The sequence below is a fragment of the Cricetulus griseus genome, chromosome 2 (genome assembly GCF_003668045.3).
Source record: "Cricetulus griseus strain 17A/GY chromosome 2, alternate assembly CriGri-PICRH-1.0, whole genome shotgun sequence".
NCBI lineage: Eukaryota > Metazoa > Chordata > Mammalia > Rodentia > Cricetidae > Cricetulus > Cricetulus griseus.
In genome coordinates this window covers 96,792,290-97,077,138 of record NC_048595.1, presented here as the reverse complement: position 1 = coordinate 97,077,138, position 284,849 = coordinate 96,792,290, and the positions used below count along the sequence as shown (strand labels likewise).

The 284,849-nt window shown below is 47.2% G+C and overlaps 7 protein-coding genes and 3 long non-coding RNA genes across 20 annotated transcripts; 3 read left to right on the top strand and 7 right to left on the bottom strand.

The window, feature by feature from the left end:
• Positions 1 to 9,626: 9,626 nt before the first annotated feature.
• LOC118238319 lies at positions 9,627 to 17,265 on the bottom strand. Its single transcript, XR_004768267.1, has 3 exons — positions 15,747 to 17,265; positions 12,246 to 12,505; positions 9,627 to 10,373 (listed from the first exon to the last, which is right to left on the bottom strand). It is a non-coding gene; the product is annotated as an uncharacterized LOC118238319 (long non-coding RNA).
• A 1,217-nt stretch (positions 17,266 to 18,482) lies between these two features.
• Positions 18,483 to 20,059, bottom strand: LOC113834382. Its single transcript, XR_003482878.2, has 2 exons — positions 19,819 to 20,059; positions 18,483 to 19,458 (listed from the first exon to the last, which is right to left on the bottom strand). It is a non-coding gene; the product is annotated as an uncharacterized LOC113834382 (long non-coding RNA).
• An 84-nt stretch (positions 20,060 to 20,143) lies between these two features.
• Positions 20,144 to 21,782, top strand: LOC118238318. The gene is made up of 2 exons (XR_004768266.1): positions 20,144 to 20,276; positions 21,656 to 21,782. It is a non-coding gene; the product is annotated as an uncharacterized LOC118238318 (long non-coding RNA).
• A 7,764-nt stretch (positions 21,783 to 29,546) lies between these two features.
• Positions 29,547 to 40,072, bottom strand: Trmo (tRNA methyltransferase O). 5 transcript variants are annotated; one of them, XM_027403149.2, is made up of 5 exons: positions 39,946 to 40,072; positions 38,590 to 38,764; positions 37,813 to 37,970; positions 33,686 to 34,327; positions 29,547 to 29,926 (listed from the first exon to the last, which is right to left on the bottom strand). In XM_027403149.2, exons 1-5 carry the CDS (start codon positions 40,019 to 40,021, stop codon positions 29,667 to 29,669), a joined length of 1,311 nt encoding a protein of 436 aa, XP_027258950.1. In that variant the 5' UTR covers positions 40,022 to 40,072; the 3' UTR covers positions 29,547 to 29,666. The 5 variants fall into 5 exon arrangements, with proteins under 5 accessions (XP_027258950.1, XP_035295777.1, XP_027258951.1 ...); XM_035439886.1 differs by lacking the exon at positions 39,946 to 40,072 and adding an exon at positions 39,658 to 39,676; XM_027403150.2 differs by lacking the exon at positions 39,946 to 40,072 and adding an exon at positions 39,299 to 39,651.
• Positions 40,073 to 44,704: 4,632 nt separating this feature from the next.
• Positions 44,705 to 48,119, bottom strand: Hemgn (hemogen). Its single transcript, XM_035438689.1, has 3 exons — positions 48,112 to 48,119; positions 46,468 to 47,997; positions 44,705 to 44,939 (listed from the first exon to the last, which is right to left on the bottom strand). Exons 1-3 carry the CDS (start codon positions 48,117 to 48,119, stop codon positions 44,825 to 44,827), a joined length of 1,653 nt encoding a protein of 550 aa, XP_035294580.1. The 3' UTR covers positions 44,705 to 44,824.
• A 54,899-nt stretch (positions 48,120 to 103,018) lies between these two features.
• On the top strand, positions 103,019 to 126,487 carry Anp32b (acidic nuclear phosphoprotein 32 family member B). Of its 2 annotated transcripts, none has more exons than XM_027403146.2 (7): positions 103,019 to 103,425; positions 112,678 to 112,827; positions 116,983 to 117,105; positions 121,695 to 121,923; positions 123,759 to 123,883; positions 125,156 to 125,225; positions 126,044 to 126,487. In XM_027403146.2, exons 1-7 carry the CDS (start codon positions 103,372 to 103,374, stop codon positions 126,109 to 126,111), a joined length of 819 nt encoding a protein of 272 aa, XP_027258947.1. In that variant the 5' UTR covers positions 103,019 to 103,371; the 3' UTR covers positions 126,112 to 126,487. The 2 variants fall into 2 exon arrangements, with proteins under 2 accessions (XP_027258947.1, XP_027258948.1); XM_027403147.2 differs by lacking the exon at positions 103,019 to 103,425 and adding an exon at positions 104,896 to 105,047.
• Positions 126,488 to 139,267: 12,780 nt separating this feature from the next.
• Positions 139,268 to 152,680, top strand: Nans (N-acetylneuraminate synthase). The gene is made up of 6 exons (XM_027403145.1): positions 139,268 to 139,399; positions 143,179 to 143,394; positions 148,149 to 148,248; positions 149,144 to 149,298; positions 149,927 to 150,193; positions 151,643 to 152,680. The coding sequence occupies exons 1-6, from the start codon at positions 139,268 to 139,270 to the stop codon at positions 151,850 to 151,852; spliced, it is 1,080 nt and encodes a 359-aa protein (XP_027258946.1). The 3' UTR covers positions 151,853 to 152,680.
• A 5,079-nt stretch (positions 152,681 to 157,759) lies between these two features.
• On the bottom strand, positions 157,760 to 180,938 carry Trim14 (tripartite motif containing 14). Its single transcript, XM_027403143.2, has 6 exons — positions 180,738 to 180,938; positions 178,354 to 178,449; positions 167,982 to 168,215; positions 166,252 to 166,414; positions 162,375 to 162,467; positions 157,760 to 158,306 (listed from the first exon to the last, which is right to left on the bottom strand). The coding sequence occupies exons 1-6, from the start codon at positions 180,936 to 180,938 to the stop codon at positions 157,771 to 157,773; spliced, it is 1,323 nt and encodes a 440-aa protein (XP_027258944.1). The 3' UTR covers positions 157,760 to 157,770.
• Positions 180,939 to 181,594: 656 nt separating this feature from the next.
• Coro2a (coronin 2A) lies at positions 181,595 to 235,424 on the bottom strand. Of its 2 annotated transcripts, none has more exons than XM_027403141.2 (12): positions 213,167 to 218,636; positions 211,368 to 211,568; positions 194,981 to 195,097; positions 193,360 to 193,509; positions 192,188 to 192,367; positions 191,309 to 191,425; positions 189,848 to 189,952; positions 189,101 to 189,197; positions 187,809 to 187,921; positions 187,408 to 187,498; positions 185,711 to 185,982; positions 181,595 to 184,569 (listed from the first exon to the last, which is right to left on the bottom strand). In XM_027403141.2, the coding sequence occupies exons 1-12, from the start codon at positions 213,392 to 213,394 to the stop codon at positions 184,438 to 184,440; spliced, it is 1,803 nt and encodes a 600-aa protein (XP_027258942.1). In that variant the 5' UTR covers positions 213,395 to 218,636; the 3' UTR covers positions 181,595 to 184,437. The 2 variants fall into 2 exon arrangements, with proteins under 2 accessions (XP_027258942.1, XP_027258943.1); XM_027403142.2 differs by lacking the exon at positions 213,167 to 218,636 and adding an exon at positions 235,278 to 235,424 and having other exon boundaries at positions 181,598 to 184,569.
• Positions 235,425 to 239,561: 4,137 nt separating this feature from the next.
• Tbc1d2 (TBC1 domain family member 2) lies at positions 239,562 to 282,813 on the bottom strand. Of its 5 annotated transcripts, XM_027403140.2 has the most exons (14): positions 282,261 to 282,331; positions 282,047 to 282,101; positions 278,826 to 278,967; positions 272,150 to 272,294; positions 265,709 to 265,842; positions 264,225 to 264,421; positions 255,347 to 255,730; positions 250,861 to 250,971; positions 249,745 to 249,929; positions 248,685 to 249,164; positions 243,453 to 243,573; positions 241,177 to 241,362; positions 240,613 to 240,734; positions 239,562 to 240,138 (listed from the first exon to the last, which is right to left on the bottom strand). In XM_027403140.2, exons 3-14 carry the CDS (start codon positions 278,947 to 278,949, stop codon positions 239,931 to 239,933), a joined length of 2,397 nt encoding a protein of 798 aa, XP_027258941.1. In that variant the 5' UTR covers positions 278,950 to 278,967; positions 282,047 to 282,101; positions 282,261 to 282,331; the 3' UTR covers positions 239,562 to 239,930. The 5 variants fall into 5 exon arrangements, with proteins under 5 accessions (XP_027258941.1, XP_027258940.1, XP_027258936.1 ...); XM_027403139.2 differs by lacking the exon at positions 272,150 to 272,294 and having other exon boundaries at positions 282,261 to 282,813; XM_027403135.2 differs by lacking the exon at positions 282,047 to 282,101 and having other exon boundaries at positions 282,261 to 282,813.
• Between the last annotated feature and the right edge of the window lie 2,036 nt (positions 282,814 to 284,849).

Below are 284,849 nucleotides of genomic sequence, written 5' to 3'. Positions count from 1 at the left end.
GTTCATAGCAGCATTATTTGTAATACCCAGAATCTGGAAGCAGCCTAGATGCCCCTCAACTGAAGAATGGATAGAGAAAATGTGGCACATTTACACAATGGAGTACTACTCAGCAGGAAAAAGAAAAAAAAAAAACAATGGAATCTTGAAATTCACAGGCAAATGGAACTAGAAGAAACTATCCTGAGTGAGGTAACCCAGTCACAAAAAGACAGACATGGTATGGATTTAAGACATAGACAAAGGATTACCAGCCTACAATCCACACTGCCAGAGAAGCTAGGGAACAAGGAGGACCCTAAGAGAGACATACATGGTCCCCCAGAGAAGGGGAAAGGGACAACAGTATTTTTTTTTTAACCTTTGGATGTTGAGTGTAACCCCTGGAAGCATGGCAGCCACATGAGGCCCAGGGTGTCTAACCAAAAAAATACAGCAGCCTGCCCATGGGGACCTGGAGCCTGGGGATATCACCAAGCTGAACCAGCGCTGGAAGCCTCCATTCTACCTGTGTGCTCTGTTGTTGGAAATAAGCCATATCCGTCAAGTTTAGACTATCCTTGAACCTCCTGCTACCTAAAGCCAAATGTATGCCAAACGACCCCATATGGTCTGGTGTTGTGGGTCAGACTGACCCTTGATTTACTTCCCTAAGTCTTATTTTGCCACTTTTATCACCAAACACAGCCAAAAGATCCTGTAGTCTTACCTCACACTTAACTGCAAAGAACAGCTAGGCTGACCACAGCTCCTCTATGAATTAATGCCAGGGCCTTTCCCAGCTGTGCAATGCCCTAACATTACCACAGAGCCCACTGCCTCTGGGGTTTGCAGGATTTTTAACCTCTGGATTCTCACAACAGCCCTGAGGTGGACTAGGTTTCTCATGTTCTTTGGGCAAGGAGAGTGAAGTGTAAGGAGGCTGCTCTAGGCCACGTGGTCTCTTCAGGAGGTGGATTGACAGACTCCGTGAACAGAAGTCTTAGGAGTTTCCCTGCCTGGATGTGCAGTCAGGACACTTGCGTGTTAGTCCTGCCTGGAGCCTTCTCTCCTTGGGCCTCTGAGCTTGGCGACTCCACACGCCCATGACTTATCTCCACAGGGCGTGTGAGGCTTAAAGATGATATACGTGGATCCAGTTGCTTCAGACGGTTAGTGCCAAAGCTGGAGGGGACCGGCTTTTCTAAAAAGCAAGCCTGTCTTCCAGAGCTGGTGTCCCGTGGTGGACCCTCCCAACTTCAATCTACCTTGGTCACACCAAACTGCAGGAAAAACCTGGTGATTTATACAACACCTGGAGAGGTTGTGGGCAGGTGGGTAATTTCCAAATTAATTGTGGGAGAAACCTAACAAAACAATCTGCAGGGTCAGCATCCCAGAGCCCTGCCTCCAGGGAAACTGACTGACAGCTTGGAATCCGGAGAGTACAATGCCCAACCACAGGCAGGAGGCCCTTCCTCCTGTGGGGAGGAGGCCTGACTTCCTTCCAGCAGAGGCGGGCCTGGGCCTGCCGCGGGGCCAGAGGAGACCAAAGCATGGAAGCTGCTTTCTACCCAAACTGTGATTCGAATGTGTGCTTTCTCAAGAATCGCACCGCTCCTGCCCCGCTGGCTCGCCAGGGACTGCACAGTACCCTGCTGGCTAGCTGGCAATAAGCTAGCTTTTCTGACACTGTGTTTCTCAGGAAAAGTTGAGTTGGCAGGATGCCCTGAGGGTTTCTTCTTGAATTCGTTGTCCAGAGACAGGGCCGCTATCATTGCCACCTGCACACCACACCAACAGGAAATGAACCTGGCCTCCTTGCTGTCTCAGAATGCAGCCAGCTCCGACCTGTAATGTGAACTTCGCTGTTTTCCAAAAAGCTACCCGACTTCAAGAAAACAGGCTCCAATCCTGCTCAACTTCCCCAGCAACAAAATGGAAGCACCTTCCCCTTCCTGGTTCTCAGAATGCCCAGGGCTCGGCTTCTAAGTGGGTTCCAGGCTACCCATGGACCCAGCAACCTCCCCCCCGCCCCACCAATCTCAACAATCCCACTGAGAGCAGCCTGTGAGGCTCTTACTATCGGCAAAGTCCCAAATCAGGCATGGATGGGAGATCCTGAACCCACAATGGGTACCCACGAGCAGGGATTCTGTAAGGTGGCTGGGCCTGGGTTTAGTGTGGTCCTCTAGGCTTTCTGGCTTCCTCTCCCTGGACTTGAATTGTGTGTGATACAGAGTCAGTTTGATAAGCCTGTCTCATCTGTTCACTTGTGGGGCTTTGTGAGAATTTCATAACATAATAACATGGGCTTTGAGAACCAAGGCCACTTACACTTACTCTAGAGATGTAGCTTAGTGGAACAAGGCTTACTTGCTGTGCATAATACTCCGGGTTCGATCCCCAGAAGCACAAAACTCCAAAATAAACACACACACACCAAAAGAAATATATAAATTTTCTACTTCAGGGCTCAAAGCCCTCCTACCCACCCCATATAGTGTGTGTGTGTGCGTGCGCGTGTTTGAGTTGTCAAAGGACAGCTTTCAGGAGTCTGTACTTTTATCTTGCACCTTGAGGTAGGGTGTCTCCCATTTCTGCTGTTGCACTGTGTACTCAAGGTTAACTGATCCACAGGTTTCATTGGTAATTCTCCTGTCTCTGCCGCCCATCTCACCATAAGAGTGCTGGGACTGCAGTTACCCCCTACCACATCCAGCTTTCTCAGTAACTGAGCTTGGGTCCTCAGACTTATGATGCTAATAGTAGTGATTTCCTTCACCTGCTGAGCCATCTTCCCCACCTTTTAGATCCTTCAAGGTCAGCCAAGACTTGTCCAGAGCAACTTAGAACCTGGGGATTGCACCTTCTGCAGTCAGAGGGAGCAAAGGGCCTGGAAAGTCCCTGAGTTGACAGGAGGAGGTATGACCAGGTGAGCTGACCCTCTAGGAGTCCAGTGACATCGAGTATTTGACAGTTTCTGTGGACAGAATCCAAGTTTCACAATTATCCAAATTCACTTTGTAGCCTTTTTGAAAATGACTGTGCATGGTATCAATAATTGCAGATTCAACCTGCTGTCTTTTGGCTGTTAGCTCTGACATTAAGATCGGAATTAACTGCTCCCAAAAGAAAATGAGTAACAACCATTACAGCATGAGCAGAGGCTTACCTTTAGAGACCTCAGCCAGCCCTAATCTGGGCTGTGGCTCTTCCTGCTCCCAGCTGTTTGGATGCTTGGAGAGCGATGCCAAGCTTCCAACAGGCCCTTCTTCTGTGTGTTCACAGCCAACATTGCAAGGGAATCTGAGGGCAACATCCTTCTGAGTGTTCTATAGCAAAGTTAGGCAGGCTCTGCTGTCTTTAACTGGGCTATAAATGGAAAAAAACAAAAGAACAGGGAGCCAACTAGGGAAGGGAGGATTGGAGGAAGCATGAGTGAAAAGAGCTTAGTTGAGTGCTAAGCCAGTGAGTCAGGAGAGGCAGGAGTGTCAGCAAGCTGCCTTATTTGAGGCTACAGTTTAAAAAAGTAGGGGGTCCTGAGTGAGGAAGTGATGGTTCTTCCTGGCTTTGACCTTTTCTGAGTGTCTGGGTTGACCTGGCAATTCATACTTGTTGGTGAATATTGTTTAACTAGAACTAAATATCCCTGCTGGGGCGATGACCTAAGTCCTGGGGACATGAGCTTTATGCTGCCTGAAGAAAGCCAGTCTGAGTTGCTTCTCCTGTCTTAAGTCTGTGAAGAGCCTCCTGGGCAGAGAAGGGAGAGTGGGGAACATATAGAGGGTCAGCACTGGGTTGCAACAAATTCCAGCTAATAAGAGAAAGAAATGCTTGGAGGAGGCAGTCAAGGGTGATGCTGCCGCCTCTTCCCGGGGGTGGCATCATTTGCTTCTGGAAGGACCTCTAAGCAATGCTGAAGACAGTCAGTAGAGATGTTGTAAGAGAACCCACTCCGTGGGTGGAATTCCCTAGGATTTCTAAAGACTTTTGCAGCCCCAAGCCTCTGGGATATCACACACCCACTGAAGACTAAAGCACACACACACATTTCTTGGTTCCACACCCTTCTCACAGGGACCTCTTTTCCCACAGCACTGTTAGTCAGAATACTCTGGCTGCAAGCAACAAACTCAACCCTAAATAATTAAGCAATAGCAGGGATGTAACAGAAGGCAATAGATAGTCCACAGACAGAAATGGAATGAACAGTCTTGAAAGGGCTTTGAAATTCAGGACAAAACAAGAACCTGGATCTAATGGATGGACCCTTCTGACTATAGCAAAAGCCAGGACCCAGTAACAATCCCCTGAGTTCCACTATCAGTGTGCGTGAGGTGACTGGTCACTGAGCCACCAACTTGACAGCCAAGCTGTTTATCCTACTTCTTCAGAATCGTACTCACTGTGACCAGCAGGGGGCAGGCTATACTGACCAGAGGGAGACGCAGCCAGCCCTCCCCAAATTGCAGTCAGGAAGTGGAGGCCAAAAGAAAGAAATTTAACACCGGGCAGCACAGCCACCTAATCTCAGTACCTGGCTGAGGAACAGGCCTTTGAGATCATGTCCCATATGAGATCTGGCCAGCCTGAGGTACATGGCCAGTCTGGAATACATGAGACTGTCTCCTAAATAAAGGATTGAGAGACTGGCATTTGTTCTTGGGAGAAGTCAGGCAGGAGTGATGTTCTCCATGACTCTATCACTGTCTTTCCCTTGCAATGGCAGCAATGCTTCCCCCGGACTCTGTGAAAGGCACACAAAGCAGGATTTGTGCCATTTCTAGAGCCCAGCACAAAGAGTTCAGGGTGAATAATTTATATCCTTTGCCCCAAATAACTCAGCCTTGGAGCTAAAGGAGTCAGCATTTCAAAACATCTCAGAACACAGACCCTAAGAACCTCCAGAGTCCAGTCTTCTTAAGCAAGTGAGTGGGGAGGACATTTCTGCCCTGCAGCAGGCAAACCACTGAAGATCCACTATACCCACAGCACTAGGCCAGGGTGGAGACTAGACCCAACTGTGTGTCCTCGGGATGGGTTGAGTGGTGGTCCCCAGAGATGGCCTCTGAGACAGTTATCATAGGCAAAAAGACTGTGTGGGCAGGATTGGGTTATCCTAGATTATCCAGGGAGCCCTAAATGTCATCACGAATGTCCTCCTAAGAAGCAAGCAGAAGGATACATGACACAAGAAGAGGTGAGGATGAACCCAAGGATTTGGAGAGACCTGGCAATGGCTTTAGCTCACAGATACCGATTTTGGACCTCAGACCTCCAGAATTGTTGGAATTGTGTCTTCTACAGGTTTAGTGGAAGCTAAAGCAGGAGAATGGCAAGTGAGATTCTATCTGGAGATAAAGAATAAAAATGGGTGGGGCTGTAGCTCTAGGTAGAGCTCTTGCCTAGCATGTGCAAGGTCCCAGGGTCAACCTCTAGTGCCTCCAAAATGTCTTGTTTTAAGTCACCAAATTTGTTTAAGAAACTGACATACCCATGTTGTGGGATATTTTGATCACACTCTGACAGTCCTGAGACTGCAAATAAAGTTTACTTGGAATCAGAGGGTGAAGCTAGCTACTATGCTACCAAAATTAGCCATAGAAAACCCAGGACATATAAAGACACACAGGAAGCAGTAGGGAAGGGCTTAGAAAGACTCTTGGCCTTCTTGGATTGAAGAAGGAGAGAGAAGAGGTCACTGGTTGCTTCTCTGTCAGTCCTTCTCATCAATCGGGTTCTTACCCTGATATCTGATTCCCGAGTTTTTATTGATAAAGAATAGGTAAATGCTTGAAGAAAAAACTAAGAAGTAAAATCAGAGACTTTGAGGCAGGCACTGTGGCCCATGCCCATAGTCCCAGCACTTGGGAGATGGAAGAAGGAGGATCAGGAACTTGAGGCAAGTTAAAGGCTAGGCGAACTATATATATGACACCTTGTCTCAAAAAAAAAAACTATTTAAAAATATAAAGCTGTTTGGGAGGCAGAGGCAGGTGGATCTCTGTGAGTTCGAGACCAGCCTGGTCTACAAGAGCTAGTTCCAGGACAGCCTCCAAAGCCACAGAGAAACCCTGTCTCGAAAAACCAAAATAAATAGATAAATAAATAAATAAATAAATAAATAAATAAATAAAATAAAGCTATTATAAGTCAGGACTGTGGCACACACACATGCCAGCCTTCCAGAGGTGGAAGTGGGGGCATCAGAGGTTCAAGATCATCTTCAGCTACACTGGAGTTCACTGTCACACTGGGCTAAAGACTCTGCCTCAGGGGAAAAAGCCAAAACACCTGGGTGTGGTGGTGCCCACCTTTAGTCCCAGCACTCAAGAGGCAGAGGCAGGGGCAGGAGGATCTCTATGAGTTTGAGAACAGTCTCTGTCTACACAATGAATTCCAAGCTAGCCAGGGCTGCATAGTGAGAGCCTTGTCTCAGAGAGGGGAAAAAGGGAGGGAGGGAGGGAGGGAGGGAGGGAGGGAGGGAGGGGAGGGAGGGAGGGAGGGAGGGAGGGAGAGAGGGAGGGAGGGAGGGAGGGAGAGAGGGAGATCAGAGATTTCAGCATTATCTTTCAACAACTGGTTGAACAATTAAACAGAAAATCAGGAAAGATACAGAATTCAACAAAACCAGCAAAAGGTTCTAGTCAATATTTCTAGACTATTCCACCCACAACAGCAGAACACACAGGTGCATGTGGTTCATGTACCAGAACGCAACATAGGCTGCACCAGGAAGCAAGCCCCCCAAAGCTAAGAGAATCAAGATTCTACAGAGTGAATTCTGAAAAGTTCTCAGACTTTCTCTGAGAAAAATAAAATAAAAATCTCTGAATACAGAGCTAGAAAGATGACTCCAAAAAATGACAGTTCATGAAGACCAAGTTTGGCTCCCAGCTCCCAGTATTTTTAAATCACCAAATACTGGGAAACATGCAACATGCCAATAATAACAATACATGGTCCAAAGTGAAAATCTCAGTGATGTTCCCAAGAAAAACCACAAAAGTGAATGACAGTTAAAATACAACATCTGTGGGATTCAGCTGATGTGTTCTGAGAGGGGCCAGTCATGCTAGACGCATACATTAGAAAAGAGGAATAGTCTCAAACTATGAGCAGAAAAGAACAAAATAAACCTGAATCAAAGAGAAAAAAATGTGTCAATGAGCAGAAAGAAATCAGAGAAACTGAAGACTAAAGCAACACAGAAAGTCAAGAATCTGATTCTTGGGAGGAAAAAGAACAAATTTGACAAACATCATTCGAAACAAACTGGGGTGGCAGAAACAGGGATACAGTTATGCTGTCTGTAAGAAAGCAGAGACAATCCCTAATGTCAAGGGATCCTACAAACAAGCAGCACGTAAATGAGATAATTTATAAGATAACTCATCCCTCAAAACATAAACTACCTCAATTTACCCAATACATAGCAATTTGAGAAACCCTACAGCTATTTTAAAAGTTAATTTGTAATTATTTTTTAATATCCCATGGTGGAAAGATGGGTCAGTGTTTAAGAATGCTTCTCGTGCAAGCATAAGGACCCAAGTTCACATTCCCAGCACCCAGGCATAACCCCAGGGCTATGATGAAAGTGAGACAGGAGGATGGCCTGGATTGTTGAAAAACAGTGAATCCCAGGTCCAAGAGCAGTAAAGAGAAGAGCTGACATCTCCCTCTGGCCTCTGCTCATGTGCACAGGCATGTGTGCCCCACCACACATGTCCACAGACACATAACCACCAAACACGACCACATACGCACATAACCACACACACATATAGTTACACATACACATAATCACATACGGTCATAACCACATACAAACATTAGCACACACAGGCACAACCACACACACGCATACATAACCACACACATACACAATCACACACATACATAATCACACACACATAACTACACAATACATAAACACACACATATAACTGCACACACATACATAAACACACACACACACACAACCACACACATACATAGCCATACACACAGACATAAACACACACATGCACAACCACCACACACGGATACATAACTACACACAATTTTCCTTAATTCCTAAAACGAAATGTCTACAATTGTATGGGGTTTCTGGTAAAATTCTATCAGCTGTTTGAATTACAATTACACCATTTCTTCCAAAAAACAGAAGAGGAGGAAATGTATCCCATTTTATTTTGGGAAACCAGAATGACTCAAACTCTGAGACTTGTAAAGAAAGCACAAAAGGGTGAATGAGATGATTCAGCAGGTAAAGATACCTGTCCCCAAGCCCAATCACTGAGTTGAATTCTCCACATTGTCAAAGGAGAGAACCAGCTCTTGCAAGTTGTCCTCTGACCTCCACACCCACATGCAGGCAAGTAAGTTAGTAAATAAATAAATACAGACCCATTCTTGAGTATGTGGATATTTTTGAAGATAATACAAAACCAGAAAACTGAAAGTTCCTAACTCCTCATAGACACAAATGGAAAAGCCTTAACAAAACATTTGCAAACAGAATCTGGCAGTACAACAAGAATTGTACACTGTGACGGGTCAGAGCTTATCTCAGAGATGGCTGACTATTAAACTATCTCAGGCTGGCTCAGTATTAAAAAAGAAAAAAATCAGACAGGCAGTAGTGACGCATGCCTTGAATCCCAGGGTGGTGGTGGTGGTGGTGGTGCTCACTTCAGTCCCAGTACTTGGGAGGCAGAGGCAGGTATCTCTATGAGTTCAAGGCCAGCCTGGTCTACTGAGTGAGTTCCAGGACAGCCAGGACAACACAGAGAAGCCCTGTCATGAAAAACCAAGGCAGTTGGTGGGAGGCTGAAGAGATGACCTAGTGGCTAAGAGTACTTGCTGATCCTGCAGGGGGTCCAGTTCCATTCTCAGCACCCACATGGAGGCTCACAACTCCAGTTCCTGAGGATCCAACGCTCCCTCCTGGCTTCCATGGGTAACACACAAGGCATACATACATGCAGGCATATGAATAAATAAATCTTTTTAAAAGAGAAAAAAGGAAAGCTTCAGAGAGAGAGAAAATATCTGAAAACCACACATTTGACAAAGGATTCCCTTGTAGAGTCTACAGACCACTCTCAAAGATCATCAGGAAAAAAACCAAACAAGATAGAGAGATTTTTCATCAAGAGGATGGTAAAGGGACTGTGTAGAGAAGGGCAGCATTGTCAGCCACCAGGGAGGTGCAATTAAAACCACAGATAAAAGCAGTGACGCCAACAGAAGCTGGCAAGGAGCCAGAGACTGCTCACTCAGACAGGGCTGTGGGGGTTCAGAGTGGGAAGGCCACTCAGCTTGGCAGTCCCCGGAAGCCAAAACGGAACCACCATATGACTCAACATTCAAACTCCTGGGCATTCATACTAGAAAAAAAAAAAAAAGATTTGTTCACACTAAAAGCAGTTCATGAGAACTGGAGAGATGGCCAAGTGGTTAAAAACACTGGCGGCTCTTCCAGAAGACCCAGGTTCAATTCTTAGCACCTACATGGCAGCTTACAGCTGACTGTAACTCCAGTTCCAAGGGATCCAACTCCCTCACACAGACACACGTAAAGGCAAAACACCAATGCACATATAAATAAATAAATCTTTAAAAAAAAAACTCATGAATGTTTGCAGTCACTTTATTCATATCAGCAAAATAACACCAAAAAAGAAGAAAGAACAAGATAGCGGGAAAGCTATAGCAATGGCTCAGCGGCTAAAAGCAGTTACCACTCTTGCACTAGAGTCCAGTTTGGTTCCCAGAACCCAAGCTGGATGACTCACAAGCATCTGTAACTCCAGCTCCAGTGGATCTGCTGTCATTTGCTGGCCTCTGAGGGCCCCTGCGCAGCCACGGCATGCACTCATACATATGCATCCACATAAATAAAAAATAAATATTTTTATTATAAACTTTCTTTTTTATTTATTCCTTGTATCTTTCACATCAGGCATCTCAATCCCACTCATCTCCCGTGCATTTGCATCCAGATGCCCTCTGCCCTTGCAGCCTCCCCCACCAAAGTCAAATAAAATAAAGTTTGAGAGAAAAAAGAAAAAGAAAGAAAGAAAAATCTCATCATGGAAGCTGTAGTATGCCACAGTGAGTCACACAGTAGACCCTTTTGTCCACATTTCTTTTCTTGCAAGAGTTCTTTGCAAAGAGTCATTGGTCTGATTTGAGGCCTCTGGTTTCTGCCATGCTGTTGCTACTGGGCCCTCACTGGGGCTCCTCATGGTTATCCTGTTGTTGCTCTGTGTCCTGGAGACCCTGCAGCTTTGGATCTGCAGAACAGGCCCCTTCACGTGCTCCTTCAGATCATAGATGGGGTGAATGTTGGGGTGGGCTAACTCATAGCCCTGGTTCTGGGCCTGTGTAGATAATAGATATTTTTTAGCTAGAAGAAAAAGACTCACATTCTTCAACACAATAACTAAATCATGGAACATTCTTACCATGGAACATTACTCAGCAAGAAAAAGGCATAAATTATTGACACACAATTGCCTGTCCTGTGCCACACCTGACTTTTACATGTTTTTTTTTATTTTATTTTTAACTATGTGACTGTGTGTTGTATGTTGGTGTACACACCTTGGGTGCCTGTGGAGGTCAGAAGAAGTTTTCATACTCCCCCAAAGCTGGAGTTATGGGCAGTGGTAATCTGGCGGGCCCAAGTGCTGGAAACCAAACTCGGGTCCTCAGCAAGATGATTACATGCCCTTAACTGCTGATCCACCTCTCCAGGCCTCATGTAACAGTTTTGCATTGATGGAAAACAATTTAGTGACTACCAAGGGCTAGGAATGGATGTAGGTGAAAGGAAGTAGGGATGGATAGAAAATGGTGACCTGAGAGACCTGTTCACCCTGGCCTGGCCTGTGCTACCATCTGCCTTACCTATGCCATCCCCCTTCTTACAGGGCATCACTACCCTGGGAAAGACTGGGTAAAGAACTCACAGGGTCCCTGTGCATTGCTCTTTATAAATCATGAAAGCATTGAGTGTAAACAGCAGGCACTGAAAAGGTTAATGTTCTGTTAGTTAAAGCACAAAACAGATGAGACAAACTGCATGGAGGCTCACATTTCTGGGATCTACTGACTAGTCCAACACAGCCCTTAGGCAGTCAGAGTGGGTGCCTGCTGTAAACAACACTGCGCCCGAGGAGCTGAAGAATGTCTTCCACACCATAGGCGGGACTCTAAAGAAGTACACAGATGTCAGGGTATAATGCAGCTCAGGGGTGGAGCACTTTCCCAGAATGTAGAGGCCTTGGGTTCAATCCCCAGGACTGCAAATAGTGATGAAGAGGAGGAAGAAGAAAAAGATGAAGAGGAAGATGACGGTGACGATGATGACGACGACGACAGGTAGACAGGCAGAAAGATCTGATCAGGGCTGTAGAGATGGATCAGCACTTCAGAGCACTGGCTGCTTTTTCAGAGGACCCAGGTTCAATTCCCAGCACCTTCATGGCAGCTCCCAAGTGTCTGTGACTCCAGTTTCAGAAGATCCAGACATACATGCACACAAAACACCAATGCACACAAAATGAAAATTAATAATTTTAAAGAAAGAACCCATTAGCCCCAACTAGTTGGTGTTTGTGTCCAGAGGGAAGGAATCAGAAAGAAATATGGGAGAGGTCAGTCTATGCTGTCTTTCCTTAAGGTGCGTTCAGGAAGGCTTCTCTGGAGCTGGAGAGATAGCTCAGCAGTGAGAGCACTTGAGGACAGAGGCCCTGTTCCCAGCATCTCATACCAGCTCCCATCTCTCAACTTCAACTTCAGATAATCTGATGCCCTCTTCAGGCCCCCAGAGGCACTACACTCATGTGATACACATACATACATGCAGGCAAACACCCATACACATGAGATAAAAATAAATAAATCTTTTAAAAGAAGGTTTATATGATGCTAGTTGCCAGCCAAAACACAGTTGTAACCCTCAAAGGGAATATGAGGTGATTTTTTTTTCTCTGCCAATCATGAGTGATCATGGCCCAGGAACACAGATTAGGTTTCCTGAATGACATGATCTGGTGTGGAATTGGTTACACAAAATTTTAATAGTCACAGAACAACAACAACAACAACAACAAAGCCATAAGCCAAGGCACTGAACAAATGCCTTGGGGATGACAGAAGGCCTGCAGGTCAGAGCAAAGAGGTGTCACTCTGTTGTGGGCTTCAGGGAAGCTAGTGTCTGCTAAATTAATACATCCCAAAGGTTTTACCTGAGAGTGGAAAGGACACCAGGTCAGACACAGAAGGTGGGTGTTAAATGGCCACTGATGGGACTAAAGATGGCCAAAGATGTCTGGATCTGTAACGTTCCAACTCTCTACAGTCATGGAGTTCCAATCAGTCAGCAGAGCAGTCTTCACTGTGTGAGGCTTTTTCTCTGGGAACTTCAGTTTACACGATGACGGTGATGAGTGTAGTGTCTATCCCTTCTTTTATGTGGATGAATAGCTCCTCAAAAATATTCATAGGCCTAGGGGGGATAGCTTGTCACACAGTGTGAGAACCTGAATTCAATCCCCACAACCCATGTTTTTAAAAAGCCCAGCATAGTGATAAACACTTGTAATCTGAGCATGAGGTGTCCCTGGGGCTCCATCACTGGACAGCCAGCCTATACTAGTGGACAAGCACCAGGCCAATGAAAGACCCTAACTCAAAATAAAGTAGGTGGCACCTGAGAAATAATATTCAAAGTTGACCTCTGGCCTAAACACACACACACACACACACACACACACACATGCGCGCGCGCACTCACACACTCACGCACTCACGCACGTGCACACACACACACTCGTGCACACACTCACACATACACTTTACTAAGAACAATGGACTCAGAGAGGTCTGACAAGTGCCTGTAGAACAGGAGCCTAGCCAGCTAACTGAGTGCAGGGAGGGACCACTGGGTTCCATGCTTTCCTTAAGTTCCATCCTCTTGAACCCCCAAGGTTTTTCAATGATGCAATCATGGCTAGTTGAAGCAGAGGTTCCAGGACAAGGCCACCCTGTACATGACCATCTTGTGATTGGTGCCCCTAATTGGGCAATATGGATCAGACATGGTACAACATGGGTCATACAACATGGTAATAACATAGTATCCAAATCTGAACCTGAAGGGAAATTTCTAAAGGAAAAAAAAAAGATAAGAAAGAAAACAAGGGCTGGAGAGATGGCTCAGAGGTTAAGAGCACTGACTGCTCTTCCAGAGGTCCTGAGTTCAATTCCCAGCAACCACATGGTGGCTCACAACCATCTGTTATGAGATCTGGTGCCCTCTTCTGGTGTGCAGATATACATGGAAGCAGAATGTTGTGTACATAATAAATAAATAAAATCTTAAAAAAAAGAAAACAAAAGAAATTTACTGCAGGTTCAAGATTTTCTGGATATAGATAGATGATAGACAGATAGATAGATAGATAGATAGATAGATAGATAGATAGATAGATAGTTCAGCTGTTACAAGCACTTCCTGTTCTTTCAGATGACCAGAGTTCCCAGCACAACACATGTCAGTCAGCTGACAGCCATTTATAACTCCAGCTCCAAGGGAGCTAATGCCTTCTTCTGGCCTCCAAGAACACCTGCACTCATGTGCACACACACACACACCACACACACACACACACACACACAGAGAGAGAGAGAGAGAGAGAGAGAGAGAAAGAGAGAGAGAGAGAGAATAAAAATAAATCTTTTTCAAAAATTGTGAAGTCTGCTGGGTGTTGGTGGCACATGCCTTTAATCCTAGCACTTAGGAGGCAGAAACAGGCAGATCTCTGTGAGTTTGAGGCCAGCCTGGTCTACAGAGAGAGTTCTGTAGCTTACCCTAGTATTTGGAATGCTGAGGCAGAAGGATTGCCACAAATTTCATCCTATACTGGGCTACAAAGTGAGACACTATTTTTTTTAACAATTCAAAAGGACAATTTGGAGTCAAATCCATCCTCCGATACAATACCCAGCTCATATCTATCTCTTCCTCTTGTCCTAGGCTGGGTTTTACTCTCCACATTATCAAGTATCGGCAAACCTGTTGCCCAGGGTCCCAGGTTGGTGCCTTCCCTGACCCATGGAGCCATCTGACCCATAGCTTACAAACACCCACTCACCCCAGGGCTTTGGCAGAATTCCCCTAGGAGGGGCTCTTTCCCACACCATTACCTCTGGAAATCTGAAGCCTGCAGAGAATCCCATCATTGTCCTACCGTTCTTAGGAAACCATGAAACCAGAACTTTCTACCTCCACATTATTGGTGTTCAGGGCTGGGTAACACTTTGGTCAATGAGTCTGTGTTGTAGGACATGTGGCTGCATCTTTGGTGCAGTCCTCTAGATGACAATACCCACCCCCTCCAGAGGGATGTGACAAAGGTCTCTAGACACTAACAAATTCCAAGGCTGACCCTTGTGGACGCCACTGCCCTAAGCCTCTGAATGTGTGACAGGACCCAGTCACTTTGTGCTCCTTTGATTCTGACACTTGTCTGGCAATATGATTTTCTTCCATCTTTATGGTCAGTTATGATGGCACATGTGTGTCCCTAGCACTGGGAAGACTGATGCAGGAGAACAAGGCCCTCCTGGCCTATATTGTAAGATCCTGTCTCTCAAAACAAACAGCAAGAATCTTTCAACCTTCAAGTTGCTTTATTAAGAGGACTTTGGGAGCTTTGCTTGCTTGCTTCTTGGATAGTTTGTTTCCTTTTGTTTTGCAGTGTTTGCATGTTGCTGATATCAGAAATTTCCTTTACACAGATGCCTTAGCTCACAGTTTTCAAAGCTCTAAATTGTAACTGAATTTCCCTTTTGAGTTCTCAGAAGCAGCCCCACAGAAACAAACTGGCTTCCTGCTTACTGGGGCAACCAAGGCATCTCTAACTGTGGCCTAGTCATGGACCACCCATGCAGATGGATGCCTGTGTCCCTTTGCTATGTGTGGTGATTTGGGCTTAGCTTCTTGCCTTCCTAGAAATCCAGGCAGCAAAGAGAAGTGACCTCCATGACAGGAAAGTGAAGAGGGTAGTGTGGTGCTGGGGTCCAGGCCTAGACATGACACAACCACATCACCCTCAACCTCATTCTGGTGAAAACCACCTCCCCACTCCTAGGAGCAGGCAGCAGGCCCAGGAAGCAGCCTGGCTTGAGTGTCACCTCCCAGGGATGACCTGACACTAAGGATCCCAGTGAACACAGCATGGTGGGCAGCTAGCTGGCCCTGTATCAGCTCACTAGAAGCCCTGCCAACTCACATCTCAACCCCCACCCCTTGTTCTTATTTTCCAGACAGGGTTTCTCTGTGTGTAGTCCTGGGCTGTCCTGAAACTCACACTGTAGTCCAGGCTGGCCTCAAACTCAGAGATCTGCCTGCCTCTGCCTCCCGAGTACTGGGATTAAAGGAGTTCGACACCACCACCCAGCTCCAGACGTCTCTTCATTCCCCCAAATATTTCTTCCACAGGTAGTATCATCCAGTCAAACTACCCAAATAAATGAAAAACAACAACAAAAATCCACTTTCTAAGTCAGAGTGGCCGCCTAGGCAAAATCCTGTCTCTTACACATTCTCTCTCCCCACCATGCATCCTTACTGACACGGCAAAACCCAGGGAAGAGAAGGGCCAAGTGAGGCTTCAGTAGGGTGTGATCAGCACAGGACCCCAGCGGCCTGTTCCAGGCTTGCTGCCCTGTATCTGTCCACCCACCTTCCCGGAAGCAGCTCAGGGAATTAGTTCTGATGCCACGCCCCGAGCTGGAGTTCTTGACACCTCTTCTTGGATCCAGGCCCTTTCAAAAGGAGCATTTCAAATAGCAGCCATCAACACTCCCAGAGGGTGGGGCTTAATCCACAGAGGATCATTAACTTCACCCAAGTGATGGGCCGTCTGTCAGCACCTCCCGTTCTTCCACCAATTATCTATCTGCTAATTATCTGGGATTAAGAACTGACACGGAGCGACATGGTCATTAACCACATATTTGCAAGGCTTATTCATGTTGGAGGGCAGCTCGGTCTCACCGAGTCTAATTGGACACGCCCACAATGCTGCAGAACACAGTTCCATCTACTGGGTTGTCAGCAGCCCATGAAGGACCAGCAGGATGTTGTGTTGACTTTTTAAGGGGCTTGTTCCTGCACAAGAGGGCTTTTCTTTTCTTTTCTTTTCTTTTTTTCTTTTTGACATGCTGGGTGCCTTGGTTTTCTGGCAGGACGGATGACAGCTTAACTGTGAACGCACATGCGATCATTTGTCAAACACTCATTAGCTGAGGCACCGTACCAGGCACAGATTTGGCCCCAGGGGTTATTACAAAGGTGAAAGAGACACCATTTTTACCACCCCTCAGGTTTCCCTTTAAAGGGAATTACAGGCAAGCACAGACCAGAGCTGGGAGACGGAGAGGAGTAACACGTGGAGGTGCTGTGCCACCAGAGAGGCTTGAGAAATCTCACGGAGGTGGTGTCCTCAGACAGAACCATGTAAAGAGACCCATGCTGAAGACGCAGAGAAAGGACTCCAGGACACAGACCAGCCATCAGAAGCAGGAGTGGCCTAGATGGCGGACAGCGAAGGTATGGATGGAAAGGAGGCCTGAAGGTCTGTGAGCGTACGGTAAGGCTTAGTCTGTTTCCAGCTTTGCAGGATTCTCCTCTGGGCTTGAGCACCCGGGGAGGAGGCTTTCTGTCCCTGTGTATATATGGAGGGAGGCGGGTCTAGTGAGTTTCTATGGAAGTATAAATGATACATGGCAAAACTTCTCAGAAACTGACCACACCTATGGAAACAGCAGCCAGGTAAGGAAACCAATCATCGCCAGGCATACCTGGAATCCCAGCGCTTGGGAGACAGAGACAGGAGGGTTGGCGTTAAAAGGCCAGCCGGGCTACATAGTGAGACTCTAGAGGAAAGGAAAGGGGGGTTGAGGGAGAGGGGAGGAAAGAGTAAAAATTAGATGTTGGGACTAAAGAGATGCCTCGGTGGTTAGGAGCACTGGCTGCTCTTCCAGAAGGCCTGGATTCAGTTCCCAGCACCCACGTGGTGGTTCACAACCATTTGCAACTCAAATTCCAGGGGATCCAACCCTCTCTTCTGACCTCAACCACCAGACACATGATACGAAGACGTACACGCAGGCAAAACACCCATACACATAAAATAAATTACTTTGTTTTGTTTTTCGAGACAGGGTTTCTCTGTGTAATAGCCCTGGCTGTCCTGGAATTCACTCTGTAGACCAGGCTGACCTCCAAAATGCTGGGATTAAAGGCATGTACCACCACTGCCTGGCAATAATCTTAACACACACACACACACACACACACACACACACACACACACACACACACACACACACACAATACAGTTGTTGGGGCTGAACGGATGGCTATGAAGTTAAGAGCACTTGCTGCTCTTGCAGAGAACTAGAGTTTTGTTCCCAAAAGCCATTTCAGGCACCTCACCTTCATCTGTTAACTCCAGCTCCAGGGGATCTGGCGCCCTCTTCTGGATTCAGAGGGTACTTGCACTCCTGTGCACATAGTCACACAATATTGATACATAATTTTAAATTAATAAAAATAACTTTTTTAAAGATTTTATTTATTTTATTTATGTGTATACAACATTCTGCTTACATGTATATCTGCACACCTGAAGAGGGCACCAGATCTCATAAGGGATGGTTGTGAGCCACCATGTGGTTGCTGGGAATTGAACTCAGGACCTCTGGAAGAGCAATCGGTGCTCTTAACCTCTGAGCCATCTCTCCAGCCCCTAAAAATAACCTTTTAAAGATTTATTTATTTATAATGTATACAGTGTTCTGCCTACATGTATGCCTGCAGGCCAGAAAAGGGCACCAGATCTCGTTATAGATGGTTGTGAGCCACCATGTGGTTGCTGGGAATTGAACTCAGGACCTCTGGAAGAGCAGCCAGTGCTCTTAACCTGTGAGCAATCTCTCCAGCCCAGAAATAATTTTTAAAAGATACAAATTATTGCTAAAACTCCTGAATGTCGCCGGGCATTGGTGGCGCAAGCCTTTAATCCCAGCACTCGGGAGGCAGAGGCAGGCAAATCTCTGTGAGTTCGAGGCCAGCCTGGTCTCCAGAGCGAGTGCCAAGATAGGCTCCAAAGCTACACAGAGAAACCCTGTCTCGAAAAACCAAAACAATCAAACAAACAATCAAAAACTCCTGAATGTCATGGTGGTCCCTCTCAGGAACTCTATACACACAGACAAAGCACCATCCTGGCCACACCAGGGACTTCCCCCTGTCTTACCTATGTATGTGACTTACACTACACACAAGTCGGGTTTCTTCTTTCTGCTCTGTAACAGCCCCATCCACAGACAGCACCTTTCTTCAGTGCCCTGTGATGCTCTGGGGCAGTGGTTCACAGCCTTCCTAATATGCTGAGACCCTGTCATACAGTTCCTCATGACCCCCAACCATATTATTTTTATTGCTACTGTTATGAATTATAATGACTATCTGTGCTTTCCAACGGTCTTAGGTGACCCTGGTGAAATGGTCATTTGACACCCCCCCAAAAAAGGGGTCGTGACCCACAAGTTGAGAGTGCTGCTCTAGTGGCTGTGTATTTGCTGGGTTTGAATCTTGCAGCAGTCTCGTTAGGCCATGATTATGTATTTCCCTCTTTAATGGATGCAACCAGTTTTCCAGAGTTGTTTGCCTTTCCACACACCCACCAGGATCTGCACCAAGGCTTGGGCTGCCCTGTATCCTCGCCCACACTTGCCAATGTCTGTCTTTTTGTGCTTTGCACTTGTTCATAAGGGAATGACCACCTGGTGGAGGCAGTATCCCACATCCTTCTGGCAGTGTGAAGAATGCATTGCTTGGAGGAGTGGGAAGCAAAGGAAAACGGGGCCAGTCACTTGGCCAACACTTGAGCACCGGAATTGACAGTGATGGAGTTGGAATGAAAAAGGCCAAAAAGCTGCACCACGAGGGGGCGTGTGGAGGCTTGAACACCTAGAAATGAACTAAGCTGGAGCTGAGAGCCGGGTCCAAGGCCGAAGAACAGACCCCTTCTGGATACGTGTGAGATGCTGAGAGGTGACGAAGATGCTGGGCTCCCGGATGGCTCGGTGGGCGAGGGGCTCAGGAATGAGGTCAAGGCTGGAAACAGCTTGAGATCCACAAGGGTGAGGGTTTGAGTGAGGGGTGTGTCTGAGATCTCCCAGAGAGTTATGTGTAGTCAGTGGAAGGCGGAGAAAGGACGCTTGCCTTCAGGGGGCGAGCAGAGGAAGAAGTGGGGGAGACTGCATCGCTTCCCTCTGAAATGCTGGCATGGGCTGAGAAGCGTGAGTCAGGCACTTGCAGCTCCAACAGCCCAAGGTCCGTCTCAGCAGCCGGGACTTTCTCCTGAACGAGCTTGCATCACCGACCTGAGAAGATGGTTGTGAAATCCGCATCAGGTTGCGTACCTCTGGCAGCGTCTTAGGGACAATGGGCACCAAAGACTCATAGCATCTTGGTGTTGGAGTCCTTTTCGCCTCCACAACTTTGCTGCCAATTAGCTATTCCGCACCCCAGGCAGGGAACTCACAACTTCCCACGGCAGCCCACTCCAATCCTGGGTACACAGGGATCTAAGAAAAGCCAATCTCAACTACTTGGGAAGTCAAAGGGAACCATAAAGCTGTTTCTACTCCAACGGGAATGCCCTTCATGGAGTCAAAAGCCAAAGACATCGTGAAAAATACTTTTCTATCCCCCGCCTTCCCCCTACGCCCCCGACACGGTACCTTCCTGCTGGGCTGGGGGTTACAGCGCCTGGCTGCCCCCAGAACGCTGCGGTGATTGCATCAGCATTTGCACACGGCCCCGGAATGCGCTCAGCCTTGCAGGCATTCCTCTGGCTCCTTCCAGCAGGGCCTACACCGCCTGGAACCCGGCCAGAGTCTCAGGGCTGAAGCGGTGCGTGCTGCAGCGCAGACCCACTGGGTTGGACACGTGGGAGGGATGAGCGGCCGCGATGAGAACAGACCCGCTGCAAGCCGCTTCAAGCTTCCCTCCCTCGGTGTTACCCGCTCCTGCCCTGTGCTGGGCTCTGAGAAAGAGCTGGGCGGATCTGATTTTCAAACGGCCCTTCCAGGCAGTGGATGCTTTGAAAGACAGGCTTGCAAGTAGGAAGGAAATGTGGGTCTGTTTTCTTTCGACTTCATTTTTAGAACTTGGCGTTTTTTCAAAGCAATACCATTAAGTAGGTCTTTTGGTTTTGTTTTCTATAAAATTGTATTAAGAGCTTCTTCTGGCCAGAGCCTGTGTCCCTTGGCCTACCTTGAATCCATCCCAGCCTGTCCGCAGAAGCTGTAGGAAGCCGCCTCGTAGATTAACTATTACATTTCTCAGCCAGATGCTGGGTCAGGGGTGACCAGAGGTCTCCACAATTCATATTCTCCACCTTTAAAAAATACTTTCCCTTTTTATTTTGTGTTATGAGTGTCTTATCTCCAAATTTGTATATGCACCACATGACCGCAGTGCCCCAGAAGGCCAGAAGGGGTGTCAGTTCCCCTGCAACTGAGGCTACAGAAAATTGTGAATCACCATGTAGGTGCAGGGAATTGAACCCAGGTCTCCTAGAAGGGCAGCCGGTGCTCTTAACCACTGAGCCATCTCTCCAGCCCCACGGGGCAACCAGAGGTATTATCTTTAAGAACTTCTCCCGTCTCCTTAGAGACTTACTTTCAAGTAGGATGGTACCCGCCATCTTCATGTACTTACTTGGGCATTCTACACTGACCCCGTTATGTGGACAATGAGAATTTGGCTTATGCCATTTTCTTTGCCTCCTTAACAGAGTCGTATCATAATTTTTGTCCCAGTGTTCAGTGTCTCTGACAATATCACCATTTAACAGGCTTTTTCTTCTTTCTTCTTCTTCTTCTTCTTCTTCTTCTTCTTCTTCTTCTTCTTCTTCTTCTTCTTCTTCTTCTTCTTCTTCTGAGGGGGGTTCGAGACAGGGTTTCTCTGTGGCTTTGGAGGCTGTCCTGAAACTCGCTCTTGTAGACCAGGCTGGTCTCGAACTCACAGACATCCTCCTGACTCAGCCCGTCCTGAGTGCTGGGATTAAAGACGTGCGCCACCACCACCCAGCTTGTTTTTTTCTTTGAAAGAAGGTCTCCTTAAATAACCAAGCTGACCTGAAATTAAGATCTTCTTGCCTCAGTTTTCCCAGGGATAGGAGTAGAGCTGTATACCACCTTGCCTGGCTAACACTTCCCCAAGAACCTGGTGACACACCGTTTTCTAGTTATGCTCAAGTCAGGGCTTATGTGGAAGGCCTGGATGGGAGGAGCTCATATGGAAGGCCTAGGCCTGGGTGGGAAGGGCTTATGTGGAAAGCCTAGGTGGAAGAGGCTTTTGTGGAAGGCCTAGGTGGGAGGGGCTGATGTGGAAGGCCTAGGTGGGAGGGGCTGATGTGGAAGACCTGGGTGGGAGGGGCTTATGTGGAAGGCCTGGGTGGGAGGGGCTTATATGGAAGGCCTAGACCTGGGTAGGAGGGGCTGATGTGGAAGGCCTGGGTGGGAGGGGCATTTCATTGTAGTGGGAGCTGATTCTGTGGTACTCTCCTTTTAGGATCCTCTCTGTGCCCGTATGTTGATATCCTCGATCAAACTCTCCACCTGTCCCATGCCAACCTCCACTTTGGTGTGATCAGTTTTTTTAGCTTCCACAAGAGTTAAATATATGATGCATTTCTGTGTTTAGTGTCTGTGGTTGTTTCAAAGAAAATGACCCCCATAGGGAGCGGCACTACTAGGAGGTGTGGCTTTGCTGGAGGAAGTGTGTCACTGTGGGGATGGGCTTTGAGGTCTCCTATGCTCCAGCTACGCCCAGAGACACGCTTGCTTCCTGTTGCCTTTAGATAAAGATGTAGAACTCTCAGCACCTTCTCCAGCACCCTGTCTGCCTGCACACTGCCATGTCCCACCATGATGACAATGGACTAAACTGTGAACTGTAAGCGAGCCTCAGTGAAATGTTTCCTTTATAAGAGTTGCCATGACATCTGGTTTCATCTGTGTTGCAGAAGATGAAAGGTTGGTTTGTTTGGTCAGGAGTTTGTTCGTTTGTTATTCAAGATAGGGTTTCTCTGTGTAGCCCTTGCTGTCCTGGAACTCATTCTGCATACCAGGCTGGCTTTGAACTCAAAGATCTACCTACCTCTGCCTCCTGAATGTTAGGATTAAAGCCACCAGCAAGCTGGTTTTTTGTTTGGTTGGTTGTTTTTTGACAGGGTTATATAGACCAGGACAGCCTCGACCTGCTGACCTCCCAGCCCCACCTCCCAATTGCTGAGATTACAGACGTGTACCAGGCCTGGTTTAGGATTTTACCTTATTTGATGGTGAATAATGAATGCAGCGTTGTACATATATTAAAAGTTCCTTAGTAACCAAAATTTTGTTTATCTCCATAGATGAACCAAAGTTATCTATTTTGTATTATTGTTCTTTCACAACCTTCTTCACAGAAATACATCCTTATTTACCATTTAAGGATTTTTTTTCATGCTAATCACTCCTGTAAAGCCCTACCTTCCACTGCATCCTGGAGGGCAGTAGCTAGATGCAGCCTAACCTTTTTGTTTTTTTCTAAATAGCAAACAACTCCAAAATTTAGTGGCATAAAACCATAAATATCAGCCAGGTGATGGTGGCACTCACCTTTGACCCCGGCACTTGGAAGGGAGGCAGAGGCAGGCAGATCTCTGTGAGTTTTGAGGTCAGCCTGGTCTACAGAGAAAGTTCCAGAACAGGCTCCAAAGCTACACAGAGAAACTATCTTGGGGGTGGGGAAATGCTATAAACATCTTGCCTGGTTGCCAGTCACCTTTGATTCCAGCACTTAGTAGACAGAGGCAGATGGATCTCTGTGAGTCTGAGACCAGACTGGTCTACAGAGTGAATTTGAGACCTATTGGAACTATACAGTGAGACTTTGTCTAAAAACAAACAAAACAGAACAAAAATCTCAACCTACAAACATCTCCCCTTCTTCCTGTTTGTTTCATTTCATTTTGTTTTTGTTTAGCTGCGCCTTGGCAGCTAGGCCAACTCAGAAACAGATGGTGTGAGATGGCCTCCCCGACATATTCAGTTACTGGACTGATGTCCTCGGAGCCTTGAAATGTCACTGCCAAGCAGGCTGATCTGCAGAGAGGGTCAGTGCTGATGCACAAGCTCCTCCCACCTCACTTTTTTTGCATGACTCCCCTAATTTCTCCTATTTAATTTGATGTCACTAGTATTGCCTTACTGCCCCTCATTACTTAAAAGTGCTTTTCTGCATTCAAAAAATTTTTAATTTTATTCGGTGTGATATATGTGAATAGAAGAGATGTCCTGAGGAGGACATCTAGTAACCCTGTTGTTCCTCTGAAGCAGGGTCTCTCTCTGAACCCTGAGCTCTTGTTTCTCAATAGACTGGCAGTCAGCAAGCCCCAGTGAGCCTCCTGTCTCTGCTCCCCCGTGCTGGGGTTACAGGCACATATGGAGCCATGTCTAGCTTTTACTGGGTCCTGGGATGCAACTTTGGCCCTCATACTTCAGCTGCAGGCACTCTTAATGGCTGAGTCATCTCCAGCTCCATACAAGTGCCGGAAGTATTTTTCAATGTACGTGAGCATGCATCTTGGCAAGAATAGGAAGGCAGGAAGGCTCAGCTGTTAGGAGAGCTTCCTGTTCTTGCAGAGGACGCCTGTTCAGTTCCCAGCACCCACATGGTGACTCGTATGTAGCTCCATTTTCCAGAGGATCTGACACCCCCTTCTGGCCTCAGAGGGCACTGCACACATGTGGTGCATTTACATACACCAGGCAAAACACTCATACACACACAATAAATCTTTTTCAATAATAATACGAAGTTAGGAGAGAAAAAATTCTCCAGTCTCCCCAGTGTTCCTAGACTGTGTCTGCCTTGGCTCTACCACTTCTCTCAGATACAGACTCCTCCGACACCTCCAAGTCTATGGACAGTCCCACATACTGCACACCACACACAGGCTCTGCCAAGCCAACCTGCTTGCCTAGACTTTCTCCTGCCCACCCCCCACCCTCCCAAACACACCTCAGTGTAGACACTCACTCAGTAGACACAGCCAGTCTTGGATTTCAAAGTGGGTTTTGTTGCTGACTCAAGTGACCAAGCTCAGGGCTCCTATCCAGACAGAGGGCAACGCCAGCCCTGGGAACACCTGGATAGCAACCTCTGCAGTCTCATAATAGGCGAGTGCTCTACCATACCAGTACACAGAGGGCCAACAGACGGGACGAATGAGTAGGCCCTATAAGCAGAGCCCCTCAGTCCAAACGGGAAGGACCACTTTGGCCATTTCTGGGCCAAGGAGTGCTGGTGGCTCAGACCTCAGCCAGCATCATCATGCACTGGAAAGCCTTCTACTCCCCAGAGACACAAGACTATGTCTTAAGGTCTGAGAGAGCAGGAAAACAGGAGGCCACTCTCAGGGACGAGGGTTCGGCCCAAGTTACCTGCTTGAACGTGGTAATTTCCATAACACATGTGTGATGTGGGTAGGTTTTGGCTCCGTGAGTCACAGGTGACATGGCAGGAAAAGCCATGTCCTTTATCATAAACACCATATTTCAGAGGGCAAGGTAGGAAGGACTTAGAGTGGGTGAGTGTACTAATGAGTTAGTGTACACTCACCCACGTCAGACCCTCTCCAACTGGAATGGAGGTCATTTGCCTTATGTTCCACATATAAAAATACTGTGTGCTCCTGGTCAGAGGAAATTCACAGTAGACACAGTAGAGAATAGAGCAAGCAGTGCCTTTCCCAGTGAGTTCCAGAGAACCCTCTGCAGAGACACCATTGGGCTGGGGATGCGACTCAGAAGCACAGCACTTACCTAGCAGGCAGGGTGCACTGTTCAACCCACAGCACAAGAAAACAAGTCATCTTCACCAGTGTGTGCCCATCCTTCCAGAACCACCTCACATGCATATAGCCTTATTTTGCACATATGGATGGGAAATGGAAAAATAAGGTACAGTTTACCTTTTACTCCACAAGTTTTCTGTTATATAAACCCTTTTCAATCACAAAGAGTATCTTAGCATTCATGTGATAACATCAACACTTCATTCACAAATATGTCTGGGACTCAAACACGGCTTAAGAGAATCAACATTCTAGGTCAGTGGCCCCAGTATTTCTGAAAGGACCGGTCACCAAATATTTCCAGCTTTGTCAGCCCATCTGTGTCATGTGTACTTTCTTTTGCTTCATTGGTTGAGTAGTTTTTTGTTTTTGTTTTTTTTTTTAAGATTTATTTATTCATTATGTATACAGTGTTCTGTCTGTATGCCTGCAGGCCAGAAGAGGGCACCAGATTTCATTACAGATGGTTGTGAGCCACCATGTGGTTGCTGGGAATTGAACTCAGGACCTCTGGAAGAGCAGCTAGTGCTCTTAACTTCTGAGCCATCTCTCCAGCCCGAGTAGTTTTTTATTATGATTGTCCAATCTTAGCACCAGCCAGAAAAGAACAGACTTTGGAGGGCCAGTGAGATAGCTCAGTGGGTAAGGGCACTTGCTGCCAGGCTTGGAGACCTGAGTTCAATCCCCAGGATCCACTTAGGAGAGAATCCATTCCAAGAAGTTGTCCTCTGACCTCTGCAGGTACAAATACACGCATATACATGTACACAGGTACACACACACACTTACTTAAGTGAATAAATGAAAAAATAAACAAATGTATAAAGGAGAGTAGGCTTTGGGTCACTGTTGGCCACAGCAGTCTGTGGACAGGCTGAAAGCTAGATTCCAGACACACAATCTAAAATATTGTTGAGATACCAAATGAGGCAGAATTTTTAAACTTGTTTTGTGAATTAAAAAGTCAAATGTAAAGAATTATTACACACTGGGCGTTGGTGGCGCACACCTTTAATCCCAGCACTTGGGAGGCAGAGGCAGGCAGATCTCTGGGAGTTCGAGGTCAGCCTGGTCTACAGAGCAAGTTCCAAGACAACCTCCAAAACCATACAGAGAAACCCTGTCTTGAAAAAAACAAAAAACTCCGAGCATGAAGCCGGCTCTAGGTGCTACTCTCTGTTGCACCTCCTACTCTTCCGCTGATAATCATTCTTCTCTTCCTTTGGGAGAGTGAGGGGGAGGAAGTATGGTCTGGGGGGGGGTCTTTTTTTTTTTTTTTTTTTTTTTTTTTTGTCGCCACAGAACTGCGCTGCTCTCAACCTTCTACTTTATATGCCAAGGAACAGAGCACAAGAGATTACAGACGCTCAGCCCTGAGAAACAAACATCTGTACCACACCCAATCCTCCCAAGGTTCATGGATCATTACAAAAGAGGGGATGTAAAAGGACACAAGAGCCAGAGGCAAGGGATGACTGCAAGAAGATAGTATCTTCTGGACAGCAAGACAGCTGTAAATATGAACTCACAGTGGTTTGTCAGCACACATAAGACTTGTGCAAGCCCCAGCCACCAAATCACTTCGTGGAGATGAGAGGCATCAAATCCCATCCCTAGTCAAGGAACTATTGGCAGCTGTTAGCTGCTGGGAGAGGAAGAGACAGTTTTGTGTAAGAGTGTAGCCCCTGAGAAGTCAACCATGTCCTAATGAAAGTCCTCACACCCAAAATGATGGTCTTTATGGGTTTAAAAAAAAAAAAGACATAGGTTGGGTGGGTAGGCAGGGGTGGACTTGGGAAGAGTTGGAGGGATGAATATGATCAAAACATGTACTCTCAAAGAACTAATAAAAAGTTTTTTAAAAGAGAGAGGGGCTGAGGAGATAGCTTAGTGGTTAAGATTTGATTCCCAGTGCCCACATGGCACTCATAATCACCTGTAACTCCAATTCCAGGGGATCTGGTACCCTATTATGACCTCCATGGGTGCCAGGCATGTGTGTGGTACAGATACACACACCCAAGCAAAACACTCCTACACTTAATTAATGTCTACTGATCTTATAGAGGATCGGAGTGCAGTCCCTAGAACCCAGGCCAGGCAGCTCACAATCTCCCTGGGCACCTGTTCTCATATGCAATACCCACATACAAACGCACACATACACATAACTAAAAATAAAGAAAAAAATTTAAAAAGGTAAGGCACATGCATTATATAAGAGGAAATAGCCGGCGTTGGTGGTGCATGCCTTTAATCCCAGCACTTGGGAGGCAGAGGCAGGTGGATCTCTGGGAGTTCGAGGCCAGCCTGGTCTACAGAGCAAGTGCCAGGATAGGCTCCAAAGCTACACAGAGAAACCCTGTCTTGAAAAAAAAAAAAAAAAAAGAGGAAATAGAGCTGTTTGTTTTTCTAGTTCTAATTCTGTCACAGATCTTGTGTTTTGGTGGTGGATCGGAGTATAAAATATACTCAAGCAGAGCAGTGGTGGTGCACGCCTTTAATCCCAGCACTTAGGAGGAAGAAGCAAGCAAGTACTGGGAGTTCCAGGCCAGCCTGGCCTATATAGTGAGTTCCAAGATGGTGAGATGATGTCTCACAAAAATAGTATAAAATATATTCAATATTGAAAGTTTAAAGACTTAAAATGAAGTTCCACAACTTCTACTCCAAACGCTAATTCTAACTGTATAGGAAGAAGTTCACTGAATTGTAGAGACTTTCAGGGTTTGTTTGTTTGTTTCTTGCTTTTTGTTTAATTTTGAGGGTTTCTTGTTTTTTGGGGGTGATTTTTGAGGCAGGGTTTCTCTGTGTAGCCCTGGGTTTTTTCATAGTAATCTATTTGTTTTATGTGGATACCATCTCCGGCCTCCACATACACATGTGCTCATAGCTACACAATACACACCCACACGAACAAATACACAGGAAAAGGCATCAGTATCAGACTAAAAGATAGGCCCTATCAATGCCAACCAAAATCTTAGCTTAATACTGTAATATACTTTAGATGTTTCCACTGGAAGAAGCCAGGTAAAGGCTAGAAGGGACCTCTGAGCTATTTTTACAACTTCTTACGATTGGTATTTTTAAAAAATAAAAAAATAAACAAGCTTTAGAAAAATCGAATTTAAGATTTTGTCCCAAAACCTTGTAAGTAACGTTAAAGGCAACAAACAGCTGCAAAGCAGACTGGCTCAGGAGTGGAGTGTCATCAGCCACAATGTCTGGACAAGTTTCCACAGGCCGTGGGGGCGTTTCCAAACCATGATCAATCAGCTCTGAGATCTGGAGCTGTGATCAGGAAAGAGTGTCAAGTTGACAGGTGTCTAATTTGACTACACCAGTCATAAATCTTCAGTTATCTCAGACCATCTCATTAAAATCACCTACAGGCCACACATTCCTATAACCGCTTCCTGCATGGCACAGGGCTGTGCAGTGTTAATTAGTTTATCAAACTGTAATACACTAACTCATTTATGCCTACTTCCTCCACAAACCATGACTTGCGGCACAAAATGCATCTCGAGCCAGATGTGGTGGCACAGACCCACTGCTCCCAGACCCAGGAGACTGAGGCAAGAGGATCAGAGCTCCAGGCCAGCCTGGGGTACATGATGCACCCTAATTCTGACCCACAGTTTGTTCAGCTCATGCTAACACCGAAAGCTGAGTCATGGCCACTTAACAGTCACAGAGTCAGAAACAAACCAGTAAGGACTTTCTTAAGGTGGGGGTAGTTTTCCTTTCTGATTCAGAATATTCAAAGGAGCTCAGAGTTTTTATTTGCTGGTGTGTGTAACAAAGTCCCTCAAATGCAGGAATTTAATCCAAAGATTTCTATAGTCACTTGGCTTTATTCGTTAGTCACCCAAGACATTGTAACTCAGTGTGATTTACAATAGAGAGGTCAGGCTCTTGAGTGGGAAAAGCCAATGTGAACTGATGAATGGATCAGCTTTACATGAAAACCCATTAGAGTATTCTATGTCAATGGGCAGTGGTAGCAAATGCCTTTAATCCCAGCACTCGAGAGGCAGAGGTAGGCGGATCTCTGTGAGTTCAAGGCCATCCTGGTCTACAGAGCAAATTCCAGGATAGGCTCCAAAGCTACACAGAGAAACCATGTCTTGAAAAACCAAGCCAGGCAGTGGTGGCACACGCCTTTAATCCCAGCACTCGGGAGGCAGAGGTAGGCGGATCTCTGTGAGTTTGAGACCAGCCTGGTCTACAAGAGCTAGTTCCAGGACAGGCTCCAAAGCCACAGAGAAACCCTGCCTCAAAAAACCAAAAAACAGAAAAACCAAATAAATAAATAATGAGTATTTTCAGGCAGTCACCCACAGCAGCACTTTGGGAGTCTTCAGCATTGGAGCAAAGCACACGGTGAGTACTGTATATCTTATAGCTCTCAGGGAAGTTTAGTAACATACTTCCTTCACCAGGCTTGATGGCACACACTGGAGGCAGAGGCAGGTGGATTTTGTGAGTCTGAGGTCAGCCTGGTCTGCAAAGAAAGTTCCAGGATACATAGAAAACAGTCTCAAAAAATCAAAATCAAAACCAAACCATTTCCTTCAAATAAATATTTTAAAAGGCACCAACCAAAGCAGTAAAAGGGCAAAAGCAGGTACATCCAGAGATCAGCTAGGCTGTCTAAAAACACAATGGGGCTCCTCAAGACCCCAGAGCCACCAAGGACTCCTCAGGGTCAGTCATCTCAACAGGCTCAGAAGCCAGTTTAATCCGAAGAACCTCAGCAAAGCCATCGCCAAACCAGCATGTGACGTGTGCTATGTCGACAGTGAAGAAAAAAAGGCGGTCCTGACAGAGCTTCCGTCGGTACACAGATCGAGGGTCTGCTGACAGCACAGCCTCGATGGCACGCTTGGCTTCGTCTGTGGACTCAAAGTATCTAAATGACACCTGACCAGCACCTGCAACAAGAAAGACACAGCCTGTACTTACAGTCACATAATCTGACTTGGAGTTTCAGCATGAAATGTGGCAGATCTACATGTCACATGAAAGGAACAGAGTCTGGAAACCTATTCACTTCAGAGACTTGCACCTCCAAAACTTCTCTTCTACTGAACAAAATACTCAAAGTGTATTTTTCACAGGTCTCCAAAACAGTTGAGGCAAACTTTCATTTCTGTCCCAAATGCCATTCTTTCTATGTTCAATCTGTACTTTAACTTAAAACTCTTGTAATTTTCCTAATGGAAGAGACATTGTCAAGGAAACAAGTGGCACTCCCAGTATTCTCAAAGCTGCCCACCACCCACCCCAGACATCTTTAATTCCAGCAGTGGAGAGGGAGGCAGAAGCAGGAACATCTCTGTGAGTTTAAAGTCAGCCTGATCTACATAGAAACCTCCAAGCCAGTTAATGCAGAGGGAAAGAGGGAGGAAGGGCAGAAACAAGGCATCCAAACCCCAGTGCTAGAAGCAATGCCACATGCCTAACAGAAGGAGAGTCAAGGACAAAACTTCAACAAACCCATTAAAAGCTCAGCACCCTCACAGGGGCCCAGACATGTATTTCAGGTAAACAGATACCCTTTCAAGTGACAAAATTCTTTAATATATTTCAATTAAAAAAAAAAAAAACAGTATGTATGGGCAGCTGGAGAGATGGCTTAGTTAAGAGCACTTGTTTTGCAAAGGACTCAAATTCAGTTCCCAGCACCCATGTGGTAGCTGATAACCATCCAAAAATCCAGGGGATTTAACACTCTCTTCTGACCTCCTCAGGCACCAAGTACACACATACCCACACACACCCATGCAGGCAAAACAATCATATGCATATAGTAAGATAAGTAATTCCTGTGTGTGTGTGTGTGTGTGTGTGTGTGTGTGTGTGTGTGTGTGTGTGTGTGTGTGTGTGTGTGTTTTAAGGGACTGGTGAGATGGCTCAATGAGTAAAGGTGTTTGCTGCTAAGCCTGACAACCTGAGTTCAATACCCACCCAATGGTAGGAAAAATAAAGAACTGACTCCTTCAATTTCCTCTGAAATCCACATAGCTACTATGGTGTACACAGTTGCAACACACACACACACACACACACACACACACACACACACAAAATGAATGAATGAATGAATGTTTGGGGGCTTTTTGTTTTTATTGAGACAGGGCCTCTCTGTATAGCCCTGACTTGTTTGAAACTCACTATGTAGATTAGGCTGGCCTCAAATTCACAGAATTCACCTGCCTAGAATGATACCAACCACCATGCCTAGCCAAATGGGTTTTTTTGTTTTCTTTGTTTGTTTGGTTGGTTTTGAGACAGGGTTTCTCTGTGTACCCCTGGTTGTCCTAGAACTCACTCTGGAGACCAGGCTAGCCTCTAACTCACAGAGATCCGCCTGCCTCTGCCTCCTGAGTGCTGGGATTAAAGGTGTGCTCCACCACCGCTCAGAGGCCAAATGTTTTTTTAAGTGGCATATAAAACCCCATGTGGCCTCATGCCCTTGCTGTTGCTTCTGGGACCCTCCTCAGTGCTACATGACCTCTCAGGAGCCACACACCCTTCCTCTTGGGGCCATGCAATGGCTCTCCAGAGGCTGGCTTCCTGTCCCTGGTCAAGCTGATTCACTCCATCTCCTTGGTGTGTGCTCTGATGTGTGTCCTCTAACACTGCCCTCTCCTCATTATGTCCTGTGCCACCATTGCTTTCTAACAGCGTGTGTTTCTGTGTGCTTTGCACAGCAGCATGCTGACCTGGGCTTACGTCTCTCCACCCATTAGAATGTAAACTCTGCAGAAGCAGAGGTCTTCTGATGCCCTTTCCTCACTGATGTTTCTCCCACAGGTCAGAACAGTGCTGCAGAGGCTCAGCGAACAACTGCACAGTGCACAGGTGCGTGTCCCTCTTCCCATGGAGGGCTCAGGGAACAACTGCACAGTGCACAGGTGCGTGTCCCTCTTCCCATGGAGGGCTCAGGGAACAACTGCACAGTGCACAGGTGCGTGTCCCTCTTCCCAGGGCCATGCTGGTTGTTAACTCTCAGCCCTTTGGGTATCATCTCCTTGGAAACAAGCTACTTTTTTGCTAGCATCCTCATTCCCACCTCTTAACAGCTACCAGCTTCCTTCATTCTCCATCTGCTATGGACTGGAGAACCCAAACAACACATGCTAAGAACCATGTATTAAATGGGCTCCAAAACAGAGCCCTGTGGCCTTCCTTTGGCAGGAAGTGCATGTCCTGTGGGGAAGCACTATAGCAGGAGGGTCTTCTCTCCCTGCCAGATCCTGGGGTCCCCTGACAGAAGAAAACAGATACCTTTTAGGACACATAGAAAAGCAAGTAAGAAATTGAGCATATCCAAGTATAGACCAAGCACTATCTACCATTTGAATACTGTTAGAAAAGAGAACAGAGAAAGGCAAGCAAAGCAGGAGAGACAGCTCAGTGGTTAAGAGCACCTGCTGCTCATACAAAGGACTTGAATTTGGTGTTTACTGCCCATGTTGGGCAGCTTGCAAATGCCTGTAACTCTAGCTCCAGGAGATCCAAAGCCCCCACCCGTTTTCCACCAGCTCCTACAAAAACACATACCCCCAAGACTAACACACATGCATATATGCTATTAAAATAGAATAAATATTAAATAAATGAATGAAAGATAAGGGCTGCAGGTCATGGGCATCTCCTGAGGCAGCAGTCACTTGCCACAGGTGCCTTCTGAGCACCAGCCCTAACCACCAATTTAAGGGCTGTCAAACAGAAAGGGTCATGTGATAGTGCACCCACCATTTATAATCCAGGGGGCTGGAGAGATGGCTCAGCAGTTAAGAGCACTGGCTGCTCTTCCAGAGGTCCTGAGTTCAATTCCCAGCAACTACATGGTGGCTCACAGCCATAAATAATGGGATTCTGATGCCCTCTTCTGGCATGCAGGTGTATATGCAGATAGAACACCATATTCATAAATTTTTAAAACTATTTAAAAAGCTGGGCAGCAGTGGTGCACGCCTTTAATACCAGTATTTGGGAGGCAGAGGCAGCTCCTGAGAAGAGGGTCCCAGAGCCAGCCTAGTCTCCAGAACAAGTTCCAGAACAGGCTCCAAAGCTACACAGAGAAACTCTTGACTCGAAAAAAAACAAAAGAAAAAAAAGGGAGGGTGTCTGGAGAGATGGCTCAGTGGTTAAAAGCACTGACTGCTTTTCCAAAGGACCAGGGTTCAATTCCCAGCACCCACATGACAGCTCACAACTGTCTGTACTCCAGTTCCAGGAGACCTGACACTCTTACACAGACATATATGCAGGCAAATGAAAATAAAAATAAATATATATATATGTATATATATATATATATATGGGGCTGGAGAGATGGCTCTGCGGTTAAAAGCACTGACTGTTCTTCCAGAGGTCCTGAGTTCAATTCTTAGCAACCACATGGTGGCTCACAACCACCTTGAATGAGATCTGGTGCCCTCTGCTGGCATGCGGGCAGAAGACTGTATACATAATAAATAAATAAAAAATTTTAAAAAACCTGTTTTCAGAAGTATCAATCCTAGCTAGATTTCATTATAAAGAAAAGCTTGTCATTTGACTGGGTCTGTAGCTAACATGCACAGGCTCTGATCCCCAGCACAGTAAGAACCCATACGAAACAAAGGAAGGTGAGCTCATCTCTCACTCAGGCTTAGGAGACCCCAGGTACCCTAGCGTACCTCCTGGACTGAGCTTCTTCAGGTCCAGCTCAGCATGAGGAGTAAACCGGACTTGTAAAGAGGGTGCAGGGGCCTCCTTCACCCAGGTGGGGACGACACTGCAGGGCACTCTGTCAGTTGTCCTGGCATGGCAGGAAGGCCACCGTGTCTCTGCACTGCTCCCCTGCAGGCCCAAGGCATGTTCCATGTTCCTGGACCTATCTGTGCCTTCATCCAGAAAGCTTTTCAGATCCTGTGGGCCACGCTGCTCTTCAGCCATACCCACACTGTCACTTCTGCTTGATTCCAGCACCAAATCCACTACTGTCTCTCTATCCTCAGGCGAAGTGTGCTGGATTTCTGTACTGTCTCTGGACTTTGTGAAGTTTTCTTCTGGGGTTCTGTCTTCAAGGCATGTCTGTTTCTCCTCAGTGCTACGGCCATGCTGTGCTTTCCCACACCCTAAGGGCAGCCGCTGGTCACAACTGTCAGCTGTGCCATCAGACTGGGATGCAGGCCTCAGCAGACGGTGGTTACTCTGCACATTCAAATCTTCCAAAGGCTCCTCGCTCCGAGGTGAATCATAGTCAGCAATGTAGGGCTTTATGTCTAGCACAGGTGTGCCATGTATCATGTCAATTCCAGACAGGTATACAGCGCCACCTGCAGGGGAACAAAGATCCTCTATGTGTTTACAGTGGATAGTGCAACAGGCAGGATTATCCCTAAGTCTCTCTCCAAAAACCTGCTTGCACCTCACTGAGCCCTTACACTGTTCTGCCTGGAAACCCACATTGTCACCTGCCAAACTCTACTCCTCAAGGCTCACACCAAACATGTCACTTACAAACCTTCCTGGCTCTTTCTTCTGGGTTCCACGGAGGCGTAAGTGTATAAACTTCCACTCAAGCCTTTTCACCCAGAAGGACAATGGCTTACCGATGCCTCTATGCCTTGACAGTGAGCAGGCTCCTGGAACACATGTTGTGGTTACTCATCTTTGCATCATTCCTAGGCACATGTCAGTCTTCGGCATGTCACCAAGACCAATGTGTATTTCTACTATGGCAAGCAGACTTCAGGAGGCCTGACATGCTCCCCAACTTGGTGCTCATGTCCTGTGTAACCCCTCCACTGAGTTCAACTTAATCTAAGCCAAAAAAATATGGCAAAGAGTTCTGATACCCTCCAGTGATGGTTTCCATATAGGACTCCTTGCTGGCCACAGACTCAACCTGACCAACTTTCCCTGCAGCCCAGTAAAGTGCACAGGCATGCTGGGAACGCCCAGGTGCCAAGCAGCCATGAGATGCCCTAGAAATGTGGGCAGTGTTCAGAACCTGAGGGTGACTCCAGACAATACCGCAACAAAGGTGGGGCCCTCAGTCCTACATTTATGAGGAAATGGGTTCTGTAATAACCTCACTGCAGAGAACCAGCAAAGATGAGCACATCCTTCTGACCCCTGGAGAAGTTTTAAACATATCAGCAAGGTGTGCTGCCCAAACAGATACACTTTGGATCATTTTGCTACACAAAACCAGAACTATGTCCATGAAGACTGAAAAAACTGAGCAGGGCACAAGACCCTACAACTAAATACTAAGCCAGGTCTCCGGCTGTCCCACTTGCATGGCTGTTGTCCACTTCCTGCTACTGGTACAGAGCATCCCTATCCTGAGTCTTGGAACACTAAATGAATGAGAACCAAAACACAACATGTGCTCACATGATTCAAGAAGACCCAGATGTCTGAAACATGCTATATGCAAGGCTGGAACTGGGTAAAGATGACACACGATTATTTAAATGATGGGATTCATAGGAGAACCCAAGAGTTCATAGCAAACTCCTGTTCATGGCTCCAGGCTGTCTTTTGTCCCTGTGCATGAATGCTATTAATCATGCTCTTCACTTGTCAACTGGCCTCTGACACGGGAATGACTGGCTCGCAACAGGTATAAAAAGCACTACTGTCTCCACCCCCACATTATTCATAATTGATTAGTGTTTGCCCATTTACTTTTCTGATTTCACCTCCCTCAACAGAGACTAAGTTCTGTGTGAGCAGGAATTTTTATCTGAGCTAATCACCAATGGTATCTCTATCATCTACAAAGCCTGACACAAAGTCAATGATTTTTAAAAAAGATGTATAGTATGGTGGCTTGAATGAGAATGGGCTCCTAAGGCTCATATATTTAAACACAGTCCCCAGTTGGTGAGACTGTTTGAAAAGGATTAGAAGATGTGCCTTAGCGGGGGTTGGTGGCACACGCCTTTAATCCCAGCACTCGGGAGGCAGAGGCAGAAGGATCTCTGTGAGTTCAAGGCCAGCCCGGTCTACAAAGCAAGTGCCAGGATAGGCTCCAAAGCTACACAGAGAAACCCCGTCTCAAAAAACCAAAAGAAGAAGAAGAAGAAGAAGAAGAAGAAGAAGAAGAAGAAGAAGAAGAAGAAGAAGAAGAAGAAGAAGAAGAAGAAGAAGAAGAAGAAGAGCCTTATTGGAGAAGGTGTGTCAGTAGGGGTGGGCTTTGAAATTCCAAAAGCCCATGCTTTTCCCAGTCAGCTCTCTCTGCCTCATGCTTTTCGATCAAGATGTAAGCTCTCAGCTACTGCTCTAGCACCATGCCTGCCTGCTGCAATGCTCCCCACCATGATGGTCATGGATTATAATCTAAAACTGTAAGCCCTGAGTAAATACTTTCCTTTATAAGTTGCCTTGGTCATCGTGTCTTACCACAACAACAGAACAGTAACCAAGACAATAGTAACCAAGACAAACAATTTGCATGAACAGAAAATGTTCTAGTGCTGTTGTCTAATGTAATAAGTCATCTTAAGAAAGCCAGGTGGACAAGCAACTGAATATGCTGAAAACCTACCCAACAACTGAGCACAATTCAGCAGAGTTCAGGGCTCAAGAAGAACAAAATAGCCTCTTGACTATTTAGTCCAACATCCTAAAGAGCCCTGAAGACCTGCTGTGTACCATCCTCAGCAAAAAAAGTTCTGTAGAGTCAGAGAGGCAGCCCCCCCCCCATGCTTCCACCCACTTCAGGAGCAAGCAATCAAGATGCAGCCTGGAATGGGCTCCCTACTCCTCTCCATATGTTGTCATCTTCTGCCTCTCTAACAAAAGCTTGGTCTGTTATTCCAAAGTAAGAAGCTCTCTGAGCGTGGGTGGAACTCAGCTGGCAGAGTGCTTGCCTACTATGCACCAAGCCCTGGGTTCAACCCGAGCACCATGTAAACTGGGTGGAATCATAGAAGTTCAAGTTCAGTCCTGTATGGATTTATATGGATTTGAATGTCAACCTGGATACATAAGTCCTGTATCAAAAACAACAACAAAAACCAGAAGCTCTCTGAAAATGTCTGACTAGGTTATACCTGAGCACAGTTAAAACCAATCCCATATTCTACATGGCACTTCTATAGTCTGACAGATGCTAGAGCCTGTAATGCAACATCCCAGGCCACTAGCACACAGCACAGCTGATAGCCTTCACTACAGCCCAAATGTCTCTTTTCTTCAGGATGCAAAGAAGAAATGATACCACTCTTCTGCTTTCCAGAAATGCATGAACAACTGGGCACTATGAATCACAGCTGAAAATAGTCAATGAATTTTAATCATCTTGTATTTCCTACATCCCAAGTTTTTGTTTGTTTGTTTTTGTTTTTGTGTTTCAAGACAGGGTTTCTCTGTAGCTATGGAGCCTGTCCTGGAACTAGCTCTTGTAGACCAGGCTAGTCTCGAACTCACAAGTGCTGGGACTAAAGGTGTGCACCACCACCGCCCGGCTACATCCCAAGTCTTAAGAAATGTTATTACTAATCTAATGTTTTTTGTTTTGTTTTGTTTTTATAGCAGAATGATAAAAAAACAAGCTCTGAGCTCCTTCTAAGAGCTGGTTTTGTAGTGTTTCCAATGCTGACACCCTTTCAATCACCATACATCTCTAATTTCTGAGGGCTCTCAAAAGTGACAATACAGTGTTGGCATGAACAGCAGCTACAGTGAATTCTAAACTGATTTTATAAGACTTTTAAGAGTAAGACAGGAAAGGTCAAAGTAGCAGTGAGTGAGAGACCTTCCACCTTGCCCAGCAGCCAGCATTAGTAGAGTAAAATGAGTGAGTTACCTTCCACCTTCTCCAGTTTGGCCAGGGTCAGTCCTATTGCATTAGGGCGATGTGGGCTCCTTGTGGAGAACACGCCAGTCTTTGCCCCATTCAACCTAGGCGGCTGCACTTTTGCCTTGTAGTTCAAATGGCCGTTTTTGTGAAAAACAAACAAAATCCTATTGAAAACAAACCAAACAGCTTGTTTAAAAAGGACAGATTATTTTAGTATAATGATTTCGGAAGGGAATGTAATCTCCCACTAATTAACAGAAAGAATAGTTTTTATTGGCTGGGTGGTGGTGGAGCATGCCTTTAATCCCAATACTGGGGAAGCAGAGGCAGGTGGATCTCTGTGAGTTTGACACCAGCCTTGTCTACAGATCGAATTCCAGGACAGGCTCCAAAGCTACAGACAAATCCTGTCTGGAAAAAATAAAAATAATAGTTTTTATTGACTTTATCGGTCATAGGAAATAAGCCCTCCCTCTGTCCTTGTGGGCAGAGCAGCATCTCCACATGCTTGGTACTCAACACAAAGACGGGCCTACAGCAGGAACTTACCAAACTTATACGTGGCCAAGTGAACACCACTTCCAAGTGCCTACTGTTTGCCATGTAGTACGCTAACATTTTTCAAATATGCAAATAATCAAATGCACAAATTGGGTATGGGAATCCATACATAATCCATAGTTATACAGATAAGTGTGGTGATGATGGCAGCCTCCAAAGTTGCCTTCAGCTGGCATACATTCTCAGTACCCATTCTACACTTCTAACTATAAAACAACTTACCAAACATGAGAAAACTGTTCTAGGCCCATCAAGGAATGTTCTGGATTATTAAAGATGTTCTTTCTGATCTTTAAACAGGCTCTGGAGTGGCTACAAATGGACGGCTGCCTTGGAGTACCATTCTTGGCTGAGAAACATGATTCCAAGTAGCCTATTGGCTCAGTTAAAAGATTTCCTATGGAAGAAAATTGGTAAGATTACTCAAAAGGTCAAAGATGTAACAAAACATGTTTTCCTCTCATGTGTTGATTTCATAGTTCTAAAATCTAGGTACAACACAACTACTAAAAACATGTTTAAATACAGAGTCCTGCTAGTAGCTCAGGCCAGCCTCGAACTCATGAGTCTCCGGCGTCAGTCCCATCCCGCAGCGGCTGGGATCACAACTGTGTACCAGCATACCCACCTCAATATTTATTTATAATTACATAAACACACAAATTATTTTAACAAACGTTTTGATTATATACTGAGGTAGAAATCACAATGACAATTGATATTTATAATTACTTCTTTGTGGGTTCTTTGAAGAGACATTCCAGATCTCCATTTTACCTCATTTGTATTAAATCTGTCTTATTAGCACAACCAATAAGACTACAAATCTGGGATTGTCTCTCATTAAACATTTCCTTACTATTTATAAAACTCTATTACTTATACACAGAAAAGATTATATGTAGTACGAATGTAAGTTAAAGTATAATACCAGCCACACCAACCACAGTGCTACTAACTGCTTGCATCTCTGTAGGCTGCTTCCAAGGAGCTGCAATCTGATCGTCCTCATTTGTTTCCTTTCAGAAACAATCTGATCACATGTACTTTTGAGCCTAAACAATACTGCATTTACTCTGAATTCTATAAAAGCCGACACCACAGTGTAAATCATCTTCCTAGACTGGCTTTCTGTGCCCATCTACATTGTGTATGTTTCCGACAACTTTCAAGTCTTTTCTAAGAGTATTTTCGGGTACTGCTGTATTATTTTTGTTTGGTTTTTTTGTTGTTGTTGTTGTTTTTCGACCCTCATCCATGATCCTGTGAAAGAGGATTAAAGATAGGAACCTAGGGCCAAATGAGCTCTCTGTAGCTCCCTAGGAGACCATAAAACACACGTGGCCAATCAAGCTACTGCGCTGGGACTGAGGCCAGGCCACACCCCGTGTGACAAGAACGTAATACGTCACTCCCGTGGGCGTTGGCATGTCACGTGATAGCACGGACACATGACCCTCGCTTTGGCGGCAAGGACAAGAACACCCGTCTGGCAATTCGCGTTCTTCTCGGCGAGGAGGCCGGCCGCTTAGCATGATGCTGCTGCGGGCGCGGCGCGTGCGGCTTCCTATAATTTACCTGTCTCCAGGGCGGGTTGAGCACACCCGCACGGGGCCGCAGGCGCGCAAGGGCCCCGCTCCGCCAAGCCGCGCATGGCTGCGAGCCTCTGAATCGTCTACGCGCCGTGCGCAGCTTTCCGCTTCCGCTTCCGCCCTGTAGGCTTGGGCGCCTGCGCAGTAGTCGCTTGGTGCCGGGTTTTGGCGCACACCCGCAATGGCGGCCCAGCCGCCGCGTGGAGGCCTCTGTTGGGCGCGGAGAAGCTGAGCGTGCCGCCCAGCTCCCACCCATTATGCGGCGCTGGCGCTCTTGAGACAGCCTGCGGTGTCCCCGAAGGGGGGACACGTGGATAAAGATGTACACGCAAAGACACCCTTGAATTATGAGCGGACTCCATGGCCAAAGGATGACCCGCAGTTCACAGGGAATCGGTGTGAATGTCAGTGATCACAAACCCAAAGAGCTGGAGTTTGGGGGATCCTTTTTTACGTTTATGTGTGCGTGGGAACACGTGGAAGTCCGACCATAGTGCAGGAGCCGGTTCTCTCCTTTCACCGTGTGGCTCCGGGAACCAAATTCGGCTCTTCAGTGTTAGCGCGCTGAGCCCAAGAACTGGAGGTTAAACGTTTAAAATTCTTCTTGGGCGTGGGCTACATTTACAACTCTGCTCCATTTTTTCAGTAATAATCGTTTGTCGGGAAAGAAGCCCAAGTGAATCAAGGTGGTGCATGTTACAGCCAGCGTAGGCTAGGAGTTAATAATTGGGGACGTTTCTTGAGCTCCAAACCACCGAAACCAAAATGAGAGTGAAGAGCCCCCCCCACACACACACACACACACACACACATCGGAAAGCTGGGACCAGCAAGAATTGTACTTTAATCTCATGCAATACCCAGCTGTCCCTGCACCAACTGCCTGTGTTTTAACCACTTGTAAGAGTCTTTCAGCCAAACTGTTTCTTTGCATACATAATTGTTTCAGAAATTTCAAAAATCTTGTTCGTTTAGAAGGGGCGGGGGGGGGAATCCACCTCACATTACCTGTAACATAAATACTAAAAATATATAAGTCTACAGATTAAAGGCTTAACCATGAAAAACAGTTGCTTCTAAATTCTTTGTCACTGACTAGCAAGTCACGAGTAGGAAATGGCCAGTATTAGGAGGCAGGTTTTTAAGAGGAAATTGTGGGTTTTCTAAAAGTTAAAATTGATAACCGTGTCCTCTTATCAGGAGTTTTGTACATGAAACTTGCAAAAGACTCTTTTTTTCCTTTTTTCTTTTAGGAGATACTGGTTTAGCTAGACAAACAAGTTTGAGAACCCTTGGGCAACATCTGTATGCTTCAAAAAATAAGCCGAATAAACTGCAACTGCCACTAGTCGGCGCTGTTAATACGATAGTCAAAACCGAAAAGTAAAAGGCATTTGTCCATTCATGCTAGTCACTTGATAACCATACCAAAAGTGTATAGTTACCAACTGTGCCAACTATTGAAACTCAAAGTAGACTTGGAGACGCTAGACCTAGGAATCTGCCTTAAAAACAAACTAAGGGGAGCTGGAGCAATGTCTCAGCCGTTAAAAGCACAGGCAACTAGCTCTTCCTTAGGATCCAGGTTGGATTCCCAGCACCTATGTGGCGGCTCACAACCCGCAGTAACTCCACTTCACAGGATCTGATGCCCTCTTCTGGCCTCCACAGGCACCTGCACACATGTGCACACACACCCCAAATTAAAAGCTAGGCATGGTGGCTCTTGCTTTTAATCCCAGCGCTGGGGAGGCTGAGGCTGGCTTATCTCTGAGTTGGAGGCCAGCCAAGGCCACAGGTACACAATTTTTTTCAAGACTCCAGATGTAGCTCCAGCACACCCAGACTACTTCCTGCCATAAGAAGAGGGCAGCACAAAGTAGAAATAAGGTGGATTCTTGGGAAATTCTTTTTTTGGGCGGGGGGGGGGGTAGACCAGGCTGGTCTGGAACTCACAGAGATCCGCCAACCTCTGCATCCCGAGTGCTGGGATTAAAGGCATGTGCCACCAATGCCTGGCTTATTCTTGGGGAATTGTAATGCATGACGGCAAAGCTCTACACCAGCAAGAAAACAGCAATAATTTGATTCACAGGGTGTCTGGATGTAGTTAAGAAAGTAGCATGGACTTATAGGGGATGGTGGAAGGAAACAGGACAAGGGGCTGGGGGGATGGCTCAGTGGGTAAAGTACTTGCCATGCAACTAAGGGACTAGAGTTTGGGTGCCAGTGTAGTGGCCTGCAGGAGGTAGAGACAAGCAATTCCTAGAACAAGCTGGTTGGCTCAAGTATTAACTCTGGGTTCAAATGAGATGGAGAGCAATTGAGAAAGGCAGACATCATCATCCTTCTCGTATGCTTGTGCATACATGGGCACTCATGAAGCCACACACTTTCACTAATACCCAAGAACATATACACACACACATTTTTTTTAAGTGGATTGGGGATGTAGCTCAGTTGGAAGAGTGTTTGCCCAGTGTGTTCAAAGTCCTTGGTTCAAGTCCTAGCACTTCATAAAGCCAAGCATGGCGACACATGCTTGCAAGGTGAGTTTTAGACCAACCTGGACTATATAAGACCCTGTCTTCAACACAAGTGATAAAGAAAAGAAAAACCTGAGTGGTTAAGAGCACTTGTTGCTCTTGCAGAAGATCGAGGTTCAATTCCCAGCACACACATAGACTGGCATAACTCCCCATAAGTGCAGTTCCAAAGGATCTGATGCTGTCTTCTGTGGGCACCAGGCATGCTGTGGTGCACAGATGTACGTGTAGGAAACATACATAAAATAAAATTTTAGCTATATAGAACCTTAGAGCATAGGCAATTCAAAAAGCATATATACCCATGTGCCTAGATGTCACCTCAAGTAGAACCCTAGGGAAGAGACCTGAGCACCTGCATGTTCAAAGGCTCCCCTGGTGGCTCTCATGAGCCACCCATTGTGAGGGGTGGGTTTGCCTTTTTGATACAACCTCAGAATCTAGCATATGGTCTTACTGAGTGAGCTTTTATTTGCCAATGTCTGTGTTATTTTTAGTCTCCAATGGTAGCCCAAGGAAAATCTAAATCAATGAAATACCAGGGAATGTTTTCAAATATTTTCCCACCAAGAATCATTTGTGTTCCTGGTCTCCTATCTTTTTAAGTTCACTGTTACCATTGTAACCAGCTGGATTCCTGAAATACAAACACTTCATCTTCATTACGTAAAAGCCTTACTCCTTAGTCTAGTAAATGATTAAGTCTTTTAACTCTACACCCAGGGCTGGAGACATGGTTCAGCCAGTTAAGACTACTTTCTATGGCCCAGTGTAGTGGTGTAGTGGTGAATGCTTCAGATCCCAGCACTCAGGAGGCAAAGGCAGGCAGATCTCTATGAGTTTGAAGCCAGCATAGTCTATAGGGCTGGTTCTAGATCATTTTGGATCTACATAATGAATCCTTGTCAAAAGGAAGAATAAATGAATAAATACACTACTCTCAAAGAGGACCAGGTTTACAGATTTGGTTCCTAGTACCCATGTCAGATGTCTCACAACCTCCTGTAACTCCAGGTCCAGGTGGGTCTCTACACTCCAATAATAGATTAGCTGCCTCATGACAGATTTTTAACATAAATCAACTGTCCCATATGGACCTGACTTTGCCACAGTTGGTATGCAGATCTCTTGACCTTGAACCGTACTGGTGTGGGTGTCCTGTGCAGATGCAACTCTCCACATCAGGATAGATGAGCACTCCTCTCATTACATGTACTGTTCATATGGCACCAGCACTGTTCCCTTTGGGGGAGGTTATTAATGACACTTTAATATACTTTTTAAGTATGAAGGTTAAGAGAATGAGAGGCACTCTGATAGGAAGGAAACATTCCCAAGAGCCAAGGCATAGGCTCCTCGGAGAGGAAGCTGCCACACTTACTGCTTTCTTTTGGAATGATTTGTTTTCTGTTTTTCTGTGAGACCAGATTAAACCTTAGTGAACAAAGATGGCTTACCTTTTAGGTGTTTTACCACCTACCCCACTCCAGTACATATCAAGATGCTGTCTTGGTAACACAGCTTATGACATAGTAATGATTTAATGTACATTTTTCACTAATACAGTTGAAAAAATAGAAATACAAGGTCCAGATTCAAACACAGAAGTAAATGATATTTATCAATTCCAAAATATTTTTCAAGAAGTTCCAGAATAAGAATTGTTGCTGTGCAGTGGTGGCGCACGCCTTTGATCCCAGCACTCAGTAGACAGAGGCAAGCAGATCTCAGTGAGTTGGAGACCAGCCTGGTCTACAAAGTGAGTTCCAGGATGACAGGTCTGTTACACAAAGAATGGGAAAACAAAACAAAACAAAGAGATTAGCTCAGAGAGCCATCTAAAACTTGAATAAAATTCTGATATTACAACATCAATGATTGACAAAAATCACAAGAAACTATATACTTTCAAAATATTAAGTGTTCCTGAAGCAAAATATTAAGTTCAAATTTATCTTCTCAGAATTAACAAATATGTGTTTCTTCTTAGAGGGAAAAATCAACTACTCACCACTTCCCCTACTCTTATTTGTCCCTCCCTCTGCCACCTTCCCCTATATACATATGTACATCCTCAGACAGCACGCAGGCAGGCACACACACACACACACACACACACACACACACACACACACAATTGTCTATGTGTTAGAGCCTTTAAAAATTACTTCTGTCTTTCAGATAAGATCTACACGGAAAAAACACAAGCTGAAATAGTAATGCAAATGGTAGCAATTGCTTCAAGGATTCCATAAAATCATACAAGCAAAGATGTGTATTCTGTGTTCAGTTGGATTGCAACGTCATAGCTGAGTATTGTTAAGACAGAACATAGCTATAGGTGTCATCTTCTGGACAGATCTCTTGAGAACCCTGTGGACTTGGTCTTTCTGGATCTTGATCTGCTTTGGCTTTTTCCTTCATTTCTGTAAAAATCAAATAAAATACAAAATAATAGATTCAATAAACAAATATTGGCACAGTTGTTTACTCACTTGGGAGAGGGAGGTCATAGCACAGATCATTCATTCACATTTTTGGGGGTGGGCATGGGGGTGGGGGGTCAAGGCAGGGTTTCTCTGTGGCTTTGGAGGCTGTCCTGGAACCAGCTCCTGTAGACTAGGTTGGTCTGGAACTTACAGAGATCCACCTGCCTCTGCCTCCCAAGTGTTGGGATTAAAGGTGTGTGCCACAACCGTCCAGTGGGATTCTTTTTAATAGAGAGCTATTTTTAAAAGATTTTATTTATTATGTATATAACATTCTGCTTCCATGTATATCTGCACACCAGAAGAGGGCACCAGATCTCATAACGGATGGTTGTGAGCCACCCTGTGGTTGCTAGGAATTGAACTCAGGACCTCTGGAAGAGCAGTCAGTGCTCTTAAACTCTGAGCCATCTAGAGAGCTATTTTTTTAAAGATTTATTTTTATGTGTATTTGTGTATTGCATTCATTTGTGTGCACCAGGTGTGTGCAGGAACCCTTAGAGGCTAGAAAATGGCACTAATTAGATCTCCTAGAACTAGAATTATAGGCAGTTGTAAGCCACAATGGGTGCTGGAAACCAAACTTGAGTCCCCTGCAATAACAGTACATGCACTTAACCACTAAGCCCTCCTCCTCCAGGCTAAGGTGAATTTTATTTGCTCATTTGTCTATTTTGTTTTTGGAGACAGTCTCATTATGCAATTCCATCTGTATGGAACTCAGTATGTAGGCTGACCTGGAACTCAGAGAGATCTGCCTGTCTCTGCCTCCTCAGTGCTAGGATTAAAGGTGTTTGCCAGCACCCCAGCTCAGGATTCTATGTTTTAAAAGAGGTGTGTGTGTGTGTGTGTGTGTGTGTCTGTCTGTCTGTCTGTCTGTCTGTCTGTCTGTCTGTCTGTCTGTCTGTCTTGTCTGTCTGTATCTGTGTGTATGTATCTGTGTCTATATGTGTATGTATATGTATGTATACTTGTCTATGTGCATGTGTGTGTGTGTGTGTATGTGTGTGTGTGTGTGTGTGTGTGTGTGTGTGAGAGAGAGAGAGAGAGAGAGAGAGAGAGAGAGAGAGAGAGAGAGAGAGAGACACCTTTTTAGGACTGGAGAAATGACCGAGTGCTTAAGAGTACTTGCCACTCTTCCAGAGTACCAGAATTTGGTTTCAAGCAAGAAAACCAACCACCACAGTTACATAGTGAGTACTAATTCAAAAAACAAAAATGAATATTTTTGCACATAATTAATCCTATTCCAGGTTTGTTTCTCTTACTATAGTTTCTCAAATTAGGTAAATAGAATTTTCAGTTATTTAATTTTTTTGGAAATGTGTCAACAGAATGTTGGTCATCTGAAAAATACATTTTACTTGAAAAGATCCAGGGTTATTCATGACTCCCATTGAAGTTACTGGCTACTGTCAAAGACAGCTTTAAATCACAAATTCCAAGGGACTTATTTGCTATACAGATATCCTACCTTGAGAGAAAGAACAAGCACCGTCACTGTTCTGGTAGACATTAGGGTCCTGTCCTTGGGACCCACCTGCTTCCTGACTTTGTTCGGGAAGGCAGTCTTTAGGCCCATCACTGTTCTCACAGGTCTTGATAGAGAGGTCTTCAGGTCCAGGCATTTCGTGGCAGGATTCAGGTGAATGGTTCTCAAGCCTAGGTGATGGTTGACATGTCTCAGGGGAATGGTCTTCAGCCCCAGGTGATGGTTGACACTTCTCAGGGGAATAGTCTTCAGGCCCGGGTGATGGTTGGCATATCTCAGGTGAGTATTCTACAGGCCCAGGTGATGGTTGACATGTCTCAAGGGAATAGTCTTCAGGCCCAGGTGATGGTTGACATGTCTCAGGGGAATAGTCTTCAGGCCCAGGTGATGGTTGGCATATCTCAGGTGAGTATTCTACAGGCCCAGGTGATGGTTGACATGTCTCAAGGGAATAGTCTTCAGGCCCAGGTGATGGTTGGCATATCTCAGGTGAGTATTCTACAGGTCCAAGTGAATCTTGGGTTGTTTTATGAGAGGAGACTGTAGGCTCAGTGAGTTTGTGGGTCTCATGAGACATGAATTCAGTTTCAATTGCTTCTTGGTGTATTTTTGTAGAAATATCTTCAGACACAGTGCATTCTCGTGTCTTGGGAAAGCAGCCTTCAGTCACAGCCATTCCCTGGTCTTCTTGGGAAATAGTTTTGTCTGGTGTAACTGATTTGGGGCATGTGTCAAGTGGACAGACTTCAGGCACATCTGACTGGGGGAGTACTTCAGGAGAGCATCCTTCTGGGCCAGCAGCATCTCCAAGTGTTGTCCAGGGAACAATAGCCATCTCTTGGTGTGTTTTAGGAGCGAGAACTTCAGGTCTGGCCATATCTTCGAACATTTTCAAAGTATGTTCCTGAAGCACAGCTGTTTCCTGGCACACTTCAGGAGAGAGTGCCTTGGGTCCAGCCACATCTTGGGGTGCTTTGGAAAAATGGTTTTCCGGCACAGCTGTTTCCTGGCACACTTCAGGAGAGAGAACCTCGGGCCCAGCCATATCTTGGGGTGCTTTAGAAGAATGGTTTAGGGGCAGAGCTGTTTCCTGGCACATTTCAGAAGAAAGTGTCTCAGGTTCAGCCGTGTCTCTGCACATTTGAGAACAATGTTGAAGTACAGCTATTTCTTGGCACATGTTAGGAGAGAGGTCTTCAGGTTTGGCCCTACGTTTGGGTGCTTGAGGATGGTTCTGTATTGCTATGCCCTGGCACTGAATGCTTTCTTGGTGTGCTTCAGCACAGTGTTCTGCAGGCTCGGCTTCTGGGGGGAAGGCCAACAAAGGGAGGGCTTCAGTCACAGGGTTGACAGGGCACTCGGTTTCTTTCCCTGAAGGTACCAATACTTTCTGCATCCTTTGCTTTCTTGTTTGTGACTGAGGCTCTGCCTTGGCCTCTGTGATTCGTCGTCTCTTTTGGCCTCTTGGATTTCCTTTTCCTGTTCTCTGATACCTGCGTTTTTTCTGTTCTCTGCAGAGAGACCAGAAATAATGTCAGCAACAGGGCTACAGGGTCCAAATGAATGCTTCCAATACCCACCCCTGTTCTTGTGACCTTGTTACATGACCTTAAATAAGCCCTTACTCTCCCATACCTCAATTTCCAAAAGAGTTTGCAAAATGAACAGTCCTAGGTGTTCAACTTGCTTGGAAAGGGTTCCTGTAGATGTTTTGGTTTTAAAGCTAAAGTGTGTATGTGAAAGTGTATGTGTATGAGAGAGAGAAATGGAGTGATGAGGGAAGGGGGAGGGGAAGAGAAAGAGCCTGCTTGGGGAGATAGTTTCAAGGGTAAAGGGCTTAACTGAGTTCTATCTATCTTCAGCACCCAGGTCAAAATATAGAGTGTGTGGTGCCATAAGTTTGTGATCTCAGAGCTGAAGAGGCAGAGATCCCTGGATCTTCCCGGCCAGCTAGCTAAACCTAACTGTAAACTCCAGGCCAATGAAAGACCCTGTCTTACAGGAGGAGGTGGATGGTGTTCCTGAAGATGACACATGAGGTTGTCTTCTGGCTCTCTCTCTCTCCCTCTTTCCCTCTCTCCCTCTCTCCCTCTCTCCCTCTCTCCCTCTCCCTCTCCCTCTCTCTCTCTCTCTCTCTCTCTCTCTCTCTCTCTCTCTCTCTCACACACACACACACACACATAAATGCATGTACCTGCACATATACATGCATTAATATAAAGGAGGGAGTGTGTTAACAGAACCTAAGAATGTCTCAAAAAGCCTATGGACACCCACTGCTTGACAAGCTAACTAAAATTTCAATTAGGACTGAGGAGGTGGCTCAATGCTTATGGCCAAACCTGATCACCTGAATTCATTCCCAGGATCCATGTGGTGAGAGGAGAGAACTGACTCCCACAAGTTGTCCTCTGACTTCTACATGTGTGGATGCACCCACACACTCACACATTAAATAAATGCAACTTAAAATATAACTTTAAAAACTAGAGTTTGGATGCAGAGATAGCTGAACAGTTAAAAAGTACATACTATTGCTAAGGACTCAAATTCGGTTCCCACCGGACAGTGGTAGTGCACGCCTTTATTCCCAGCACTCGGGAGGCAGAGGCAGGCGGATCTCTGTGAGTTCCAGACCAGCCTGGTCTAAAAGAGTTGGTTCCATGACAGCCTCCAAAGCCGCAGAGAAACCCTGTCTTGACAAAACAAAACAAAACAAACAAAAATAGGTTCCCAGCATCCCCATGGGACAAACAACTGCCTATAATGCTAGCTCCAGGGGGATCCCATGTACCTCTGGCCTCTGGGTGCATCTGCCCTCATGTGCATACACACACACACACACACACACACACACACACACACACACCACAGTTTTTAAAATAATAATCATTCTTTAAATATAAAACAAAGCCAGTGAGATGGCTCAATGGGTAAAGGCATTTGCCACCAAGCCTGATTTATCCCTGGGACCCACCTGGTGAACATAAGAACCAACTACCAGCCAGAGAGAAGTTCAGTGGTTAAGGGTATGTCTACACATGCAAATAAAACACTCATACAGATAAAATGACTTGACTAGGGCAAGTCATTCAACCTCTCCATTTCTTGGCTACCTTCTAGGTGAGATGAGATAAATTATACCTTCCAATTTCATGTGGTGGCTGTAAGAATCACATACAACTTAGGTGACTGGATCACAAGCCCAGTATAAAACAGAACTATGATATTACTATGGGAGCCATCTGTGTCTTGCCTATGTCCTGGCACTATTGTGATTTACTTCAGTTAACTCAAGCTATGAGGTAGATGCTATTATCTCCAGTGTGCAGAGGACAAAACAGAGGTGCCATGAGATGTTCCATAAATTGCCCAAGGTCAATAACTAGGAAGTTGGGGCATTAGGCTAATCAGTTTTGCTTATCATTAGACTAATCATTTTGCCTAATTTTAATGTGCATGGATGCTTTGCCTGAATCTACATCTATACCACGTGGGTTCTGGTATCTCTCTTGACTGCTGAGCCCCCTGTTTTTTTGTGTGTCGATAAATGTTCTCACTAATCCCTGTGAGGCCTACAACTTACAATGTCCAACCACCACTCTCCTGATTGTTAGGATCAGTATGCACTACCAAGTCAGGTCTTATGGACCTTTTTTTTAACACTAACAAAACCAATGAAGGGTAGCAGGAGCTACTCTGGACAGTCCAGCTTCAATGTCTGGAGCCAGCCTCAGGGGATGGTGGAAACAGAGAAAGAGAGCAGGGGAAGTTTCTTTTGTTGTTACTTCTGCTGTGACATTAGGCAAGAGAGTTAACCCACTGAAGACTACTTTAAAAACAAACAGCAACAAAAAAATAAAACATGCAAGCACAACACCACCTGACTTATAGGACACTTGGGAAGGTGGTGTGAGCGTGGGCATGGACATGCAACATCCACACTCATCCCTCTCTCAGGTAAGGGACCTACCCAAGGAGCCATTGTGATGTCTGTTTCTCCTGCACTTCAGCTTTTCTCTTCCTGAGTTCTTCTCTGTTTCTCAAACTCCAATTTCCAATGACTTCTGCTGGGTAAAAATGAAAGTTACTGGGGAGTGTGACCTCAGCAAGTATCCAACCACAGAAGTTTTATTTATAGATTTTTTTAAAAGATTTTATTTATTAATTATATATACAACATTCTGCTTCCATGTATATCTGCACAGCAGAAGAGGGCACCAGATCTCATAACAGATGGTTGTGAGCCACCATGTGGTTGCTGGGAATTGAACTCAGGACCTTGGGAACAGCAGTCAGTGCCCTTAACCTCTGAGCCTCCTCTCCAGCCCCTATTTATAGATTTTACCATTTCATATGTATAGGTGTTTTGTCTGTGGGCCATATGTATGCCTGGTGCCTAAGGGGCGGCGGGGGGGGGGGAGGGAAGGGGGGGCAGAAGAAGGCATCAGATACCTAGGACCTGTAGTTAGAGATAGTTAGAAGCTGCTGTGTGGGTACAGGGGATTGAACCCAGGTTCTCTGGAAGATCAACAAGAGCTCTTAACTGCTGAGCCACCTCTCCAGCCTCCAACAGAATTTTAGACCCCCATCCTGGTTTTTGCCCTGATTTTTGAGATCAAGGACTATGTCTTCCTTATTCTTGCACCTTCAGAGATGTGAAAGAGATTTCTTTTCTTTTTTTTTTTTTTTTTTTTTTTTTTTTTTTTGAGACAGGGTCTCACATTGGAGCCCTGGCCTGGAACTTGCTCTGCAGACCAGACTGGCCCCAGACTCATAAAGATCCAACCTTTCTTTGCCCCAGTAGAGCAGACAGTGAGCATTTGAGTGTGAAATGTATGCACTACCTACATTTCACAGATTAGAGACCTACACAGATAGATAGCATTTGTTCATAAGTGTGCTATTGACCTACTGACTTAAAATAAATTTACATTTGTACAATAAAAGAAAAACTAGGTCATTTTCTGTCATCTTGGACATAATAGGCCTATTTTCATTGCATTCCCTATTTGCATCCAGATCATATATTATACAAAGTAGTTATGATAGCATACCACGATCCTATCATTTATCAACCTAACTTAGATCAAAAATAGTTCCTTGACACAGTCTCCAACACTGTAATTTTCCCGTGGCAGGGTACTTAAGCTAGCTGATGAATTCTCTAGCTGGTTATTCCACTCACAGGATACACATAGCATGTCACTACTTATTTCCTTACTTATGTATCAAACTGTAATAACATCCAACTGATATCTGGGTGATGGTGGCACATACCATGTCTTTAATCCCAGCACTCACGAGACAAAGGCAGGCAGATCTCTGAGTTCAAGGTCAGCCTGATCTACAAAGTAAGTTCTGTACCAGCCAGGGCTACACAGAGAAACCCTGTCTCAAAAAAATAGTAATAATAATCCAACTGAAATAAGCATATTCACCCATAATGCTGTTCTTTTTTCTTTTGGAGGGAGTAGTGGTAGACAGGGAACATCCTGTCTAGAAGGATACGGTACATCCCAAGTTGGCCTTGAACTCCCTAGTCTAAGGGTCCAGAATGTTCCACCACACCCTGCTGGAGTTATGCTTTTATTATTAGATTTTGCCATCAGGATTGTGTTTCTTTACATTATTTAGTGTTCTAAGGATACTATGAAAAACAAATTCTGGGCTGCGATGATCGCTCAGTAGGCAAAGCACTTGCCACAGAAGTGTAAGGACCACAATTCATATCTCCAGTGCCCAAATGTATGGGTTAAATGGGTCTGGTGGTCATCATGAAATCCTAGTTCACAGGGCCTGAGACAGGGATTCCCAAAGCAAACTGACTAAGTACACTAATCAAATCGGCAAGTTCTGGGTTCAGGTTTGAGACTCTTAACTCAATAAATTAAGATAGAGAACGATGAAGGAAAAAGACACCTGATGTCAAACCTCTGGCCTAAACATACGCACAGATCCATATACATGCAAATATTCACCACACAAAAAAAAAATTGCAAGAAGAAAAATTTAAAAGTCTATTGCCACCTGAATTTGAGAAAAACCTAGTAGGACTTTGAGACTGACTCCCTCAGCCTGTGGGGGGTCCAGTCTGCACCAGGAGCTCCAAGAAAGGAAGTGCCCTTGGACCAGGGCACTTTCGTTCTTAGGACAAGAGTTAATTTTTCTTTTTCTCTTCCTTTCTTCTTTCTTTCTTTCTTCCTTCCTTTCTTTCTTTCTTTCTTTCTTTTCTGGTAGTGCTAGGAATTGAACCTAGGGCCTCACACACACTAACACTAGGCAAGCATTATGCTTCTGAACTGTGTTCCCAGCTCAGGGATTCTTCCCAGCTCAGGGATTTTTTTTATTTTTTTATTTATTTATTTTTTTTTTTGAGACAGAGTTTCTCTGTGTAGCTTTGGAGCCTGTCCTGGAACTCATTTTGTAGACCTGGCTGTCTCTGCTTCCCAAGTGCTGGGATTAAAAGCATGCACAACCACCGCCCAGCAGCTCAGAAATTCGTGATAAGGAAAAATCATATTTTTACTAAATTCTAATTAAATTTCCATTTTTCTTCAAAGTGTGAATGTACGTAAAAGCCACAGTGGTTTTTAGCAGTGTGGCACTTTTACCATTCAAATGAATTACAGAATTTTTTCCTGTGTGACCTACAATTCTTGCATGAAGCTGCAGTGACTGCCTGTGGACATGGATCTGTTGGATTTGATGCTATGTTTATTAGATCCACTGCTGTATCACATGACTTAATGTAGCTAAAAATAAGCACATACATTAATATATCACAATTTTGGCCATGTTAATAACTATTTTAATACTATGATGACCTTCGTAATAACATGTATTCTTTTTTTTTAATTTTAAGGAAGGGTAAATAGGGTACATCAGAACCTGAAAGTTTTCAGACTGTGCCTAAGGGTATCTCAGAGCCCAGGGTTCCACAAAACATTTTGGTAAATGCTGCTTTAGAATAGACCTTTAGATAAATTAGGAGCCAAAAGAGTGAGCATTCAGAGGGATCAGGCCCTAGTGGAGCTCCCTTTGCCACATCCTTCCAGATGTCTTGCCAATTTGCTCTGCCACAGAACAGAGTAGTGTCCTGGGTATTTTCACTATCTCTCATTTAAGAGAATTTCTCACTAACAGTTTGTTTTCTGCTCCTTGTGTTTCTCTAGACCCTTAGGTTCTTAGCACCAAAATGCAGCTCAGCCCATCACAGTCCATCTTGTACCCCACTGTATCACAGCCCATGGATGTTTTTTAACTGACCCATTCCCAATGAATAAAAAAGGAAAATAATGTGTCCCCGAAGCCACCCCTCTGAAGATTTGTCATTACCTGGAATACGCTTTCTCTGTGGATGATGTTTAGGTGATAGGCAGAGCTGTGGATGAGATCCATCCTTCTCCGTGTCCATCTCGCCACAATGCCTTCTTGGTATTCGCTCTGACTTCACAAGCACCCTAAAAGCTTTTTTAAAATGTCAAAATTAACATTTAAAAAAAAACACTCAAATTTGCTTGTCACTTCCCGCCTAAAAGTTTTATCTGGTTAGAACACAACTGTGGGCAAATTCCACTTTCTTTATCACACTGCACAGGTGTGAAGGGGGAAATGGCTGGTGCTGGTCCTGTCATCTTGCAAGCTTGATTATTTATATAGGGAACCCCTCTGGTACAGTCTGGCATATACAGCCTCCCACCCAGCAGCCATGTGGTTCCTGTGCCAGCATGTCCCTGGATTCCTTTTTAAGGCACCAAACGCCTGGGGTCTATGCACTCCAGACTGTGGCCAGAAGGGGTGGCTTTTTCATGAATGGAGATGGCTGAGTATAGAAAGCATTCTGGGTCTGGGTTCTGACCAACTCAGTGGCCCAGGGCAACCCACATCCCTTTCATGTGCCTCTATTTGCCAATTGAGTAAATAGTCACTCTTTTGCCTATTTCATACATTTCTTATGGCAGTGAAGATTGTGGCGTTAGCTACTGATTAATCTTCCTGGATGTGGCTCTTTTCACCTTCATCAGTTGCAAACTATTAGCAAGTTTGCTGTGTGTGTCCCTAGGATAGACAGTAAATAGACACCCAGCACTAACTGGGCTTTCAAAGCTAATTTCTACATTTGTGCTCACCCACTCAGAACAACTGGTGATACCCACTGTTAATCCACCCAGGGGAAGCTAGAAAACCTCTCTGAGTGAAAAAACACGGCATTATGTTCCAGAAATGGCAAAGGAGCTGTTTTCTCTCCAGTGGATCACCAGACTGATGCAGGAGAGTAGGCCCCGGGACCATGGCTCAACCAAGGAGGGAACACAGAGGCCAAAGTTAGGCGACACAGGATCCGTTGTGTTCTGGAGCCAGACTGTGAGGGAAAAGGTTTGCATTCCAGAGTCACCCTAGTGCAAGTTAGAGTGAAGCCAGTGCAGACCTGGAATATGGAAGACAGGAACACTGGTATTGTGGATCCACAGGATGGCAAAATCTCCTCAACCATGTAGGCATCTTCCGTATGCCTCACAGACAAGTGCTACTTTTGGTATTTAACTTGCTGCACCTCAATGTTAGCTGTTTACTAATAATAAAAGTGTGGGCCCAGCATTGTAGAACTTGGAAGGTAGAGGCAGAAGGAGTTATCCTCAGCTACATATGGAGTTAGGGGCCAGCCTGGGCTACACGAGAGCCTCTTTCTCTCTGCCTCTCCTGCCATCTTCTTTCTTTATGTACACATGTGTGTATTATCTTCTCTATATTATATGCACATAAAAGATCCATATAGAGGTGATAATCAGCTGAATGCTGTGGGGCACATGAGTTTCTTAGTGAGTTTAAACTATAACTTGATCGGCCAAACACTAGTTACTTTTTTTTTTTTCTTGTTTGCTTTGAGACAGGATCTCTTTAATCAGCCCAGGCAGACCTCAACTCACAATCCTCCTGCCTCAACTTCCTGAGTGCTATAATTGCATGTGTGTCACCATGCTAGCTGAGGAATAAGATTTTAACATATGCAAAAGCATTGAAAATGATATAGCAGGGGGCTGGAGAGATGGCTCAGTGGTTAAGAGCAGTGGCTGCTCTTCCAGAGGAGCTGGGTTCAATTCCCAGCACCCACATAGAAGCTCACACCTGTCTGTAACTCCAGTTCCAGGAGATGTGGTATCCTTACACCAATGCACATAAAAGAAAGAAAGAAAGAAAGAAAATGATATAGCAAACACCAAAGTCCCTGCTACTAAACTGGATCTTTGTACTGAAGGAGCAAGACTTATGCTTCCTTCTATTTCTTAGTCCCTTGATCTTTCTCTTAGGTAAACCACTAAAAGTTCAGGTGACTTTGGGGGGTGGTGCTAGCCAAAGGAACCTTGTACAGAATAATAACAGGTATTTCCTATAATTTACCTCTTAAATTCTTTGGATTTTTCATGTATAGGACTAAAGGTCTCTCTCTCTCTACATTGCCCTGGCTGTCCTGGAATTGACTCTGTAGACCAGGCTGGCCTATAACTCACAGAATTCTGCCTGTCTCTGCCTCCTGAGTGCTGGGATAAAAGTCATGTGCCACCATGTCTGGCCCTAGGATTTTTTTTGTTTGTGTTTGGAGACAGGGTTTCTCTGTGTAGCTCTGGCTGTCTTGGAACTCACTTTGTAGAACAGGCTGGCCTCAGATTCACAGAGATCTGCCTGCCTCTGCCTCCTGAGTGATGGGATTAAAGGTGTGCTCCACCACCCCCTGGCCAAATGTTTTAATTCTTAATAGTTTGGTGATAGCTCAATACAAGAGTGTTATAGAATCCTCCTGAGAACACCTTCAGAGGATGGCAGAGGTACTTCTAAATCAGATTTTCTCCAGAGCTCTTGGCACCTGTTCAGGGATGTAGCAGATGAGACAGTATGTCTGTTCTGTGCTACCTTTTGAGCAAATTGTCAGGCTGCAGAAGTGGACAACATAGTCCTTGAGCTCTGAGTACCCGGAAGGAACAGAGAACATGCTTTTGGCTTTCAAAAGCAGGGTCTGATGTATCTCAGGATGAGTTTTAAACATCTGGTCCTTCTGCCTCTAGCTCCCAAGTGCCAGGAGTACTGGAATTACAGGTGAGCAACACCATGCCCTTTTTGTGCTGAAATGGAAACCAGGACTTCATGAATGAAGTACTCTACCAAGTGAGCCATATTGCCAGACCAAGGACACACATCTTTACTGGAAGAAATAGAACTTAGATCTTTTGTGCCCCATGACAACTCCCCAAGACCATTCTATGCCTCTGGCCCCACTCTCTTTGTATCTAGAAGCGGTGTGAAGAGAGACTCCAGAGGGTGGGGTCTCAAGTTAACAAACTGAGCGTGATGCTGGGTGGGGGAGCTCAGTGGAGGCACATTGGAGGGAACTAGATTGGAAGGCAGGCAAGGTGTCTCTGGTGTGATAAGCAGTCAAGAGCGGGAATTTGGGACAGAAATAACCACACTGTTGTTTTGCAAGCCTAATTTATGGTCCCCTCTGTCTATAGAAAAGACTAGCTTTATTGCCAGACTGTGAGAAGCTGCATTCTACTTATAAGGCCAGACGTTTTAAACAAAAGCTGCCTTATTCTAAAGATATGTGCATATGTACTTAAACCCTTCCTCTAGGCCACAAACTCTCCACAGGATGGGCAAGTACCAGACTTGAGTCACCTGTTTGTCCCCTTAGCATGATCTTGAAGGAGGCTTGGCCCCCAGTCATCTCTATAAGTGCCCATACTGCAGTGTGTGGGGACAGCCACCTGGGATGAGCCACTGCTTGGCTGCTGTGATTTCCTGAAAACAGTACCATCAGCCATTCTAGAATTCTTTCTATTGTCATTCATCCAATGCCCAGCTCTCAGGAAACTAAGGTAGGAGACTGGAAAGTGTAAAGCCGTCCTGGGCTACTAGTGAGACCTGTTTAAAATTTAAAAAGAAAAAGGCTCCTGACGTTATATAATTTTCAGTTTGTTTGTTTGTTTGTTTGTTTGTTTGTTTGTTTTTGAGACAGGATTTCTCTTCTCTGTATAAAACCCAGGCTGTCCTGGAACTTGCTCTGTAGACCAGGCTGGCCTCAAACTCACAGGGATCCACCTGCCTCTGCCTTCCGAGTGCTGGAATTAAAGGTGTGTGCCACCACCACCCAGCATAGTTTACAGTTTTTAAAAGATGGACAAAACAAGGTGCCCATGCTCTTAATCCCAGCACTCGGGAGGCAGAGGCAAGCAAATCTCTGTAAATTCGAGGCCAGTCTGGTCTACAGAGCTACTTCCAGGACAGCCAAGACTAGAGAAACCCTATCTCAGAAAAAAGGGGGGGCAGAACACCAGTAATTATCAGTGTACTTGATGACAATGACAGCCAGAAACACAGGTATAAGAATAAAGGGGCAGGAGCCAGCATTGATTATGTAGTGCAGACTGGGAGCCAGACCAGTAATTCTTTGTGATGAACACCTGCATGTAAAAATAAATGGATAAAGGAGGCTGGGGAGATGGCTCAGCCATTAAAGGCTAGGTTCACAACCAAAAATATATGGATAAAGGGTTTTATTTCGTGACTCACTATGTTACAATGCAGCTTCCATGATGATATTGTCCCTTTCTCCCCTTCCCCCACCCTTTTCTCTTAATTTTTTTTTTTTTTTATTCTGGGAGAGAGAGAGATGGATGAGATTGGGAGACATTATGTGAAAGGCACAAAGAATAAATTTAAAATAAGTTTTTGAAAAAGAGAGTAAAGGGACAGACATTGGTGGCTGCTGATGGCTGCTATCTTTATGTAACGTGGGAGGGCGAGGCTTGACTTGAGGAGGAAGGAGAGTCTGGGTGATGACAGTTTAGAGGCCTCCCAGCAAGAGGGCCCGAGTAGAGGGAGGGATAAGGAGGTGGCTCAGTTGAGATCTAGTGGGATGGACAGCCATGGATGGTCTGAGCAGAGGACTAATACAACAGCTGGGAGGATGGAGTTGTCGTTACCAGGATGTGAAGATGTGGGGGAGATGAGCCGTAGACTTTGAATGTGTGGCCCCAGAGGGAGAGAGCAAGGCCAGGGGACAGAGAACAGAAAAGCAAGTGTTCAGGAAGCCAGATGAATGTTGTTTAGTTGGAGAGCAACGATGTCTCCCTTAAACTTGGTGCCAAATTTTGCCAGTGTTAAGTAAAGGAAGGTCTGAAGATTGCCCTAACAATTTCTTTCCTAACAATTCCAATCAGTTAATTACAGACTATGGCACCCAGGGAGGTTAAATATAGATTTGGCTGTGGACATACAGGTTAGACCAGATAGATACATCATTTGCTGAGGCCCAGGGCAAAATGAAACCTGGGTCTCTTCCTTTGAACAGCATTAAGATTTTTCAAGATGGCAGAAACAGACAATTAACCTAACACAGGGCCTCATTTAGCTTTTCACTGGTCCTTGCAGCACCCTTACAACACAGCTTTTACTGTCCTCCCTTCTCAAATCAAGAAGCTTCATCAGGACACTGGTGTAATTATGGTCACAGAGCTAGATTGACAGTTAGAGCTTAGAAACTGGGCCTTCAGGCTCCAAGCCTGGCCCATCTTGAACTATATGAAGCTGGGTATCAAGAGAGAGGATGGCTCTCCTGTCTGGCCACCTGGAGCAGGTCTAGCTAAGGAGAGAGGTATTGGATGTGTCTTGCAGAGGCCTAAATGAACTAGAAATGTGGGCGTGGGGGCATATAGCTAAGAACCCCTGCTGGAGGTCTGCATGGAGACAATGAGAGTACAGGGAAATAGCTTAGCCATGGAGGAGATATAATTCAGTCAATAACAAAACTCATTAGAAAAAGTTGGTAGCATCATTTTAGGCTAGACTGGGGGTCTTTGTTCTTAAAAAATCATTTATTTATTGTGTGTGTGTGTGTGTGTGTGTGTGTGTGTGTGTGTGTGTGTGTGAGAGAGAGAGAGAGAGAGAGAGAGAGAGAGATGCACCCTGGTGCAGACTCCTTACACTATATAGATTCCAGGGATTGCACCAAGGGCCAGGCTTGGCAGCAAATGCCTTTACCCACTGAGTGATCTCACCAGCCCTAGATTTAAACTTCCAATCCTCCTGCCCCAGCCTCCCAAGTTTCTGGAATTAGAGGCCTGCATCACTGACTGACAGTTTAGAGCCCTTAAAACAGGGGGGATGAGAGCCTTGTTTTATTGAGATTCATCACTCCTCAGCTAGCCTGGTGCTGTGAAGGCCCATGAGCAGCGTTTGAAGTCACCAAAGAGAGCAAAGGGCATGGGCTGAGCCATTTCATCAGAGTAATTTGGATATAATCACCTAATTCTCTCCACTCCTCAGTTCTATTCCCTGTAAAACAGGAAAGCAAGGCAGATTCTATGAGGATTAAGGAGACCACGAGGGTTCTTAGGAAATGAGCAGCTCTCTGCAGATGTGAGGTCCACACATCTGGGCCACATTGATTGCATGGTGAAAGAGCTCCAGCGAGGCACCTGGGCCTGTTCCTAAAACATACTTTGGTAGAAGAGTCAAGAGCTACCTCACTGTGTAGCTTTGGTTGGCCTGGATCTCACTAAGTAGACTAGGCTGGCCTCCAATTCATAGAAATCCCCTGTCTCCTGTGTGCTGAGTCAAAGGTGTGCGCCCCCACCGCCCGATTACACTCCTTCCTTGACAAGATACTTTCTGAAGCTCCTGGTTGTTCCTCAGAGAATGGAAGGAGCTTTGTTAGCTCTTGTTTCCCTCTCAGTCTGTGGTCATGTGATAACGAGTGCTGTCTCTGCTCCCCCAGTTGCTGCCCTGCACATACAGATAATGTGTTCTCCAGCTGTAGAATGGCTGAAGCCTGGCTTCCATCTAGCAACCATTACCTTAAAAGAATACATGTATACTTTTGATATTAAATTCGATATTACATTGTATGTATATATGTATTTAATAATTCTGCTAAGCATTGGTGAGTGGACACTCACCTGGGGAAAGACACGTCTGCTTCTGCCTTAAGCCACCACCTGACCTCTGTCTATTTGTCCCTGAATGATGGCACTAAGTGCATCTCAGAGCCTCCTCCCCCACCACTTCACGGAGTGAGAAGTGTAGCTGAGAGGCAGAGCACATGCCTAGCAAGGTGCTGAGTTCAGTACCCAGCCTTGCAAAACCCACACACAGGAACTGCACTTCCTTCCCTTGCACCTGCAACCTAGCTTTTCCTCCCACCTAAGACATCAGTGTCCTAACGGCGAAACCTAGTGGTCCCTGCTCAACTTCTGTTCTTCAACTTCTCCGTAGCTCATGCACCCTGAACACCTCCTTCTTCCTTGAAGCTACCCTGATAGATTGTGGTTTCTCTGTGGTGTTCATCTCCACACTCTCCTCTTTCTCCTCACAGGCTGCTCTCTCACTCCCCGATGGGAGTGGGGCTGGCTGAGGGTGAGCCCCTGTTCCTCTTGACTTTATATTCCCATCTTAGACAGCTGAGTCAACCATCTGCCGTCAGCTATACAGCTATGTAGTGGTACCAACACAAACAAAGATCCCATTGTCCAGTATTCCCTGACGACCATTCCTTACTGCCAAGGTCTCAGGATGCTGGGGATACGCTCAGCTGATAGAGTACTTGCCTAGCCTGCGTGACCTCTCTGAGTTTGATCCCCACCATTGCATAACACAGGTCTGGTATTACACACCTATATTCCCAGGATCAAGAGAACCTGAAGTTGGAGGCTATCCTTGGCTACAGAGTATGAATTCAAGGCCATCCTGGGCTACATGAGATTCCTCCCTCCCCCCAAAAAAAAGGATAACAAGGGAACACAGAGGAAGAACATCTAAACACATAAGGGGAAGCAGCCAAAAGACTTCTTAAGAGAGATGACCTTGGCCGGAGGTTGGTGGTGGCGCTCGCCTTTAATCCCAGCACTTGGGAGGCAGAGGCAGGCAGATGTCTGTGAGTTCAAGACCAGCCGAGTCTACAAGAGCTAGTTCCAGGACAGCCTCCAAAGCTACAGAGAAACCCTGCCTCGAAAAAAACCAGAGGGGGGGGTCTTGATATTTGGGGGTGAACAGAAAATATATATTTTTTGTGATGGAGCTTGAACCCAGGACCTTGCACATACTAGGCAAGCAACCTACTACTGAGCTGATCCCAGGTCCTTTTTTTTTTCCTATGACAAGGGCTTTTGTTTTATTTTTTAAGTCTTTTTATTTTGAGACAGGTTTTTGACTAAATTGCCCAGACTAGCCTTGGATTTACTCTGTAGCCAAATTAGTCTTGAATTGGCAACCTTCTTGATTCAGCCTCCAAGTCAGCTAAGATTAGGGATTAGAGGCTGTCTCCGGGCCCAGCTTTTCCTCTTGCTCTTCCTCCTCTTTTATTTTTTATGCATGGTCTCACTATGTATAGCCTTACTTGTCTTGCCTGGAACTCACTTTGTAGAACAGGCTGGCTGCTGCCTCCAGAGTGCTGGGACTAAAGGTGGATGTCACCACGCCTAGCAGGCAGATCTCCATGAATTTTAGGCCATCCTGGTTCCAGGACAAAATGGCGGTTACACAATGAAACCCTACCTTCCTCACAAAACTAAAAACAAAAACAAAAATAAAGTCTCAGCATGCCTGTGGAAGAAAGACGAACCTTGGTCTAGCAGGTGGTGTCAGCTTCTGGATGTTCTCTCCTACTGCAGTCAAACAGCACCACACTTGCCCTCCCTATTGCTGCTTGGATCTTTCCAGCATGCCCAGTACCTTTGGTTACCCAGTATCCTTCCCTTCTAGGCAGCAAGTATCCCCATCACAAAGCCTTTGATGATGATGCTGAAGATGCTGACCAGATGATGAGACACTCTGTGAGCTCACAGTGGGTACCCAACACTTACCTGAATGATCTCACTTAGATCTGCCAACCAATATTATTCCCATTTCACTGGTTTAAATAACATCTCATAATTTCCAAAGAGACAGCGCTAAGGCTCAAAACCAAGACTGCCTGATTCTACAATTCCACTGCCTTTTCCTGTCTAGAATGAGCTCTCTTTTCAGAACCATGATCTCACTTGTTAGCACATATTTTTGTTTTTCATATATAAATACATCTGCTATGCTATATTCATTCATCAAACATTGAATAAATTTCTGCTGTCATTTCTTTTGGGGGGTGATTTTGAGAGAGGGTTTCCTTGTGTAGCCTTGGCTATCCTGGAACTAGTTCTGTAGACCAGGCTGGCCTCGAACTCTCAAAGATCTGCCTACCTCTGACTCCTGAGTGCTGGGATTAAAAGTGGGGGCCACCACTGCCTAGCCTGCTGTTACTTTGTTTGTTGGAGACCGGGCCTTTCCACACAGGTTTGCCTTGAGTTCCCCATCCTCACACTCAGCATCCCAAGTGCCGAGAGTACACACCAGCATTACCATACATGGCTACACCATGATCCTTTTATGTTGCTATATCTGTGTTCTGAGGCTAGAGATGGATACCAAATGCTGCTACCATGGAACTGGAAAAGTGACGACATTGCATGTTGTACCTCTGATGACCCTGGCCTTGACCATAAGCTGGAACTGGAAGGATAGCAGAGCTCTGTTTGATAGAATAGCATTTTGTATTTTTTCCTGATAGTGTTAAATCTTTGCTTGTCATATCCTAGGTACCATCCTACATACTTTATTATGGTAATAACTCATCCTTCAAGGCCAGTACTATTAAAGTCTCCATTCTATAGAAGAAGCCACTGAAGCAGAGGGACTAAACCCATGTCCTAGGTCCCACCTCTTCACATCTCATTCATTGCTGTGATAAAAACATTCTGACCGACTGGCAGTGGTGGCTCATGCCTTAATCCCAGCACTTGGGAGGCAGAGGCAGGAAGATCTCTGTGAGTTCAAGACCAGCCTGGTCTACAAGAGCTAGTTCCAGGACAGCCTCCAAAGCCATGGAGAAACCCTGTCTCGAAAAAAACAAAACAAAACAAAAGAAAAAAACATTCTGACCAAAAGCAACTTAGGATTTAGGAGAAGAAAGAGTTTCTTTTAGCTTATAAGCTACAGTCTGTCATTGAGTGAAGGGAAAGAACTTGAAGCCAGGAACTCATAACACAGCCAAGTAAGTATAGCAGAAACCTTAGAGGAGTGGAGCTTTACTGGATCATGAAAACTCATGCTTGGCTAGCTTTCCTTTTATTAAATATTTATTTATTATGTATACAGCATTTTGCCTGCATAAATGCCTGCATGCTAGAAGTGAGCACCAGATCTCATGGATGGTTGTGAGCCACCATGTGGTTGCTGGAAATTGAACTCAGAACCTCTGGAAAAGCAGTCAGTGCTCTTAACCTCTGAGCCATCTCTCCAGCCCCTTAGCTAACTTTCTTGTACAGTCTAAGACCACCTCTCTAGGGAACGGTGTCACCCACAGTGGTGTGGGTCCTCCTCTATCAATTAACAATCACAACAATCCCTCACAGACATGCCCATCTGGGCAGTTCCTCAAGTGGCCCTCTTCCAATGATTGTGTCATGTAGACAGTTAAAGCTAGCTAGGATAACATCCTCAGTGACAAAGATAGGCAGTTTGGATGGAGAGGCCAGCCCTGTGCTTAAATACCTTGCTCTCTGTCTCTCGAGCCTATTCCCCTGGTGTTCAATACGATAAGGTGGCAACATATTTTCCTTCCTACTCTCCTTTTTTGCCTTTCCCTCTTTCTCACTTGCTCTTTCTCCACTCATTTCTTGACTACTCTATGCTGGCTGCTGAGTCCACAAAGGCAACCCCTGGCAAACAAGCAAACAAACAAAACCTGAAGATAGAAAAGTGAGAGAAGAGCATACCTTTAATCCCAGCACTCAGGAAACAAAGGCAGATGAGACTATGTGAGTTCAAGGCCAACTTGGTCTACAGAGAAAGTTCCAGGACAGCCAGAGTACCATCAAGATTTGAGGACAGGGGGAGAAAGAAAGATTAAAACTAAGGGAAGGGGCTGGGTGTGGCTTAATGGTAGAGGTCATGCTTAGAATGTGCAAGGGCTTATATTCAAGCCCCAGCACGGTCAGGATCAAACAAAACCTTAAGGCAAAAAGATAAGCATGGGGGCTGGAGAGAGGGCTCAGAAGTTAAGAGCGCCTGTTGCAAGCTAGGCTGAGCAGGCCTTTAGTCACAGCACAGAGACAGAAGCAGGCAAATCTCTGTGAGTTTGAAGCCAGCCCGGTCAACAGTGAGAATATCAGGACAATCTGAAATGTTATACAGAGAAATCCTGTCTCCGAAAAAGCAAGGCAAAAATTGCAAAAGAGCACTTGCTCTTGCAGAGGGCCAGTACTCTCATGATGGCTCACAACTTTCCATAACTCCAGTTCCAGGGGGTCTAACTTCCTCTTCTGACCTCTGTGGGCAAGCATGTACTAAACATACATACATACATACATACATGCATGCATGCATACATACATACATACATACATACATACATACATAATACTCATACACATAAAATAAAATGAATTGAAGTGCTAGCAGAGTGAAATGTTAGGGACACAGCAGTGATTAGAGGATCATGCACAAGCAGGATCAGGTCTCAAGTCAGGTCCAAATCAGATTCTTCAGATGCTGGGTCAGGTACTTCCAGTCTCCCAGTGCCAACTCTCCCCTGCGGCCCTTAGGGCACAAGGGAGGATTAAGAATAGCTACTTATCAACAGCTCCCAACGCAGTGCCTGGCACAATGGTGACCTCACTGTATGGTTCATGCTCTCAGTAGCATTAAATCATCTAGAAGCACCAAATCTCAAAGCTAAGGAGAGCTTCCCTCCATTTCATAGACAAGGACATGGAGGTTCAGAGAGAGACCAGTGTCTTCTAGGCTCAATGGCAGATGAAACTGATTGTCTGGCATTCTGAGTTCCCTGTTGGCAGTCTGTCTACCTTGTTCCCTGGCCTGATGAAGCACAATTTTTGGGTTGTTAATATTCTAGCTTCAATTCTCTTGTGTTATTACATAATATTTGTCCTTGAATAAACTCATTTCCCCTACCATTCTTTTTTTTTAAGATTTTATTTATTTTTTATGTGTACAACATTCTGCTTCCATGTGTATCTGCACACCAGAAGAGGGCACCAGATCTCATTACAGATGGTTGTGAGCCACCATGTGGTTGCTGGGAATTGAACTCAGGACCTCTGGAAGAGCAGTCAGTGCTCTTAACCTCTGAGCCATCTCACCAGCCCTCCCCTAAGTATTTAAAATGAAATTTATGTCTCTGTTGTGAGTAGGAAGCCATGAACATCACTTGTGAAACCACAGGCCAGTGGTATGACAAATTACATTTCTTTTTAAAATATATTTAAATAAAAACCAACGGCCAGGCGTTGGTGGCGTACGCCTTTAATCCCAGCACCTGGGAGGCAGAGGCAGGCGGATCTCCGTGAGTTTGAGGCCAGCCTGGTCTCCAGATCGAGTGCCAGGATAGACTCCAAAGTTACACAGAGAAACCCTGTCTCGAAAAACCAAAATAATAAAATAAAATAAAATAAAATAAAAACCAACGTATCAAAATAAAAGCTTTCTGATCTACTACACAGTGAATTTGAGACCAGCCTGAGATTCATGAAACCTTATCTCAAAAATCAAAATAAACTGGGCATAATGGTGTGCACTTTTAATCCCAGTACTCAAGAGACAGAGGCAGGCAGGTCTCTGTGAGTTGGAAGCTAGCCTGGTCTTCATAGTGAGTTCCAGGACAGCCAAAGCTACATAAATTCAAAGGAGACAACTAGATGTGGTGGTATATGACTTCAGCCCCAGTACCTGAGAGGTACTGTGAGTTGGTGGTCAGCCTGGTCCACACAGCAAGTTCCAGGTCAGCCAGGAATCTACAGTGAGACCTTGTCTCAAAAAATTAAGTAAATAACTTATTATTATTTATTTTAACATTTATTTACTTGGTTATTTTTTGATACAGGGTTTCTCTGTGTAACACAGCCTTGGCTGTCCTGGAACTCTATTTGTAGACCAGGCTGGCCTTGAACTCAGAGATCCACCTGCCTCTGCCTGGCTAAATAAATAACTTTAAAAGGAAGTATTTTGAGTATTTTCTTACTCAGGTGCTCCACACTTGCAGTGTACTTTTTATTCATATTATCACTTTGAATGTTTCCTTGCTACTTTGCAAAATAAATAAAGTTTAAAAGAATACAACAGCAAACAAAGAAGGCTGTGAATGTAATTCAGTGGTTGAGTGTTTGCCTGGCATGTGTGAAGCCCTAAGTTCAATCCCCATCACTGCAAGAAATACATAATTTTTTTTCATTTATTTGTAAGGCTGGTTTTTTTTTTTACATTTTTTTGTAATTTTTTTTATTAGTTCAAATTAGGAAAAAGCTTGTTTCACATATGAGTCTGGATTTTAATGGGGGAAGTTCTCTATATAACTCAAACTAGCTTCCCACTTTAGTGCTCCACACCCACCATTCCCAGCTACTGATTTACTGTCACAGGACTTGGAAACCAAGCCCAAATCTGTTCTGAAACTAAACAAAGTGCCTTTTGCTGGGGCTGCTTTATGCTTCAAAGAATTAGAGTGAAGGACTGAACTCACTCCCTGAACTGTCACCCACCCACCACTGTTATCGAAAGATGGACATTTGATTGTCCAATTCTAGCTGGGTTTTTTTTTTTTTTTTTTAACCCCTCGAATTTTAGCTTCCCTGCATAGAATATGGACTAGAACCTAACCTGATGTCTATCCCCATTTGTATGGAAATTTCAACACTGTGATTCTAGCAGATTCTGTCCCCTGGAGCTGGAGTTTAGAGCTATAATTACCTACCACAGACTCGGACTAAAGGAGACATTCCGAGTCTAGTGCCTGCTGGAGGATCCCGAAAATGAATATCTATCCTCTCAGTATAGTTTGTGTGTGAACCAATCAGGCTACTGGTGCCTCTGGTGGACGTGGATGCAAACTGTGCGATTCTGACTGGTGTGCTGGGCCCTGAGCTCTGGAGCTTTCCTTGGAGGAAACCAGTTTGCTCCCTTCTGTTTCTTCTTCCCTTGAATCTTCCTCTGGGTGACTTGAGCACTGAGAGTGTTTGCATACCAAACACTTTAGCTAATTGACAGTCTATTGCATTCTGCTCAACAAATGTTAGGGCTTTTCCTACAGGCTTTGTTATTACCCAGTGACACTCGGGTTGTATTTTTAGCCAGGTGGAGGCGGGGGAGGAATGACTTCAGCAAGCAGGTCTTTCTTGCCTGACGTGCTCCTAAGCAACTATAAGTACCTTTAACAGAGGATATTCAGCTCTGGTCTGGTTTTAGCTGCAGAAGGCCACGCTTCTCTGTGTTCTGAACTGTCTACCTTTGTTGTCATCACTCTTTCTCATTCAGGAAATTCCAGAGTGGGTCTGAGGATGTAGCTCAGTGGAAGAGTGCTTACCTACTATGTATGAAGCCCTGGGTTCCATCCAGGGCTGGGAGTGGGGGGTGTAGCACTTTATAATGAGCATTCCCGATGGAAGAGGAGGATCAGGAATTCAAGGTCATCCTTGTCTACATATCAAGTTCTGAATGACAAGAGTCCCTGACTCAAAAAGTAATAAATAAAAATAGAGAAGGCCAGCCTTGTTCAGCCTTGGCAGACTTCTGTGCAGGGAGCTACAGAGCAAAGACTCACACTCCATGGGAAGTGAAAGGGTAACAGGGCAACAGACCTACACAGACTGTAAGGAAGGCCCACATTGGCAAGAAGTACCACACACACACACACACACACACACACACACACACACCCCACACACGTTTTCTCTGTGTAGCCCTGACTGTCCTAGAACTCGCTCTGTAGACCAGACTGGCCTTGAACTCACAGAGATCCAACTGCCTCTGCCTTCTGAGTGCTGGGATTAAAGGTGTGCAGCACCACTTACTGCTTGGCCTCTTTTTTAAAGACAGGATCTTGCTATGTAACTCAGGTTGGCCTCAAACTATGTAATGTAATCCACAATGGCCGAAAATTTGTGGCAATCCTCCTGCCTCAACTGGGATTGCAGGTATGAGTTAACACACCAGGTCATGAATCATGTTCCTTTTATTACATTTGTGTGTGTATCAGGGTAGGGGACACATGTGCCACAGCATGCTTGTGGAGGTCAGAGGACAACCCACATGAGCCGGTTCTCTCCTTCCACCATGTGGGTCCCTGAGAATCCAGCTCAAGTTGTCAGTCTCAGTGGCAAGCACCTTTACCCACTGAGTCATCTGAAGGGGCCAGCGCTTCTTACTATTTTTAAATATCAGAATGTCCTTGATAATCCAGAGAGACCTTAAAGCAAACCCAGGCAGAATAGCCATCCTCAAAGACTTCTCAGAACCACTAGCACAATTCACTTCCTCTGTCTGGGAAAGCCTTCTGAGCAGACGTTGGATGGCACACAGTACACAAAGCACACAGCCTTCATCGGTTAGACTGTTCTCAGGGACACCAACAGAAGAGAATTCGGCCCAGTAAACAGAGCTTGGGCCTCACCTTGCCCCTTTCCCTGCCCCTCCATCTCCTTTCCTTTCCTTCTGTCCCATATTTTAATTACGTGGATTTATTTGCAGGGTCTACACACTTGCCATGATGCACAGTGAAGGTCAGAGGACAACTTCCAGGAGTGTTGGTCTCTCTTCCTTTTAATATGAGTCCCAGGGATCAAAGCTGGGGTGTCTGTCAGGCTCAATGGCAAGCGCCTTTACCTGCTGAGCCATCGTGTGGGCTTTCCTTTTCTTCAGACATGATCTCATGTAGCCCAAGCTGCCTGAAATTCTGTGTAGCCTATGCAGGCCTGGAACTCTGTGTACCCTGAGCTGGTCTTGAACGCAAAATCCTCCAACTTCAGCTTCCCAAGTGCTAGGACTAAAAGCATGCACCCTCATGCCTGGCCAGAACCTGGACTCTTGAATCACATGAGTAGGGTATATACTGCACTGAGATGCTCTTAACTTCTGTTTTGGCTCAGTTGGGACACATGTACAATGTATTGTTCTCATATTGGGAAGCTGGCAGACAGTTTTGTTTTCTTTTGTTTTTCTTGAAACAGTGTCTCATGAAGCCTGGACTGGCCTAGAACTCATTGTGTAGTCAAGACTGGCCTTGAACTCCTGATTCTCTTGTCTTTGCCTCTTACGTTCTGGGATTATAGGCATGCTCCACCACACCTATCTAAAACATTTTTTGTTTGTTTTAAACCAGGTTTTGGGCTGGAGAGATGGCTCAATGGTTAATAACACCTACCTCCTGGTGCAGTTCCCAAAACTGGTGCGTCATAGCTGCCTGTCCTGATGGTGGTTGTCCCCCACAGGCCCCTGAACACAGGTAGTACATGTAAGCTCATGTAGCCTCACACAAATACACATAAACAGGAAAAAAAGTATTTTATTTTTAAGGACAGGTTTCATGTAGCCCAGGATGTCCTTAAACTTTTTTTTTTTTTTTTTTTTTTTTTTTTTTGCTGATGTTTGAGCCAGGGTTCCTCTGTATAACAGTCCTGGCTGTCCTGAAACTCAGTCTGTATACCAGGCTGGCTCAAACTCAGAGATCCTCTTGCCTCTGCCTCCCAAATGCTGGGATTAAAGGCAGGCACCACCACCACCCTGCTGACCTTGAACTAGTTATGTTCCTGTCTCAGTCTCCCAAATACTTTGATTACAAGTGTGTGCCACCATGTCCAGAGTCCACATCTGAAATAACTTGAATCATCTAGCTAATGCAGACTGCCCTTCCAGGTCACCTTGTATGTATTCTGACATATCAGAACTCTGTTCCTGGCAGACATTATAGCTCATGCCTATAATCCAGTTTAAGGGAAATTGAGGCAAACAGATTATTGAGTCCCAGGCCAACCTGGACTACATAATGATTTCTGAGACAGCCTAGTCTACACAGTAAATTTCAGTGCAGCCTGAACCACTACAAAGGGAAACCTTCATCTAGAGGAAAGGCAAACACCTCCCTTGTTAGCTGGGAATGGTGGTTCACGTCTATAGTCTCAGCACTCAGTCCTCAGGAGGTGGAGACAAGATTTTGGACTCACGTTGAGTTCAAGACCAGCTTGGGCTACATGAGACCTGTCTCAAAAGATAAGGATTAATGGTTTGGTTGGAGGGATGTCTCAGTGTGTAAGAGTAGTTCTTGCTCTTCCATAGGACCCAAGTTTAGTTCCCTGTACCCCTATGAGGTGGCTCACAATCCACCCATACGCACCTGCAAAGGTAGCACACATTCACACATTAAAAGCACAGAGGCAAAAACAAGAACTGGGCATGCAGTTCAGTTGATGGAGAGCTTGCCTAGTGCTCACAAGGTCTTGAGTTTGATCCCCAGCACTAAACAAACCTCGATCTGGTGGCACACTTAGGAGGTAGAGGCAAGATGGTAAGAAGTTCAAAGTCATCTTCCACTACACAGAAAATTCAAGACCAACTGGGTATTATGAGACCCTGTTTCAAACCCCCAAACAGTCCTCTTCTCAAGTTAGATGTAATGGTATAACCTGAGTCCAAGCACTTGAGAGGCTGAGGCAGCAGGATCCGAATGAGTCAAAATTGTTGTCAAAACAAAACAAAACAAAAAACCGCCTCTTGGACTGGGCTGTAGCTCTGTGGTAGAATGCATGCCTAGCATGCCTAAAGCTGCAGATTCAATGGCTGGTCCTGCCAGGGAAACAGAAAACAGCAAAAACCTAATTACTTCCCTCTATCTACTCCCCAAGATGGCACCCTAAAGGATGTAGTCATCTCTAGAGGATGGAATGAAGAGTGAAACCTTCCTAATTAGTTGATTGAATTCTCAGTAGGAGTTAGATTAAAATCTCAACCATGTATGCTAACATTTCTGCCTCTGGTCTCAGGAGGAAACTCCTTTGGCTGTAAATCCTGGTCATCGCAAGTAGCAGAAACAAAGATCTGATCAGGTAGTAGACCATGTTGCAGAGCCAAAGTGGGAAGAATAGTTTGATAAGTGGGTAGCTGAAACACAGAATAGTCTTCACCTGTGATAACACATGCAGATACTGAAAGACCCCCAAAGAGGTACTTTCGTAGAAGGAGACCCGCACCCAGGAATCAGCGAGACCACAGACTTGGATGCAAAAACCGCAAGAGGTTTTATTAGAGACGCGGGTACCCGGGGCGACTTAGCTTCTGTGTGGCTAAGCGCCCCGAGCCAAGGGAAAGGGGTCCTTATATAGGGAAAAAGGCGCAAGCTAGGTGCAGGGATTCTATTGGATAATTCTAATGAGACATTGTACAGAGCTATTCCCATTGGTCAATGTAAATGAGGTGCTATACAGGGTTATTCAAATGAGGCGAAGTACAGAGTTATTCAAATGAGGTGAAACACAGAGTCTTTCAAATGAGGCGAAATACAGAATCATTTCTATTGGATGGTTCAAATGAAACACAGAGCCATTCCAGATCAGCATATTCTCAAGGTCTGATCTGGTGTCTGGTACAACAGACTCAATTCCCCCCCCCCTCTGCGTCCAGATGGCTGACCTTGGGGGCAGAGACCTTGGGACGGAGTGTTTCTCATCGGGCCGGCTCACTTGGTGTTCGTTCTCGTGCCGGCCCACCTGGTGCTCGTTCTCGGGCCGGGCGTGCGGCGGGTGGCGGGGGAAGGCCGCCGGGGGTGGGGATCAGGGAAGCCGCCGACAGGAGGAAGAGGAGACAAACTTGAGAAAGAAAGGGCTAAGGGGCAGGGGTCTTTCAATACAATACTTTGCTCCGGAAATTCCCTTAGAAGCCCATCATTTCTAGAATGAGATGAATTTGAGATGCAGTATGTAATAAATTCAGGAAATGTATAATCCCATCTACTTAGGAGGTGAGAGTTTGAGCACCCAGAGTCCAAAGCAGCCTGAACAATATAGTGAGATGCCATCACAAGATAAATCAAGACATTGAGAGAAATATTTCATGTCATCTAACCAAATTTTCTGTGGGATGACTCTACAGACTCAGTTCATCAGCAAAGGGGTCTTATTTTAAGCAGAGTTTTTGTTTTTGGTTTTGGGTTTTTTCAAGAAAAGCCTTGAAGGGTGGTGGTGTCACACACCTTTAATCCAGCACTTGGGAGGCAGAGGTAGAAGGATCTCTGTGAGATCGAGGTCAGCCTGGTCTACAGAGCAAGTTCCAGGACAGCCAGTTCTGTTAAACAAAGAAACCCTGTCTTGAAAAAAAAAAAAAAAAAAAAAAGACCCTGCCCCATGTCCTCTCTCCCTCAACCATCAACCATCTCCTCATCCCCCAATAAGGAAAAGGAAAAAAAGCAATGCATAACCCCATATATTATGGCTCTGATTATTGCCTCATTGCCTTCAAGAGTGACTTCAATTGAACAGGCCCTTGCTTTCAATGTGCAAGGCTATGGGTCAGCCAGTCAGTTTTCCTTTTAGGATATTAGTGGTGTCTTTATAAGTAATAATCCTGAAGCTGGCTGGAGTGCTTCACAGCTTTAATCCCAATACTTGGGAGGCAGAGGCAGGTGGATCTCTGTGAGTTCAAGGCCAGCCTGATCTACATATAAAGTCCCAGGACAGCCAAGGCTACACAGAGAACCCCTGTCTTTAATGATAATAATAACAACAACAACAACAATCACAACCTTCCCAACCTTTCAGGGTAGACCACTGACTCCACTGAATAAAGGAAATGATGTTTGTTTCTCAAGATAAGGTTTCTCGCTGGGTGTTGGTGGCGCATGCCTTTAATCCCAGCACTCGGGAGGCAGAGGCAGGTGGATCTCTGTGTGTTCAAGGCCAGCCTGGTCTCCAGAGCGAGTGCCAGGATAGGCTCCAAAGCTACACAGAAAAACCCTGTCTCGAAAAACCAAAAAAAAAACCAAAAAAAAAAAAAAAAAAAGGTTTCTCTGTGTAATGCTTGCTGGCTGTCCTTGAACTTTCTCTGTAGATCAGGCTGGCCATTCAAGGCCAGAGATGCACCTGTCAATGGCATAAGCCACCACAGCCTAGCTGAAAGTATCTTGGTAACCATTAAGGTGTAGGGTGCATTTAGAAGAGAGCATCAGACCAAAAGTGGTGGCTCAAACCTGTAATCCTAACACTTGGGAACTGAGGCAGGAGGATCATGAGTTTGAGGTGGGTCTGACTGCATAGCTAGATGAGAGCCACATCAAAAGCCATGTTGCTAACCGCTCTCACATTCTCTAACCAGGGACACTCTTACTCTATACAACAACCCTCTCTTCTGCCGGCACCAATTTCCCCACAGAGTTAGCCACAAATGGGTTCCTACAAGAGCATCCTTTAAGGAGTCCAGTGTTTGATGAAAAACAAGGAAGGGGCTTGTGCTGGGCAGCACATCCACTGGGGTCACAGCCACAGACAGAGAGGCTTTCAGCGGGACAGCTGCAGGCCTCTCGCTTTGCCCACACCCTCAGGCTCCAGGGCCATTAGCCTCTTAGCCCATGGGTGAGCTCGTAGGAGCGTGACTGTGCTAAGGGGCACAGAGGATCCTTGCAGTCACTCTTCTGGACCTCAGCAGAGGCTGAGAATGGTGGAGACGCTAACAGGTCTGCCTGGCATCCAGCGAGTACTGATTATGAGTAAAGACCTGTGCTCTTCTCACTTGGGGTGAGAGATGAGTCACACAGTTGCTGGCTTGTGAGAACTCACAGTTTGCTGAGAAAAACAGACCCATGAAGTGTGATGGCCAATGCCTTCAGTTCTGGGCAAGGCTCAGGGAGCTGTCTGAAAGCTCAGGGAAGATTTTGCAGAAGATAGTTAATGAGCAGAGTGTAGAAATTCATGAGGAAGCCTAGTTTGGTGGTGTCTGTCTGTAACATACACTTTGGACACTTAGGAGTCAGAGGCAGGAGGATCGAGTTCAAGGTCAGCCTGAGGTACTTAGTGAAAAAAAAAATAAGAAATGAAAGGAAGAAAAAAGGGAGGGAGAAAGGAAGACAGGAAGACAAGGAGGAAGACAGGAAGGAAAACAAGGGAGGAAGATAGGAAGGAAGGAAGGAAGGAAGGAAGGAAGGAAGGAAGGAAGGAGGGAAGGAAGGAAGGAAGGAAGGAAGGAAGGAAGGAAGGGACACTGGAAGGAGAGGGAGTTGGAGAAAAGTTAAGGGGGAAAAATAGTCAATTTACCTTGAGGTGGATTTAAGATGGAGGGACCTAGTAGTTCAAAAACACAGAGACAGGATGGCTTCTCTGCTCTGAGGCTGGAGAAAAACCTAGGACAGAAGAGGCACTTTGTGGCCCCAGGAACCTTTGTTACCCTCTCAGCGGCTCACTAGAGGGTTAGGGAAGACAATGAAATGAGCTAGTAAGGCTCTCAGAGCTGTGAGGAGGTCTCCTGGCAGGAGGGGAGAGATGTGAGGGGAGATGGCAGTGCTGAAAGAAGGGACATACTCTAGGAAGACTTGGAAAGTAGACTGCTAGATCTTGAAACAAATTCTGTGTACTTTGGGAACAGGGAATCTAAAAAATAACAGAAGGGAGACTGCAGTCTCAGTGGGAGTCTACAGGTAAAACAACAACATATCTCATCACACTACCCGGATTGCAGCTTCTCCACTGCCGGCCGGGCTTATGTAACAGCTGCAGTCAGTAGGTCAAAAGCTTTAGTATAAACCTGTTCTTGCAGTTATAAAGTCGTGGACTCAGCTGGTCCAGCTGGCTCAGCTAGTATTCCCCTCGATCCCAGCTCCTGCCACATCTGTCTTGGCTGCAAGTCCAGGTGTTCTGTCAAGGAGGATATCTTAAACTGGGGTGATGATTATGTTAGTGGAAATGTCTTGGTAATCTCAGCACAGGTGAGGCTGAGACAGGAGGATTGGCAAGGCTTCAATGCCAGCCTAGGCTGTGGTGTGAGGTATGAATTCCAGGTCAGCCTGAATAAGGAATAGGTTCCGGGTTTTTGTTTTTAAAAAGATGATACCCTCCTCAGACATGGCTGGAGGAGGCTTAAGGAGATTAGTAAATCCTAAGTGCCATCTAAGAACCATGGTCCCCAGGATGCGTGCTCCTTAGCATACAGTTGCACACCATAAAAGAAGGGCATTTCATCAGGAAGTGGTGGCGAAGCCTTTAATTCCAGCACTTGGGAGGTAGAGGCAGGCGGATCTCTGTGAGTTTGAGGCCAGCCTGCCCTGGTCTACAGAGTGAGTTCGAGGACAGCCAGGGTTACACAGATACTAGGGTTCAAGCTGAAGATCAGACAAGCAAAGCAGCCAAGCCAGTAGCTCTAGAAGGTGTGAGCTCTGTTACTCTTTTGGAGTAATTCACTCTCATGTAGCCCAGGGTGGTCTTAGAGCTCCATCTGTCTCTGTCTCCTGAGTCCTAGGATTAAAGGTGTGTGCCACCACTGCCTGGCCTCTATGGCTTGTGGCTGGCTTTACATTCTGACCCCTCAGGCAAGATTTACTAAATCATAAATAATGTATCACCACAGGCTTCCTCTGACTAGGCTGCACCTCATGGTTCCCCTTCCTCCATTCCCAAAACTGGAAATCAAGCCTTTAGCTCATGGCCTTTGGAAGACAACTCACATCCAAGCTACAATGCAACCCCAGCCCAAGTTTACATATGGCCATCATATGGAACCCTGAAGCTGGAGGCCCAGTTTGTGTCCCTAGACTCTGTCATGTCTTCTCCTAGCCTCGTCCTTTTGGTGACCCTAGCCTGTCCTCTTCTTGCCTCTTCCCTCCCACTTGGCACACTGATTGTCAGCCTTAGCTCCAGGCATCGGCTGTCTTTCCTGGTCATTGATTTCATCTCTGAAATCATAGCAAGACCCAGGAACTGTCTTCCACTGGACTCAGCCTGGCTTCCTCCCACCTGGGGTGTGTATGGGGGCTTCAGTGCTGTCCTTTCCTAGCTTTCTTTCTTTTTTTTTTTTAAAGATTTTATTCATTTATTATGTATACAACATTCTGCTTCCATGTATATCTGCACACCAGAAGAGGGCACCAGATCCCATAACGATGGTTGTGAGTCACCATGTGGTTGCTGGGAATTGAACTCAGGACCTCTGAAAGAGCAGTCAGTGCTCTTAACCTCTGAGCCATCTCTCCAGCCCCCTTTCCCAGCTTTCTGTCCTGCCATGCTTAGCCCTTTAGTAGAACTTACTCACTGCACACTCTTTCGGGATGATTTGGCTAACCAGTTAGCAAACTAGAACAGTATCTGGTCTTTCTTCTCCCAGGCCACACGAATTAAAGGATGGGATAGCTATGATGGAGGAGTGAGAGTGTTGGGGCTCTGTGTGTGCGTGCATGTGTGTCTGTCTGTCTGTGTGCAAGAATGATTTGATTCCAAGTCTATGCTAGTAGGTGAAGCTTTTTTCGTCAGGAATTTTGAACTTTGGTTTATATAAAAATAACAATAGCTGGGCATTGGTGGTGCAAGCCTTTAATCTCAGCACTTGGTAGGCAGAGGCAGGTGGATCTCTGTGAGTGAGATCCTGGTCTCCAGAGCGAGTGCCAGGACAGGCTCCAAAGCAATACAAAGAAACCCTGTCTCAAAAACCCAAATAATAATAATAATAATAATAATAATAACAAAAATATTGAACCAGGTGTGGTGGCAAATGCCTTTAATCCCAGCACTCAGGAGCAGAGGCAGGTAGATCTCTGTGTTCGAGACCAGCCTGGTCTACAGAGTGAGTTCCAGGACAGCAATGGCTACACAGAGAAACCCTGTTTTCCAAAAACAAAAGCAAACAAAAAAATATTGATGGATTGGATTGCCTTCATAGAGAGAAAGGATGAGTTCAGGTTACAAACGTTTATTGTCAAGTCAAAGAACTAGGGCAGGAATAAAAGGATGATATATATTGATGACAAATGACTGATCCTGTTTTGGGGTCTAAATAGCCAACTGTTTCAGTGGCAGGATATGATTTTGAATATTTGGCGGCAGTTTCAGTCGAGTGAATGTACTCCTGGGAAACCACAGTAAAAGTGTGGCTGGTGATCTGGCTTCAGCAATAGCAGACAACAGCAGGACAGACGGTTCTCGGAGATTGCTCTGGGCTTGATTGTGAGCACCTGTAACCCTAGCATTTGGGAGGCAAACTCCAGCTGAACTATAAATTCAAGTCCAGCCTGCTGACCTACAGAGAAACCCTATCTAAAAGAGAAAAGAAAAGAAACAACCTCACCAGGTGTGGTGGTGCACACCTTTAAGGCAAGCACTCAAGAAGCAAAAGCAGGCAGATCTCTGTGACTTTGGGGCCAACCTGGTATATAGAGCTAGTTCCAGGGCACCCAAGGCTACACAAATAAACCCTTTTCTTGGCCAGGCAGTGGTGGTGCATGGCTGGCTTTACTCCTAGCACTCAGGAGGCAGAGGCATGTGAATCTGTGTGAGTTCCAGACCAGCCTGATCTACAGAGTAAGTTCCAGGACAGGCTCCAAAGGTACAGGAAAACCCTGTCTTGAAAAAAAGAGAGAGAGAGGGGGGGGGGAAGAAAGAAAGAAAGAAAGAAAGAAAGAAAGAAAGAAAGAAAGAAAGAAAGAAAGAAAAATAAAGAAAAGTAAATTAACAAAACTGACTGAGGGGACAGACCACAACTGTGGAAAAGTCTGTGACAAGCAAACAGACCTCAGGACAGGATCACTCTCCACTGAAGTACAGTCACCAACAAGTGAAAACTTGACCTGATTTTAGCCAAATTCCTGGGAGATATTTCTAAATCTAAAAAGGTCGAAACTTTGATTTCTGATGGCCTACCCATCAGATAAAGGATAAAACCGTTGAGCCCCCACGGGCTCAACTGTCTCCACGTGATGGACAGCTCTTTCCAAGCCAGCAGGCCCCTCTACCTGTTGACTCTGTTTAGTTTGCAGGTGCTGCGTTGTCAGACTCTGCTCCTTCCAGCTCAGCGTGCTCACTAAACAGCCTTGGCTCCTTGCATGTGGAAACATGCTTCAAGCATGGAGCCCCCAGCATCAGGCAGGATGGCAACATAATTTTAGCTCCTGAGCAAAATGACTCTCACAATAGCGTCAGTACAGTGTGCGCATTAACATTTGAATACACTGCATAATAAGCATGCTAATTATAGAAGAGAAGAATACTTGAAGACTAAAACGAGCTGTGATCATTAGAGGAGAAAGGGGCCAGCAACTTGTGGCATGGGCTGTTGCTTGACAGTATTGGACACGATGACCCTCACTCATCCCAAGGAACAGGGAATCATTGTCATCATAAAAAAATGAATTGATGGTGGTATAGTGATAAGAATCTTTTTAAAAATAATATTTTAAAAATATGATACAGTTTAAACAAGCATTCAGATTTATTACTATTATGCATGTGTCTCAAAAAGAAAGAGAGAGAAGAGAAAAACAAAAACTAAGAATGTGTCTTCAGGCTTGGTGGTGCAAGCTTGTAATTCCAGTTACTTGGAGGCTGAGGCAGGAGAATTATAAGTTTAATACTTACCCATGCTACAAAGTGAGCTTAGTCTAGTCTGGGCAACTTTGTAAACTCTTGTCTCAAAATGAAAAGTGAAGAGGGAGCTGGGGATGTAGGTGGGAGGTACTTACAGTATTTGCCTAGCGTGTGTGAGGCCCTAAGTCCAACCCCCAGTCACCACACACACACACACCAAGCCCCAGTCACCACACACACACACACCCCAACTCCCTAGTCACCACACATACACACACCAACCCTCCAGTCACACCACACACACACCAAGCCCTAGTCACTACACACACACACACACACACACACACACACACCAACTCCCTAGTCACCACACACACACACACCCCAACTCCCTAGTCACCACACACACACACACACCAACCCTCCAGTCACACCACACACACACCAAGCCCCAGTCACTACACACACACACACACACACACACACACATACACACACACACACCAACTCCCTAGTCACCAAACACACACACACACACACCAACCCAGTCACTCACACACACACACACACACACACACACACACACACACAAATACACACACCAACCCTCCAGTCATTACACACACACATTACACACCAACACCCAGGCACCACACACACACACACACACACACACACACACACACACACACACGAGTGTGTGCCTGATTGTGAATGAAAGCTGGAGCCAAGGCTGTAAGCAACACATTCAGTAAATTGTGTGGCAACTGGGGCATGAGGATTGACTCTAGTCCCTTGTACCCATGTAAAAAGGTGGGTGTAGTGGCAAAGGTTTGTCATCCCATAACTGGGGAGGCAAAGACAAGCAGATCCCTGGGGCATCCTACCCTAACTGGTGAGTCCCAGGTTCCAGTGAGATATCCTATCTCAAAAAAAACAGGGTAGATGGGGGCCTGGAGAGATAGTTCAGCAGTTTAAAGCACTTACTGCTCTCTCAGAGTAACCATACCTCTGGCCTCCTCAGGCACCCGCACTCATGTGCATATACCCACACATAGACATACATACATACATACATACATACATATATACATACATACATACACCTAAAATATTTTTTTATTCCTTGGAAGCTGCTATTCTCACAGTGGAAGAGGCAAGATGTCCACCAACAATAAGTCAGACTTATGGAGGCTCAGCAAAGGGCTGAGGTATAAGGCCCCGCTGAGTGAGGAGCTTTGGACCACCCAGCACTGGACTAAATAAATGAACCTGCTGGCCGTGATCCCCAGCATGTGCAAACTCATGCTTAAGCTGAAGTGTTAAGCGTGGGCCACCATCTGCGTCTCCTTCATCAGCTTTGCTAACTCCCGGAGCTCCTAGGACAATAAGCAGATGTGTGACTTCAGTTGTCCATGTTGTGCTGATGTCCCATTTGCAGAATCCTCATCCTGTGACACCCCTGGGTGACATCATCCTGTGGAGTTAGATCCCACATGTCTGTTGTCTTCTCTCTGGCCTAGCCTTTGGCTGCCCTCATCAGTTGTCCTAGACTTCCATCAGTGTGGTGGTCTCTAGGCTCCCAGCTGAATGGAGATGGCCCTGTCCTTCCCACAAGGTCCTACTTCTGCTGTGGTAGAGGGGGACCGGGGGAACTGTAGACCTCTGCTCCCTGCCTGCTGTTGCAGGCTGTTCACACTTCTAAGGGTATTTGCTCATTTTTCTTGTTGAAACCAATTGATAATAAAGTTTTCCACTCTTGAAAATAAATAAATAGCAAGGTGGTGGTGACAGGAGTCTTTAAACTGTACCTTTAAACTAAACAGGGTCAACAAGTAGAGGAGCCTGCTTGCTGTCTTGGAAGGAGCTGGAGGCAGAGGTAGGCAGATGTCTGTGAGTTCGAGGCTAACATGGTTTACAGATCAAGTTACAGGACAGCCAAGGCTACACAGAGAAACCCTGTTACAAAAAAAAAAACCAAAAAAAAAAAAAAAAAACCAAATATATTATAACTGGGTGTGATGGTGCACACCTTTAATCTCAGCATTTAGGAGATTGAAACAGGTAGATCTTTGAGAGTTCAAGGCCAGCCTGGTCTACAAGTGAGTTGCAGGACAGCCAGGGATACATAGTGAGACTCTTTTTAAAAAATGAATAAATAAAAATAAGAAAAGAGGTTTTTAAAAAGAAAAAAGGAAAATAAATTACAAAAACAGAAATAGCCAAGTGGTGGTGCTGCACACCTTTAATCCCAGCACTTAGGAGGCAGAGACAAATGGATCTCTGTGAGTTCGAAGCCAGTCTGATCTACACAGTGAGTTCCAGGACAGGCTCCAAAGCTACAGACAGAGAAATCCTGTCTCAAAAAAACAAAGCAACAACAGAAAAAAATAGAAATAAACCAAGGTGGATGACTCCTGAGTAATGACACCCAAGGTTGATCCCAAATCTACACACACATGCAGAAACATACTTAAGTACATTGTATACACACACACACACACACACACACACACACACACACACACACACAAGCTAGAGCCAAGTGTCTTGAATTACCTAAACAGTCAGTTCTCAAAATGCAGTCTGCTGCTAGAGAGATGGCTCAGGGGTTAAGAACTGACTGTTCTTCCAGAGGTCCTGAGTTCAATTCCCAGCAACCACATGGTGGCTCACAACCATCTGTTATGAGATCTGGTGCCCTCTTCTGCTGTGCAGATGTACATGGAAGCAGAATGTTGTATATATAATAAATATAATAAATAAATAATTTTTTTTAAAATGTAGTCTGTACTCTCCTTTCAAAATAATTTTTATAGTAATATCAAAGCAGCCAGGAGTGTAGCTCAGTGATGGATATTTACCTGCTGTGTACAAGGCTCTAGCTTCCCTTTCTAAATTTTATTTTATTTTATTTTATATGTATGGGTGTTTTGCTTGCATGTATGTATGAACATCATATGTGTGCCTGGTACTCATGGAGGTCAGAAAAAGACATCATATCCTCTGGACTGGAGTTATGAACGGTTGTGAGCCACTATCCATGTGGATGCTGGGAACTAAACCTGGGTCCTCTGCAAGAGCAACCAGTGCTCTTTGTTTCTTTCTTTTTGTTTTGTTTTTCGAAACAGGTTCTCTATGTGTAGTCCTGGCTGTCCTGGAACTCACTCTATAGACCAGGCTGGCCTCGAACTCACAGAGAACCACCTGCCTCTGCCTCTGCAGTGCAGGGTTTAAAGTATGTGCCACCACCACTACCACTACCGGACACAACCACTGCTGTAATCACTCAGCCATCTCTCCAGCCCCTGGCTTCCATTTCTAGGACCTCCCACGCCAAGTAAGAGGTCCTTTAAGGCCAGCATGCTGCCCCACACCAGGAATATCTCTCTCTCTCTCTCTCTCTCTCTCTCTCTCTCTCTCTCTCTCTCTCTCTCTCAGATTTATTTATTTATTATGCATACAGTGTTCTGCCGGCAAGCCAGAAGCGGGAATCAGATCTCATTATAGATGGCTGTGAGCCACCATGTGGTTGCTGGGACTTGAACTCAGGACCACCGGAAGAGCTGCCAATGCTCTTAACCTCTGAGCCACCTCTCCAGCCCTCTCTCTCTTTTTTAAAAAAAGAACCTTTTTTTATTTGTTTGTTTTTTTGTTTTTCAAGACAGGGTTTGTCTGTGTAGCTTTGGAGCCTATCCTGACACACGCTCTGGAGACCAGGCTGGCCTCGAACTCACAGAGATCCGCCTGCCTCTGCTTCCCCAGTGCTGGGTTTAAAGGCCTGCGCCACCAACACCCGGCTCTAAAAAACCTTTTGTTGTTGTTTTTTTTTTTTTTTCCAGTAGTCTTAGAGGTAGGAGGAACTCCAGTTTGACACCAACCTGAGTTATTTTGTCTAACTTTTCCTGGGGAGACTGTAAACAAACATGTCTGTTTACCAGACAAGGGACCAACAACAGACCAAAGGAAGAATTCCACCCCAGCAAAGCTCGCATAACTCCTTAATGCACTCAGGGTTTCCTTTTGTCATGACAACATATTCTGGAGCAGGGCAGCAATGGGTGTGGCGTGGTGAAGGTGCTGGATATTCTGAGATGTTCCAGCGGACAGTCCCACACAATGCACAGGGCATTCTGGTGGCAAGTCTTCTTGAGGGTGTTCTCAGCTGGGAGTCGTCTTAGCGGATCTTCCCACAGCTACACTTCTGAAAGGGTGAAACACATCTGTGCTGCTCCAATGTGCAAGGTTATTTAAATCACCCACCTGGCCTAGCATGGCAGCACACACACATTCATACTCCCAGCACTGAGGCTGCGGCAGGAAGACAGAGTTTGAGGCCAGCTGGGGCTGCCTAATTAAACCGCCTCAAGTACAACAAAGCAGAAGAACCATCCTGACTGCTGGGGCCAGGAGGATCCTGAGGTTAGGAATTTAAAGCCAGCCTGGACTAAAAGCAAGGTCCGATTATTAGAAAGGGAAAGTGGGGGGGAGAAAAAGAAAGAGGTAAAGAGACACAGAGACAGAGAGAGGCCAGGCGTTGGTGGCACATGCCTTTAATCCCAGCACTCGGGAGGCAGAGACAGGCGGATCTCTGTGAGTTCGAGGCCAGCCTGGTCTCCAGAGCGAGTGCCAGGATAGGTTCCAAAGCTACACAGAGAAACCCGGTCTCGAAAAACCAAAAGAAAAGAAAAAGAGTGCTTGCCTCATATGCATGAAGTCCAAGGTCCAATCCCCACTATTAGCAAGTACGTAAAGAACGAAAGAAGGAGGAAGCCTGAGAGGAAGGATGGAAGGAAAGAAGTGGTCAATCTGAGGGAAAGGATTTTAAGTTTTAGCCCTCACATGCAGTCGTGGCTCCCTTCACCTGGTTATCAACAGCACCAGCCTTGAGGCTGCACCAGTGTGCTCCTGAAATAGCTTCTGCACCTAGGTGATCCCATCCAAGTATTTGCCTCTCATCAGAGTTAAGATGGAGAAAACGTAATTCCATCTGCCATTACATTGCTGCCACATTCCGGCAGGTCCAAGCTGGACTCCACACGGAGGGGAAGAACCCCTCTAAGTTACATACCACCCCACACTGAACCTACACCCCCCGTAATCCTGAATACTGTTTTCCTGCCTAAAAGCCAAGGAGGACCCCAGGCCCTTTCTTCAGGTTACTTAACACTAATAAGTTCCCACAATCCAGCTATCTCAAAGTGGACTAATGGCAGCCTGTGGTAACTAACCCTCACAAAAGGCTCTTTAGGGGCCAGAAAGACGACTCAAGGTTAAAAGCACGCTCTGCTCATGCAGAGGATCCAAACTTGATTTCCAGCACTTAACAACCAGTGGCTCAAATTCCGGTAACTCCAGCCCCCGGGGATCTGACGCCCTCTTTTGGCCTCCACGAGTACCTGCAATCACAACGAAAGGTGCTCTGAGGCCTTGGAAAATGAAATGTCTTCATCCTGCCCTTGCTCAGGAATGAGAAGGTCCCTGAACTCACTGCGTAAATTCTAAGACCAACAGCAATGTTTCAAACCTGGACAAACGGCAAACCGAGGTGCCTATTTAATGTTAAAGATGACCTGGTCGTCAGGTTCTCCCAGCATCCCTCAGTCCCTACCAGTAACAGGGTCCTTCCGGCTCCCTACCCTAAACTGCTCCAACCCAGCGCCTGGGCTGCTGTTCTAGTTGCCCTTCCCGAAACAATTCAGTCATTTTGTTTACCCGGACCTGTTCCTCTACTCTTTACTCCTGACTCTCCCCTCCCCCTCCGGCTTCTCCTCACGTGGCCTGGCTCGGTCACATTCACTTGGGACTCTACCAGATGTCCCTGCCCTCGTATCCACAATAAACCTCCTCCACCATCACCTTTTTATTTCTTTTTTCATTCAAGCACTTTGCTCAGAGTGCTGCAGGCGAGACTTGCCCACTGCCTTCCAGTTTGAGGTATTTCAATGAGGACTTTTGAGTCACTGGTTTCTGATCCTTTGACTGTCTCTTTGAATCTGTCTTTCAGGACTTTTAGCGCGCCTGACAATCCATTCCATAACATCCCTTGCAGGATTCTGAAATCTAAAGGAATCGTGACATAGTACTCCTCAACAGATAATTACTAAAAATATCAACATTTATGGTTCCCTCAGTGAAAATATTAGCTGGCTTCTTCATCGCCCTAGGATGGTTAGTATTAATTATCAGCTTGACACAATTTAGAGCCACTTGGAAGGATATCTGAGGAATTGTCTAGATCTAGTTGATGTGTGGGCATGCGCTTGAGGGATTTTATTTTCTTTTCTTTCTTTCTTTTTTTTTTTTTTTTTTTTTTTTTGAGACAGGGTTTCTCTGTATTGTTTTGAACTCGCTCTGTAGACCAGACCAGATAGATTGACCTCAAACTCACAGAGATCTGTCTGCCTCTGCCTCCTGAGTGCTGGGATTAAAGGCGTGGGCCACCAACGCCCGGTTTGAGGGATTTTCTTAATTGATTCAACTGAGATAAAAGATTGAATATAAACTCTCTGCCCTAGGCTGTGGGTGTGACTAGCTTACCTTGACTTCCCAGAAGAGAAGGGAACTTGGAATTCTGAGCTGAATAAGCTCTCTCTCCCCTGATGCCTTGATGTGTCTCTTGTCAGGGTGTTTTATGACAGCTGCATGAAACAGACCAGAACACACCCCAAAGCAGTACCTTGAGCCTCTACAATAACCTGGTTCCCACAGACTTCCCAGTTCCCTTTGTAAAGCCTCCCTTCTATCTGTGGATAGACTCCAAAGACAATAGACACTCAGGAAAGGCTGCTGCTAGCAAGCAACTTGGAGAAAGGGGAGACAAGTTAGAGATTGGAAAACCTGTGTGTGTGTGTGTGTGTGTGTGTGTGTGTGTGTGTGTGTGTGTGTGATGTGTTTCTGTGTACCCTTTTTAATATGCAAATATATTACATCTAAAAGTATTGATAGGACTGGTGTGCTGGCACATGTCTTTAATCCCAGCAAAGTCAGATGGATCTCTGTGAGTTTGAACTCACCTGGTCTACTTACTGAATTCTAGGACAGCCAGAGCTACATAGTGAGACCCTGCTTTAAAAAAAAAAAAAAAAAAAAACTGGAGTGGGGGAGGAAGGAAGGAAATGTTAACTAAGTGGCTGAAGAGAAGGTGGCACAGTGGCTAGGAACACTCACTGCTCTTGTAGAGGACTTGGATTCCCTTCTCAGCCCCCACATGGCAGCTAACAATTGTCTGTAACTCTAGTTCCAGGGGATCCAACATCCTATTCTCTTCTGGCCTCTGTGGGCACCAGGCATACAAGTGGTACACAGGCATACATGCAAGCAAAACACCTATTTTAAAAAATGAAAAGATCACCAGGCGTTGGTGGCACACACCGTTAGTCCCAGCACTCAGCAGGCAGGGGCAGGCAGATCTCTGTGAGTTCCAGACCAGCCTGGTCTACAAGAGCTTGTTCCAGGACAACCTCCAAAGCCACAGAGAAATCCTGCCTCAACCCCCCCCCCAAAAAAAAAATGAAAAGATAATAAACTTTGAAAAGGAAGCAAAATTTGTAGAACTAAAGACTTCTAAATGGCTAAACAGTGATGGCGCATGCCTTTAATTCCAGCACTCAGGTGGTATAAGCAGGTGGACTCTGAGGTCAAGGCCACCTGGTCTACCCCAAGTGAATTCCAGGACAGTCAGGGCTACACAGAGAAACCCTGTCTTGGGGGTGGAGTGGGGGTATTTAATGCTAACAGAGGTTACATTAATGGAATATCAGAGTGTGCTCTAAAATTTGGCATCAGAAGCTCTTAAAGATTAAAATTATGGTCACTAAGATTAAGGCAAATTTAGTTATCTTAAATCAGTGCTTTCTCCAGAAAACAGTCTTATAATTTCCCACCTTTGAAGACTGTCTACTAGCATTCTGGAGGTAAGCAGGGCAAAGAGAGCAGGAAGATTCATCATTTGGGATGTTAACTTCTACCCATTTCCCTACATTTGATCTTTTTTCCAACTGGTTAGTCAGGTGTTGGGCCTTCTGGGCCAATCTCTAAATTATATATATACACAAATACAATGATCATACATTTAAATATAAATTATATATAATTTTGTGTAACATATATGAACTTAAATCTGTAAATTGAACTTAAATCTATAATTTATATAATTTACATGTGTATACATATAAATATAATAATATATAATATACATATATAAAAACACATTTCCATTAGACTTTTTCTGCTTCCTTCTGAAAGTTGTTCTTCAAACTTATCAAGTCTTTATAAGATTTTGGAAAGGTGTGATGAGCAGTATGTTATTGACGTGTGTGTGTGTGTGTGTGTGTGTGTGTGTGTGTGTGTGTGTGTGTATGTGTGTTGAGAACTGAATCCAGGCCTTTGCGGTTTTGTATGGTAGGTAAGTGTTCTTTCCACCAAGCCATGTCCCAAGCCTGCCTTCTTTTTCTTCCTTCCTTTTTTGGGGTTGGGGGGTGGTTTTTTGAGACAAGGTTACTCTGTATAACAGAAACCTGGCTGTCCTGGAACTTGCTCTGTAGACCAGACTGGCCTCGAACTCACAAAGATCTGCCTGCCTCTGCCTCCCAAATGCTGGGATTAAAGGTGTGTTTTATTTTTGAGATAGGATCTCACTAAATTGCCTAGACTAGATCCTCCTGCCTCAGCCTCCCCAGTAGCTGGGATTACAGGTGTGTGGCCACCAGGACCAGTTAACTTTGTTGTTTTTGCTGTTTTTTTTTTTATGGCCATAGGTGGCATTCTTGTATGTATCTATGTTCTTGTGCACCTGTGTTCATGTATACATGTGCATATGTGCTTGTGCAAGTTGAAGAAGCAGTCCACCACACCTGCTGGCATTAACTTGGGTACAGGGGATCTGAACCTAATTCCTCATGCTTTCATAACCAATTTGTTTTTGTTTTGTTTTTTTTTGTTATTGTTGTTTTTTTGTTTTTGGTTTTTGGTTTTTTGAGACCACAGGGTTTCTCTGTGGCTTTGGAGCCTATCCTGGAACTAGCTCTTGTAGACCAGACTGGTCTCGAACTCACAGAGATCCACCTGCCTCTGCCTCCCGAGTGCTGGGAATAAAGGTGTGCACCACCAACGCCCGGCTTCATTGGCCAACTCTTTATCCAGTGAATCATCTCCCAGTCTATTTGGTTTTTGCTAACAGATTAGTTTTGTCTCCATCTACCAACTGGGTACCAGGGATCAAATTCAGATCATCAGGCTTAACAGCAAGCACACTTACTCACCAAGCCATCTTGCTGACCCCTTGTTTTGTCTATTTGAGACAAGGTCTTGCTGTGTGGTCCTGGCTGCCTGGTAATCACTGTGTAGCCCAGGCTAGTGGTGATCCTCCTAGCTCAGCCTCCTAAGGGCTGACTAGGTCAACCTATGTTAATTAACATTTTTGATAATCTACAACTAAACTGGTTGAACATTATTTGAGACATAAGAGAACTATAAAATGGTTGAGTTAAAAAAAAAAAAAAGCAATGAGGGCTGGAAAGATGGCCCAGGGGTTAAGAGCACAGATTGTTCTTTTAGAGGACCTAGATTAAATTCCCAGCACCCACATGCCAGCTCACAACTGTCTATAGCTCTAGTACCAGGGGATTTGGTACCCTCACATAGACATACAAGCATGCAAAAGACACACACACACACACACACACACACACACACACACACACACACACACACAGGCTTAAAAAAACAAAAAACAAGGGAACCTTGGCGGCGGTGGCACGTCTTTAATCCCAGCTCTGGGAAGGCAGAGGCAGGTGGATCTCTGTGAATTTGAGGTCAGCCCAGTCTACAGAGCAAGTTCCAGGACAGCTAGAACTGTTACACAGAGAAACCCTGTTTCAAAAAAGAAAGAAGGAAGGAAGGAGGGAGGGAGGATGGGGGTGGTGTTGACAGCAAGCAGTGGTGGCATTGTACATTTGAAAGGGTATAGTCTCCACTCCCATCTGGGCCTTGTGTCCTAGGATCTAGTACCTCTTTGAGGCCATTCTCCAGAAACTTTTCCCAGTTTCTAAACTCTCAGAATGGCACTAGTATGGCTATAAACAGAAAAACAAAGGAGCAGAAAAGCAGGCTTCAAACTAGACCTAAGAACATGTAAAAATGCTTATATGCTTCTAGCTGTAATTTCAGCACTGAGGAGGTGCAGGCAGGAGTTCAAGGTCATCCTCAGGCAGATGCAAGCCAGCCTGAGATGTGTAGAATTCCTTTTCTAAACAAACAAACTAGAACAAATAGAAAGAAGATAAAAGAGGAGGAGGAAGGTGGAGGAAGATGGTTCAGAAGGTAAAGGTGTTTGCCTCCAAACCTGAGGACCTGCATTCAATTCTTGGTCCCCATGGAGAAAGAGGAAAACCAACTCCAAAGTTGCTCTTTCACTTCCACAGGCAGGCCCCCTCCTTTTATGAGTAGTGCTCCTCCTACCCAATATGGAACTTTTTCTTTCTTTCTTTCTTTTTTTTTTTTTTTTTTTTTTTTTTTTTTGATTTTTCGAGACAGGGTTTCTCTGTGTCGCTTTGGAGCCTTTCCTAGCACTCGCTATGGAGACTAGGCTGGCCTCGAACTCACAGAGATCAGCCTGCCTCTGCCTCTCAAGTGCTGGGATTAAGGGTGTGCGCCACCAACTCCCGGCTCCATATGGAACTTTCTAGAAGCCTTCTCACAGCCAGCAGGCTGAAGCCTTGAGAGCAAAGGATTCTCAAAGAGTAGAAGCTGACAGCTGTTGTCAGTAGAGTGGACGGTGGTCAACAGGACCATTTTGTCGATCTGCATTTTAAGCAGACTTTGTATTATTTCTAAAATCTCTAGAATAGACAAGGTTTTCCTGAGCAATGTTTCCCTGTCCTGTTATCTACATACCTGTTTGGATTTACTCTCCTCCCCACTCCCCCAAAAGGGTTTCTCTGTGTAGTCCTGGTTGTCTCTGTAAACCAGGAGGCCTTGAACTCTGAGATCTGCCTGCTTCTGCCTTCTGAGTGCTGGGATTAAAGGCGTGCACCACCACTTCCCGGCTTGGATTTACTCTTAAGGGAAGGGACAATGATTTGGTTTGCCTTTGTTCTTTACCAGAAATCCTACAGCTAAACAATAATCTTAAAAGGTTTAGTTATCTAATAATGACCTTCAAGGCAGTACACAATGTCAATGTCTCCTCGGTATAAGGATTCAGGCATTAGGCTGGCCTGCCCCTGTCACCTGGCAGAATGCACTCAGGCAGTACCCTGGTCAGCCCAGGGTTCCATGACTACTAGTCTGCACGCAGGTGCAAAGGACCCCTTTAAAAGAAAGACCCAGACCTGCTTATGCTCTCTCTCTCTTTCCCTCTCTCCTGTTCCTTTTCACACCCTCTCTCTGGCTGTTCGCCTGGGGCAGACAGGGCTTTTCCTGTCTCCCTCTTCTGTCCTCTCTCTGTCTCTGTGTCTTTTTATCTCTTTTCTCTTTCCTCCCGCCCCGCCCCCTTTCACTTTCTGATAAAAGTTTTCACTAATCTCTGTCTGCCTGGCATATTTGTCCCTCCACCTCGGTCACCCTTGCCTGCCATGGAATCTGCCAAGGTTCCCCTCTTGCTTTATCGTAACACATGGGGATCATATTTATGACAAAGATCTCCCCTCTTCCAACCAGTCATCAAAAAGTCCTGCACTTTCAAGTCTGATTCTATGAGCTGCAGATTATAAAGGGTGGGTCCATCCCCAACGACCTTCAATCCAGGCCATTTCTAACCAGCGATCTAACCCTCTAAGTGCATTTCTCTCTAAGGTCTCTGTGTGTATTCACTTCTCCATCTTTGGGGTAAGACCAAGTTCATCCATCCCATTGCTAAAAGGCAAAATTACAATAACTTATTGTGAAGGGTTTACTTGGCTCCATTTTAGATTCTAGAATAAAGTAACCCTTCATAAAAGAGAGTAAGAGCTTAAGAGAAGCAAGGAGAGCTTAAGACTCTCTTCCATTGTTTGTGTTCAGTCCCTCTCTGTCTTTGAACACGGTGGGTAGCCTAGACTGACATCACATTCACAGTGATGCTCCTGCCTCAGCCTTCCAAGTGCCGGGATTACAGAAGCGCTGGTTCTCCCCGGACCTGGAGGTACAGGCGGTTGTGAGCCATCCAACACAGGTGCTGACCTCTGGTCTGGAAGAGCAGGAAGATGTGAACCAATGTTCTCTGTTATGGCTGATCTGACAAACAAATGAACAAATGGGGGGCAAAGGGAGAGAGCGGATGGAGCAGTCATTTCAAAAGTACTTTATAAAGTGGGGATCAGAAGACACAAAAGCAGAGAAACAATAGCTGAAACAAGTTAGGTAAGGTTACTTTTTTGCCTAAGGAGTATAGCCTGGGGAGCTTCATTATCAGACCAGTTGGAACTGGTCTGTTGGGGAAATCTGGCTGTTATCTCCTTTTCTCTCTCCAGGTTTCTAGGAAGATCAGATAGCAGGCTTTAACTCAGTGGCAGGGAACTTCAGCATGGATGACTCCATTTTTATTTTTAGTCTGGTCTGTTGAGGTGCTGGACAAACACAATGGCTTTTTATAATGCTTACTTAAGAACTAAACCAGATAGAGTGACACACACCTGTGACCCCAACACTTATGATGATAATGAAGGCAGGAAGATCGTAACTTCACGGTCATCCGCAGCTACATGGTGAGTTGTCCAGCAGCCTGAGCTAGAAGCCAGAGGGACTGGAAAAAAGGTGTGCTTCCTGCTCTTTCAGAAGACTGGAGGTCAGCACCGGTGTTGGATGGCTCACAACCACCTGGAGATCCAACACCTCTGGCCCAACAAGCACAAACCCACATACAGACATATACACATAACTAAAAAAACCATGAAAATAAATCACATACACATACACTTCCTCAGAGAAACTGAGGAAGACAACCAGGGTCAACACCTCTCCATCTCTCCGTCTCTCCGTCTCTCTGTCTCCCTCCCTCCCTCCCTCCCTTTCTCCCTCCCTCCCTGCCTCCTCCCCCCCTCTCTCTCTCACACACACACACACCCCAGAACAAACACACAATTAAAATATACATACACCTTAAGGCTGGGTGGGCTGGGTGTGGTGTGGTAATGTACACCTTAAATCCTAGCACTTGGGAAACTGAGTTCCAGGACAGCTGGGACTACATAGTGACGCCGTGTCTCAAAATAAATAATAAATAAATAAATAAAAATAAAACATGTTTAAAAAATGGGTGTGAAGGCACACATGCACCCAGCTCTCAAGAGGTAGAATTAAGAGGATCAGAAGTTCAAAGTCTGTTTAGGGAATTCAAGGCCAGCTTGGCCTGCAAGAGAGAAAAATAAAAACAACATCAAAAAAATGAAAATTAGCCTGACGGTGGTGGCCCACGCCTTTAGTCCCAGCACTCGGGAGGCAGAAGCAGGCGGATCTCTACGAGTTCCAGACCAGCCTGGTCTCCAGAGCTAGTTCCAGGACAGCCTCCAAAGCTACAGAGAAACCCTGTCTCAAAAAAAAAAAAAAGTGAAAATTAATTAAAATAAGAAAGATATATCATTACCTGTTGATGAAGTTTTTAGTAGTTTTACTGTTACAATTCACATGCTGAATTTTGTTCTCAATACAATCACCACCACTACCAAATTCCAGAATGTTCTATTGCTTTCCACTTAAATAAATCCTACAGTCCTTACTAGTCACTCCCCATTGCTCCTAGTCCCTGATACCTCTGACCGGCCATCTGTTTCTACGGGTCTGCCTTCTTTTGATTTTTCATATAAATAAATCACAATAGGTGGCCTTCTATGGAGTCTGTTTAACTCAGCATGATAGTTTCAAGGCTCAGCTAAGCTGCAGCGTGGGTCAGTACTTCACACCCTTTTTATGGCTGAGTAATATTCCATTGTATAGATAGACAGATTTCATGTATTCATCCATTAGTTGATTGCCCTTAGGATTGTTTCCCTTTTACAGGCTTGGTTGCTAATGTTTCTGTAGCACTGGTGCATACATTTGAGGAAGACATATTTGTTTTCCTAAGTATACTTAGGAATGACATTTTGGGCTCATATAGTAATTCTATGCTTACATTTGAGGCAGCCCAACTGTTTTACAAAAGCAGCTCCATTTGACAATTACACCAGCCAGACACAAAGGTGTGATGCACACCTGTAACCAAAGTATCTTGGGAAACTAGAGCCAGCCTGAGTAATGTAGGAAGACCCTGTCTCAAAACAAATCAGATTAAAGATGGGAGATACATCTCAGAGGTAGGGAGAATACTTGTTACAGCCTCTGGGTTTTGTCCCCAGAACTAAAAAGGGAAGAGACTAGATCTCATTGTAGGCTTGGTGCCGGTCTCCTCTCTCTGTGTCTCTGTCTTCTCTCTCTCTGCCCACCAGAAGTTGCTTTGCTCAAATAAATCTGTTCTTTTACTTTTTCAATTTGGTTTGATATGGCTTACTGCACAGGTGGAGGTAGAGAAGACTATTATTGAGTTACACAGAAAACCTATTGCTACTGGCGTGGGGGGATATGAGATGATGTCTCACGTAGCCTGAGCTAGTCTTAGACTCTCTATAGTTGAGGATGACCCTGAATTTCTGAACCTCCTGCCTCCACTTCCCACTTGGGATTTGGAGCTTGTTTAACCAAGCTGCTTTAGTTAGTGTCTTTCCTTTCTTTCTGTTTCTATTTGATTTTTATTCACATATATTAATTACACAGAATAATTACATTATAACATTAACATATATAATGTGCCTTTTCATTTCTCATTATCCTTGTTCCCTGATTACAAATTTTAGGGCTTCTTTGATTTATTTATTTATTTATTTATTTATTTATTTATTTATTTATTTATTTTTCGAGACAGGGTTTCTCTGTGGCTTTGGAGGCTGTCCTGGGACTAGCTCTTGTAGACCAGGCTGGTCTCGAACTCACAGAGATCTGCCTGCCTCTGCCTCCCGAGTGCTGGGATTAAAGGCATGCGCCACCAACGCCCCGTAGTTCTCTTTTTAACCATTATTTCAAAGTAAGGTCTCACTTTTATTTTATTCCTGCCTCAACCTCCTTGACTGTGGTACAGTCCTGTCTTCACCAGAAGGCCAGCTGTGCCAGAGTCTTAGCAAATAACTTCTAGTTAGACAAGGGTATAAGGGAATCTTGTGTGTAACAGCTTTAATCTTTGTTTTAAGATTTTATTTTAAATTGTGATTCTGTGTGTGTGTGGGGGGGTGTCTGGGCCTGGGACTGGGTCTGGGTCTAGGTCTAGATCTAGGTCTGTGCACATGTGAGTGTAGGTGGCCAAGGAGGGGAGATGAGTCAGGTACCCCTGGAGTTACAATCGGTTGTGAGCCAATATGTGAGTGCTAGGTATCAAACCCCGGTCCTCTAGAAGCTCAGTACTTGTTCTTAACTGCTGATCCATCCGTCCAGCAACTGCCACCTTGTTTCCCATTTATTTGATACTGGGTCCCACTATATAGTCCTGGCTAGCCTAGAACTTACTGGCTGTGTAAACCAATTTGGCCTATCAGAGAGGCCCTTGCCTCTGCCCCCAGAGTGATAGGATCAAGTGCTTGTGGCACCACATCCATGGACTGTAATTTACTTTCTTTCTTCTCATTCAAGAATTGCACTTCAAGCCGGGCAGTGGTGTCTCATGCCTTTAATACCAGCACTGGGGAGGCAGAGACAGGCAGATCTCTGTGAGTTCAAGGCCAGCCTGGTCTTCACAGTGAGTTCCAAGAAAGCAAGACTGTTATACAGAGAAACCCCATCTTGAAAAACCAACCAATCAACCAACCAAACAAACAAAAACAAAAAGGAAGGAATAAGGAGATACTCAGTGAAAGAATTACGTTCCATTCATGCAATTAAAAAGATGCAGCCAGGTAGGTCCAGGATCTATCCCTAGTACATGAACTAGCTTCTTGGAGCCCATTTCCCATGGAGAGATACCTTGCTCAGCCTAGACACAGGCAGGAGGGCCTTGGTTAGGATTCATCGTGGTTATCCTTGACTCTTGACTGGAAGCCATACCTTCTCTGAGGATCAGAGAGGATGGTGTAGAGTGAGGGGAAGGTAGGGGGGTAGGGTAAGGGGAGGGAGGGAGGGAGAACTGGGATTGATATGTAAAATCAAATAAATAAATAAATAAATAAATAAATAAATAAATAAATGCAGCCAGGCCCTAGTGGGCATACTTTTAATCCCAGCACTCTGAGGCAGAAGCAGGCACACTTTGAAAAAGAAACCCTCAAGTGTAATATATTCAGCACTCCCCAAAGACTATGCTGTTTTTCTTCATTTATTTCTGAAGGAAGGGTGTCTCCTTTCTTTGATATGGATATCTAAGATGCTGGTCCCCTCTCCCCACCTCCTGAAAGCCTGCCCCGATGAGGTGGTGTTCTTACAAGCCAACACATGAGGCAGAGTCAAAGACACAGAGAAAACACCCCAAAACATGAACAGTGCTTGCTCCTCAACAGACTTTTTTTTTTTAAGACAGGATTTCTCTGTGTAGCTTTGGAGCCTATTGTGGCACCTGCTCTATAGACCTGGCTGGCCTCGAACTCACAGAGATCCACCTGCTTCTGCCTCCCGAGTGCTGGGATTAAAGGCATGTGCTACCACCGCCTGCCCCCACCAACAGACTTTTTTAATAGAGTTTTTTTTAGTAATAAGAGTCTTATTTTTTAAATTAATTAATTTATTTTACATCCTGGCAGAAGTTTCCCATCCCTCCTCTCTTCCTAGTCTCCCCCACCACCACCACCAGAATTTTTTTTTAAAGTTTATTCTAGGAATTGTATGAGCTTGGGAAGTCAAGGTCATCACAAGGGAACCCACAGAAACAACTAACCTGGGCTCATAGGAGTTCACAGAGTCTGCATTGACAGCTAGGGAGCTTGCATGGGACCAGCGTAGCCTGGTTGTGTAACTTGGTCTATTTGTGGGACTCCTGGTATAGTTGGATCAGGACCTGTCCCTAATATTTGAGCTGGCTTTTGGGAACCTGGTCCACATACTAGGTTGCCTCACCCAGCCTTAACACAAGGGGAGGAGCTTAGTCCTACCTCAATTTGATATGCCATGCTTTGTTGACTCCCATAGGAGGCCTGCCCCTTTCTGAACAGAAACAGAGGAGGAGTGCATGTGGGGTACAGAGGCAAGATGGGAGGTGGGAATGGGGGGAGGAGAGTAGATGAGGGAGGGGAAATTGCAGTCAGGATGTAAAATATGTAACTCATTAAAAAAAGATTTATTAGCTGGGCGGTGATGTCACACACCTTTAATCCCAGCACTTGAGAGGCAGAGGTAGGCGGATCTCTGTGAGTTCCAGACCAGCCTGTTCTACTGAGCGAGTTCCAGGACAGCCAGGTCTGTTACACAGAGAAATCCTGTCTCAAAAACAAAAAGGATTTATTCTATTTTTATGTGCATTGATGTTTTTGCTTCCATGTATGTCTGTGTGAAGGTATCAGATCCTCTGGAGCTGGGGCTATAGGTAGTTGTGAGCTGCCATATGGGCGCTGGGATTGAATTTGGGCTCTCTGGAAGAACAGACAGTGATCTTAACCACTGAACCATCTCTCCATCCCCCAGAACAGACATTTTTATTTTCAATTAATTAATCAGTTATTTTCGGTACTTGGGGAGTGAATCTAGGGCCTTTCACACATGCTAGGGCAATGTTCTTATTATGGTGGAAACTTCACCTCAGCCCTAGGCATCCATGTACCCAAAGAGTCCAGGATGTTATGGAGGAAACATCACCTCAGTCCCAGGCATCCATGTACCCAGAGAATCCAGGATGTTACGGAGGAGGTTCCACCCAAGCCCTCATCCCCATCTCCCTCCAAACCCTGCTGTATCTCAGGCCACCAAATGATGACCCTTCCTTGAGAGATGCTCAAGACCACTCCCACAGGGTATTTAAACTGTCCCCCAGAAAACAGACTCATGGTTTTCCGGTCTTTTCCCCCCATGTCCTCTCTGGGGGGCTGGAAGGCCATCAGAAGTTTGTATCCATTAAACGTGGGCTTTTTCTAATTCAGTTTGATTTGGTCTGATTTGAATTGCTGCATCGGCAGAGGCTTAGGGGGTGCAGAAACTATTCCGTTCTACCAGCAAGATATATCTCTAAGACCTTTATTTTATTCTCAAAACAGGGTTTCTCTGTGTAGTTCTGGCTGTCCTGGAACTCTCTTTGTAGACCAGGATGGCCTCAAACTCACAGGGATCCACCTGCCTTTGCCTCTGTGCTCCAGAGTACAACAACTTCCAGGCTGATTTTTATTTTTTTTAATTAATTTATTTATTATTTTCAAACGAGGTTGCATTCTGTAGCCCAGACCTACTTGGGATTCACTAAATAGCTCATACTTGCTTTGAACTTGTGATCTTCCTGCTTCTGCTTACTAAGTAGCTGCAATTACAGGCCAGGATGACCTTTTCATCCCTTCTGTTTGTTTTCTCAGTTTGTCACACTATATGCACAGATAATCGTTCCAAGAAGCTGGAGCGTGGCTGCCCTGGTTACAGGAATGAGAGTGCCAGGTTATCTAGGATTTGACCTCTATCAGACCAGAGACCACTGCTTTAAGGAACCAGATAAAGTGCCTCAGAGAGCTGCTAGGGTCTGGAGTGAGGGAGAACTCACTGTAATCCCCTGCAGAGGCTCCTGGCTGGCCAGGAGCAGGTAAGAAGAGCTGGGGAACAGATGGCGGCTTCAGTCCCTGGGCACTGGACAAGGAAATCCCTGTGTGCTCCGAGAGGCTCCAGATGGTATGGTGCAGGCCACTGGTGGCAGGAAGGGCATTCAGCTCTTTGCAGTCTTGCTCAGGGGCACATTCTAAGTCATCCAAGAGAGACCAGGACAGAAACAGACAATAAATCTGACCTTTTGGATATTCAAAACATCGGTCTGAAGTGAGCCCTCTGACTAAGGGAAAGAAAGGTACAGGTGCGTGCGTGCGTGTGTGTGTGTGTGTGTGTGTGTGTGTGTGTGTGTGTGTGTGTGTGTGTGTGTGTGTTGTGTGTGTGTGTAACAGTCACACATTATGGCCCCTTCAGAAAGTTGGGAGCCCTGAGGAAGTGTGTGTGTGTGTGTGTGTGTGTGTGTGTGTGTGTGTGTGTGTGTTTGTGTGTGTGTATGTGTGTGTAGCAGCCACACATTATGGCCCCTTCAGAAAGTTGGGAGCCCTGAGGAAGCCTGAGTACTCTGGAACCTGGTGGCTGATGGAATATGTTGGACTTGCTTTGTGGCTGTGGTGCAGAGAAGATGAGCAGCAGACCCTGGGCTATGGAGGATCGTCCCCGAGGTGGGCATATATGAGGTGAGAGAAGCAGGGGGGGATTGGGAGGCTAGGGCAGGATTATCATTGTTCAAGGCCAGACTGGACCACATAGTGAAACTCTGTCTCAAAACAAAACAAAACAAACAATCAAAACCCGGGTCTGGTGAGATGACTCAGCCACTAAAATTGATGCCTCCAGGTCTGAAAATCTGACTAGAGCTGACTTTTGCAAGCTGTCCTTCCACATGTGTCCTGTGGCACGCACATGGCCACCCACACATACAAAATAAAGTAATAAATATAAAAATTATATTTACAAAATACAATTTTTTCAGGTAACCTGAGAGTCAAAGGTCACAGAGTTTGTTCAAAAGCATACAGCTGGTGTGGGGGTGAGATTCCCACCTTGCTAGAATTCTCTACCAACAATTCTGACTCATCATAACAGCAACAAGGGAAACTAGGGTGCTTTTTAGTTGTTTGTATTTTGAGGTGGTGTTCCACTAAGTTGCCCAGGCTGGCTCATGCCTCAACTTCCCACATACTCAGAACATAAGCACAAGCCTCTGTACCTGGGTGGTTTTTGTATTGTATTTTTTTGGGGGGGCTTTTACCCCTTCTAGACATATACAATGTCTATATATGTTGGGTTTTATTATTTATTTTAAACAGGGCTTTCCTGTGTAGTCCTGGCTGTCCTGGAACACTCTATGTACAGCAGGGTAGCTGTAAACTCACTCTGCCTCCAGAGTGCTGGGATTTAAAAGTGTACATCACCAGATCTAGTTTCTTTGGTTTGGGGGACAAAGACTCACTATATAAACCTGTCTGGCCTGAACCAGCTTGTTTTGCACACCTGTCTCTGGAATTAGAGAGATGTGCTATTATTCATGACTTTATGTAAATTTTAAAGGGGGAAATGGGAATGACACAGAAATAGCTGTGAGGACTAGATCAAAAGGATGAGAAATCTACAGTGAACCCTCAACAACCGAGAATTCCAGCCTCTAACAGCTGCCAGCAACTCACTTGGCTTCACTGCCCATTTCCCAAACTAGCAAAAAGTGGAAGATAGTCCTATCCCAGAGACCCCTAGCCAGATGGGAAAGGAGCAATGTGTGCAAATGTCCCTGTACAGCACTTGGCACAGGACAGCTCTTAATTAAACTTGACTATCCAGAAAGGAACTTGGTTCCCGTCACAGGGGCTGTAGAGTAGGATGGGATGAGGCTATCTGCATTCTAGGCACCCTCCCTCTTCTATTTTTACCTTCTAATGAGATCTCTCTTCCTCTCTCTTTTCTTTTTTTTTGGGGGGGGTGTTTTGAGACAGGGTTTCTCTGTGACTTTGGAGGCTGACCTGGAACTAGCTCTTGTAGACCTGGCTGGTCTCGAACTCACAGAGATCCACCTACTTCTGCCTCCCGAGGGCTGAGATTAAAGGTTTGCACTACCACCGCCCTGCAAAACTGTTTCCTCTTCTTCTTCTTTTTTTTTTTTTTTTTTTTTTTTTTTTTTTTGGCTTTTTGAGACAGGGTTTCTCTGTGTAGCTTTGGAGCCTATCCTGTCACTCGCTCTGGAGACCAGGCTGGCCTTGAACTCACAGAGATCCGCCTGCCTCTGTCTCCCAAGTGCTGGGAGTAAAGGCGTGCACCACCACCACCACCACCTGGCTCGAACTGGTTCTTAACACCTGTTTGCTTTTTCCTTTCCTCAACAAGCTAAGCTGCCCGATTATTAGTATGACAGACATCATTTGCAATATGTACATTTGCTAAGGATCTGATATGCTCTCAAGCTGGCTCCTAAGCCTCTCCCCATAATCGTCTAGAAATGTAATCTACCCTTAGATTCATCACCCCTTCCTTTCCCTCCCTCCTCTTTCCAGAGTGATATGGGATTGAACCCAGGGCCCTGTACATGCTAGGCTCTACCGCTGACCTCTAACCTAGTCCCAAAAAATTACATCTTTTAACAGTTGTCATTGTTATCCACACCATGTTATAGAGATAAGGAGAGAAATTGGCATGGTGGCACATACCTGTGATATCAACAATTAGGAGATGGAAGCAGATAGATTTGAAATTTAGGGTCATCCTAGGCTACATAATGAGTTTGAGACCCTATTTCAAAAAATATAGCAAAAAGAGTGGGATGGGAAACTTGTTCCTACCCATGCATGAATGTGTATTGGAGGGGAGGGGAAAGGGAAGGGGCATTTAGTCTTTGACTTTTTTTTCTGTGAGTTGTGTGCACATGAGTGTAGCATGAGTATAGAGGTCAGAAGTGGGAAGTCAGTTTTCTCCTTCCACCATGTTGGTTCTCTTGCCAGCCCTAAAGAGTAATGATTTTGTATCCTAAGTGGTTGTGTTTCCTCCCGCAGAATTTGTGGAAAGCTTGGGTCGGGTCATCAGCCACTAAAGTTACCAATGCTCAATATTTGCTTTCTGACATTTTAAAGTTTCCTATAATTCACACACATTCTGATGCATGGGTTCTTTTTTTGTTTTTTTGTTTGTTTGCTTGTTTTTTTGAGACAGGTTTCTCTGTCTATCTTTGGAGCCTGTCCTGGAACTGCCTTTGTAGAACAGGCTGGCCTCGAACTCACAGAAATCCACCTGCCTCTGCCTCCTCAGTGCTGGGATTGAAGGCGTGCGCCACCAACGCCCGGCACACAGGTGCTTTTAAGAGTAAAGAAGTGCCTGCTGGGTATTTTTATTACTTATTGAGTGGATACTAGCGTCGATGTAAGTGAAAAGAAACCACTCTTACAGTTGCCCCTAACAGACTAAGCCATTTTCCCTCTCCCTCATGTTCTTCCACTGTTAGCTAAAACCATAAATCCATGGACAAGATAATAACTGCAGGTTAGCTAGGACCGCAAGCTCTCCCTCTTCCATTAGCACTGGCGTTAAGCACAGCAATATTTAACACCAGGCCCTGTGACAACAGCCCCTTCAGGCCCTTGGACTGACAGTCCTGTAGACGTTGGCAGCGCAATGAGACACACCCTGTGCTGCCTGTGTTATTTATGCCTCTGGCAGTGAAGCCCCTGACAAAGAAGCATGTCACTGGAACACATGCTCTTTGTTCACAGAGGTGCATGCCAGCACCGGCTGTGCAAGAAGGCACAGTGCCCTGTCTGTAGTCTCCCCTTCTTTGACTCGCTTGCTCTCTTTTATTTGTTGCATGCTGTGGCTATGTTTATTAATTACTTTGGAGCTTAATCGTATAAAATACACAGTTATCCTGTGGACTGTTTACCATGGGAAAAGGTCCTTTATACCATAGACTTTGCCTTTAGGAGATACTAGCTAGAATTAATCCCATCCTCCTCAGGAGGCACCAGGTTACACCTCTCTAGCATAGACTATACCTCCCATTAGCAGCACAAGATGACACCTGTGGGCCACATAGTCCCATAGGCCCCCTCAACTGTTACTCCAGTTACCAAAGTAAGAGTTCCCAACAGTGACTCATTCTAGACTAGGGGTGGGACAAAAATATGGCAGATTTGGAGCCAGACTTATAAGGCTTACCCTTGTTGGGGCTACTGGTTAAGCTTCAATTCCTCATTTTTGCAATTAAAATATCACCCACTTCACTGGAGATTAAATGGGAAATAACATAGCAAGCCCTTAAAAGTCATTGATCAGTCAGTGATATTTAGTTTATAGCTTTTTTTTTTTTTTTTTTTTGCAAAAGCTTCTTTGCATAGCTCAGTGGAGCTTATCACCTTATAGTTAGGTATCTTTCCTGACAAGGAGCATACCACACCCTTTCCCCACATCTTCATCTTGGGTCTTCCAGGAGACTCCAATAGGAGTCATGAATCTACACCTATATTCACCTTTAGCCATAACCTTCAAACTTTCTTTTCTCTTGAATTGTTATTTCTCAAACTGATATATAATCCAATTAAAAGTCTGAGCCCCTAAGGCAAAATGTAATGGGGAGAGGTTTCTTCAATAAAAATGTTAGGCTAACCCATAGGATTTTGCTTAGTAAACCGTGCTTAATCCTTGGTGCCTCTGGTTACTATCACAAGCAGGTAGGCACCTGAATTAACACTAAATTCCTGCACCCCAACGTTATGCTTTAAATTCAGGAACCCTCAAAATAAGGCCTGCCCAGGATTCATCTTAATGGAGACCTTCCGTGGGTGCCCCAAGAAGAGATAAAAGCCGGGGGGGGGGGCAGACGGACTGAGGCTTCTTTAAAATTGCTAATGGGTTCCTCTGCTAGTAACTAACGTTAAAGTGTTTAAAAACAGTACTTATGCAGAGTTCTTTTATTACTTCTTAGCTAGTTTGTAGTTTATGTACTGATGAAGAAATAAAGTCTTATGGCATATTTTTGAAAATATTTAAAAACAAGCGCCCAGGATTAATTGAGTCTCCTAAACTGGGATGCCCTATGCAGCTGCTCATGTCCTATTGCAGCCTCCTCGCTGGTGCCACGCGGTACAACACGACCGGGCAGCGATCACACCCTCACGAGGGTCCTCGAAGGCACTTGCAACACCACGGACTGTGGGGCCAGGCTGTTGACCCCAGCCTGGGGGATGGGGTGAACCCCAAAGCCTCTGAGGGCGTCGGAAGGCGAGGAGGAGGTTCTGCGGGTGGAACTGGGTTCGGGAGACCCCACCCCCCACCCCGAAGGCGCGAAGCAAAACCTGCCGCACAGACGAGCAGGCGAAAGTGGGGGGTCCCTGGCGCCGGAAGGTCTTACATCAGCCAGCCCACGTGCGACCCGAAGGCCTGGAGGCGCGCGCGGCCCGGGAGGCGGTGCCGCAGTCCGGGCTGAGCTTAAGGCGGCCCCGCCCCGCCCTCAGTGCGCCTCCCTAGTCCGTGCTGCAGCCCGGGCTCCTGAGCCGAGCGGCGCCGCGCAGGGCCGAGTGGAGACGAGCAGCAGCCGCCGCGTCGCGTCGCCGGTTTAAGCGCAGTGCGGGGCCTTGGCCGGGGGCGGCGGTAGTGAGGCCAGAGCCGCGCTCCAACCCCCTTTTCCCTCCATGGTTTCTCTCCGCTCCCGCGAGTAACTTGGCTCCGGGGGCTCCGCTCGCCCGCACGCCCGCACGCCGCACGCCTCTCGGGACCACGCCGCCTCCGCCAGCCGCCTCCTTCCGACGGCCCTCGCCGCAAAGGCCGGGTCGCCTCTCCCCCCTCCGCCCCCGCCGCGGAAAGTTAAGTTTGAAGAGGGGGGACGAGGGGAACATGGACATGAAGAAGAGGATCCACCTGGAGCTGAGGAACCGGACTCCGGCGGCTGTAAGCAGAACCCCTCGGGCGCCCGCGCCCCCGATGACTTGCAAGTAATGGTGGCCACCTGCGGGCCACGGGGCTCCGGCCACGGCGCGGGGAAGGCGCTGCTCGCAGCTCGGACGGGGACAGGGAAGGCGGGCGGAAGGCGCGGAGGGGGGAGCGAGCGCGCGGGCATTAACTCTTTGGCGCCCGCGGGCCCCCGTGGCCACGGGGAGGACGGAGGGTGGAAAAGCAAACTTTGAGACGCTTGCCCGCTCGGTCCTCTCCCGGAGGAAGCGCGTGTGCGTGTGGCTGGCGGCGAGGGCGGGCGCGGGGGTTGTGTAACGCTGGGAGCCATGTTTGCAGCCTCCCGGGATGCGCGGCCGGGCGGAGGCCGGGCCTGTCGAGGAGCCGCGCCGCCGGCCCGCCGCGGCCGGGCCGGGTTCCATGCGCCCCGGCCGCCGGGGGGGAGCGGCCCGGGAGGCCTCGCGGGCCGGGCTCGCGGGGTCGCGCCGAGGAGGGGGTTCGGGTCCCTGAGGGGCGCGGAAGCCCCTCGGGCGCGGCCTGGCGCGGAACGGGGGAGGGGCGGGCCTAGCGGCGGAGGTGGCGCAACCGCCGCCCCTCCCGAGGCCAAGTTTGAAAAAAGGATGCGCTTCCCGCCATTTTTCAAGCCTAAAAATACAACTTTCCCCCTCCTTTGCCCGGCTCGCCTTCGCCCTCGGCCTTGCCCACGCGGGGCTCCTGGGGCGGCCGGGCACCGTCACCGCGGTGGCTTCGCCCTCCCCCGCGCCGCCGCCCGGGGCCTTGCCCGAGAGGGAGGCCGGCCCCTCGGTGTGGGCGGCCGGCGGCTCCGCGCGCCAGCCGGGGCGCGCCACAGCGCCATGTTGGCGGGCGCCGTCTTCCTCCGCCGGGTGAGCCGGCCGCCCTCGCGCTGCCTGTCGGTCCACGGGCTGCCCCCGCCCCGCGGGCTCGGCTCCGCGCGCGCTGCAAGCGCGGCACTCGGCCACCGCCGCCGCCTCATCCCCTCCTCGCGGGCGCCCTCCCCCTTCTTAAAAGGGCAACGGTGGCCGACGCGGGGCTGGGGTGGCCTGGGCCCCGCACGTGCTCCGCGCGGCCTCTGCGAGCCACCGTGCACAGGCCGCGGGCCGGACGCCGCCCTCGTGCGCCGCGGCGCGTGTGGGCACGACCCTGGGCCCTTGCTGCGGTCTGCCAAGGGTGGCCCCCGGCCCCGGCTGGCGCACGCAGGTGGCTGTGGCTAACAAGTTGGGAACTTGTGGAGATGGCCTGCCCGGGTGCGCCTGGCGTGCCCGAGGCTTTGTGTTCCTGCCACAGGCCTTGAGGTCGGCACCACCGGGGTGTGGGGCGGTCCCTGAGGACTGATTGGGTGGTGTCTCTGTCCCCGGGGCCCCGAGTATTTCACCGGCACGTGTCCCTTCCATCTCCCAGTCAGACATTTTGTGCCCACCACGTGCTGGGAAATTGAGTTGTTAAACCATCTTCCTTCAACTTGAGAAAGATGAGTTAAATACCTTGAGCCTTTCGTTCCAGGCAAGCCACAAAAAAGTCAACAGTATGAAATAACTCAATTTAGGTACAGGATCCGTTTTCAACTTAAACCCTCTTGCCAAAGTCAGGCCATGGAACTAAAAGTGAGTTTGTGAGTACATATTTAAAGGGCCCAAAAGCAACAAGTGGTTGTGGATGCGGCATTGGACATCTTGGTCTCTAGGATCACTGATTTATTGTGTATTTACCTGTAGTATGTCAGGGCCTGAAAAAACGATCGATCGTAAACAAGACCTGGAATATCCCCTGCCCTTCTGGGCCTCAGGTTCAGAGGCCACCTGGGTGGGTTAGAGGGCCCATGTGAGGGTATCTTATTGAGATCATCATGTCGTTGTGTGAAGGGAAATCTCCTTTTCGGGAGCCAGGCCATTGGCAGATGCTTATTTGGAAGAACTTTGACCCAAAACAGAGCGGTTTTAAAGGGGAAATGCTGTAGATGCTTTTTATAATTTTTTATGTGTTTTGCCTGTGTGTATGTCAGCGTGAGGATGTCAGATCTATCTTTCTTTTGGTTTTTCAAGACAGGGTTTCTCTGACTTTGGAGGCTGTCCTGGAACTAGCTCTTGTAGACCAGGCTGGTCTTGAACTCACAGAAATCTGCCTGCCTCTGCCTCCTGAGTGCTGGGATTAAAGGCCTGGGCCACCAACGCCCAGCACTACTCTTAAGATCTAATCCAGCCAAGTGGGATGCAGCTGCCATGTTGGTGCTGGGAATTGAACCCCGGTCCTCTGAAAAAGCAGACTGCTGTTAACTGCTGAGCCATCTCCATGTAGAGAGAGGAGGAAAAGAGAGTGTGTGTTAAGACAAGGTCTCAATAAATAGGTAGTCTCTGTTGGCTTCTATGTTGCCATCCCCGTGCCTCAGCCTCCTGAGCGCTGGTACTATTACACCCAGCAATGTTTGGGGGATCAAAAAAATGTTTTTCTCAGTGTCATAGGGCAAGTGGGACGTTCCAAGATGGCGCTTTTTAAATGAGCTCATCCCTCTTGAGCGTGGTGGTGCATGGCTTTATATCCCAGCACCAATAGGCAGAAGCAGGCAGATCTCAGTAAATACAAGGTCAGCCCAGTCAAAACAAAACAACCCCCAGCTCTTTGTATACAGTGTAATGTCCTAGAATATACTTAAGAAACACGTGCTACTTCCAATTTGCTGGGGAGTAAGGTTGGCCCTATTAGGACCCTATAGATTTGTCACAGAGGTACCAAAAGATCTCTATCCCCAGAGGAATATGATTTTTTTGTTTTGTTTTTTGAAACAGGGTCTCTCTGTGGCTTTGGAACTTTGAATGTGCTTTTTAAAAATATTTGCGGAGCCTGGTGGTGGTGGCCCATGCCTTTAATCCCAGCACTTGGGAGGCAGAGGCAGGCAGATCTCTGTGAGTTCAAGACCAGCCTGGACTACAAGAGCTAGTTCCAGGACAGCCCCCAAAGCCACAGAGAAACCCTGTCTTGAACCCCCCCCCAAAAAAAAATATTTGCCTGGCAGCAGTGGCACACACTTTTGATCCCCACCCAGCACTCGGGAGGCAGAGGCAGACAGATCTCAGATCTCAGTGAGTTCAAGGCCATCCTGGTCTACAAATAGAGTTCCAGGACAGCCGGTACTGTTACAATGAGAAACCCTGCCTCAAAATAAATAAATAAAATGTGCATTGGTGTTTTACCTGTGTATGGGTGTCCGGTCCCCTGGACTGTAGTTAAGAGACAGTTGTGAGCCACTTTGTGGGTGCTGTCAATTGGACCCTGTGCCCTCTGGAAAAGCAGTCAGTATTGGTACCTGCTGAGCTATGTCTTTAGCCCCTGAACATACTTTTTGCGAGGGGGGGGTGGTATTTAAAGACATGTTGGTACTTAAAACTAAGTGTGGTGTGTGTGTGTGTTTATGGTGTTCTTGTTGGGTTTTTGTTTGTTTGAATCTTGGACATCTCTGAAACATTTATCATATTGGTGGTTGGCTCTTTTTCTTCCAAAGTACATAAGGCCCAAGATAACATGCTTAGGTCCATGTGTTATACCTCTGTTAGTTATAAACATGGGTGTGCCCTGTTCCTCAAGGGAGGTTTTTAAATATTTCAATTTTTTTTCCAAAGTCCAAACCATACTCTTGTAGAAGAGTGTATTTTCACGGGGGGGGGGGTGGTGGCTTAATGACATCATCCCCCCCCCCAAAAAAAAACAGCTCACCAAAGATAATAAATTCAAAAGATTTTATGGGCAAGAATAGGCGGGGGGGGGGGGGGGGGTTGCTGGGGATTGAACCAAGGACGTCTGCTCTATTAATAAGCTTCCAGCCTTATCCCACAGGAACTTTCTAGTTTGTGTAAAACTACTATGTACTAGATAGTAGGGGTGTCTCTCGGTGCCAGACCTGACTCGGTATGTATGAAGCCATTGGTTCATTCTCCAGCATTGCCACCCCCCAAAATAGGAGAGAAATGTGTATATAAGAGTTTTTACTGGGAATGAATTGTACAGAGCTAGAACATAAAACATATGCCACAAAAACTGACGGGATTTTTTCAGTAAGGTGAGAAAGTGCTAGAGCACAATCGCAAGACATACCATGTCATGCAGCTGCCGTGCTTCAAAGTTGGAAGGGAGCCTGTGGTGGTGTGAGGTTCTTAGCTTCTGTTCTGAGTGTGCATACAGGCTGCTGCTCTGTGTGTGCCCTTTCTCACCCCTTAGCCAGTACAGCTAACCCTCTAACCAGAGTTGGAAAACCAAGTAGCTTCTTACTAGAGCTTAAAACAAAAAAATTCTGCCCCTGAAACCGCGGTGTGTGCCCTGCATGTGACTGTTCATCAGTTATCAGTTCATCTTAGACCTAGTTGACTGGGGGAAGCAGACTTCCTTAGACACATCTTCCTTTTGTGTTGTCCTACTGTGGCCACCACCCCCAACTTTTGGCATCTGTTGTTTAGTGTGATATACTACTAAGCTCTATGGGATATTCTAATTGGTTGCATAGCAACTAATTGGGGTTGTTTTTCTTTGTACAGTAATACATCTTTAAAGAAAATTAGATGCAGATATGCCAAAAAAACGGTCGATAAAAATACGCAGTACACACTTAACCTTTCCATACATTTGGTGTGTGGCTTAAAATTGCTTAATTTTTTTTCCCAACTTGGATCGTGTTATAAAATATGTACTGTCTTAAAGAAGAGCCTTAAAGAAGAGCCTTAGTGACTGTCTAGTTGCTTTTCAGAATTGTTAGGACACACAGGCATTTCCTCTTCTGGGGTGGAGTATCTTTCTCAACTTCCCTGCCATCTGAAGGATTGCCACTATGAATATGAGCCTAGTGTGATCATTGAAGAACAGAATTCGATTGTTTATCTTTGGGTTTCTAATGCTCTTTTTGGTGTATGTACATGTGAAGTACTTGTGGGAATTGGTTCTCTCCCTCGTGTGGACCTCAGATTGTTAGGCTTCGCAACAAGTATTTTTTTCTTTTTGGGGCGGGGGTGGTTTTCAAGATGGTTTCTCTGTGGCTTTGAAGACTGTCCTGGAACTAGCTCTTTGTAGACCAGGCTGGTCTTGAACTCAGAGATCCTCCTGCCTCTGCCTCCTGAGTGCTTGGACTAAGGGCATGCGCCACCAACGCCCAGCAGCAGCAGCAAGCATTTTTCTGCTGAGCCCTGACATCCTGGCTGTGTGTGCTATCCTTAAATTGAGTTTCAAAACCTGCTTCTGCTGGGTTTTGGGACTAAAGGTGTGTGCCAGCATGCCCACCTTCATCTTGTTTTTATAGCTGGAGATGACTTCTTGTTCTTTTCTCCTCTCAAATTCTGGGATCGTAGTTCTGCATCATTATTGTGGATTTTAGGGGTGCCAGGGATCAGACCCAAGTTTACGCATACTAAGCAAGGATTCTACCAACAGTGTTACATTCGAAGCCTTGTCTTTCTCCCCTCTCTCTACCTCCACCCGAGATAGGATTTCTTCAAGAAGCACTGGCTGTCCTGGAACTCTGAACTCAGATCCTTTGGGTTCTGTCTCCTTAGTGCTGGGATTTAAGGTGTGTTCTGCCTTGTCATTTTATTGTGGTTTTGGGATTGAATTCAGGGCTCCCAGCATGCTGGATTAGTACTGCTACCCAGGTCTACCCCCTTGCCCTGTTGACACATTGCAAGCATTCTTTTCTTCATTTCTGAAATTAAAAAATTGTGTGTGTTCCAATGTAAGTTTCTGTGGGGGTCAGAGGACAGCTTTGGGAGTCTATTCTCCCTTGTTTGAGTCTGTTTGTGGGTATTTTCTATAGGGTGGACTCTTTTCATAAAGCAAGTTTATTTTAGTACACTACAGAGAGAGAAGCAGGCAAGGCAGTAGCAAACCATTGTCCTTTAATGACACAGGGCTGTAATCCAGCACTAGGCCTTAGGCCTTGCACGGACTTCTGAAACCTCAGAGCCCATTTCTAATGACACTTCCTTCGGAAGGCCCTACCCCCTAACATTTCTCAAGCATTCAAAGACATCAGCCTGTGGGGGCAGTTTATTCAAACCACCATAACTCAAAATATTTCTCTATTCCTTTCCCCTCTCCTGGGACAAGTATGTAATTGGGCAAGATTGCCCGATCTTGACTGTAGGTAAAATTGGACATTTCCCAGAGTAGCTGAAGGAATGGAACTGAGAAAGGGTTGGAAAGGAAGAAAGGAAAAACTTAGTGATATTCCTTGTAACTAGAGAACTCAGTGTAAGAGTTGAAGGAAAACTGGTGGCTCATGCCTTTAATCCCAACACTTCAAAGGGTAGAGACAGGTAGATCTCTGGGTTCCAGGGCGGCACAGTGAGACTCTGCCCTAAAAATAAGAATTAAATAGCTAGTCTCCTGTATCCTCAGCTAACATCAAATTCTAGATGAAGATGACCTTGGAACTCCTGATCTGCTCATAAAGTGTCGGACAAGGCTGAGGACTGTGCCATTTGGTTTCAAGTTTTTTTTTTTTTAAGTTTTGTGATGTACTTTTTTTTAAAATTTGAATTAGAAACAAGATTGTTTTACATGTCAATCCCAGTTCCCTCTCCCTCCCCTCCTTCCCTACCATCCCCTCAGTTGTCCTTAAACATTTACTTTATTCACATTTGAGAAAGAAGCAAGTTCAATTGGAGACTGATCGTAAAAATAAATTTGACCTTCAAAATTAAATTTTGCATCTCTGAGCAGGTTACCTTGCTGTGTCTTGGCCATGGGATTCATCAATCTATGTGCAGGTTGGGGGCCTGCTTTCCCTCCCTAGGGGTTTTGTTCGTGTTGTTTGTTTGAGACTGAGTCTTAACTATGTAGCTCTGGATGTCCTGGAACTCTAAATAAGCCTTGGGATTAATAGTATGTGCCACCATGTCTGGTTGCTTATGAAATTAATTTAGTATTTGTATGTCTGCGTGCCTGCCATATGTATTAAAGTCCCTGCAGAGGCCAGAAGAGGATGTCAGATCCCCTGGAGCTGGAATTGGCAGGCAGTTTTGAGCTACCTGATTTGGGTACTGGAAACTGAACTGGAGTCCTCTGGAGGAGCAGCAAGTGCTCTTAAACTCTGAGTCATCTCCAAGAGTCTGTCTGTTGAGCTCACACTTGCCTGATAAGATTACAGGCATGTTCTCCCTCCCTTGCCTTGACTCCTTTTTCTGAGATGATCTTGAACTTGTGGTCTCCACTTCCTGAGAACCTGGCACGACTGACTTGTACCCACCACTCAGACCCAGACTTGAAGAGAGCTAGCCAGTGGCACTTTTAGACCTTCCTCTGAGCACAGCCCTATGGCTTGGCCTAATGTGGCAACTCCAACACCCTGTTCTGGGCTCACTGTCTAGCGGTTTATCCTGCTGTGCCTCTGGAGCTCCGGGGGTAAGACACTTCCTTAACATTCTCAGCATTTCTGGAAAAGTCAGGGTGAGTGCTTTCTGAACTTCTTGTCCTTTCACTTTGGAACTTAGCCCACATTGTGTTCCTCTCAGTATGAGGTTAGGGGTCTGTTTCACCTTTACCTGAAGTTCAGTGTCTTCCCAGCCCCTTTCATTTCTTTCTAAATTAAAAAAAATATTATGTATGTGGTGTGGAAGTGTCCTGCATGTGGAAATCAAATATCAGTTCTCTGCGACTTCTTGGTTTCTCAAGATGGTTGTAGCTCTCTGTGTAGCTCTGGCTACCCTCAAACTCAGATTCACCTTCCTCTGTCTCCTGAGTACTGGGTTCAAGGTGTGTGCCATTACCAGCATCCCTCTGCTACCTTTTTTTTTTTTTTTTTTTTTTTGAGACAGGTTTCTCTGTGTATCTTTGGAGCCTGTCCTGGAACTGCCTTTGTAGACCAGGCTGGTCTGGACTCAAAAAGATCCAGCTGCCTGGGCCGATGTGTGCCTATAAGTCTCCTCAAAAAACTGTTCCTGTAGGTTCTCATTTCTAAAACCTAAAACCTCTCTCTCATCCATGTCCAGCCCAAACTCAGGCCTACAGGTGTCAACCACTTTAACAACCCTTTCCCCCAGCTGCCTCTTGATAGACTCCATTTTGCTATTTGCAAGTGCTTTCTCAACTACATGTGTGTTGCTTGTGGCGGTGTTTCTTTGTATAGTGGCGATGTTGACTCTGAGTTCACAGTGCACTTGCCTCTTCCCCAGTGATGGAGTTGCTGTCCTTTTGTCTCCCACTCCCAGTGGTAGTTTCTCATGACCCCTCACAGTGGTTAAAGTTGAATCTTGGCAATTGAAAGAACTACCCAGGAGGTAATTTTTATCCTGACCTGGGAAGTTAAATGGCATACTCCTCACTTACTTGGATATATTAGTGTTGTTTTGTATGGCATTTTAACTTGTTATACAGGAAATGGTGGGCATGGTGATATACATCTGTTATACCAACACTCAGGAGGCAGAGGCAGTCAGATCTCTGAATTAGAAGACCTTTGGCTCCATAGTGAGTTCTTCTCAACCAGGGCTACATAGTGAGACCCAGTCTAAAATAAAACAAAAGGTCGGAAATTGGGAAATGTGCCGGTGTAAATATCCTTAGCCAGGATATGTGCGTGCATGCGTGTGGAAAGGAAAATCCAGGCATAGTGGTGCATGCCTTTAATTAATCCTAGCACTCAGGAGGCAGAGAAGCAGACAGATTGGGGCCAGCCTGATTTACATAGTGAGTTTTAGGGAAGCCAGGGCTATGTAGAGATTGTCTTCAAAAGACAAGACAAAACAAAACACAAAAACATAGCTGAGAAACTATTCAGAAGCTGAGTGGTGGTGATATCGGTTAACCCTGCTTCAGAGCAGTAGGCTCCTTGAGATCAAGTGTTCGATGCCTTGATGGTGAAGTAGAGAGGTCATCTCCCTGGTGCCCTTCCTGCCCTTTAAGGTGCAGTCTAAGAGGGTTTCTTCACTCCTCACTTGAAGTTAGACAAAGCCCCTTCGAGTCACAGCCGTGGAAAGAACGGGATATAGCTTCACTTACATTCTGAGAACCGTGGTGCCTCTGGGATATGGAGCACACGACACCATTTATTTATTTGTGGCGTGAGTTAGCAGTGGGCTTTGGGGTCTTAACTACGCTGCTACTATAAGGCTAATCGTGCTTTATTTATTGTACCTGAGCCTATTCTTGAGGCTGTCCTTGAGTGTGTTTTATGGAGTCATGTTTAGGGTTTTTGCTTTTGTTGTCTCCTGTTGTGTGTGGTTTTAAAAACTTATTCCCTTTTTTTGTTTGTACCCACAGGTTCGAGAACTTGTCTTGGACAACTGCAAAGCAAATGATGGAAAAATTGAGGGGTTAACAGATGAATTTGTGAACCTAGAGTTCCTCAGTTTAATAAGTGTAGGCTTATTTTCAGTTTCAGATCTCCCCAAGCTACCTAAATTGAAAAAGGTAAGTTTTCTTTTTGTTGTTTGTTTTGCTTTGTTTGAGGCTGTCCTGGAACTTGCATATAGACCAGGCTGGCCTCAAAATCACAGAGATCCACTTTTCTCTGCCTCCTGAGTGCTGGGAAAAAGGTTTTTTCTTTATTTTTTAAGTAAAAGAGAACCTTCAAGAAGGAGAAATGTATAGGTTTGCTCTATGTGGCAGAAGCAGCACAGCTTTAGTGGGCGCTGGCACTGGGAGGTTGTGGGCTCTCTTCCTTTCTAAAGTGGTTCAGCCTCATCACCTGTTGTAGTTATACTTGACCTGCAGAATTGCAGCAAATGCTTTGGAAATAATACTTGTTGGATTATGAGTTGCTTTATAAATAATCGGTTAATTGCTGAAGTTTTGTTTCCATTAGCTAGATTTTGCTATTAGGCTCTGGCTCGGGGGTCAAAAAAGCTTCCCTCTTTCCAAGCTTTCACATACCTGTTGATGAAAAGGAAAGTGAAGACTGTCTTCCCTGTGAAGGGTTTGCATGTGTTTATGTGTTCAGAGGCATCAGATGTGGAGGTGGAGTTATAGTTTGTAAGCTGTTCCTGTGGGTGCTGGAAGCCGAACCCGAATTCTTCAAGGACAGCAAGTGCTCTTAACTGCTCAATCATCTCTAGCCCTGCCTTGTAATTTTTCAATAACTAGAGAGTTTGAAATGTTTGTGATTGACTAGAAAAGTCCTGTGTAACAAAGCCTGCTACAGGCCAGATTATGTGCTATCTGCCTGTAATTCAGTTCTTTTTTGTTTGTTTTGGTTTGGTTTGGTTTTTCGAGACAGGGTTTCTCTGTGGCTTTTCAGAGATCCACCTGCCTCTGCCTCCCGAGTGCTGGGATTAAAGGCGTGCGCCACCAACGCCCGGCTGTAATTCAGTTCTTAGGAGGCAAAAACATGTTAAGGACTGTGAGTCCCAGGCCAGGCAGAGCTACTGTCTCCTATGTCTGTGGGCTCCCCAACCCCACCCCCACCCCACCCCCAAAAAAAAAAACAAGCCTGCTACAGTTCTCTCTGATCTTGGCCATTGTTAGTTCACTTCCCCTGTAGTCAAACTCTCTAGCCTTCTAATAACTTCCAGAAAGGCAAAAAAAAACACTTAAAGGTTTTCTTTTGTCTCTGTATTTGTCAAAGAGGTGAAAGAAACTTTGTTCCTGTGTACCTACTGTTTATTGGTAGGTGTGGCCACAGACCCAGAAAGGAACATCAATTTTCCCAAAGCCACTCATAGAACTGTGGTGTTAGGGTCAAATAAGGATCTTTTGTATTGTTGAAGAAAAGGGGGTGTTCACAAATTCTTGCATACATGTGGTAAAGACATACTTCAAACAACACTCATACACATAAACCTAAAAAAAAAAAAAAAACATTTTAGAAGGCACATGTATGGGTTGTCAGTGACATTGGAAAGATGTGTCATCCAGGGACTGCTCAGCCAATAGTGTAAGCTTCTTTCTTAATCCCTTCCCACCCCCCAGTATTTCAAGACAGGGTTTCTCTGTGTAGTTTTATCAAGTACTTATCCTGGTACTTGCTCTGGAGACCAAGCTGGCCTCCAACTCAGAGACCCACCTGCCTCTGCCTCTGCCTCTGCCTCCTGAGTGCTGGGATTAAAGGTGTGCACCACCAACGCCTGGCTGCACAGACTCTTAATAAGAAAAAAAAATTGGTTACATAGGGGCTGGAGAGATGGCTCAGAGGTTAAGAGCACTGGCTGCTCTTCCAGAGGTCCTAAGTTCAATTCCCAGCAACCGCATGGTGGCTCACAACCATCTATCATGAGATCTGGTGCCCTCTTCTGGCCTGCAAGGATACATGCAGACAGAATACTGTATACATAATAAATAAATTTTTAAAAACTTAGTTATATAGCCGGGTGTTGTTGGTGTACGCCTTTTATCCCATCAATTGGGAGGCAGAGGCAGGCGGATCTCTGCGTTCAAGACCAGGGAGCCTGGTCTACAGAGCTAGTTCCAGGACAGCCTCCAAAGCCACAGAGAAACCCTGTCTTGAAAAGCCAAAAAAAAAAAAAAATTTTTTTTTTTTGAATGTTGTGCTAATAAATGGCTTTGGATTCCCTTACTGTCTCTTAATGTAGGAAGATGTTATAGTCTAGCCACGTGGTCTAGATACAGGAGGGAACATTCTGCTGTTATGGTTTTCCAGAAACTGAGAGCCAGGGCTTGATCTTTATTGATTATAGACTAGCAGGGATTTTGTTTTGTTTCTTTTTAAAATTCACCTGAGATGAGTGGGGCACTTACCATAGCATTAATATGGAGATCAAAGAAAAACTCAAAACTCTGTCTTCAGACTTGTGGCATGTGCCTTTATTTACAGAACTATCTCTCACCTGCCCTCCTAGACTAGTATTCTTTAAATCATTACTGTATATGACATCACAAAGCCTGTATTTCATGAAGTTGGTATTTGGCTGGTTTTCTTTTCTTTCTTTCTTTTCTTTTTTCTTTTTTTTTTCTTTTTCTTTTTTTTTTTTTTTGTTGTTGTTGTTGTTTCTTGGCTGTATTTCTTGTGCACTGGGAATTGAACTCATGGATCTCATGAATCCTAGACAACTACTATACACACTACCTATATTCCCAGGTCTTTTGTGCCCTTTTAAAACTTAGAAAACAAGGTCTCTAAGTTGCGTAGAGTGGCATGCTGCCTCAGCCTCCTGGATAAGTGGGTTCCAAGCTCCTGTCACTACCATGCCCAGCCACATGTGGTTTCCATACTTAACACACCAGGCATGTATGTACCACAGTAGCTAGAGCATGAGTTCTTTAGCAGCTCAAGCGTGTGGAGCCAACATGGGCTGTCCACATGCAGCTTTGGTCATGGTCTAGTCACATTTTTGCAGTTCATTTCCCTAACTGTAAATGGGAGGATGAGTATACCACTCAGTAGAGCAAGTGAGGTGATGTGCTCTGAAAAGCACACATAAAACCTTTTTTAAAAAGGTTTCTGGAATGTCTGCCTCACTCATCCCAAATGTTGCAGGCATCTACAAACTACTTGATTTGGATTTTTTTTTTTTTTTTTTTTTTTTTTTTTTGGTTTTTCGAGACAGGATTTCTCTGTTGCTTTGGATCCTATCCTGGCAGTCGCTCTGGAGACCAGGCTGGCCTCAAACTCACAGAGATCACCTGCCACCTGCCTCTGTCTCCCGAGTGCTGGGATTAAAGGCATGTGCCACCAACGCCCAGCTTGATTTGGATTTTTTTTTTAAGATTTTATTTATTTAATATGTATATAACATTCTGCTTCCATGTATATCTGCACACCAGAAGAGGGCACCAGATCTCATAACGGATGGTTGTGAGCCATCATGTGGTTGCTGGGAGTTGAACTCAGGACCTCTGGAAGAGCAGTCAGTGCTCTTAACCTCTGAGCCATCTCTCCAGCCCTTGATTTGGATTTTTTAAAACAACTTTCTCTTTTCTTTTCATGTGCATTAGTGTTTTGCCATGGGTCTCCTGGAACTGGAGTTACAGACGGTTGTGATCTGCCGTGTGGGTGCTGGGAATTGAATCCAGGTCCTCTGGAAAGAGCAGTCAGTGCTCTTAACCACTGAGCCATCTCTCCAGCTACTGGATTTGTGTGTTTTTTCTCTTTTTAAAGATTTTATGTATACAGAATTATGTCTGCCTTTGGCCAGAAGAGGGCACCAGATCTCATTACAGATGATTATAAGCCACCATGTGGTTACTGGGAATTGAACTCAGGGCCTCTGGAAGAGCAGCTAGTGCTCTTAACTGCTGAGCCATTTCTCCAGCCCAAATAAAATAATGTTTATGTTCTAACAAACAGGGCTTCTGGGGGAGTCGGTTCTCTCCACCAGGTGAGTCCCAAGGTTGAACTTGATCTGTCAGCCTTGGCAGCAAGTGCCTTTGCCTGAGGAATCACTTCACCAGCCCTTGTAATTTTGCTGCTGTTTATTTTTGTTAGGAGAAAACATCTTGCTGTGTAGCCAAGGCTGGCCTGAAACTTTGGATTCTCCTGTCTTAGCCTTCTACTGAATCGTGGGGTTGCAGATATATGCAGTGCTGTCTGCCTCATTCTTTGTTATGAGTGTTTGCTTTTTTATCTCAATTCAGTAGTAAGCGATTCTCTGTACATGTGTTTCCTTTTAGCTTGAGCTCAGTGATAATAGAATTTTTGGCGGTCTGGACAGACTAGCAGAAGAACTTCCTAGTCTAACCCACCTAAATTTAAGCGGGAATAAACTGAAAGATATCAGCACCTTGGAGCCTTTGGTAAGTGATTGAGAATTTAGAGAACGGGTTGTTGTCATACTCATTTTCATATTTCTAGTGGGAGAAATGATTGAGAAGAATAATTGGCTTAAAAACTGTCATTCTACTCTATTTCATTGAGTAGCTTTTAAAGGTCATAGTCTCTTTGCTTCCCTGACTGAAATTGTGATGTTATCATGCAGCAGAATTTTTCATGTTTTTTTCTTAATCCTTTTTTAAATATATAGTTACTATAGCCTTAAACTTGTCTCTTGATTATTTTTCCCCCACTAGATTGGCCAAGCTTATTCTGCTTTGTAACAGAACTCTTTGTTCAAGGTGGCATTTCAGCGTAGTCCAGGGCAGCCCCAGTAGTTGTGGGTCTTGTGGTTGGTGATCTTATGCCCCCCCTTTATCACTGTTGCAGAGTTTGGGTAGAAGTAGATTTTTAGTCTTAATGTAGATTAGTTACAGAGACCAAATTTTAAGTGTCTTTTGGCTTGTAAACCTGGTATGTATGGCCTTAAGCAAACTAAGCAGAGAAGACGGTATTCCCTGCCTTACTTAAGAGTTCAGGACAGTCAGGAAGACATTGTATTTTGTTGACTGGAAAACTGTTGGCAGTGAGAGTTCTGCCGCTGTGGGGATTCTAGAGTCAGGGTTAGTAACAGGAGAGAGGCAGCCCCTCAGGCTGGAGTGTGAGAATTAGACAGCATGTGTTTAGAAAATAAAGCGTTTTAGCTCACTGGAAGAATGCTCTGTTGGGGGCTGTGGATTTGGCTCAGTTGGCAGAATGCTTGCTCAGAATGCACAAAACTCTGGGTTCCATAAACTGCACATTGGTTCATGCCTTAATCCTGGGGGCATCAGAAGTTCAAGGTCATCCACCAAGCATAGCAAGTTTAGGCCAGCTTGACCCTGGATTATAAGAAACCCTGTCAAGCCAAAAACAAAACCAAAACCTGCTCTCTCAGTACTCTGGAGGAAGACCGTTAAATTGGTCTGTTGACATTATGGAGGAAGGCAGATTTCGGTTTCTTTCAGTGAAGATGTCCCGATAGATTTAAAGGGGTCTTCAACAGTTGAAAATGTTGAAGCAGTTTTTAATCACTTTACTAAGTCCCGTTATATATTCGTGTTTGAGCTTATGTTTGTTGTTTTTTCTGCCATCCATCCCACTCCCTCAGTTTTGCTAGTTTCACTTTTTCTGTGTAGAGCGGACCATTTCCAAGTTACAGATAATGCCCTGCGTTTTGCTGTATCCAAGGACATTTAATAATTGTTCATTGTAGACTTGTAACCCAGAGAAGAAAAGAATGGCTGTCCTGTTTAAAGAGGAAACTGAGTTTAGAAAGCTTAAGTAATTATTTGGAATTAATGGCAGGATCAAATCCAAATTCAATTAATTTTCCATTGCCCTTGGGACCTGTTTTCTTTCTACATGTAAATTGAGTCTATACCTAAATTTCAGGAAAATCAAATTCCCAGAGAAATACTGACACTGACACACTTCCCCATGGTCTTGTGCCAACCCTGTGTTTATTGCTTGGTGCCAGATCTCTTTATTCTGGGCTGTGCCAAGCTGAGGACTAGCACCCCTTATATAGGGGTGGGTGTGGGGGTGTGTGTTTTAAACGGAGAGTATCTTTCCTTGCTGATAACCAGCTGGTTGTCTTGGAGGCTGAATCCTCTGGGAATCCTGTGTCAATGTTATTAGCACTGAGGCAGAGCACAGACAAATACTGTGCATGGATTGTTTGCTTGAGTGTTCCTGTTCTGGGCTGTAAGAGAGTAGGGTCCCAAGACAGTGAAAGAGAAGTGTGTAATCTTTGTTGTTATGCTTGTACTACTGTAGTGGGTGTGCTATAATGGTGCCCTGTAGAGCCTATGGTAGTTGTTAAAAAACGTCTCTACAAAGTGAATAGAAATAGTATGGCCCTTATTTTACATTGAGGGAACTAAGGCTTAGATGATGCTCCGACATAACTGGCAGAGCTACCATGGCTCGGTACTCCCAAAGCTGCTTGGAAAAGCATGAGCTAGGTTGGCCTCATGTTTCTCACCTAGAATAAAGGAAATCTGTAGGAAAGGTTTAGTGGGGGAGACTCTAGATCCATTTTTGACTTGTGAATGTTCTAGAGTGGGGAAAACACCATCCTCATCCTCATCACCACACATTGTGAACACTGCGTTGAGCCCAGTTTTGACAGGCAATGCAATGATTGTGAATGCCTCTGCTTGCTACAGGGACATTAACGAGAGACAAAGAAGGCATCAGTTCAAACTTCCTGGGACACGTTTTTTAAGAGACCTGGGCCATCCAAATCATCCCCCAAAGCCCTTCTAAATTCTAAGAAGGCAAGCAATATTATTGTTAATAAAAATGTTTAATGTTTATTATGGCTAGCCTATTAGCTTAGGTCAAGTTTCTGACGTGGTACAGTTGTTAAGTTTTCAGCAGGGTTTTACATATCACATTGAGATCCTGTATAATCTGTATTTTGAGCCTGCTGGGCTGTAAGTACAATTTTACTGCTTTAAACAATCTGCAGAGTGCTGTACTTCTGTTGGGTTTGTTACTGTTAACTTGCTTATATTTGATTTCCTACTATACTGTTTGGCATGTCCAAATTATTTGATAATGGGTGCTTTGTCAAACATCTAAGATCAATGCTGTTCAGAAACAGGATTTCCTCGGTGGCCCTGTAAAGTAGTTTCACCAGTGGCCCACTCCACTGGGTAAATAATTTTAGGCAATCCAGGGATCGTGATGTATAACGTCGTCCCAGCTACCCGAGGGGCCAAAGCAAGAGGACTGAGACAAAGGCTTCGTGGTGAGACATACACTTCAGAAAAGGGAGGAGCACATTAGAGTAAACTTTTGTAGGAAGCTGTGTAAATTGATTTTCCTTTTATGTCTTACTTGGAATAGAGTCGGCTCTTACTATAGCCAGGTATGGTATAGAACTCTTAGATCTTAAGATTGAGATTGACGGGGGAGGGGGGTCGGGAGTTTTAGGACAACCTGGGCAATATAAAAAGGCTCTGTCTCCAAAAAGAAAGCTAGTAAACAACCTGTGCTGGTTATTTGGGATGCTGTTACAGCATTTTTTCCTCTTTGGCAAGAAATCATACCTGGGTTTCTAAGGTCATGGCCTGCCCAGTAGGAAACCTAATCTGAAAGTCGCCTGCTAGAAAATCAGCCACCCCTAGAACTGGCAGGGCTGAGCCTGCCTTCCCGAGACATCTGAGAGCTGGCTTTCGTAAGCACTCTTAAAGCATTGTACATTGTGTGTTCGATTGTGGGTATGACATCTGTCTATAACCCTGTTGCTGGGTTTTCCCTGGTTCTGTGTTCCAGAGACTACTCTTGGCAATAAAGCTTATGTAAGCCTTTTCCTGGTGAGGGGATGAAGAGTCTTCTGTAAGGGTCAACAGCCCTTTCCTTGAGGGTCAGATAATGCAAACATGAAGCTTGGTTGGCAGTAGTCTGTATCATAGCTCCTCAACTGTCAGTATAGTCTGAGAGGAGGTGTGTGATAGATGAGCAGATGAGTGTTGTGTGCCAGTAAAACTTGGTTTTAGCTGGGCATTGTGGCGCCTGCCTTTGCTCCTAGCACTTGGGAGACAGGTGCAGACTTGGTTTGGGGCCAGTCGGGGCCATATAGAGAGACCCTGTCTTAGAAACAAAGCTTTAGTTTACAAAATTAGTTATTGAGCCAGATTAGCCCCTTTTAAAACCAACCTTGAAAGCAGAGAATTACAGAGATGCCTTCAGTCCTGAAACAAAGTTCTTTGGATCCAAGTTTCTTCTATGTTGTGTGAAGTGTCATTGTTAGATTTGTTAAAACTTGCTTCATCCAGAGCCTTTTGAGTGTGTGTAGGGGGGGTCTCATGTAGCTGACAATGACTTTGACTTTATGATCGTTTAGCCTCCTGTGTGCTGAGATCACAGGCCTGCCCTACCACACTTGGTTTACGTGGTACTGGGGATCAAATCCATGGCTCTGGGCAAACTATCAAATGAGCTACTTCCTTGTCCCCATATTGATTTTGTTGTTGTTGTTGTTTAGTTTTGTAAGAGGACCAAACTTTTAATTTTTAGAATTAATAAAAGTTGAATGTGTATCTGTCTGTGTACACACATGTAAGAAAGTCACCTGTACTGTAGTAGGCTATTTGTACTATTTTAGAAGGTAGCATACTGTATTTGACAATGCCTTAAGTTTACTTTAGAGAAGTCTGGTAATGTTAACCTCTTCCAAAGATCTTAAAAGAGACAAAAGGAGTGTGAGGTTTCTCTGTTGGTGAAATTTAAGCTCTTGGGTACCCTTCTGCCCAGGCTGGCATACCTCGTGCCAGGTTTCACTCCATCCTCCAGTGCTGCTCATGGGTGGGCCCTGGGTACATTTCAGCTAGATCACACTTAGACTCCTGTTGCTACCGGGAAAAGACATTGTTTTCTAGGGGAGCCAGAAGCATAGTGTGTTCCTGTGTACAGGGATGAATGGGTAGCAACTAATATGGAGCTTAGACTTTTACCTCTTGAAAGTGGTTTGGTAACTTGTTCTTTTGATTTAGGAATTGTGTTTTTTGGTTCTTTCTTTTAGAAAAAGCTGGATTGTCTTAAAAGTTTGGATCTGTTTGGCTGTGAGGTCACTAATTTGAATGATTATCGGGAGAGTGTCTTTAAGCTCCTGCCCCAGTTGTCCTATCTGGATGGCTATGACCGGGAGGACCAGGAAGCACCTGACTCGGATGTGGAGGTGGATGGTGTAGAGGAAGCCCCCGACTCCGATGCCGAGGTGGATGGTGTGGACAAGGAGGAAGAGGATGAAGGTGAGTAAACTGGGTATCTTGTGACCTGACTTCTGTCTTTCTAGAGCCCTGGCAGTGATTCTGCTCAGTGTGTGTGCGCCTGTGTTCCTGTTTCGTTCTATAAACTCTTCGGGCTTTTAACCCTAAAATCCTTGAAAATCAAATGGCTTTATTAGCCCCAGGGTTTTTTTTTTTTATTTTTCTGTGGAGCCAAGTGTTCAGTGGCTGCTTCATGCAAGTCCTTTGTATGCTTGAAGAGCTTGTTCTGTCATCCCTTCCTTGGCTCTGCTTACTGTCCTTCCTAGTTCAGTGCCTGGCCCACAAACTTCAAGGCACATTATCTTAGGTTCTGCTTGGGGGGGGGGGTGTTCAAGACAGGGTTTCTGTGTGGCTTTGGAGGCTATGAGGCTGGTCTGGAACTCACAGAGATCTGTCTGCCTCTGCCTCCTGAGTGCTGAGATTAAAGGCGTGTGCTACCACTGCCCAACTAGGTTCTGCTTTTTTATTCATGAAAGTATTAAAAGTTTTTCATGTGCTTAAGTGTCTTTATATTTTTTGAGTGAATCTGGATAGTCTTTGAAATTGAAAGCCAGGAGTGGTGGTTTAGCACTTTTGAAAACGTACAAGAAAGCAAAGGAGGAAAGACATAAGTCCTTAGTTACAGTTATACAGGGGGGTTAGTTTGCAGCAGCTGGAGACAGGCAAAATTAATGGGATACAAGAGGATAGTGAGCCGAGTAGGTCAGTTCACCCTATTCAAAGTGTCCATATCCAGTTATTCCTAAGTTATTTGTAGTTCTGTAAGTTCACTGTAAATACCACATTCTGCCATTGAGCTATATACCTTAGTTAGCCACTTGTGATAGCAAAACAGCCCAAGGGTGAGGATATGTTGCTCAATAGTAGAAGGCTTGCTTGACTTGTGGAAGGCCCTTAGTTCTTTCTTGAGGACAGCAAAAGAAAAATTAAAAAAGACAAGACTGTAATCGTCTGGAGCTCAAGCAAAGGGTGCTGAAATGAAGAGGCACCAAGTGCCTGAGAGAGACAGAAGGAGGCAGGAAGGAAGTAGGGACTGAAAGTCAGTCTGGGGATAGGCAGGTGGAACTGGAAGGACAGCAGGCAGGAGCCCACAGTGAACTGGAGGCTTTTGAAGGGGACAGCACTGGGGATCCAGGAGCCCAGACTATTCTGTGGCCAGGGTTTAAGCCTTAAAGAGTTCCTGACTTCACAGCTGCTATCAGGTACTTGTTCCTAGAGTGGCTTGTCATTTTTGTTTGGAGGAGCAGGTGTTGAGACTGTCTTGGGTAGCTGGGGCTGGTCATAAACTCCTGGATTTTTCAGGCATGGCCGGAGTAGAAAGCCCTCTTCCTGTAGAAATTGAGGCAGATTTCATTCAGTAAGAATATGGGCCGGGCGGTTGTAGCACACACCTTTAATCCCAGCACTCAGGAGGCAGAGGCAGGTGGATCTCTGAGTTCGAGACCAGCCTAGTCCTCAAGAGCTAGTTCCTGGACAGCCTCCAAAGCCACAAAGAAACCCTGTCTCAAAACAAAAGAATATAGATTATTATTTGAAACTTCTTGATTTTAGGATACTCCTTTGGGATTAAGAAGGGGGGGTAGCTCTAAGTCTTTCCTAGTGTTTGTAGAGCCTACCAACTTATTGTAAGCCAACTTTGACCTTTTCCAGTTAAACCCTGTGGGTCATCAAGGTTATTCAGTAATTTCTTCCTTTCTTTTGGTTTTTTGAGACAGCGTTTCTCTGTGTGGCCCCAGAGATTCACCTGCCTCTGCCTCTGAAGTACTGGGGTTAAAAGTATGCCCAGATTTAGTAATTTCTCTTTTGGATTATTTCAGAAGGAGAAGATGAAGATGAAGAAGAAGATGAGGATGGTGAAGAAGAGGAGGATGATGAAGAAGAGGATGAAGATGAAGACGAAGATGTAGAAGGAGAAGATGATGAAGATGAAGTCAGTGGGGAGGTAATGTGACTGTTTTCTTCCCTTCTGTTAGTGTAAAGACAAAGAGGTGTGGTAGGAAGACAGGCAAAGGCTGATAATGGCAGCTTTTGTCTTAATATGGGATATGCCTACTCAATGCTGCCTAGATACATAATAGCACTTAATGTCTGAATTACCTTTCAAGTTACCAAAGAAATTATGTAGAGTTGTGGTCCAAAGTTCTACATTGAAAGAGTAGATAGCTGAGTTTTGTAAAGTATTTTATGCCTACAATCCCAGAACCTGGGAGGCAGAAGCAGAAGGTCTCAAGTTCAAGACCTGCCTAGGCTAAACAAGACTGTGTCTTCAAAATTGTTTGTACAGGGTCCTGGGTTATAGCCCTACACCACAAACAGAGAAAAATCTGTCCAAACCAGTACTGCAGTGTTAAAAACATTTATTGAGGTTTCTGTTTTAAGTTGCATGCTAATTAAAGCTTACCTGGTGAACTGCTTACTTCTGAACATTGCTATTTTAAGGATAATTTTATTTTACTTACTGAACCGAGGTCTCACTTCGTAGCTTATGATAGACTAAATGTTTGACCACCTGTCCACCCCATCCCTTTTTAGTGGTTAGGATAACAACCACTAAAAATACAGGCTGTGCCTGAATGTGTGTATATGAGTTGTTTACATATATGTCTATATATTACATACATTCCTGGTACCCTCTGAAGTCAGAGAGAGCATTGGATTCCTAGGACTGGAGTTACAGCTAGCAGGTGGTGCTGGGAACCAAATGTAGGTCTTCTGAATGAACATACAAGACTTAACTTCTGAGCCATCTCTCCAGAATTTTGCTCATTTAAAAAAAAAAAATAGCATCTCTGTGCAGCCAACGACCTAAAAATAACAGTTTCACCCTAATGTGTTATTATAACTGTTTTAAAGTATATCCCTCTTTCCATTTAATTTTTTATGAGGGATTGGTGGGGGGGGGTGTTATGTAGCTCAGGCTAGACTTGAATTCCTAATCCACCATATCCAATTGCTAGATTAACAGTTGTGAGCCATCAACCCTGATTTTCTTTGTGTGTGTGTGTGAGAGAGAGAGAGAGAGTTCACACCCATAACGTGACCTGCATGGAGACATAGGACAACTTTTGAGAGTTGTTCACTTTTTTTTGATTCTCCTGTTTTATCTGTGGGTTCCACTGAGTGGTCTTAGATTGCCAGGGTTTCATCTTTACTGGTTGATTGAGCTGTGTGTCTTAGCAGAATCCAGTGATGTTAAGCTGTTCTCTGTGTTTAGGATGAAGAGTTTGGGCATGATGGAGAAGTTGATGAAGATGAAGAGGATGAGGATGAGGATGAGGATGAAGGTGGGCCTGGTGCACATGCTTCCTTTTCTCTTAGTCAAAAAATTAGATGAAAGCTGGGGGATGGTGGTGCACGCCTCCCGCCCCCCGGAAGCAGAGGCAGGTGAACCTCTTGATTTCGAGGCCAGCCTGGTCTCCAGAGTGAGTTTCCAGGACAGGCTCCAAAGCAACACAGAGAAACCCTGTGTGTGTGTGGGGGGGGTGGTGGTGAAAATGCTTCTAAGTCAGGTGTGGATTTTGTTTTTTTGTTCTGTTTTTTACAAGATCTTACTTGTTCAACTTGTCTTAATTAAACTCAATGTTCCTGCTTTGGCTTTCAGAGTTCTGAGATTATGGCTCTGTTAGACTTTGGTCACAATGAGCATATGAAGTGCCCTTGGCTGGTCTTCTTGACACTGATGGTCCATCTTTATGGGTGCAGCAGGCATAGAACACCAGACCCAAACCCTTTAGAGAGTCCAGTTTAACGGCACCCCTGTTTCATGCTAAGCCTTGTGTTATCTTATTTACCTCTCAGAAGAACTTCAAATGTTTCCTTCCTATTGTCAGTCTTTTTAAGTGGTTTGCCCAAGGTCACTTGTGAATCAGTGGCTTAGAAACAGGCTGGCTAGGTGCAGCTGTTGCTGTGTATTTTCATAAATGCTAGGTTGGTACCCTAAAGCTTAAGAAAAAAAGAAACATTTGGAAGGAAAAAACCCTCAATTAACTGTCAGTTGAGGTACTGCTGTACCTTTTGCCTGCTTGGTTTGGTGAAGTATACCTCTTTGCTGTCCCAGGTGGGATGCCTTTACATGGTCTCACTGCTAATTTTTTTATTGCAGAGGAGGAAGAAAGTGGAAAAGGTGAAAAGAGAAAGAGGGAAACAGATGATGAAGGAGATGATGATTAAGACCCGAAACAATCTGCAAGAAACAGAACTGTTGAGTATTGGTTGGACTGCTCATGGATTTGGTAGCTGTTTTAAAAAGGTAGCTGTGATACAAGCCCCAGGACACCCCCACCCAAAGAGCCAAAGAATAGTTCCCAAGACATTCCGCCTTCCTCCGTTTAGCCCCTTGGTAATCCACCACCAAGCCTGGGGACTGCCACCCCAACAAAATTGTAAACGTTGTTAGGTTTCCGTGTAAGACTCTTGCTGTATCGTGACAGCTGTGATTGGTGAGTTGACCGTCCTGGCTGCCAGTTACACTGCGATTGTAACAACATTTTTACTTTCTGTACAACAAGGAAAAGCTTTGTAAATAAAATCTTAACATTTTTGGGTCTGTTTTCTCATGCTTTTCTTTCTTTTTTTAAGACATTAGGACATTTTATGTGATGACTGCCAGAAAAAAAAAAAGTATTTTCTAAGACTGAGTAAAATAAATGTATTACTCTTTGATAAAGCCTAGTTGTACTCTCACGTTTCTAAATTAGGCTCTGACTGTAGTTTGTGCTATGTCTCTGGAGAACAGGATTGGGGGAGGGGGTTTGATTTGGTCTATTAGTAGTGAGGAAATACAGAATCTTTAACCATCACTATTAGAATCCTTGTTAATCGTGACCAGGGGAATGAGTGAGTTAACTTATTAAAAATGGCTTTGGAATCTGGAATAGTGGCAGAGCACATGCCTAGTGGGTATAAGGCCCTGGGTTAGAGCCCCAACACCAGAAAAATATGGTACTGCAATTGAATAATCTTGACCCTCTGCAAACCAGTCCATGAGTTGGGGGGAAAGTCCGTAACTATGTGTTGACTCGGGGTTCCTTTTATTCTAAAATCAGCTTACAAATGACTTGAGGTGCCTCAACATGGTAGATAGGATTTAGATAAGCAATGGACTTCAAGGCAAGGCTGGAGCGTGTATATAATAACCTGAGCTAGATTGTTAGCAAGACAGGTGTTTGAGCAGGAGGGGGGGTAGGTCCTGTGCTCAGCTACCTGGGAAGGTGCCAATGGTCCCTCTTCTTGTGGGGGCTGGGGGAGGGGTAATACTCTGCATAGTAAACCTTCAGTGTATTTTTCAGTGGCTTCTTCAGCCTGGATATCTTTATTGCAGTCTGGGGCAATAAAGAGAGCTCAGCAATTAAGAGCATTTGCTGTACAATCATGAGGGCCAGAACTGGTCAGAATCCTAACACTAACTCAAGTAGGGATTTCTACAATGTGCCTAGGACTTCAGCCCAAGGTATTGTTTGCCCTTTTCTGGCCCCCTATCCTCACAAGCCCCCTATCCTCACTCCCATACATTCAGAGACATTATGCATACCTTGTCAAATAGCAAAAACAGTAACTTTAGATGATTCTTTTAGAAGTTCATAGAACTTGACTGACAATTGTCTGGCTGGAGAGATGGCTCAGAGGTTAAAAGCACTGACTGCTCTTCCAGAGGTCCTGAGTTCAATTCCCAGCAACTACATGGTGGCTCACAAACCATCCGTTATGAGATCTGCTGCCCTCTTCTGGTGTGCAGATATACATGGAAGCAGAATGTTGTATACATAATAAATAAATAAAATCTTAAAAAAAAAAATCTATTCAAGTCGGTGGCTCACATCTTTAAAAAAAAACTTGACAATTGTCTAGGATATGTCCGGTTCCTTAGCAGGGCCACAGCAAACAGATCAGATGTGGGACAGTATTGAGACAAGTCTAAGGCAGATTTGACTAGGGAATTAGAATAGAGGGAGTGAGACGTGAGCTAGAGATAAAACTGATCCTTCTGTTAGAAGACATGACTGGTCAAGACTCTCCTGTATTCACTATGGTGCTGGCTTCAGCCTCTGTATTATGGCCCTTCAGATGCTTGGGTTTGGTTTCTAACTTGGTTTTCTTTTAAAACTGGGTTTACCAGAAGCATCTAACATCATTCAGTCTTTTGGATGGGGCTCAAGGCTCAGCTGCCCTTGACTGAGGAATGTTAGTTCCAGGAAGCAAGTTTTATGGTGGCGCAGTCATGGAGCTGGCTGTATTTCTACACGTGTTGCCCAAATGAAGGACTTCACTGAGTGGGTTAACTTCAGCTGTTGGAGAAAAAAAAATGCTGGGTGGAAGCTGTCCTGGAGTGCAGAGCCAGGTCTGGCTGGCTCCAGTGGCCCAGTGGTGCTCTAACAATGGGTATACCTGAGTAAAATGCCAGGAGAGGTGAAGAAACAGCTGAGGCCTGTTGTGAAGTCCTAGGTAAAAGGCCTGCTACAAACTTGCCTTTAGTTCATTCTGCTACAGGAATCCAGCCACAGTAGTGATGATACTTAGGAACTATTGTCTTCCAGAGGAGTCCCAGAACATACATAACAGTGTGCAGTCTTCAGGCTTATCCAGCAAGCACTGACTGTGTGCACAGGCATGCCCACAGCTAGCTGTCAGTCCAGTCCACATTCAGGCTTCTAAGCACCGTACAGCCTGCTCTCTGCCGTCTCTGTTGAGCTACACAACCCTAGCATCATGAGGGCTGGACAGAACACTAAACACTGCCCTTTTCTATGACCTGCTTTCTCCCGCCCTGTCAGTTTGTGCTGACATCAATTTTAATGAGGCTGATGGCACCGCTTCCTTGACAGTTTGGAAAGGGAGTCAAGTTACCAGTCTGCTTCCAGCTGCTAAGCAGTCACAGGAAAGTCACCAAGTTAGCATGAAAGACCTTCCCAGAGCCTGTCAGCCAGCCTGGTAGATAACTGATGGGGGTAAAAGGGATGGGACCACTAACAGGGAGGATGTCTCAGGGGTCACCTTCCCTTAGAGGAAGGGGATTGAAGACTTAAGTCCTGTCCCAGTCACAGGGTGAAGAAGCACCTCTGACAACTTTGCTGCTGTTAGGCCCTTGAACCACTCCTTTTGAGGTGACATTCCAGCTGCCCGGCTGCAAATACAGACCACTCTGAATCTGTCTAACCAGTGGCAGGGTATTGTAGTGCCTCACCATCCAAAGAGCAGGTAAGAGTTTGGGTTAGTGGGAGATACCACCTAAGCTTGATGCTCCTGGAGAAGGGTGATCAGAAGTGGGAAGCCTCTAAAGAGGTTGTTGGTTTATCAGAACAAGACCAGACAGGAGCTGTGTGCTCTCCCCTAGCCTCTCACCCTGTGTGAGGTATTTCCAGAAAACTCAGGTAATGCCAGTTAGTTCATTATGGTGGTTGATCCAGAAGACTGTGGACATGAATTAGAGTGGAAAGGGTTCTCATTAGCAATGTGGGCTTTCAGCTAGATGAGGAGAAACTGAGATGTTGACTGTGGATTCATTGAGGGTTATTTTAGTCTTTCACTTCCTTGCAAACAGTGAGTACATCCCATTACAGGTGCTGAAACGAATTTTGAGGCAGCCAACACAGCCAGTAACAGCTAATTGATTAAAATTCCAAGCCAGCTCCCCCATAATCCAAACTGTGCTTTGTTTTGGGGCTGCTGGCTTCTGACTCAGTTCTGTTTTTGTTTTGTTTTGAAGACAGGGTCTCTGTATCCCTGCCTGTCTTGGAACTCGCTCTGTAGACCCTGCTGGCTGCAAACTCACAGAGATCTGCCTGCCTCTGCCTCCTGAATGCTGGGACCAAAGGCGAGCACCACCACACCTGGCTCTGGCTCAGGTCTGATGAGAAAGTTCTAGGGTTAAAGGAGGATGCATTTATTTTGCATATGGTTTCAAAGGTATCAACTCATCCTTATTCTGTTGATGCAAGGTTCTTGGTAAAGCTTAAGTGAAGGCTTCTCACCTCAAGATGGCCTAAGTTAAACTCAATGTTCACACTGGCTAACGATACCTTGTTTGTAGTCAGATTTTTCTTTGGGCTGCCAGCTCACAAATAATGACATGGAGACTTATTATTAATTAAGCCTTAGGTTGGGCTTGCTCCACTAGCTTTTAAAACTTAAATTAACCCATTTATTTTAATCTACATTCTGTCATGTGGCATTACCTCATCTCCCTATACTGCCCATGCTGCTTCCTTGGCTTCTTGCTGGCGACTCTGCTCTTCTTCCTACTTGGAAGTTCCGCCTCTACAGCCTGCCTAGCTATTGGCTATTCAGCTTTATATTACAGCAATCAGAGCAATATGTTTTTCCACAGTGTACAAATATCCCACAACACTTGTTACCAAAAGTTAAGGACTGGTAGAGCTGCTGAAGTCTGAAGCTGGAGCCATGCACCCCTTAGGTTGCACAGTATGGGCCAGACTGCCACTCTTCCTTGAGGTGGCCTGTGGAGACACCTTAGTGAACTCCATTCTCCTTCTGCAAATTGGGGCTGCCCTTGGTGAGCTAGTGTGTCAACAGGGCTGTATACCAACGGGCTACTGTTCAGAAGGGCTGGTAACAGTTCTTTCCAGGGGCTTTTGTAAGTAACAGATTGTTGGTGTGCATTTAGCTGTGGCCTGGGCATGTAAGGGATCCTTAGTTCTATTAAGGCTGCCTCTAGGCCCTCAGCATATGGGAACTATGACAGTGGAAGGGAAGTGGGAAGCTACTGTCAGGATGATAGCTGTGTGGCACTGGGGTCTGACAGAAGGAACACAACCGTAGCCTTTGGTGTGCAAATCCCTTTGTCATTGCCTTGATCAAGTCCAGTGAGTGGCAGCACCTTGCTCTGCCCTTGTGCTGTTACTGGATCCCTGGGTCTAGTCACTCCTGTCCTCACAGCCACCTGTCTAGGCCTGTCTACAGCCAGCTGCACTCTAACCTGTCCTGAGTCTCTGCTGTTTCTAATTGGAGTCATGCTCCTGCCTCAGCTTCCTGAGTACCCTAGGAGGCACTTGCCTCCATGGCCAAATGCAGTGCATTCCCGGGGCCACCCTAAAAGACAGCTGTAACAGCCACGAAAAGGATTCTCCCTGAGACATACAGTGGCAGCTTCTATTGCTGGAGGCTCTTTGGCCTGTAGATCTCTGTCTGCGTGTATATGAATGCATGTGACGTGCAAATGCCTCCTTTTCAGAAGGATAGCAGCTATCTTGTATCAGGGTCCACTCCAATGACCTCATCTTACAAACTCTTGTTACAGTGGCCCTATTCCAAACTGAGTCACTTTCTGAGGTGCTGGGGTTAGGATTTGAACATGTGGATGTGAAGGTAACACATTTGAACACCAAATAAGCAATTCATGGGCCCTCCGAAACAGTCCCCATATCTTGAGGTCAGGTGCTTGGAACACAATGTGGAAAGAAGGTATAGTACCATTTTTTTTAAACAAACTTTATTTTAAAGATTTTATTTATTATATATACAACATTCTGCTTCCATGTATATCTGCACACCAGAAGAGGGCACCAAATCTCATAACGGATGGTTGTGAGCCACCATATGGTTGCTGGGTATTGAACTCAGCACCTCTGGAAGAACAGTCAGTGCTCTTAACTGCTGAGCCATCTCTCCAGCCCCACATAAGTACAGCCTTTTAAAACCTTGAGAAAGGTTGAGTGGTAGCAGTGTATGCAGAGGCAGGTGGATTTCTGTGAGTTCAAGGCCAGCTTGTTCTACAGAGTGAGTTTCAGAACAACCAAGACTGTTACACAGAGAAACTATCTCGAGGGAAAACAAAATCTTGAGAAAGAAAACGGGGAAAAGACATGAAAAGATTTCACTAAAGAGGGAATGCAGAGGGCAAATAAATACATGAGATGTTCAACATTATTAGCTATTTGAGAGATGCCAATGGGAACCACAAGGAGACACACCTGTCAGAATGGACAGAATAAAAGCAGTGACTGAGAACACAGAGACACTAGATTCATTTTTACTTTTGTCTGTCCATCTCAGTCCTACCCCAACCACAACCCCTTATCCCTTGCCAACTATGACTACAATTGTGTCATTTCAGGAATGCGATATCAATGGAATCCTATAGTGTAGGAGTTTTTGTGATGGACTGTTTTTTTTTTTTTCTTTTTTCTTTTCTCCATTTTTTATTTAAATTAGAAACAAGATTGTTTTACATGTCAATCCCAGTTGGACTGTTTTTTTCTATCAAGGTCTGGCTATATCACCCTGGCCTGCCTGGAACTTCTTATGTAGACTAGGTTGGCTTCAAACTCATACATAATCCTGCTCTGCTTTCTAATTGGTGGGATTATAGGTGTGGCTACCACACCCAAACCTTGGGGTGAATTTTTTCACTCAGCATTATTCTTGGGGTTTCAATCAGGTGGTTGCAGACATCACAGTTTGTGATTTTTGTTTTGTTTTGTTTTTTGAGACAGCATTTCTCTGTGTAACAGCCCTGGATGTCCTGGAACTCACTCTGTAGATCAGGTTGGCCTCAAACTCAGAGATCCATCTGCCTCTGAGCCCTGAGTGCTGGGATGAAAGGTGTGAGCCACCAGGATTTTTCAGTTAAGAAGTGAGAAAAGGAGATGGAAACACCATGGAGTGATGGTCTTCCCAGGGCTGCAAGGAGGGACGGGACTCAGCTAGGGGATGACACGAGTGAGCCTCTGCATGGATGAAGCCTGAAGATGGAAGGTGGTAGCAGGTCCCTGGCAGTGGGAACAGGCTATCGGGGCTTCTCCTGTGATCCTCATCAGGGCCCCCTGGTTCCCCAGCTAGAGGGGAAACTATCTGACTTAGCCCTGATGCTCTGCTTTTGGGTGTGTGTTTCCAGGCTTCATATGTCCAAGCAAGCTCTCTTTCCCAGCTACACAACCACCCCCAGAGAGAGCCTATGCTTTCTTACTGTTTCAGGACCCTGTACCTTTGCAGTGTCCTCCAGAGAGAAGCCAGAGCAGGAAGGGTTATTATCTTTAGTAAGGAATTGAGGCTGGTAGGTGGAGTCTGGGCCTAAATGTTTACTCTTCAGAGCTTCTTCCTGAGACCAGCACATACCACGTTTTCTTTTCCTTGTGTGTGTGTGTGTGTGTGCGCGCGCGCGCTCGTGCACGCTTTTGTTTTCTGCTGCATCTAATTGGGGTTGTTTACAGAAGTATGGATGGGAGGTTATTTACTTGAGCAAGTTATGTATACTCCTGCCCTCTATTTAAACCTCATGTTAGCGCCCTGACATAGGGATCACTAGGCCTCTTTATTTGCTCCTCTTCTCAAAGAAGCCACCCTGGAAAAAATCTTTCTCTGTGTTTCCCTATTGTCTCTTTCTTATTTTTTTTAATTAAATTTTTTTTTTTTTATGGGCTGGAGAGTAACTCAGTGGTTAAGAGCACTGGCTGCTCTTCCAGGGGTCCTGAGTTCAATTCCCAGCAAATATATCGTAGCTCACAACCATCTATAATGAGATCTGGTGCCCTCTTCTGGCCTGCAGGCATACATTCAGGCAGAATATTTTACATCTAGGCAGTGGTGGTGCACATCTTTAATCCCAGCACTCAGGAGACAGAGGCGGGCGAATCTCTGTGAGTTCAAGTCCAGCCAGGTCTACAGAATGAGTTCCAGGACAGCCAGGGCTGTTACACAGAGAAATCCTGTGTAAAAAAAACATTTTTTACTTCATGTGTATAGGTGTTTTGCTTTTATATAGATATGCCTGTACACCTTGAACTATGCCTGGTACCCACAGACCCAGAAGAAGACATTTGATCCCTTAGAACTGGATGGTTGTGAGCCACCGTATGGGTGCTGGGAATCTACCCCAGGTCCTCTGGAAGAGCAGCCAGAGCTTTTAACCACTGAGCCAGCCCTGCAGCTCCTGAGCTGAATAAACCCTCTCTCCCCTGATGCCTTGATGTGTCTCTTGTCAGGGTGGTTTTTTTTGTTTGTTTTTTTGTTTTTGTTTTGTTTTAAAGATTTTATTTATTATGTCTTCTGCATGCCAGCAAAGGGCACCAGGTCTCATTCAAGGTGGTTGTGAGCCACCATGTGGTTGCTGGGAATTGAACTCAGGACCTCCTGAAGAACAGTCAGTGCTCTTAGCCATCTCTCCAGCCCTCCTCACTTGTTTCTTTCATTGGTGTATTGAGGAGTGCAGCCAAGTCTACCTTGTTGTGGCTGCCAGGGCCCAGGCTTACATGCTAAAAATTTGTGGTAACAAGATTGCCACCATTTATAGGCTTTTTGTTTGTTTGTTTGAGACAGGGTTTCTGTGAATAGCTCTGGCTGTCCTGGAATTCTTTCTGTAGACCAGGCTTGCCTCGAACTCACAGAGGTCCTCTTGCCTCCTGAGTAATGGGATTAAAAACCCGTGCTACCATGCCCTGCTCATTTTTTGGCCTCTAAAGCAGACTAAGTTTGCATTTTCGTTGGCTTCTAATTTTCCATCAGACATTTATGTGTAAATATAATTTACTTTCACTGCAAATGCCTTTCATTTTATTGAGGTTTACAGGAAAGGACTACAGACAGCCTCCTGCTTCCCATTCTCTTCCTGGGCACACAGCAGGCAGTCAGGAATGAGTTTCTGGATGTATGAGTGAGGTATCTTCAGGAAATGGAAGCAGACAAAGTTGTTAAAAGTCAAAATCCTACAATACCCACAGTTGACTTTTAGCTTCCCTGTCACCCCAGGGTAGGATGGGGATTTGTTTGCCCAGAGACAACAGACAAACTGGCTTTATGTTATAGGAAGATGCCCAAGGCAGAGGAAGCAGGAAGTGGGTGTTTGTGTGACTGGTAATAACTATAAATGGAACTGAGAACATTCTGGCCACTTGACATCAAAGCAGGTCTTTGGCAGCCCTGGTGGGGACCTATGAGTGGTTTGATAACTCACTTCTTCCTCAGATGAACTTGCCAGAAAGTTGAGTTCAGCAGCAACCGGATCAGTCATGTTCTCCCAAGATGCTGAATGAGGTTGGAAGAGTAAACAAATGCAGTCAGTTAACCCTTAGACTTCCAGAACACAGCACCTAACTGTCCAGGCATGTGAAGATTCTTCCCCCGCCCCTCCCTACCCCTGGCTCCAGAACACAGTTCCAATACATGACTCTGCATGACATAAAGCAGAGCCGGTTGCTATCTCTTCCGGGCTTTGTATATCCCCCAGGGCTGCCCTGGGTTGGGTGTTTTGTTTAGGTATCCCACATGGTTCCTGACCCCAAGTACCTCAGGTTCTTAGGGGGACATCAAAGAGGGACAGCTAATTAAAAGGTAAGAAGTAGGCAAAAAAGATGCTTCCCCGAGAACCTAGAAAAGGCTACTGGGAGATGGGAGAAGGCCTGAGAGGAGATGACTAAGGCACTGAAGAGCAGGCAGAAGATGGCTAGGCTTAGAATGCTGGGGGAGGGCCGGGCAGTGGTGGCGCACGCCTTTAATCCCAGCACTCGGGAGGCAGAGGCAGGCAGATCTCTGTGAGTTCGAGACCTCAAGAGCTAGTTCCAGGACAGCCTCCAAAGCCACAGAGAAACCCTGTCTCAAAAAACAAACAAAACAAAACAAAACAAAAAACAAACAAACAAAAAAAGAATGCTGGGGGAGAGGAGATGAATGAACCCTACCAGGAAACAGCCTGGGCCATACCCTGGATGTGACAGAATATGATCCTTAAGGGACTCAAAATAGTTCAGTGTAGCCGGACCACACAGTGGCAACATGTTAGGCAGGAGCCATTAGCTAGAGGAAGCTTTGCTTAAGCCAAATTCAGGAGGGACTTGGCATAGTCAGGTGGCCCCAGGGCCTCAGAGGTCTAATACAGTCAGGGCTCTCTAGTTTTTCCAAAACAAAGTTTTCCCTTGCCTTTTTCTGCCAGCCACAGGGAAGGGTCCTGTGCTGGTTTGTAGTTTGTTTTGAAAATCCTTCCCACGGAGTCCCACCCATTTGGACAGATGAAACATTGTCTGGTCAACCGACCAGAAAAAGGCACAGAAAGCACCAGAAACACAAGACTGAGGGTGGAGTAGACTGCAACCTCGAGCTGCCCAGTGGTAGGATACTTACCAGCACATCTGGGTGCTGGGCTTCACTGGCAGAAGGCAGGGAAACAAACAAGCAACAACTCTTTACCGCTCACTGTAGTGGGGGAAGTAATCATTTAACTCACTCCAAGTTTTTATCTAGTAACATCAGCCTAATTGGCTTTTTGTGTGGTAGCTTCATTTTTCTTTATTTATTTTATGTGTATAGATCTTTTGCCTGCATATATTTCTTCTGTGCCCTACATGTGTGCAAGTGCCCACAGAGGTCAGAAGAGGGTGTTAGATCCCTCAGGACTGGAATTATAGACAGTTGTAAACCATCATGTGGGTGGTGGGAATTGAACCTGGATTCTCTGGGAGAGCAGTCAGTGCTCTTAACTGGTGATCCATCTCTTCAGGCCCCCTTCCCCCTTTGGCTCTTTTCAGATAGGGTTTCACTATGTTGGGATGACTATTTTTAAATGTGATTTCTCTTCATTGTTGAGTTCTCTCTGTCTCTCTCTCTACCTCTGTCTCTCTCTGTTGTTTTTCTTTTTTTAAAGATTTTATTTATATATTATGTATACAACATTCTGCTTCCATGTATATCTGCACACCAGAAGAGGGTACCAGATCTCATAACGGATGGTTGTGAGCCACCATGTAGTTGCTGGGAATTGAACTCAGGACATCTGGAAGAGCAGTCAGTGCTCTTAACCTCTGAGCCATCTCTCCGACCCCTGTTGTTGTTTTTCGAGACAGTATTTCTCTGTGTAACTTTGGAGCCTGTCTTAGAACTCACTTTGAAGACCAGACTGGTCTCGAACTCACACAGAGAGATCTGCCTGCCTCTGCCTCCCTAGTGCTGGGTTTTAGGATGTGCAACACCACTGTCCCACTCTTTCTTCTTTTTCTGAGATAAGGTCTTTCTGTGTAACTCTGGCCTGGAATTATGTAGAACACAACTGGCTTAGAACTCACAGGGATCTGCCTGCTTCTGCCTTCTGAGTGCTGGGAGTAAAGGCATATGCAACTAGCTCAGATTAATTTTCTATTTAGTCACAGATTATGTAAAGTTAATGATTTTTATTTCTTTTCTTTTTTCCTTAAATTTCATTCTTTCTTATGTTAGACATAGTGGCACATGCTACTAAACCCAGCACTTAGGGAGATCAGGAGTTCATGGCCATTTCCCGCTATTTAGCAGGTCCAAAACCAGCCTGGGCTACATGAGACAGTTTCTCAAAACAAACCCCACAACAATAAACAAATAATAGAATTACTCCCCACCCCCATTTCTTTGCAGCCCTGGCTGACGTGGAACTCACTGTGTGGCAGCAATTCCAGCAACCATTGTGATTATGGGCAGGAGCCACCATGCTTGGCTGAAATTGTTTTCTTTAGCCAAAAGTGACTGAGTTTCTTTAGTGCCACATTTCATACTTGCTGTGATCAGGATCTGTTGCTCTGCTAACTAAACTTGAGACTGTAAGTCCCTGCCAACTAATATAGCACACCTATGTCCTGTCTAGCCATGAGCCCAGCTTCCATCTACTCCTTCCTCCTCATGATCCAGCTATGGGCCTCTGATATTGACTGGCTCTCTTTGGGGCACACACTAGTTCTCTGTGGGTGTGGTATGCATTCTGCCTTCTCTGCTCTGCTCTGCTCACCCACCCACCCCCCAACTGCCCTGTTTTCTCTATCATCAGTCAGCCTCGCAGGGAGAGCTTCCAGAGTCCCCTCCCTCCCGGCCAGCTTCAGATATGTTTCTTCCTATCTGGTGGGTAGTTTGTACTGCACATTTATTACAATGTGTTCTAACCTTGCCCTCCTCCACTTCTGGTTGTTACTCTGCTCTTCAGTTCTGTGTAGTCAAGCAGGCAATCCTTCTAACTTTTGAGTCTCAACTTGGTATGAAGTCCAGGGAGTGTATGGAGGAGCCCTGGGCTGGGAGACACTCCAGGGCTCAGTCCGAGCCCTCGTCTGAAGTTCAAGATGACTTTGGCTGAATCAGTGAAACTCCCAGACCCCACTGCCTCTCATATAGTAGGAACAGCTATGGCTATTTAAAATGTACTACACTAGGGCCTGCAGGGATGGCTCAGTGATTAAGAACATTGGTTGCTCTTGCAGAGAACGTAGACTTAGTTCCCAGCTCACAATGGTAGCTCACAATCATCTGTACTCCAGTTCAAAGGGATCTGATTCCCTTGTCTCACTTCCGTGGGTAGTGGGTACACATGAGGTGCACAGACATCCATGCAGGCAAAACACTCATATACATAAAAATAAAAAATTCAGTGCCATATCAGTTATCGTGATCTATGATTTCTATACACTCTCTTATATGTGCCTGCTTCAGGGAAGAATGTAAAATGCTCAAGAAGACAGGAGAGCCGTGATTGTCCGAGCATTAGCCCTAAGTACCATTTTGGTGCATTCACATTATATTGCAAAAGGTTACCAGGGACCTTCTCTCTTGATAGGTGAGGTGGCTCCTGGGATGGAGTTTTAACCTGATAAGGCAAAACCGGGAGCTAGGGTTGCATGAGGGGTTTGGTATCTGTCCTTTCCTTCTAAATATGGTTTCTTGTGAGATTTCTAGAAAACTACAGCTGGGAAGGGAAAATGGCAGTTTTCTTTTTTAAGAGTTTATTTATTTATTATGTATACAACATTCTGCTTCCATGTATATCTGCACACCAGAAGAGGGCACCAGATCTCACAACGGATGGTTGTGAGCCACCATGTAGTTGCTGGGAATTGAACTCAGGACCTCTGGAAGAGCAGTCAGTGCTCTTAACCTTTGAGCCATCTCTCCAGCCCAAATGGCAGTTGTTAACGGTGCAGAAATTCTTGCTAGGCTGCTGACCAGTGTCACCTGTATTTCTGGGTGAGGTGCTCTTTTTTCTTTTCATGCTAGCAAGATTTCCATGTTTTTCTGTTGCGTCTCAGAATCAGCATCCCTTGGATTCGAACTCTAGATCACCTGTTTTCCTGTCTGCATCATGGGGTGCACTCTCTCCTGCCCTTAGCGCCTAGCTTAAACCAAGCCATGCCTGGAGGCGGTGGCCAAACCCGGGATCCCGCCTACGGGCCCCGCCCGCGGCGCAGGCGGGGCGGGGCTTGCTCTTGTCTCCGTTCTCCTCGAGGGAGGGTTCCTATTGGCTGTCGAGCGAGACGGGGCCCGCGGATTGGCTGCGGGGCGGCCGCCCAGCTGACGTGGCGGGCCGGGACCCGCGGGCCTATGCAGCGGGGGCGGAAACGCCACGAGAAGCGCGCGGGCGCGGGTGGACATCATGCCGCTGGAACTGGAGCTGTGTCCCGGGCGCTGGGTGGGAGGGCAGCATCCGTGCTTCATCATCGCGGAGATCGGCCAGAACCACCAGGGCGACCTGGACATAGCCAAGCGCATGATCCGCACTGCCAAGGTGAGGGGCGGGGCCGCGGGAGGTTAACAGTGGAGCCCAGAGGCGAGTTAAGGAGGGACCTGGAAGAGTTCACCGGGAGGTTCCGGAAAGCGCGGTCGCGAGAGCTTTCTGGTTCTGTGCTCCGTGTCTCACTTGCCTCGGCTCCGCAGCTCGATCTTCCAGGAGCGCTTGCTCGTCCCCTCCGCCTCCCTGCTGACCCGACCTCTTTCTTCCCTTTTCCGGTTAGATTAGCTTCTGCCCTTGCCTGGCGTAGTCCGTGGGCTCCCTACCAGACCAGGATCTTAGGGACCCAGCCCCTTCCTGCTTGTCATAAGACACCTCGGAGAGCCTCCCGTGACCATTGGTTTCCAACAACTACAGTCGTTGGAAGTTGCTGTTCCTTTTTATTTTTTCACCTGCCAGTCCCAGTGTTTACATTGCTGAACGGTGAAAAGTGCAGGTTTCGGAGTGCAGATCCCGCTAGGGGAATTTCTGTACTGCCTAAGCTGCTGCCTGCTTTGAAAACCCGGCTTCGTGGCGTTGTGATGAGCATCAAATGAAGAAAGGAGTGTAAAGCACGGTAGTCAGCACAGAGCTCCTTAGGTGACCCCTACTACTGCTAAGATATGTATGAGTATGCACCCCCACACACACACACACACTTCTCAGTAAATCGCCACTCTTCAGTCAGAACTACAAGATGATTTCTCCAGCCATTCCCACCCGCAGCCCCCAGCCCTAGCACTCACACTGGTTTGTTTTTAGTCTTTTTGAAACAGGGTCTCATTCTAACCTGGGCTAGCCTGGGACTCATCGTGGCTCCCAAGCTCTCCCTTAGTCATTCTGCTTCTGTCTTTCAAATGGTGGGATTATGTGTGCAAGCCTTCCCTTGGGGGCTTGTCATACATTATTTAAACATTTCTCTGTTATGAATCGGTCTCTAAGACCGTAGTGCTCATCATTGTGACTCTAGCCCTCAGCTTTAATAAATAAAGTTCGCCTGCCTCTGCCTCCTAAGTGCTGGGATTAAAGCCATGAGCCACCACTGCCTGGCTTATTATTTTTTTTTTAATTGATGATTTTCGTTGTTTTTGTCAACAAGAGTTTCTCTCACTCTGTATTGTAGATTGGCTTGGAACTTACTATGTAGACCAGACTAGGCTGAAACTTGTGACAGTCCTCCTGCCTCAGTCTCCCAAATGCTGGGGGATTATAGGCATGGGCCATTACACTGAGCAGTTCCTGGAGCTGGAAAGATGGCTCAGTGGTTAAGAGCACTGGCTTCTCTTCCAAAATACTTGAGTTCAATTCCCAGTACCTACCTGGCAGCTCACTACCATGTCTGACCCCAGTTCTAAGGGATCTGACACCTTCTCACCTCTGCTCACACCAGACATACATGCAGACAAAACACCTATACACATAAAGTAAATAAATTAATTTAAAAAAAGAGAAGTAGCTGACCACTTAACTTTTATTGTCTGAAATTCAGTTTTACTTTACCCTTTCTCAGGGTAAAAATAAATGGTCTTGTGAATGTAGTACCATTGAATCCCAAAGGGATTTAGGAGTAATAACTGCTAACAAGTTTTAGATTCTCACTCTGAAGTACCGAGCTAAGTGCTTTTTTTTTTTTTTTTTTTTTTTTTTTTTGGTTTTTCGAGACAGGGTTTCTCTGTGTAGCTTTGGAGCCTATCCTGGCACTCGCTCTGGAGACCAGGCTGGCCTCGAACTCACAGAGATCCGCCTGCCTCTGCCTCCTGAGTGCTGGGACTGAGCTAAGTGCTTTTAAGTGTCCTCTCCTTTCATTTCTACAACAGCCTGTTGTCAGTTTCATTTTAAAGACTTAAAGAAGCAAGTTGTGATGGTGCACACCTTTGATCCCAGCAGAGGCTGGCAGATTTCTATGATTTCGAGGCCAGCCTGGTCTAGAGAACAAGTTCTAGGCCCACCAAGGCTACATAATGAGACCTCATCTCAAAACCTCACACTTTTTTTTTTTAAAGATTTTATTTATTTATTATGTATACAACATTCTGCTTCCATGTATATCTGCACACCAGAAGAGGGCACCAGATCTCATAACGGATGGTTGTGAGCCACCATGTGGTTGCTGGGAATTGAGCTCAGGACCTCTGGAAGAGCAGCCAGTGCTCTTAACCTCTGAGCCATCTCTCCAGCCCCCAAAACCTCACACTTTTTAATCTTTGCGTTTAGACACAAGTCTCCAACCTTTGTTCTATAAAGGGTTCAGAGGAACAGCCTGTTTTTCCAAGGTGTGACCTCTCTGTATGATGAAGCTGTAAAGATCCTATAAAAACTGAGCAAACAGAGTTATGGGTTTTCTCTCACACATTCTCTTTAGTTCTGGAGGGCACTGGGGCTGGGGACACAGGGACAAGGTTGGGCCTGTGTGGCAGTGCAAGGGGCCTGGCCTAGATTCTGGACATTACTAGTTGAATGGTCTTGAGCAGGTGACTTTTCTAGGCTTTGAGTGTTTCTTATTTCTCTTTCTGTGGTGTTTTAAAATTCAAAGCAGGGGAATTCTTACAGTCCCTTCATTTTGACTTTGCTGCCATTTGTAGCACGAGGCACATTTGTACGTTTAGTACTTGGGGTTTGTAGTGTGCAAGCTCACTTGCTCCCATGATGAATCTGTTGTTTGTTTTATTACATTTAGAGTGCATTTCCACATGTGTGGGTCTCAGGGATCAAACACAGGTCATCAGGCCTGAGCACTTACCAGCTGAGACATTTCACCAGGCCAATAAAATACATTTTTAAAAGGACTTTTTATTTCAGTTTTTCTTTCTTTTCTTTTCAAGACAGGATCAAACTATGTAGTCCCAGAACTTGCTTTATAGACCATGCTGGCCTCCAATTCAGAGTTCCACCTGCCTTTGCCTCTGCCTTCTAAGTGCCTGGGATCAAAGGCACACACTGCTATACCCAGTTTAAAGATTTGTTTTTGAGGCACGGTTTCTCTGTGTAGCCCTGACTGTCCTGGGACTCACTCTGTAGACCAGGATGGCCTTAAACTCAGAGATCTGCCTGACTCTGTCTCTGGAGTGCTAGGATTAAAGGCGTGTGCTACGCCCCCCCAACACCTCCACCACCCGCTCTCTCTCTCTCTCTCTTCCTTCCTTCCTTCCTTCTTTCTTTCTTTCTCTCTTTCTTTCTTTTTCTGTTTTTCTTTTTAAAAAGAACTTTTATGTAAGCCTGTTGTAGTGATCCACACTTTTAATCAATCCTAACAGTCAGAAAGCAGAGGCAGGAGAACCACTGTAAGTTTGAGGCCATGCTGGTCTAGGGAGCAATTTCCAGGCCAGTCCAGGCTATTTAGTGAGACCTTATCTCACTATGTATTGTGTGTGTGTGTGTGTGTGTGTGTGTGTGTGTGTGTGTGTGTGTGTGTACGTGTGTGTGTACGTGTGTGTACATGCCACTGTGCTTGTCTAGAGGTCTGAACACAACTTTCAGGAGTTCTGTTCTTCTACTATATCAGTTTGTTAGGCTTGATGTCAAGCGTCTTTATCTGATGAGCCATTTTACCTGCCCTCCACCTTATTTTTTGAGACATATTGCTCATGATTTGGTCAGCCAGCCCCAGGGATGGGGGTACGACATCTGACTCTTTTACATGGGTGGTGAGGATTTAACTTAAATCCTCATGACCTCATTTCACCCACTGAGCATTTTTTCAGCCCCATTCCATTTTGTCTAGATATAATGATGTCATATCATTTGCTCCCCAATACTTCTGCTCCAGGTCACTGAAATTGTCCTTCTGTGTGTTGCAGGAGTGTGGGGCTGACTGTGCTAAGTTTCAGAAGAGTGAGTTGGAGTTCAAGTTTAACCGGAAGGCCCTGGAGAGACCATATACTTCGAAGCATTCATGGGGGACGACATACGGCGAGCATAAGCGGCATCTAGAATTCAGCCACGCCCAGTACAAGGAGCTGCAGCGCTATGCGCAGGAGATTGGCATCTTCTTCACTGCCTCTGGCATGGATGAGGTGAGCGCTCGGCCACTTGTGGGACGCAGGCATCTTTTGGTGTAAAGCCAGCTCTAGCTCTGCTTATCTTAACTATGTCCAGCTAAGTAGGAAGCCGGCCGGCCGGAGGCTCAGAAAAGGTGTTTTGAGAGAAGGGTACCATAGTTTAAAAGCAGTGCCCTTGGATCAGAGCAGCCACGCTGAACCCCAGCATCTTCACACTGTGGGGCAGCTGAGCTGCGCCAGGCTCCACCATGAGAATGTGGTTTAGATTGGAAACCAGTGTGCCTCACCAGCCAGCTCTGACTGGCTCTCTGGGGTGCCGTTGGTATCACCCACAGGGAAGTGGCTCAGAGGCTGGCTGTACTGACATCCTAGAAGAGTCCATCTGGTACTAGGCCTCAAGTCCATTTTGCATTATAATCTCTCTCTCTCTCTCTCTCTCTCTCTCTCTCTCCCCCTCTCCCTCTCTCTCTTGAGACAGTCTCTCTATTATAACCCTGGCTGTCCTAGAACTCACTCTGTAGACCAGGCTAGCCTTGAACTCAGAGATCTGTTTGCCTCTGCCTTCTGCGTGCTGGGATTAAAGATTTGTGCCACCGCTGCCAGGTATAACTTCTGTCTTTTGGTGATCCTATGTTCTCTCTTTTCTGAATGTTAAAAACTTTAGTCTTAGAAACAGGACAATGGTACAGAAAGTTTATGTCTTAGGGTTTCTATTATTGTGAAGAGACACCATGACCATGGCAACTCTTATAAAGGAAAACCTTTAATTGGGGCTGGCTTACAGTTCTGTGGTTTAGTCCATTGTCATGGTGGGAAGCATGGTGACACACAGACAGACATAGAACTGGAGAGATACCTGACAGTTCTGCATCGGGATCCAAAGGCAACAGGAAGAGATTGAGACACAGGAATGACAGGGGATGGCCTATGGTTCCCATATGTTGTCTCTCTCTGGATTTCCTTTTTGAGTCTTACAGTATGTACTGCTACTGGTTACTTCCTGGCTTGTCACATTTGGTTTTCTGTCCTTTTTTTTCCCAGTTAATGTTAGAACACAGCTTTTATTCTACCTTTGTAAAGGCTTTGGTAGCAGTACAATGTTTCATTTGGAGGATACACTAGAATGTTATTTGTTGTTTTGTTTTTTTGAGACAGGGTCTCAGTATGTAGCCTTGGCTGGTCTGGAACTCACCATGTAGACCAGGCTGGTCTCATGGTACTCCACCCCCAGAATCCTGAGTGCTGGGATTACAGGCTTACCTTTAGTTTTTGTTTTGTTTTGTTTTGTTTTCCTTTGGTTTCCAGACAGGGTTTCTCTGTGAAACAGCCCTGGAACTCACTTTGTATACGAGGCTGGCCTCAAACTCACAGAGATCCCCTTGCCTCTGCCTCCTGAGTGCTGGGATTAAAGGTTTGTGTCACCAGCATCTGGCTATTACTTTTAGTTTTTTTATACTGTTAAATGATGCTGAACCAGACTTGGTGGTGTCAACTTTTAACTCTAGTATTTGGGAGGTGGAGGTAGGAGAATTAGTTCAGGGCAACCTCAGCTGCATGGTTTGAGGCCAGCCTGAAATACATGAGAATGTCTCATAACAAAACAAATGCCAAGGTGAGCATCTTTTCTGTGTGTCCTCAGTTACTTCCTTAGAGTCCTTAGGGTGGACTTTAGGGACACGCTTTTACTGCCCTTGGAATAGTTTCTCATTGGCTTTAGTTAGATGATTGAAAGTGTGCATGCGTGAGCACACACACACACACACACATTCTCTCTGTCTCACTATGTCTTACTATGTAATCCTATTGGAAAATGCTATGTAGATGATACTGATCTGGAACTCTACCTCCTGAGTGCTGGTTCATAAAACATACCCCTGTCTTTGTGTTAGTTTACAGACTTCAGAATATGTTTGTAATTGTAAGTATTGGTCTTTGCAAAAGGCAGGAAGCCCATATGATGGCCTGTGCCTTTCATTCCAGCACTGGTTAAGTGTAGGCTGGGTGACTGTTGTGAGTTCAAAACCAACCTATGCTGTATAGTGAGTTTCAGACAGTCAGAGATACAAAGTGAGATTCTGTTGCTTTCTTCTTTCATCATGGAAAAAACAAACAAAACCCCAAAAAGCAAATTTTTAAAAAAATTGAAAAGTCCTAGCCCTTGGTGGTGAGCCTGGCCAACACAGCCTGCAAGCCAGAAACAGTACTGCTTTTCTATACTGAAAATCTGCTGGGGTTTCCCTGCTGCCTCTTAGGAAGGAGGTTCCTCTGGCACTTGTTTGCAGCTGGTGTCATGGCTGTCCTTGGGCACAGGTAGGGAGGAGAAAGGGCAGTGATGGGGAAATAGTCTATAAAGCCTTTACAAAGAGTAAATTAATCATTCTTTGCCAAGTTAGCATTTCCTGGTCAGCCTCTTCAGAGCTGGCTTCATTGGGTTCTGCCTGTTCTTCCACGTCTCCCACCTGTTTCTGAAGCAGGTGGCTCCCAGGGTTAAACTTCCTGACTGCGATATGACGGCATTTACAAGTGCCTTGTTCCTCGGGTGTTCTCTGTGTGCTTAGGAATGGTTGAGGTGTGGCAGAATTTTATGGAGACAGAAGAAGTTCCCAGGACACCTTTCAGGAGGGAGTGCAGCAGAGGTGGGCTTCAGTCAAAGAAAGCTTAGTGTTGGGGCAGCAAGCAGAAACCATGAGCCTGGGGCCTCTGAAGGGCACCTGTTCATGTCCTTCCTCTCCACCTCCTTCCTCTGGCTGCCTGCTGCCTGGTGCCTATGACAGGGCTGGCCCATCCTTCTGTGCTCTGTGGACATAAAGACCACATCTCTCATCTTAAATGGAACAAGAGACAGTTTATTCTGGAGCCATTCTGAGTGACACACTTAGGTTACCCCAAATTCCATGTTCCAACGTGGAAGTGGTCTCACAGGGTTTTTGTAGTTTTACAGAAATAAGAGAGTCATAAATCAGAGCAACTTTAAAATACATTGGTGAGTATACCAGAGAGGTGGGTATAATATGACAGGGGAGCCATTCTATAGGCCCAAGATGCTGTCTGATGACATTTAGCTCTTGGACTGGCCCACCAGTGTTCTGCTAAGTTGATAGCTTCTAAGAGGTATTTATTTACTCACTTACTTACTCATTTATTTATTTATTTATTTATTTATTTATTTGAGACAGGGTTTCTCTCTGTAGCCCTTATTTTTCTTGGAACTCACTCTGTAGACCAGACTGGTCTCAAACTCAAAGATTCACCTGCCTGTGCATCCTGAGTGCTGGGATTAAAGATTGTGCTACCACTGCCTGGCTGAGGTTTTTATTTATTGCCATGAGGTGTTAGTTCAGATATATAGTGGGACAAGGCATGGCTAAAACTAGCCCAAGATAAAGTAATTAGCTTCTGATTCTAAAAATTCCAATCTGTCCACAGTACTGAAATTCTAATTGGTTCAGTCTCTACAGACACAGAAACTCCGTCTAGGTTTTTGTTGTTGTTATTGTTTCTAGTCAGACACACCATTATTTTTATTTTATTTTTTTTGAATTTTCATTCATAGCTCTCCAATGGTCACTCACCCCTGCTCTCTCCAGTTCATCACTGTGGGCTTTTTCCTCTCCTGCATGATCCCAGCCAAAGGGCCTTTAGAAAAGTCCCAATTCCCCCAGTGCGGTGGAGCGTGCCTGGAATCCCAGCACTCAAAGCAGTGATAGGAGGGAGGCAGTTTTGAGGCTAGCCTGGGTTACAAGATGGTGCCATTATTTTCAAAACAGAAGCACTGTTACCCCTTCCTTAGATCAGTAGTTTCTCAGAGTATCCACACAGAAAGGATCTATGACCACCTACTATCTGTTTGTATTTTATTTGTGGATTTTGTTTTGTTTTGGTTTTTTGAGGCAGGATTTCTCTGTAGCTTTTGGAGGCTGTCTTGGAATGCACTGCAGACCAGGCTGACCTCAAACTCACAGATCCACCTGCTTCAACCTTCCTAGTGCTGGGATCAAAGGCGTGTGGTGCCTTGCCCGCTGTCTGCTCTTACTGAACTTTAAACAGCTCTGAGTCAGTCAACCAGGCATGGTGGTGATGCCTGTAATCCTAGCCCTTGGAAGACTGAGGCAGGAGAATCAAGAGTTGGAGGCCAGTGTAGGCTACATAGCAAGTTCCAGGCCAGCCTAGAATAGCATGAGCCTGTTTTAAAAAGCAAAAAAAAGCATCCTAAGTCAAACCAGTTTGGTAGACCTAGATTTGAAACCAGACAGGTTTATCTCCAGGACCCTCCCTCCTGGGATCCATAGCTGGCATTTCTTTGACACCAGTCTGCTGGGGGTGGCATGTTCCATGGCCTGATCCCAGTTAGGCGTCTGAAGAGCTATGTATTGATTGAATTACTTTAAGGCAAACTGAAAAGCAAAAGTGGTAGGGTCAGGAAAGAGGTCTAACAGCAGTAGGGCAGGTCAGAGGAAGCCAGCAGGCCCCTGGAAAGAAAGCCACTATGCTGTGACCAAGCCTGAAGGCAGGACCTGAAGGCAGGTTTGAACACTTGCAGGGTGATGAATCAAGGTGGCAGTTTTCAAAATGGCCACTAGATGGCAATGATTTCCTCAAGTGGTCTACAAAATGAGGCACTCTTCCTAGCAGGAACTCCCCTGCCCCCTCCACCCCCCCTGCTTTCTAGTCTCCTGCACTGGGTTCCTCCATCACCCATCCTGTACCACGAGGCCAAGGGCAGTGTTTCTGAACAATGGTGAAAGGTACCCGATCTCATTTTTTTGTAGATGGCAGTTGAGTTTCTGCATGAACTGAATGTCCCGTTTTTCAAAGTTGGATCTGGTGACACTAACAATTTTCCTTATCTGGAGAAGACAGCCAAGAAAGGTAAGTGTCTTTTTTTCTTATAACCAGAGTCCATACTTCGTGTTTCTGCCCCCTAGTGGCCGCTTACTGTGATAGTATTTATGGAGACTCATCTGGGTTTTTTCCTTTGTTTGTTTTTTGAGACAGAGCCTCACTATGTAGCCTGACTGGCCTGGAACCTGCTATAGACCAGGCTGGCTTCAGACTTTTAGAGATCTGCTTGCCTCCACCTCCTAGTACTGGGATTAGAGATGTGTGCCACCACACCCAGCTTTGGAGACACATTCTAGAAACCTCCTACCCTTTTGTTTTAGGGCAGTGCTAGCGACTGAACCCAGTGTCCTGTGCACTGGATGTGTGTGTTCCACCACTGAGCCACATCCTCACCCCCTGTAGGAATCTCCGTTCTTAAGTCTCCACATGACACTTGGTAAATTGACTTCCCAAAAGTGAATGATCTCAGTTGACCCTCATTACAAACCTGGGATGGAAGCAGGTCATGCTGCCAGCATATTCTGTACTTGTGTCGTAGGCAAGGTGTCACAAGCCCTGAGGACAGGGCTCTATGCAGGCCAGCACTAGAGCTGGTAGCTCTCTCTCTCAGGCCGCCTCAGCTGTGCTCATGCACTGGGAATCTACCACACTGCAGGTTGTGTGTCCCTCATTCCAAATGCTTGCGAGCAAGAGTGTTCCAGAATTTGGAGTATTTGGATTTGGGATTCGTAGACTGAGACGAAGCCTGTTCTGTACCGTGCAGCCTCTTGATCTGTAGAGATGCCTCTCTTCCCCTTGGTGTGCTTCCCTTTGCTGAAGCATGATGCTGAGGAAGTGGATTTCCCCATCAGCAACTGTGCGGTGTCTAGGGCGATGTGGGAGGGGGAGTCTGAGCCCTGTGAAGAAGGTGCCGGTTCTTCAGGTCGGCCTATGGTGATCTCCAGTGGGATGCAGTCGATGGACACCATGAAGCAAGTATACCAGATCGTGAAGCCCCTCAACCCCAACTTCTGCTTCCTCCAGTGCACCAGTGCCTACCCACTGCAGCCGGAGGATGCCAACCTGCGCGTCATCTCGGTGAGCGTGAAGTGCGGGTCTTATTGACCCATTTCCTCATTGTCTGTTCATTTGCAGTGCTGGGGATTGGACCCAGGGCCATGGCACGCCACTGAGCTGTATGTAGCCCTAGCCCTAGCTTTTGTTACAACCAAAATTGTAACCAACTATGGCACACTTTGTAAATTTACAGATCTTATTTATTATGAATACAACATTCTGCCTGCATGTATGTCTGCACACCAGAAGAGGGCACCGTATATCATTATAGATTGTTGTGAGCCACCATGAGGTTGCTGGGGATTGAATTCAGGACCTCTGGAAGAGCAGCCAGTGCTCTTAACCTCTGAGCTATCTCTCCAGCCCTACAGCCAGATCTTACGGAAGCATTTTCTCAATTGAGGCTCCCTCCTGTGTCAGTTGACATAAAACCAGCCAGTACAGCAGGTGCTCTCACTGTTCCCAACAACCCTCAATGGATGCTTTTATTCTTCCCACAAAGGGGAGGCTCAGAGTGCCTGCCTTACTGTCCCACCCCTGGCTGCTCTGCCCGGGAGTGGCTGAAGTGGGGTGCTGGTCAGATCTCCCTGATGAGGGGAACATGTGTGAAGTCCCAGAAGGGTAACCACTCCCCCTTTCTATTTTATAGGAATACCAGAAACTCTTTCCCGACATTCCCATAGGGTATTCTGGGCATGAGACAGGCATTGCCATATCTGTGGCTGCAGTGGCTCTGGGGGCCAAGGTGTTGGAACGTCACATAACTTTGGACAAAACCTGGAAGGGGAGTGACCACTCAGCCTCGCTGGAGCCTGGAGAACTGGCAGAGCTGGTGCGGTCTGTGCGCCTGGTAGAGCGGGCATTGGGATCTCCAACAAAGCAGCTGCTGCCCTGTGAGATGGCCTGCAACGAGAAGGTGGGTGCTTCCTGACTCTGTGACTGCCTAGCCTTGCTGTCCTGAAGTAGGTGTGGCACACTTGGCTAGGAGCTGGATTCAGTATGGCCTGTTTGAGCCTGAGGGATGACCAGGTAAAGGAATGTCATACCCACCCATCTGAGTGTCATTAGGCTGTGGGAGCAGCAGGGTGATGTGTTACATAAGAGCAATTCAGGCTTTTCATCCACCTCTGGTCACATTAGCTTTTCTACTAAGTCTCTGAAGCCTGTGGCCTCGGCTGTGAACCCTAGGAGATACAAAGTGAAGCTCTAAGATAGCCTAACCGGGTCACTTGGAGTAGGCATATTCTGAGGCATTGGGAAGAGAGCCTGGGCAGTCCTAAGTACAAGGGGGCACTGGGTGGGTGGCCACGGCCATTGTGTGGCGCTGGTAGGCAGTGATGGTGAGGCTGAGGCATGCCTTCCGACTTCTTGGAAGCTGTGGCCTGGGCCTTTCTGTCCTTGGGCGTTTAGAGCCAGAACTCCTCATTGGCAGTAGTATGGCTCAGGGCAGAGGATAGACACTCGGTATACATGAGAAATATTGTCATCTTTTATTCCGTGGAAGACTACCTGCTATGCCCCCCCATCACAGGCCCACATGTACTGGGAAGTTAGCAGTAAAAGAATATAATCGCCTTGCAGATGAAGTGGGGAGAGTTGTGCAGAAAACTAGCATGAGAGTTACAGGAGTTGGGCGTGTTCAAAGCGGAGGGCGAAACACAGCAAGGGCCACAGTATGATAATCAGCCGCTGAGACAGCTTTTCCTGGTGCTAAGTTCCAAGCAGAATTAGCACTCGAAAGCTCTCATGTGTGAGCTATGGAGGGCAGCAAATGCTGCTTCAGAGTATTTACGGGGAGGCCGAGGTGCTGGTTGTGAGCCAGGCCCTGGTCTCCACATCTTCTGTAGTGTCTGTCCCCTTCCTGGGCACCCCTTGTCATCTGAGTAACAGTCACCCTCATTGCTCATGAGCCCTCCTTACCCCTCTTTTAGGTTCTCATCTTGGCTATTGACAACTTGACCAAGCTGCCTGCCTTCTTTTGACCTTAGTTTCTCATAATATGTTAACTAGACAGGGACAAAAGCAATCACAGTTGTCATGTTGTGGGGACAAAAGTAATCACTGTTGTCATATGCTGGGAGCATGCTCTATCCCACTCTGTTAATACTCTGACAAGGTGCCAGCACCTTTAGCAGGGAAGCCAAACAAAGCACCCAAGGCCCACAGGATTTGAACCTGGATCTATCAGGCTACACAGCCTGAGCCCTGCCCTTTGTGCTGTGTTCCTGGGAAGGCCTGTCCTCTTAGTCTGTGATGTCACCTGACACTAGTGAGTAAAGTCTGTGCTGTGAAGGTCCCATCACAGGAATGTCAAGTGCGCAGGAGTGATTTCTAGGATCTGACACTGATCTTCCTGTGTCCACAGCTGGGCAAGTCTGTGGTGGCCAAAGTGAGAATCCCCGAAGGCACCGTCCTGACCCTGGACATGCTCACTGTGAAGGTGGGGGAGCCTAAAGGCTATCCTCCTGAAGACATCTTCAACTTAGTGGGCAAGAAGATGCTAGTCACTGTTGAAGAAGATGACACAATCCTGGAAGACTCTGTGGAAAATCACAGCAAGAAAATCAAATCTTAAAATAAAGTGCCACTCCCTGGCTTCTCAGCCACCCTGCTACTACTGTCCAGTGTATTGGGTGCACCCTGTCACAGTGGCCACCTGTGTCCAGCCCATTGGAAAGGAAGAGCCAATGAAGCCATTCTACTTTGAGGTGTCCAGCCAGAGAAGGTGGCCCAGAGCAAATGTAGCTCCTTCAGGGTTTCTGTGTAGCTCTGTTGTCACCTTAATCCTTCATGTTCCTACCTACAGAGCAACTCCAGGAACTCGAGATCTTGATTCCTCAGACAGTTGATTTCCCTCCTCTCCTATCCTGCCCTGGGTTCCCAGAGTGATCATTTTGCATTAGACTGCCTGAGGCCCTGTGGGCAGAGGCAGGCTCACCTGTCTCTGTGAGTAAAGGTTGGGAGAGAGCAAATTTCCCTTTGGCAAATCCTCAGGGCACACTCTATGTCAGTTACCACCATGGCTCTAAGCAGCCAGCCCCTTCCTCAGAGGGCTAGTCCTCAGACGGGGCAGGTGTATGCTAACCCATGGTGCACACAGTGGATCAGTGAGGCAACTGTTAGAAGGGGAATGTGAAGAGGGGAAGAACTGTCTGTATCTGTGCAAGGTGACAGTGTGGCGCATAGAGCTTAGATGTCTCAAGTGTGAGGAGGGATGCAGAAATGATCCCTGTGGTAATCACCAGAGTGTCTTGTCACATATGACAGATTACAAACCCAGGCACAAAGACTCCATTGTTCGACTTCTTTAAGCTGTGTGAACTTTTTATAGAGGTTCATTGTCACATTTCACTTTGTTCTTTGGAATCAATGCTGAGATTAATCATTTTGTTCTTTTCAAGTATCTAATTGTCTTCATTTTATTTAGAATTTTTTTTTTCCTGAGACAGGATCTCACTCTATTTCCCTGGCTATTGTGGAACTTGCTATGTAGACCAGACTGGACTTGAGCTCTGAGATCTGATTGCCTTCTGCTTCCTGATTGCTGAGATTCAAGGTGTGCACCACCACACTGGGCCCACATTTTATTTTTTTATATGTGTGTATGTGTGCAAGAGTTACAGAGAGTGACTTGTGGGAGTCAGTTCTCTCCCTCCACCATGTTGGTTCCAAGGATAAAACTGAGGCCATCAGACTTGGCAGCATTCCTATTTACCAGCTGACCTGTATCACTGGCCCATTAGCCACCCCGCCCCTTTTGTGTGTTTGTGTATGTTTGCAGAGGTCAGATATCCTGTTTTATCACTGTCCACTTTATCTGAGGCAGCATCAGCTGTGCTGACTTCTAGCAGGCTCCAGAAATCTGTCTCTGCTTGGCCTGGCTTTTCATTTGGTGCTGAGGACTCAGGTCCCAGTGCTTTAGCAGCAAACACTCTTACCTATCATGCCATCTTAAGCCCTTTTAAAGCCCTTTCTCTCTTTAAAGATTTATGTTTATTTTATGTATGTATGTATAATGGAGGTCAAAAGAGGGCATCAGATCCCCTTACTAGAATTATAGTATGAGCTATGTACATGATGAGAATTTAACCCAGGATTTCTGCAAGAGCAAAAAATGTTCTTAACTGCTGAGACTTCTCTTCAGCTGCTGCTTTTCAAGGTGGTGTGTGTGTGTGTGTTTTGGTTTTTTCAGATAGGATTCCTCTGTGTAGCTCTGGTTGTTCTGGAACTCACTTTGTAGACCAGGCTGGCTTTGAATTCTGAGATCCATCTGCCTCTGCTTCCTGAGTGCTAGTATTAAAGACTTGTACCACAGCTGCCTGGTTGGTTGGTTGGTTGGTTGGTTGGTGTGTATGTGTGTGTGTGTTGTGTGTTGCTTGCACATATGTCTGTGTGAGGGTCTCGAATCTCCTGGAACTGGAGTTAGAGACAGTTGTGAGTTGCCATGTGGGTGCTGGAAATTGAACCCAGGTCCTCTGAGCCACCTCTCCAGTCCCCTTTTCAAGTTCTTAATCTTTGTGTTCATACTTATTTGACCTTATCTTTTTAAGATTTTGTGTGGTGTGTGTGTGTGTGTGTGTGTTTGTGCATGCCCTCACAGGCCGGGGGTGGGGGTGGGGGTGTGTCGGATCACCTGGCGCTGGAGTTATAAGCAGCTGTGAGCTGCCTGATATGGGTGGTGGGTTTGCAAGAATAGTTTGAACTCATAAAAACTGAGCCATCATCTCTCTGGGCCCAACCCAACCTTATTTACTATATCATTCCTATTTGAAAGTCTATTCAAGCCTCTTCTCCATGAGCCTGAGAGGTTTCTTTGTGAATTAGGACTCCCTTTCTTGGAGTCTAGACTGACTTCTGGGGTGGTGGGAGTGAGGGGTGTTCTGGTTTGTATCCAGGCACTTCCCAGCCTACTCAGAGTTGGAAAATTGGCATGCCTAAGTGCTTGTGGGCAGACTCTCCAGTGCTGTGCCCTTGTCACCTCCACAGACAGGATCCACTGAGCTGACCTTCACTATAAAAGAGGTGAGGGGAACGTCTCCTAGAAGTTACAGCTAGTTTAGCCTTGTAGATTGAGCAATAGCTAAGGGATAAACTGTGCAGGCTAGGGAAATGCCCGGAAGCTGGGAAGTGGTTTGGTAGGAGTGGAATGTGGGGAAGAAGGGGTCAGAGCCTTCCGAGTTCTTTGGGGAGTGGTGAGCCAAGGATTCAGTTTTTCTTTTCTACATTTATGTGTATGGTTTCGCCTGCATGTATGTCTGCACACCACATGTGTGTCTGGTGCCAACAGGAGCCAGAGTGTTTAATCTCATGAAATGGATACAGTTGTGGACTACCATGTGGTTGATAGAAACTGAACTTGAGTCCTCTCCAAGAGCAGCCAGTACTCTTAACCACTGAGACATCTCTCTAGCCTCTACATTTTGTGTGTATATGTATGGGTGGGTATGCACTCTGTGTTTTTTGTTGTTTTGGTTTTTTGAGACAGGCTTTCTCTGTAGCTTTGGAGTCTGTCCTGGAACTTGCTTTGTGGACCAGGCTGGCCTCAAACTCAGAGATCTGCCTACCTCTGCCTCCCCAGTGGTGAGATTAAAGGCTGCACCATCATCGCCCAGCCAGAGGACAAGTTTTTTTTTTTTTTTGGTTTTTCGAGACAGGGTTTCTCTGTGGCTTTGGAGGCTGTCCTGGAACTAGTTCTTGTAGACCAGGCTGGTCTCACTCAGAGATCCACCTGCCTCAGCCTCCTGAGTGCTGAGATTAAAGGCGTGCACCACCAACGCCCAGCAGAGGACAAGTTTTAAGAGTTACTTCTCTCCTCTCACCAAATGGACCCTGGGATTGAATTCAGATTGCCAGGCTTTGAAGCATGCACTTAGCCTGCTGAACCATATTACTAGCCTCCTCATTCCCCCTAGAAAATTTCTGATCAGAACGTGATAGAATCTGGCCTGGGACCTCCACTCACCAAACACATGCTGTCTTGAGCAGGCTGTCCCTCACAACACTAAATGCTTCTATCCTCTAGGAACTCCTGTATGGCCAGTGTCCCTGATAAAGTAGAATTTTGGGTGGAAGAGATGGCACTATAGGCAAAAGAGCCCCTGAATTCTCTAAAAGCTAGAGACCATAGAAGGCTTCCATGGTGCTAAAGGATGATGTACAAACATGTTTCACAGTATTTTTGTGGCTGGAAACAGCTGAGAGTTGGGTTGCTTCCTTGGAAAACTTAGGGGATAGATTGTCATCATCCTGACAACCTGAGTTCAATCCCCACAACCCTTATGTTGGGAGACAAAACCCACTTCGACCAGTTATCCCAACATCCATGTGTGTACCATGGTACTCAGGTCCCCTGCCCCCACAAAATGAATGTTAAAAAGAACTTGGTTATCTTCATGAGTGGTGAGCTCCCCATCACTGGAAGTGTTCTATTTAGGACCAGCTGACTATTTCAAGAAAGCTATGAAGGGAATGGCAGATGAATGAGGTCTTATCCAGACCTGTGTGCTATGCATTTGACTCCCTTTGAAGAACACAGTTATGAGAGAGTATTTGTATTTTATTAAGCAACGCATATATTAGAAAACTTGTCATTTAAAAATATGGTTGTCACTAGCCAACATGGACTGAAACCATGTGCCCAAAGGAAATGATACACAAACCTCTCTGGGAGATGGTGCCTAGAAAACAGCAGCTGGCCCCAGGTCTGAGACCCCTCTGAGGAGCCAGCCTCTGCCTAGCCCAGTCTCAGGAATCTTATGCACCACACTTGCTGTCCCTTGAAGCTGGACATTTGGAACAGAGGTGTCGGTCCTCCATTTCCCTTGGGGCTGGTCTGGACTAAGCTTTTTTCTCACTAAAGAAACAGTTGCTGGGGCTGGAGTACAGCTCCATGGGGCATACACTTAGGATGTGCAAGGCCATGGGTTCTAGCCCAAGCACCAGGGGAAAATAATTTGTGGTTTTACCTGTGAGGTAAATTCTACAAAACCAAGAGCATCAAGACACGTGCTTTCTACCTTCAAGAACATGGATCCCAAGGGAACAGCCCTGAGAGTATCGGGACAGCTCCTCAGCTGCCACCCACCTTGGTATCCTTAGTCCAGCACTGTGACAAGGTACAAGGGGAGAATCTGTTGGGAGATGCTAACAGATCCTAGCCTGATACAACATAGTTATTAAGGCAATTTCATTAGCTTTGGGTTGTTTGGACCAGGCGGCACTGGCCCACATTTTACAGATTGGGGGGCCGCAGTAGAATGTGTGCTGCGTGAGGTCACACAGCTATGGGAAACTAGCCTTCCACCTGGTACAAACCTTGGCCCAGAACCAGTCTTTCTGCTTTATACTCAAATCACAGCCTCTTCAAACAATTCCATTCCCCACCGTGAAGGGTATCTGTTTCAGAGACTAGTGAAGGTAATCTAGAGGTCAGTTTGGCCCAAGGAAGTAGATGAAAAAAACAAAACAAAACGGAGGCAGCTCCTACTGTGGGAGATAAGCTGTGGTGTCCACAACACAGCCTGGTGGGGGCACAGACCCTAACTGAAACACTGGTTCCCCACTATCTTGGGCAGTCAGCTGACACTGTGGATCACTTCCCACCTTTGAGGGATGATGTAAGGATCAAGTGTGTGTACAGCGGTGTGGGTGGGAAAAGCTCTTGGTCTTTTGTGAATGAAGGAGATGTAGTATCAAGTATACATCTGTGTTAGCTCTGTCTTGTCAAATCAACCTTTGAGCCTTTCTCAATAGTTTTCCCTTCTGTGAGTAGCAGGCTACTCCCTCATTGGTTGCCTGGAAGGGTACTTTCTGAACCATTTTTGGGAGGAAAGGACACAGATGTGCTTAGAAAGCACCTGAAATGACAGTTCCTGTATTTTCAGGCCTCATAGTTTATCCGCCCCCTCCCCCCAGGGGTGGAGGTGCTTCTTGGGGCAGATAAGCCCGAGGAGTGAGACAGGTAAAGAGACGGTTTTCCTATTTATGCTGGGGAGCATAACGGTTTAAAGATGCAAAACTGTGACCCAACTTCAGACCGAACGATGTTGGGTCACAGCAGCTGTGTGAGGTCGGGCCATCAAAGAACAGGCTAGAACAATTGAGAAGGCAGCTAAGGAGAGCTTCTGGTTTGTTCTCGCACCTCTTTGAGAACCTTCTGATTCCGAAAGGCCAAGCTTAAGTTTCAGGTTGCTCACCCTGGCTTTAGTGTAGAAGATGAAGATGGGAGAGGATGCAGAGCAGGAGACAAGAAACCCTCTCAGGTGCTCTGGATCGAGGTGACCTGGACAAGCTGAAGAGGCTAGAGAGCTGTTGGTTCAAATGGGGATCTTTAAGGAGATAAAGTGCCTCCGCCGGGAAACTTTCACCGAAACTTACTGTGTGCCTACTGTGTGCCAGGAGGTTATAGGGGCTGCATGGTGTCCCAGACACAGGCAGCGTGGGGTTGCGTAGGGAGAGCCTTGTAGACTAGCCTAGGAAAGGAAGCACGCTCGCCTAGGGCAACCGGGGTATGCTGATGGCCCCCTCCCAGAGGCGCAGGGCCGGGTAGAGCGGCTCCTGGAAGGAGGCATGGAAGGTGTGCAAGTGGCTCATGCCACCCGCCACATCGTAGAAGGCCAGAACGCCAGCTTCGTAGTCCAGGAAGACGCCGAGCCGGTGGGGGTCGCGGCGGGGCCGCAGGCGACTTCGCTGGCAGTCGTGGAAGGCCCAGTACTCCAGGTCGTAGCGCTTCACGCACCACGACTCGCGGTTGCAGCCTAGGCGGGCGGCGGCGGAGGCCCCGTGGCGCCGCAGCGACGGGTAGGCCGCGCCCACCCACCAGCCCACGCCCGCTTCCTGCACGTCCACCTCCCAGTAGTGGCGTCCGGCCGCGAAGCCGTCGCGGCCCAGCACCTGACGCAGAGCGTCGAATCGGGGCGCGGGATGCGGCCCCAGGCGGCCCAGCAGCGCGCAGCGTACGGTCAGTCCGTCCGTCGACAGACGCAGGCGAGCGTGCATGGTGTCCGGGTCCAGCGTGGGCGTGCGGCCGTCTGCGGAGATAGCGGGGGGGGGGGGAATGCGGTCTTAAGAGGGGCGGGCCCCACGCGGCCCCGCCCCCCACAGACCCCGCCCTCCGAAGCGAGCGCCCAGCTGCGGAGAGGACCGGGAGAAGGCCCTCTGTGGGCGGGGCTGCGGGGAGCCACGCCCACCACGACCCTTTTCCTGTCTGGATCCCGAGCCTCAGGTAAGCACCTAAGCTGTTGGGCCCAGCGAGAGGCAAACTTAGAAGGCCGATTAACAAGCTCTATACAAGCTTGAGTTTGGAGCGTGGAATTTACTGCTAATTAAAAAAAAAAAAAAGTAAGCAAGCGGCGGTGACGCACACTTTTAATCCCAGCACTTGGTAGGCAGATGCAGGTGGGTCTCATAAATTCGAGGCCAGCCTGGCCTACAGAGTGAGTTCCAGGACAGCCAGGGACTACACAAAGAAACCCTGTCTCAAGAACGATAGAAAATCCCTTAACTATTAGGACTTGATTGCATGTCCCATTATCCCTTAACCTTGAGGTCTACGCTTGGTCCTAATATTGGTATCATACTTCGAATATTCTTGGGAAATCTGCTTCTTAAAACTTACCACCATATTTTTGAACCCTCTCAAACGTATTTCAGTGGTGATCCTAGTTTGTGTGTGTTTAACTTATTTTATGGGCATGAGTATTTTTTTAATGTCTGTCACTGTAACGTGCAATACCGGTGGTGGCCACAAGAGGCGGTACAGCCTCCAAGCAGGAGCTGGGAACCAACCTGGTGTCCAGCACTAGAGCAGCAAATGCTCTTAAACTCTGAGCCATCTCTCCAGCCTCCGAGGCTAGGGTTTTCTAGGCTATAGTTAGAAATTGGAATAGTAGCCATCCTTTTGACGTAGTAAGCCTTCACGAGGAAGGCTTCTAGAAATTTCAACCTGGTCTGAAGCAGGTGAAAGAACGTTTTACTTTTATAGGAATCGTTCAGTTGTACCCCTGGTTTTGTGGACTTGACTTTGAATGCATTTATTTTTCAAACGTTTCTTTTAAAAATATGTGTTCAGCTGGGCGGTGGTGGCGCACACCTTTAAACCCAGCGCTTGGGAGGCAGAGGCAGGGGGATCACCTTAAGTTCGAGGCCAGCCTCGTCTACAGAGCAAGTGCCAGGACAGGCTCCAAAGCTACACAGAGAAACTCTGTCTCAAACCTCAGTGTTCCGTTTTGAGAAATTATTCCAGAAGATGTGCAGAAAATAAGGCATATTTATCTGCCCATTCATTAATTCAACAAATTGAATAGAATTCATGGTTTAGAGTTGGACCCAGCTGATGTAAATTTGAAACTCACTTGGGCTACAGAGTGAAACCATGTTTCAAAAAATGAACAAACAAAATAGTGCATAGAGAAGAGAGAATATAACAGCAACTCTAAATAGAGTTATTGTGAGCACTGGAAGTAATGAGTAAAAGCTGCTTGTCTTGATGAAAATTAATGTCTGTTTGATGTGATACTGGATGGCTTTAGAAGAGCATTATTGAAATAAAGCACTGTTGCTATACTATTACATAAAGTTACAACAGATTATACCTTGGTGCTAATTTAAAATACCTGACACAGTTTTTATTTGTTTATTTTTGAGACAGAGTTTCTCTGATCAGCCTTGACTGTCCTAGAACTTGCTCTGTAGACCAGGCTGGCCTTGAACTCAGATATCTTCCTGTCTCTACCTCCTGAGTGAATGCTGGGATTGAAGGCATGCACCACCACTGCCTGGCAACACAGTATTTTTTTTTTCCCAGATTTTACTTATTTATTATGTATACAGTGTTCTGCCTGCATGTATGCTTGCAGCCCAGAAGAGGGCACCAGATCTCATTATATATGGCTGTGAGCCACCATATGGTTGCTGGGATTTGAACTTAGGACCTCTGGAAGAGCTGCCAATGCTCTTAACCTCTGAGCCATCTCTCCAGTCCCATCAACACAGTATTTTTTTTAATAAATCTTTTAAAAAAGATTTCATTTATTATGTATACAACATTTTGCTTCCAAGTATATCTGTACACCAGAAGAGGACACCAGATCTCATAACGGATGGTTGTGAGCCACCATGTGGTTGCTGGGAATTGAACTCAGGACCTCTGGAAGAGCAGTCAGTGCTCTTAACCTCTGAGCCATCTCTCCAGCCCAACACAGTATTTTTAAATGTCTGAAAAAGCAATCTGTAGAAACGGTAGTGGAAGCTATCTCTGGGTAAGATGGCTGTTTTCTTTTTGTGTGTAATTTCTTTCTCTTCCTCTCTTTAGCTCTTTCTCTCAGTTGCTTGTGATGCTGGAAATTAAACCCAGGCATGCCTCACACACACCAGCAGGCATCCCACCACTGAGCTTCCTCTACCCCTACTTCTGTAAATTTTTAGGGGAACAAATAGAGATGGTTCACAATTTCCCAGTACAATCTTTTTTACAGATTGTAAAAAAGTATTTATGGATGCCCTCTTCTGGCGTGCAGGCACACATGCATGCAGAACACTGTATACATAATAATCTTAAAAATATAGATAGCATGATACCATGTTGTATGTATATTAGCTATGCCCCAAAATAATAATAAGCTGGGCATGGTAGAACTCACCAGTTGTTCCAGCACTTGGGAGGTAGAGGCAGGAGAATCAGGAGTTCAAGGTCAGCCTTGGCTACAAAACAAGTTTGAGGCCAGCCTGGGCTATATGAGACAAATAATAGTAGCTTTCTACAAGAGAATAATTATGAATACTTTTCTTTTTGTTTTCTACAGTGACTCTCTCTCTCTCTCTCTCTCTCTGTGTGTGTGTGTGTGTGTGTGTGTATTTGTTTGTTTTTTGAGACAGGGTTTCTCTGTGTAGCTTTGGAGCCTATCCTGGAACTCACTCTGTAGACCAGGCTGACCTCAAACTCAGAGATCTGCCTGCCTCTGTCTCCCAAGGGATTAAAGGCATGCACCACCAACACCTGGCGACTGTGTATATTTTTAAAAGCCTAATAGAAGTTATTTTGTTTAGTTTGTTTGAAACAAGATCCTACTGAATAAAAAACATAATAAAAAAAGGAAAGGACATGACTGCTCCTAGATATGGTGGAAGAGGGGTTATTGTAGATAAAAGGGAGAGCATACTCAGAGGCAGGGACATCTGGGAGAGTCCAGAGTGAACTTGTCCTTGAGCTGGGCCAAGGGAGAGGAGCCCCTGATCAAGAAAGGTGGCCTGGGCCAAGAGACTGGCCAAGACAATAAAAGCATAGACCAAAAGGGCAGGTATCCACAATGGCCTGATTGTATACATAATTATACATGGGGGAAGGGCAACTCACCCTTGAGCTGGAGAAGTTTAGGGTGTGGGGCAGGGTATGCCAGCCATACTCTGTAACAGAGAGGGACTGAAGGATGCTGGAAGAACCTGGCAGCTAGTGTCTGCTTTGATGTTTTATTTATTTTAAAATTTTATTTAACTTTATTTTATGTGCATTGGTGTGAAGGTGTCAGAACTCCTAAAATTGGAGTTACTGATAGTTAATTGAACTGGGTATGGATGATGGGAATTGAACCTGGGTCCTCTGGAATAGCAATCAGTGCTCCTAACCCCTGAGCCATCTCTCCAGTCCCACTGTACCCCCCACTTTGATATTATAGTGGGCACCCCATTTAGCCATTTGTCCCAGATTTGAGACCTAACACCTACTATATAGCCCGGGCTAACTTAGCACTTGAGCTCTTCCTTCCTGAGCCTCTGAGCACTTGGATTAAAAATTGTGTGGACAATGGGCCTTGGTGGTTTATGCCTTTAATCCCAGTACTTGAGAGGTGGAGGCAGGTGGATTGAGTTCAAGACCAGCCTGGTATACAGAGTGAATTCCAGGACAGCCAGGGCTACACGGAGAAACCCCGTCTCAAAAACCCAAAAAGTGTGGAACTACACCCAGCAAAAATGTTTTAAAAATCCTTTTTTGGAAACAAGTCTCCTAACAGGAAGTGGGGAGGGGAGGCTCACTTCCTGTCCCTCCTCCACCCCTGCTCCTCACCAAACCTCCCACGCCCTCCCCCACTCCTGGGTCTTACATTTCAAGAAGAGTGATCGCTCGGGTGAAGGGCTGGTTTTCAACAAGGCGCCTGGCTTGGAGCTGGAGGAGCCAGATAGCTGGCAGCTTATGTCTGTAAGGAATTGCAAGTGTGAGATGTGAGCTCCTGCAGCTCATGCAGGTAGAACAAACAAACACACCACAGTGAGACAAAATGGGAGCCTTGCAAGTGTCTCCCACGTGCAAACTTGGAAAAAGATACAAACTTTGGAGAGGGGAGGACCCTCAACACAACAGCCACTCATTGGAGACTGCAAGGGCAAGCTTTGGAGGCAGCCTTCCCAGAAAGCAGTGCTAAGTTTTCAGGAAGGTGCATGGCAGGAAGCCTAAAATGTTTGTGTGTGGGGGGGTGGGTGGGTGGGGGATCAGCTGTTAAAAGTGCTGCTTCTCACTGAGGGTCTGAGTTCAGTTCCTAGCACCCATTATTGGGTGGCTCACAACCACTTGTAACTCCCATTTCAGGAGACCGACCACATGCCCCTTCTCCCTTCCTCAGATGCTGCGCTCGTGCACAAACCCACACATAGATAGGCAGATGCATGCACAATTTTTAAAAAAGAAAGTCAGGCATTGGTGGCGTACACCTTTAATCCCAGCACTGGGGAGGCAGAGGCAAGCGGATCTCTGTGAGTCTGAGGCCAGCCTGGTCTCCAGAGCGAGTGCCAGGATAGGCTCCAAAGCTACACAGAGAAACCCTGTCTTGAAAAACAAAAAACAAACAAACAAAAAAAACAAAAAAGAAACCCTGTCTCGAAAAAAAACAAAAGAAGGAGAGAGAGAAAGAGAGAGAGAGAGAAAGAGAGAGAGAGAGAGAGAGCTCGCCAGACTGATTGACTGACTTTAACTGTTAATAGCACTGTAATTACCTGTCATGGTTTGCTCCTTCCTCCCAAGGATCTATATAACCCAATGGTTGTTGGGAACAGAGCCATTTTCTTCAGTGGCACAGCCTTTGGCAAATGCCTATACTCCAGTAAATAACATCCCACCCACACTCCTGTAAGTAGCTTTAACTAAAGGCATTGGTACACGCACATGTGTGCATACACACATGCACACAAAAGCAGAAGAGGGAATTGGTTAGGCAGAGGAAGAGAATCCTCAGGAATGGGAGGGAGACAAGAGAGTAGTGGAAGTGGGGAACTGCAGAAATGTGGTACAGTCATGCATTCAGGCAAAGCACCCATACAGATAAAATAAAAAGTAAATCTTAAAAGAGAGAGAGAGGGTAATTGGTCAGATATGTTATATGCATGTGTGAAAATGTCATAATGAAACCTATTTTTATGTATAATTAATATACAATAATAAAGTATTCAAAAGGGTAAAATTGATCACACACACAAAGCCCAGCTAAGCCTGCAGAGAGGTCCCGTTCTCAGAAAGAACAAAGGGTGGAAGGTTGTTCCAGCAAGAGGATGCCTTAGGAAACACCTCCTTGGGGACCCCTGACTGCCCGTCCTTGGATCTTGCCCATAAGGCCTCCTTCACACCATGGCCTGTGAGTGACAATGGGGTAGACTTTGGCAAAGGCCTCACCCCTCTCTGAACACTAGAGTCAGTCATGCTGTTACCCGAGTGAGAAACTTCTCACAGGGCTCTTCCCTGACTCTGGAAAACTTTCTTCTACTTGCTCATTCCCAGAGCCTGAGCCTTCTTATCCTGGTTATATTTTGTCACACTGACACAAGACAAGAGTTATCTGGGAAGAGGAACCTCAACTGAGAAAATGCCACCATCAGATTGGCCTGTAGACAAGTTTGTAGGACATTTTTCTTTTCCTTCCTTTCTACCTTCCTTCCTCTCTCCCTCCCCCTTTCTTCCTCTCTCTCCCTCCTTCCTCCCTTTCTTTTGACAGGGTTTTTCTGTGTATCATTAACTGTCCTAGAACTTACTAGGTAGATCAGGCTGGCCTTGAACTCACAGAAATCTGTCAGCCTCTGCCCCTCATGCACACAGAGTGCTGAGATTGAAGGTGTGTGCCACCATGTCTGGCACTGGGGGACATTGATTAGTGATTGCTGTGGAAGCACCCAGCCCACTGTGGGTGATGCTATCTATCCTTGGGCAGGTGGACCTGGGTGGCATAAGAAAGCAGGCTGACAGAGCGAGTGTCAGGACAGGCTCCAAAGCTACATAGAGAAACCCTGTCTTGGAAAAAGAAAGAAAGAAAAGAAAAGAAAGAAAGAAAGAAAGAAAGAAAGAAAGAAAGAAAGAACAGGCAGGCCAAACAAGAGATAAGGAGTCAGGCAGTAAGCAGTGTTCCTCCACGGTCTCTGCATCAGTTCCTGTCCTGGTTTCCCTGGACTGTTATCTGTAATGTGAAATAACTCCTTCCCTCCCCAAGTTGCTTCTGATCCTAGTGTTTATCACAGCAATAAAAACCAAATGAAGACACGCCTGGTTCCTTCTACCCCAGCTCTCCTTACTCTCCTGCACTCTTTGCCCATTCCTGTGAGCTAACCCTTTACTGCCCTTCAGCATGAGGAGCTCACTCTCACTTTACCTCAGATCCTTCCCATTTGTTTTTCCTTCTGCCTAGAGCACATTTCCACAGGAACCATGGCAACAGAGAACACTTAGATGGATCGGATATGTCTAACCCTGTATGGCAGCTCCGAAGCAGGATCTCCATCATGCAGATGTGGAAACAGATCTAGGAAACCACTGGACAAGATGACAGAATGACTTCAGATCTGTGTGTCACCCAAGTGCTTCCTACTCTTAGGGAATGCTGCTCTAGTTTGCCTCAGGACCTTCTCAGAGAGGCCTCCTCAGTGCCCACTATGAAATGTCTCCTCATCTCGGTCTCCTCTGGCTTTCCTTTGCCTCACAGCAGTTCCTGTGACCCCAAACACATGTGTTTGTCTTGCCCTCAGAGGGCTGTGACATATGACAGGCACATGGCCAATGTTGAGAGTGAATGCCACCACAGCTGAGGGGGAGAGATGAAAGGGCCTGTGCCAGGGACTCCTGAGTTTGCCGTAAGCTTTGTGGGTGCTTCAGGGTTGGACTCCAAATGGGTTCTGCCCTCCAGGCATTTACTGTGGTTGAGGAAGGGCTCATTTGGCTATCTCATGAAGCCCCGGGAGAGTGATCAAGCCGGTCCTAGAAGGAGTAGGGCAGAGGTGAAGTGACAGGGAGGGAGTGAGCTGACAGGACTCAGGTATGTGTACAGCTGTGTAGGCCACCTGCAGGGATGGTGACTGGCCCTGGGCAGAAGAGGAGGGGTAAGAGCTAGCAAGGTGTTGGTATGAGCAGACCCTGGAAGTGGTGGCTGGAGAGCGGCAAACAGGACACCGGCTCAGGACGGCAGAGGTGGCACACACCTGAAATCTACTCAGGAGACTGAGTCAGGAGGACAGGGCCAGCCTGAGCAACTTAACTGACTCACTTGAAATAAAAGAGAGCCGAGGATTTACCTCAGTGGCAGAGGGCTTGTTTAGCATGCTCTAGGCCCTAGGTTTCATTCCAAGTATTGGGGGCAGTGCTAAGCAAGGAGCTCCTAACTGCCCAGGAAAGGCATGACTTAAGTTGTTGGCTGCCTCTGCTTCTCTGGTTTATGACTGTCAAGTTGTTGGGACTGAAGTCACCAAGAGAGTCTCTAGACTGGGAAGATCCATCCTAACAGTAGGAAATACTCCGCAGGCTGGGTCCCATACTGCATAGAGAGGTGACAGTGAGTGATCCAAGCGTCAGCACCCATTTCCCTCTGCTTCCCGGTTGCAGATGTTTTGTGACCAGCTGCCTCTAGCCCCCACCACCCTGAGTCTGTCACCGTGACGGGCTGCAAGTGGGAGCCAAGCAAACCCTTCCTTCCATATGTGCTTTGTCACCTGACTCATTAGGCAACTCACTTTCCTTCAGGCGAGTCTCCATTGGTGTCTGTAAAGTGTCCCGGATAGCTTCCATAAATGTCTTAAAGAAGTTCTTGACGGGCTCAAAGGACAGGGGCACAGGGTGGCTCAGCTCCGAGGGGCGCATGTGCTGTTCCATCTCTGACTTAGTGGCTATATATGCCTGTGTGGACAGGCACAGGGTCAGAATGGCTCCAGGGGCTGCAAGCTGTACCTGACTAACCTCCACTGCACACCTGAGAAGAAATCCAGCCAGTCAGGACCCATTCTGCCTAGCCACGGTGGTCAGGATGAGCTGTACCACAAAGCAGTGGCCTGAGACATAAGGCAAATGGAGCGGCTGGTAGCCCTTCCCTCTCCTTTCCCTTCCCTTCCCTTCCCTTCCCTTCCCTTCCCTTCCCTTCCCTTCCCTTCCCTTCCCTTCCCTTCCCTTTCCCTTCCCTTTTCCTTCCCTTCCCTCCCTTCCCTTCCCTTCCCTTCCCTTCCCCCTTCCCTTCCCTTCCCTTCCCTTCTCTTCCCTTCCCTTCCCTTTTCCCTTCCCTTCCCTCCCTTCCCTTCCCTCCCCTTCCCTTCCCTTCCCTCCCCTTCCCTTCCCTTCCCACAGGGTCCCTAGGAGGGCCTGAGCAAGGAGGAATGACCAGACCATGGTATTCAAGTCAGGCCACTGTGAGGGTCTGCCCTGGGGGCAGATACAGAAATTTTCTAGACCTGGGTTCTACTCTGTTTCATCTTGTGTTGCTGGGACATGGTTTTGTGGAGCCTAGGCTGACCTTCAACTCCTTGATCCTCCTACCTCTACCTCCAAGATGCTGGGGTTACAGGCACATTTCATTGTTCTGGCCAGGCCCAGGTTCTGATCCTACCAGAATGTGAGCCCCAGTGAGTCCTACTTCCCTTAGCCCCACATCTCATCTACCAGAAGCCTTACTGCACACCTCTAAATATTTGAGCTAAGATTCATGTGTTGGTTAAATAAGAATGGCCCCCATCGGCTCATATATTTGAATAGTTGGTCATCAAAGAGTGGCACTACTTGAGAGGGATTAGGAGGCGTGGCCTTGTTGGAGTAGCTATGACCTTATTGGAGTATGTCACTGGGGTGGGCTTCTAGTCTCTTCCTGCTGCTTTTGGATCCGAATGTAGAACTCTCAGCTACTTCTCCAGCACCATGTCTGTCTTTGTACTGCCATGCTTCCTGCCATGATGACAATGGGGACGAAACCTCTGAAACAGTAAGCCAGTCCCCAATTAAATACTTTCTTTTATAAGAGTTGCCAGGGTCAGCCAGGCAGTGGTGGCACACACCTTTAATCCCAGCACTCAGGAGACAGAGGCAGGCGGATGTTTGTGAGTTGAAGGCCAGCCTGATCTGTAGAGCTAGTTCCAGGACAGCCAGGGCTACACAGAGAAGCCCTGCCTCAAAAAAAAAAAAAAAAAAAAAAGTTGCCCTGGTCATTTCATCTCTTCACTAAGACAATTCACAAAGTGCTTGCAGCTCAGGGGTCCTGGGAAACAGTGCTGTTAGGACTATTTATAGTTCAAGATATATGTATATTAATTATCATAACAGTGTATACTTCCTGACTACCTGTGTAGTGGCACTAAAGTCTACATGCTAGCCAGGGAAATCCCTGTGCACTTCCCAGTGTGTAAAAATCATGTTTGATGCCACAGGTGCAAGGCTACTGGGTAGCCAGTAGCATCTGTAAGATCAGGAAGCCCCGGTGTACCTGCAGCAGCTGGACGGGGTTGGGCTCCAGGCTGATGACCCACACCCTGGCAGAGAAATCATCCATGTCCTCAATTTGATTCCTGCAAGACTCTGCTTGCTCCCTGTACACCTGGAGGGTGAGCTCTGTGTTCTTATCGATGAACTTTTTGGCTAGTACTTCCTCTTCATCCAGGAGTAATCTGAGTTCTGTGAATTTGTGTGTCAGCCAGGCTTTACTTGAGTCTGCATAAGCCTTAAAGAAAAAAACAATAAGTGTTTGTTATAGACAATACACTTGCCAACCAGGAAGTCTAGAACAGAAAATATCTACAGAGTGAGTCCAGCAAGGTGGCCAGTCAAACCAAGAGGCCACTCATCAAAAATAAAGTTTTCCTAAGCACTGGCAAATAGATTTGGAACAGGGTTTCTCTGTGTAGCTCTGGCTATCCTGGAACTCACTATGTAGGCCAGACCTTGAGCTCACAGATACTCACCTGCCTCTGCCCCCTGAGTGCTGGAATTAAAGGTGAGTGACACCACACCTAGCTAAAGAGCCTTTTCCCACCTTCCTTCCTTCCTTCTTCCCTCTTTGTCCTCCTCCTCCTTTTTTTTTTTTTTTTTGTTAAAAAATGTCTTTTGGACTGGAGCAATGGCTCAGCAGTTAAGAGCATTGATTGCTCTTCCAGAGGCCCTGAGTTCAAGTCCCAGCAACCACATGGTGGCTCACAACCATCTATAATGGGATCCAATGCCCACCTCTGGAAAGCAGGGGGACATGTAGACAGAGCACTCATATAAATAAAAATTTTAAAAATAGATAAAAATAAGTCTTAAAAAATACTTCTTTAAAAAGTCTTTCTTTGTAGCCCAGGTGACCTCTAACTCCTAATTCTTCTACATCAGCTCCCTTCCTGGATCCTGCAGGTATGTACCATCATGCCTGGCTTCAAGGTCCTCTGTGAGCACAGTTGGCAGAGAGCTTGCCTAGTATGCTTGGAGCACAGGATATGGTGGGTGCACCCCAAAGATGGAGGCAAGAAACTCAAGGCCATCATCAACTATGTTCAAGGCCAGCCTGGTTGCCATGAGATCTTGTCTAATAAAACAAAAACAAACCCCCTGGGATGATATGGGAGGACCTGAGGGAGGGGAAAGAATCTGATCAAAATATATTGTATGAAAAAAAATGTAATCTGCCCCCTCACCTTTGCAAAGTGAGGGGAAGATAGCAAAATGTCGAAAAATAAACACAGCAAAAACTGCATAAAGGCTTGGAGTGGAACTCGTGGCAGAGAGCTTGCCTGACATGCAGGAGGCCCTGGGTTTGATCCACAGCACCTAACTTAAAGTATAAAATTATACCGAGAGACACAAAAAAGCCTTAACTACTGCTTCCTTTTATGGGGACCGGGCAGAAAATGTATTCACCTGTACGGAAGACTGCTGCACTGGGCCCCCGAGCAAGCATTTCTACATAGATAAACAGTTGGTCTCAGTTTTCCACATAGCACACACTCGAGTTTTCTAACTGTATAAATCATGTTGTAATCATACAATACAAAATGCATAGCGATGAAAAAGGATCCAGTGCTTTGACACATGCTACAGCATGGATGAGCCATAAAGACTCAACCCTAAGCAGAGTAAGCAAGATTCACACACACACACACACACACACACACACACACACACACACACCTGCCTTTACAAGAAATATCTAGAAACAAGCACAATGACAGGAAGTAGAGAAGCGGTTACCAGGGGTTAAGAAGGGGACTGGGCAGTGACTGCTTAGTGGCATCTGTTTTCTTCCTTTTTTTTTTTTTTTTGTTTGCTATTTTGAGACAGGGTTTCTCTGTGTAGCCCTGGCTGTCCTGGAATGCACTCTGTAAATCAGGCTGGCCTTGAACTCATAGATCACCTGCCTTGGCATCGTGAGTGCTGGGATTAAAGGCATGCACCACCTTTAGTTGATTTAAGAAAATATAGTATGTGCCTGTCTCTGTGTGGTATGTACTCAGGAGTATGAGTACAGGTCAGGGACAAAGGACAACAGATTTCCTGGAGTTGGAGCTACAGGTGCTAGGGCCAGAGCTCAGGTCATCTGCCACCGAGCCTTGTCTCCTGCTGTTTTCAGTTTCTATTTGTTTCTGTTACTCTTGTTAGGTGGGGTTCTTTGTTTTCAATAGGATATGCACCCTTGGCTGGCTTGATGCTCCATATATACCCCATGCTGGCCTTGAACTCACAGCTATCCTCCTGACTTTGTAACAGGGTTCCAGACCTTAGTACAACTGACTCCATGGTAGAATTCAAGCCATAAAATCATAGACAGTTACCTCCTGACAAAACTAAAACAAAAGATCTGCTCCATTGAAGTCCATAGTTCTGGGACAGTCTCTAAATGTACCAATCTTGCTTTTTAGCTTCTGAGAAAGGCTCAAGGCAACACTGGGATCCTAAACACCCAGTATAGTCACTGGCTGGTCAATAAACATTTTTTATTGGCTTAAACCCATGTCTGAGCAGTCTTCTCTGGTGGACATCCCACACCTCAGCCTCCCACATGCTGAGATTCTAGGCTGTGCCACCACCAGCCAGAATTGCTATTTGAGATCATGAACAGTTCTGGAAATAGATAATGGTCATGTTTGCACACAAGTCGAATGTAGGTCATGACCCAGAAAGGGCACTTGGAGAGTCAGCACTATATATGAATATTTGGCATGTGTGATATAACATGTTAATTGGTTTAATTTAGCCATACCATTGTGAACATACTGTATTCTGTATCATAATTGTGCATGACTTTATTTATGAGCTAAATAAATGAATAAAAAAAAAAGAAAAAAAAGGGTATCAGTTCTATTCCAGTCACCTACAAGATGGCTCACAACCCACTGTAACTCCACTTCTAGGGCATCTATCACCTGTTTTCAGCCTCCATGGGCACCAGGCACACGTGTGATGCACAGCTCTACATGCAGACAAAACACCATACATGTTGAGTAAAATATTAAATTAAAAAATGAGAATGCCTTCATATGTTTACTTACACAATGAAAAAGCAAAAAGTAAGGTCTAAAAACTAGAGCTGCTCCTTCCCTCATCCAAACTTTTGTAGAGCCTACACAGCAGAGTGGGTCCTGTAAAGACCAGGCTTTCCTGTGACACTGGAGTTTTTGTTTGTTTTTCTAATACTATTGATGAGTCTCAAGCCTTGCAGATGCCAGGCTAATCCTTTGCTACTGAGTCTCAAGCCTTGCAGATGCCAGGCTAATCCTTTTTCAAGACAAGGTCACCCTTATGTAGCCCAGACTGGTCTCAAACACAGACCCTCTTGCCACTGCCTCCCAAGTAGGACGACTCCAGGCCAGTGCCATTATACAAGTCCCCATGTGCTTTCTTGACAGGACAGCTGTGGTTTGGCAAGAGATGGGAAGTGAGTTTCTGTGTCTCCTACCAAAGTCTTTAAGCAGTAGCTAGGTTCAAGGGCCAGCTTGGGCACCCATGGTCTTATTTGAAACCTGGCTACTGGTGTGTCTTTATGAATGACCAAGGGAAGGGAGGGAAATATGTTCCTGTCCACAGCCATACCACACTGAATGAGACTGACTCAGCGTGACCTCAGAAAGGAGGCAGCTTGGGCCTGGTTGGTACATGGATAGGAGGAAACATGTTCCAAAGCCTGGAATGATGAACATATATGTTAGAGGCAACGGGATGAACCAGGTAGGTCCCTGTAGAGACACCAGCAGGATTCATTGTTCCTTCCAGCTGAGTTGAGTTCCAAGCAGCCCTGAAGATCCATTTTGTCACAAAGAGTATCTCAAATAATGGCATTGCACTCCACTCTGTGTGTGTGTGTGGGCGGGGCAGGAGGAGCTGCTGAAGGGTCAGCAGAGGTGTCATAGCAAAGCACAGGATGCAGAGTGGTGGTAGGAGATGCAGGGATGGGGTAGGCAGTGAGAGAGAGAGGGGAAGGGGAGAAAGAGAGGAGAGGGAGGGAGGAGAGGGAGAGGGGGAAAGGGGAGAGAAGAAAAGGGAAGCAGAGGAGGCAGAGGGAAGGAAGGGGAGGCAGAGGGAGGGGAGGAGGAAGGGGAGATGGGAGGAGGGAGGGAGGGAGACAGGGAGACATAGAGAGATACACAGAGAGAAAAACAAGGAAGTTGGCTGCCAGTTTGGGTCCCATAGAGTCAAAGTCAAACTGGATCCCACACTAAACTTCAGAGTTTGGACCTGGGCTGGGTGGGGCTGGTGGAGGGCAAGCCCCTGTGGAGGCTAGTTGAGAAGAACCTATGGACAACCAGCAAGAAAGAACCTGACAGCTAGGAAGCCCTGATCGGGGAGCCTGAGGGATTTAGTGCATGGGATGGATTTAGTGCATGGGATGCTGGCTGCTCTGCGACCACACCTTCCTTCCAGAGGCTGGGGTGAGGGTTTGAGGAAGCTGCTTGTACATTGGGTGTGACTGGACAACCCCACTGGGGGCTTTTTGTGGGTGGTGCAGCCAGGGAGCGAGATAACCCTTTCCAGGCCATTTTAGTTATACTAGCCATGACCAGCATAGCCGGCAGAGGAGTGACTGTGCCCAACAGTGTGACAGAGGCCAGTAGTATGTTCGAGGTGAGCAGTACTACCTGGCTACACCTCATGTGCACATTCCTGATAATGGCAAAAGTTGGCTCATGCTACCCTACGCGTCCACAGACCCATGCTCTGGTTCTGTTCCTGTAGCTTTCAGGGACCATGAAGGCACAGAGCCGGGAACTGGGGGCAGTTATTCCAGCCCTTATTGGTGACCAGGTCTGACACCGGCCTTAGGCTGTGTGCTTCATGTCCGCCTCCTGCCCTTCCTCAGCTCCACAGGCTGAGGTCCTCAGACTTCTTTGGGTCAACATGAGGAGAGACTAGAGGGAAGGTGGAGGGTAAGGGTGAGGGAGCAGCAGGGTGTTCCTCCCAGCAGGGCAATGTCCCAGGGTGGCTCCCACTGAGCCCTCCCTCCCCTAGTTCCCAGGAGACAGGCCTGCTGTAGTTCTAGATTCAGCTCTGGAGGCACTGGGTCCTATTTGTACTGGCTGCAGGTTGGCTGCCTTCCTGTCTGAGCGCCTCTGATGGGTTCTTCTGTTTTGTCCCTGTACTGACCACGTTCTCTTCCTCCAGCTGAAACCCCACACCTGTCCTATGTTCCCAAGTGGCCCAGGTGTCCCCCGCCCCCTTTTAGGAGAGACTCTCCATGTAGAGCAGCTGGCTCACCTTGAACTTGTACCTGAGGGTACCTTCAATTCTTGAAACCCTTGCCTCTACTTCCCTAGTTCTGGAATTATAGCATTCATCGCTACTACACCTGGCTTTATGGAGGATTGTGGGTACTGGAAATTGAACCTGGGGTGAGGGGTCTCTGCATACCAGGCAAGCATTCAACCAACTGGTGCATATCTCAGCCCAAGTGCTTGATCAGCTATACAGAGGCCGTCTTGAAGGACTGTTCTTGTTTGCTTTGCTTTTTGGGTGTTTTTTGTTTGTTTGTTTATTGGAGCTATCTTTTTTTATTTTCTTTTTGAGATGAGTCTCACCATTGCCTAGGCTGGCTTGAACTCCATGGCTCAAGTGATCCTCCTGCCTCAGCTTCTCTTGTAGTCTGGACTTAGACATGCATCTCTTATGTGCCTTTCAGTGCTAATAGACTGCACATTTTAAATTCCTTTATTGTGTTTGCTTCAATAGTCAATAAACAGTCTTCATCCACACAGATGCCCTCTCTCTCCTACTCTTTCTCTCCCCTCCTACTTTTCCACCCATTTATAAAACTATCCAAATATGCGGAGAAGTGATGGCACATACCTTTAATGCCAGCACTTGGGAGGCAGAGGCAGAGGCAGAGGCAGAGGCGGAGGGATCTCTGTGAGTTCCAGGCCAGTCTGATCTACAGACTGAGTTTTAGAACAGCCAAGGCTACACCAAGAAATCCTGTCTTGAAAAAACAAAACAAAAAACAAAACAAAACAACAACAAATAGCTTAAGCAAGAGTTGATGGTGGCTCAATGAGTAAAGGTGATTGCCACCAAGCCTGCCAACCTGAATGCAATCCCTGGGACCTACATGGTGGAAGGAGAGACCCAACTCCTGAAAGTAGCCCGCTGACCTTCATATATGAGTGATGGGGGAAGTACTTCTGTGTATGTTTATCTTATTGATTGTTTAATAAAGTTCTGTTTGGCCAATGAAACAACAAGTTAGGCAGGACTAGGAGTCAAAGAGGATTCTGGGAAATGTAGTAGAGAAGTGGTGATCCAGGCCGGAAGTGACATAGCAAGGAGACGCATATTTGAGCAAGGAGAAATAGGAGTGTCCCTTTTTCCTTTTCCTCCTCCAGCTGTGGGATGTGATCCACCGGCAAGGAGGGACGCCAATAAGGTGTCCGATAAGATAAGTCTTATAAAATATATAGATGTATGATAATTGAGACTGAGCCAACAGATGAGAATCCTAGTCATTGGCCAAGTAGCATTGTACCTAATATAAGTCTGTGCATTATTTTGTCCATCTACGTGGTGGGGCTCGGCGGCTTTTGGCAGAAAGATTTATCGTAACATATGAGGTCACACATACATTTACACACACACACACACACACACACACACACACACACACACACACCCCAAATTAATAAAAACTGCTTAATCAAAGAAAGTAGAGGGGTTGGGGAGATGGTCCAGTGAATTAAATACTTGCTGCTCAAGCATGAGAGCCTGAGTTCAGATTCCCAGGACCAACATAAAAAAGCTGGGTGTGGGCTGGAGAGACAACTCAGCAGCTAGGAACACTGGCTGCTCTTGCAGAGGACCTGGGTTTGGTTCCCAGCACCCACGAGGTGGCTCACAAGTGTCTGTTAATGCCATCTCCAGGAGATCTAATGCCCTCCTCTGGCCTGCATGGGCACTGCACACATGTGGTGCACCTACATACATGAAGGCAAAATACTCATACACATAAAATAAAGATGAATTTTTTAAAAAGTAGGGGATGGCAGATTGCACCTATAATCCCAGTCAGTACTGGGAGGTGGAGAAAGACAGGCCACTGGAGCTCTGGAACTCCAAGACCAGTCACTCTGGCTGAAGCCGGGAGTTCTGGGTTCAGTGGGAGAAAGCCTGTCTGAAAAACTAAGGAGAGTGACTGAGGAAGACACTTGAGGTCCTGAGTTCAATTCCCAGAGACCACATGGTGGCTCTCAACCATCTGTAATGAGATCTGATGCCCTCTCTTGGCCTGCAGACAGAACACTGTTTACATAATAAAATCTTTGTTTTTGCTTTTTGGGTTTTTTGAGTCCGGGTTTTTCTGTGTTACAGTCCTGGCTGTCCCAAGTGCTGGGATCAAAGGCATGGGACATCACTGCCAGTTGTTGAACAAATCTTTTTGTTTGTTTATTTTTGTTTTTTGTTTTTTTCATGACAATGTTTCTCTGTGACTTTGGAGGCTGTCCTGGAACTAGCTCTTGTAGACCAGACTGGTCTTGAACTCACAGAGGTCCACCTGCCTCTGCCTCCCGAGTGCTGGGATTAAAGTCATTCGCCACCACCACCTGGCTGATAAGCAAAATCTTAAAAAAAAAAAAAAGACACTTGAAGTTGACCTCTGGCCCCCTGATCACATGCATACATGTGTACACATATATATGGGGCAACCTGGAAGACACCGGCTGGTAAAACCCTATCCTCAAACAACAAATAAACTTCACTGCACAAAATGTGGGAGGTTCAGAGTGAACGGTGTTGTTGTGTTGTCTAGTCAGAGGAAACATTTAGGCTGCATCTAGGCAGGTTACCCCTGCCACATGAATGCCCTGAGCTCCTGGAGAACCACAGCTAGGAAACACACAGCCTTAGAGGGTGTGGGCTGGAGAATGATAATGCAACTTTGACTGTCCCCTGGAAAGGGGTGGTGATTGGCCAGGTCACTGGCTTCTGAATAACAGACTTTGGACTACCTGAACTTTATTGGTCTATTTACAAAGCCCCATGGGTTAGTTTCCATACTAACTAACTTTCCTAAGTTAGGCCTCTAAATCCAGAGTAGCCCATCTGCCACTGTTGACAACTGCCAGTGTTCAACAGAATGCTTGTCCCATCTCACGTAAAAACTGGTAAGAGCTGGGGACATAGTTCAGTGGTAGAGTGCTGCTCTCGAAGTCCTGACCATGGATCCTAGCACCCATATCCTGTAGCTCACAACCACTTGTAATTTCAGCTCCAAGCGATCTAATGCCCTATTGTGGACTTCATGGGCACCCAAATACAGGTGGCAGACACAAAGACAAAGACACATACACACAAATAAAAATAAATTAAAAACATACAGAGTTTGACTGCTATGTTAGTTCAAGATCTATTATCAGCTATATTAACCCTAACCACTTAGACACATGGTTCACAGACACACACAAATACACATAAATAATAATCATAATTAAAAAAAAAACTGCTCTTCATGTAGACCCCACGTGCTGGGCTGACACAGACACTATCAGATTCTGTGCTTGGTGCTGAAGGCCAGTTTTGTGTCATAGAAATAACCCTCAGCCACTCAAGTGAAGGAACAGGATATTTCTCCACAGGGTCTTTGTAGCTTCCTGTGTCTCTAGAATTGTTTCAAAGCAAAATGTTTAAGAATTGCTGACACACACACACACAAAAAAAAGGGGGGGGAAATTAGAGAAAAAAGAGTTGCTGACACTTGCAACTCTCCTCCATCTGACTCTCCTGCCCGCTGCTGTTGCCTGGGGAACAGTTTTCTATGTTCACTTGCCAGGTCCTTTTGAAATGATTTATCTTTTTGAGCCCAGAGCCTAGCTTTTTTTAAAATTCCATTTTATTTACTATTGCTGCATGTGTGTGGTGTGTGTGAGGACATATGTGTGTTGTCAGAGGGCAACTCTCAGCAGGGCTCCTGACTTCCAAATGCTGGGACTGCAGGTGTGCACCTGCCTGGCCAGTCTTGCTCTTGAAGACGAGAGCAAGTCTCAGTCAAGTCTTGAAGACTTGAGGGAGAGTCACTACTAATAATTAAGCTAGGGCCACCGATGTGACCTGTGCAGATCCCTAGAACATGCAGCCCCCTGACTGATATTGGATGCTGGGAACTGGGGAGCCAGTTCCACACACAGAAGGCTGAGGCAGGAGAATTGTGAGTTTGAAGAAATCCTGGCCTGTGTAGTGGAGACCTCTTCTCAGTCAGTCAATCGATCGATCCTTGTGGTTAAGGCCTTTCAAATACTCGAGAGGCCAATGCAGGAGGCTCATGAGTTCAATGTCAGCCTGAGATAGATTAAGTTCGAGGCCAGTTTGGTTAGCTTAATAAGACCCTGTCTCAAAACAGAAATGTTTCCCATGCTCCTGTAAATAACCCATCCCTCATGTTCCTTTATGTAATCTCAACTTGTTGGTACCCACAAATACACAGGATCGCTTATTGGGAATCAGTGGGAGGGGGACAAGGGAGGAAAATGGGGTGAATATGATCAAAATACATTCTATACATGTCTGAAAACCTAGGAGTCCCATCATCATGTATAATTCATGTATGTCAATAATAAAATGGTTTTCTAAAAGAGATTTTGCAGAGGCTCCAATTTTAATAAAAAATTCATATTTTCAAACATACCCTGCCCCTCAAATAAAGTCAAGATGTATAGCTACGTAGAAATACACCTGCCTAGCCCTGGGTTCTATCTGTAGAACCATAGTAAAAGAAAGAAACAACATTGTACCAAGTGGTGGTGGTGTACACCCTTAATCCCAGTACTTGGGAGTCAGAGGCAGGCATATCTCTGAGTTTGAGGCCAGCCTGGTCTACAGAGTTCCAGGACAGCCAGGGGTACACAGAGAAACCCTGTCTCAAAAAACCAAACAAACAAAGTGTGTATCTATGGGCTATATTTGGACTCAATTTCTCATGGCCAAAACCCTTAAGAATGGTTTGCCTCTTCTGGGAGATACTCTACTTTCCTTAGGGCAGTTTGGGGTGTGGGAGGATGGAGGGCCAGTCCCTCTGCTCTCTTGGCAAGGAAAGATTGAGCCCCGGTGGGCTTGGTGAAGTGAGGATGCTAGTCTGCTGCCTGGGGAAGGGCGGGGCAGAGGCTGAGTCAACACAAAGCTGGTAAAGCAGACCTTCAGGACCACTCACCTGCACACCTGCTTCCTGCCTGATCATGTACTGAGATTCGTAATTTCACATTCTTTCAAAGAGGACCCCATGTCAGCACCTAAGCCCCACCAGCCCTGACACCTGTTTTGAGGTCAGTCCTTGTTTTTCTGGGGCTCCACACCAGGGATACCGAGTCCTGGGGGAAATATCTGCACGGAGAAGGGAAGACGGGTACACTTGCCTTGAGCCTTTCCCCGCTGCCTTCCAAGTGGGCTATGTTGTCAGCATGCTGTTTCTTCTTGGTCACCAAACACTCTAAACAGTCCCCGATGAGTTTCTGTGGTGGGGGTCAGGAAAGAAAGGAAGAAATGGTCACTTTCAAGCTTTCATCCTTCTTTTCCCCTTTATTATGTTTTTCTTAATCGAATTTTATTTATCTACAGGGTGGGGACTCAGGGCACTGGTGCCACAGTGCACATGTGGAGGTCAGAGGACGATTTGCAGAGTCTTTCCCTTCTGTCTTTCCTTGTGGGCCTCAGGGATTGAACCCAGGTCGTCAGGCTTGGCAGCAGGTGCTGTTGCCTGCTGAGCCACTTCACTCACCCACCACTGGATTCTTTTTCAGCAGAGATACCCAGGCTCTGAAAGTGGGCAGCTTGCCCAGTCACGTGGCTAGGTAGGCAGTGAGCAGATTCTGGCCCTCCAAGCCTCCCGCCAGCCTGGATGTCTGTCTCCTACTTTCTATGTGTCTGCTTTTAGGAGGTGCTGTTTTTCTAAATACCTGCTTTAGGCCTTCTGCCTCCAAGGGTGGCCATTCTCCATCTTAGCCTTCCTTACAACTGGTCTTCCACTTGCCACCTGGGCTTAACACAGGAACAGGGGTGGGAGTCTAGACCCTGAATCAACCAGGACTGCGAGGGCATGGCAACTTCCAGGGGAGAGCTGGAAGCCCGAGGAAGCTGGCAGGAGTGTGGGGCTCTAGAGTAGGAACAAAGCTGGGTCATGGCCCTAGCTCTGCAGCCGTGTGCCCAAAATCCATTTCCTTCACTGCAAAGGGGATGTCGTGGACTCCAAATGAGGTTCTAGTGCCTGCACATGCTAGGTACAAGTCCTTTTGCCACTTTAACACCCAACAAGCCTTCACTGCAGTGGTGAATGCCTTTACTGGCAGAGGGAACTGGGGGCAGGGAAGGGGGTTAGCCTTGGTCCTAGCTTCTGCATGCTCATCTTCTGTGACACCTAAGCCACCTACTGCCTGAAGTGGCTCAAGGGAACCCCTGCCTTCTGGTTTGAACCCTCCACTTCCAGCCACAGGAATTCTTCGTCTTGGGATCTCAGGAAATCTTACTTATCCTTCCAGGCCATGTCCAATGGCGCCTCCCTGGGGTAGGCATCCTTGGCTTCTTGCCTCAAGTTCCATCTTCTTTTCTGGCTCTCCCTGACCACCACCTTGGACTCCCTACTATGGTATTTACCACATGGCATTGTTGCAGGCCTCCCCAACCAGCCAGGCAATACAACCAGGTAAGGGGAGGATCTGACCTATGACTCCGCTCATGGCACAAAGTGTTTTGCCCAATGGGTGAATGGCTCTGTAAATGGGTAGAGGAATTAGTGAGGGTGCACATGTGTGTGCATCGGTGAGATGAACCCCAAGATGGACAACTGAGGGAGACACTTGGGCCACATCTCTGGAAAATAGCCTTGGATTTCGAAGTAGCAGCATCTGAGGATCATTCACGGGTACCAAAAAGCAGGGGCACACTTCTTATGAACTCAGGGTTCCACTAACCACACTGTCCTTCACCAGGCCTGAAGTCAAGGGAGAGTATAAAGTAAGTTACTGCCAGGCACAGTTCAAAAGACCCCTTGGAGATAGAAATAATAAAATCAGCTTTGTGGAGACAGAAGGTTCTGCCTCACTTGCCTTCGGGTTCTCAAGAGCCAGGCCTGCCTGGTAGACAACCAGTAAGCAGGACTAAGACTGTGACAACACCTGGCTGCTGGGGGGCAATGGTGTATTTGCATAGGAGCAGGAGCCCAATTCAAGACAGGAAGATGGCCTTATTGACTTTGCAAAACAATACAGGCCTTCAGGCCCCAGATGAGAATAGCCTTTTATGGACTCCGGTTCAGAGGCGTTCATAGGCCTCGCGAAGCACACTGGAACATTTTCGTTTTCTACACCCACGGCTCCAATCCGGTCTTTTGACACAGTCTTTCTATGTAGCACAGGCTGGCCTTAAACTGTTCCCTGCCTCATGTTCCCTGGTGCGGGGTGTTAGGTGAGCGTCCCTTGAGCCCTAGGCTGTGTTCACTAAACCTCAGGTTTTCGTTAAGCCTGCACAAGCGGTAAAAGACAACTGAGGGTCAGCCTGAGTCTCTCAGTACCCCCAACCATTCTTTCACTGGTGGCTCGGGCTACCTTTGCCCTTCCACGGGGTTCTGTCTCTGAAACTTAGGTCTACCACCTAGGGGACCTCAGGGCCCCCTTAAGTTCCAGCTCCTAACGTGATCTGTCAGTGAGACCTGGGCTGGCGTTCCTTCGTCGGTTATTTCTCTTGTTACTCCTATGAGCAATCTCCGCCCGCCCAGACCTGCGATGAACGCCCCTCATCTTCCCACCTGCACGCTCGCAGCCTCCTCCTGAGCCAGGCCCACGGGGTGGCCGCGGTGGGCACCCAGCACCGGACACAGCGCGCACACGCAACGGCTGCAGCGGCGACAGAAGAGCTCAGCCAGGCGTTCGCTGTGCTCAGCGCAGCGCCAGTTGCAAGCCCCGCTGGGTTCGACGGGCGCCGGCGCGCGGGCTGTCTCGCTCGCCATTTGCAGCGGTAACAGCTGTCCTCTCCGCACTGAAGCCGGATGGAGTTGCTGGAGAATCGAAACCTTGCTCGGGGCGGGGCTGGCGACCCAGCTCCCAGTGGCGGGCGCGGGGGTGGGGTGGGGGCGGTGATGACCCGCTGGGGAGCGATGCTTAGTCCCGCCTAGGGCTGGATCCGCAGCACAGCATCCGTCTACTCTGCCCTTTGGAGGCCACCATGGACAGAAGCGCAAGGGCTCCCTTGGACGGACTAACTGGCAGAAGGTGGGCTTCCCACTCGGTGATTCTGGTCTAGGGGCTTTCGGCAAACTGCCGAGTAGAGACGCTTGATAAGGTGTGGCCTGCCTTGAAGTACCTCGTATTTCCCACACTGTCACGTTTCCCTTTTCCTGTAGTGCTCCTTCCTTGGGGTCTTGAACAGATTTCCGGGAAACCCCATCTAGCCTGGAGATGCTCCGATCCCTCCTGCCCTGTTGGGTGAGTGGTTTACCCATTGTTTCCAGGAACTTGCGGTTCTCTGGTTGGGGTATAGCTGCTGCTCACTGCCACCCATCCACTTGGTGTTAGGGCTTATCTCCTTCTGGAAGCCTCACTTTTCCACTGACCACTATGCCCCTGACCACTATGCCCCATCCTGCCCCCCACATTCTCTTAACCACGACTGATAACACTTACTGGCCATTTTGTCAGTAGGGGTATCTGGTCCAAACACCTGGTATTTGGTATTGGTAGAACGAATTAACAAAGGGAAATCTCCATGCATTGCAATATTGAGTTTGCTGTTTTATTATTATTTTGGTTGAGGCAGGGTCTCTCACTCTTTGTTCAGGCTGGACTGAAACTCAATCCTTCTGCCTCAGCCTTCCAAGCGCTGGGATTACAGGAGGAATTACCACCCAGTGTTGATTGCTATATTCTTCCATTGCATAATTCTGCATCTATTTTAACTTTTATTTCTTTAATTTTTTTTTTTACAAAGGTACAAGGAATTTAAGAAACATTAGAACAATCATTCAAAGGCTTCAGGCACGGTTTCATATGAAAAGCGTAGATTTCTCACTTCCTGTTTCCCTCTAGGGCATGCCCTTAAGTTTTGTTCTAGGAAGCAGAATTATTCTAGAGCTAAGGTGGGTACTAGCCAATTGTTTATCTCCAAGCATTCTCCTCATCCACACAAAGTTCCTGAGTCAACAGAAAGGGAGCTCCCAAGGCATGAAATAGAGAGACGAGGGCTGCTTTGCCACTGGGTGGACACTGCCTTCGTGGGCACTGTTGCTCCATCAACTCAAGAACATAAAAACACAATCTTAAAAAAAAGATGACTTTAAAAAATATCTGATAAAAATTACCTATCCCTCTCCCTTGCTATGAAATAATTTAAATAATTTATTCTAGATGTAAAAAAAAACAACACAAAAAAAACAACAAATAAATTTGTTCATAGCCGCCTGTGACCTGTTCTTGAATGTGAGGTCTGCGTCTGGGTCCCTTACAATGGGGAGAGCTTTTCTTGGGGGTGGGGGAAATGTTGTACAGAGATATGATGAAGCTCTGGAGACCCCACCCCCAGCCACACATGGGTGGCAGCCAGTGGCTTTGGGCTGGTGTCTTCACTCTGAGGCTGTCCTGCCTTCTGAATATGGGGTTGGAGGTGGGGATGGGAGCTTTACCAATTACGATGTACTGTCACAATGAGAGAGCCCCAACCCAGGAGCTCCAGTTACCCATCAATGCCTGGGACTTAGCCTTTTTCTCAGGAGCACAAACAAGGCAAACAGAGTTGGGAATAAAATCCTAGTCTAATGATTGATGGGTGGAGAATAAACCAAGGAGCACAGGACTCTGGTGTATGCAGATACCAGCGACAGCGAGGGGCAAGGCCATGTGGGAGTCTTGGGATTGTCCTACTTTCATTGTCAGTACAGGTGCAGGAGACTAGCCAGAAGTGTCTCCATCCCCATTGTGCTAAAGTCACCTGGGCAGCTTGTCCAGAGGACCACACTTTCCACTGAAGAGTGCAGTGGGTCTGGTCATCAGTATGTCTATCTAGAGGGATGTAAATAGGTGACATGAGTGGCTCCTGCAATTCCCACTTGAGATCCAGAGTGACCCTGTGTGATGGGGAAAACACTGTTGGCCTGTCCAGAGGAGTGTGTGTGCGTGTGCATGTGCGTGTGTGTGTGTGTGTGTGTGTGTGTGTGTGTGTGTGTGTGTGTGTGTGTGTGTGTGTGTGTGTGTGTGTGTGGTAAGCTTTGGAAGTAAGCTTTGTCTCAGTTCTTCTTAGGCACTAGCTGGGCTGCTGTACTGACCACCAAGAGAGACAGAGCCTCAGACAGGGCACAGGACACACAAGGGAGGGGCGCAGGCTTTCCAACCAGAAGCTATCTGGTTCCACTTCTCACCTAGTGTAGTCAACAAGAGCCCTTCTGGCGGGTGGCCACGGGGCTTGGCCCCCTCCAGTGCGGGGGTCCCCCAGCCTCTCAGAGGCCTTTGATAGCCTGGGTGGAAGTCTGTGTCTGCTCTCTGGGAGGTGGCAGGCTCTGGAGTCAACAGACATGGACACAGCTCTGAGGTCCTCCACCTATGGTCTACCCCCATCTAGCTGATTCTGGTTGGAAGGATGGGATTGGCCACCTGTCTGTGGTTTAGAATTGGACCAAATCTTCACTCATCCTTCTCAGATTGAGCTCCCCACACCAGCTTGAGTTTCTTCATTAAGCCCAGGTTAGCAAACCACAGGCATGGTCAAAATCAAGTATTTGGTGGCAAGCTACGGAGGAAGCAGCTCATTGGAACTTCCCTCTGTTCAGATGGGAAAACTGAGACCAGAGAGAGAAGTACTTGGTCACCAGTAAGTGGGGACATAGCTGAGGTCAGAACTAATGGATTCCTACTGTGGGGACTGAGAACAGCACTGCCAGACAGACCCAGAAGGACAGGACCTCAGTCCAGCCCTGCCAGGAAACAGATCACACGTGTGTCTCTCTCTGGGCCTCAGTTTCCTTGCCTATAGAAGGAGGGAATTAAGCCAGGTCAATGGTTTTCAAACTTCTAAAAGATAATCTAGCAGTCAAAGTATATATTCCAAAGTGGGCTAATGGAGATGGGGGCCATCTGTTAAGATGAAGCCCACTGACCAAAACCACCCTCTATGACCAGAGTTGCAAACCACAGGCAGATTGACCTACTCAGTCCGTCCACATCTTGCTACCAAGCTTTTCCCCCCGCTGGGAGGTCATAGTTCCTCACCAACCCTTAAAACCAGAATTCAGTAGAAGGCAGGGTGCAATCTAAAGCAGTCAGGGCAGAAACTGCAGCTATGAGAAGGCAACAGGAAAGCGGCACCAAGTCCCACTGAGATCTCTTTCAGCGACTGAGAGTTTTGTTTTCTGGTATAAAATATAGAAATAGTGGTTGTTCTCGGGGACCTGTGGTTTGGTTCTGGACCTCCCCACAGAGCCTAGTGTTGTCCCTGAGGGCAAGGATGGCGGAGACCTCTGCTCAGAACTGTCCTAAGCCCATCCGCAGGTTTTTGATCTCCAGTTCCAGCTGCTTGGTCTGGACCTCTCTCTGGATCAACAGCTCCCGGAGTCTTCGGATCTCCTCCTGTTGCCGGTAAAACATCTGCAGCAGCTGGGGAAGCACAAGGCAGAGGGCAAGGTCACCTGTGTGGCCAGGATGGGCAACAGCACAAAGGCTAAGCCACAATTTTGACTTAAGAGTGGCTTTATTATCAAGGGACAGTCACTGCTTGGCTCGGTTACAAGATCCTTGCTCACTTTATCCAATAAATGAAGTTCAAACAGATTTGTTTGTGTCCCATTTCTCCTTCCAAGTCCCCGAGGGATAGAGCAAATGGTATTTGGGCCTGAAGTACAGAAACTTGGGTTTTCACCGCCACTGGACTGTGTGGTTAATATTAACAGAGTTTCTAGTTTACTGAGAGAGGAAGACACACCCCAACTGTGGGTGGCATCATCCTGTGAGCTGGGGTACTGGACTGAATGGGAATGAGAAGAAAGTGAGCTGAGTGCCAGCATTCATCTCTCTCTGCCTCTGACTGTGGTGGCAATGTGACCTGCTGCCCTAAGCTCCTGCTGCCATGCCTTCCTCACCACGAGAGGATGTGCCCTGGAACTGTGAGCCCAAATAAACGTCAGTTATTTGTCAAGTATTCTGTCACAACAACAAAAAGTCGCTAATACAAGCAGTTACCTCACCTGCCCCAAGAGTCATTTTCTCCTTTGGGAAGTGAAAGCTAACCCCTTATCATAATTGCTACCCCTGCACCAAACAGATTAGATGTGGGGCACCCTCTGAGGGTCTCTCTTGTTTCCTCAAAATGTCTGTGACATCTCTCAGGGTGGTGGTGTTAGTACCTCCTCTTTCAGTGTGGAAACTAAAGCTGAAGTTGTTTCCCTTAGCGTTTTGTCCACAGCTATATGAAAGTTAACTATTACACCAGCCTGGCATACAGCAGATGCTTAACTCACCCTAGCTCTAAAACCAGACCTCAAAATCCCAGAGTGTCTGTACCAGGGCCAAAATGGCACCAAATCCTATCTTCTGCATTTCATAGATTGTCCCCACCACTGTATGCACATCCATCATCTTTGTATGTGGCCACTGTTCAGAGCCCATGAGGTGACTAAATTTGCTAACTGAGTTAAGGTCCAGGCCAGGCAGTGCAGTAGGCTGGCCTTCTGGCCTCATTTCCCACCATGCTCCCTTCCCACCATGCCCCCCCATCTTACAGGCCCCTGTCCCCTCCCACCTCATTCTCTGTCTTTGGTGGGGGACATTCGAAAACATCAAAGCCATTGGTGAGCCATGACTTCTCCTCCAGCCGCTGCTCTGTGGCCCACTTTGATGCCTTCTCGTCCAGCAGAGAGCAATGTGTATGGCCATCTTTTGTCACCAGCTGTGCCATAGGTTCCAAGGGCTGGGGTGAAACTTGGAACATAAAATTGGAGAGAGGTTTCTCTGGAGGCAGTGGCTGGGAGTCCAGAAGTTCAGAGCCAGGTCTCAGGGACATCATGACAGGCTCTGAAAGGGAAGTCGAAGACTGTGAAGAGGACTAAGTGCCATGAAAGACAGACATGGGGGAGGGCATGGACACAGACAGGCACTAGAGACAGGCATGGCCCCATGCCAGGGCAATCAGGTACTAACATGTGTAGTCCACATGTGGGGAAGGGAAGCCAGCATGTAGGAACAGCATAGCACACACACTGGAGTGGCCTCCAGGTACCTGAGCTCTCCAAATGCAGCTTGTCCTTGCCCCAGACAGGGTCTTACTCCATAGTTTTGGGTGGCTATGAATGAACTCACCACAATCTTCCTGTCTAAGCTCTCCCAAGGGTATGAGCTACCCTGCCTGGCCTTGGCTTTGTTTTGTAAGGAGAGACCCAACCACAGTGTCTTCTGTCATCTATTTTTTTTAAAAGATTTATTTATTTATTTATTATGTACAATGTACACAGTTTTCTGTCTGCATGTATCCCTGCAAGCCAGAAGCATGTAGGAACAGCATAGCACACACACTGGAGTGGCCTCCAGGTACCTGAGCTCTCCAAATGCAGCTTGTCCTTACCCCAGACAGGGTCTTACTCCATAGTTTTGGGTGGCTATGAATGAACTCACCACAATCTTCCTGTCTAAGCTCTCCCAAGGGTATGAGCTACCCTGCCTGGCCTTGGCTTTGTTTTGTAAGGAGAGACCCAACCACAGTGTCTTCTGTCATCTATTTTTTTTTAAAAGATTTATTTATTTATTATGTACAATGTACACAGTTTTCTGTCTGCATGTATCCCTGCAAGCCAGAAGAGGGCACCAGATCTCATTACGGATGGCTGTGAGCAGCCATGTGGTTGCTGGGAATTGAACTCAGGACCTCTGGAAGAAGAGTCAGTGCTCTTAACCTCTGAGCCATCTCTCCAGCCCCGTCTTCTATTAAGCACAGTAAATTTTCTGACATCTTCAGAAAAGTCTTGCAGACACAGAGAGGAGATTAGGGGGTGAGCAGGGACTGCCTAAGGGTCACACATAACTGGGAAGTGGCACTGTCGTAGGAGGCTTCCATGCTCTGGGGATGCATGAAGTGAAGCAGGGGTGCTGTGGAGATGTGGAGCCTGCCCAGGAGCCGGGCAGAGTTGGGTCAGACAGTGGTCTGTTGCCTAGAGAATCCTGGGTCACAGAATAATCCCAGAAGAAATGGTGAGGGTCAGGAGCAATGTGGATGGCAGTGGCAGTTTTTCTATGGAGTGACATCTTTTGACCAGGAGTTTAGGGACTAGGTGGGTGAAGACTTTGCTTTCCTGGCATTATATATAAACAATTACTGGGATCTGGTTAACAAGGGGCTCTCCTCTATGGCACAGCCAAATTAAAATCCAGGCCAAACCCCTCAGCCACCTGGGACTTCTGGGACTCCATTTTCCTACCCAGTGGCCTGCTTCCCACCTTGCTCACCTCTGTTTATTCCGCTGAGCCACTCGTGGGCTGCCAGGGAGGGCTGGGCTGCTGCCGTGGGCGGGTAAATGTCCTCTTGGTAGGATTCTGACTGCAGAAGAAGTGGGGACAGTGAGGGCAGTGCTGAGCCTTGGAGTCTGACTCGCCTCACCCCTGGTGAGCAAGGAGCCCAACGGGCCAGAAAACAAGGGCTCTCTGCAATACAGCAGCTCAGGGGCAGAAGCAGGACGAGATCCAGTGTTCTGGGCTCCAGGGTTGTTGTACTGACCCTGAGAAGGACATTCCCTTGCAAGAGTCACCCTCAGCCACCCCTCCCCCCCACAGCATGGGCCTGGGATTCCAACATCTGGGGTCTGTGTTCTAGGTGGGTACTCCCCACCAGACAGTCTCACCACTCTTACCCTCCGGGGTACAATCATGGACACAGGCTCAATGAGGCTTTTGGTGGTGATCAGCTTATAGAAGCGGAAGATCTCACAGGAAGACACATCGAGACCTCTCTTTGGCATGACACCTGTGGCCAGATGGTCAAGAGTAGATGAGAAATCCTGGCTGGGCTAGAACTGAGACTCAGTGGGTAGGACAAAGGAAGACTACACACCTGCGATCAGAGACTGCCCTCCCCCGTCATCTCCCCACAGTCAAGCTCCCAAACATCACCTATCTGAGGTTGCCCTGAGCTGGGAAACAGCTGAGGGATTTTACAACTAGGCACTGCCTCTACCTTCAAGGTTTAATTTTTTCCCCTAAGATTTATTTATTTTTATTTTATGTGCAATAGTGTTTTTCCTGTATGCATGTCTGTGTGAGGGTGTCAGATCTTAAGAGTTACAGTTGTTACCTGCCACGTGGGTGCTGGGAATTGAATCTCAGTCCTCTGGAAGAGCAGTCAGTGCTCTTAACCACTAAGTATCTCTCCGACCCCAATGTTTAATTATTTTAGCCGGACCCTGAAGATGGTCTGCTCTACTCAAAGCTCCCCACTTCCATCCTAACAGGCCTAGAACCTAAATGATTATTTTCTATCATATTTATTTTTGAGACAGGATCTCATGGAGCCAAGGCTGGCCTCCAACTTGCTATGTAGCAGAGCATGGCCTTGAACTCCTGATCTTCCTGCTCTCATCTCTTGAGTGTTCAGATTGCAGGTGTGTACCACAACAACAAACCTCATTTGTTTGTTTTGAGGGAAGGTCTTACTGTTATATAGCTGGTCATAAACTCCTGCTTACTCAGATCTAGGATTACAGACCTGTGTCTCTATACCTGGCTTCCTACAATGCTCCTAATATGGCCACTACAGTCTTTTTTGATTTTCTTCCTTTTGTTTATTTGACACAAGGTCTCACATAAGCCTGCCACAACCTCAAACTTGTTACATAGATGAAGATGACCTTGAACTCCTGATCCTCTTGCCTCCATCTGCCAAATGCCTTGCACTGCCTTAGGAATCTGGTGACACAGAGGCACCACCAGATGCAGACTCTTGGGACTTCCAAAGCCAAGAGCCCAACATGCCTTGCTTGTCATAATTCATCCAGTCTGATGTTGGTGTTGATATAGGCATCAACAAACAGATGGATACAACCCACACATTATAGTCCCGTTGCCACCCCCTTCCTGTCTGATGTCTTCCAGTACCAAGGTCCAGCCCTGGTGCTCTGACCCTACATGGCTTTGGAGTCCCACTCACCGATCCCCTTCTGTGGGTTGTAGGAGCGGTACTCAGTCAGGTAGCTCAGGTAAGGCTTTTCAGGGTTCACCTCATAGTACCGGATGTTCCCATCTCCCTGGGGAGGGGAACCAAGAGGGTCATTGCTGGGCCATCAGTGTTTCACTGTGAGCGAGTAGTAAGGCTGATGAACCCATCTCATTCAGGGACACCAGGGACCAACAACCCCAGCCTGCCCATGTTCCTCTAGTGCAGAAGCCCTGGGAACATTCCCACGTGATAACCACTGGGAAAGTCAGGATGTCTGGCCTCAGAGATCATCCTATGGCTCTTAGCCCTGGGGACATTTCTCATTGACAGAGTCACTTGGTGGTGCCATACTCAGTAGGCATACTGAGTAGGGAATGGAGGCTCTAGATATAAGATACCCCCACCCATGAAGATCTATTCTGCTTCAAATCCAAAGACTCCTCTGCTGAGAACTACCACCTGGACCAGGAATTTGGGAGGAACAAGCTAGGATGGATGGGGGGGGGGTGTCACACCAAAGCCCTGGTTTCAGGTGGCCCTAAGGAGCTAGCATGGGAGGGGAAGGTATTTTCTGATGGAAGACGATAGCCACTAGTGTCTGTCTCTACCCTGAACCTCCAAGGACCCTAGGTTGTTTTCTGAGCATCCACAGAGCTAAGCTTAGGATATTTCTGCCTCCTGTATCGGGGGTCCAGAGGGCTGCCCACCCCACTCCACCCCACACCGTGCCAAGCTGACCTTCCCCACAATGTACAGCATGCTGGTATCTGAGTCGTAGAAGGGAAACAACACACCCGAGGAGCCATCCAGGTCCTCTTCTGTGAGGGGCACAGAAAGGTTGTCCTGCAAGGGAAGGGAGACCATTAAGACATGAGTGTCACTCTGGAATCTCCAGTGGAGCTGAGATTCAAACTGCTGCCCAGGGCTCTGAGTGCGTGCATGAGTGTGTGCCCAGGGCTCTGAGTGCATGCATGAGTGTGTGCTGGTATGTGAGACAGAAAGCATGCTTTGAAAAGACATCCTGGTTCTCAAGACCTGGTTCTGTGAATTATTCTCTGGTAGAAATGATACTTTAAAGGCAGTACTGCCTGCCCCATTTTGTCAGCCTTTTGTAAAAAAATTATTTATTTTATGCATATGGGTGTTTTGCCTGCATGTATGTCTGTATACCATGTGCATGCAATGCCCAAGAGTCAAGGAGAGGTTGTCAGACTCTCTGAAACTGGAGTTGCAGTTGTGAGCTGCCACAAGGGTGCTAGGAACCAAACCCTGGTCCTCAGCAAAAACAAGTTCTCTTAGGCCCTGAGCCATCTTTGTCAGCATTTTTGCTCTTAAGTTTTTTTTTTTTTTTTGAAACAGGGTTTCTTTGTGTAGCCCTTGCTGTTCTGGAACTTGCTCTGTAGACCAGGCTGGCCTCTGCCTCGTAAGTGCTGAGATTACAGGTGTGCACTGCAGCCACGACCACCTGGCCTTAACAAGCTTTTTCAAACTTTTTTTCAAATAGGGTTTCACTCTATAGTCTATGCTAGCCTTGAACTCAAAACAGTTCTGCCTGGGATTATAAGCATGATGCCTGGCTTTTCCCCCAGCATTGAAAATCAAACCCAGGGTCTCATGATACTAGGGAAACACTCTGCCACCGAGCTGCACCTACAAGTCTCTTAAAATTGAAAACTGGGAGGTGGTCTGAGGCTGGCCTTGAACTCGTTGTCCCTGTACCCTAAGCCTCTCTAGGAAAGAAGCTTTTACATGCCACAGTTGAACTTAATATGCAGCAAAGGATGACCTTGAACTCTGAATCCTCCTGCCTTCATCTCCAAGCTAAATTTAACAAATGAAGGAGACACTGCTTTGTCTAGCAGGTGGGAGGCCCTGCATTCTGTCCTTAGCACTTCAAAACACCTAACAGAACAGCACAGTTCACCCTCCACCCACAGTGGCCACTATCAACACTTATCTCCAGCTATCCCTTGTCTTACTCTCACCCTTTCCCAGAGGCTCTCTTGGTACCTCACCTCTCTACTGAATGGTGAGATGCACAAGGCTACCTGGCCTGATGGACTGTTCCATCTCTGTGAGTCATTCCCAGCCCCCATCCTTACTGTTTGCTGACTGTGAGGGAGAAGTTGAATGAGAAGGTACCCAGATAAGTGAAGGCATTGGGCTGCACAGTGACGGTGCGGTTGTATGGAGACTCACCTGGTCCCAAAGGGCCATCTGCCGGTTGTTCCATCTGGAAGTACCTGTGGACAGCAGCTTCTTGAGGTTCCCCAGGAAGAGCACTTTGTTGGCCCGGTGCCCCTTGTAGCTGGCTTCCTGGAGGAATACGTGTGGTCAGTGTTGGAGAGCTGTGGGAAGGGCACTCCCAGCTGTGGGTGGAATTTCTAGCTCCCCACTTGGCTCCTTAAGCCCTGGTTGTAAGGTCTCCTTTCATTACCCGTGGAACTAGTTGGCACACCCCTTTCAAGAAGCTGACCTGAGTCCTTTCCTTCAAGTGAAATCTCCCCATTCTATTGAGAGCTGCTTCTGAATAAAGCCAGCCAAACCTCCGCCCTCTCCAGTCTTTGCTTGAGACAGGGCCTCAGGATGTAGTGCAGGCTGGCCTTGAACCCTCACTCCTATCTTGGGATTACAACACATGCCATCAAACCCTGCTCCACTCCGCTCTCTTGAGAATCATAGCGAGCACTTGCCCCATGTGAGGCAGAGAGACAGAGGACACTTGAATTGTCCTATTAGCTCCAGTGAGGAAGGATGAATGGTCCATTGCACTTCTGAGCAAACGGAGGTTTAGAAAGCAGAAAGCACTGGCTCAAGGTGGCTCCTGACCCCTGGCCAGGGACAGAGCTGAGGGACCGTGGCCAGCTCTGAGGTTCACAGCCCACCTCTCTATATAGTTATTCCCTTTCTCTGGCTTTAGTTTTCTCATCTGTAGAGTGACCGCAGCAAATCTCAACATCCCCCACAGCACCACGATGCTGAGGCTGGCTAGGGATGCTGTTTCCAGAGGCTCAGCACAGCTGCTGACAGTGCTGTTGCCCCATTCTTAAAGTAGCCCCGAACCTTTAAAGTACCAACCTGGAGGACAATCCCCACACGGGGGTCGACAACCCGAATCTTGCGGTCCTTACAGGTGGTGGCCAGCAGGCTGCCATTGGTGTTGAAGGACATGGAGAGGATCACATCTTGGTGACAGGTGATTGTCCTCATGGGGTTTGCAATTACAGATTCCTTTGTGTCCAGGTTCCACACCATCACCTGCGTGGAGAGTGCTGGCACTGAGCACGGTGGCCATTCCACCCAGCCCCCACAGTCACACAGCAGCAGGCATGGGGAGAAACACAGTATTCCCAGGAGGGAAGATGCAGCTGGCAACCAGGCTACTGAATGTGAGGAGTGTGGCTGAGGCTGCAAGCGCAGCAGGGGATGCTGGGAGTCAGACTGTCTTGTAGAAGAAAACCACCACCTACCTCTGAGCAACAGAACACTATGCTGGGAGGACCTGGGGCGTAGGGGTCAGCACATCCCACTTGATGTGCATAACCAGGGCTGCCAAAGCAACCCGTAGCCACAGACTAAGGTGTGAGTAACATCCCCAGGGACATAGCCACACACACCCTCCACATCAACAGATAAACAAGCATTTCTGCCTGTTTTGGATCTATATGAAATGTTCCCAAGGTGCCTCTGTGAATCCCAGTAGAGTCAGTAGAGGGAAGAGTTGGAAAACCACTGCAATGGTCCCACTAACCCACTCAGTCTGCTGTCTGGGACTCAAGAAACTAAGACCCAAGGAGAATCGTGGGACATTCTCATACAAGTCAGTGATGAACTGCAACAGGCCCCTAGTCTCCAGTACTGGTTCCAAGGCCCATGTCTGGTCAGCCCAGCCCAGCCCCCCCCCCCCCCAGGCAAACTGCAGTGGATGGATTGAAGAGTGCCTCATCCTGTCTACCTAAAACCTCAAATGGGATATTTGGTAACAAGGTCTAAACAGACGTAGTTAGTTGGCACGAGGTCATGACAAATGAAGGCGGGTTCTCAATCGGTAAGTGAAAGGAGGCATACAGGAACACAGCTATGAAGGCAGAGACAAGGGAGACAGGGGTGTGGAAGATGCTTCCCCCGACCTGTGGAGGCAGTAGGTTGCCAACATCTTGCCTGGGTCTTTCTAGTTTATAGGGCTGTCAGAGAAGTTTCTAGACAAGTGCCAGTCTGTGGTTTTCTCTGTCTAGGAGCCTCAGACTCACCTTGTAGTCATAGCCAGCGCTGAAGAGGATGTTGGCAGCCGTGGGGTGCCATTCCACCAGCCCCACCCTGCGCGAATGGCCCACCAGTTCCTTTCTGTAGGTTGTGAGGTTCCTTGTCAACAACTGCTTGGGGATGTTCCAGATTTTAATCTGGTGGGGAGACACAGACAGTAGTGTGAGACAGGACATCTTGGTGCTGTTCTGGTCCTCAGCCATGGATCAGGTAGTGCCTGGCAGAAGGACCCGGTTTTTGCTCTCCATTGCCACCACCACCCAGTGGAGGGAAGACTGGAGCCTCCCCAGGGTCCTCCACCAAGCAAGGCTGACCTTGACCAGAAGGGAGGCTTCATTCTCAAACTTGTCCCAGGGACTCTGACCATCCCCATGACCTGAGGGGAGCAGGTAGGGTGGACTGAAGATGGAAGGGACTGCCATGGTAAAGGGTAAGGTCTCTGTCATGGAAGGAGCCACAGGGAGACCAGCATTGGGACATGGGGACCAGGAAGTGCTGTGAGTATGCTCTTTCCATTTTGTTGGGTTCTCAAGCTCCAAATCAGTCTTCAGATCATATCTTAAAGATACAAAGGTTTCCCAGAAGGCATTGCTTGCAGCTCAGGGACAGTTATTTCCTGGTTTTGGTTTTGATATCAGGTCATGAACTCTGCTTGCTCCATCTGCAGCACACACAGAGTTGAGCCTGGGGTGGAGCTGAAGGGATACAGGTTCTGGGCTTATTTATGGAAGGGGAGGTGTGTCCTGAAGGAGGTAGCACCTACCCTATCCTGGGGAAGAGGAGCAGGGAGCACTTTGCAAGGATGCATTTACATGGACTAGGTCTGTTACCACCCTAGGCTCCATTATTCTGTCCCTTTTATTCTCCAGCATCAGAGGGACAGCAGCAGGCCAGAGCCTTTCAGGAAGACCTGGCAGGGTGTGGTGGTGCACACCTGTGAGCCCAGCATTAGGGGGTCTACAGTGGGAGGATTATAAATTTAGGGTCAGCCTGGACTACAGTATGAAATCCCATCTCAACAAACACCTCCTCCCAATTAAACAACAGCAACAACACACTCCCATTTCTGCCCCCCCCCCCCAATATCTTTCAAGAAATCTTCAGAGCAGTCCTGAAAGGGCAGGTATCAGGAGGCAGCAAAGATGGCCATACTCCCAGTTTTTCAGGAGGCCAGGGCAGGAGGATTGCTTGAATCTAGGAGTTTGAGATCACCCCCCAGTAACACAGAGAGTTGGTGGACTTGGCCTCTTGGGGTGTTTTGGGGCTATGTTTGAATAAGCCCCTCCCTCGTCCTATATTCATCCACTGTGACATGGAGTGGCCTGATCATTTCTGGTCCCCTCACAGCATGTCACAGAGAATGAGTCTCACTGGGTCTTCGTGAGATGGGCAGAAGTATTTCACCCATTTTATGGGAGGGAAACTGAGGTCCATAGAGAGGTATCATGGGCCTCAGGTCCCAAACACGCATGATGTCTGCTCCACTTCTCACATCCTCCCCGTGAAGCCATCAGTGAGATAAAGCCAGGCATGGGACACTGATGGCTTGGGAACCTGCCCTCCATCTTCCTCCCAGCATTCTTCCATAAACACTGCACTGGCACTCACCGTGGCATCTTCAGAACAGGAGGCAATCTCGAAGTCATTGAAAGGATTCCACTTGATGTCCAAGACATTCCCTCTGTGCCCGCAGACCTTGGGGTAGTGAGGGTCCAACTTTCCTGTCTGCAAAACAGTGTCACAGGCATTGGAGAGGAGACTGGTAGGACGATGTTAGCTCCTCAACCAGTCATCGCTGAGTGAGCAGGACAATGTAAGGGGCAGATTCAAGGCAGCATACCTTCCCACACCTCCTGTGACCCTGGGGGAATCACTTCACTTTTCTGAACCTTCCCATCCTCCTTGGCATAGAGGAGGCTGTAACGAGTGTTTCACAGGCTGGGCTGAGGACCACAGAATGGTCTGGCCCGGTGCCCAAGCAGGTGCTCAGTGTGGGTATCTTCATTCCCATGCAGCTGCAGGAACTAATGCTGTACAGCCCTTTCTGAAAATGGCCTGGCAGATCCTCAGAAGTTAAATGCTAAGAGGTATCATGTGACCCAGCAGTGTTATTCCTAGACATATCCCTGAGAGAAATGAAAACCTGGATGCACTTGAAACTCATTCCCCAGCAGTATCCACAGCAGTGCAGTCTATGACAACCAAAACCTGGAGGCAACCCAGATGCCCACTGACCAACGAGGGGGAATGCGGTGTGCGGCACAGCTACATGGTGGAGTATCATTCAGCCAGAAAAAAATAACACTGTAATGAACCTCAAAAGCATTACCCTAAGTGAAAGAAACAGGCATCAAACAGGTGAGTGCAATTCCAGCATGGCAGAGGCTGGGCAGAAAAAAAAAAGAGGTCAGTCTGGACTCAAATAAACATAAAACCAAGTATTAGTTAGACATTGGTGGTATGTGCCTACTTTCCCAGCAGCTTAGGAGGCTGAGGCAGGGGGATCTTTTGGGCCCAGGAATTAAAAGAAAGCCAGAGCAACACAGTGAAATGGTCACTCACACATACATGTGCTCCCTGGGGATCCCACTGGGATGACATTCAGACACGGGAGCACTGTGTGAGCAGTTTAACCCTGCCTCCATACCTGGCACGCCCAATCCTGATTACTGCATTTGAAAGCCCAGTGCCAATGGTGGGGGTGGCTCCTCCCTCCCTTCCATCATCATCATCATCATTTATTTATTTATTTATTTATTTATTTATTTATTTATTTATTTGGTTTTTCGAGACAGGGTTTCTCTGTGTAGCTTTGGAGCCTATCCTGGTACTATTATTATTATTTTAAATTTTCACTTCATTTTATGTGTACGGGTGTTTTGCCTGCATGTCTGTCTGTGCACCATGTACCCACAGAGGCTAGAAAAGGGCACTGGATCCTTTGGGACTGGAGTTTTAGATGGCTGTGAGCCACCATGTGGATCCTGAGTATCACCCAGGTCCTCTGGAAGAGCAGCCAGTGCTCTTAACTGCTGAGCCATCTCTCCAGTCCTGCCCCCAGCTCATGTTGTTTTTGAGACTGTGTCTAATTTTGGTTCAGGCTCCACATGTAACCAGGAAGGATGACCTTGATCTCTGGATCACCTTACCTCTACCTTTTGAGGGATGAGACTGTAGGTGAGGATGGCCTGTTTTAACACGCTCAGCTCTTTCTGATTTTTTTTTTTGGTCTGATTATTATTTTATTGTTTTGATTCTTTTCTTTTGAGACAGTCTCATTCTGTAATCTCATGGTGATCCTTTTGTCACAGCTTCTAGAGTGTTAGGACTATAGGCATATGTCACAAAGCCTCTCTCTAGACATTAGGGACATTATTTGACACATTTGAAAAGCAATGTCTCATATGAAATATTGCAATGTTAAACTTACTGGCTTTATATAAGGAATATGCTAAAGACAGCCGGGCAGTAGTGGCACTTGCCTTTAATCCAAGCACTTGGGAGGCAGAGACAGGCAGATCTCTGTGAGTTCAAGGCCAGCTGGTCTACAGAGTGAGTTCCAGGATAGGCTCCAAAGCTACACAGAGAAACCTTGTCTCGAAAACATAAATATAGATATGCATGCTAAAGAAATTGGTATTATGCATGTAACTTACTCTCAAATGATTCAGACAAAACAAACATTAAGACATTAAACTAAGCCTGGTTTCTTACTTATGAAGCTGAAGTAGGAAGATGACAAATTCCAGGCCAGCCTGAGTAACTTTGTGGGTCTCCAAATTTTACAAAGTGGAAAGCAGGGTAGGGACCATATCTCAGAGACAGAGCACCTGCCTAGCATGCTGGGCTCAACCCTTACCACTCCAGCTCACTCCTGCTTGATCCAGAAAGCCCCATTTCTCTCTCCAAACCCCACCCTCTCAGAGAATCTTCAACAAAGAAAAGGCACCAAAAAGCCTAGCTCTGCATTCTTGGTGGTTATGGAAGCTCTTTCCCTCAAGTTGTCAGGAGCCCAAGACCTGCCTCAAGCGGTCAGTTTTTTACTATACTTGGGCACAAACCCACCTTGTGGAAGACACATCATCACACCTCATCTACAGGGTATATAAGCTGCCTGCTTTAGTTCTGCCAGGTGACTTCTCCGGCCCTGATCTCTGGGTTCTAGGAGGCTCACTTGGGAGCTGCTTTGCTCAAATAAACCTATTCTTTGGGTTCTTCAGTTCAGCTTGATGTGGCTTACTGCATCAGTGGAAGAACTTATTAACCATCACCAAGGAATAAGAATGTGTACATGCACACACTCAACAGATGTGAGTTGTATCACTTGTTACTTACGTGTGAAAAGGTGGGGAAAGGCTGCTTTTCTCTGTCAGACTACTCTGCCTCCGTTGTTGGAAGCCATAGCCTCCTTGCACAGGTCATGCTCTGCTAGATTCCAGTAAGAGACCAGTCTTAGCTACCAGCACCTTGCCCAGCCCCCAGGCCATTCTGTGTACTGTCCCCAGAGTGCCCCAGCCCGTCACATATGTATGCTATGTTGATCAGGCTGGCCTTGAACTCCTGATCCTCCTACTTCCACTTTTCATGAGAGAGGATTACATAGCATAGGTGTGCACCACTAAAGTTGGCTTTCAGGGTAAGGTTTTGAAAATGAAAAGCCAACCAAGTCATGTACCAGATTCCACTCTGCAAGCCCCTTCCTCAGGCTTGAACTATGATCATCTCTTCCTTGTAGGACTACAAACGGTTAGGTGAAACAGCCCAACAGGGAGGGAGGATCGGAAGTAAATACTCAGCAATAGTAGCTACACCTGTGACAATCTGCATCTCAAAGCTAAGAAAGAAAAACAAAAAACCAACCAGAAGAAAACACACTAACAGCTGTAGTTGCAGATGGTGAGACACACAGACTTCTTTTTACATCATCAGTTCCTTTTTTTTTTTTTTTGAGATAGGGTCTTTTGTAGTCCAGGCTGGCCTTCAACCTGTTATGTAGCCAAGGCTGGTTTTATACTTTTATTTTATTTAATTTTGGCATTTCGAGATAGGGCTTCTCTGTAACAGTCCTGGCCTCGCTGTCCTGGAACTCACTTTGTAGACCAGGCTGGCCTCAAACTCACAGAGATTCACCTGCCTCTGCCTCCCAAGTGCTGGGATTAAAGACGTGTGCCACCACTGTCCGGCTTGATTTTGTATTTTTAATACTTGACTCTGCTTCCTAAATGCTGGGATTATATGACCAAACTGTCCTTGTTATTTTTAAAGCAAATTTCCATATCTTTGGCAATTTAAACAAAAAGTCTTTATTTCTGTAATCCCAGAACTTGGGAGGCAGAGACAGAAGGACTGTCCCTAGGCTGAACATAGTTGGCTTACATAGCAAGTCCCAGATCAGTCAGAGTTGTGAAATGAGAACTTGTCTTAAACAATACAAACAGAACTATAAAATTATTGAAAAGATGGCCTTTCTAGGAGTAGCCAAAAATTTGTTGTACTAGTTCAAAGCATTTTCAGAGAGGAGGAATGGTGAACAAACAGGCCATGCTTTCTAATGCTGTACCTGTGGCAGACATCACTAATGGATCACAGCACTCCCAAACATAGGCTAGAGCAGGGATGCTCCCAGTCATTGGGACTCAGATGAACAGAGCTAGGTTAGAACCCAGGCCTCTGCCAACAAATCAAGTGAATTTCTAGTGGACTTCCTGTGTTCTGAAGAGTTCTAGCCTTCCCTGAATTGTGTCCTGACCCCTCCTCCTACATTCTTTTCCTTTTCTTGTACCATTTCCTGGGTCAGAGGGCATGGCAGCACGGAATCTTCTGCTACAGGCCTGATTGCTCTGGGCCCTTACCTTATCTCTGTTCTCTGGCCCAGTGCCATGCCCTCATTTCTGCCCTGCAGGTTTCTCAGGAAATGTTAATTGTCAGGCAGGTCTTGGGCTAACCCTAGGCAAGCTGCCAAGAGGCCACTGACACCACACCCTCACCTCCCACAGAGCCTGCAGCTTCAGGGCTAGGTAGACCACTGGAGCTGACTTCCTCTGGGGCCCCCAGAGCAGCATCAGCCCATTCTCCTCCTCAGCCCTGAGGGGCTGGCTGTGTCACTCAAGACCTAGGCTTTAGTGACATTAGTCTGAAGCTATTGGCTGGGCTGCTAAAAGCCTGTCAGGGAGGGACATTTTATCATCAGGAGCCCATTTCAACCTTTTTGTCCATTAGATTAGCACTCAGCCAGGGACAGGCCTCTGGTTTACTGGGATGCAAGCTTTATGCAAGCTTTAAGTCAGGGGTGACTCTCAAACCACAGAGAAGCCTGGCTGGCCACAGGAGCTGGCTGCCAAGCCAGTAGAGGCCTACAAGCCACCAGGGGGCTGCCTGAGGCAGGTAGAGAGGGCAGGAGGAAGAATGGGGGTAGGGCAGCAACAGATCCAGTTCCTGGGATGGCAAGGGCTGCACAGGGTCAAGGCACATGGCTAAAGCTAACGGCTTCAAACTCCCCCAGGTGCAAGGTGGAGACTGGGAGACAAGGGTGTGAGAAGAGACTGAGGAAGTCATGTGGTACAGCTGTAGTTCAGCTGTCTCATGCTTCCTGGGGTTGAACCCCACCCCACCCCCACTATACCACTCATTGCTGTTCAAGCTGGGTCTCTGAGCTCTGCTCAGGGCCATGGTTTCTTTCTCTACAGAACAGGGGCAGCAAAACAATTCTCTTGTGGTGTGGGGGTGAGGAGAAATTACAGATGTGGGCTGAGAACTTGCCTGGGACGTAACACTTCATAAACCAGCCTGTATCACTTCGTCTGAGCCCATCACAACTATCCACCTAAAGCTTTGTAGGATGCAGGAGAGGGAAATGGGTGTCATACATGCCAGGCAGCCTTTACCACCACTGGGCTACACCCAAAACACACCCAACTTTAATTGTTGCTTGGTATGTTCCAAGGCCTGGGGATATACTTAGTGTGAGAACAAACTGCTCTGGGGTAGGGGTAGAATTAAACACACACACAAATGTGCATACATGCACACACACTCACACACACATACTCACCCACCAATATACACATGTACACATACATGGGCATGCACACACAACCACATATGTGCATATATGCAGACGTATATGCACACATACACATATACATGTGTGTACATGCACACAAAAGACACACAGAGACAGACATATATATGAATTTATGTACATGGATAGAAAGACAGACACATGCACATAGATAAACATTCGCATGAGCACAGACACACACACCCATACATGTGCTCAAGAACAGCGAGACACCACTTTGTATTCTGACTAAAGAAGGGTCAGTCTGCCTCCAAGAATCCAGTGAACTGTCCTTCCTATTTCCTCTAGTTCAGCACAGTCATTGGAACCATCTGGTCCCTCAGGCCCTGGGCTCCTTTGATCTGGTCCCAAGGCTTACCTCCTGGGCTCTGTCTGTGTTCTCCTTTCTTCCACCACACCTTACCCAAAGTCCACATCCCCAGTGCCCTGGGAGGCTCTGGTGTAGGCCCAGGCCCAGAAGCCTATCCCTCCTATTCCTCTCCAGGCAGTTTCTGTCCACACCTTGCCATTCCCCTTTGTACCCAGCAGACTTTGGTTGCCAAGGTTGCAGGGTAGGTTGTGAAACTCACCCTCTGGCCTTCCTCCAGAGGCTCACTGCACAGTGCACAGGGGAGAGAGAGGCACCTTGCCTGAGGTGGCACTCTTTATGGGTCTTGAATCTCTACTTGGGACAGCCTGGCACTCTGGTAACACCTAGGACAGGAGTCTGTGGCAAGGTCAGACATTTCTCAAGCTGGGCTCCCTCCTGCACTTTCTGTAGGGCACTGGGGCTATGTTGCCTTTCACTGATCCCTGTGCTCTGGGCCTGGCATGGCTGCAATCTCTGGTAACCAGTGAGAAGTCATTGCATAAGCAGCCAATGCTCTGCAACAGCAGGGTCTTGGGAGAACAGGTAGCTTTCTAGCCACACCCAGCTCCAGGCTTCTCATCTATGACACACAAGGTGCTGGCAGCTGAATCTGGAGAAGGGGCAATACTTCCTCCAAGCAGTGTGGGTGAGGCCCCAGCATGCACAAATACCCTTACACCCACTATGCTAAAAGGGCTGCTATGCTGTTGAGTTCTAGGGGCTGGGGCACAGGTCCCTGTCTCTTTCTCTGCCTTTAGTGCCTGCTCAGAAATACTTACCCACACTTGTCATCTCAGTCTTTGTGGAGGCTGAGGCATGGAAGAATACAAGCTTGAGGCTAGCTTGGGCTACACAGGGAGGCCCTGCCCTAAAGATAAAAGAAAAAAAGCAGGATGTCCAGTTGACTTTGTATTTCAGATGCTCAACAAGGGTGTATTTACAATATAAGTGGCTTTCATGCAACATTGTAATGAGGAAAATTACTATAGCTTGTCATAGTGGCTCACACCTGTAACTCCAGCACTCTTTGAAGCAGGAAGATTACCTCCACCTCAAGGCCACATGGGACACAGTTAAGTTCCTGACTAGCCTGGGCTACAGTACTAGACCTTGTCTCAATATCCACCCACCCATCCACCAGAAAGAAAAAGAGTTGTGAAAAGTTTAATTTGTTTTCTTTTTAAGCTAAGCTCTCAACAATCCTCCTGCTTTAGTATCTGGAGATTGGTTTTACAGGTGTGTGCTAACACAACTACTCCACAGTTTCTGTGGACATTAAATTCACAACCCCCTTATGACCCAGCAATTGTCTTGGGCATTCACCCAGAGAGCTGCTTATAGAGAGGCAGCTCCACTCAGAACCACCCTAAATTGGAATCAACAGACAACTTGCTTGGTTTTGTTGTGGACAGACTCTCCCTATGTAGACCAGCTTGGGTTGATCCTTCTGCTTCAGCTTTCCACTTCAGGTGTGTGGGCAGTATTTCTAGACTACCGCGTGTGTGTGTGTGTGTGTGTGTGTGTGTGTGTGTGTGTGTGTGTGTGTGAGAGAGAGAGAGAGAGAGAGAGAGAGAGGGGGGGGAGAGGGAGTTGCTAGGGCTTGGGCCCAATGCCTCATGCTTCCTCCCTAGCTCCTACTAGGTAGTTTTAATTGGGTGAATTGCTAAATACCTCATCAAGCAAGCAACTAAGACAATACACACATGGAAAATTGAGGGTACCTAAGAAGATAGAGAAGCCCCTTAAAGATCTAGTTTGTCTTTCCTGATGGCTCAGAGTCAAGAAACTTCAAGAAAACTCATAAAGCCAAAACTGCCTACAGATGTGTTTTCTGAAAAGCATCGACAAATAAGGAAACAACAAATAGGAAAAAGAAAGAAAGGAAGGAAGGAAGGAAGGAAGGAAGGAAGGAAGGAAGAAAGAAAGAAAGAAAGAAAGAAAGAAAGAAAGAAGGAATCCAGGTATGGCGGTATATTACAGTAGTTTCAGTGTTTGGGAGGAAAATCATCACAAGCAGAAGGGCAGTCTAGTCTATACAGAGAGTTCCAGGTTAGCCAAGGCTCAACCAAACTCAAAAAGTAACAGCTAGCTGGGCATGGTGGTGCATGCCTTTAATCCTAGCACTTAGGAGGCAGAGGCAGGATGATCTCCTTGAGTTCCAGGCCAACCTGATCTACATATTGAGTTCCAGAACAGCCAGGGCTACATAGGGACCCTGTCTCAACACCCCTAAAACAAGAGCAACAAACAACGAACTGTGCTTACTTAGGTTCAGAATGTCTGGGGCCTTGTATCAGTGTTCCTTCCTCCTCTTTTAAATAACACACTTGGGATTTCATTTCCAAAAGAAAATTTTTAAAGAAAAGCAAATAACCCAGGTCATATATCTTATTTAGCTTTAAACTTCAAATTTTAAGCTTCGCTTCATTTTTAAATCTTGTAAATTACATCCTTTGAGGGCACAGCTGCTGACAAGACAGGTGAGGGCAACTTTCTCTGAAAATGCCCCACACATCTGTGGGGTATTCTGTCTCTTTCGGAGAGTTGCTCGGCTTACTGCCTACATACTTTACAAGGCTCCCTAACTCTGCTTCACTCTGAGGAGAGGAAAGGCTCTGCATCCCTGTCTGGAAGGGAGAAGAGAAGTCCCCAGGCTGCTTGTAAGTGGGCTGGGCTGTGCATCCTAACCTCTGCTAGCCCAGCAACCTGGATGGATGTCCAGAGAACTGTGCGCCTGAGTGAAAACAGCCAAGTTCAGGCAGGGGTGCAGGGTTACCCTGGAATGCTTTCTGATGGGCTCAAGGGCCTTGGGGGTCAGTCTCCAATGTCAAATGATTCAAACTCAAAGGCTGGCAGGACTGTCTGTCTGGTCCTAGTCGCACAGCCTTCAAATGACAACAGTAATGAAATGGAGAACAGATCAATGCTGGTCAGGGTTAAGGAGGAAGTGGGCGGTGAGGAGAGGCTGTGCAATAGAAGGGTATGGAGAGGTCTGTGGGTGGCACATACACTCTGTGGTGACCTGGACACCCTCGTCCAGCTTGTGATACTGAGCTACAGTACTCTTGGTGGTGGTGGGGTCAGTCCAAAGGCACTCCGGATCTTTGCACTTGTTTCCAGTTCTGTCTGAACACTTTGTTTAGTGTCAAAGCTGTTGTCTAGGGGCATCTCCTAAAGGAGGCCTTCCTGGGCCATCCTTCCTGAAGCAGGTCCTCCCCTAATCCATGATCCATGTCATCATCCACCACACAAACTTGATAGCCATCGCCTGGACATAGTGATATTCTCATCAGTAGTAAATGCAAATCAGAAAGAATCTGAGGCTAAAAACCAGTTCATTTTCTTTTTCCTGCTCTGGGGATGGAACCTATAGCCTGTGGACTCATCTACCAAGCCACACCCCCAGCCCTAATTAATTCCTTAATCAGTGAAGAACGAAGATCATTTGATGGACAGAATCCTTTAGAAGTACCCAGAACTGGCCAGGCAGTGGTGGCGCACGCCTTTAATCCCAGCACTCGGGAGGCAGAGGCAGGTGGATCTCTGTGAGTTCGAGACCAGCCTGGTCTACAAGAGCGAGTTCCAGGATAGGCTCCAAAGCCACAGAGAAACAAAAAACAAAAAACAAAAAAAAAGAAGTACCCAGAATTTGGGAGAAACAAACAGCATAGTGAGGAGCTTCCAAGCCCCTCTACTCCTGACAGTAAACAGTCATTCCAGCAGTGTCCCTCAAGTCTCTTTCTGACTCCAGCTGGTAAACCTTCATCCCCCTAGAACACATTTTCCGTCTCTCACCCCAAAGTCAATGCCCCTTTCACACAACACAATCTGCTTCTCTAAGGTTCTTTCTTTCCTTCCTCACTTTCAAAGACTCCTCATCAGTTCTTGTCAGACCGTGTTTTGAACCTTCTCTGAGCACTCCACAGCTCGGTCCAGCCCTTCCTTTTGTCATTTAGAACCACACTGCTTAGCAACATGAACAATAGTTAGGTAATTTGTTTAGTCAATGAAAATCTGTGAGCACCAACTCTGAGCCAGCAACCCAATATAGCAGTAAATAATGCCTGCCCCTCCCCCCACCTCACATGGTTAGGAGGTAGGAGCAGAAGCACGGAGCAGCCAGGGCACAGTCCTAAGCAAGAAACATGCTGTGGGGTGTTTAGGAAAAGAGAATGTACTGGGCCTGGAGAATGGGCTTTTATGTAGTCTCTGAACGGGGAAGGTGGAGGCAGGTAGACCATCTTGAGCTACAAAGGGGTTTTCCATGAACATGGTATGTTTTTCCTGTTATTCATGTCATCTTCTATGAATCCTTTAATAATGCTCTGTAGTTTTCTCCTAAGTCTGGCTTGTTTACTTATAGGTATACTTTGTCTGTTTGATTTTTGAGACAGAGTCTCACTATGTGGCCCTGGCTGTCCTGGAACTCACTATATAGATCAAGTTGACCTTAAACTCACAGAGAGCCTCCTGTCTCCGCCTGCCGAGTGCTGAGATCAAAGGTGTGCCTGGTTAGGTATACAAGTTTTTGCTTTGTTTTGTTTTTCGAGACAGGTTTCTCTGTAGCTTTGGAGCCTGTCCTGGAACTCACTCTGTAGACCAGGCTGGTCTCAGAGATCCGCCTGCCTCTGCCTCCCAAGTGCTGGGATTAAAGGTGTGCACCAACACTACCACCCAGCTAGATATACAGGTTTCATTCTATTAGAAATGTAGTGACATTTTCTGTTTCTGGGATGTACAAATATAATTCATTTTTGAATTCTGAGTTTTATATTCAGTTTTATTTTTGTAACTGACAAATATTTATTGTGTGTTTGGACACAATGCCATAGAACATGTGTGGATGTGAGAGATGTTTTACAAGAGGCAGCATTCTCCCACCATCTGGGTATCGGGGACTGAACTCGGGTTGCCGGGCTTGATGACAATCACTTTTACCCACGAGTCATCTCACCGACCACCAAGGGCCATTACTTTTCAACAGGGTGCTCACAACTATCCTTTTATGTGTATCATGCTAGCACTATTTACCAAAGCAAACAGCTCACCAGTGGGCACCAGAACACTAGTGTCTCATGATTCGATGAACCAGAAGAGCACAACATTGAGTGTATGATACTCCTGCCGAAAATACACAAATGAGTCTAATCATGAGGCAATAGCCCGACAAATCTAAATTTAGTCACAATCGGCAACAACACTGGCCTTTGCTTCTTAAATACAAAACACTTAATATCCTTAAGAGACAACAGGGAGACATGACAACTAAATATAATGTGTGGTCCTGTATTGGAGTCTAGATCAGGCTGAAGAAAGGTGTAAGGGTTGGGACAATGAGTGAGATTTCAATTTGGACTGGATGGTCTCACACCATCACAGCTTGTTAAATTTCCAGGAAGTAGTATGTAAAAGAACGGTCCTGCTCTTACAGTGTATGACTGATGGGTAGTATTTAGGGGTGAAGGGTTAGATCTCTAACTGTTTCCAAGCACACACGCGCACACACACAAGCGCTCACTGCAATTTGGCAAAGGTTAATGACTGGGAAGCCACATGCGAGATAAATAGGAGTTCATTCAACCGCACTTGCAAATTTTCTGTGTGGTTTACAGCATTACACAATTACCTTTTATTCCTAGTGCTACACTTTGGGTCTGGAGTGGCTCTCAAAGGTCCCTGCTGAAGATGAGGTCCCAGGTAGGTGTGACTGGGATGTGGTAGAGTCTTGAGGAGGTAGGGCCTAACAGGAGGTCTTTGGGCTGCTGGGGACATGCCCCTAAAAGACAGAATCTCCCAGTATTAAGGAGATGGAAGCAGGAGGATTTCAAGTTTGGGCCTAGTGTGGTCTATACTGGGAGATCCTGTCTCACAAAAGAAAAGGTATGGTGGGCTCTGGTCTGTTGCTTGCTGGTGATATGGTGAGTAGAGTTGTCTGGTATGTGCCCCAAAGTAACAGGGCCAGTGGACTGCAGACTGAAACTGCTCAAATGGAGTCTTAGCCAACCTCTTTCTGCGTTCATGGGGATAACTGTAAGAGCCCTCTTCCAGCTGTTAGATGATGTCTTTCCTAGCAAGCCACCTTTATTTATTTTTTTAAAGATTTTATTTATTAATTATGTATACAACATTCTGCTTCCATGTATATCTGCACACCAGAAGAGGGCACCAGATCTCATTACAGATGGTTGTGAGCCACCATGTGGTTGCTGGGAATTGAACTCAGGTCCTCTGGAAGAGCAGTCAGTGCTCTTAACCTCTGAGCCATCTCTCCAGTCTAGCCGCCTTTAGATTCTGGAATAAATCCACCTTGACCCAGATGTAACTCCTTCCTTCCTTCCTTCCTTCCTTCCTTCCTTCCTTTCCCTGCATCCTTCCTCCCTGCCGTCTTTCCCTCCCTCCCTCCTTTTTTTTGAAACACCCTATCTCACTCATGTATCTGAGGTTGGCCCTGAACTTGCTATGTAACCTTTGAAGACTGAGCCTCCTGCCTCCACATCCCAAACACTGGGATTATAGACGTTTCTGGGGGTGCTGGGATTGAACCTGGAGCTTCAGGAACAGCAGGCAAGAAAGCACTCTCCTGAGCCACACTCCTAGCCCAGAGGTGTCTGCACAGTTAGAACATCTTTGCTAGTCAGGTTTCATTTCTCATCTGGAGGGCAGCTGATCTGCTCAATGCTTAGTCTGCCCTTTGTGTGGTTTTGGAATCACGGTTACAAGGCTTTCCAAAACACCAGAGGGAGTTGTCTCTTTCCCTATTTCTGGAAGAGGTCATAACAGTTTAATCACTTTCTTGAAAGCTTTGTAGGACTTTTTTTTTTTTTAATGGGCTGTCTCATCTTATTTTCTCTCTCTCTTCTTAAAAGTTATTTATTTTTATGTACATTGTGTTTTACCTGCATGTATGTCTGTGTGGGAGTGCTAGATCTGCTGGAACTGGAGTTATAGACAGTTATAAGCTGCCATGTGTGTGATGGGAATTGAACTCAGGTCCTCCGGAAAGCTTCAAAGGACTTTGTAATGGTATCTAGCCCTGGCATTATTCTTATGTGTATTTATATATGTAAAATGCGACAAACATGCCCCAGAGTGCATGGACTTGAAATGTTCAGTTGCATGAACATTTGGGCAATAAATCAACAGATAAACATGACCGGGGCCTCCTAGGACAAGACAGGAGCCATCACTACAGTGTAGGAACCTTTGAATTGCCTGATGTCACAGCCACTCCCTGCTGCAGGACGGAACTAGTGTCTTGGTTTTCATGGTATTCCCTAACTTGCTCTCCTTTGAAAATTCACCACTTAATTATTCGGTCCTTATAGTACAACTGTTTTTAATTTCAGGGATTTTCAGAGTCTGTGCTTTGTAATCTCAATGTAAGGTTGTGTTTATGCAGTTACATGTTGTGTATGTAAAGAACTGTGGACAGTAACTTATCTACTGATACAGACAGGGCCTTCCCACTTGGTAATAACATGAACAATGCTCTCCGGCTGGAGAGATGGCTCAGCTGTTAAAGGCTAGGCTCACAACCAAAATGAACAATACTCTCACACTCACTTGCTTGCTTCCTCTTCCTTCTGGCTATTTATTTATTTGGAGACAGGGTCTCTTGTAGCTCAGGCTGGCCTCAAGCTTTGTGGTAATCATCCTCTCAGGTGCTAGGATTACATCCAGAATCAAACTAGGTGTCTGGTGTGTGGCTTCAGGAAGTGATTTTTTTTTTTTTTAAAGACCTCGTGAATCCCAGGCTGGTCTCAGTCTCTTTATGGCATCCAGGATGATCCTACTTTTAACCCTGGTAACCTCACTTCTGAGTGCTGGGATTATAGGTGTATACAACAATGCAAGGTTTATGCAGCTCTGGGAATGGAGCTCATGGCTTTATTCAAGTTAGCACAAACTAGACCAACAGAGCCACATCCTCAACCCTAAGAACTGAGTTCTTTATTAAGCAATTGCCCTCAGCTGGGTGTGGTGGCTCACACTTCCATCCCAGCACTCCGGAGGCAGAGGCAGGATGACTGCCGTGAATCTGAGGCCAGCATAGACTGCAGAGCAAGACCCTGTCTCAAAATGGGGTGAGGGGTGGGGTTTGAGAGATGAGGATCCACCTAAGAGTTTGGTTTTCAGCATGCAAATCAGGCAGCTAACAACTACAAGTCCAGTTCAGGTATGGAACACCTCTGGTTTCCACATGCGCAGACACACACACACACACACACACACACACACACACACACACACACACACACCCTCTGGTTTCCACATGCGCAGCAGCACACACACACACACACACACACACACACACACACACACACACACACACACACACACACACACTCTAAAGGCAAATATCTTCTTTTCTATTTCAACATTTACCATACCATGTCTTTCCGTTGTTTTTTTTGTTTTGTTTTGTTTTGTTTTTTTGAGGTTAGTGTTTTATCTCTCAGTTTGTTAATGGCTACAGGATTGTTCAGGCTTTTGGTTCCTATGTGAATCAGGAATGCCAGGAGTCTGCCCATTTCACCCATGCTTTCAGATCACTGCCCCCCATGATTTGCTCATGTCAGGGGCCTACTGGCCTTCACAGATCTGCCTTTGGGTTGTGCTGCCTCTGCACTCCTGGCACCTCTGGATTGTCTCTCTTACTGTCAGTTAGTCTTTCCAGTGGCTGCTCAGTTTATCTTTCAGGACTTTGGAGACAGGGTTTCTCTGTGTAACATTCCTGGCTGTACTGGAACTCACTCTGTAGACCAGACAGGCCTCAAAGTCACAGAGATCTGCCTGCCTCTGCCTCACAAGTGCTGGGCTTAAAGGCATGCACCACTATGGCCCAACAAGACAGGTTTGTTTGTTCTTGTTTTATTACCATTTAAAATTATTTTCTAGCCATGCAGTGGTGGCATTCAACTTTAATTCTAGCACTCAGGAGGCAGAGGCAGGCGGATCTCTGAGTTTGAGGCCAGTCTGGCCTACAGAGCTAGAACAGCCAAGGCTACACAAAGAATATCTGTCTCCAAAAAACAAAATAAAACAAAAGCTAAAGTGCTGGGTGTGACGACCCACACTTTAATCTCAGCACTTGAGAAGCACAGGCAGGTGGGTCTCTGTGATTAAAGTCAGCCTAGTCTACATAGGAAGTTATCAGGCCACCCAAGGCTACTTAGTGAGACCCTGTTGAAAAAAAAAAAATGAAAAAGCAAAGAAATTAAACAAAAACCCCACCCAAACCAAAAACCAAAACCAACAAAAAGCTGAATGTGGTGTTGCTCATCTGTATCCTAGGGAACAGGAGGAGGAGACAGGAGAATCAGCTAGAAGCTGGAGGGCCAGCTGGCCTAGAGTAAGCTGCATTGTGGTAGAAACCAAAATGGAGACCCCCCACACCTGAACAAGTTGGGGGTGAGAACTGACTCCTGGAAGCTGCCTTTTGACTTCCGAATTTGCGCTGTGAGCATGCATGTACACACAGAGGAATGCATGCACACTGAATAAATTAGTAAACAATAACAAAATAAGCAAATTTTCATTTTGATTCCCCCTCTGGCTTATAAATTTTCTGGAAACGTGGCACACACATGTAACTCATACTCAGATGGTGAACTTAGGAGGATGAGGTCAAGGCCAACCTTGGATACACAGAGTTCAAGAGCTGGGCTACAGGAGACCCTGTCACAAAGCAAGCAAGCAAACATTCAAATGAGCCAGGATAGCCAGCTTCATTTATCTGTCTACTGTCACTAGTTTCTAAGCCTGCTGTACTGTGAGGAGGAACACGTTCTCTGAACTCATCTCACTCGGGCTCTGACTGCGCAGGTCCTCCCTCCGGTGCTCCAGGTGCTTCTTGCCTTTCAGCAGACTCTTGCTCGACTGTCTTTGGGGCTTCCCAGTTGCCTGATCTAAGTGTGGGCTGCTTTCCTGTATTCTGGCTTCCCAGCCTCTTCTACCATGAGGTAGAAATACAGCCTGGGAGCCCTGCCCCCTTCCAGGCCTGTTCTGAGGGTCTGCCAAAGGCAGACTCAGTACTGGTATCCCACAAAGTCTAAGGTGATCCATATGAAGCTATCACTCTGTGGGTCTAAACACTAACAGCAATGGTTCGAGGTCCACTGCTCACTCTAAGGATAAGTGTTCCCCCTTTTGCCGGCTGTTTACCTCTCCAACATAGGTGCTTTTCCAACACTTGTTTCTGTGCCTCCCATCTCCACATCTCAGCAAGGGGAGGTAGCTTGGACAATTTTCCCAATCTCATTCTCATGAGCCCAGAAATGTGCTAATAATTGTATTTCATTTAAGAGAGAAAAATCTGGAGTGAGCACTGAGTGTTCTGCAAGGCTGAGAGAAGATCCTAGAAGTGGCTAGGCCAGCTGCTGAGTGTTCAACTCTCAGGATGAGGATTTTCCCCAAGAAGGAAACCAAGACTCAAAGAACTGGGACATAAAAGCTCACACAAAGGAAAGCAGGCCGGACCTTCAATCACATCCGGACTGGACTCCCTACTTTTTCCATCTGTCCCATAGGAGGAGTCTGGGCCCTGTGATCAGTAGGGTCCTTACCTGATGCAAGGGGATGACAAGGAAGGCTCCCCCGCCGGCGCATTCAGTGACCACAGCGATGAAATGGGGGTTCACAGCACAGAAGTGGTTGTCATGGACGCTACGTGTGATGGGCACCGAGTCGTAGCAGTTCTCTTTGCTGGCGGGCTTGCCGTAGACATGTCGGAACTTGGAGCTGCGGTACTGGGGGTGCCATGACATCTGCAGGGGAGGGAGGGACCAATGATGTGAGGCTCACTGCCTCATCATGGGGCATACTTGAGACTGCTTAACAGGCACAGCTAGTCAGGTTTCATTGCTGACTCTTTTTGAGGTAAGGTCTCAGTAAGTAGATTGTGCTGGCCTGGAACTCACTGTATAGGCCAGGATGGCCTTGAACTTGTTATTGTTTTGCCTTAACCTCTCGAATGCTAGGATTACAGGTTGTGCCACCAAGCCTGGTGACAGTGGCCAATTCTACAAAGGCAGTGGTCTGCTATGAAGAACAGTCAGGTGAACAGGCTATCTCTGAGGTTATGGAGGAGGCTGCCAGGCATTATTATTGATTTGTTTGCTGATACATTAAGGCTTTTCAGTTTTTTCAAGTATGAATCCCCCAAACTAGAGGGACCACAGAATATTTGCTATAGCCCCCATCCCCTACCTCTTTCCACCAAACAAGCTCTCCTGCCAACTAAGTGAGAACCGGTATATTCTCTGTAGCCAGCCAGTCTGGCCTCCAATTCCAACTTTGTCTCACTATGATAGACAAATAAATGACTTAACCCTTGGGGTACCCATTTTCTAGTCTATAAAATGGGACAACACAAGTACCTGTCTCATAGACTTGTGTCTCACCTCTGGGAAGGGAGCCACTGGCTTCCATAGACGAAACCACCCAGTGCAGAGCAATGTGACTGCCATACCCATCTGCCCCACCCCAGTCCTTATTTCTATTGTCAAGGTTTGTCCACACCTTTGAAATGGGGGAGAGGTCACAGAAGTGGGGGAGGGTGGCATTTAGTAAGGCCAGGCCCTCTGTGCGCAGCATGGGAGTGTCTGTATTGTGTAACTATGTGCACACCTGTGCATGAGCCCTGCATTCATCAGGGAGCTCTTGGGGCGCTGGCATTGTCCCAGCTGTGCTTGGGACCTTCTGCTCAGGGACCCTGTGTGGCTTTGATGACTCAGCAATTCAGGAGCAACAGTTTCACTTCCCCTGCTAGCACGCACTTGTCTGGACTGCAGGCAGGGCCTACCTCCCTCCACAGAAGGCTTCTCGGGAGTGTTACTGGGACAGCTTCCACTCCACTGCCATCCTGTGTGTGCCCAGTGGCTTGATGCCATGGGATTAGGCTGGGGGCTGGAAATCATCCTGAAAGGGCTTTAGTTGACTCTAGGTGTGACACGGGGGCAGGGGTTCTTTCCCAACATTTGGCTATGGAATGAAGGGAACTGTCTCATTCCCTACAACCCTTCTGAGAGGTAGGTACTATCCCTATTTGAGGATGGGAAATGAGGGTGCCAGGGGAAGCCACGTGACCAAAATTGTACCAGTATGAGCAGCAACTGTGGGAAGTCAAAAGTGAACCTCTTCCTGTGATATACATGCATATTCATGTGCACCTGTGTGGGTGACGTGGCTGGTGGGGAATGTGGGGGGAAATCAACAGATTTTCCTTCCTACTCTCCTCGGCCCCCTTCTTCATCCAGCCCTGCAGGCAGCTGACATGGAACCCAAGTTGGAAGGGGCACAAATCATCCAATGGAGTATTCCCTAGTGCCACTGTAGGCGGCCTTGTGGTGAGTTACGACTTTACCTGATTTGGTTTGATGACAGGTGGGCTGGGCCGGAGTCTGCTGTTTCCAGAGACATTCCACATCCTTTGTTTCTTCCTCTTAAAATCTGACCTTGTGGGCACAGAGGCCACTCCCTGTAAGTGCTTTGTGGGAGGGGCTAAACAGCCACTTTCTATCTTAGCCTGGTTATTAGAGGGAGATTTGAGGGCAAGATGATAGGTGTGGTAACATCTGCCAAATCCCAGCATGCGGTCAAGGGTTTAAAGTCAGCTCCAGCTAAACAGTGAATGCAAGGCCAGCCTGAGGTACACATCAAATTCAAAGCTACCTTGGGCTACTCAGCAAGACCCTGCCTCACCAAACCAAACCAAACCAAACGACTTTATTTGAAAGTGATCTTCAAAGACCAAGAATTAACACAATAGGCGTGCACCCACACACAGACTAAAATTCTTGGCTTACCTAATAGAGTGCATCATGACCCTGACCTTGGCCTCAATTCTGCTGACAAATCTCTCCATGGAGATCAGAGACCAATTCTTGGTAGACGGTTCTCTTTTTCCATCTTGTTGAAGCAGGTGTCATTTCTACCACGATGTCACAGTGGTCCCCTATGTGCCACAGTGGCTCTCAAGCTTCCAGCTGATTTTCCTGTCTTTGCCTTCCATCTCACCAAAGAAGTGCTGCACACATGTGCCCTAGAGCATCTGGCTTTTTACATGGGTTCCAACACCGAACTCAAGCCATCAGGCCTTCACGGAAAGTTATTTCACCTGCAAAGTCCTTTGGCCAAGTTTCTTTTTAACGCACCCAGAATTCCCAGTGAGGACCCAATCTATACCACATGGGGTGGGGCAGCTGGCTCCGGAGCCAATTGGAGAGCCCCAGGTAGCCCTTTTGGGGTCCAAGCTATGTACCAACATCTCTGCTTCCCCAGCTCTTACACAGGGTGTCTTCTCACAGGGAAGGAGAAACCACAGGTCCTGGCTCCTTCTGGTAAAGGTTTTCTCAACACAGAGTGTCTCAATCTGAGGCCAAGTCCTGACTGAAACCACAACTTCTTGCCACTAGGCATCTTTTAATTCTGCCTTCTCCAGCTAGCAATGATGTCAAATGTCACAATTCTTCCTCTTTACTTAGTGCCAGCAATGATATCAAGTGTCACAGAGATGCAGACAACTAGGACCTCCCCCACCCCCCATTTCAAAGTAGGAAGAAACCTGGTGGTTCCTCAGGAAACTGACTAACTGAACCTGTCTGCTAGGGACCATGGACGGCTCCCTGGACAAGGAGGTTTGTGCTATAACTAAAAAGCCAAAGTAGAAGATTTCAGGTTCAAGACCAACCTGGGAAATGTAGTAAGAGTCTGCTTCGAAATAAAAACATGACAAAAGGAGCTTGGCATGGTGGCTTGATATCTGGATCCTAGGCCTGGGGAGGTGCGGGGACGATTGTCACAATTTTGAGGCTAGCCTAGACTACATAGTGAGATCCCATCTCAGGAAACAAACACAATGACGACAGGTTGGTTTGAGGATACAGCTTAGAGGCAGGACACTTACCTATCATGTGCAAGGCCCTGGGTTTAATATCTAGGACTGAAAGAAAAACAATAAACAAACAAAACCCCCAAACCTGAAGATGTCCCAGAGACAGATGAACAAGCTGGTCACTCTATCACAGGTGATGGCTAAGTTCCTGGGAGCCCTGACTCTGACAACTTGCCTGTGAAAGAGAAAGCTATGGAAATGAGCAAGCCCAGCATCCCGAACCAGAGATTAGAACATTCCAAAGCAGAACGTTCCAGAAGGTTTGTAAAGAGAGGTGACTATGATTTCATTCAATTACCAATCTCTACCCAGGGCTGGCTCAGGGCTTACTTAGTGCCTAGGGCTTGAGGGCAAGAAAGGAATATCTGGGTCACTGCTCTTGGAGGTTATTGCTCTCCGAGGTCACCCCTTTCCTGGAAGTGCCAAGTGTGGGAAGAGAAATTATGGTGAATTTGAGGGCTGATAATAGGGCTGGCAGTGGCTGGTGACTCAGAACACTGGGATCGACTGAATCCCACCACTGGCTTGACATAGAGGCTCAAGCCTGTTCCCAGCACTTGGGAGGATGAGGCAACAGGGACACAAGTTCAAGGCCTGCCTGGGCTACAGAATTATCTCCCCTCCAAACAAGTTGAAAAACAAAACAAAACAAAAAACATATCCCAGCATACTGTCAGGTCCCCAGAAGACTCCCGTGTGCATTTAGTGAAACTTACAAGGGTTGGAACACAGTGGCTCATGGCAGAGTCTCCAAACAGTGATATCACCAGAGAACTTGCCAACACTGTACATTCTTGGGCCCCACCCTGACAGAATCTGGCACCCCAGGGTGCAGGGCAAATCCTGCTATTAATTAGCCTTCTCCACCATTCATGCTCTGGAGTCAAGTCTGAGACCCAAAAGTTTGACGGCCCCCTGAAACCATGATCCATCTCAGCATCATAGGAGGTAAAAAAGCCGCCATTATTCCACCTGATCTTTACAAAGAGGCCTTGCCAAACATTGAACCCAATGCCAATTGAGTTGGTGGTACTCTACACACCAAGCTGGGCAAAGAGTGTTCACCAGGAAGCAAATGGCAAGCTCTAGGACACAGGAAATCCTGTGTGTTGAATTTTTGTAGTTCTAACAACTCAAAATGAATGAAACAAAGGAATAAAACTATATAAAACATTTAGAAAGATTAAAGACCAAACTCAAGATGCTACATTTGGTAGTGACCAAAAGCAGCCAACATGAGAAAAACCAGACAATCTGAACTTAATGACTTAGCAAAAACTTAAAACTTCCATGTATCAAGAACACTATCGGTGGGGTAAAAGGCAGCCTGATGAATGGGGAGTACCTGGGAGGTGTATTTGGAAAAGGACTGACAAACAGAATCCCCCAAATCCAACAACAACCAAGACAGAAAGGCTACCTGGCTTGGTGACAAATGCCCCTAATTCCATCACAGCTCAGGGGTGGGGGGCTGGGGGGTTAGGGGAGTTGCTTTGAGTTGGGGCCAACCTGGACTACAGAGTGAGACCCTGTCTCACCAAACAAAATTTGTCTCAACAAAATTTGAAAAACTGCCTTGTTTCTTCAACAGATGGCCTAGGCCAATGGAATCTGTCCAAACTGGAAGAGACCTCACGGGTGATGTGCAACATGGAGTTCCACAGCAAGCTGGAACCCTAATTCACAGCATTCAGCCACAGAAAGCCAGTCAGAAGCAGCTGAACAAGCAGAATGACCCCCGACTGGTAATTATTATGGTTTTCCAAGACAGGGTTTCCCTGTGTAGCCCTGACTGTCCTGGAACTCACTCTGTAGACCAGGCTGGCCTTGATCTCACAGATTTGCCTGCCTCTGCCTCCTGAGTGCTGGCTGACAAGTTTTTTAATTGTTTAATTACGTTCTATTCATGTATTTGGTGTGTGTAAGTATGCACGTGTGTGGAGGTCAGAGGACAACTGCAGAGTCTGTTTTCTCCTTCTACCACACAGGGCCCTGTCATTAAACTCAAGAACTCATTTTGTCACTGCCTGGTGACCCCTGACAACAGTCAACAACGACGTCACCAGCTGTCTTTTGGGGTGACAGCAACACTGTGGTTGTCAGTCTGTCTCTTAGTGATACATGCTTAACAGGCACAGATAAAATGATATGGCCCCTGGGGCTGACTTTGAAATAAACCAGGGGCTGGAGATGTGGCTCGCCTGGCATACACAAAGCTCTGGGTTCCATCCTCAGCACCACATAAAACCTGCTGTGTGCAATAGGGCTGTAATCCAGTGTCAGGAGGTAAAGGCAGGGTCAGGAATTCAAGATAATCCTTGGCTAGATCCATAGTGGGAGCCAGCCTGGGGTATGCTAAACTCTGTCTCAAGAGAAAATAATAATAATTTAATAAAGAAGAAAGAATTTAAAGACTCCAGGCTCAATCCCCAGCATCCACACAAATTAAATAAAGTAACCCAGTAGGAGGTGGGGAGGGGAGCCAACAGAGGACCTGAAAGTTGTCATTTGATTTTAACAGCTTTGCCCAACAGAAGCCTCCAAAGCAGTGGTTCTCAACCTTCCTGATTCTGTGACCCTTTAATACAGTTTCTCATGTTATGGTGACCCAACAATAAAATTATTTTCATTGCTACTTCGTAACTGTAATTTTGCTACTGTGAACGTCTGATGTGTAGGATATCTTATGTGCAACCTCTCAAGGGGCCACAACCCACAGGTTCAGAGCTGCTGCTTTATATGGCTCCCTCTGTGTGCTGAGGCCTTCAGGGAAGTGAAGAAGAGTTGGGGAAGCCTTTGGGCTTGCCCATCAACACAGCCCAGATTTGGGGATCCCTTCATGGCATCAAACATCCCAATGCAGGCACAAGTACCCTGTAGCCAGCAAATGGACACAGTACACAGCTCAGTTCTCAGGCCCATCGGATGCTTCCCCTCCCCCTCCATCCTTCTGGTCTGGCACAGATGCCTCCTGCAGGCCCATAGGAAACACAGATTGAGGCTGGCGGCAGCCAAGAGAAAGCCTTTCTTCCTGATGAGATTAGGCTCTAGGGAGAGCCTCCTCCTCCCCCAACTGACTGCCCAGAGCCAGAGTTAGCTGGCAGAGCATTTCCACAGATAACTGAGGGATCCTCTGCAAGTCCAGACCCCTGTTTAAGACCCAGGGTTTAGTCATTGTAATCTTGGGGAAGGATCTGTTTCTCACATATGCATTCCCTTAAGTCCCACCATGGGTCAGAGTCACCTTTATTTCTCAAAGGTTTCTGCTGGAATTGGGTGGTGGGTCTCATGTTCTCCCACTTTGTTTTGTCTGCCCTGCCCCCCAGAACACTAAGTCTTTTGAATACCCCACCTTGGCACATACTGCTTCTCCCTGCAGAGTCTGAAATGAAACCATAAGGCTGGCACTCTTTGGGCTCTGAGGATGCCCCTGCCTCTTGCCCTCCTCTTGCTCCAGGTTCCAGCATGACACTTCCCCCTTCAGATCACCCTGCTATATGAAGTACTCATCTTCATACTGGGGGTGGGGTAGCCAAAGCAGGGAGAGAGGTTTAAGACCAGGTTTAAGACCTGTACTCTGCTGGTTTGCCTTAGTATCCCCAGTGCCCTGGCTGGCCTGAAACTCAATATCTAGACCAGGCTGGCCTTGAACTCACAGGGATTTTCCTGCCTGTCTTTGCAGTGGGAGATCCCATCATGTCCAGCTTAGCCTCTTAACAGGTTGTTCAATAGTCCTGTAATCTCAGCTACAAGCCAGGAGGATCAAAAGTTCAAGACTTTAGTCAGGAGAGATGGTTCAGGGGCTAAGAATGTGTATTCTCTTCAAGTGGATCTGAGTTCTATTCCCAGTATCCACTTTGGTGGCTCACGACAGCCTGTAACTCTAGCTCCAAGAGATCAGGCCTCTGTGGACACCTGTATACATTGAGTGCGCACACGCGCACACACACACACACACACACACACACACACACACACACACACACACACAGCGGCTATGGCACTTATGAATTACCTCAATGGCTACCATGGCACAATAACCCTGTGCAGTAGTGGCACATACCTTGGCATTAATCATTAGCTTTTTAATTGGATTTAAGACTGGCTTAACAAAAGGGATATCATGCCTGGTACTAGTGACTTAGTCAACTACGCAGTGTTAGTGAATCTATTGTTATTGGAGGGATCTACAGCCATTAATTTACCAAGCCAACATAATCTCTCTAACAACAATCTTTAAGTCCCACAGATAAGAGAACTCCATCTTTTATCGAGGAAACTTCTCTTTGTAACAGACTGAGACCACGACAGAAACCACAGCCAATCAAAATGCAGGGTTGTGGAGCCCCAATTAACAAAACAATCCTGCACCTAAAGCTCAGGGAACATTGTGGAAGAGAAGGCAGAAAGATTTTTAAGAGCCAAAGGATCAGGGATTTTTCTCTAAGACCTTTGCTCTCCTAATAGCATCAGAAGATACACCCATAAAACTTACCAAAATGACCTTCCAAACACAGGCTGAACAAGGATGACACCAATGAACATTCCAAACTATATGGGGAAAAGCCCATGAGGCCTCAGCCCTACACAAAGAATTATGGGCAACCGAGGGAAGCCAGGAGTGGGGAGGTGGTCCTCCCTAGGGAAGAACACCCCAATTGTCTGTCCAATGGTCAGCCCTGAAAACATACATATAAGTAACATTATACTGTAGCATGCTTGCCTAGTATGTGTGAAACTCTGGGTTCCACCCCAGCACTGCCAACAGCCTATCTTATTATTCACCCCACAGACTCTGCAGGACTAGGGCCATGTAAACAGATTGTCTTGCACTCGCCAGGCTCATAGAAGATGTTCCTTGTCCTTTCTCCTCCCATCCACAGGACTATCAAGTCCAAATGGTTCCCCCTTCTGCTCTGCTCACCCACAGACCGAAGGGTCCACAGGCAGTGGCTGTTGAACCCTGGCTGGAAATGTCACTCTGGGCCCTCTGAGCAGAGAGGCTGTGACTGTCCCTCTCATAGCATGTGCTAGGCAGGTTGGAGAGTCTTAACTCTGATGCTGATTTGTGACCTTGGACAGATACATTTCCTCTCTGCTTTTCCATCCACTCAATTAATGGTCATTCCACTGACTTGTCCACCAATGAGGATGATGTACAGAGGGTCTGGAGCCTGCATGTGACACAGACTCTAATGAAGGAGCTTAGTAACCGGTGAGGTTAAGATATCCTTTATTAGAAAAACACTAGTCAAACGCAAGCCAGAGCGTGCCAGGGGCAGCAAGGCAGGGAGGCCAGAGAGAAGGGGCTCCCATGTGCCTTGTCTGTCCCTTTAAACCCTATCACACATCATACTGACCTCACCTTGACCACGCCCTAATGGGCGTGGTTAGGCACACCTGCAGCCAGCTTCTAGCAGGTGTGGCTTACACTATCCCCTACAATACTCCAAAGGCCATGAGGACAGTACACTGTCCACCAGCTGTCCATGGAGTCCATGGAGACCTGACTCCTTGCAGCCTCAACCTTCTAGAAACCCAGAATAGAACCCTTTACTATTTATTATCCCATGGAGGCCCCAAGACAAACTCTATGTGGGATTATTGGCCCTTATGCTCTTTATCTGGGACCTTCGGGCCACAAGGTCACCAAGAAGCTTCCTAGATGCCTCCTGGAGGCTCAACCCTGCAGGCCCAACCCTCTGCACCCTGTCCAACAGATTGCATAGCCTCCAGATCTACTTTTGGGCAGAGAAGCCCATAAGTATTCACAGGGAAAATGTTTGCTCAAGTCCCACAGGGGACACAGAAGGGCTGAAGTCCTGCAGCTTCTGTCCTAGACTGAGCCACAGACCCCCATGAACCCACAAGTAGCCATCACTGCCTGTTGTAGGATCAGTGGCTCACAGTCAGCCCTATCAGAGGTTACCATTGCCCTCTGAGCCTGGTGCCACACTGGGAGCCATGGGCCAGAGGTAAGGACAAAGTGGAAACAGTCAAACTAATGGGTGTTCAGTTGACTGAGATGTGGGAGACATCAGGAAACCAAGTTCATTCTTGGAGAACAAGGCTGAATGGCCTGAGCTGAGATCTGTTTATTTTTTCCTGGGGCTGAACCCCAGGTTTCAAGCATGCTAAACAAATGCCTTACAGCCCCAGTCACCAAGCTGCAGTCTGAAGCAGCAGACAGTGACCCAAGGAATCAGGAGGAACACTGGGAGGATGCTTCAAGGCAGAAGTATGCCTGCAGAAAGGGGAAGGGACCCCAGTGAGACCTGCACCACCAGGCCCAGCATGGTATGTAGGTGAGCATGAGAAGCAAGAGGGTCTGGGCTTGTACCTGTGTGGTAGAGGGTGTTGCAGCTGGCCAGGGCTTGGGCTGTAGAGAAAGAGGTTATCAAGGCTTGTAAGTGTAGCTGTCATCACATGAGCAGAGCTGCAGGGGCCTCAGGCCTGCCCTTAGGGAACTAGAACCCCTGTGTTGAGAGGAGATTTTCTTTCCTCAAGCCAGGCTGGTCTAAGAGGAAATCAGCAGGTTTTACTGCTTGCAGGCTGGCTGCTGCAGCAGCTGCAGAGGGCAGAAGTCTGAGGTCATCCTTGGCTGGGCTCAGGATGACCCTGTGACTATCCTGTGACTAGAGACCCCAGATAGGAACATCTCAATGCTCAGCCCTCACTCACAAGGAGGGTGAGGGGAAGTTCTTCCTGCTTCTTTCTCACCCGATGGTCACCATGGAGATAAATGCTTGCTGGTCAGCCTTAATTCCCCAGGCAGGCCTGCAACAGCTGGCAGGACCTTCTGCTATCAGCCTCCTGGGCTCTTCCTAGATCCTCCACGAAGGCTGGGCCTGCAGGCTTCTCTTGCCAGATTTCAACTGCAAGCAGCCAGGAGCTGGGGGTGAAGAGTTCAAGAAAAAGATAGCAGTGTCTCCAGGAGGAGGTGCTTCTGCCCCAGGACGGATGGCTGAGGGAGGTGACAGCACCTGGCTTACATATGTTTGCTGGGGTCTGACATTTGAAATCCCTGGAGAGCTGATTCTAGTCACATGGGCACCACACCCACCACCTCACAGTTTCTGGGTCTGGGAACCCACATTTTGAAGTTCCTGTAGCAATGAAGCAGCTGGTCTGGAACTGTACTTGAAGGACCACTGCTCTTCATCCTGCTTAGGATCTGTGACATCCCTCAGGGCCACTGTCCATCTCCCTCTTCACCACCACCCTCTGGGCAGATGTGGGTGGGTCATATCCAGTCTCCCTGGGTGGACAGGACAGCATCACTTGTTCCATCCACTTCCCTGTGAAGCTCCCAATCTCCTGCTTTTCCTGAGCCTCAGAGACAGTTCCTGGCCTTAAGAGGTGGAGGCCAGGACAGGCAGCTCCCCATTGATGTTCACTCTTGTCTTTGTCTTCTTGACCCCAGTGGCTGAGGTGTTTTCTGTGCTGCAGAACATGCCTGATGAACCTTCTCCCTTAGGTCCAGACAGTGATGGCTCTTCCCAACCCCTGACCCCTTGGAGAAGGCAGAGCCCTGGCTCCTGTACTTCGTCTAATAAAAGGGAATAAACATCCTCCAGCTTGCTCTCCTGAGGCCGCAGGGAGCCTTGAAGGGAGAATGGAGAAAAGGGCTCCATTTACTTAGGAAATATAGTGGACCATACATGCAACCATTAGAGATGTGGTCGGAAGCCCACCTGCCAGGCTCACACTTCACCCCACCACACACAGGCTGGGAGACCTCCCTTGGTTTCTTCATTTGGAAGATGCTTTAATATCGATGCAGTCCTTGGCATCCTGCCTGGGTCAAAGTGACTCAAAAGACACACCTGTTTCAAATAAGGAGATCTGGGCTGGGGCCGTAGCTTAATTTGCTAGAGTGGTAGGTAGCCTAGAATGCATGAAGCCCTGGGATTGGTCACCAGCACTTCGGAAATCCAGGTGTGGAGGAACATACCTGTTATCTCAGTCACTTGAGAAGTAGAGGCAGGAAGATCAGAAGTTCAATATAGCAAACTATATAGCGAATTGAAAGCCAGAAATTAAAGATTGAAAGAATGAAAACTTTTACTGAGTCCTTGCTTCGAGCCAGACTCAGATCTAAGTGGTCTGCAATTAAAAAAAAAAAAAAAAAAGTGTCCTGGGCTCAGACAGGGCTGGAATAGAACAAAAGTGGCCATGTTCCTTTACTTCAAGGCAGTGAGTTTGTGTATGGTATGTGTGTGTGTGTGTGCGCGCGCGCGTGCAAATTTGTGCACTATGTCCCTATAACTAGATGAAATCAGTCTGATGAATTCTGCACCCCACCATGTGTGTGTGTGTGTGTGTGTGTGTGTGTGTGTGTGTGTATACATTATGCCTCTGTAACTAGATGAAATCAGAGAGTCTGTTGTATCCTGCACCCCACCATGCTGACTCATAATCTAATTATCTGCCAGATCTACTTGCCTTTCCTCTAGATGGGCCTGACACTGCACAAGGAAGCAAGAAGGGAGGCACACGGAGTCCCAGAGTTGACCAGATAGTTGGGGCCAGCCTGGCTCCCTGCCTCCCATTCCACACCTTCCCTGCTCAACTCTGAGATTTTTGGCTTGCATCTTGCCAGTGATGGAGAACTCACTCCTTTGGGAATGCAATTTTCTCCCTTCTGCTGCCACCATCAGTCCCTGGAGCCCCACCAGACATCTGTGGCTTCTACAGTGACAGCTTCACAGACATCAGAGGTCCCTGACACAGACTACTGGGATGGCTCTGATCCAGGCTGGACATTTCCTTGTGGGGCTTTCTTTCTTTCTTTCTTTCTTTCTTTCTTTCTTTCTTTCTTTCTTTTTCTTTCTTTCTTCCTTTCTCTCTCTCCTCTCTCTCTCTCTTCCTTCCCTCCCCTCCCCTCTTTCCTCCCTCCTGACAGAATTTCTCCATGTAGCCCTGGCTGTCCTCGAACTCACAGAGATCTGCCTGCCAATGCTTCCCAAGTGCTGGGAATAAAGGCGTGCGCCACCACTACTCAGCTTTTGAGAGTGTTTCTTATTTCCTCTTCCTTTGGTGTATAAAGCTGTCACCTCACCCAGTCTGGAACCTGGTTGACACACACATACTGTAGGTGGGGGCTGGGGACCCTCAGTACAACAGGTCCTCTACAACTTAGAATGATCACACTAGCAGGAGGGGAAACTGAGTTAGCATGCTGTAGCCACCCAGAGCAGAGCTGGGAACAGGATGCAGGCTGGGAAAGACTAGGCCAGTGAACAAAGTTTCCTTTCATTCTGTGCCTGGTTACGGCACCAAATATTTCCCCTTATCTCTGTCACTCTATGTAATAGTGGGAGCTTGTTTGTGGAGGGAAATTCCAAGGATGGCAGGCAAAGGAGAAAAGGCTTTATGTGGAGAGGTCAGGGGTCATTTACATTATCAGAATCTTCCTGGGGGTTAGATCTTCTTTTTCCTTTAAAGGAAGAGTCCCATTATGTAGCCCAGGCTGGTTTTGAACATGCACTCTTCCTGCTGCAGCCTCCCACAGGTTGGGGTTACCGGTGTGTGCCATCTCACCTGGCTTCACGGTCAGGCCTTTGAAAGGTCAGATGCTTTGACTGAGAGTGGCTTGGGCTGGAAACATTGGGGTTATGGCGTCCAGGAGAGAAGGCAGACCCAAGGATATTATTCCTGCTGGCAAGGCCAGCAGCCCCAAGTGCCATGTTGTGAACCTGAACACATTGCTTCAATCAGCAATGTGTTGCCAAGGCTGACAGGTCAATGTTGGGTTGGGCTCCATAAGCCCAGAGTAGCCAATGTGAGCTTGTCTGTTTGCATGCATGCACATGTATGCATGTGTGCAAATATGTAGCAGAGATCCATGTCAACTATGGGATGAAGCCAAGAGGAGACCACAAGTTTAGAACAGGCTTTGGATTTTTTGTTTGTTTGAAATGGGTTCTCATATATCCTAGGCAGGCCTCAAACTCCCTGCTCCTCTTGTGTGCCAGCATCACCCTTGAGTACCACTACACTTTCAAACTTTAAAAAGCATTATTTTTATGTATATAGATGTTTTGTCTGCATTTGCCTGTGCACCACATGTGTGCCTGGTGCTGTTGGGGGTCAGAAGAGGCATCAGATACCTTGGAGTTACAGTTGTGAGCCACCATGAGTCCCGAGTGCTGAGAATCAAAACCCCGTCCTGCAACAGAAGCCAGTGCTCTTTTTAACTGCCGAGCCTTCTCTCCGGCTCCAACTCCCAAATTCTTTCATCATTTGCTCCTCTACAGGGTGGAACACCCGAGACTGTACTCCAGTGTTTTGTTTTATTTATTTGTTTTGGTTTTTTCGAGACAGGGTTTCTCCGTGTAGCTCTGGCTGTCCCAGAACTTGCTTTGTAGACCAGGCTGGCCAGAGATCCGCCTCCCTCTGCCTTCTAAGTGCTGAGACTTAAGGTGTATGCCACCATTGCCTAGCAACCAGTATTTTCCATTAAATATCAGAACCCTTTATCAGTCATTAAAAGATAAGACACATACATGAGTGACATTCACAGATATTAAAAGTGGCTCTTAATCTGACCTTCAAATATTGTCCCAAGTTAAAAACCACATGGGTGGTGTAGTAAGGACAATTAAACTGTTTTTTAGTTTCATTTGTGTGGGGGGGACTAAGGGAGAAAAGGAGGAAAGGGGAAAGAGGGAGGGAGACAGAGAAAGGGAGAGAGAGGGGGAGGGAGGGAGAGAGGGAGGAGGGAGGGAGGAGGGAAGAGAGGAGAGGGGAGAGAGAGAGAGAGAGAGAGAGAGAGAGAGAGAGAGAGAGAGAGAGAGAGAGACTCATTGCATAGCCCAGACTAGCCTCAAACTTGTGGTGATCCTCCTGCCTCAGGCTCCTGACTGCTGTGATTACAGGTCTGTGTCATCACACCCAGCTCTTTTAAAACCACTTTTCCCAGGTGGCTGACAAGATGGCTCAGTGTGTGTGAGTGAGTGTCACCAAGCCTGACAATCTGAGTTCCAAGTTTAATGTCCAGCCCCACGTGGTAGGAGAGAACGGACTCCAGTTGTCCTCTGACCTCACACACACACACACACCTACACATACCAAATACATGAATAGAATATAATTAAACAATTAAAAAAACTTGTCAGACAGGGGCACACCTTTAATCCCAGCACTCGGGAGTTTGAGGCCAGCCTAGTCTACAAAGTGAGTTCCAGGACAACCAGAGCTACACAGAGAAACCCTGCCTGGGTGGGGTGGGGGTGGGGGTGGGACAAAACATAAGCAAACAAATAAATAAATAAAAGCTAGTCCCTTGGGGTAAGAGTTGGCTAAATTATATAATGGATGGTTAATATAATGTTAATCTAACACATTAGTTTGGATTAATCAACGAGGTTAACTAACTGCGATATCCTGCTGAACAGACCAAAGTTAGTGGTCCAATCACCACTTTTGTTTCTCCCCTGCTCCGAGACATTCCTGGATTGTGACACAGACACATCTGCCAGATACTCACTGGGAAGCTGAGTGTCCACACCTGACAATCATTAGTGACCCTTGATCTTTTCTTTTTGGTTCTGGGAGCAGAACCCAGGGCCTCCTGCTTGTGACAGTACCCTTCCACTGTGTGCCCACTTAGCCCTGAATCCTGTTCCTGTGGGTGCAAACTATACATTGCCTGCTCACAGGCCTCTCAATTGTACACCTTGTCCTGGAAGCCCCTGGAGTAGATGGCACAGAGTCACATATGGTGTTCATGCTACAGGGACTTCTCATACTTCATGTATGAATACAAGTGCCAGGAGCTCATGGCTTTCCAGTTCTAGAGACCCCAAATGGCAGCCTCTGCCCAGCTCTGGTGCTCAGGCTTGGACTTAGCAAGAGAGAGGCTCTGAGTTCATTCTCAACACCAAAAGTAAACAGTAACAACAATAAAACAAGCAAAAGAAACCCACCTCTCCTTTCCAGAACAGCCCAACCCTCATCCCTGCCCTTATAGTGGCCAACCAGAATATAAACCACAGTCCCCCCATGAAGGCTGCGCAAGTCTCTCCCTCTCCAAGCCTGACATGGCACAGGAAATCCCCCTCTACAATCTCCCTACTCAGCACTCTCTCTGATCAGCTAGGCGGGGAAAGGCTTTCTCCTCTAGGAAGCCTCCTAGATGTCCATTTTGTACTGCTCTCTTCCATCCTCCAGACTCCCAAAGTGTAGACTCAGCAGCAACAATTTTCAACCCTAATGGAAAATCCAGGGAAGGACTCATGGTACAGATCACCCTGCAGGGCACTCCACTTTTTAGCCATTTGGCCTCATCAAGACATCCCCGAGCCTCTTTCACCTCTGCAAAGTGTAGTTCATCCCCAAATAATGTCCTGGCCTTGGCCTCCTGTCTCTTGGTCACATGCTAATCTTGGTCTAGATCAGTGGCTCTCAACCTGTGGGTTGTGACCCTTTCGGAATCTAATGACCCTTTCACAGGGATCGCTCAAGACCATCGGGAAGCACGAATTTACATTATGATTCATAACAGTAGCAAGATTACAGTTATGAAGCAGCAACCAAAGTAATTTTGTGGTGGTGGGGTTCAACACAACATGAGGAACTGTATTAAAGTGTCGCAGCATTAGGAAGGTTGAGAACCACTGGTCTAGAATAGAACGCTACCTGCTTCAAAGGGGATTCCAGAAGCCCCCTGCTGATCTGACCATCTCATCCATTAGAGAAGCCAGCAAGCATCCCTGACAGACCTGAGAGCCACTCCAGGACAAGGCAACTCAGTGAGTGACGGCTGACCCACTTGCTTGGCCCAGGTTGTGTGGAGGCCAGCTCCAGGGACGGGCAACAAGACAGACACATTCTTTGGATGCATACTTCTGGGACATCAGGTTTGCCAACTCCTCCAATCTTTCATTCTGCCATTCTGCCATTTCCCGCATCATCTACCATACTGTAGCACCGGAGGAACCTTGGTATCTGCCTCCTTGGTGGATGTCTCCTATTTTAAGGAATGGGTGGAGGTGGGATTGTTTGGTGCAGCCGTTTGCTGCGGATTGATGTTGCTTCTCTGGCTGGTCTGTAGGCTCAGGGCTCAAACTAAGAGAGACAAGGTGGTTATCGCCCAAGCGCTTGTAACTTTGGAACAAGGGGCTTCCACTGATATTTGGCTAACTATGCTTAAACAATAGGCCGCTGGCCAGACAGCTCTTGCACACCCGGAGCCTAGGCTCATTGCACAGGGTAGAATGTCTGGTCTGGGCAGCCCAATGAGGGATGCTGAGCAAAGGCATCGCACAGAGTTGCCTATTATGCAGGCTTCTCTGGGAGGCATGTTGTCCTGCATAAGGGTTGCCTGCCCTAGTCTCCCTTTCCCAGAAAAACGGCAGAGGACAGGTCGAGAGCGCTTCGGGTCAAGCTAACAGCCTGATGGCGACTCTTGTACACAGTCTTAATATTTGATTGGGAAGGTACAACCTCTGCCTCTATCCCTCAACATATGGGTGACCTATTTGCTTGTAATAATATAAAGCCTTTTCATTAATTAATAAAAAAGGGGGATCTGTAGGGAGCCGTCCCTGCATTCTCCATTACAAGATGGCGCCTGCATCCGGCAGGCACCGAATGTAAACAAGATTATTGCGCAGGCGCTGGGTAATTTTCCATTCCTTGATCTCTGCCTATTCCGTGGCGTCATATGGCCTGATGAGCTGCAGCCAATCATGGGGTGACACGTCCGAGGCGGCGGCTGCCAGCCTTTATTAGGGGACGGGATTCTTGGCTCAGGGTCTCCGCTCTGGTAAGCTTATGCTCTCCTCTCAAGATGCATTAAAGCTTGTCTACAGAAGGATCCGAGTGTCCCATGTATGATTTCTTGCTGGCGAGAAATACAGAGCGCGCGGGACACAAAGTGGCAGAAGGCCCATGTGTTTCAAAGGACAAAGACTACGACCCATGCTGTTCAGGGAATGGGGGCCCCTTTCATTATCCTGGGTTCTTGATGCATCAGAGACCCCAAGGCTTGGGCCCCTGCCCACCCTGGTGTCCCCAGGTCTGTGTCAGCTATCTCAACCCCATTCAGAGGAGGGCTCCACTTGTGGCAGGACTCCTACCTCCTGGCTCTGGTCTTGTGCTCCTGCCTACAGGGCACTGGTTTTGGACAGTTTTGTTTCAATGTCAACTGTGTCTGCAGCTGCAGAGATATAAAACCTCTCCTCTGTGTTTCCATGACGCTATCCCTGGAAAGGGCACCTAGGCCTCCCCATGTGCCCCATCACCCCTTGAGCTGAAGAATACTTCATTTTTTGACCTGCTGATGGCAGCTGGGTCTTATTGCTCACAGTAATCCATGGTACAGATACAGACAGCACAATTATAGCAGGAAAATGTGTACATGTCTGGGACTCTAAACAAGCTGTACACTCCACACAATAGGCACTTATCAGCAATCTCCCAGTTTCTGAAATACTCTCATGCATCCCAAGCTGGCCTCAAGGTTGTTATACAGCCTTGAACTTAAAAGATTCTCCTGCTTCTATCTCCCAAGTGCTGGGATTAGGACATGGTTACCACACCCACTTTATGGGATACTGGAAACTGAGTGTCTACACGATAGATAAGCACTCTGCCAATTAAGCTACATGCCAGCCTAATCATTCCTATTCTATAAAGGAAGAAACGAAGGTTGGAGAGGTGGTTGAGGTACCCCATGTCTGACCTTTATAGGTGGCTGACTCCACTCCTTTTCCACGGTGTCTTCCTGGGTTCTCACTCCACTCAGGCTGGATTGGAAGTCCTAGCTAGAGGATCCCTGGTTCCCAGCTATGGATGATAACCGTGGCTCCCCCTGGGGCTATGAGCTACTGAGGGTGGTGCTGACTCTGGCTTACCCCTCCTTCCCTATAAATTCAGAAGCACCTGAGTGGATGGTTGCAGGGATGGTGATAACTACGACCAGTTTAAAAAAAATTCTCATTTTCCTGATGGGGGGGCACTGAGGCAAAAAGAAAGCAGGGCCAGGCTCTGTTTAAGGAGCACCACAGTGACAAGGTCAGGCCCCTTTCCTACAGTAAGTGTTCCTTCCATTCCAATGAGCCCTTTATCTATAACCTTGGACTCTGAGTCTCAATAGCCCACAGTTGTCCTCTTTTGCACAGGGTGGGGAGGTGAGCTTGGCAGGAGACTGAGGGAGCTCAGTCCAGCTTGGCCATCCCCCTGGGGCAGCTGCAGCAGCAATCCATCTGTTGAGCATACACATACCAAGCCCTGTCAAGCACTTGCCACACATGTCCCCAAAGCCAGTGGTTGATGTCATCATGATACTACCTTGCAGATGGGCAAGTAAAGACCCTAGCCTAAAAGCAGCTAGTGGCTGAGCTGGAGCTGGACGGCTGCATCCTGGGCAGTGGTTGGCTGCCAGAATGTCTTGGCCCAGTGCTGGAGAGAAACACAGGTTGCAGGAGAAAAGTCCTCCGGGGTTGGGGCAGTGTGGCTGTGGCAAAGCCCCTTTCTTTTCCCTACACCTGCCACCTCCCAACAAGGACTGAGGGATTTGACTGGCTCAGGCCTCCTTGAAGTCGCCAGACTCCCTGGGGGGCAGGGTCATGCCACTTGCCAGCTCTCTACAAGCTCTCTGGGCCCAAGGCCAGGCTAGAAGCAGCTGTCATGAGAATCCCACACAGGTTCTCCTAGCCCTGATTTCTCTTTGGAATGAGAGCCTCGTCTCCCGAACCCTTGGACAAGGTCCCACTTGCTCCACAGCTAGGAGTAGACCGGGTGGGTGGGTGGTGGAGGTGACTCTGAAACTCATCAATTCTGGCACTCTGGGTACTACCTGCAAACTCAGAACAGTCCAGATCTGAACTCGGCAGGCAGATGGCACGGTCCAAAAGCAAGCCCATGGGCAACACGGGGGCCTTAGCCTTTCATCTGCAAAATGGAGATGTCCAAAAGGAAGGAAGCCCCTCAGAGCATTCACACTGATCACCCAGGACAAGAAGACACCGGACATTAATTTTCTATTTTTCCCCTTTTCTGACATTTTATCCACTATCGTCAAATAGTTATAGCAGAAAAACCAAGCAAATGTTCTTTGTAAGTTAATTTTATTAAGATACAATCTACCTACAACATAATAGATCCATTTAAAAATGAGCATACAGGCATGGTGGCTTATACCTGCAATTCCAGCATTTGGGAGGCTGAGGCAGGAGGATTGCTGTGAGTCCAGGACTAGTCTGGGCAGCAGTACTGAGTATAGGGCTGGCCTGGAATACAGAGTAAGATATCGTCTCCAAAAAATCAAAACCAAACCATAGGAAACATGGAGAAAGATAAATAGCAGGTACTACTCCAGCCTGCCCATTCCCTCACCTATGGCTTCAGAAGGCTGGAGTGAGCTAGTGAGTGCAAACCCTTCACTTGCCTAGAGCATAGGCAGGGCCAACAGGAGAGCAGAGTCAGGGAGCTGGGCCAGCATGCCCTCCTCTACTGCCTTTTTACCGCTGGGCCTTCCACTGTTCTGCAAACATGGAGATCAACAGCTCCTCCAGCCCTAGCTCACAGGCCCACCCTCCTCACCTAGGTCTGGACTCCTGTGACAGCTACCTCTGAGTCCTGGTAACCAAGTGCCATGAACTGGTGGCGTGTGAATCACACAATGTAGTTCTCACTGTTACTGGAGCCTAGAGTCCAAGATAAGGCTGCAGACTGGGAGTGTGCAGGAGGGCCAGCTTCCGGGTTCAGAGAAGGGTGCCTGCTGGTCCGTGTGTCTCTGGGGACTTCTTTTACAGGGACATGAACCGTCATCAGAAGTGTCTGTCTCCCTGATCCAATCACCCCCTTCTATGCCATCACCTTGGGTGTATCGGTTTCAACAAATGAGCTCGTCAGGGACAGGAACATCTAGACCACAGCAATCTCAGGGAAAAATCACACAAGCACCCAGAGGTTGGCTGGAAAGCCTGCATGGCTCCCACTGCATTGGGCCTGAACTCTTAGCTTTCCCCTGAGACAGAGTTGCAAGTTTCTAAACCTTTCTGAACCTCTTGTTTTGTTTTTTAACTGAAAAAGAGGCATAAAAATAGTACCTCCCTCACTAACTTGTAGGATTTCACACAGCAGGTGGTTCAGATAATCAGGACAGTGGCCTCTGCCCTTATCCTCTTTCTCACTCTTTTACCTGCTCTGCAGCCCACCCAAGGCCTTTTCACTGACTTTCCCCCACAGTTCAACCCTGTTTGCCCAAGTCACCCTCTTAGCGAGTCCTGCAGAGACTTGTCTGAAATGGCAGTCTCTTTTCTCTGGTCACACTCCTTCACTCCCTCCTGTTTGCTTTGTTTTATTTCCTTTGTCACCTTCTGCCTCCACAACCCTATCAGACAGACTGCAAACTCCTTCAGGGCATCTTCTTCATTATTTTATTTACAGTGGAGGTGTTTGCTAAACACTGGGAGAACCCTGGGCACAGAGGCCTGGAGTCAACAGACGGCGGTCCTGCTCCTGCTCCTGTGGTCCTGTGTGTGCCATTACAGTTATTGATTGTCTGACTCAAGGCCTCCTTACTTCTTTAATCACACCTTTCCAGTGCCCTACCACACCCCACAGTTCACTTATTGTAAGGAACCATAATTACATCTTTAATTATATCCTCTTCTACTTAGGTTGAACCACACAAAATTGTATTTTTTTTGTAAGTAAAAAAAAATTTTTTTAAAGTTGGACATAGCCTTTCTGGAGTGGCTTAAACTAATGTGTAAGCATCTTGCAGGGCCTGGGAGGCATCCAGAGAAAGAGTGAGATCTCCTGGCCCATGTTTCCTTCTTGTCCTGAGGGACTGGCCCCTGCCTCATAAGGAAAGCAGCAACATCTGGGGTCTCCTGTGACTGGTGAAGAGGAAAAGCCCCTCAAGTCCTCAACCAGAGCTATTTGAAAAGAGCAAGGCTTCAAGCACAACCCCGTGGGGGGAGCTGGCAACTCCACCTGAGGGAGCACACTTATCTCTGGGGGAGGAGGATATCACAATCTCTGCATGTCCAGAGTGCTCTGCTCCTCCAGTAGAAGGCTCCAAGGCTGAGCTATGCAGACACAGCTATCACCAAGGCCACGCCCACTTCACAAGGAAGAAAGTGAGGTAGGAGGAGAAAGGCTGGTTTGTGGTCACACAGTGCGGCAGGTCTCTGTCTGCCACCTTGCCTCTGGGTCTTTCTTCCTGACCACTTGGGCAGAGGTGGGAACTTTACTGTTGTCACTTTTTTTGGGGGGGGGAGGGGAGCTTCAAGACAGGGTTTCTCTGTGGCTTTGGAGGCTGTCCTGGAACTAGCTCTTGTAGACCAGGCTGGTCTTGAACTCACAGAGATCCACCTGCCTCTGCCTCCTGAGTGCTGGGATTAAAGGCCTGCCCAACACCCGGCTACTGTTGCCACTTTGACACTACTTTTTTTTTTTTTTTCAAATAAGATGTTTCAGAAGCCTCAGCATCTTCACTGTCAGGCAATTTCAAGATAATAGCAATACATACATGTCTCTCTGGTGACTTCCTTAGGGTAAAGTCCCCAAGGAGAGGCCTGGGAGCAAAGGGCAGGCACACACATCTCATAGATTCTCTACAAAATGACACACCTCAGGCTAATCCTTGCAACCCTGCCAGCACAGTTCTAACTTTTTATATTTATATCTTGCTGCTTTTACAGAGCAATAAGGCTGTTTCATTTATGACATGCTTTTACTCCTACTCTCCCCCCTTTAAATTGGAGCCAGCATCTCATATATCTGAGGCTGTCCTAGACCTTGATTTGTAGCAGAGGATGGTTTTGAACTCCTGATCCTTCTTCCTCCGCCTCCAAGTGGAGGAATCACAGGCATGAGTCACCATGCTCAGTCTAATCGGTTCTGGAATGGAACTGGCTTCATGCAGCTAGGCAAGCACTCTACCAACTGAGCTGCTCCGGGCATCTAAACACTCCATGCTGGGAATTAGGATTCGCGACTGGCTTGTTGTGTGGCCTTTACCAGTCCCATCCCCTTCAAGGGCAGGTGTTATCTACCCATAAAATAAGGGGATTGGAAGAGATGGCTTCTAGAGATGACTTTCAGGTCAGATAATCCACAACTCCACAGTATATTTTAGAAGCACAGGACAGCTTTGTAATAACTAGAACTTGCCTTGCTCATGCACCATCCATAGTGGCCTCCCAGATCAAACCTGTACACAATGACAGGGGACTCAGGTAGTACTTAGGCCTTCAAGCTGGTGCTGGGCTCTGGCAGCCACACTTATACTTAGTCTTCTTTATGAGAGGATAATAACACTCATTTGCAGTGAAGCTCCAGGACAGGGGCCATAGGGCAGGGTCCCTGCCACTCTGCTTCAGCCCTGGCACCCTACAATGCCCACCCAGCCCTCTGCTTGTATACTTAGGATGACACGGGGTTCACCACCTGCGCTGAGGCTGGGGGAGGGGGAGTCCCTCTTTTAGCACTAAGAAAGCCCCTGGATGAGGGGGAGGGAGATAGGAGGCACTGAACCTGTTCCTTAACTGGGGCAGATGCCAGGAAATGAGGCAGAAGGGCCCAGAGATGGTCCAGGTCCTTCTCTCCCTCCACTGCCACAGAGATGTCAGGAAGTGAGGGCACATTCCTATGCCAAGGCACAAGTGGTTATGAACAAGCCCCTAGACCATGTGTACAAGGGCAGGCTCTGGGGCAGAAGGGCCATATGCTGTCCAAAGGACACTAACAGGAACTGCAGCCACAGTTTCACCTAGTAAGTTCTCCATCACAAGAAGAGTGCAACATAAGACCTTCATCCAGAGGCATCTTATAGAATGTCCTAGCCCCAGGGACTTCACAGACCCTGGAGCCACTGCATCCTTAGACAAGATCTCTGTCCCCCGACCCCAGGAGCCACTGCCCTCCTGGCAAGCGGACTCTCTAAGATCCGAGTGTGGCAGAGTCAACCCTGTCCCACCATACTGGTACTCAGAACTGGGCTCCTGCAGATGGCCAGGGCGCGGACCAGACGGTCCTTCCCCACTGCCTGAATGCAGGTGGGTGTCTGCTAGGCTCGGGTCCAGGCAGGTCTGTGGCTGAGATCTGGCCACCGCCGGAGCGGGGCTCCACCTCCAGCTCTAGGCGATGAGGCTGGTCTGGGACTGCTCGCCCCACCCGCGCGCCCAGGTCGCCTCGGCAGGGACATGGGGATGCTTCCTCCTCCACCGCTTCCCGGTACTGGAAGCTGAGGCCCCGCGGGCAATCCCGCCAGGACAAGAATAATCACGACTCGGGTCCACGGGGCACCAGGGCCACACCGGGGCCTGTCGGGACTGGCTGCCGCGCCCAGGGCGGGCCGCTCACCGCGGCAGGAGGCGCGGGCGGTGAGGACTAGCCACGAGCCTCTGCAGCCCAAACCTGGGGGTCGCTGTTACTCGTCACCCGCTGAGGGGTCGGCCGGACCTCTATCCTGTTGGGGAAACTGAGGACCAGAGCGGGGCAGGGCTTTGTGTGAGGTCGTGCGGGGGCTGGAAGATAAATCTCCGTGGCGCCGGGGGCAGCATCCCTCCCGCTGCCTAGCCGCAGCCCGCGCGTCCCGCCCGGCCCGGTCCCGCCCTACCTTGCTGGCGGCCGCGCAGGTGGCGGCGGCGGCGGAGGCTCCAGCTCCCGCTCCACGCTTCGCGCCGCCCGCCGAGTCCCCGCGCCCAGCGCCACCGCCTCCCCGCGCAGCCCGGCGGGCGGGACCGGGCCGGGCGGGGCCGGGGCGGGGCGGGGAGGCCCCGCCTGTGTGCCGCGGATCACCCGCAGCTCGGATCCCGTCCCGCGTGCACACGCTCTCTTCTCCCGCACGCTGTAGCCGCAGGCTTTGGGTGGGACTCGGGTCCCGAGCCTCAGTTTTCCCTTGCTGAGATGGAGACGGTCACCGCGTCTGCCTCCCAGGTGGCTCCTAGCAGGATCCCGCAGCGAGAGCCGGGACCGCGGCTCCGCAGGCGGCGGGAGAACCTGGAAGTGGAGGGCGGCTGCGCACCCGGGAGGGAGACCCTTCCCGCGGGTGACAGTAGGCGGCGCTGCTGCCCAGCCTAGCCCGCTATCAGACCTGTGCACACTGAACATGGAAGATGGGACGTCTTTCATAATAACCACGCCACGCCACCTATCTTGGAAATAGTTATTCGCGTCTTGTAGTGATGTATTTGGTGGTGGTGGTAGTGGGGGGGGGTGGGAATAAGGCGCTAGCGCGGTGCCTGGCACATAGTAGGTGTTGTATATATTGAGTACACATTGCATTTGATTTACCAACCCCTTCTATCTAGTCATAATAATGGCATTTCATAGATAAGTTGAGACTGGCTAAGTTCTTGGCAGGCTCTGTTAACTAATTTAGTGTGTGTGTGTGTGCGTGCTCGCACGCCCGTGTGTGACACAGGGACTTGTGCATGTCAGACAAGTGTGCCAGACAAGTGTTGTATTATTGAACACTGTGAGAACTCTTTTTTTTCCTCCCTCCTGGAACAAGGGTTCACTAAGTTGCTCGGGTTGACTTTGAACTAGCCGTCTTCCTGCCACAGTCTCAAGTAAGTGGGTTTATAGGAGTACACCATCATATTCAGCTCTGGTAGAGTCTCTAATCTCTTTAGAACAGCTTGTTTCAGGATCCTGAATCACAGTGCCCTGGGTCACTCTGCCTAGAGTTGAAGGTTCCCTACATGAAAGCATCCCCTGCAGCCCCAAGCCTCTGGGTGCTGCATTGGCAGAGGCACACAGCATACAGCAGATGTGAACACACAGCAGTTGGACCTTTGCACTCATGGGTCTCTGGTGTTTTAAAAGATTTTATCATTTTTTACACGTGTGTCCATGTGTGTGCATGTGCCTTTGTGCAGAGGTCAGAACTTTTCATGAGTCCGTTCTTTCCTTCCATCTTGTTGAGACAAGGTCTGTCATTTCTGCCATGCTGCATACTTGCATACCCCAGGCTGGCTTTCAGGCAATTCTCCTGCCTCCCATCTCCAAGTAGGAGAGCTGCATTCAGATTTTTTTTTTTTAAACATAGTTTCCAGGGATAGAACTCAGGCAGTTGGGCTTCTGTGGCAAGCACTTACTCACTTAGCCATTTTTCCAGCCCGCTTGTTTTATTATTCCTTTAGACAGGGCCCCCACATAGTCCTTGTTGGTCTTAATCTATGAACCAGGAGAAAACCTTGAACTCATCTGGTCTCCACCTCCCAAGAGTGGGGATTGTAGACCTGTACTGTCATGTTAGGCCCACTAAGGTGTTATCTGGGACATTCACCAGAATGTCTCAACTCACTGAAGGCTGAGTGAAAAGTCTCTGGTGCCCAACCATCACCCCCTGAGCCTCTGCTCACACCATTCCCCCCTTCCAGAGTCACCTTCTCAGAAACCTTTGTTCATAGGTGCCAGGCACCACGGCTGGGACAGTCTTGCTTGACAGGGATTCTCTGGGGCCCTTGAGCATATGGAGCCACAAATCTGTGCCTGGGGAGGAACCTTCCCAGTTTCCTCTTGCCTTCTCCTAACCCTGCCCCAGGTGCGGAAGACTGCTCCTGACAACTAGTTACACACAAGGGGATACTGAGCAGGGACACAACCAGTGGCAAGACACCACATGGGGTGGGGGTGGAGAGAGCAACAATGACTAATTTGAAGATATGGACCAGGCCCAACTCCATGTTGGGGGAGTAGGGAGTGGAGCATGGAGTACCAAGAGGAACACTGGTAATAGGAGAGCGCTTCTGTCCCAAAGGTGGGAGCTATCAGTCACCAGAACATTGCTTTATGCCATCTACTGCTTTATTCCCATCTATTTGTCCTACAAGGAGTTTCCTGTAGAACGTGCCCCTGTCTGGGGGTGGGGATGGGATGCTGAGAGAAGATAGCCCCTAGGGCAAGGGTCAATAAGCTTGAACTAAATAGTCTGGGTGTTTGCCCCTCCCACATGGATTGAGGAGTTTATCAGGTCCCCAGGCCCTTCCTTTGACCCAGTCCCTTTGTTCCCCGTGATAAGGCTTGCTGGTCCAGGGGTGGGAGGGGTGGAGCATGGAGTCCCATCCCTGTTGTGGGTAGGAAGCTGGAGCTGTGGGAGATCAGATCCCCCCCCCCAACCTAGAAAGCAGTGGTCCCTGGGGAAGGGGTAACAGCTGTGGGGCGAGCAAGGAACCTGACACTAGGGGTAGGCCCCAGGCCCCTGAGGGAGGGGCAGACTCTTCCCCAGCAGCAGCCCAGATATTCTCAGGCTCAGGCCACCCTGTACCCCTTGTTCATCCCTGTTCCAGTTCAAGCAACTCAGACTCACATCTGTTTTCCTTTTATTGTTTTGTTTTTTGAGACACTGTCTGGCTACGTAGTCCAGGGTGCACTGGGACTGCTGGTATCTTAAGTGTGTACCCCAGACATGGCTACCCTTTTTCTTCCTAGAGTTAACCCTATGGATATGCCCACAGGCCAGGCCCATGCTCCCCTGCTGCATGGCATTGGAGTTCATTAACTTCTCTGTGCCCTGTCACTGGAGCATGACCTGGGTGAGTGTTGTAGGACAAGCTGTTCTCAGTCTGTTCTTACTCAGGGCTGGAGGAGGCAATTAGTCCCAGAACCCTAATCCTCCCAGGGTTATCAGAACACCATGGCCCCAAGAACTTCAGACAGCAAGCCCAGCAACACTGTTGGAACAAAGCTTGCTCAGGATTCTAAGTCATAGTTTGGTAAGAAAGCCGATCTGGTCCCCTAAGGAGGAGCACACTACTTGGGCAGAGTCCTCCTCTAGGGAGAAGTGAGGAAAAGGAGAGGTGGGGCAGTGGCTTGGGGGAGGGAGAGGTAGAGAAGGGCAGAAGAGACTGTTTATCTAGAATCCGTGCCCACTGTCTGACCTGTCTTTTGGAGATCTGGACCCCACCTAGCCACGTCTCCTTCAGGAAAGGCTTCCTGCCTTGGGTGCTTCCCTGCACCAGGCTCCGTCATCAATCAATTTTCATTTTCCTGCATGTTCCACAGGGCTAGGGTTGCCTCTTCACCTGTGACCCACTGTAGGGTTACTGTGCCAGTCAGAGTACAGCCAGGATCCCAAGACCTCCCCTTCCTACTTTTTCTCCCACTTCATGGAAACTGTCAGCAGGTAAGAGGCTGAGGCAGAGGCTGAAGGCAAGCCCCAGTGCAGGGTGCTCACAGGAGTACTTAGGCCAGTTGGTGTGTGTGTGTTACACTGTGGGTGACAGGCATGCCTTCACACACCAGGGCTCTCAGATGCCAACAGGACCTGTACTACAATGGGTGTGGCCCCAGCCCCACGGGAGCCTTGACTTCGGGAGTTTCCAGAACAGGCTCTACAGATCCCCACCCTCTGAGAGCCATGCTCAAGGCTCCGATGGCAGCCATAGTTTGTGAAGCTATGAACCCCTTTTGACTCCTAAGTCTGTCCCAGGTGGGGAGGGCACACAGGACGGGCAGGTCTCTCTGCTAAAAAGAACAGGAAGAGCATGGAGAATGGGGCTACACTGGGCCATAAAACTGTGTTCAACTTGCTCTGCTGAGCCAGGTGGGCTGCAGCCCCACCCACCCTCCCAGCCCCATGCCAGAGCAGATGGTCGTTGGGGGCCCACTGTCCGGTTCTCAACAAGTTTCTAAGGGTGGCAGATAGGGTGTCCTTAGTTGGCTGTAGGCATGAGGCTCCAGAAACAGTCTCCTTGAGGAGGGTGGCCTCAATACAGATCCAGGTGGCATTTCAGAGGGGCTATTGCCCAGACAGATGCCCTGAAAATGCAGTGCCATTAGTATGGGGACCAAGGCCCTGAGCTAGAGGGTGCCAGCGGGAACATTGCTGATACCTTGGCCTGCCCAGAAACACTGGTAAAATAGAGTGTGTCTGTCCTAAAGAGAGAGCCATCAGTCAAAGGGACAATGCTTTATGCCAACATGCCTCAGACAGGAAGATCAGAAGGGCACAAGGCCAGGCTCAGTTACATAGTGAGTTTGAGGCTAGCCTGAGCTCCATGAAACCTGGTCTCAAAAGACCAAACCCAAACCAAACGGAAACAGCCATGCCTCAGAGAATGCTCCAGGTGACCCAGGATGTACTCTTGCCTCCCTACAAGATAAAGTGCTCAGTGGTATTGTGATACAGGCTGGCAAGGCTGGGAGACTAAGACCCAGAGAGGAGAAGGGCCTTCTCCAGGGTCACACAGACCTCTGGCCCATGCCTGTAGTCTGTGCTCCTGCCAGCAAAGCGAACAAAGGCTTTGGGGAGCAGAGTGGCAGGTCAGCCATCGCCTTCCCCTTCGTCCTCGCTGACACAGCTCTCGGGCACTGCTCTGCCCCTGGATGCCCGTCTCTGCAAGTATTCGGCTTTCAGCAGTTCTAGCTCCCGCAGTTCGGCTTCCAGCCGCTCCCGGTGGACTGCCCGCAGCTGCCGCAGCTGCTTCATGGGAAAGGGGTTCATGTCATTGAAGGCGATGCTCATGAGCTTCCTGGAAGGAAGGTGTAGTCAGCCAGTGCAATGATTGCCAGTTCTGGGCCTGTCCTGACACCCATCCACCCTGGGATGGTGGCCCTGCCTTCTGGAAATTAATCATTCCCATCCAGAGCTCAGCAGGCACCTGACCCAGTAGCGAAGGGCTGCCCAGGAGAGTTTCCTGGGGAAGGGATATGGGAGCTTAGCTTTGAAGATATGGACCAGCCCCAAGGTAAGGATGGCAGTGGAGGAAGTGGCCAGGAGGCTCCAAGTAGGAGAAACTAAGGGCAAAGCTGGTGGTGGGGTTGGTTGTTCCACACCCTAGGAAAGGATGGCAGGGCAAAGGTGGGCTGGGGACCTTGTATGCCATACAAGGACACAGACAGACTAAAAGTAGAATAGCCCTTGGGACTCCTAAGCTGGGGGAGGGGTGGGCAAGGGGACAGGGTGGGACAGGATGGGTATGATGACAGAGAAGTGGGCAGCTCACCGGCTGTCACAGATGGTCTTGGTAAAGAAACGTAGATATTGGTAGATCTCCAGGCTGTCCTGCAGCCGCAGGATCTCCTCCTCATTGTACTTGAAGATGGCCAGGGCATATCGGAACACCACCTAGGGCACAGTGGGGGCTCAGGTGGGGTACAGAAGCCCAGAGATTCTGGGAATGTGGAGGTTCCTGGCAGGTGGGGGGGTTGTGGGGTGGGTGAGGCGGTTGGAAGGGCTAGACGAGCAGGTGACAGAAGAGCCTAAAGGGAGCACAGCCTGAAGCATGGCTTTATGCCTACAAGGCACGAGGAAGCACTGTCCTGCTGGAGTCAAGGGTTAGTCCCACTAGCATCTTTGCTGGTGGTGGCCCCCCAACCAAGAAGGCCAAACAGGCAAGGTTTGGACCAGACCCAAGCTTCAAAGATGGGGCAACTGCTTCCTCTCATATTGCACAGAACACTTTACAGTTTAAGAAGCTGTGTTCTCAGGTGTCCCAAATGGATCTGACAGGTGGCAGGCTTTCCATTCTTTGGGGCATGGCTGGGCAGCTGGGCCCAGGTGTACCCACCTTTGTCCCTTCATACAGGAAGGCATCCCAGACTTGCAAGAGGATGTCACTGATGAGAGAGTCGGCAAAGACCACGAGGAACCAGTTGAAGGTGATAAGAGAGAGGTCTATGTGGTGCTGCCTCAGGTGTGCAGTGAGTCGGGGCAGCTTCTCTGACAGGAGGTCCCGGAGCACCCGCTGGTCCACCTAGAAGGCAGCAGAGGCCTGTTAAGTCTGCTGTCTCCTCTGCCTGCTCTTCAGACCCCATCAGTCTGTATGCTCAGAGCTGCTTGAGTGGGCCTACTTTGTACCAGGGGTAGTGTGTGTGTGTGTGTGTGTGACAGTGACATCACCAGGGCTCACAACACAGGCAAAATACCCAGGTAGAGCAACAGTCTTTGGCATGTGCCCTGTCACTCAGCAGTGTCCCTGGCAGTTGGAGGAAACCAGTCTCATGCTCACAGGCATAGAAAACCAGGAGCATCTTTTCAAGGCTGCCTCTCTAGACCCATATTGGCCTGATTCTCAAGACACTTGGCGGACACTTGTGAGGGCCCAGGACAAATGCTGGTGGGGAGAACAGTGACCTGCCACTTTGGATAGAAGGAAGCTGAAGGCCACTGCTGCTAGTCACCTCTCCTGGTGGCTCTGGCTTATTTGTTTCTGATTACTTACTGGAATGGCTCCCGCCTCCCTGGCAGAGTCCTGATCTGTGTCCCCTCCTGCTCCTTCTTGTCTAGGGTCTGACATCCGCCCCACCCTCCACCCCAATGCAAGTCTGTCTGGGCTTCAGTATTGCTGTGGTCAGTGTTCAAGGAGGCCTTTCCTCCCTCAGTCAGAACCATGGCAGCCCCAGGGACCATTGCTGGCCCAGAGTGAGGGGAGTCACCAGATCTGTGATAAAACAGAGCCAAAAAACAAAACAAAACAAAACAAAACAAAACAAAACCACTAACTGCTGGGCTGGAGAAATGGCTCAGATGTTAAGGGCACTGGCTGCTCTTCCAGAGGTCCTGAGTTCAATTAACAGCAACCACATGGTGGCTCAATCTGGTGCCCTCTCCTGGCATGTAGGCATACATGCAGACAGAACACTGTGTACATAATAAATAAATCTTAAAAAAAAAAACAAATAAAAAAACCTAACTGCCTGTGATCCAGGCCTCTTTCCTCTGCTGGTGACCAGGGACACTAGGTGGGAACCCAAGCTGCCCACCTCCTCTACTGTTCTGAATGTGGCAAATTCTCTATGACCAAAATAAAACCAAAAGTCAGTTTGATGCTGCTGCTCAATGCATGTCCCTTCTAGGGACACTAAGATCCAGAGGTGAAATACGCCATTTCCCAGGCTGCCTTGCAGCCTGGGGCAAACCTAAGACACAGTTCTGACTCTTAAGATTGAAGCAGGAAGTAGAAACTGCAGACTGGAAGGGCCAGCCCCACCTTTGTCTGCTTCTTCTGGTGTGCACCATGGCCACAGGATGAAGGGTGGTGCAGCCCTCGTGAAACCACTGGTGACAAATCTGAGGATGGCAGAGTAGGGAGCCGGGAGAAGCACTGATAACTGAGTTCCACTCTTAGGCCCTTCCTTTCTGTGAGGCCGAATGCAGTCCCTTCCTTCCCCACCCCTTTGAGTCCAGGCTGGCTCTCTCCTTGCAGCTGCACATGATTCCTGTCATCCAAAGGGCAGCCCAGGAGGAGGGATGGGTGTCAGACATGACAGTGGGAGGGCACAGAGGTGATGAGGGAGGCTGGGTGTGTCAAAGATGAGTTCTGCAGGGAAGAAGGCTGCCTCAGCAAGAATGGAGTGGGGAACTGGGACATGGCATACACTTACAATTTTTAAGTCCAAAGTGATCTTATTCCTATTCTAGAGTAGGCCAGCCTGGAGTCAGAGTGGTGATATGCAGGGGTCACACAGCCAATGGCTATGGACCCCACTTTGTCTGATTCAGGGCAGCAGCACTCCCCAGGGACGTGGTGTAACCACAAGCACGTGCAGAGACTGGCCATCATCCCCAGCCCACTGCCTATCCCACCACCCTGTGGTCTCTCCAATTCTTGACTGGCACATGACAAGGGGCATTAGTTTCTCCCTTCCCAGGAAGCAGCTCTTCCCGGTGGCATGACATCACCACTGGACTAACACACCTGTTGGTAGGCAGGACCTCACAATCTTACAGGCCCCTGTGTAGCAGAGGTGGAGACCCAGGATCTGCTGGCCTGAAGGAACTCCTCTGGGGGACTGCCTGGAATGACTGCCATGTCCTATCCCATCTGAGACGCAGTCTGCTCACCTGAGATGCAGTCAGTGTCTTGCTGTAGTACTCAGCCGGCAGTATGGTCTCTACAATGGCCACCAGGCACCAGAAAGCGCTCTCCTCATCTTCTAGGACCAACAGGGCGATGGCTGCCAGCCTGCAGAGGAGGGAGGCCTGGAGTGACCCACAGTAGTTGCAGGACTGCACAGCAGGCAGGGGCAGCATCTGGAGTCCTGGGGCTGAACCCTAGCCGACCTAGCCCTACTTCCCTATAAGGCTGGTAGTCATGGTACCTGGCATGGGACACTGTTTGGGAGAGGATGCCCAGGTTGACTTTCAGAGCAATGAGGACCGATACAGAAAAGAGGCTCTAAGTCCGGGGTGCCTGGGTGTGAATTATGGCAAGAATTGTTTCCTGAGTGACCTTGGGTAAACTAGTTAACCTCTCTGAGCCTCAGCCTCCTTATAGTCACCAGGGCTGGGTGAGGACCAATGGTTAGTCCTATGGACTGTCAGCACATTTGGTGTCCAACCCAGTGCGTTGCATGCTATCGGTGTTTGGTAAATACTGGCTGTCTTCACCTTCATACTGGCAAGCTCTGAGAGTCTCTGCACCTGCCAGAGCTGTGTGGTCCCCAGTGAGAAGGGAAGTCCTCATGTGCCACTCACCAGCACAACCCTGTGCTGAGCACTCACAGCCTTCCTCCTCTGAAACTCCACCCAGTTATGCGTGCGGTCTGCTGAGACCAGGACAGGACAGACATAAGCCTAGGGCTGAGTGGGGACATCTTCCTCTGAGAAGCACTCTTCTTCCATTCCCCGAGGGACCACAACCAGGGTCAAGCCCAGAACACATCCCCAGGATGTCTCCCATGGACCTGGTAAACACAAGGTCCCACATCTGGGGGGACACCGCCCATTCCAGCCACTCTTGAAGGCTCACAGTGCTCAGTCTAAGCCTCAGGACATTCTGCAGGAACAAGCCCCTGGGAGACTGATGCAGGGGGTTCCATGGGACCTCTTCTGCACATTACACATGAAGTGAGCCCTCCTCAGGGCACCTGTAAGGAGAAAGGGGCTTCACTGGAAGTCATGGCTCTCTGTGAACTTCAGGCTTGGAATTTTATTTTTTTGCAGGAGGTGGGGGTGGGGCTCGAGACAGGGTTTCTCTGTGGCTTTGGAGGCTGTCCTGGAACTAGCTCTGTAGACCATGCTGGTCTACAAGAGACTCACAGAGATCTGCCTGCCCCTGCCTCCCAGGTGCTGGGATTAAAGGTGTGCATCAACCCACCCGGCTCAAGCTTGGATTTTTATTAAAAGCCCCCCCCCCCTTTTTAAAGTCTCTCTATATAGCCAGGCTAGCAATCCTTAGTCTTCAGATGCTGGGATTACAGGTGTACATCACCACAGCCTGCGTTGCAGAGCCCTTTCAGAGCCAGGTATTTATGCTTCTTGGGACTGGATTCATGACCTCCATTTTCTTTTGAGGTTCATGACTTTTAGAACCAGGGCTGATTCTCCCTTCTCCTCTCCCAGCTGGCTGGGAGGAGTTGTTCCCTGCTTGGCCTTGCATGTTTATACAAACCCTCCTGAGTCTGAGCTGAGTGCACAGAGAGGAAAACAGCCGCAGGTCTCCTGGGACCAGGATGCTCTGCCCTCTCGGAGCTGGGGGAGGGGACTCAAGAAGAGAAAATGCTCTGTGTATCAGCAACCACTCCATCAATGCCCAGACCAGACATACGGAATTGATCATGGAACTTTTTGCTACTGAGCCTGGACACTATCCCCAGAAATTCCTTCAAATGGGTCTATAGGCAGCTTCTTCACATGGTTCACATCTGGTCAAGGCAAGATGGGGAAACTGGAACTCAGAAGGCAAAAGTGACCATCACTTAAGATCACATTGGCAGAGGGGACAGAATCCAGGACCCCAAAGTCCAGCCTGTTGCTGTCTATCCTAGCCCTTCTGCTCCCCCAAAGCCCAATAATGTCTTCAGGGATTGTTGTCAGTATTGGTTTAGATTTCTGCATACATAAGGCCAGTCCTCACCAGGGCTCACCACTGCTCAGGGTGACACCAACCAAGCAGGCCTGCAAAGGCGGGTGCAGATGGAGAAGAACTACATTTAACACACTCCAATTACTTGCATATGGAAATGGATTAAAGTGCTTGTTCTAAGTTGGCAAAGATATTTTCACAATATTTGTTACCTCAGGAACAGGCTGGATTTTGTTGCCTTAAGTGAGGACCGTTTATTTTTACACAATGCATGCAGTTCTAAGATTGACCACTAGATGGCGAAATAGACAGTCATAAGGAGCTTGCAGCTGCAAAACACACCTCTCTTGAGATCCAGGCAGGCTCTGTTATACATAGCTTTCTATTTAGAGCAATAATAAATATTTGTGTGAATACCAATTATGTGTATTTGCATATCAATTTAAATAAAGGAAGCATAGAGAAACATATTGAAAACCACCCGCCCTTTTTGTTTCACTTGTCCCTGTGGCCTTCTGAGCTCATGTGGCCTCCCTCCATACACCAAGGCATTTTTCTCCTGAGGCTTTGACTTTAAGGTCCTCCTCTTATGAGAATTTTCCTTGGCCTTTAACCCTTAACCACTGGCCAACCTCTGAAGTCCAGAGCCCCAGTGTGGCTAAGTCCCCCTGGTCTCCAAAAGGGACGCATGGATCAGGAAAGGTTTGGGGTGGCCCAGCGACCACTTGGGTGGGGGGGGGAGGGGAGGTTATAAAGGACTGGATATGGGGCCAATTCAGGGCCAGGGGCTGCAGAGCTGCCATGCACAGTGAAATTCTGGACAGCTTCCTCAACATCTCAGGTCTCAGCTGAAAAACGGGGTGCCACTCGCCTGATACTAGAGCTGCTTCTGGTCCCTCACAGCCTTTCTCCCCCTCATTCTTCTTTCTTTCTTTTTTCTTTTTTCCTTTTTAGGCTGATGGGGATTGAACCCAGGGCCTTGTACATGTTGGGCAACCATTCTATCATTGAGCTATATCCTCAGGCATTTTTTTTTTCTGAGACAAGGTATTCACTAAATAATGCAGGCTGTGCTTGAACTCAACAACAGTCCAGACAGGCCTTAAATTTGTGATTTTCCTACTTCAGCTTCTGGGGTAACTGAGATTATAGGTCTCTGACACCAGGCCCATCTCCCTAATTCCTCCTCCTCTATTTATTTATTTATTTATTTATTTATTTATTTATTTATTTATTTTCAAGAATTCATTAGCATTTGCTGTTTTAATTATTTTGTATTCTAAATAAAAAAGAATTACTATTATTTTTAAGCTTCTGTGTGTGTGCTTACATAGGTTTATGCACACCACGTTTATGTGCATGTGTCCATGAAGGCCAGAAGAGGGCGTCAGAGCCTCTGAAGCCGGAGTTATGGGTGGTTGCAAGTCACCATGTTGGTGTTGGGAACCAAATCCTCATCTTTTGGAGGAGCAGCAAGTGCTCTTAACTACCAAACTACCTTTCCTGGCTAGTGTGTTATCAACTTGACACAAGCCAGAGTTAAATGAGAAAATCCCCCCAGAAGGCTGGCCTATAGGCAAGCCTGCGGGGCATTGTCTTCATTAGTGTTTGGTGTGGGAGGGCCTAGTCTACTGTGGGTCGTGCCACCGCTGGGGCAGGTAGTCCTGGGTGCTATAATAAAGCATGCAGAGCAAGCCATGGGATCAAGCCAGTAACTGGTGTTTCTCCATGGCCTCTGTATCAGTTCCTGCCTTGAGTTCCTGCCCTGACCTCCCTGGATGATGAATTACAGGGAGTAAAATGAATAAACTCCTCGCCGCCCCCACCCCAAGCTGCATTTGTCCATGGTGTTTTATCACAGCAATACAAATACTAAGACACCATCTTTCTAGCCCCTCTTAAAATTTTTAAATTACGTTTGTTTATGTGTATACATGGATGTGTGTTGGGCATGTGCTGATGTGGATGGAGGCCAGAGGACAACTGGTAGGAGCTGATCCTCTCCCTCTGCCATGTGTGCTCCATCCTAGGGCTCAGCCCATCAAGCACGGCAGACAACTCCTTTACCTTCTGGCCATCTTGCCAGCCCCTTCACGGCTATTCCTAAAGAAGCTTCGCTATTCCTAAAGAAGCTTCGCATGTGTCCCTTCTGGAGTCTAACACATTGAGAAAGAATCACAGTCTCGCTGGGCTAGAAATGAGTGGGCAGGCTGTCTACAGCCATCATCTGTCCCAGGCAGAGCAGCAATACATCCTGACAAGTCTTGCTGAGGGGTGTGGACTCAGCTACATGACTACTGGGAGTTTAACTTACAAATCCCGGAAATTACATACACATGCTCAATTTCACTCACATTTAGACTAGAGATAGCAATACAGAAAATCTCTACCCTTGGGATCCACTGAAATCTGAGTAGGGACATTCTGAGCCTGATTCTGTGCTAAATAAATGTCACACATCACCTGCTTGAAGGGAGAGAAGACAGCTTATGTAAATTTAGCACAAGGATGTGTGTGCTTGAACTAAATTGAGTCAAACTTGCTTTGGAAATATATGAGACTATGCAGCAATTTCTATGGCAATAACCAGGGTACTCATGAGAGTCCCCAGTATTGGAGGGGACAGACACCTCTACCAACTGAGTGGTTCCATCCTCAACCTGATTCCTTTCCCTCTGCTGTTGAGTGGAGCCAAGCACACAGGAATCCAGGCTAGACCACTCACACTCCATTTTTGGAATTTCAAGCCTGGATATGAGGGATTAAGGGTGGGAAGGGAGGGGTGAGGTCTCTACTTAGGCAGGTCTGAAGTCCAAAGAATGAGTGGAGAGACTGCCCCACTGAGAGGAGGATGAAGGGGTGAGGAGGGGGAGGCCAGAGCCTGTGCGGCTGCAGAGAGGAGGGTGCGGGAAGAATGCAGGCATGCACTCAGTGGCCTCTACTGCTCAAGTCCACTCTCCTTCTTGACCATCTACAAACTCCTGTTCCTCGGGTTCCCCTGGGTGGGCTTCATTTGAGCACATGATCTTGAGTCAGCCTGTGAAAGCTGGGCTGGCTACAGAGAGCCACTCCTGACCAGTCCATGAGTAGAACCTCCCTAGATCAAGTCAGAGCAGACGGGACAAGGACCTGAATGAACCCCAGCTTCTCAGCTGTAAACGTGCCCTCTCTCTGCCTGTTGGGGGAGAGGGATAGGCCTCCTGGGCTCTGAGCTGCAAGACAGACAGTGGTGGGAGGGGAAGGCTGTAGTCTCACCACCTGCTTCTCACCTGTTGAGGCCTTGGCAATAGCCGATGGTGGGGTTCTGCCAGGAGAAGGCCAGGAGCACTCGGCGGAGCTCATCGGGGAAGCTGGAGGTGGGGCAGGTGAAGTGCTTGTTGGTGGGGAAGGTCCGGTTGAGGTCCAGCTCGATCTGGCGGGCAGCCGGGTGCTGGCATGTCTGGCCACGGGCCAGAAGCTCCTGGTAGCAGCCTGGAGAGTACAGGTGCTGGACATGGCGGTGGACCAGCCACCTCCAGACACGTGGACGGTGCTCACGGGGCACACCTGCCCGGAGCAGCTGCTTGAGTTCGGCTGAGGGCACGAGCTCAGTCAGGGCAGCCCAGCGCTCCCGTAGTGGGCGCTCCACAGTCTCGAGGGCTAGCAGGTGGTGGGATCGCACCTCCAAGGCCTGGATCTTGGCCAGCAGTTTCAGGTCTTCCACCTCATAGTCCGGCACCGTCAGGAAGCCGTAAGCATCATACTCACTGCTGGCAAAAGGGTCACATCAGATGGGCTTCCACCCTGGCTGCACTGAGATCACTCCAGAGCCCAGGCTCAGTTTATCTGTGCAGTTGGGAGAACTGCTCTGCTTCCTGAAGATGTGGAAGATCCCCTTTAGTAAACTAGAAGAACCTATATGCGGCCCAGGAGAGATACACTTACTGACTGCAATTCACTGTGTGTCCTGTGTGTGCCATCTCAGTTATCCCCACGGAGCCTGCAAGTCAGGGCTCTTTACCTGAATTACACAGGGTCTGAATACAGGGTGCAGAAAGGTAAAGTACCTTGGTTAGGGGCATACAGCAAAACAGGCAGACTCCTGCCTATGATCCCCAGAGCCCATCAGACAAGGGCTTGGCTGGTGGGAACAGCTTGGGTAGTGATGGGTGCAGTGGCTGGGTGGTCTGTGTGCCTCCACTGAGCCCACCCCACTCAGCTGACCCTGCATACTATGTGCCTGAGCCCAGAGAGTCCACAGCTATGTAGTGCTGGCATATGTGGCCAGCGGCAGAAGCAACAATGATCTCATCATGCCCACAGCCCCTCCTGGCTACCCACTGGGTTCACCTGATAGGTCTTAGCTCCATGCTGTCTGAGGCCTCTCCTGCTTCCCACTGCAGTGCCTCCTGGATCAGCTGCTGCAGCAGCTCAGGAAAGTCGCCAGCTTCAGCCCCTGCTGCCTCCTGCAGCCTCCGCAGCCCGGCCAGGTACTTGCTTTCTACCTGGCAGTTCCTGGCTTGGAGGTAGGCACACTGCAGGAGTGGAACAGCTGGTCAGGCTTCTGGCCGCTCAGGCTGCAGAAGCCCTCAACAGCTTTAAACCCTCCCAACTCTGCTCTCCCTGCCTGCCCCCTCCCAGACCTGCACGCAGAGTAAGGCATACTACAAGGGAAGGAAAAGAGACCAGGATAAAGAAGGGAGCTGGTCCAAAATAGGGGAGGGGAAGCAAGGGCGGACATAGCCTGGCTCATGTAAGGCATGGAATCTCATCTTGGTTCAGACACAGCAAGCAGTGTGGCCTATGACAAGTCAGCTAATATGCTAGTTCACCCTGTACCTCAGTTCTTCATTTGTAGAACAGGGGTAACATGGGGTCTCCTCCGGATTCTGGCAAGGAACAGTGTGAGCCCTGTTTAAAGCCCTGACAGGTACTGGGCACAGAGACAGCTCTCTGCAGGACCCTGCCCTGACCCCCTCCCCTGCCTTCCTTCCTTGTCCTCAGCCTAGGGTGTATGCATTTTAGTGCACAGGTCAAATGGCTTTGGGTGAGTCCCATGAGCTCTCGGGGCCTTGCTTTTTCTCTCTGTGAGATAGGGAGGGTGGAATTTTGCCTTGAAGCATTTTTTTGTGACTGCTGGGCCAGCTTGGGTTCCCATCTGACCTCAAGGTTGAGGCTGCAAGCACTGTAACCCTGCCCAGGCACCACTCGCAAGTGTCTATGGACACTCCAATCCAACCCTACCTTGGCCTCCCCACCCACCTCCTTCTTCTCATGGAGAACTCAATGTGTCTTGTCCCCAGCTCTTCAGGGATTTCTGGTATAGATGCCAAACTGCCCCTACGCCAAGACTACCTTCCAAAGAGCAGCCACAGGCATGAGGGGCTAGAGATTAGGGAAGTGGAGGCGGGAAGGCAGGGGACAGGGAGGGGCTGGACCATGGATATGGCCATCAGTCCCCAGTACCTTCGTCAGCAGGGCCTTCTCCTTTTCCGCCACCTTCCTCCAGATCTTGGTGACCTGGTGGATCTCGGAGTTGAGGAAGCGGTTCTGGGTCCGATACGCCTCCATGTCATCCTGGAAAAAAAGCAAGGGGGATCAGTGGTGGTACCACAAACATCCTGCTCTGGAGAAGTCACCCTCAAAGGAGCTGCCAAAGCGTCCTTCCTTGAGAAATTCCCAAAACTACAGAGAAAGGGGGTCTGGTAGTCGACTTCTCCAGCCCGATGTAAGGAGAGCCCTAAGCATGGAGTTCAAGGTAGCTGCCATCTCTGAACCATTCTGACCGTGTCTTTCACATCTGGGAAAGGCAAACATGAATGCCCCCTCAGCAGTTGGGACAGTACATGGCTAACAGGCAACAACATCAAGTAAGTGACAGAACCAGCAAAGCACTCAAGGGTTGTCTCTCCTTATATTCAGGTTGTTTTGTTCAGTTCGGTTGGAACCAAGCTGGTTCCAACTAAGTAGCTGCCATTGACCTTGAATTCCTCCACTTCCTGCCTCCACTGCCCCATAATTGCTTTGGTTGTTTTTAAATCAGTACACATGCCAGGTATTTGCAGGCGTGCGTGACAAGTATGACTTTGTAAACATGTGATGCTCAAGGGTTGTATTTGCTCACCTACTTTTGACACTAGGACTCAAACCCAGCCTGTATGGCATCTGAATATGGGTTCAACCACAGGGTCACACACTCCCAGCCCCTTCTTTTTCTTCTTTTTTTCCAGCTTCCTTTCTGGTTTTGTTTGAACAAGGTCTTGTGTATCCCAAGTTTGTTTCAAGTTTGCTGCATAGCTAAAGACGGCTTTGAACCCCAGACCCTCCTGCCTCTGTTTTAGGTGCTAAGACTACAGGCTGTGCAGAGTGGATGAAGTTGTGAGTGAGTGTGTATTGTTGACATGAGCATGGCCATGTCAGAGCACACTGGCCCATCCCATGCCAGCTTTTCTGTTTCTATCTGTCATTTCTTTATTCCCTTGTTTTCCCTGTCAGGTTTTCCCAAAGCTGTGCAGGTCTTGGCAATATGCCTATACTACCATACTTGGTCCCCCTTGTTTTTCTTGAGAAGATCCCATTGTGCATCCCAGGCTGATCTCTAACCCAGCAGCATCCTGCTTCAGCCTCTGGAATAGCTAGGACACACAGGTGTGTGCCACCATGCTGAGTTCCAACAGTTTTTGTTTTTTTTTTTAAACAGACTGATGATTATTCTATTGGGAAATTTCCTTTTCTTTCTTTTTTTTGGGGGGCGGGGAGAGGGGGAATGTGCATTGAGACAGGATTTTTCTGTAATAGCCCTGGCTGTACTGGAACTTCCTTTATAGACCAGGCTGGCTTCTAACTCACAGAGATCCACCTGTCTCTGCCTCCCGAGTGCTGGGATTAAAGGTGTGCACCACCCCCAGGTTAGGAAATTTTCTATAGCTGACTTAGTCCTTGTTTCTTTGATGCTTTTAAATGTGAGCCCTGGGCATTTTAGCTGCTTTTTAAGTATGAAACTACGGTGATAAACAGATATGAGCCTTGAGATTGTCTCTCATAGTCCAGCACAGGGAGCAATATCCTGCTTCCTGGATGGATGAGAAGCCAGGCAAAGTGATAGGAAGTTTCCATACAGAGATACAGCCATGGCTCACAATGTCTATTTTATAAAGAAGAATATTCCAGTAGCCATTCAAGCACGCTGTCCACTCATATCCCTTGAAAGCCAAGTCTTTCCTTTGCTGCTGGGGAACAGTCCTAGGCTGTGGGCTTGGGAAGTGCTTCCACTAGTCGCTATGTGTGAGGTATACAAGATGGCTGCCACAGCCAGCCTGTTCCCTCAGTCTGTGGGGAGACTGATCCCAGGTGAGAGAATAGTGTCTGTCAGTCCTGCAGTCCCACCGTGTGCCATCTGTAGGTGATGAGTGTTAAAGCAGCATTGTTTCTAAAGGTGAACCCCTCAGTGACACAGCTGGTGTAGAAGAGCAAGGAAGGATTCCAACCTGGGAGTGTTCTGCCCATGGCAGGTGCTCAGCAAAAGCCACTGACTGCCAGGAGCACACTCACTCCTGCTTCTTGTTTGCACCACTTCCTCACCCAGGCTCAAAATAGGCACCCCTCAAACTTTGAGAATGTGGATTTGTCATATAGGGTGCCCGTTTCTGGGTGAGGTGGGTGTTAGTACCCCTTGGAGCATAGTGGGTAGGAATAGCAGCTGGGCAGCCTCCAATCAGATTGGTGCCCTACCTTAGGCGTGCTCCTTGGCTCAGAACTGTAGGGAGGAAACAGAGAGACCTCAGAGAAGAAAAGCCACACAAAGTCACAAGCAAAGCAAGAGGACAACATGCAGAAGGGGCCCAGGAGGAGAGCCTGCTGCAGCCTGTGAAGGATCCGACATCACAGGTTCTCACGGGAAATGTTCCTGTAGGGGGACCCGAGTCTGCCATGATCCCGCTGCCCATGCTGTATAACCAGGACTCATCTTCCCCTCACAACCAGTGTACCTGCCACAGTGCATCTGCATAGCTAGACTGCCCAGTCTTCCCATCTCTGAACCCCTCACTGCTCCAGTCAGGACTGGCCTCAAACTCTATGCTGAGGATGGCCTGGAATCCCTAACCCTCCTGCCTCCACTTCCCTCCTAGTACTGGGATTATGAGCCTAGTTTGGTAATACTGGGCTCTCCTCACCCCAGCTCTGAAATTCAAGAGATCAGTGACACTACTCTTGAAATAACTGGGTAAGAGGGCCTTTACCTAAGGCTGGGCATCCTATCTCAGGCAAGCAGGAAATGTGAGCACTCTCCATGGTTACATATGATGAGGAAGGGCATTTGATGTGTCTTCTAAGAGCTACAAACTAAGACACACCTAGTCCATGCAGCTCTGTCAGGCCCCAGTATGGGCTCAGCGGCATGATCTAAAGCATAAAATCCCAGGACGGTGAGTCTCCTCACACCTCACTGATAGACGATGTTCTCACAGATTCGAATGAGGGACACTCTGGCTCCTAGGGGAGGCAGGATAACAAGTGGGCCTTGGCGTTCCAGAACCATGCAGTTGATCTATGTCTCAGCCTTATGCTGCTCTATTGGGTCTACAGCAGTGGACACCTGATGAGGAAAGCGGTAAGGAGGCCCCTGGCATATAGGGCAACAAGAAGTGTTTTCACCACCGTGTGCAAGCCAGTGGCTTTCCAGCGGGCCTCAGCTGCTCCTCCTCATTCTGTTGTATTCCTAAATAGCCTTTGGCTTCAGGCTAACAGCATTCCTGTACCAGCTAGTTTGGGCTGCAGAGAAGGGAGTATGGGTGCCCTTCCTTCATCCTAAGGACTCTTCAGCCTCAGGAATAGTTAGGCCACTTCCCACAGAGAGAACTTGTCCAAAGCCACTCAGCTAACAAGGCACAGAGCAGGGACTCAACACCAGGGCTAGCTTACTTCACAGGGTGAGCAGTGGCCACGCTCGACTCACCAATGCTTTTCTCTCTACCACCCACCACCCAGCAGTTCTTAGGTTCGAGTTGTGCAAGAACATGGAAGGCCATGAGAAGCAGTGTTTGGAATCAGACTGGCCCTGGTTCTGTGTGCTGTCCTTAGAGATAGTGAGGGTCAAGAGCACCTATCTTCAGCTTCAGGAATGCTGGTGCTCGGGCAGCCCTGTCACAGTCTTCAGAGCAGCCTGTTGCCCACAGCAGGCATCACACCTCAAATGATGTCCCTAAATGCCACAGTTGGTCCCTGTGAGTTGGGGTGGTTTGAAAAGAGAGATGAAGACCGAGGTATGGAAGGTGGCACAGAAAGGCTGGGCAGTGCAGGGCAGGTAGCCTAGTCAGCTCCTGCCCAGTTCTGCTCCCACCCCTGCGACAACTGCTGGGCAAGCATCTCTACTCCTAGCCTCACATGGATGTATCTCTGTTCCCTGCCTTACAGGCAAGCATCTCTGCCCCTAGCTTCACAGGCAAGCATCTCTATTCCTATCACAAAAGTGGGACCTGCCATTCACTGCCTCGAAGGGCTGTCACAGGTCACAATGAGCTGACCCAGCAAACACTGGAGACAGGACTGGCATGTGGAGAGCCCTCAGTGGTGGTATTACTGCCTTTGCCTTAGGTCAGCCACAGTTAGCATTTGTTCTACATGTGAGACTGTGCTGAGGGCAGACTGAGCATGTTGGGGACCCTGGACGGCAGAGTGGCATTGATGGAGGCTGTGAAAACCAGGCCCCAGACTGGGCTCTTTTGGCTCTGAATTGATAAGCTGGGAACCTGTTCACTTTACAGAGGCCCTGCACAGCATGAAAGGTCAAATTGCATTGGGCTTTCAAAAAGTGGAGGGAAGAGAAATTTTCTTCTTGCTACCTAGTTGTGGTTTGGATGCTCCAGAATGAGGGGTGACTTCTGCCCTAACCAGAAAGCCACTCATGACACCCAGAGGCCTGGAAAGCATGCTGGGCGGAGAGGGGGCCTACCTTCAGGTGCTCCACTTTCTCCTGCTGGCTCAGGAAGTCACCATTGGCAGCACTGGCAGGCTGCTCTGGCTGGGCAAGGTCTTCGGTGAGCTTCTGGGAGAGCTTGCAGATGACCTGCTGCTTGGCCTGGTTCTTATCCATCAGTAGCTGCACATGCTGCTGAAGTGCCTGCACCTGTTGCTCCAGCAGGCCGGACTCATGCGCCAGGCGCTCTCGATCCTGCTCTAGAGCCTCCACCCGCTGGCTCAGCTCTGCGATCTGCCGCACCTTGTGCCGGACCAGTTCCAGCCGATCCTTGTCTTCAGTGGCTGATAGGTATGCACTGGATTCTCGCTTCTCTTGCTGGGCAGCCTCCAGGGCCTTGTGTAGGATAATCACCAGCTCCTGGATGGGAAGGGGGCAGCCATGAGTGCTGGGAAGCCCTGCTAGGTACATACTATCCCAGACACAACACAAAACACATCCCAGCAAGTTTTGCCTTAATATGGATGGGCAGAGATGTGGGCAGCCCACCTCCACCAGCTTGGACTTGCTTACTGTCATCTGGATTCTTCAGTGTAAGAGAAAAGAAAGAAATTTGGAACTTGTTTTAGGTTATGGCATTGAGGTTTCTCTCTTATAGGAGCTGAACCCACACTCTGACTTAGATATGTCTATTTTAGAGAACAACAAACTGAAGCCTAGGAATAGGGAGTTCAGTCCTAAAGCATCCAGACCCCAAAGTCTGAACTTAGTAATGACACTGGGGTGCAGGTGTGTGGTATGCCGTGGGTATGACTCTTGTCTCTCACTCTCACAGGCCTCCACATATTACTAAAGACTGTGATATCCTTTCTTGCCATGGTAGTTCAAGTCTCAGCATCCTCAAGATGGCGTCTGTGATGGTTCATCTTGACTGTCAATTTGATGGGATTTAGAATCACCATGGAAACACACATCTAGGCGCGTCCGTGAACCAGTTTCTAGAGTAGAGGTTTACTGAGGTGGGGAGACCCACTTTAACTGTGGGTGGCACCATTCCATGGGCTAGAGTTCTGGGCTGAAAGGGAGGAAGGGAACAGAGCACCACATTCATCTCTCAGCTAGTGTGGATACAATGTGATGTGCAGCCTCAAGTACTGCCAGGACTTCTCTGCAGTGGTGGAATGCAACTCTGAGCTGTGCATCAAAACAACCCTTCTTTCTTTATGTTGTGTTGTCAAGTTTTGTTACAGCTACTAGAAAAGTAAGGAATACAGTATCCAAATAGCCACTTCCAAGCAAGCTGAACCAGGATTGGAGGAGAAAGCTGGAACACTCACCAAGCAAACTCAATCTCTTTGTGTCTATCCTTTAGCCCAGCAATGACAAACAGTGCTTGCAAGGCCAGTACAGGAAGTAAGAGCTAGATAGCTCAGAAACAGCACTGCCCTTTCCTCCTCTGACTCCAGGTCGGCAGGGCTTCACTGTGACAGAGTACTCTAACCTCCCCAGGACTCAGGCTTGCCTTGCCCAAAGCAGGGAAAGACTTGATCCTGGACCAGGATCAGAACTTCAGAAACAAGGCAGCCCAGCAGCCAGGTGTGGGGAAGCCCCACAGGTCACTATCCTGACCTTACTGGTGCACCTGGAACACACATTCTCTTAGTGACACCTCAACTGTGCCCAAGCTGCAGTATTCCAGTAAGTGAATCGGCTGGATGGAATGAATTACTAAGCATGATTCCGTGTGGGAGAACCACCAGAGACATGACTGAGTGGTTGATAAGATCACCTTGGGTCTACTGACAATCTCTTTCTTCTCCAGCTCTCGACTGTTTCTGAGACAGGACTTCTCTGTCAGCTTAGGCTGGCCTCAAACTCATGATCCTCCTGCCTCAGGCTTTCAAATTCAAGAACTAACCCCACATCACCATGCTTGGTGGTGCTGTAGCCCAGAAAGGGACAGATCACAGTCCCCATCTCCAGGGACTGCAAAGACTGGGAGTAAAGACAGACCACTGTGGAGGAAGGGTTTGTTGTGAGAGAGGGGCAAAGGGGTTTGGTGGGGTACAGTGGCTTCTGCCTGGGGTGGAGGTGAGGGAAGGAAGAGGCTCTTACAAACCACAATGTGACAAAGTAATTCAGAGTACTGAGGAATGAAGAGGGTAAGATGGTCAACAGCACACAGGTGAGGGTAGGAAAAGCTTTCCAGACGAGGCCCCAGGGAAAGCTCAAAAGACAGCCAAGCAAAGGCCTGGGGGGCAGAAGGGAAGATTCTGAGCTTTGGGGACTCTTGGGTGTGGCCAGAAGGTGGGGTAGAGCGGGGATGTGACTGCACACCAGACCACTATGTCTGGAATGTCTCAGAATGGAGCAACAGCTTTCTGGGGCTCTAGTGAGAGATTAACATTCCTGCGGCTCCAGGGTCTAGCTGAAACGTGGAGATAGCCCTGGGTGAAACAGGCACAGGCACCGTAGTTGTGCCATAGATGAGTCTTGCTTTGGACCAGAAACAGGTAAACACCTTTCCCTGCTTCAGAGTCTGGAAGCCTGCTCATGACCGCCAATGAGCGCCTTCCTTCACTGGATCCTCAGCATCTCCAATCAGGCTCCCAACCTGGAGCCCCAACAGCCCCACTCCCTCCCTACACCAGAAGTCTTGCTTGGGAGGAAGGAGCCTGGGAAGAGGAAGCAGCCTCACAGGAGTTCATAGTTATAGGAGACCCCATGGACCTCCTGCCCAGCTACCATGCAAAGGAATATTATTCAACCTTAAAAAGAAGGAACTTTGATACACATTATCACAGGAATGTTTTATTAATTATAAAAAGCTTTTAAAAATGTTAATGGTTAGCCAGGTAGTGGTGGCGCCTTTAATACCAGCACTTGGGAGGCAGAGGCAGAGGCAGGTGGATCTCTGTGAGTTTGAGACCAGCCTGATCTATAAGAGCGGGTTCCAGGATAGGCTCCAAAGCTACACAGGGAAACCCTGTCTCAAAAAACCAAAACAAAACAAGAAAACAAGGTTGTGGTGGCACACATTTTTAATTCCAGCACTCGGGAGGCAGAGTTCTGTGAATTTGAGGCTAGCCTTTGCATGTATACACACATTTTGTTTATTTACTTGATCACTGGTGATACACCTTCTTTAATCAGGTTGTTGTAACGAGGTCTCACTGTGGCTGGCCTCAAACCTCTGATCCTCCTGCCTCCACCTCCCAGAAGCTGGCATTGCAGCTTGTTCTTGGCTATCTTGACCACAACTGCTATGTTTATGGGCTGTTTCCACTTCAAAGAGAAATGAAAAGCAGCATTCTGCTTCAGAGCCTGTGTGCTAGGCGCATGAGAAGCCAGGGCTCCTGAATTGGGATTTGGAACCCTCTGCTCTAGCCTGCTCTAGTCTTAGCTTTTCTCTGGGGCTTCAGTCTCCCTGTGACAGAATGGAGGCTGGGCAGGAGTGTAGGCAGCACTGGAGGTCTCACCCAGCAGGGGAACGGGCTTGGGCTCCAGTCCCAGCACCACAGTACAACTGTTTAAAAGGCACATTATTTATATGATGTTTTTTTCTGACCAAAGACTTCATGATTTTTAAGTAAAATTTTGATGACTTGAAAAAAATATAAAACTACCATTTAGAACCAGCACTGATTGTATTGGCAAAAGTGGCTCAAACTGTCACCTGATAAGAAGTTATGACATGAACATGTCTGTGAGGATTCTAGTAGATGGGTCTAAGCCGGTGACAAAGAAGAGGAGGACCAGAGCAGGCTGGAGAGTGGCAGACATGGACAGGCCTGGTAATGCAGTCACCATATAACCAACTATATAAGCCACACGCCAGGCTTATAGCCATCCTGTGGAAACTAGCTTCACTCTCTACACATACACCACAGAGAAATGCTGAGGGAAGCCTGCAGTTCATCACTTTTGAGACAGGCTCTCATGTAGCCTCAGGAATTTGCTGTGACTAAGGATGGCTTTGAACATCTGATTGTCCTGCCTCTACCTCCTGAGTGTTGGGATTACAAGGTGTGTTAGCAGGCCTGCTTCATGTTAGACCCAAACTCTACCAGCATGGGCTACACCCCAACACTACACCACAGTTTTGAGGTTGCCTTTGTCCTTAGGATACTCTGGTATCCCTCCTTGACAGTGACTAGTTAGCAGTACCCATGTGTGACATGTCAGGAACACAAGGGTATATGCAGCACAATTCGAATCCTGGGCCTCAGCTGGGGAACGGCTGGTGGACTCCAAGATCAGAAGCCACACCTGAGGACCAGTTGTAGGAAGCAGAAAGCTGGTTGAGTGATACTTCTCAATCCAATTGTTGTCTGGCCCATCTCAGGTTTTCATTCCTGGTCATGAGTTGTTTTATTTTCATTTTTAAAAGCCAATAAACCATCCTTTTAAGCCAGCATTTATTTTGCTAGAGCACCAATATGTGCTTCGCTAAGTGAAGTTCAGGAGCATGGCTGGGAGCTAACACAGGCCTCATGCTCTGCTGCGGTGAGTGTGTCTAAGCTTGGTCCCACTGGGAGCTACTGAGGTCATGAGGGTGGAGTCCCCACCACTCAATCCTGCTGGTGAAGAGGAAATGACACACACAGAAGAACTCCCTGTCTCTTGCCATGTGATGCCTGAATTGCCTCAGAACTCTGCCAGCAAGGCCATCCCAGGTGTGATACAGTTCAAGTTGGTGGGGTGCTTTCCTACAATAAACTAGATGTGGTTGTGTGTACTTGTAACCCAGCAATCAGGAAACCTTGAGACAGATGGAACCTTTTCTTCATAAAGCAGCCTGCCTAAGGTTTATTGTTACAGTCACAAATAGCAGGCTAAGGAGGGTCACTCTAACGGTGGCTTAGGGCTGACCCTTTCACAGTGTATCAACATTCTCCTAATTAGGTTGGTGATAAAGACCTCAGTTCCCTGAAGAGTTGCCTCAAGAAATTAGGAAAAATGTGTCAAAAGCCTTTCCTCAAGTTACATCAGCCAGGGTGCCTCCCACCCTTCCTCCAAGCCAAGGCCCAGGCCCTGTCTGCAGTACTCTGAAGCTTCCAGCTAGAGTTTTGGGGAGGAGGCTGAAGGACTGTCCTTATTGACTTTCCTAAACAAACAACCAAGACACCCTGAGTGAGCCTAAGTGGCCCCATTGGGGTCCAACCTTCCCAGCTGCTGACAGATGGTCAATATCAGCCAACAGTCAGCCATCTGCCAGGGCAGACAGCTTTCAAACTGAACGGGACTATCAGCTCAGGGGCCCGAGGCACCTAGCCAACCCACCACCTGGAGCTGTCTCCTGGAGTCTAAACCTCTATAGGGCTGGCAATGGGACTGCCCAGATGGGTAATGGGATAATGGCTTAATGGGTACTAGAGTCCCTGTGGATTTACTGGCATAGGGAGGCATTGAGAGTGCACTCATGCTTTCCAAGATCCGTCCTGGCACTTGTGTATGATGCTAGGCCATGAGGCTGAGGACGAAGTGAGGAAGCCCTGGCTGTGGACAGCATCCTAGGCCTGTAGCACCAGAACTCAGGCAAGGGGCCTCCTCTAAGCCTCATGAGCAAGGCCCAGTGAAAGGATTGAGACTCTAGTGGCAACAGATCAGACTCTGAGCCATGGTTTGGTCCCTGGGAAGCGTGGGTTTGGAGCGCTCTCAGACCCTCAGACCTTCAGTGCCCTTTTCAGCTGGTGGGCAGACAGCCCTGCGCTGGGGCCACACTACACTGGCATTAGCAACTATCTTGTCCTCCCTGTTGGATGGCAGGGTCTTCGAGGGCAGGGGTTTGGTCCCAGTGTGCTTTCCACAGCATAAAATTTGAGGTAAAATTTCACAGGGCTACTGAAGTCATTGATGTTCATCTATTTCAGTGCTTCTCAACCTTCCTACTGCTGTGACCCTTTAATACAGTTCCTCATGTTGGTGGTGGCCACCAACCATACCATAATTTTCATTGCTATTGCATAACTGTAATTTTGTAATTTTGTCATAATTTAAATATCTGTTTTTGGGGTAGTCTTATGTGACCCTGGTAAAAGGGTTGTTCAATCCCCAAAGGATTCATGACCCACAGGTTGAGAACCACTCGTCTACCTGGACAGCTAAACTTAGACATACTGTCGTTTTTCCTGAAGCTAGACACACTTTCCTACCAAACACAGGAAAGCATCTCACAGGGGTTACCCCTGGGAAAGCCAGGAGCCATTTTCCCCCTGATGAACTCTGTCAGAGTTAGCTTCTTCTGTCAACTTGACACAAACCTGGTCACTAGGAAACAAGGAACTTCAACTGAAGAACTGTCCAGATCAGACTGGCCTGTGAAGCCAGAGAGCCTAGACTCCGTGGTTGAGCAAACTAGCAGGGACAAACCAGTAAGCAGTGTTGCAGTATCCTCCGTGTTTTCTACTTTAAGCTCTGCCTTGAGTCCCTGCCATGTTGTCCCTTAATGATAACCTTGTAATGTGTAAGATTAAATAAACCCTTTTTTCTCCATGTTGCTTTTGGTCATGGTGTTCGCTTCAGCAACAGAGGCAAAGTAGAACAGACTCTGAGGGTGTGAGATGAGCGTCTCTCCTGCTCTTTGTTAGGCATCAAAGTGAAAGCCCTCTTTGTTAGGCATCAAAGTGAAAGCCTGATGGCCACACCTGGCAGCTGTGGTGCACTGTGGGGTGTCAGGCATTGACCTGAGGATCTAGACCTGGGCCTCTCCGGCAAGAATGGCCATAACTCTCTTTACCAACGAGATACAGGCTGGGAGGTTAACAGTCAGAATGTGGCCTGTGCTGGCAGTCTCTGCTAGGCTGCCATGCAGGCATCAGACATGCTGGGAGCAGTAAAGTGACCACATCCTGTAAGTCAAAGGCCAAACCACAAACCCTTTTCTCCCAACCATCAAGGTTTCCTGGAAAACTATTCAGTAAAAATCTACATTTTGAAAGGCCCACACAACTTCCTCATGACTGTCTCTTTTGAATGGGTATTTAGAGCCTGGCAACCTTAAAGGTCCCTAAGAGTCTTGCCTTCATTTATGGGAGGCAGGGAGCCTCCAGGGGTGCACAGGTCTCCAAGGGCTTCCTGCATACCTCTGGCCATTTGTTGTGCCTTAGAAAGAAAGGCTAGGTAAGGGGTAAGCTACCAATATGTTCTAGGAAGAAAGGAAATGCGATGATAGGATGGGCAGTGTTTATAATCATTGTTTCTTTCTTTCCCTTTTCCTTCCAAGTTTGGCTAAGGATCTTCAGTGACATGAACCTGGAGATCTGACACCCATTACAGAGTGACTAAACACCCTTTTCTGACAGGGAAGCCACAGGACAGGGGGGAAAAGACAGATCACAGGGGTCAGGGAAGAGCTGAGCTCCCACATCACAGCTATGTTCCCACATAGGATATGTCACATGCAGCAAGTCCAGGTCTGGGTGTTTATTTGCCCCACAGCTGCCTCTGCTGTGCAGTGCACGTCCTATATGGCTGGGCCTGTGATGAAGACACATGAATGGAAGAACCCCCTCCAATCACCGTTGACTTTGATAGCTGTTAGGCCTGGCCTGCTGTGAAGTGGGGGAGGTTAGGTAGGAGAGTGTGCTTCTCTCAATTGTCTCTCCCCAAACTGGGCAGAAAAGCACAAGCAGAATCAGAGAAGGGAGTGAAGACCCAGTGGTACAGACCACAAGCCCCACCTCAGCCTGAGTCCTGTGCAATCAAGGGCAGGGGAAGGAAGCTGGAAGGGACTCTGGGCAGCCCGAGCTCAGGCACAAACTTCCGACTTCCTCACAGGGACAAACGAGCCCACCAAGACCCTACCTGGGCTTTAGGATAACAGCTGAGAGGTCTTCACTTTCATTATGCTAGAGAGAGGCACCTGACCAACACTGCAGCTCTCCCACACCCCTGCCGCGGACACTCACCATGTCACAGAATAGACTTTACCTATAAAAACATGCCTTGCTATGAGCTGAAGCCTTCTGAATAATGTTAATGCCTCTGGGCATTTGCTCTGTGTTTTCCACAATGGCCCCATGCCTCCTTTTTGTAACTGCTAAGGTGAACTTCTCATGTGAAAACTAAATCACCTTTCCTGTTACTGTTCTCACCCACACACTGCTAGCTTTCTCCGTCCTGTGCTAGTCCCTCAGGTGTCTGCACACAGTCATCAGGTATTACCATCCTCCTGATGCAATGGCAACTCCTCCCAAGACCCTGCATCCAGACAGCATCTCCCAAACACTGCCTTTCTTCTTTCATGTTGGCTCAGACTACCTGTATTGGGTGGTTTTGTGTGTTAGCTTGACACAAGTTATAGAGTATTCAGAGGAAGAAGTCTCAGTTGATGAATGCCTCCATGAGACCCAACTGTAAAGCATTTTCTAATTTAGTGATCAATGAGGGAGGGCCCAGCCCATGGTGGGTGGTGCCATCCCTGGGCTGCTGGTCCCAGGTTCTATAAGAAAGCAGGGGAGCAAACCAGTAAGCAGCACCCCTCCATGGCCTCTGCATCAGCTCCTGCCTCCAGGGTCCAGCCCCGTTTGAGTTCCTGTCCTGATTTCCTTCAGTGATAAACAGCAATGTTAAAGTGTAAGCCAAATAAACCCAAATGCATTTTGGTCATGGTGTTTCACCGAAGCAATAGAAACCCTAACTAAGATACCACCTAAGTCTCTCTAAGAGCCATCTAAGAATCTATTATTAAAGTAAGCCTCCAGAGACCCATGCTTTTGGTGGCTACCTATCACCTAGTTTGTGTGACAGCAGTTTCTGAGTAATTGATAGTGAGGCACCTCTGACCTCTAAGTTGTCCTCTGAAGACCACAGACAAGCTGTGCTGGCTTGGGTTGATGCACTGCATAGAGTTATCAGCAAGATTCAAAAGGCTGGGGCACAGTGGGGTTCCCAGGAAAGGGCTGGGGCTCACCTTCTGTGATTTTAGCTCTTCAGTGAGCATCAGTACCTGCTGTTCCAAGGCTGCCACCTTCTCCTGGGCAGTGCGGCTCCGAGCCAGCCCATCGGAAAAGAATGGGAAGGTGTTGCTTTGTCGCTTAGGTTTCTGCATGGGACTTGAGGACAGAAAGGACTTAGGTGCAGGCTTGGGAGACTCCTCTGATTCTTTCCCTGTTTGAGGAGAGAAACACGGATGTCAGGATGGGCAGAAACAACAAAATGCTCCATTCACCCACAGGTGAGTCACCCACAATGGCACTTTTCTGCTCTTTCCCTATGAATTAGAAAGGGGAATACACTTGCTTTATTTATGAATCATTACTAGGAATTTTGCGGGAAAGATGGCAGTGGCAGTCATGTAATAGTGTGACGACTGCACTTAATGCCACAGAATGGTGTAAAGAAAAGTAATGAAATGGTAAATTTTATTATAATTTACTACAGCAAAACATCCTTGAACCTGGTGTGGCAGTCCATGCCCATATCCCAGGGTGCCCGCCTGCATCCAAGCACTGGGGCAGAGGTAGAAGGTCATCCTCAGCTATATAGCAAGTTAGAGGCCTGGGATACACTAAACCCTGTCCCAAGGCGGTATTTCCAACCCTTGCTCTTCAATCCCTGGAGGCCCAGAAGAATGCTGGAGGCCTTCATCTTTGACACTTCACGCCAGAAGGAAGGGAGACTTATAAGACTCAAGGTAAACAAAAGGTAACTCATTTGGAGAAGAGGCACTTGGAGGGCTCTGGAGGCTCCCTCCTGGAGTGTAAAACTAAGTAAACTGCTGCGGGGGAGGAGACTGATCAACCGGACTACACAGACTACAGATCTGCCTGTGAGGCTGTGAGGCGTGCAGAGAGCTCCAGGGTTGCAGCTTTTGGGAGTCCGTACCTATGCTGGGTACTTTAGGATGATGCAGTTGCTTTTCTGAGTCATCCTTGACCTTTTTAAGAACCCCCACCATACCCCTGTTAGTAACTCCAAAAAAAGCCTTCTGGTTCAGCCAAGTTGGACTTTGGTGTAATCATTATTCTAGTCTATTATGGGCCCCCCCCCCCCGTGTGTGTGTGTGTGTGTGTGTGTGTGTGTGTGTGTGTGTGTGTGTGTGTGTTCCCCAGTCTAGGCTGAATGAAGCTCTAGTCTCCAGTGAGATGGCATTAGAAGGCAGAGCTTTAAGTAATTTAGATGAAGGCATGAAGGTGGAGCCCCATGACAGGACTAGAGGTCTTAGAAGAAGAGGAAGATGAGAGCTCTCCGTCACCTAGAAGACAGCAGTGGCTGTCTACAAGCCTGGAAGAGAGCCTTGACTAGAATCCAAATCTTCAGCGTGCTGACCTTGGATTTCTCAGCCTTCGCCTAACTAGAAGAATTACAGTAAATGTGTTCTGCTTGAGCCACACACATATGCTCTTGCAGGCAGGGAGAAGGCAGGGCTTGGTCTCAGATCTAGACAGAGCTCACCTGGAGTGCTGGGGTCAGAGATCAAGGGCTGCTCTCCACTTTGAGGCTCCACACCCTGTGAAGACTCGTCCACTAGTGGTCCGTGGCCTGTTGCTTGGGCCTGCTTGTTGCCACGGATGTTGTGCATGGTATTTCTGAAAAGAGAAGTGAGGAGCATGAGGCTGGCAACCTCTCTGCCCTTCTTGCTGCCTGCTAGGGCTCCAGCTTCACCAGCATGCTTCCACCCATCCTGCTTGGTCTCCACACTCATCATCCTGTGCAATGCACACCTGACCTCCCCCAACCCAAGCCCCTCACCCTTCTCATTTACCCCCTTCCACACTACACCCCCCACCCTTTTATTCTTGGTGAATTTCACACATATATACCATTTATTTTTAAGACTTACTTTATTTTATGAGTGTTTTGCCTACGTGTATGTCTGTCTCAGGGTTTCTACTGATGTGAAGAGACATCATGACCATGACTTTTTTTTTCTTTCTTTCTTTCTTTTTTTTTTTTTTTTTTTTTTTTTTCTCTGAGACAGGGTTTCTCTGTGGCTTTGGAGCCTATCCTAGAACTAGCTCTTGTAGACCAGGCTGGTCTCAAACTCACAGAGATCTGCCTGCCTCTGCCTCCCGAGTGCTGGGATTAAAGGTGTACGCCACCACCGCCCAGCTTACCATGGCAATTCTTATAAAAGAAAACATTTAATGGGGTGGCTTACAGTTCAGTCCATTACTATCATGGTGGGACATGGCGGCAGCACGCAGGCAGACATGGCACTGGAGAGTTAGCTGAGAGTCCTAGTCTTGACTAGCAGGCAACAGAAAGTGGTCTAAGACACTGGGTGTGGCTTAAGCATATATAAGACCTCAACCCACCTCCACAGTGACACATTACCTCCAAGAAGGCCATACCTATTCCAACAAGACCACACCTCCTAAGAGTGCCACTCCCTTTGAGGGCCATTTTGTTTCAAGCCACCACATATGTCTGTGAACTATGTGCATTCCTGGTGTCTGTGGAGGTCAGAAGAGGGATTCAGCTCTGTTAGAACTGGAGTTACAGATGGTTATGAGCCACCGTGTAGGTGCTGGGAATTGAACCCAGGAGGTCCTCTATAAGAACAACAATGCTCTTAACCACTGACCATTTCCCCAGTCCCCTATAATAAATTTTGACCATAATCTACCCCATCTTTTCCCCTCCCCCAGTAACATGTGTCCTTTCTGCTGAGTCCAATTACTGTTGCCTGCTTGGGTGAGCATGGACAAGCTACTGTTGGCCACAACACTGAAGAACAATGAGTCTCCCTCCCCTACCAGCCACCAGTTGCCAACAGCTCCTCAGCTGGGGTGGAGCCTCAGGAATCCCTCCCCTACTGATGTTGGAATTACTGACTGGCTTTATCTTGTACAGGTAACCACAGCTGCTGTGAGTTCAAAATTGTGATGAATAATGCGTTTCTTATAAGCTTGGTTCCTGCTTAGCACAGTGACTGTACTAAGAAATTGCTTCATGTAGTTGAATGAATCTTGAATGGACTTGCCATCCTAACTTCCCCAAACCCTCTGGCCTCATAACTACATGCCCAAAGACCATTGTTGCTTCCCAGCTCTGCTGAGGCATGTTGTAAGTATTCCTGGCAGCTCTCTGCTTCTGCTCTTTTCCCAGACCCACCCCGCCTTGCTGGTTTCACTGACTCAAGGCTTCCAAAGGGCTTATTACACTGGTGCCCAGGCCAGCTTCAGCCAATAGCTTGTTGAGGCTGGGGCCCCATCCCAGAGCCCAGACTTAACCCTTGTGTGGTTTACAGATAGGAACTAGGTAGCACTAAAGCTTGGCCTGAGAGTACAGACTACAACAAAATACCAGATGAAGAGGTAGCTCAAGTGTTTATTTTCTCTTGCAAAGAGATAGAAGGACATCACTTCTGAAATCAACAGCAAGGGAGAGAAAAAGAGACCCTAAGTGAACTGTCTGAAAACTTGAGCTTCACAAAAAGAAATAGCCTTAAGAGGATGACGGCTTCTGAAGCCAGCCTTGGAGCATCTGTTTGTAGGAGGGCAGAGAAGAAGAAGGCAGAGAGACTTAGCGATTGGCCTTTCTGTGCTTAGCCATTGGCCATTTCCTGAGATCTGTTTCAACGGTGCATGAATGATTGAAATGTGTCTTGAGCTGGGTGGTGGTGGTGGCACATGCCTTTAATCCCAGCACTTGGAAGGCAGAAGTGGTCGGATCTCTGTGTGTTCAGGGACAGTATAGTCTATAGAACTACACAGAGAAACCCTGTCTTGAAAAAAATCAAATAAATAAATAAAGGAGAGAGAAGAAACGAGTCTTGAATGTTCCTATTTGTGATTACACAATGATCTTACAATTAAAATCCCTTTGCCATGCAGAAAAAAGGTTAAACTCACCCCCCCTCGTTTGTGTGTGGGGGCCATAGTGAACATTAGCACACTGGGTGTTTTCTTCATTCACTATCCACTATTTTTCTTTTTTTTTTCAGACTGAGCCCAGAGCTTGCTGACCAGCTTGACTGGCTGGCTAGTGAGCCCCAGAGATCCCTGTGTCTGCTGTCTCTGTTTCCCCTGCTCCAGTTAGAGGTGGGTGCCAGGGATCTCAGGTTTGCATAGCAAGCACTTTACTGCCGAGCCATCTCTCTAGCTCTTCTATTATTATTATTTTTTTTTATTTTTGAGACATGCATCTCAGAGTGCATCTCAGGCGTCACAAATTTACTGTGTGACAGAGGACAGCTTTGGGCCTCTAATCCTTCTGCAGAGGGGAGCTAGGGCTCAAATGCAGAGCTTCAGTGAGCCTGGGAGGCAAGGGCTCTCTCTTCTACCTGAGCTACACCCCCAGTCCTGTTTCTCTTGACTCCATCTTACTGAAAATACTATCACAGAGTATCCATGAGCATTTCCTGTCTTAAATAAAGGATAGGAAAATAATGAAATAAATTTGATATGTTGACTCTTTTTCTAAAAGAGAGAAAGAAAAGAAAGAGAAAACATTAAAAGTTACCCCACCTAGTGAGGGTTAACATTTTCTGTGAATTGCAGAAATTTGTTCTGAACTATAACAACTAGTTTTCACTATGACCAGTTACCATTTTGGGTGATGCTGCACCTGGAGGGCAGTGGGGTGGGCTGGAGTTAGGGTGGTCAGACAAGAGGATATGAAAGCTGATAGACCTGTATGGCTCCCTGGCTCTGTTGTGTCATGTCATACTTTGAGAATATGATAGACAAGTCACTCTGGAAAACCCTCATTCCACAAATGCTCAAACGATGCAGAAGCACAGAACAGTTTTAAGGAATCTAGTTCAGGTCCCAGAAAAGGAAGAGAGTAAGGGACTGAGCCCAATAATGGCTGTGGAACTGAGGCAGAGGTGAAAAGGAGAGTGGGTGCCCAGGTCAGATTAACACCTCAGCAAATACCACTGCCCCTGTCCAAGGCCTCTTGGAACTTCCTGGGGAAGCTGTCCCATCCCTTCAGGCTCTAGTTACTAGGTCTACTGGACTCGAACTCACAGAGAACTGCCTGCCTCTGCCTCCCTCAAGTGCTGGGATTAAAAGCATGGGCCACCACTGCCCTGACAGTCTGCTTGTTTTAAATAGATGGATTAAGAATAAGAAAAGAATGGGATTGTCTTTTATTGATAAAGAATATAGTCATCAGTTAGATAAAGATAGGCATTACAGCCGGGCGGTGGTGGCACACACTTTTAATCCCAGCACTCGGGAGGCAGAGGTAGGCGGATCTCTGTGAGTTCAAAGCCGTGCCGTCCTGGTCTACAGAGCGAGTTCTGGGACAGCTTCCAAAGCTACAGAAAAACCAAAAAAAAAAAAAAAAAAAAAAAAAATGATAGGCATTACAATCCTAATAAGCAGACCTCGGCATTTGGTTATTATTAAGATCCTATTACAAAAGACCCTGACTTCTCAGGCTGGTCATTTGCCTTCTTGGTTCTTACTCCCCCTATGAGAAAATAAAAGTGCAGTGGGCATGCTGGAAAGACCACCGACCACCACGATGGGATTAGTGTCTGCTGAGCACTCCTTTGTATGGATCTCACAGGTCACGAGCCACAAAAGCTGGAGAGGAATCTAGGGACACATGCCATAGCCAGAGACATTGGCTAAGTGGGGTGACTATTACTGCTGCCCACACTTCTTTTGTCAGGAAGTAAGCTTCCCCAGCATGTCACAGGGCTTGTGTCTAGTAGTCCTTGGGTACAGGAGAGCAAGAAAGACCCCAACTTTAAGGCAGGAAAGGGTCTTTCTGGTCCTGGCTGATATCTCTCTGGGACAGGGTGCTCTCTACCTTTTACCACTGTCCAGGTGGCCGCTGTCCCTAGAGGAAGCATTTCTCTGCCATCAGCCTCTGGGCTTTGCTTGGATCAATTTCAATCACCCTGTGTACGCTGGCTCTTGGGGTGGTCGATCTTCACTCTGCTGTACTAGATTTGTATCACCATAGGGATGCACCGCTAAGAGCATCTGTCAGGTGTTTCCAGAAATCTTTAACCGAAGGGAGAAGACCCACCTTGAGTGTGGTCAGCAGCATCCATGGACAGGGAGGGTTCCCAAATGAATAAAAAGGAGAAAATGAGCTGAACACTACCATTCATTCCTCTGTGCTTCCTATTGTGAATGCAATGTGACTGGTTCCCACCTGCTTTCCTGGACGTGTGAGCCACAACAAGCCCTGCTTCCTTGAGTTGCTTTAGTTAGGGATTTGGTCAAGGCAGTGAGAAGAGAACCTAACTCAGCTGTGTTCTGCAAGGCTTGGCCAGCACAGGGGTGATGATAATGAAGGCAACAGCCAGTTACCTCTTGGGTTACTTCCTCTGCCATGGGGATTAGGAACAGATCACAACACATGCTCCCCCCAGGACAAGCTTTAAGAGTGACATGATGATTCATTCTGTTCATTTCACCTTCACAAAAGCCCTGGAAGTGAGTGTTATGGTGAGTCCCATTGAACAGGGAGGAGAACGGAGTGTCAGGCCTGACTCTGGGAACACACAGCAGCTTGCTATAGACTTGTCCTAACAAGTCAATGAGAGCACAAAGCCTCTAGCAATGCTTAGGATGCCTTCATCCTAAGGCTGACTTGTGCTCAGGCAGCACAATTGCAAGCTCAAGGCCTGCCAGGACCTACGCAAGGCACATGGGCTGCTCTCATTTCACCATATTGTCTGGGGCCCCGGCAGTATGGGGGACTAATCTTGCAATGTTGCTGTTGCCTTTTATCTATGGCTATCACAAGTGACTGGAGGGCAGTGCCTGGGCAATGCTATGAAATGAAACTTCCTTCCTTTCTCTGTTTTCACATGTCCTCTGTTCTACTTTTGTGGCTGTGTCCTCCCTCAGGCATAAACCACCTATCCTGGATACATGTTGGCTAGGAAGCTGGCCTTCCCAAGTTCCTCTTCCCTTTAGCATATTCCCAATACCTTCAGTTCCTCCCAGTATCTCCAGAGGAATAAGCCCTGCACTCTGGGTGCTCACCCATGCTCCATGTCCCCTAGGCTTCTCTTTCCAGCTCAGACCTCTCTCTTGGGCTCTATGCCCTCTGTCCAAATGGCTGTGGTTAGCACTTCCTCCAGCCAGCAGGCCTCAGATGACACACCCCATCTTCTCTCTAAAGTCTGTTTCTCTCCTGGGAAGGACATCACTACCCTCTCAAACACACACACACACACACACACACACACACACACACACACACACACACACACACACGCACACACCATAGCAAAATAAAAAATTTAAAAAAAGAAAAGCAGTCAGGACTGCTGAGACTGGAGGATTGCTGCAAGTAAAAGGCCAGTCAGGACCACAAAGTGAGTACCAGGCTAGCCTGGGGGTACAGAATAAGGCCTTGTTCCACACCCTCCACCACAAAGTAGTTGACATGACATATGAAGTCATCATTTGATGTGATCTCAGCTATACGTAGGTAAATAGAGCTATTTACCACTGCTAAGCATGATGAATGGTAAAGCTATGGGTAATTTCTAATGACTTTCCTTTAAAATTTTTGTTTATTATTATGTGGCATGGTGTGTGTGGGGTGGTGTAGGGTGGGTGGGTGCTCCTGCCACAATGCAAGTGGGGACAGCTCCATGCAGTTGGTTCTCTCCTCCCACCTTTATGCTCACTTCAGGGACTCAGGCCACAAAGTTTGAGCAGCAAGTGCTTTACCAGCTGAGCCCTGTTTTTGTATTTTGAAACAAAATCTCATTATGTAGCCCAGGTTGGCCTAGGCTCTGCCTCCCAAGTGCTGGGACCACAATACCTGGCATATTTTTAAATAACAGTGTGATTAATTGAAAATAAGCCAACAACTCCACCCTTGTCCTACTTCTACTCAGAACCACACCAGATGAAGTTCACAGAAGGGGTGCTGGTGGACTGGCCGCCTCTTATCCCCTCTGGCACTTACTGTATTTCAGTTCCCAGATGCTTCAGAGAGATGTTCTGAAGGGCTGAGGGCATGGCAGGGACAGGCTGCAAGGCAGCCGCAGCACCCACAAGTCCAGTGGGTGTTTTCACAGGACACAGGAACTCCTCCAGCTCCGCCTCTTGTTCTAGGGGGCCAAGGACAGGCAGTCAATACTAGCATGAACTAGCATACTTCCTGTAGGAATGACTTAATCCTGGGCTACAGGCTCAGCTCTGACTGACAGCTGCTCAGCTAGTAAACTTGATTAGGGTTAACAGTAGCAAAGCAGCTGTAAGATGATCTGTTTTGCTGCAGCAGCCTTCCCAGAGACTCTTCACAACCATGCAGGCCTGCAGGTTATTCTATATCTCATAAGATGTCTGAAACGTACTGAAACTTGATGTGCCAAGGTGTCTATCCTAGCATGACTTGTAGTACCTTAAAGTTGGAATAACTTTTTCCAGAGTTTTTGTTTGCTTGTTTTATTTTAGATTGTGCATGTATGTGTTTGGGGGGAGCATGTATACATGTTCAAATGTGTATTGGACACACATGCATATCAGATATCTTTCTCCATCTCCCTGCTTTATTTACTAACACAGGGTCTCTCACTGTCCCCAGAAATTGCTGATTAGGATTGTCTACCTATCCGGCTTGCTTTGCATCTCCTGTCTCTACCTCCCCAGGGCCAGAATTATAGGGGGCCAAGTGTCACACCTACCTGGTTTTTACATGAGTTCTTAGGTATGTATGGCAACCCTTTATCTACTGAAGCAGCTCCCCAATCTTTCTTTTGGACACAGAGTCTAACTAAATTACTCACACTGTCCTTAACCTTGTACTCCACACTCCTGCCTTCAACTCTCAGGTCCTGGGATTACAGGTGCACACCACTAAGCTGGCCTTGAAATGAAAACTTCAAAACCAGGAGCAGGTTGGGTAAATCATGGTGCCTCCACACAACTGCCACTCAACTATGTAAAATATGTTGATGAAGAACACAAGAGACGTGGGCAGCAACTGTCTCAGGAGGTTAAACAGAAGACTGCTGTGAGTTCTGGGCTAGCCTGGGATACATAGTGAAGCCTTTTCTTCCAGAGAACATAAGGAACACACATGAGATATAATAGTAAATGGAAAATGCCAGATTAAAAAATGGAGTTACAAACCCAGGCATTGGTGGCTCATGCCTTTAATCCCAGCACTTTGGAGGCAGAGGCAGGTGGATCTCTGTGAGTTTGAGAACAGCTTGGTCTACAAGAGCTAGTTCCAGGACAGCCTCCAAAGCCACAGAGAGACCCTGTCTCAAAAAACCAAAAATAAATAAATAAATAAATAAAAATGGAGTTACAATTGGTCTCAATTACACTGAAAAGTTTCAAAATAGACTCTGCACGGGTTAGGGATGTTGCCTAGATGCACAAGCTCCTGGATTCAAGGCTCCAAACATTAAAAAAGAAAGAAACAAACTTCTTCATCTGAAGAGTGACTGGAACCTTCCCATTAATATGCATGCAGATAGGAACAAGATTTAAGATCAATTAGCAGCAAAGACTTCTAGTTAGCTATCATTTTGCATCTAATCATCTGCCATTTGTCACAGGGAAATTCAAAATTACCACCTAAGAAAGTCACTAGGGTCTCAAGGTCTTCTCACCACTCACTTGAGAGACATCGACCAGGTTATTTTATGGCCCCACTGAACTGTTTTTCTATGAGTCTCAGTCTCTCTCAAAATAAAAAACCTTATGACTTTAGGGGTGGGGGAAATTTATCTGTGCATCTCATCTGTAAAGAAGGTGTGAGTATAAAAACATTTACCACCATGGTGGTGATCATGGGAGGTGAGTAGGGTGGGAGTGGAGGTTGCACCACTCACCTAATAAAACCTGTAATCACTTAAACAATAGTGGGTCACACATTGCTAATTCCCAGCAGGCTGGTCAGTTGACTTGGCTACAACACTCAAAGCCATTCTTTTGAAGCCTCCTTTCTATTTCTCCTCCTCCCCTACATGCACTGGGCTTCCAGGGAGGGCTAGAGGAAGTGAGATGGAGCAAAGCTGCAGGATGCTGAGGACAAGACAGTCCTCCCACCTCAAGCCACAGCAGCCTCCCTAGGGGAAGAGCAGTAAGTCCGGGAGGGCTGTGAGGGATGGGGCTGACTTGACCTGCACTAGGAAGGAGGGCAAAGAGGGAAGGCATTAATGACAGATTCTAGCACCAGAGCTGAGCCTGTGGATCAGGACCAGGGTGACCAGATGGGAAGGCCATGTATAGGGTATGGCTAGGGGGCAGGGTCATGAGGAGTGTATATGTGTATGTGAGGGGGCAGTATGTGTATTTGTATGTATGTGTGAGGAAGAGTGTGAGCTTATGTGTATACATGTATGTACGAATGTGGTATGTGTGTGTGTTGTTCAGCAAGAGCCTGAAGTACTAGACCTGCCTTTGGCTGGGAGATCTGAGGCCAGGCCCTGTTTCCACAGGGAGGATTCTGTGCTCTGTTGGAAATCCTTTACACCAAAACAAACAAATGAAAACTCAGGAAGGCTACTGTCTACCCTGGGTTCTTCGAGGTTAGAATACACACAAATAGAAAAGGCTAAGGCCCCATAATGAGGACTCCAACCTTTCAGATTTTGAACAGACTCAATATGAAATTGTCTTACTTGTTAATACTTTAGTCACCTTCCCTCTCCCTTATTTAGAGCCAACCAAATCAGTTTCTCTCAGATTTTAGTATCTTGGTGTGTACTTCTTTTGCAGTGTCAGGTTTCCTACACCTCCCTTCCTATGGCCCAAGATCAACTCTGTGGTTACACCAAACTGCTGTGTGTGTGTGTGTGTGTGTGTGTGTGTGTGAGAGAGAGAGAGAGAGAGAGAGAGAGAGAGAGAGAGAGAGAGAGAGAGAGGGAGGGAGAGAGAGAGAGAGACAGAGACAGAGACAGAGAGACAGAGACAGAGACAGACAGAGACAGAGACAGAGACAGAGACAGAGACAGAAAGATCAATAAGGAAAGAGCATCTTGGAGAGGATAAGGTCTGTGGGGAAGCCAAAGCCAGCTGGTGACATGAGTTCAGATGCAATTCAGCCATTATGCCCTTTTCACTAAACTCTGTGGCTCACAGGGACAGAATGCTGTCCTGAAGTGGGGGTGCCCAAAAGGCACCACCTACTGCAGAGAACTAAAGGGACAGGCACACATAGTGGCCTTACTGAGACCAGCACCTCCCACCAGAGACAGATTCGATGGCTCAAGGCCCTGGCTCCTTTTGCCTGAAGAAAGTGAGATAACCATGCTAGGCATACCCAGTAGCACTCTGACTTCTCTTGCCTGAGCGCTTGGGCTGCCCCTGCACTACAAGGAAGTCCCTGCCTATACAAAAAAGGGCCTAGGCCAGTCGGTTCCTGCTTCTGTGGTGTAGCCCTGAAAGCCCCCTCAGCTCTGAGGTGTGAACCTGAAGGACGCAGTTTGAATTTTAGGGTGAGCATTTCCTTGCCAAGGGGCCTCAGCTTTCTCTCCTATAACATGAGAATAACATCTGGAAGACTAAGGATTAAATGAGATGACACAGGGTCACACTAGAGCAAGGTTAGTAAAAGGGAATTTTGGGTGGCAGATATTTATGAATGTCTCTTGTAAGCTGTAGCTTCCTTTGGCAATGTATAATTATAGAAATCTGTCTGTCAGTTTTCTTCTGATTGTTCTTGGCTCTCTGGGGACCACTGTGTAGGTGAAGTATAAAATAAAGCTGGAAATGTTAAAAAGCTATAGAGAACACGACTCCAGATTGTTCAAGGGTGTGAGGAAACTTTTTTTTTTTTTTTTTTTTTTTACAGGACCCAGCCTCTATGACTCAAAGTCAGAAGTTGATCAGGAGGTTTGCACAGTCTTCTGCTTCCTCAGGAAGGACAGGGAGGGGCTGAGGTAGGGCAGCATGCTCCAAACAGTTAATCTAAGGCTCAGCAGCTTGTCCAAGATTCCAGAAAGAACAGGAGTCAGGCATAGTGGCACACACTTATAACCCCAGCATCCAGGAGGCTGAACCAAGATGATCATCATGAGTTTAAAGCCAGCCTGAGCTACATAGTGAGACTGAAGCCATCCTGGGCTACGGAGCAAACAAGCAAACAAACAAGCAGACTCCATAAAAGGTTTTCTGTGTGTGCAGGCAGATATGTATGTGTGATGTTGGAAATTTCCACTCAGGCCCTGGGCCCAGCAGAGGTAGGATTGGTAAAGGATGGAAGGGCTGACAAAAGGCAAAGTCCATACTTCTGCTTCCCAAATCTCAGGCCAGTGCTCTCCCTGGGACACCACCACCCTGGTTATAGGTCCACCATGCTGGCTGCCCCACAAGAAAACAATGCTAGCCCCAAACAAGCCTAGTCATGTGTACTGAAGCAAAGCTATAGAACTAAGAATCTGGGCCAGGTCTAGCACAGTGGGGTTCCACACCGTGCCTAGTTCTTCACATTTCAGATCAACACACACAGAAAACAGGCTCGCTCCTTGTCTTTGCTCTGAAGTTGGCTATGGCGACTGTGTCAACTCAATCTACAATTTTCCACATAGACAGGGCTGCCTGGCTGTGTGGTGGTGGTGAGTATGAGCAACAGTAGAAGGATAGTGCAAAGAAACCCTCGAAAACCCTGCTTGAAGCTGTCTGGTGGTGTGTGCCTGTAATCCATGAGAGGAGGAGGAAGCAGGAGGCTCAGGAGTTCCAGTTAAAGACTATTCACAACAAGGAGCAGAAGTTATACAGTAGTGAGAGCCTGTTTATGTGGGTGTACTATTAAGTAGTAATAGTATGTAGGCACCATCAGGATAGCTATAGCATGTATATGCTACTATGATAGCTACAGCACATGCATGCATATGGTAATAATAGCATGCGTATTTTATTGTGACAGTAATACTATTACTGTGTACTACTACGATCGTGTTAACATGAACTAGACCCGTGTGCCTGACATTATGCTTTAAAGTACTTTCTTAGTCATAAAGTTCAATGTATTTTCCCTCACATTCACTATGCAAAAAACTACTATGTCAGGCCAGACACCAAGGACTAGGGACAGAGGTGACAAAGAAACAATCCCTACTCTTAAGGGCTAGTGGGTAGATACTAACAAGGACACTGGTAATCAGAACACCATGTGACAGGTCTCCCTGCAATGTCTGAAAATACTGAATCTAGATGGCAAAGTCCCAGAAGGCATCTGAGGGGAAGTAACAAGACGAGGTGACACAAGCCCTTGCCTTACAGAATAAGCAGGGATTTATCAGGCTTGCAGATATGTGATGGCATTTGGGGGATAAGCCCTAGGCAGTATGTAAGAACTTGCCCATCTGGGTGGGTTTTTATTTTAGAAAGCCCACTCAGATTCCAGGGGACAGGCTCAGACACAAGCCTTGGTAGGGGACACTATCAAGGAGAGGAGGATGCTGGGATTTTCTAACCTAGGGAATGGCAATGAGGGGACCTGGAGCTGACAGGTGTTCGGGGGTAAGAGGCTCAGGGCAGTGCTCAATTGGACTGACTGGTAGCGGCTGAAGAAGGATGGGGGAGTGGCCTGCTGTTGTGAGAACAAGTGGACATACACATGGTCATCTACAAGGGAGGGGGAACTCCCACAGGCAGGTGTGCTCAGTGTTGGTCATGTGAAGCTCCACCCTGGCTAACTGGCCTGTTGATTGACGTTGTGGCACTTTAGACACTGACTCTGTACTGGGACCTGATGTGTGCTATTGCAGTGGCAGCTGTGGAGTGGTTCATCCCATGCTAAAATCTATCAGTCATATTTACAGCCACAGCACAGTGGTAGGACAAAGTGTGACTTCCAGGTTTCTCCATGTTAGGATATTCCAGAACATGAGAGTAAAAAGAAGCTTCACTTACAGCAAATTGTGAAGGCTCAGGTTTATTATCCTAGCACTAGGGAGGCTGAGGTAGGACTGAGAGTTTTGAGGCCAATCTGGGCTACACAACAACTTGTCTGTCCCCAAATCCAAGGGCAAAGAATGACAGCTTAGTGGCAGAGTGCTTGGCTAGCATTCATGAGGTCCTGGATTCAACCCCCAGTACACACACACACACACACACACACACACACACACACACACACAGAGAGATAAATAAATTACCCTCACTTGTAGGCAACATGGGACAAAGAACTTTGATCTTTGAAAACACCAGGGTTAAAGTATCAGATACTACAAATCATCCCAAAATGCCTAAGATGGCACTACATTGCACCTTCTCACTGACCCGTCTCACAGCTCTGGGCAGGTGTAACTTCTTGAGATGTCCTAGGGATATCACAATGTTCTATTGGGTTCTGACCATATGCAGAAATTGTTCTAACTGTTTGAGGTATATGGATCCAGCTAGGGCTCTGAGAGTGCTAAGATGGGTATAATTTATTCACCTCATTTGGTAGGGAAGGAAACTGAAGCTCAGGAAGGTTTGGTAATTTGCCTGAAATCACAGAGCTAAAACTTGAACTCAAGTAGCCTGGCCTCAGAGCCCATGTTCCTGACCTAACCAATCCTATATTCCATTCCTGGTTCTATTTCTTGGCAAAGGGCTCCTCCCATGTTCCCAGCAATAGGAGAAAGGCCTGGTTATCAAATTTTTGGGTATGTGGCAGGAGGCCAGCCCATTGGTACCTAGCTTGAGGTGCAGGGTGGACCCATTCCCAGACAGGCCGGCAGCAGGGGTGACAGGAAGTGCAGGTGGGCTGTTGTGGAACTCCCAGCGCTTCATCTGCAGCTGCTGTAGCCAGTATAGCATCGCTTGTTTGGTGGCGGCCTGAGAAGCACAAGCATTAGTTAGTAAGGTTCCAGGCCTGCAGGGCGGCACTAGGTATGGCCTTCAGAGATCACAGACATTTAGGAACTCTGTCCTGGCCAGAAAAAAATCACCAGCACTGCAGGTCTGTATCCACTTGTGTAGCACTGCAGAAAAGAGTCAGGCTCTGGTTTCCTGCCTATGGGCTCCTCACATCTCTGCGCCTCTGTTTCCTCAATTGTTTTGTGGTGACAATACTATTGATTTTATAGTGGTTATGAAGACACAGGGGAATAAAGAGCTCAGTACGTTGCCTGGCACGTGGCAGGTACACAAATGCATTCCCTAGACAGAGAAAGAGAGGTGCCATGAGAGAAGAAAGAGCATTGAGTTGTGACCTGGAGGGGCCCAGTGACCACCACTCTCCTTGTATGACATCTCCATGTCCTGGCTGCCTTTTTGTGGGATGGAGGTAATCCCACTTATTGCAGGGATACACCAACTCATGACTACCAATGGGGGCAGGAAAGCCACATACTCACTATTCTAACATGCTAGAAACCTACACCACTCCAACAAGTCAACAGTGAATATCAGTCATTACTTTCCCAACTGATAGCCCAAACAGCTGTTTTACATCCTTTAGCTTTCTGGATCTTCTAGGAAGAAGGTAGGAGTGACCAGCCCTTTTCACAGATGCAGATACAAGTGGTCCAGGCCTATAGTGGCTATGGCAGGCTGGCCCAAGAACTAGGTCTTTCCGCTATAGAGCAGAATTTTATCTTAAACATAATTTTAAAGGAATGAGCTTATGTAAGCACATATGATGGACAAACAGCTCATTGGAGTAGACATGAGCCTCATGGAGCTGTCCACAATCAAGGCTACAAAAGAATGGCAAAAGGCTACAGAGCAACCAGGGCAAGCTCACTCTTTCAAAGGGGGCCACATATGAGGTATGACCTAGGTGGGGGGAAGAGTTTGTCACAGTGAGCTTCAGCTATCAACATGACACAAACTAAGAGTCACCTGGGAAAAGAGAACCCCAACTGAAGAATTGTCCAGATCAGATTGGCCTGTGGCCATGTTTATGATACAGGAGAACCCAGCCCACTGTGAGTGGTGCCATCCCTAGGCAGGTATGTCTAGGCTATATAAAAAGGGAGTTGAGACGGCCAGAGAGAGCAGGCCAGTAAGTAGTGTTCTGCTATGGTCTTTGCTTTAGTTCCTGTTTGAGTTCCTACCCTTCAGTGATGGACTGGAATGTGTAAGTAAGCCAAATAAACCCTTTCTTCCCCCAAATTGCTTTTAGTTGTGGTGTTTTTCAAGGCAGCAGGAACTCAACTAGAACAGGGGTATTTCTATGAGAGTCCCTTGGCCTGTTATGCAAACATCAATAATAAGACCAAATGATGTCTACCAGTTTTTTCTTTTCATACTTTGTCCCTCCAAAGCTTTAATTGCTCTTAGGCTTCACCATGACCTGATAATCCCCAGCCAAACACAGCACCTCATTTTATTCCTCAACTCATTTGACATGCTCACACTGAGCAACCACTCAATGTCAGAGGCTCTGCTGATGCCGGAGACCCTATGGCAGCCAGCACATGTGATCTTGGCTCACACTGAGGTTCATGAAGTAGTCCTTAGATCATCTGGCCAGCATTTACATCAGATGACACAGATCTGGGTGTCCTACAGTTTCATCACCCTGAGGGCTCTCTCCTGTCAGCACTACCCCAATCATGCAACCAGCCAGTTACCATCTCTTCCATCTACTGGTCTAACACCCCTGGCTACCCTTCATCTGCCTTTTCTCCAGGGCCACAGCTCCTGCTCAGCCATCAATCCCTTTTGGCTACTTTCCGATGGGTTCTCAAGACTGCCAGTTTCCTCTTCCCCCAATTTGTTCTCTGAGCTCTCTAAATCCTCTAATCTCATTGTACCCCCTTAGCCTAAGGCTCTTAGACAACTTCTACAACCTACTGGATAAAATCCAAGCCCTTGAGCTTAATTCACCAATACCTCTCCCTTCACCTCCATCTTTGGGGCAGGCTCCTGTGGCTTGCCTAGATACTCATGGTTACACTGTGTTTTTCCATCTTTGCTCATTGGTTCCCTCAGCATCATTGCCTTTACCATTTGCATGTCAAAAAGCTCATCATTTCTCTCATTTAAGTGATGCCTTTCTGAAAAGCCCCCCTTCCTCATTTGGAGGAGCTGATTCCTCCTGTCACCACACTCTTCCGGTCCCAAATCTTCACAGTGTCTCCATAAGGCATTTAAATATGCCCGCCAATTTTCCCATCACACTTATGCTGTTTGGGAACAAGGGGTAGAGGCAAACAAGTCCAACTTGTTCCACACCCCAGAGCCTAGCACAGAGCCAGGAATATGTGTGGATTAATGGAACAGTAAAATCCATGTGCTAAGAGGCCCTGTCCATAGTGCTTGGCTTATGGAAGGAACACAAGACCTAAGTTTCTCGTGACTTCAAAAATGTCCTTCTGGACTAAAAATCTGGGTTTCCATTATTCTAATGGTGCCCTCCCTGTCAGCCTAGTCAACTAGCTATACCTTGCCAGGAAAGGAAAATTAAAACGGTGGGCACCCTAGTGCCTAGAGAGCTGCAGGTTGGGGGCCACAGGGAGATGGAGTCAGGCAGTGGGGAGGAAGACCTTCATTCCTGCACTCTTTCTGAGCCTCTAGTTACTTGACAGGACACTTCCTCTTAACATGGTGAGTTCTGACTTGGGGCTCCAACACCCTGTGTGTGCATATGTGCTTATTCATATAACATTTACTAAAAACTCACCAGTTCAGACATGCCTGGATGTACAATCTAGACCGATCATTGAACTTACATATTTTCCCCCCTAACCCCTGCCCATGTCTGCTTTCACTCCTCTTGGCCAAACCACCAAGACATGAATCAGATCCAACCTCAAAAATGCAACCACAGTCTCTTGACTGCTTCAGTACCAAGGAAGTGAGTCAAAGAAATTGAGTAGTTAGGAACCAGCAAAGTAAAGTTTTGATACTGCACTGGAATATTTCAAAAGTGAATCGCATCGTTGTAAATGCCCAGTCTGAGACATACCGTTTTCTCTATGATTCAGTTTCTTGATCCATAAAATGAGTCTCTTCACCCTTGCCTGGGAGAAGGCAATAAGGAAATGGTGTGAAGGCTCTGTGAGAAAGCTCCAGGCTCTGAACACAACGGTGGCAATCACTGCCCTGGTCAATGTACTCTGACCATGCATCGGGCCTGAAAACTCGCTGGGGCTGGAAAAGAGGGGAAAAGTTCCATTTACCTTGAGGGTAATAACCCGGTTGGGAGTCTTGACCTCGAAAGTGCCCTCATCCTCAGCGTTCGCCTTGCAGTCAAAGACCGCACTGGAGAGGTCGATACTGTCCAAGGGGTTAGCATCCTGAGCGGTGCGCGAATAGTACAGGTGACACTTGCTCTCGTCGTAGAAGAACCAGCGGTATTTCCAGCCCTTGATGGGCCCTTTGCCGCCAAACTTACTTAAATACCCACAGAGTTTCTTGGGGACCGTGTCTAGGGGCTGGGCGCAGGAATCTCCGGGAGGCGCCACCTCGGCCAGGGAGGCCGAGCTGGGAGGCTGTGTGAACTCGGCGGGAGAAGGCGTGCACTCGGGGGCGTTCTCCATCGCTGCTGGCCAGCTGCACAGGCCTGCGGCACCGGAATCTCGAAGAAGATCCGTAGGGCACCTGGGAACCGACGGACACCTGGCTGGGGCGGAGCCGGTGCGGCCCGGCCCCCAGGAGAAGGCGGAAACCTCCAGTTCGCTGAGGAGAGGGCGAGCGTCTTCAGACACCTGACCGCCAACCCCGCTCCCGGCGGCAGGCCCCGCCCCTATCACGCGAGGTCCCGCCCCATGCCCCGCCCCTCTGACCCGCCCACACGACCTACTTCCGGCTTTTCCTCGGAGCCGTCGGCCATGTTTGCTATGTGAGTCTGCACTGTGTGCAGGCGTTTCAGTTTAACTGCAGGGTGGCTCTGCGGTGCCTTAACCGTGGGAAACGGTGCGGGAAGACACGCCAGCCCCTGGCTTCGCGGCCGCGGGCTCGCGTGGTAGCCCAGGATGATGGCGTCCTCTACCGCCGCCGCCCTACGGGTGCCGCGCGAGCCGCCGCCGTTGCACGAGCGCAGACGTTGGCTGAGTGGACGCGGGACGGGCCGGGAAGCTCCGATTCCGGCGCCGCGGCGCGAGAATCTTCAAGAAGCTTTGGAAGCGTTCTCAGCCACCTTCCACTTTCTCTTAGGTCGGCCACCACGGCCTCCACCGCCCCTCCTCGGCTCCCATTCTCCTTACAGCTCCAGTCGGCCTCCAGTTACCCTGCTGTAGTTGCGGGAACCCGGAGCACATCTAGCACGTAGCTGAGCTTTTTAAGTAAAAGGACCTAGGATCCAACCAACACCCTCACCTTCCTGCCTCAGTTTACAAATGCCGCCCCAAGGCGTGTTTCGGCACTACAGCCACGCACCTTGTTCCGGCACGGCTTCAACTCCTGTTACTTTAGCTCCCTCACCCCGCCATCCTTAAATAAATCCGTGCACGGTCAGGAGTATTAATGGAACGGAGTATGGCAGCGGAGACCGCTCTGTGCACCTGTGTACTTTAAAAAAAAATTCTTATTTTATGGACATAGGTGTCTTGCCTGCATGTATACCCGTGTGAGGGCATCAGATCTTGGAGTTACAGTTGTTGGCTACCGTGTGGGTGTCCTCTGGAAGAGCAGTCAGGGCTCTTAACCACTGAGCCATCTCTACAGCTCCTACCCATGTACTAGTAAGATTCTGATTTCCCAGGGTTGAGAGACTTGCTCTACCAAGGTTTTCTCATGTAAGGAGAGGTAGTGCTCATGCCTGCCCTTCCCTCCACTCCACGCTATGGAGCGCTTAAGGAGCCTTCCTAGATTTGCAGAGGCCATTGGGGGTTGTGTTTTCTATATGGGAAGGTTACAATCAGTATATCTTCTAAATGCCTGACAGGTTTTTATTTTTTATTTTTTATTTTGGTTTTTCGAGACAGGGTTTCTCTGTGTAGCTTTGGAGCCTATCCTGGCACTCGCTCTGGAGACCAGGCTGGCCTCGAACTCACAGAGATCGGCCTGCCTCTGCCTCCCGAGTGCTGGGATTAAACGAGTGCGCCACCAACGCCTGGCCAGGCAGGTATCTTAATTGGTTATAATTTCCCATCCCAAATCAACATTGACTATCATACTTAATTTTCTGTTCCTAATTTTACATTTTTCTAAAAAAATTCCTTAATACTTCGTAAGTTCCCATTCCAATAAAACTTGATCCACACCTATCTATCCTTAGAACTGTTTTTGATAATATGCAGGAAACTCTGAACACGGCAGGTGGAAATTCATGAGCCTTCAATAAATGTTAGCTGTAATTAAAGGTCCATAAACTAAACATCAAAGCAGTAAGCCGCCAAGAAGACAGCAGAATCCATACCACTGAAAAAACAGAAGGCACACCCCAGAGCATGGTATGGACTTCTCAAAGAAAGTTGTTCTTCTGTGTCTTAGTACTAGCCATGTATACTGTTTGGGTGGCTTCAAGTGACATCTCCAAAGATTGCTAAGAAAATTGACTTTTGTCCTCCTTTTTGATAAATATGAGTATAAGGTCGCTTTGGAGGTACGTTTGCTGGAATTACAATCCCCAGCATCCATTCTGATTGCACAAAGGAGTTATCACATCTCTTACCTCAAAGGGGGTTTCTAATGAGATTCCTAAAAACTTCAGGTTTATTGCTAGGAAGGGAGAAAGGCCTGAAGTGATTGTCCATTGTCTTGAGATTCTCAGCAAGCAAGAGACTTCAGCCAGACTCTTGAATAATTTTCCCAGTCTTTTAATCCTG

Excerpts from the sequence above, each read along its gene's own strand:
- Trmo (XM_027403149.2), bottom strand. The coding sequence starts at position 40,021 with ATGCGCGGCTTGGCGGAGCGGGGCCCTTGCGCGCCTGCGGCCCCGTGC. Across the intron at positions 38,765-39,945 it reads TCAACCCGCCCTGGAGACAG|GAAATCTTTTAACTGAGCCA; the intron begins GTAAATTATAGG and ends TTTCTTCCATAG. Across the intron at positions 34,328-37,812 it reads CAAACTGGAGAAGGTGGAAG|GTGGCGCTGTATACCTGTCT; the intron begins GTAACTCACTCA and ends GTTCCCCTGCAG.
- Hemgn (XM_035438689.1), bottom strand. Across the intron at positions 44,940-46,467 it reads GCTTGTTCTTTCTCTCAAGG|TTTTACAGAAATGAAGGAAA; the intron begins TAGGATATCTGT and ends ATTTTATTTGAT.
- Anp32b (XM_027403146.2), top strand. The coding sequence starts at position 103,372 with ATGGACATGAAGAAGAGGATCCACCTGGAGCTGAGGAACCGGACTCCG. Across the intron at positions 121,924-123,758 it reads CAAGGAGGAAGAGGATGAAG|AAGGAGAAGATGAAGATGAA; the intron begins GTGAGTAAACTG and ends GGATTATTTCAG. Across the intron at positions 125,226-126,043 it reads GGATGAGGATGAGGATGAAG|AGGAGGAAGAAAGTGGAAAA; the intron begins GTGGGCCTGGTG and ends TTTTTATTGCAG.
- Nans (XM_027403145.1), top strand. The coding sequence starts at position 139,268 with ATGCCGCTGGAACTGGAGCTGTGTCCCGGGCGCTGGGTGGGAGGGCAG. Across the intron at positions 143,395-148,148 it reads CTGCCTCTGGCATGGATGAG|ATGGCAGTTGAGTTTCTGCA; the intron begins GTGAGCGCTCGG and ends ATTTTTTTGTAG. Across the intron at positions 150,194-151,642 it reads AGATGGCCTGCAACGAGAAG|CTGGGCAAGTCTGTGGTGGC; the intron begins GTGGGTGCTTCC and ends CTGTGTCCACAG.
- Trim14 (XM_027403143.2), bottom strand. The coding sequence starts at position 180,938 with ATGGCGAGCGAGACAGCCCGCGCGCCGGCGCCCGTCGAACCCAGCGGG. Across the intron at positions 166,415-167,981 it reads ACCCCGTCCAGCTGCTGCAG|GCATATATAGCCACTAAGTC; the intron begins GTACACCGGGGC and ends CTGTCCACACAG. Across the intron at positions 158,307-162,374 it reads GCGATCACTCTTCTTGAAAT|ACGGCCGCACGCCCACGCTG; the intron begins GTAAGACCCAGG and ends CTATCTCCGCAG.
- Coro2a (XM_027403141.2), bottom strand. The coding sequence starts at position 213,394 with ATGCTGGGATTTGGCAGATGTTACCACACCTATCATCTTGCCCTCAAA. Across the intron at positions 211,569-213,166 it reads CTGTCATCAAACCAAATCAG|ATGTCATGGCACCCCCAGTA; the intron begins GTAAAGTCGTAA and ends CCTCCCCTGCAG. Across the intron at positions 191,426-192,187 it reads GTGTGGGGATTGTCCTCCAG|GAAGCCAGCTACAAGGGGCA; the intron begins GTTGGTACTTTA and ends GTATTCCTCCAG.
- Tbc1d2 (XM_027403135.2), bottom strand. The coding sequence starts at position 282,620 with ATGGAGAACGCCCCCGAGTGCACGCCTTCTCCCGCCGAGTTCACACAG. Across the intron at positions 265,843-272,149 it reads CATCTGGGAACTGAAATACA|AAATACCATGCACAACATCC; the intron begins GTAAGTGCCAGA and ends TTCTCTTTTCAG. Across the intron at positions 240,139-240,612 it reads AAGACCATCTGTGACAGCCG|GAAGCTCATGAGCATCGCCT; the intron begins GTGAGCTGCCCA and ends CCTTCCTTCCAG.